This window comes from Equus asinus, chromosome 20, assembly GCF_041296235.1.
Source record: "Equus asinus isolate D_3611 breed Donkey chromosome 20, EquAss-T2T_v2, whole genome shotgun sequence".
NCBI classification, from domain to species: Eukaryota; Metazoa; Chordata; class Mammalia; order Perissodactyla; family Equidae; genus Equus; species Equus asinus.
Window position 1 is genome coordinate 92,751,571 of NC_091809.1, and position 255,057 is coordinate 93,006,627.

The window sequence follows — 255,057 nt, forward strand, 5'->3', positions numbered from 1 at the left end:
TGATGGCTTTCCATCTCTGATCGTAGTATCTTCTGAAATGAGCTGCATTCCTGCCTTTGAATTTCATGTAACATTTCAGATCTTTATAATTAAGTGCCTTCTTCTGCTTAAGCTAGTTCAAGTGGCTGAGTTTCTGTTGTCGCAACCAGAATGAATCTAATTACATTGGTTTTATAGGGCTGTCCTAACAAAACACCACAAACTCGGTGACTTCCACAGTACAATTCATTACCTTGCAGTTGCACAGGTCAGAAGCCTGGCACGAGTCTCACTGCACTGAAGTCAGAGTCGGCAGGGGTTTGTTCCCCACCGAGGCTCTAGGGGAGAATCTGTTTCCTTGCCTTTTCCAGCTTCGAAAGGCTGCCTGCATTCCTTGGCTCATGGCCCTTTTCCTCCATCATCAAAAGCAGCAACGTTGCATCTTTCTGACCGTGCTTTTGAGGTCACATCTCCCTCTGATTCTCGCTGGGAAAGGTCCACTGCTTTTAAAAAGGACCCGTGTGATTAGATTGGGCCCACCCAGAAAATACAGGCTAATCACCCACCTCAAGCTCCTTAATCACATCTGCAAAGTGCCTGCTGCATATAAACTAATATATTCACAGGTTCCAGGGATGGGGACGTGGACATCTGTGCGGGGAGGGGCCTCCCACACTAGGACAATCACTCTATGCCCCTTATAGGAAGACCCATGGAAGAAATGTATTTCAAGCCTGAGTGCTAGAAAAAAATCTTTTTCCCCTTAGAGAAAAACTGACATCCCTTTTCCTTATGGAGAAAGCAAACCATGAAATTGATCACATTTCCCTTTTCACCTTGGCTTCCAGGAAGATAGGAACCAAATTTGCAGCTCAACTTTAATAACTCTGTCAAACTCTACAGCTTACAGATCAGCATTACAACTTTTTCCTGTTCTCTGTCTTCCATTTTCCTTCATTTCTACTTTCATCTTTTGGTATTTTTTTATTGTAATGACCATATTATTTTAAACTGCTTCAAATATTTTGCACTTCTATTTCTTCTGCCTATAGCCTTTTCACCCTTCAGATCTCAGCGCACTTGTCACCTCCTCAGAGAAGCTTTCCCTGATCCTGTCTATCTAAAGTAGTCTCACCCCAAAGTCCATCACCTTACCCTACTTGGTTTTCTTAGAGCACTTAACACCATCTAAAGCAATCTTATTTGTTTTCTTTCTTCCCTCACCCAAAGTTAAGCTCCAAGGCAGTAGGGACCCAGCCTCTTTGTTAATTGCTTATTCCCAGAGCCTGGGACAGTGCCTGGTACTTAGTAGCTATTTAGTAAAAATCATGGCATTGGTGAATGAAAGAATGAATGGAAGGAAGGAAGGGAGAGAGGAAAGAAGGAAGGAAGAGAGGCTTTGTAGAACATGGTGAAATATAGATGGATACATAAATAGGTGGGTAGATCGATTGACAAATAGACAAATATTCATTTCTAGTGTGCCAATGTCACTAACATTTATAGAGAGGAATCAGAGAAATGACACAAGGAAGTAAAACAGAGCTCCCTAAAATGTGTACATAAAGGTACTGGGTTTTCTTGGGGAACCCTTGATGTAAATGCCTTAGACAAAAAGAGTTTGACGTTTTCAAGTGACTCAAGGCAGCTACATTAAATATTGTGGCTAGTTACCATAGCTGAAGTCATCAGTTCTCAGTGAGATAATGGATTGCAACACCATGACCACTAGCATGGACAGCTCTTGACACTGCCAAGGGCACTCAGTCTATTTCAGGGGTCATTACTGCCCAACAATCTGCTCTCATTCTATTCCCGTAATTATTAACTTCTCCACTGGCATCCAGCGCTATATGCTGTTTACTTAAACACTATGGTAACATCGTTGTTACAACGCGGTCTCAAATTGCTTGACATTTAAGGAAGAGAGATCAGAATTGAAGTTTGTCGCTATAACAAAACATAGGCACAGTTCATATGGTTTGTTCCAGGGTTTGTTGACCCTGTTGGTAAAAATACCAAAGTTTGGGGGTAGGGATGGACTTCAGTTCAATTGATTCACGCATTAATTAAATTTATCTCTGTTGCTCAAAAGATTTTTAAGAGACTCTACATCACAAAAAAACCACTCCATAATTTTTCTGTTCTATGAGATAAATTCAGAGATGTTTAGATCATTATGTGTTATATTAAGATTTCTTAAATGGGGACACATCTTTGAAAAGTGTATAATGCAAATGTAACTTTTTCCTAATGAGATGTCTTTGATTACTGGTAGGCTCTACAAATTTATGCAAGTCTTTCCATTTTTCTCTTCTCCTGCCTTGACAAAAGTAGAACCATACTTTATCCCCACAGCTCAAAATATAACAAACATTTGGCAATTAAGTCCGTTTGTCTGATCAACTGTGGATGTCTGACCCAACCTCCTTGTCAGATAAAACTAGTTAGAGTTCAGGTTAGTGCACACCAAAACCAAGTTAATGGTTAATGGATTGGAAGCCTTGATATTGTTAAGATGGCAATACTCCCCAAATTGATCTACAATCCTTATCAATCCTTCAGTGCAATCCTTATCAAAATGTCAGCTGCCTTTTTTACAGAAATTGACTATCTGATACTAAAATTCATATGGAAATGCAAGAAACCCAGAGCAGGCAAAACAATCTTAAAAGGAAGAACAAAGTTGGAGGCCCCACACTTCCTGATTTCAAAATTCACTACAAAGCTGCAGTAATTAAGACTGTCATACTGACATAAGATAGACATATAGATCAATGGAATGGAAATGAGAATCCAGAAATAAACCCATGCATCATGGGTTAATTGACAAGGGTGTCAAGACAACTCAATGGGGGAAAGAATAATCTTTTCAACAAGTAGTGCCGGGAAAAGGGGATATCCACTTGCAGGGGAATGAATTTGGACCTCACACCATATATAACTTAACTCAAAATGGATCAAAGACCTAGACAGAAGAGCTAAAACTATAAAACTCTTAGAAGAAATATAGTTATAAATTCTCATGAGCTGATGTTAGACAATGGTTCTTAGTATAGCATCTAAAGCAAAAGCAACCAAAGAAAAAATAGATAAATTGGACTTCATCAAAATTAAAACTTTTGTACTTCAAAGCACACTATCAAGAAAATGAAGGGGCTGGCCTGGTGGCATTACAGTTAAGTTTGCATGCTCTGCTTCAGTGGCCTGGGGTTCGCCAGTTCAGATCCTGGGCATGAACCTACACAGCACTCATCAAGCCATGCTGTGGCAGCATCCCACATAGAAGAACTAGAATGACTCACAACTAGGATATACAACTATGTATTTGTGCTTTGGGGAGAATTAAAAAAAAAAAGAGGAATATTGGCAACAGACGTTAGCTCAAGGCCAATCTTCCTCACCAAAAAAAAGGGGGAAAAAAGAAAACATAAAATGGGAGAAAATATTTGAAAGTCTTATATCTGATGAGGGTTTAGTATCTAAATACATTAAAAACTCATACAACTCATTGGTAAAAAGACAAATAATCCAATGTAAAAATGGGCTAAGAATTTGAATAGACATTTTCCCAAAGATATACAAATAGCCAATAAGCACATGAAAAGATGCTCGACATCATCTGACAACAGGGAAATGCAAATCAAAACCATAATGGGGCATCACTCCACATCTGCTAGGATGGCTATAATCAAAAAGACGGACAATAACAAGTGCTAGTGATGATGTGGAAAAAATTGGAACTTTCATACATTGCTGATGGGAATACGAAATGGGATAGCTGCTTTAGAAAAGTCTGGCAGTTCATCAAACTATTAAACATAGAGTTATCAGATGACCACTTCTGGGTATATACCCAAGAGAACTGAAGATATATGTCCGCACAAACACTTACACATGAATGTTCATAGCAGTATTATTCATAATAGCCAATAAAAGGAAACAACCCAAATGGCCATCAAAGGACGAATGGATGAACAAAGGATGGTATCTCCATACAATGGAACTTTATTTGGCTATAAAAAGGAATGAAGTACTGACACGTGCCACAACGTGGATGAACCTTGAAAACATTAGCTAAGTCAAAGAAGCCAGACACAAAAGACCATATATCATATGATTCCACTCATGTGAAACGTTCAGAATAGGCAAATCTGTATAGAGAGAAAGTAGATTAGTGGTTTTCAGGGACTAGGAAGAGGGGAAAATGGGGAGAGACTGCCTACGGAGTTTCTTTTTGGGGTGATGAAAATGTCCTAAAATTAGACAGTGGTGATGGTTACACAACCTTGTGAATATACTAAAAACGACTGAATGGTACACTTTAAAAGGGTGAATTTTATGGTACATGAATCATATCTCAATAAAAAAATAAACACCACTAAATAATACTTTGTAATTCATGGATTCTAAAACCCTTTTTTTTTTTTTGAGGAAGATTAGCCCTGAGCTAACTACTTCCAATCCTCCTCTTTTTGCTGAGGAAGACTGGCCCTGAGCTAACATCCATGCCCATCTTCCTCCACTTTATATGTGGGATGCCTACCACAGCATGGCTTGCCAAGCGGTGCCATGTCCGCACCTGGGATCCGAACCAGTGAACCCCGGGCCACCCAAGTGGAACGTGCAAACAACCACTGTGCCACCGGGCTGGCCCTCAAAACCCACACTTTTTAAAACTTTTTTAACTTCTTTGAAATTGCCTTGCATCTTATAATTGATTACATATTACTCTTACTTTCAGCCAGGTAGCAATCCGAATGTGTTGTGTTAAAGATCTTCTGCTGACATCTTCCTGAAGGACTGAGAAAGTGTCAGCATCTATGTGCCTTAGTTTTAATAAAATACAGGTAATACTAACTCACCTAATATCACCAACTCTGTGCCAAGCACTGTCCCAAATGCTTCATGGATTTTAATTGATTCAATCCTCACAACAACTCCAGGAGGTAGGCACTTTATTATCCCCATTTTACAGACAAAGAAACAGAAGTATAGTGTGCCCGAGCAACTTGTCCAAGACCACACAGTTAGTACAGGAGAGTCCCGTCCAGGCTGTTCTGGTCCAGAGTCTGTGCTCCTAACCATCAGGCATCGCTGCCTCCCTTACCTGTGACATGCTGGGAGTGCAAGTCAGCCATTACCTCAACAATCTTCAAGGCTCCCTGATGCAAAGTTGGCCAAAAGAGTAACTAAAGCGAATAATCAGTCTTGCTATGTTTTAGTGATGAAAATGCCATTCATTTGGAAGTTTGATTGTTTCAACCAAACACTTTTTGGCTGTGTCTAGGGATTTCACCTTCCAGAATTTTATTTACTGGGCTCAGATAAGAGGGTGTAATCTCTTTCTGCTCGGCTTACAAGGTGAGCAAAGGGGGCTGGAGCCTTAGTCCAGACCCTCACTTTTCCCCCGCTGGCTGCAGAGATCAACCTCTCTCTCAGAGGAGGAGCAGGAGGGCTGGGTGAGGGGCAGGCTCAGCCAGGCTCCAGCGTGGGGATGGAGGGGTGATACTATCCACATATGAAGGGTATGGAGCCAGGGGAAACACCACCAGAAGTCGTCCCAGGAAGAAGTGCAGGGTCAGACCTGAAGCAAACATTCCGCCTCCCTATCACCTGACATGCAATTTTGCTGATTATTAAATAACTTAGGTCACTGTAGCCCATTGTAGCCTCCACTGCACCCCTGCTCTGGTTCAGGCTTTTGTGATACAGGAGGAGAGCAGGGATCCCACAGCCCACGCACCAGCACTGCGTGAGTGAGCAGGAGCTCTATCTTGTTGGTTGAGGGGCTTTCTAACTACCCTAGGGAAAGGAGACCTGCTCGTCTGGGCCATGGGTGCTCCGAGTGTAGTGGGACACTTGACAGGGTCAGGAAGTGGACAGTAACACCTGTGCAGGTGTTGACTGGAAAAATAAAATGTTGATTGGCCAGAAAAAAAAAAGTAAATCATTGGATTATTGGAAGGACTCCTGAGGATACAGGGGCGTCCAGCATGCCAGACTTAGGACAGAAGATGAATTGAGTCACTTCCAAGAGACTGTAGGCAGACGTAAAGGGTAGCCAAGGCCTTCCTGTCACCATACTGCCAGGTTCTTGCCACAGTCCGGGCCCCTCAGATACCAGATGCCTCTTTAGAAATGGCTGGGGAAACTAGCCTGAGCCTGACTGCTTCCAACAAGCTGACCCTACAGATAACCTCAGTTCCCGGGGGCCGGATTCGGGGTGGAGACTGGACTCAGAGCCCTCTCCTCCTCTCTACATCCTCTTACAGAGGCTTCAGCAGCATTTTCCAGCCACGGACGACAACAGTCCCACCCCTCCAGCTTAGGCCTTCACCTCAGAGGCCAGAAGCCAAATACAGTCATCCTTTCAGGAGAGAAATGACTGGTCTACCGCCACACCACACTGAAGTGCCTGATGCTGGAAACCAAGCAGAGTCGGGCCTTACTACTTGGATGGGAACAGAGAAATGACTGAAGCAAAGGGGACAGCAGAAGACATGCCCAGTAAGGCAGGACACCAGCTCTGAATTGCTGCGCAACAGAAAGAGGGGTGGACAGAGGAGGTGACTGCAACTGCCATCCTTTAATTCGTTCCTCCTTCTTAAATTTTTATTTGGAAGTAATTTCAAACTTACAGAAAAGTTACAAAAAATAGTAAAAAGAATACTCATATACCCTTTACCTAAATTCACCGATTAACATTTTACCCCATTTACTTTATTTATATCTGAATATACGTATACATATATACAGTTTTTGTATAAAATATATAATTTTATATGTAAATATATTTTATATATTTAAATTAGAAAAAATATATATGTAGTGTTTTTCAGCGCCATTTGAGGGTCAGTGACATACACTATTGCCTTTTGCTCCTAAATACTCCAGTGTGTATTCCCTAAAAATAAGGATATTCTATTACATAAGCCCAGTACAGTTGTCAGCCGTAATGTATTTAACATTGATGCAATAATGTAATCTACTGTTCCTATTCCATTTTGTCAGCTGATCCAATTATGCCCTTTACAGCATTTTCCCCCTCCACTACAGCACCCCATCTAGTCTCAGGTATTGTCACGTCCCTTAACACTCTTTTAATCTGGAACACTTGCATAGCTTTTGTCATTAGTGACATGGACATTTTTTCAAACTCCAGTCCCCTATCCCCTGACCTTAATATAACATTTCTCGTTTTTGATTCGTCTAATGTTTCTCCATGATTAGATTCAGATTATGCATTCTAGGCCGCAACACCGGATAGGTGATGTTGCGTCCCTCTCAGGGTATCATTTCTGGACGCACAGTACGTCCATCTGTCCCTCATTCGTGATGTTATTTTGATCACACAGTCAAGGTGTTGTCTGATTTCTCCACTGTGTAATTACTGTATATTTTTTCTCCCTCACAACTAACGAGCAGTTGGTGGAGAGTCAATTTAAGACTGTGCAAACCGTCTCCCGCTCCTCCCCAAAACGTCTCCCTAGTTAGCCCCTGCCACTCTTTCCTGACTTTCCCCAGAGCCAAATGAGCGCCGCTGGCGCCACCTATAGGGCTTCCGGCACACTGCAACAAGGGGAATGAACCGTGGATCTCTTTGCTTCTGCTTCTGGTCTGGTGCCCGGGAGCTATTTCAGCCTTAAACATTTTGAAAGAAGAGCCTATAGACACTTGAGTCACAATCCCGGAGCTCTAGTTGTGACATCACCACTAACTCATGAGGAACCTTGGACAAGTTCTTCCCCTTTTCAAGACTTCAGAGTCCCCAGTAAAATGGGAGGTTGGATGACAAAGCCCTGAGCTCATTCATTCATTCAACAAGTATTTCTTGAGCATCTACAGGTACTGTTCTAGGGTCTGGACAAGATTTCTGCTCTCAAGAAGCTTACACTCTACGATGGGTGACCCAAACAATGAGCAAGAAAACCCGTAGAGGAAAAAGATACACATACTAGTAAGTGCTATGATGACAATAAAACAAGATTGTGAGAGAGAGTGCCTGGGATCCACTTTAGATTGAGTGGCTAGAAAAAGCTCTCTGAAGAGGGAGTTTGAGCTAAGACATAAAGGATGATATTTGAAATATACCATGATAAAAGCTAAATATGTGTGTGTGTGTGTGTATATATTATAAAGTATTTCATAAGTATAAAAGTAGTATAACCTTTTAACACAAAGTTTGGAGAAAAGACAGCAATATTACCCATAATGCTACCAGCCTAATATAACTACTGGCAACATTTTAATATATTTGTATTTGTGTCTTTTTTCTTTTGTTTTACATATGATTCTGAGCTCTGCTTTTTAAATTTAGCATTATCTCATAAATATTTTCCATGTTGCTATTCTAGATGCAAACATTGCATGCCTCATATTCCATTTGTTAGAATTATTTACCCTTCTCCCCTCAAGAACAGCGCAATAAACACTCACATACCTTCATCAGATCTACCAGTTGTTAACTTTTTGCCACGTTTGCTTTACTTCTGTCTAATAATTTAATATACAGTTTCTCTGAACCCTTGAGAGTTAGTCGCTGGCATCATGACCCTTCATTCCTAAATACTTTAGCAAGTATCACCTAAGAACAAGACCATTCTCCTCCATAACCACAGTTCATATTATCACCCTCAGGAAAATTAATATGAATACAAGCTCAGCCAGGCTCCAGCCCATATTCAAATTTCCCCACTTGTCCAAACAATGTCCTTTACAACTGGTTTGTTTGTTTATTGATCTGGTATCCAATTACAGATGAGGCATTTTATTTAGTTGTTCTTTTTTATTTTTCTATATAATACACTTAAAGTTTCTTAGGCAGGAAATTTTATCATAAAGTTAACTGATAGAATCTCACTGCTCAGTCTTGAACATGTAGGCCATTCTAACTGCTAGTGAAGATCAGCCCAGTCTAACTACCACTAACGACTAGACAATCTTACCCTCCTGTCCAGGGTGGAGACCGCATGAAAATTTATAACAGAAAACAAAGCAGGATTGTTCGGTGAGCCTTGGAAATGTTAGCCACACAAAAGCGTCTTTTAAGAGGCCTCTGCTTCAAAGTGTTATTATATTCTATAAAATGTAATCTAATCTGCAAGTCTGCTTGTCTTAATAATTTATTCCTCTTTTGCTAATTGTTCAAACTGATGTCTCTGCTTTATGAAATACTTGAGAGGTTTCTCAAGTCAGAAGAAGGACTTTAGGATTTTCTTCTCCCTTATGCATCTCATTATTCTGTTGGATCCTTAATTCAAAGGCTTGAGAGTCTTTCTCTCATTCAAAGTATGCCCTCTAGTCTCCATAAATATCGTTTAATATTATATTCTATTAATTATTTAACCATCTTCTATAGGCTTTTCCTTGTTTCTTTTTTTTTTTTAAAGATTTTATTTTTTCCTTTTTCTCCCCAAAGCCCCCTGGTACATAGTTGTATATTCTTCGTTGTGGGTCCTTCTAGTTGTGGCATGTGGGACGCTGCCTCAGCGTGGTTTGATGAGCAGTGCCATGTCCGTGCCCAGGATTTGAACCAAGGAAACACTGGGCCGCCTGCAGCTGAGCGGGCGGACTTACCCTCTCAGCCACGGGGCCAGCCCCTCCTTGTTTCTAATATTTTACTATTACAAATCTTGATCAAACCTTAAAAATAACATTAAATTTGGGGCTGGCCCCGTGGCCAAGTGGTTAAGTTCACGCGCTCCGCTGCAGGCGGCCCAGTGCTTTGTTGGTTCGAATCCTGGGCGCGGACATGGCACTGCTCATCAGCCCACGCTGAGGCAGCGCCCCACATGCCACAACTAGAAGAACCCACAACGAAGAATACACAACTATGTACCGGGGGGGCTTTGGGGAGAAAAAGGAAAAAATAAAATCTTTAAAAAAATAATAATAATATTAAATTTAAAAATAACATAACATAAAAAATAGTAAATTCTTAATATCCTCAAATATCCTGTTAGCGTTCAGCTTTTCCCAATTGTTTCATGATATTTTCAGCTTGTTTAAACCAGGATGCAAATAAATTCCATAGTTTGCAATTGGTTTATATGCTTTTTTCAAATCTGTTTACTCTCTGGGTTTCCTCTCCACCTCACTTTCTTTCCCCTTGCAATATATTTGTTGAAGAACCAGGTCGTTTGTCCTCTGGGTTCTCACAGACTGGATTTTGCTGATTGTGTCTTTGTGATGTCATTGAAGGTGTTCCTCTATTCTTTGCATTGCCTGTCAATTGGGAGCTACATCTGTAAATTGGTAGTTAGATCTAGATGCTTGATTAGATTCAGATTCTATTTGCTTGGAAATGCTTCACAGGTGACGTTGTATTCTTCAAACACGAGACATGTAATGCCTAGATATCTCTCTTTTTGTGATATGGGCAGCCATGGATGATCATTGCCTAGATCCATTAATTCATTAGAGGTTGAAAAGTGGTGATATTCCAATCTATCAACCCTTCAATTATTATCTGGAATACTTCTGAAAGAGACACTTCCCCTCATCTTTTATTTGGTTACCCAGAGATACATTTCGTATAGGAAAGAAAGGATGAATGCTTCATTAAGCTAATTAATAAACTTGAAATGTCACAGAGGCACTGCCCTGGCACAGCCTTTGCCATGAAGTGACATTATCAGTGGGCCACACCACAACTGGGACTCCCTGAAACAAACAGGGAGCAGAGCCCTGGGTAAGGACAACTGCTGCCACCAGCACAGGCCTTGGTCCTTAGGCTGGGGCAAGGCTGAGGCTGTGGTGTTCGTGTTTCCAAGCCTGGAGAGATCCTTCTTTTCTCCATGAATGCTGAGCTTGCAGAGCTGGGGGCCAGGGATGCTGCAAATTCTGGGAAGCTTAATATCCTCTCAGCCCAGTGGGCAAATAAAGCTCTGTTTTGGGTATATTAGAGTATAGGCTCAGCTGCTGTAACAAAAAAGACCCCAAAATAAGGGGGTTTAAAAAAACAGAAATGTGTTTCTTTCTCAGGTAATAGTCCAAGAGGTAAGCCAGCAGTTCAAGGTAGGCAGATGGCTCTGCTCCGTGAGATTATCAAAGAACCTAGGTCCTTCCTAACTTCTTGTTTCACCATTCTCTAGGATGTCACCTTCATCTGCAGGACTGAAGTGGGTGACCAGTAGCTTATCTGCATTCCTGTCTTGGAGGAAGGGGAGAGAGAGAGGAAGTAGAGGACAAGCAATTTCATTTAAAACCTATGTCCTGGAAGTTAGATACATCACCACCTCTCATAATCAATTGGCTAGAACTTATTCACAACATCCAGCTGTAGAGGAGGCTGGGGTGGTAAGGAGGGGTTATTACTAATATTAAGGAGAAAATGGATACTGGCAACAATTAGCAGTTTCTGCCATGGTTGGAAAGTGGCCTCAAGGGGCTGGTTACACCCTCTCAGTTTCGAAAACATATCTTATGCAAGGCCTTCAGGGGTTGATGTCTACAGGACAAGGTCTTCATCCCCAGAGCTCCAGGGCCCACGGATGAGGGTTCTCCCCAGAGTCCAGGCATTCTTATTCTAGGAGGCCCTACAACACACCTCAAACATTAAAATGCACCTACAGCCTGTAGTAAATCTAGTTTTTACTGCAAAATTTTGAAACTGTTTTTATAATTTTGCTTTTTAAATTATTTGGTTAGGAGTAATTCATTTAATTTACAATTGGCTGGGGTTTCTCAGCAATCCTCTTGTGTATGTAGAATTTCCTGTGAAGTGAAAAACATGAATTGTTTTCAAGTGTAATAAAATCTTTGTGAAATTGGTACAAAATTAACAATTAATGGGTTAATTTGTTAATCATAATTAACAAAATGGTATCGTTTATGGGCATTTACTTAGATATTTATTTAGGTTTTGCCATTGTTTATTTTAATTTTTTTAGGACTTATTGTTATCAGGCCCTGGATACTGTGTAGGAAGAGGAGGTCCAGGGCAGGGCTTGCTCTGCGGAGCAGGCTCGCTTAGCTGCTTGCCATGGAACCTGAGGAGTGGTAAGTAGAGAGGTGTATGTCCCTGGGACCTAGAGAAGGAGAATACTAATAAGATTAGTAAGGACAAAACACAGCGAAAAAGCTCAGAGCAGGCATGGGAAAGGTTTCAGGTACCTGGGCCAGGCTGGGAAGGGATGGTGGGCCAGATAGGATTTTCAGGTCTCATCTTAAGCACTAAAAGTGATGATCATCTTTCCTTGAAACCCAAACTTCCTTGGTTTCTCAGACACCACCCGCCTTCATTTCCTTCCCATGTCCCTGGCTTCTCAGATAAGGAATATGAAGGAGGAGTATGTAAAGAATGAGAGGGATGGCTAGTGTGTCAGGTGACGCTGGGACACCCAAGTGGAGGTGTCCAATAGGCCACAGGACATGTGAGTCTGGAGCTCGAAGAGCGGGTCCATGACATTATCAGATTATCCAAGATTTCTGCATCAGTTAGGGTGTTTAGTTGCAAGTAAAAGCAGCCATTTCTGACTAATTTAAGCCGAAAATGAGTTAATCAAAATACTTTTTTTAGGTAGTTCACAGCATTGTTGGGAAGGCCAGAGAATTAAGCTAAGAGCTAACTGGTCTACTGAAGAAACAATCGCTGTCATCAATGAGCACCAGGTGTTTCAACTTGTTCTGTTGCCACTGCTGCCATGGAAACCCCACCTTGCTGCAACCAACACTGTCACCAGAGAAGTCTCTGTGGTCCTGGCTTTTTTTCCTAATTACTACCACTAGACCTGCACCCTGGTTACAAGGGATGCTGGGAAATCAAGATTTTAATATATTTAGCTTCTAAATATATTTAGAAGTGAGGAGTGAGCTCTACCTCCCACCCTGAGGTGAGGAATTCCCCCAAAATAGGAAAGGGCTCAAATTCTATGCAGTCAACATGAATGACAACTATTCATTACAATGTCCTCAACCCCTATGCTGCTAGAAACCACTGGTGTAGAGTGGGCAGCAAGGAGAGCTAAGGCTGGGTGACTGGGGAATATCAATACAGAAAGGACATTCTTGAAGTGTTTAGTGGCTAGAAGTGGTGGACATTCATGCTTTTTCCCCAACCCTGCCTCAGACTTGCTGCCTGTAGTTTGAAGAACAGGCTGTGTTCCTGCAGTAAGAAGCAGAGAGCTGAGTTCTGTACAGAGAAGGCTTCCCAGTCTATTCTTCCTCTCCTTGTGTTCTTAATGATGTTGGAGTCCAGGGGCGAGAAGACCAGAAATAGGTTTGACCATCTTCACTGAAAAAACACTCCAGGACACAATTATTGGTAAAGGAAAGTGCTATTTTTTAATTTGTTCTTGAATGTGTAGGTCCTTTTAAGATAAGTGATTCTTCCCCTTAAATATTCCTCCTTCATGCCCTCAACCACTTTAGATCCAAGTGCCACTTTGAGAAAAGGCCTAGGAGGAGCTCATCCTAGATGTCCAAGAAGGGGTGCAGCTTGAGGAATGGGCATATGGCTCAAGAAGCAGCACCAGCTACTGAAGACTTTCCTCAAAGCCGCTCAGTGTGGCCTGACTTGCTCTGCCTTGGCCAAGACTCCCCAGCTGTGTCCTACCCTCAGTATTCCGTCATTCCCTGTGTGGCCTGAGCTTTACAGTTCGAATCACCATTACCATCTTTAAAGCTGGAGAGCCTCTGAGAGATCACTGTTTTCAACACTCCCTCCCACTTTATAGATGGGGAAACGCTACCCAAGGTCATAATTGGCAGCTCATAATTGGCAGAGCCAAAATTTAGGTGTTCAGTCTCTCAAATCAGGTATCTTTCCACTACACCTCCCTACCTCCAAGAAGACAACCAACATCTGCCTCCAGCTCTAGAACAACTGGAGCAAGCAGGCAGTAATGATCAGTATGGCTGGGGAAGCCTAGGCTAAAACCAGGCCAGGCTGACCCCAGCGGAGCCCCAGGAAGTGATGAATCACAGCACTTCCCAGTCTCCCTTCACCAGAATGTTATCAGTGGCGGACCCCCGCCCCTGCCAGGATTCTCCTCCTGACTAGCAGGACTGGACCATGCGTGGAAACATGTTTTGCCATGATCCCAAGTTCCTCATCAACTGTGGCTGGCTCTGACTGGTATGGAGATCACTGTGATGAGCTGCCCACCAGCCTGGTAATCCTGTTTGCCAAAATGCTTCTTGGTAAGACCCAATCCACGCTCTTGGGCTAATTTAGATGGGGCCTCTGAGCAAACATGGCTAAACTCTGTCTCCACGCTGCGCTAGGAGTGTCAGAGGAAAGGCCTCACAGATGCTGTCCTCCCAGCAGAGCTAATAAACATGCTTGGCATGAGGATAACTAAGTCCAGGAACAGAAACGGGCTCAAATAAAGTGGGCAGACACTGAGGGAGGTGAGCAGAGGCAGCTGCGCTTCGTCCTACCTACCCAACTCCTGAAGAGGAGAGACCACAGGAAGCTAAAGATGTCCCCCTGTCAAGGTTTCAGGAAGGCTCAGTCTGCGTGGCTGAAAGGTAAGAGGATAATTCAGAGACTTGTGGTGCCATAAAAGCCAAGCAAGGAGGATATTTCAAAGAGGAAGTAGTGGATGGTGTGAAATGCTGTAGAGAGTTCAAGACAGTTGAGGACTGAAAGGTATTCATTTGATTTGGCAACTTGGTGGTCACTGGTGACCTGTGAAAAACTATATAGAGAGAGTTGAAGAGTGACTAAGAAGAATCAATGAAAAAGATTCTTTTTTAAAGGAACTAGGCTGACAAGGAAAAAGTATAAGGGTCAACAGACTCTAAGAAATTTTGTTTTAATCTCAGGGAGAATTTTGCTTGCTTGTAGACTACATGGAGGAAACCAATGGAGAGGGAGGTGGAAGACCCCGGAAAGTGTGAGCAGTGGGATAAGGATGGAGCAAAGTCTTGGAGGACAAATAGTAGGAATCAAGAAATAGAGCACCAAACAGAAGCCAGAGGAAAAGAGCTAAGGAGGGATATAGACATAGACAGATGGGATAGGGAGAGGAGCAAGTGCACAGGGAAGTTCTTGCTTTACGTCATCTCTTCTGTAAAGTGGGCAATGACGTCAGTCATTTGCTGAGAGCAAAGATGAAGGGCATGGACGGAAACAGAGTAATAACAAGTCAAAGATATACCAGTCAATACTGAGAGCCCAACTGAGGCTGTCAAATATGAATTTGCCATGCTTAGCAACCCAGTAAGAAGGAGCAGAAAATAGGCTGATGCAAAAAAATGGAGAATGGTTAATAGTTTCAGCAAAAGTTGACAGGGATGAGAAAGTTCAGGATGCTGAAAAAAAATTCAGCGTATGATGGGCCATGGGTTCAGGCGGGGAGAGGAAGAAGCCCAGCAGAAGGCTGAAAGACTGGGAAAACAGAGAGAGAGCTGAGGTCATGGAACAGGGCTAAAGGAGCAGGCAATTTAAATAACTAGCAGTGAGGGAGTGAGAGAAGAGGAAATATAGGGGGTAGTGATCCAGAAGGAGCAAGGTCTCAGTTCAGGAGTTCAGAAGAGAAGACTATAGGTGATACCATGGAGTGAGAGAGGGAGTGGAGCCCAGGAAGAAACAAGGAGGGGCCTAGGTCCTAGGAGCAAGGCAAAAACATGCCACCAGAAATGGGTACAGGGAGCCAGAGTCCATCAGGATTGATGGCAGGGCCTGCACAGAGCAGTGCCTATAGAGGGTCTGGTGGCTGCCACTAGGGAGAGGGTACCAGCAGAAGATGTGTAATTGGCGATTGCTAGAATTCAGTAGGGCCAACCTACCCAAGTTATGGAAGAGAGCTCTGCAAGTTCATGCTGCACCAATTTTACACTAAAATCCCCTTTGCATCAATTGAAGCCACTCCACTGTCCTGTCTCTCAGCACACCCAGGAGGCCCAGTTTCTCCTCAGGATTGCCTTCTGTACCGTAGAATCCAGAACTCATTGTATTTCCATTTCCAGACTTTGTCAAAGGCCAAAGGACTTGACTGACTTCAAAATGTGGCCATTACAGGACTAAGTCAAAAGGAGGATCCACTCAGATGTTTGCAAAGAACCGCTGAAGTCAGTCCACTCGCTTAGTAGCTTTTTAAAAAATTTCTAAATAGTCATGATCTGTTTTCTGCATGCAAAAACAAAGCAAAACAAAACATAACCATGACTCAAAATATTGGTTATAAGTATACAGGAAAAGCCAGGGAGAGGGCAGTGCTGTGAGGTAACCAGCACAGGGATGGTGTAGTGGGCCAGGGCCTCGCACCTTTGGAGGAAAGGAAACCCTCCCTCCCTCCCTCCCCTGCCTGCTCAAGTGCCTACGGGGAGCCTCTCAGCTTGCAAGTCTCTGTGATGGGAAGGGAATATGTGACTCGCTAACACATTCCTAAGGTCCTCTGGCCCAGTAGGCTACATCCAAGCTGGAAGCTTCATTGACAGGCGGGAAGCCAAGCATTTAACCAGGCCTTTCTGCTTCATATTCGTTGTCTCCAACTGGTCCTGGGGAAGAATCTCAAACAGATTTGAGCCTGTCACAACCCTCACCTGGCTGCCCAACAAAAAGCACCATGAAGCTCACTCAGGTGAGGTGGGAATGTGGGCCACACGAAGGAAAGACGACCAAGAGCAGGAATTAATGAGGTAATTACAGAGAGAACCTTGCCAAGCCAACTAACCAGAGAGAAAGATTCGAAAATTGAAAAGGAAGTGGCCAGAGCCCAAACCGGAAAATCCTATGAGCCCCAAAGAGCAGAGGGCTAAGTTCAAACATTGCGTGGCTACCAGAGTATCAAAGACTTAGTTACCCCAAACTAGAAAACAGGATTATGGATGCCCACCTGCTTAGGAAAGCTTGGCAAGTGCTGGTGAAAGAATGGCAAGTCAGTGGGCACGGTCTGTTTTGAAGGAAGATGATCTCCCAGCCTCAGTGGAGAAGGAAATGAACAGTACCATCAACTCACATGGAGAAAAGACATGTTTTCTCTGATCAAAATGTTCCCATTAACAAAGGCCTGACAAACAAGAATTCCTTGAATTGCATCTCACAGCAAAAATAAAGCCATGGTCTGACTCCCTTGAAATTAGCCAAGCCATGACAGGACCAGGGAGAGCCGTGTCTCCAGGCCACTGAAATGCCAGGAATGCAGTTCCCCCACATATCAGCAATAGGTTCCTTCTCAACCAAGCCTTTGCTGGTGAGGTGGCCTGACTCTCAGCATCTGCCTATGCAGCTTCCTCCCAAACACCCTGCTTGGACCATGAAGATCCATCCGAGATGCAGACTGGAGCTCCGCTCCTGTTCCCATGGCTTCCAAAACACTTTTCTCTGCATTCTGGGAAAAGTAAAGTCCTGAAGTTCCTTCAAGGTCACCAAAGGACACTGGCTTCTCACCTCTCAGGTTTCCCTTTCTCCTCCCTAGACAGAACTTCCTCTACAAACGCTTAGGTCTGACTCCTGTCAGTCCCTCTGGCCTTCTCCAACCTCCAACAAAAAGGGCTACCTATAGAGTCTTGACCTTTTCTGGGCTGTGGGCAGCCGTGGGGCAGGCCAGCCAGAGGCCTCACTTCTGATCCTGGGCTCTGTGAACGTGGAGAGGGTGAGAACTAGGGCCTCTAAGCAGGAGGAGAGGCCCAGCAGACTGAGCTGGTTGTGGGTCATTCTCCCTGCCTCGCTGAAGCAGCAGCAGCTGCCTCACAGTTTTCCCAAGAAGAACTCAAGATCCAGATCTCTGAATGGAGATAATGAAGGGATGGTTACCAACAATCACTTCTAGGAGGGCAGGTTCTCACACCAAAGAAGAGCTATCAGCCCAAAGTAAGTGGCACAGAGGGTAGGCTCTGAAGGTGACATCTTCGTACGCCTGCAAGTGAAATCGGAGTCAGTGGTCTCTGCACTGCCACCCAGCCCAGTCAAGAATGCCATGCCATCCAGAGCACTTTCACAGCAGCCACCTAAGTCAACACAGGAAAGGAGGCGTGGAAAACAAATACCCTGAAAACCGTTAGAACCCAAATAGGCACCAATCCTCGTTAGAACCCAAATAGGCACCAATCAAGACCTATGGCCTCTAGAAGCCTCCCTTACCCTTGCCCAGGGCAGGTGCCTCTGTCCTGGCAGGCCAAGCAAAGGCAAACAGTGACAGTCTTTGGCTGTGCTGGGCCAGGGATCACAGGCCTGCCATATGTCAGAACCTCTCTCCCTTTTACCTCCTTCGGGGCCCTGGAGGAGTTCAGATACATACATTGTTCCTGAGCCCTGTACACCGGAAGGTGAGAAAGTCTGCTTTCCTCAGCAGAAAGAATTCACCGAGGAAGTTAGGTCCGCCTGAGCCTGACTAGGTTTGGTCTTGTCAAGTGGCCCCTACACATCTGATTATTCCAGTAATAGGGCAGACTTCCCTCTTCGCTCTTTATTACTGAAATCTTCTCTGAAGTGGATGCACTATGGCTCCCAAATAAATGCTGTGAGATGCAAACGGCAAAGAAGAGCACTACACAGCTCAACAAGACTCGTCTCACACCCACGGTCTGAAGAGAATGAGCTGAAAGGTGGGGAGGAGTGGTCACAGGATGGGACACCGGCTGCCAGGGTGCTCGGTCCCTTCCAGCTCTCACACCTGGGAGATGCTGTTGGCCATGCGGAACGATGTTCTTTTTACTTTTTCATTCTCCTGAAAGAAAAAATATGGAATTCAAATGACCAAATGTAGGATTTATTAACATGAAAAGCTAAATGTCCAGACTGGCATTCCTCAGAGTCAAAGTGTTTTCTTTTATCCCAGGAACACAGCAGTAAAACTCACTGAAGATACTACACATTGTGTGTTAAGTATCGTAAACAACCAGGGATGGCTGTTTAGACCCTGGCACACAGTAGGCAGGCAACACATTTCAGTGGAATTAAATAGCACTGAATTGATGTTTCAGGTCTGCACAAGTGGGAGCAGCCAAAAAGTCAGAGGAGCTCTCTTTGCTACAAGCAACACCTCCCCTTCCTTCTCTAAACCAAGGCGCTGAAAAGATCCCTTCCTTTCTCCCAAACCCAAGTTGAGATCAGGCACTGGGACCAGGTACTTCTCTTCTTATGAGATGACAATGCAGAATAACCAGCACTGAGTTAGGAGTCAGGAGGCCTGGTTTCTCACCCTGGTTCTGCTGCTAATTTGCTGGGTGACCTTGGACAGGTATATCCACCTCTCTGAGTTTTGAGCCTCAGTGGAAATTGGACTTGATGAGCCCGACACTGCCCTGTCTTCCTCATAGGCTAAGGGGTTGGAAGTGGGGGTCCATTGTCACCACTTTCTCTTGTGCCACCTGAGCAGCTTCACCTTAGGTTTCTCTGTTCATGCTGCTTGGGTGCCCCCTGCCTGCCCAATCACCTACCCACCCACCTGCCTGCCAGCTGGGAGCAACTCTTTACCATGTGTCGCCGCCGCCTCTTGGGTTGGATGCCCTCCTGCACATAGGGGGGCCACAGGAAGCCCTGGGGAGTGGAATACCCACTCTCGCTAGACATCTCCTCGGAATCTGAGTCCTCCTGCCTTGGCTGGGCAAACTGTTTCTCCGGGTAGATCTCCTTCAGCCAGCCCTCAAAGAACACTTCCAGGCAGCGGCCAGCCTCTGCAACCTCCGAGTCGGGCTGGAGGGAGAGGAGAGCAGTGATAGGCGGGCCCTTTTCCACCAGCCCATCTCTTCCAGGTCCCTCAAGAGCTATACAGACAGTAGAAAGCATGGCTGGGTCTCCTAAATGTTGGAACTTGATGTTTTCTCCTCAGGCCTCAGGATAACCAGTTTGTATCAGCTCTTAAAGCAGAAGTGACCCTGACAGGTACCCACAGATGGCCAATCACTAGCACTCCCCATCTTCCTCCTGAGTCCATGCTGAGGCCAAGTGTGGGAGGGAGCTTTTAAAACACTCACTACAGTAGGCCCCAGAAGTTCTGCTCCCAGGTCCTCATAGCAGCCCAGGACCAAACCTGATACCCTCATATAGCCATGACAGTCTTGGGGTCACTGGGAAGTAGGGCAGAGGGAAAACAGGCAAGACATACATAATTGAACTTAGCACAGTTCCAGAACATGAGGCGCACGTCTGACACCACCTCTTCTGGGGTGGTGTAGTGAGCTGGGTCCTTCTTTTGCAGCTTCCTCCGGATGATTGACAGGTCCATAGGCCTCTTGATAATCTGGTAGTAATGCCGGGCCTTGGGGCAGGAGAGAAGGCAAAGCAAAGCAGGAAGAGAGAAGAAGGGGAGGTATAGATAAGAAGGAAGGAGAGATGGAGAGTGAGTTGGAACAGAAGTGAAAGAACATAAGAAAGTGAAAGGCAGCAAGAAGGAAAGTGTAGAGAAAAAAGACAGAGGGAAAGGAAAAAGGAGGAAAGTTTCACTTGTCAAGTCAGGTGTGATGCAACAGTTGGGGGGCTGTGGTGGCCGCAGCCCCCCGGGGCCTCTAAACCATCCACAGATTAATCATACTTCCAGAGGCCAAGCTCTGAGCCCACCCTGGGCACCACCATGACCTGTCCCCAGGCCTAGGGCCCTCTGAGCAGAAAGCACAGGAGCAGGCAGGAGCAGCGAGGCCTTCCTTACCAGCGGGCTGACAGGTTCGTGGAAGGGCAGGCTGAGGCTATTGCAGCACAAGGACAGTACCAGCTTCTCGCACTTCTGCAGAAGTCAGAATTGGCAACAGAGTTACTTGTTCTGGCCTCACCTCAATAAGAACTAAAGACAGTGACCCTATCAACTCTAGAGGGTTTGGCTCTGTCCCACAGGGGACGAGCCACCATACTAAGGCACAGTTCAGCCTCCTAGGCCAGAGGAAAGCTGGCAGAAGGAAAATCATAGCAAAGCCCCATGGGCCAAGCTGTCAGGCACAGCCCAAAAGAGAGGTACTTGGAGAGGCTCTCATCCCCTGAGAAAGGCCTCAGCCCCTACAGGCACAGGGAGGCTGCCCCAGGTGGGGAACCTTGTTCCCAGAGACCCTCCCTACCTTCTGGTCATGTACACTCAGGCCTGGAGGGGCCCGCACTCCAGGCTGGTTATAGCGTGCATTTTCGCAGTCGTACTCTATCTCGGGCTGGGTCAGGCTGCGGCACAAGGTGCACGCCCAATCTCCCCTGCAGAGGCAGATGGGGCCAAGTTAGGTCTCAGCACATTGCCCAGAGCCCCCTCCCCTGTCCCTCTGCCCCAATACAAGCGTAGGGGATGGTGGCAAGGGAAACTGAGGCCTTAGCCTTGTCCTGTAGGAATGGCTTCCTAGCCACAAGCTTGAAAAAAATTCAGTAACTCAGGATTTAGCAAATCCAGAAAAACTGGAGTTAGCAAGGGGCTGGGAGGCGAGTATGGGGACAAATCTTTGTGCAGGAGGAAGGTGGGAACAGAGGAAGAAGGGAAGCTACTCAAATTTCAAACATCTATCTGTCTGTGTGCAGAGGCGGACAGCTGTAGGCCCACTAACTCACAGACCTGCAGTTCATGCAGGCCCCGAGAGGGGAGGAAGCCCATCCAAGGGAGCTCTGTGGGCCTGGCCTGGAATAATCATCCCTAGGGGATCACCCTGCTGGCCAGGTGATGGCCCTAGACTAGCATGACTCACCCTGGGAAGCTGAGCAGGGCTGGCAAGTGGCAGGAAAGGTGGTACACTTTGGGGCAGCGGTCACAGCACAGCAACTCTCCCCCGTTGAGGCACACAGCACAGAAGTCCTCATTCTCTATCGGTACTGGGGGCCCCTTCTTGGCTCCAGGGGTTCGAGGAATGAGTCTTTGTTCTTCAGGACATGCACTCTCCACCTCTGGTGGCCGCTGCCCAGCCAGAGAAGTGACAGTGACCTTTCTTCCCCCCAGACTTGGGGCCTGGATGGCATCAGGCAGGTTGTCCTGGCTGACCTTGGGGAAGCAGTGAGTCTGAGCAGTCAGAGCCAACAAGTTGTTGAGGGAAGGAGGGGTAGCACTGACAAGCTCTCGGCACCAAGCTATTCCAGGACCCCAAGCCAGCCAAGCCCCATGAATGCTGGTAAGGCTCCCTCCTAATGTGCACCTCACAGGCCCCTTGCAGCAGGAGACAAAGTCTGGCCAAGCTGCAGCCCCACTCAGAGACTCAAGACAAGGCCAGAGCCAGAACTCTTGGCAGTAGCAGAGAGAAAAGATAGGCTCCAAGGCTGGGCCAAGGTTCAAGGTCAAGGCAGAACAAAGTGGTACCTTAATGGACATGCTGGAGGACTCAGCACCACACTCGATGATCAGCAGTAAGCTCCCATCCTGATCATTCTTCGGTGGCTTCAACTTGAACACAGGCATCTCTCCTGAGGAGGCAGCACAGATCTTGAGCCGCTCCAGGCGCACATAAGGAATCTTGGGTTCACTGTTGAAGGGTCTGTGGCAAGAGAGACACCCCTGGGTCTTGATGGGAGCCTCCTCTGGCCCCGCTTCATCGGTGATCACACAACTGAATTACTGCTTGAGATCTCCTCAGTCCAACCCTCTAGAGGCCCATATTCTGCCCTCTTGCCCAGCTCTGGCCAGGCCCTGACAGGCCCTGGGAAGCCATTTGGTCAAAGAAGGGGGGTCCCTGAAGAGGAAGGACTGCATGCAGAGCACATGCCTTCCAGTACAGGAGTCAGGACACCCTCCCACAACCATCCCAGATGCCTAACTATACAGACCCCACGTGAGGGGCCAGGGCTTGAAGAAAACAGTTGCAGGTAAATGACTGCTTCTGGTTAAGTCAGCAAGGCTGCTTACTTCCTGTGCCAACCTCCCAGGACACAAAGTTGGGGGTGGGAGAGGGAGGTTGGGCCAAGAGTCTGTTACCTGACACTCTGGTTCTCTTTTGTGTCCAGCTCTAGGGCGCCTGGTTTAAAATTCTCACACTCTAAGGCAAAAGACAAATAAATACCTGTGACATAGATTTATGACAACACACCCTGTCAACCATACCTTCCACTCATATTTGCTACTCACACCTTTGGCCACATACATGTCACACGATTGTTACCCACACTGTAGTCATCCATAGTCGTGGCAATCCTGCTGTGGCTCTCCTTCCTGAGAGCGGAAGAAGGCCATCTTTTTTTAAAAAGATAAACACAGATGATGCTCGGAGGCTGCCTAGGGGTGCATGTTGGGTCAGGCACTGAGAGGCCAGCTTCTCACCTTGGAAATGAGCTCAGAAATCACTTGTTCCCCATACAGTGGTGTTACCTGCTCTCAGGAATCATTCTATCCAGTCTCTGCCTTTTCAGCCAAATGCATGGATTCTGGCACTGCCTGAGAATCCAGCTCACACTCCATGGGCAAGAGGCTCCCAGGAGCCCTACCCAGAGTAGTGCACGCTGTGTAGACGGGCAGGAGTCAGTGTGGGGAGGGAGGAGGAAACTACTGTTTATTGAGCGCCCGCTCAGCACCAGGCACTGTCTTGGGTGCTTTCCATGGACAAGCAGGGTTCAAAATATTTAACTGCTTAAAATTCAGGGTTATATTATTGTGCAGTTAATAAGAACCAATGATCATTCAGTTGGTCTTTCAGTCAGTGTGAGAATAAAAGGAGAAAAATTGTTTCATTTTCATTTATTAAGTATATAGGAAATAGACGGATCACTGCAAACTAAACCCAGTTTGCATGCTGGGTTTACACTGAACTGAACTGAAAAAGTCCCAAATGCTCCCTCGGCAACTGCTTTCTAACCTTCCATGTAGCGCTCAGCTTCCAGAAGAAAAGAACCTTAGCCCAGCCCCATTTGAGAAGGGGTGGAGGGAGCTGAGAAGAGGATCAAAGCCAGTCTCCACCGGTCCAAATTCCCTTTACCATAAGGCACAACACAGACCCATGTTACTGCCCGTGCAAGGCGAATTCTTGTTACTGCAGAGTAAGTCATCGAATGACTTCACTGTAGTTATCTGTCCCAGGAGCCTGTGAAGTCGTTATGATTAGCTCCATTTACAGAGAAAGAAACCAGCTCAGAAAGACTAGGTATCTTGCCCAGGATCAAGCATAAGGAGACAGAGCTGGTTTTCTAACTTAGATCTGACTCCGTATCAGACATGCTCTTTTCCCTAAAATATTTTGCCAAAGGTAGCTCTTCTGAGTTCTTCCCGTTTCCTCCTACCTATAACCCAGACCCCCAGAACCTCTTGCTTGGGGACTGTTACAAGGAGGCTGGATCAGTCACGGCCACAGTGAGGGAAACAGAGCAGGCATCAGTAAGGCAGTTCTGGAGGGAGAAGTGAATTTAGCCTGAAAGCGACACACTGCTCCCTCCGCTTAGAGGCTGGCTGCTGACCTCTGTCCCACCTGGCAGTGCTGAGCCCATATCTGCTCAGTCTGTGGCCGCACGAAAGGCAGGCTGCCTCCTCTAGTCTCACCTTTTGGGTTCTGGTACTGTTGCAGAGCCGCGGATGTGTTGACCACTGGGACCAATGGAGGTTTCTTCACAGAGAGGTTAATTGGCTCCTCCAGTTCTGAGGGGATAGCCAGGTCCTTGGAAGCATCCAGACCAGGGACTATGGGGCCTTGTCCCAGAGAGTCAGTGAAGCGGGCAGAATCTTCACTTTCCATCTTTGAAAAGTGAAAGGCCAACAAGAATAAAAGAAATCAGACATTTTTGCTGTTAGTGATCACAGAGCTGTCAAGCTAAGGCGAGGATAAGGCCTTCAGGGGCCACCCTTTTGCCCAGTGATGAGCAGAGGAAGTTGAATGGCATGTCCCCAGGACTTACCTTACACAGGGAATTCCCCAGCGAGGCATCAGCCCCATCCCCAGGGCACAGGATCCCTGCAGCTCGGCCAGAGCCAGGACTGTAGCTGGATCTACTTTCCGGCTGCATATCAGAAGCCAGAGGCATGCTCTGCAGAGGACAAGTTGCCAGACTTGGCACAGGCTGTGTGGGACCAGAGATCAGGATGGGCCTAGCCTGAGAGTGATCACTTGCCAGGCTTGTGATGGCCTGGGAGGAATCCATCAGGTTGGTCGAGGACTGGGGTGTGCCACACACAAGACTGGGCGTGGTCTGCAGGTGACTGGCTGTCAGGCTGGGCATAGCCTGATTTTGACTGCTTGTCAGGCCAGACATGGTTGTAGGGGGGCCACGCAGGAGGCTTGGTACTGCCCGGTGGGGACCAGCTGTCAGGCTGCTCACACTCTGGATTTGTGGCTCTATGGTCCTCGCCAGCCTGGTAGATGACAGCTCCATCTCCAGACTGTTGGAAAAGCCCATGATGCTCACCGAAGTGGAGTGCTGCAGGAGCAAAGACAGAGCCAAGTCAGGCTGTTAGCTGAGAATGGTGGGAGGGAGAGGAAAGATGCAGCCCACAAGAGCCACCATGCTCAGATTTCACTCTGGCCTCAGAGTCTAGTAGCTGCAGAGAATCAGACAGCACAGGAAGTCCTGTTCCCATTCCCCTACACAAAGAAGACTGAGAGGCTATGGCACAGAGAGACAGGCACAGGCTGAGGACACTGGTGTGCGTGTGTGAGAGAGACAGACAGAGACAGAGAGCTAGAGTGACAGAGACAGCCTACCACCTGACCTGAGGGTGGTACACACATACACACACCACCCCCCGCATAAGCCACATCCTTCACCTCCGTCCACTACCTACGCAAAGGGTCAGACTATGACACTTCCCTCCAATTTCACATTCCCCTCTGACTAAACCACTAGTGGCTTCTCTTCCCTTCTAGGGGCTTTACAGGATAGCTTCTGCTACAAAAAAATGGGAGGGAGCTCAGAAGGCTCAAACCGTGATCTGCCTCAGACTTTCTTTGAAATAATGTCAAGGCTTGGGGAGCCCCAGTGAGTCCTGGGAACCTAGGTCAACTCCAGGGCCTTCTCACAGCTTTGCTCAGAACCATTCCAGCACCACCAGCATTAGATGAAGGCTTTGACCGAGAGATGTAAGGGTCTTTTCTAGGCCTACGATACCCACCAAAGACACTCTAAACCGGAAGCAGAGAACGTCAGAGCAGCTAAATCTTAATTTGACCCAATCTGGACAATCATAGAATGAGGCAATAATGTTCCAACCCCAAGAATTCTTTTCTCACCTCTAACTGCTTGGTGACCCAGGGAGAATAGACTTAAAAGATTGATAAAAAGAAGTTGAAATCATACAGTTTTCTGCACCGAATCCATTCGGTTTTTCAGATTGGAGAAACAGATTTGATGGAGGGGAGAGGGTAGAAGACTGATTCTAAATGTAATCTCCAGGAATTTATAAGTTTGATTATCCCGCCTCTTTTTTTTTAAGACTAAAGATATAACAATTTGGCATCTTTTGAAAGTCAAAGGGGAAACAAGGAGAAAACATCTCTAAGCTTCCAGAATCAGCATCTTACACCTCTTATTCCTTTCCCCATGAGTAAGACATTCAAATTTCCACACCATTCCTTTGCATAGGGCTTTTGTATGAACTATGGCCGCAAAGCAGGACAAGGGACAGGTCATGAAGGCCTTGGGAGCATTGGCAAGCATTTTCACTGTTAGTCTAAGAACAGTGGAGCACAGTAGGGTTTTATGCAAAGGAATGATGTGGTCAGATTAGTGTTTTGAAAATATTTCTCCCCTGAGGAGGCTACTACTGTAGTCAGGGAAACTATGGAATTGTAACTCAGGCGAGGGCACCAGCAGTAGAGAGAGGAATTAGTGGGAATATTCAAGAGATGTTTAAGGGGTGGAATTAATGAGTTGAACAAATAATAAGCGATCTCCCTGAGATCAGGAATGAGACTAGGATGGACGAGGTTGAACAGAAGTCGTTACAGTAGCCATCCTAGTTTCATTCCTGATCTCAGGGAGATCCTTTCAATATTTCACCACTGAGTATAATATTTGATGTAGAATTTTTGTAGATTGGGAATCCAGATCTCCGGCACAGAAGCCACACTCTTAATTCTGGCCTGTCTGCCTCTGCGCTCACTCCCTCCCCCTGTCTCCCGCACACTCAGTTCTACGATCTCTATCCTTCCCTCACCTGCTCTTTCTCTCTTGACCTTATCTTTCTTCCTCTCGTTTTTTTTCTTTCTTCTTATATCTTTTTTTCCTCTCCCAACCCTTTTCTCTTATTTAACTGCTTTAGTAAAGCTTATATTTTCTATTCTTAATTCTCAATTTTAAAAGCACATGAGCTAAATACCCTTATCTCTCCAAAAAAAAGTTTGCTTTTTATATGTTCCTTGGTAGCACAACAGTCTTCAGTAAAAAGACCTCAATTTGCTCTATAGTCTAAATCCTAAGAAAAGGTGAGGAGAAGGAGGGATGGGGGAAATGCTCAAATCAAATTGGATAAACTAGGCATGGAGCCCAGATTAAGGGATGGAGGCAGAAACAAGGGCTATTTCAAACATGCCATGGCTTACATCCCTTGGCATCCCCTTGTCATAGTTATGCACTACCATAGCTTTCTAATATTCCATATTTTCTTAGCCTTGGACAAGAATGATTACTGCATTCCCTTTTAAAATACACGACAGGCTAATCCTCTGAGCTGGATTCTTTCACCTTTTCCCTATTTGACATTTATATTTAACGCACTTCTGGTGTTCATCTCATCTACCAATGACATAGATGGATCTCAGCAAGATCCTTGGTATCAAGCATTGAGAGCACCTAAATCCATGTAGGACCATTCTAAGCAATGATGGTCAGGTGCTGTATGTCACAAGATATGCACAAGATTAAATTCCCAAAGACACAACTTTCCAGATCAGGAGTAGAGATCACATTTGTAGGATATCATCTCCCCTGTCCTGATTACTTATTGCATATCATGAAATGAGAGTTAATATAATGACAGAGGAAAGGAGGGCATGCAGACAGGGCCATGGAAGAATTGTGGAAACTCTGACACAGTTTATTTTGAGCTGAGCCTACTGGATCTGCTCCCACTACACTCAGCACACAGTACGAGGTCAGTAACATGTCCTAAGTTACTGCAAACTAGACTGGTCTCTTTCATGTCCACATCTACAACCAATCTCAACAGAGGCCAAGGCTATCAAGAGGTGGGGTGAAGAACCTGGGAAATGTCCATGGGGGAATTCTGAGAAGGGACTCGGTGCAATGAGGAATCCAGCCCCAACTCCATTTCTACAGGCGACACAAACAGCGGCATTTCTGGAACCTATGTATGCCGTGTGTTGGTTATTTTTGTACTTCATATGGCTCTCTGGAGTGAAGAGCTGCAAAGCATTAAAACAAAAGGAACTTATTTCATGTATAGGAAGAAAGAGGGGAGTTGAGAACCTCCATTCTACTCTGTTGCCAGTGCTACAAGATGAGTGGGGGCAAGCAGAGGCCAGCAAAGCAGGCTGGGTCTCAAGGGCCTGGAAGGAAGTTAAGGACGTCTTGAGAGTATACTAGGGTTGAAGAAGGGCTTGGAAATGTGGCCATATCTGACATTTGGTGCCTCACACACAGGAGCTCATCTGTCAGTGGAGACAATGGTGCCTGCCCTCTCTAGCACCCAGGATGGTTCAAAGATCAAATGAGAGAAGGTGAAAGTATATGGCCAGCTGTAAAGTCTGTCTAGGGCAATCACTGACACTTCCAAGATGTCAGCTACGCAACAGACACCTTGACTTCATCTTTATATACAAAACCTTCAGATTTCACGACGGAAAATATGTATTTTGAGAATTGCAAGTGAAAATAAAATATTCTCTAGTTCAGGGAGGAAGAGAAGTCAAAAATGTCAAAAACATTACTCTGATAATCAGCTCATGTCACCTCTGGTGTAAAAGGGGAGACTTCCCTGAGCCCAAAGAGCCCCCTGTCACCTCCCTGACCTAGCATCTCCTCATTTGCCTCTAACTTTCTCTCCTCCCAAACTGTACATTCCTATCCCTGTCCCTTTCCTCTTCTTGTTTCTTATCTCTTCATCTCTGTCGCCTTATCTCTGTTTGCCACCAGCTTAACCCTGTGAACTGTCTGAATCACCTCACCTGGAACCTATATAATCTACCTGTCTGAACCACCTGCTTCCACAACTTGCCTGACCTGCCACCTCCCTGAACTGTCTGACTTTCAACCTCTTCTACTAGTAACCTAGGCAATCCTTCTCCTGTCTAACCCATCTCCTGCTTGATCTGTGCTCTGTTACCTGCTGTCCTCACTCTCCCCATCCTCACTGCCCAGATCTTTTTCTGGAGTTCAATGTGCTTACATTATTATTCTAATGATTGTCATATGGTGTCGTCAGAGAAGATATTGTTCTTTCATTTTAACAGGACGGGAAATTGAGACACAGAGTGATTACCCAGATCTCCCAAGATCATACAGGCCCAAGACTAGGAATCTGGGCCCAGCTTTAAAAATCTGCTGGCTGGTCTTGATTCTGTGCCATTAGCTAGAAAGCTAGTGTCCTAGTAAGATGCGATTGAGAAGTCAATAAACAGACACTTAGTGCACATGCCCTGAGTTTAATACAAGTTTCAGGTTCTTACAGCAAGATGACATTGCTGGGGATAACGTAGAGCAGATAGGGTGGTGGTCCACAGAAATTAACTTTCCAGATATCTGAAACAACCTCTTTCAGTAACAAAATGCAATTGGTTAAAAATATTATTTTGAAGGGGAGCACTTTTAAAACACTTTAAACACTACCCTGTCATATTAAGCAGAGTACCAGGAGCCTGATGAGACCATTTCTTAGCGACATACAGGAACTTGAAGGAACCTCTGTTGCTGGAGTATGGTGGGCTATAATTCAGTGATACTTTAGAGAACTTCTAAGAACATTTGTTGTTCTTTCCTTGCCCTTTCACTGAATGACCTCACACTGTGGCACTTTCCCAGGTGATGTTTCTTGTCTTCTCCCTTGGTGTTAGCTGCCATTATAGAAGTCCTGACTCCCCGCTCCTAATCTGCTTACTGCTATAATGTAGAAAAGCTAAAAATTTCCAAAGAAAACCACGCAACTAAGCTTGCTAGATCAAGAACTCTGACTAGATACCTGCATGTGGACTTATGATCTTGTAGAGAATATAATGTGTGGGGTTTGTGCTATCTGTTTTTGTTGCTGCCACAAAGCTTTGCCTGCTCACTTCTGGTTCCAGTAGTTAAAATTGTCAAAGACTGGCCACCACATAAATGTGCAGAGGAGAAGGGAGTAATGACTTGGGAGTTGTGTCTTGGAAACATATTGAAGGCCTTCACTCTGGCGCAAGGAGACAGATAAAGAGAGAAGGATAGAGGTAAATAAGATTTGTGAATTAAATCTTGCAATATTTGAGTGCTTCAACAGCTTCAGATTAGGTAGACTGGTTTAACAGTAGTAGATCTTGAACCAACTGAGTCAGATAGCTGAGGGAAGAACTAACTTTTCTGGCAAATGGTTTCCCAAGTTGATTTTTAATAGAGAAGTTGTTGCTCTTATTGACAGTGAGTTCTCCTCCAGCTCAGTATAAAGCTCTTGTACAAATTAAGCCTTTTCCTGTGGATGTAACTATGCTGATATATGCTAACTGAGCAGAGTGAGATGGGGAAACGCTCGTGGGTGATGAGGAGAGAAGAACTGAAGGGTGCGCAGTGCCCTGATGATCCAGGGAAGACAAAAACAGGAAAGAGGATCCCAGAGTGTGAGGTGGAAGGAAGAGGAGAGGAATAAATGGATTCCAGCAAATCAGAAGCGAAAGCCAAAATGAGTGGAACCCTCAAAACCCAAACCTTGGAGACTCAGGAGAATTAGGCCAGAGGTATTTTGACCAGGCCAGGGTAAGGAATTTAGGGCCTAGGAGCCAGAACCTGTTTTCCCATAGACCAGGAGACCTATACAAAGATCTGGGGTTTGGTCTGTGAATGAAATCAGGCTAGAACTAACGAGACAGGCTTCCTAAAGGGCATAAAATTCAGGGAGCCAGACCTGGGGAGTGTTTGGCTTGGTTCCTGAGTAGGACAGAGCGGATCTCTGTACAGTTCTGCATATGCTGATCAGGACACAGGTTGTACTCTAAGAAAACCTCACCAGGCCCTGGGAACATTATGAGCAAAAGCTGGTATCAGAGTCATGCTATGATGAAAAGATCATTGCTGGGGTTGAAAATGCATGATCTGGTCCATAGGAGTTGATTTAGTTAATTTAGTTAGTTTAGTTAGGCCAAGGCTTAGAGTACGAGTTTAAGCAAGTCATTTCCCATCTCTGGGCTTTAATTTCCTCCTCCACAGGTTAATGGAAATCTCACTGAGTTGTAAAGATTGAATTAAGAGCTTAGGCATCACAGTTGATACTGGTATAAATGCTATGCATCTGAGTCACTATCCTTTACTCTTCTGCATCACTCTTAATAATCTGGACCACAGGAATGCCTACTGCCTTGGTATCATTTACTGAAAATACATCTCAGACTCCTCTCAAGCTATAAGCAGCAACCTGGTGGCTTCAAAGTTCTCACTTGAAGATCTGGGCTATATTATGAGCAGAAGAGAGGTCCTTCTTGCAGGTGAACTGGGGCGCAGACAGGGCTCTCTGTGATGCCTGCAGCCTTGACTCCATGAGAGCTTTGAAGAAGTGTATATTTTTCAGCAGTCGACTAGTTCAGAAGTACGTAATGATGCCATTCAAATGTCTTCCAGTCTCACCTGGGATGTAAGGGAGTTCTGTTGCAGAGTTGTTACCATGGTCTTTCTTCAGAGTGGGTAAACCAAGATTAGGAAGCTTAGGCAACAGCTAGTGCCAGACAAATGTCAAAATTCATTCAAAAACATACTGCTGGATGCAGGGAGGGTAGCTGGATGAGCTGCTCCTGAGATTGCAGAGCTCAAGCCCACTAGAAAACCAATGATCACACCTTCACATCTCATGTTCAGCAGCAATCAGTTTTCACCATAAGCTCATTTAGTACCAACTCCTAGGTACTTGTGCACCGCTGCTCTGCTGTAACAAAAGTCGTCCTTGTGGTCAGTGAGCAGCTCAGAGCATCAATGAGTCCCTGTGGACACACAGAGAGGTGCAGGTGCCACAGGTTCCTCTGCTCTGTGACCTCCAGACAGACTTCTGACTTCCCGGGCTCTCACAAGCCATCACAAGCTGAGGAGTGGGCTGGAGGCTAAAACATCTTTACCAGATAAAGATAACCAAGACTAAACGAGGCTGGGTCCTAATAAAACCTCTCCCCAGCAAGGCCTTAGGCTACTTCAAAGATTGCGAAGGCAGGACAACCCAGCAAGTGAGAGGCCAAATGGAGTCCTACTTCTCCCAGTGCAGTGCACAAAGAGAGACAATTTAACCTAGTCATTGAATACAGGGTTGAGTCAGGAACCTGGGCTCTGGTCCTAACACTGCCAAGGGTTAGCTGTATAACTCTTAGGTGGGTCACTTAACCTTTCTGTGTCTCAGTTTCCACATTTTTCAAAGGGGAATAAGAAAGTAGTTTCCTTACAGTATTTCTAGGATAAACAAAGAAATAAAATGGAATAATCCATGTAAAAACCTATGGAAAAAAGTAGAAAAATGCTATATAAAGTATTATCATTCAATAAGATGCTCAAAATGTTGTTTGGTATCCTCAATCTTCACACCCTCCACCCTGCCCAATACCACCTTCAAGGCAATGAATTCCCTCAAAAAAAAAAAAAAGCCTTTTTTCTTATTTCAGTAACCATGTGTGCAACCAGACCTCTCTCAGTCAAGTGGACCCAAAGCTTCCTCTGGGCCAGGACAGCAACCTTGAGGTTCCTTTTCCTGGGAGTCCGGGTCATGTTGTAGCCTATAAAACATCTGAAAAATTCCAGGCCACCTGCCCTGCCAAACTTCTACATGAGCCCAGGTTAATAAGGGCCAGGGGCTGCTCAAAATGAGAAGCTGGGGATCCTAGGACCTTCACTAACCCCACTGCCAACCTGCAGCCACACTGGAGGGTAGTATCCCCTTGCTGCTCAGAGAGCCCTGTGGGCCACACCCACAGGCAGCACAGACTCCATGCTTGCCCGTGGCTTGCCTCCTTTCCTCTGTACTGGGTATAGGAACAGAATTGAGATTCATCAAATAAGTAGCAGTATTTTCTGCTTGGCTTCCACTACCACTTGAGCCCTGGTAATCCCTGTGCTTACTTCTCAACTACTGACATCCAGAGCTGGCTGCCCTCCCGTCATCTTCTGATGTAGTTTCCATATGAGAACATCAATAATTTAAAACTGAAACTTAACTCTTCATCCCTCAAAACATGCTCTTCTTCCCGTGCTCCCACCTCAGTGAATGACAACCCATTGGGCCAAGACAGAAGTCTTGGCTGAATGTAAAGCCAAAGAACTTTCTCTCCCTCACTTCCCATCACCAATCAGACTCCAAGTCCAAAAGCTCCTGTGATCTGAGCTCTGGAAGTCCTTGCTTCCTCTCTATTCTCATAATTACTTATTTCATTCAATCTTTCCTACTTCTCCTCTGTAAACTATTTTGGTCTCCCTTACTACAGCTAAAGTGACCTTTCTAAAATTTAATTCAAACCATGTCCCTCCTTGCTAGAAATCCTTCATTCAACTCCTCACAACCCTCAAGACTGAACCCCAACTCAGAGCATAATTTACAAGGCCTTCCAACTGCTCTGGTTTCACTCACTTCTATTCCCCAGGACATCTCGTGTTCCTACCAAGTCAAACTATCAGCAATCCCCTGAGTGCCCCAGGCTTTCTCCCACTTCTGGACCTTCCTACTTGTCATTCCCTTTAACCATGTATTCTCCTCACCAATCCCCCCAAATGCCCCCTGCACCAGCCTAACATCTCCTTCAAATCTCAGCTTAAAACCATGTCCCCTAGGAAGTCTTCTGTGGACAGTCCTTCTCCCAGGGTTAGGTGCTCCTTCTATACACCCCAATGACTATCATAGCACTTCATCAAACTTGATTGCTGTTGCTTGGTTAACTCTCTCTCCCACCAGACTGTAAGCTCCAGTATGAGACTATCTTACCCACCAATGTGTGCCTGGCACCTGGAAAAATATTTGGCACCTACTAGGAGGTTAACATATAGGTTTTAAACATCGAGTGAATAAATACATGTTTGGATGGATAGGTAGCTGGCCCAAGTAGGAGAAGTTAAACCCCTAAGAGCCACAAAGGGCCTATTCACAGCACCTCTATGGCCTCTAGGCCAAATTGTTTTCAACAGGCAGGACAGCACGGGCATAGAAAAAAGCCATTAATACCAGAGGCCTGCCCAGACTTCAAGAGTCACTAGGGATTTCCAAGTCAACGTTTCATTTTTGTCATCCCCTACTTTTCTAAATTCTCTTCTCAAGAATCACTGAGATAGACTGATCTAAGACATACACGGCAATGGTGCTGCTGGGGAAAAGATGGTGAGGGGTGGGTACACAGAACAATGAGTAAAGTGGGGCTTCAGGGCCAGAGGGATGCTGCCGGGCTGAGGGTGCAGGCTGGGAGCACACAGAATAACTAACAGAGCTTCAAGTACAGGGCTAAGTGGAGGCACTAGGAAGGCTGAGGGTACCAGATTAGAGAAGGCAACAGGATAAGTGGAACAGGGCCAAGGGACCCAGGGAGGGCTGAGTGGAGGGCACGGCACAGTGCTGAGGTTCCAGCTAGGAGGATGACAGGGGTAGGAGTGATGCGCAGGGGTAAGAGTAGGACAGCTGAGGAGTGCGGGGTTCTGGGTTATTGCCAGAGTAAACGAACACTTCCAGCAAGCAGGTAGGCCTCCAATAGCTTATCTTTAAGAGATCCTAGTGCCCTTAGATGCTCAGCTACTTATGCAAGACAGCCCTACAGACCACCCACCCAACAAATTCCACTGACTCAAATTCTAAGGCCAATCAACTTTGGGTTGTAGGGCTACATAAAATATTTTCACCATTTTCATTGCAGAGAGGAAAAAGTTCGGGCTTTGGATTCTGACAGACTTTGTTTTAAATAAACCTCAGCCCTCTCAGCTACTAAACACAGGCCCCTGGACCTCGGTTTCCTTAGCTATAGGATGGGGATGCCCACCTCATAGAACTTTTGGGAGGGTTAAGGGAGATAATGCTTGTGAAGCACCAGGCACAGTTGCAGGCACAGAATAAGTGTTCAGTGAATTGGCGTTCTTTCCCTTTCCCTGTCCACTCCGCATGAAGCCCAGTTGGTCTCACTTTAAGTGGGTATGTGGGAGTGGAACGGGGGTGGAGGAGGACCACCCACGTTGCTGACTCATTAGGACAGAAGGCATGAGTCAGAGCTCTGTAACATCCCAGGATGGAACAGGGACCCTCTTCCCCCTGCCCAGTCATCCTCGTTCAGGTCCCTGGGGTCTTGGCTGGCAGTGGGCCCCATGTGGTCAGGGAAAGCAGGCTCCATTAGTACCTTTCTCACCACATTTGGAGAGGAGTGCTGGATGGTGCTGTCCAGTTGGGGGACACTGTGAGGGGTTTCTTCCCCAGATGCCTGAGGCAAGGCAGCAGCAGTATTCTTGTCAAGAGGGAGAGCTGGCTTTGGGCCTTCAGATGCTGACGGCTCATCTGTAGCCTGGAGAAGAAAATAAGAACTTGAGTGGGTTTCACTGCACAGAGTAACAGCAGCAGCAGCAGCAGCAGCAGCAAAGACTAATGCCCACCCTGCACTGCCCATTGTCACCACCTACATATTGTGAACTGCTTAAAAATTTTTCAAAAAGAAAGATACTCTTATCTAAACTCTTCCTAAAACTATATCCCAATATGATAGTCTTAGGATAGAACCCAAAATGAGAATTCTGAGCTAACTCTGTTATATTCACCTTAGCAATCATAACAGTTTTTGTTGTTTTTTTTTTTTTAAGATTTTATTTTTTTTCCTTTTTCTCCCCAAAGTCCCCCGGTACATAGTTGTATATTCTTCGTTGTGGGTCCTTCTAGTTGTGGCACGTGGGACGCTGCCTCAGCGTGGTTTGATGAGCAGTGCCATGTCCGCGCCCAGGATTCGAACCGACGAAACACTGGGCCGCTTGCAGCGGAGTGCGCGAACTTAACCACTCGGCCACAGGGCCAGCCCCTCAATCATAACAGTTTTGACTTTAGCTCGTGGTCCTCTGTGAACCCTAGACCCCTCTCTGCCATTATGGGGACTGTTCCATATCCCCTCAAAGGAACTGAGGCTCAGAGAAAGATATTTGAAGCATGATCTGAAGTTATCAGTACCAACTTCATTAAAGCATAAATGTGAGGCCCTATATTTTTTAATAAAGTAAAAGTCTATAGAGCTTCTCTGAGGATATAAATGTGATTACAGATTTAAAACAGATGCCACTATGGGAAAAGTGAAAAGGGGTAGGAGGAAGGAGCTGGAACAGGAAGCTCTGGAAAAAAAAATAAAAGCAAGAGTTGAGAATAAAGATGTGGAATGCAGCAAAGATCCCAGAGGTACAAACTGTACCCCTTCAACTGGCTTTTAGCTGAGCAAAGAGAGGAGCAGCATTCCTCAGCCCCCTTTGGAGAGAACAAGGCCTCTTCTCTAGCATTAGAGTCAGCCGGCCTGAATCCAGGTCTTGGCTCTATACTCAATGTTTTATGCTATCTAGGCAGACTGCCTGCCCTCTCTGATCTCCACTTCTGCACCTATAAAATACAGATGGTAATGCCTACCTAGCAATGTTGTCGATAGGCTAAATGATATGGTGCATATAAAACGTACCTAGCCTGAATACTTTTGAAACATTAGGGCTTCAAAGTCCAGTTTTTCTGTATGTATGTAAAGTTGGTGTATAGATACATCTTCTCTTGAAATTGTAATTGAATTTGTAATTTTAAAACAGATTATCTACGTTTTCATTAAAATTTAAAGATGTTGTAAAACAAACAAAAAACATACCTAGCCTTAGTAGGCTTGAAACAAATTTGAAGTCTGTATCTGTGCAGTGTTACAAACATGCTACTCACGAGCATCTAATGCTTACCCTCCCCCCACTCCTTAAGCTCTCGCCTTCCCTCTGTCTGAGATTCATAGCTCCAGCAAGGGATGTGAGGAGGTTACAAAGATAAGAGACAGCCTCTCTTCTGCCCTGGCACTGGCAGGAGTACAGCACAGCTCAGAAGGTTCCATTCATGGGAGGGTCTGTAGTGTCGCCCAGGAGGACAGGGCTAAGACAGGCCACTCTGGATAGTACCGAGCCCAGCTCTACTTTGGGACTAGGTACTATATTCTCTGGAGCTTTCCTGAGATGGGCAGTGGAGGCCAGGGCAGTCTTTAAAGGTGAGGGCTGAGCTCAAGGCCACAATAAGATGAAAAAACTGTGTTCTACGCCACCCTGTGATTGGGGAGGCTGTGTTCCCTGAGCGATCCTAGGACGGGGAGAATACGTGCCCCAAGCCACCCTGAGGCTCACCTGCACAGTGTCCTCCTGACTCTGGGACTGGACAGGTGCTGGCTGCCTCACAATGTAGTTGATCTGGCCCACAATTGTTTGCTGAAGATGCTGAGGCGATTTGGTCTGACTCAGTTGCAGGCTGGGCTGTTGAGCCTGAAGGAGAAGCTCCAGGTCCTTCTGCATTTCCTCCAGCTCAAACTTGTGGTGCATTATGTCCACGTTCTGGGAACAGGTAGACCCAGGAGGGCTCTCACGCTGACTAGAAGCCAGATGTTGAGATGGAGGTAGAGGTGGGGGTGGCTGCTGCTGGGGTGGAGGTGGCAGAGGTGGCGGAGGTGGCAACTGCTGCTGCGGCTGCTGCTGAAAGTGGCTGAGCTTTAGCTTCTGGTGGTGGCCAAACTGAACTTGGATAGAGGGTGTCTGTAAGGTGGGCTGGGCATGGGCTCCTTGCTGAACATCCTGGGGAGGGACGATGCACACCGGCTGGGAAGCCAGCTGCTGCCCCAGCCGCTGGGATGTGCTCTCCTGCTCCCCGGGGGGCTGGGTATCCAGCCAGGGCTGCAGCAGCTTTGGTGGATGAGGAGTGCAAGGCAGCTCTTTCTCTCTGGGCATCAGGGTGGAACACTGCAGTGATCCCAGTTGTTGGGGCACCATCTCAGAGGGCTGCCTAAAGCTGTGGGCTGGGTGTATGCTGGGTGGAGGGACCTGGCCTTTGAGGGAGGGCGAGACTGGGGAGCAGTGGGAGCAGCACACAGATGAGGAACACAGTGCTGGAGACTGGAACTTATGAGAGGGGTGGCTACGACTCTCTTGCTGAGCCACTGGGGACTGATGGCTTTGATAAAAGGATGATGGTCCCTGTAAGCCTCCATAAGCAGGGGCATCTGCCTGGGACAGTTGTCCACCTTCAGTAGTTATACAGCCTGAAAATTCAGAATAGAGAGTGTTTCCAAAGGTAATCTGTGGTTGTTCCCCCTCTGCTACCTCCTACTCCTGGGACCAAAGGACATCACTCAACAAACCTGTACCAGGGCAGAGATTAAGAAATTCAACCCCTGATCTCCAAGACTCAGTCTAGAATACTGCCAGCAACAGAACCTGTATGGACCTGCTTTGGGGGCCTGGAACATTTGAGAAATTAGTTCAGGTTTCACCCGATGTTCAGTCCTGCCTCTATTTGTATCCCACCAGAAAAACCATGGGCTCTCTCAAATAGCACCCACTCATTTTTAACAGAGACTCAGAAAAAAAATCAACATTAGGGGTAGGGAGGGAATGTGCTGGAAAGTAGCAAAGGAGAGAAAGTCATCCCCAGGACAAATGAGCAAGTCTTCAAATACGGGTCTGGGGAACTGTGTGCTGCGCAAGTAGGAAGGAAGAGAGTGCGGAAGCTCCGACGGCAGCTCAGTGCCAGGCACCAGCACTGTCCTCAGGTCCCTGGGCCCTCGTGTATGAGTAGGTGATATCTATCACTAGCTTAGTCTAATGGCCTCTTTAGCTCATTGCTTTGATGAGGCTTACTTAGGGCGAGACTGAGCAACTTGAGGGCAGGAAGTGTGTTTTATTCACCTTGGTCCCTTAGTGCCCAGCATGGGGCATGACCCAGAGCAGGGGCCTACCAAACCTCTATTGCGTTAAATCAAAAGGGAAAGGGCAGCAAAAAATAAACCTAAATATCATTCATCGCTCTGTCAAGTTCAAAAAACTTTCAATGAGATTAACAGCCCACGTGAAGGCAAAGGTTGGCCATTAGTTTAACAAGCCTACCATCGTCAGGTTGTCAACACAGGCACAACTTCCAGTTGTCTACATTCTGCCTAAAGACTGGACGCCAGCAAATTATTGCAGCAAGAAAGGAAGATGAACTATCTGCTTACATATTAACTCCAAAGGGTGTGCGTTCTTTCTCCCTCTCTGTCTTACTGTTGCTGAGATACCCCTGTTTGTAACCACGTACACGTATACCCTTGTATGACCACAGAGACACAGGTTCACCTGCACTACCATACAGCATTCTTGAGAGCATGGCCACTGTCTTGTCTCCTCTCCAGCAATGAAACCAAGGTAACAGGGACATTCATGCAGAATGGGAAGCTCAGATTTCAACTAGTCCTGTCACAAAAGTCCGGTATTTAAGCCATCCACTCCTCATCCCAATCTCAAACCCCCCAAAAAAGAATTTCTGAGTGACTCCATGACCATTGGCAGTCTCAGGGAGTGCTTTCTCTTGGGCATGTGCTGACCTATCCAGTAAGCTAAGCTCTATATTTGTTCTTAGCAATTATGTAAAAGCCCACAGGGTGGGCCCTGGCTCACCAAGCGAAGCCAGCTGCTTGGTCCAGAAGTTAGGCTCCCAGGTGAATCTGATACTCCAAGGGGAGCCAGGATCTGTGTTACAATTTGTCTCCAGCAATCGCTGCATCTGAAACACAATCTGACAGCAGCACTAACGGTCATTTCTCTGGGCATCTTGCATCTGAATAACTCCCTCTCCCTCACCTTTCAGACAGGTTGAAAGGCTCAAAGCCATCGCTCTTTAGCCTCTGTTCCTCCCCCATATGCTCCTTTCCATGCACTTTAGTATCTTTACATTCTTCTCTCCCCACCTTCCTCCTGCTGATCCCATTCCTCTTATTGAGGCTTCTGGAACCCCTACATTCTTATCTCTTCCAGACCTCAGATGATTTGTAACTCTCCCTCAAGATATCACTTGCTTGGCAGCCCTCTCAAGAGCGCTCCATTCATTCCAACATAACCTCAATTCAACACCTATGGGGGAGACATTCTCTGAGTTCCCCATTGCTGTCCTTCCACCCACATGTAAAACTCCCTTCCATCCTAATCAACTGCCCTCTTCCTCCCTCATCACTTTCCTCTATCTCTAATCACTAACTGTCCCGTTTATCTAGGACTTTGGCAAATGTCCAACTTAACTGCCATCATCTAGTTAACTAATGTCTCAATAGACATCTTGTCCTCTTACTTTCTTGACCTCTTTAATGTCAGCCACCTTCACCTCTCTTTTCAGTTCAATCACCATACTTAGATCCTTTTCATCATCTAGAACCATTCTACCTATGAGACCTTCAACTCCAACAACCTACTTCCTGATCATAACCCGCTCTCGCTCTTTCTGAGCATGCTCTTCAACCTCATTGAAGTCTCCAAGCCCTTTCCCATCATTTTCAATAACAGTATCACTGGTGCCATTTTGCCTCCCCATCACCAATGCCTAAACTTAGGTCAGTCCAGCCATCCCAAAGCCATGTTATCTGGGGTCGCTTCAGTGATCATTAACCTCAGGGGCATCCCTCAGTCCTTTTTCTTGTCACTTCCTTTCTTGTCAGCTTCCTCTTCCACTGTCCTCAACGACTACTTAAAATATTCACATCTCCCCTCAATGCCACTTACCCAGTGCCTAACCTTCTTACTATCACCTCTTACTTCACAGAGGACAAAACAGACCACAGAGGGCAAACTCCATCAAACTTGTACCTCTCCTACCTCCAAACTTAACTATAGTATAATAATCCCTTCCTGTCTTCCCATCTCGGAGGAAGGGAGCGCCCCTTATGTTTAAGGGCGACTGGTTTACTCTCGACCCCACTTCCTCCTGCCTTCTCAGTATGCTCACTCTACCACACATCTCTTCTTTCTATCTTCAACCTCTCCTCACAAATAAAATGTGTGCAAATGTCTTCCATACTTAAAAAAGGTCTGCCTCCATCTCAAGCTACCTTCTTATTTCCCTTTTCACTTCCGTCTCTACTTCCTCACCTCCCATCCTCAGTCCCCTCATTCTAGCTTTTAACTCTTCTACTTCACTGGAATTTCTTTCAAAAGATCATCAGGGACCTCCTGATTCCCAGACCTCAAGGCCCCTCTTCACTACTGATCCTCTTTCACTATGTAGCAGTGATAACGGTGACCACTTGAAATCTGAAACTCTCTGTTAATTTCTGTGTGCCACAGCCTCCTAAATCTCCCCTGGCCTCTGACTATTGCTTCTCACTCTGCTTCACTCATCCTCTTCCCCTGTCTATGCTGAAAATCATGGTATTTCCCTGGGTTCTAAATTTGTTCTTCTCTTCTTCCTCCACAGACTCTTCCAAGGTGAGACCACTGATATCCCAGTGACTCCTACATCTCCAACCCTGACTTTCCTTCTGACTTCCAAACCTATCTATCAAAACAGATTTTAGACATCTCTTTTTAGATATCTTACAGGCATCTTACATTCAACGCATCCAAATATAAACCCCATCAAATTTTTTCAGAATTCTTGCTCCTTCTCCCGAGCATCACCATCCTCCCAAGTCCAACATTTCAACATCATCCTCAACTCCTCCTTCCCTCATAGCCCCATTTAGACCAAAATAGCTTTCTATGGGATGTCTAGCACACTGCTAATGTCCAGGATAATGTCAGAATCTACGACCTAAGACAAAGAAGTACAGAATTTCCAAGCTGAGTTGCCGGGAGGCAAGCAAGACCATTTCAGCACCTGGGTCCTTTGCACTGTGGGGTTTGGCAAAAGATGGCATTCTCTTACTAACCCAAAAACAATGATTGAGAAGTTGGAGTTCTTCTTACCAGCTCTTTGCTGAAAAGGAAAGGGACGCTGGTTTTGCTGCAGACAGCCCAATTGATGAAATTCTGCACATGCTCAAACTGACGGTTGAGGACCATGATGCTCTGTAACTGCTGCTCCAGCTTCCGCTTTCTCTCATTAGTAATGCCCTGGGAATGGAGAGAGAAGACAGAGTCTCAGATCCTGTTCTTGGACTGCGGTCCACTGCTTGGGAAGTCTGATGGCCTGTGTATATCAGTATGAACACTGTTGGAATCAGATGAGACTGCACCCTGAGAGGAGGACAGCAGGACAGAGTGCTGCCATGGGCCACTGAAGGATGGAGGAAGGGAGGGAGATTGGGTGGGTAGATATTATAGTGAAAATAGGGAGTGGGTGATAAATGAATGCATGTCTACATCTCTTGGGCATAACTTGTTTCATGACTCTCTCTTCCAAGGTTATAACCCTGCATAGTCCAGGAAGGCAGTTGCCTTAGAGTCATAGCATTGATGGGAGTTTGAACTGATTTTCCAGCCCTTACTGAGCCACCATCCCAAAATTAGACTGGACATTTTAAGATATAGGGAGCAGCAGAGAGCTATGGCAACTGCACATCTGAATTTCAGCCCAGGTGGCTCTGCACCCTGAGACTAGTTTGATATGTGCCCAGTTTCTGACCCAGTGAGAGTGCAGAACCCATCCATCTGGTCCATCTGCCCGCATATACCTCCAACTCCTCTATGAGCCCATTGGCCTGTTTGTTCAGCTCATTCATCAGAACCATCTTGGCCATTTTGATCTGGTTTTCCACCTTCCTGTGCTGATGCTTCACTTCAAAAATCCTGTAAACAGGATGGAACAGAGCATGGTGAGCCCTTCCCTCCAGGCCTGTGAGGACCTAGAGACAGCAGACATAAGAGCCAACAACTTGGAGGCTGCCTATTAAGATCAGGGCCCAGTAGGGACTAAAGATAAAGATACCAGAACCTTCCTTTACCACCCCACCCTTTGTACAACCCAGCCCATTGATTTAAGTGGGCCAATGGCATAAAGTTCAATCTGCTTTTCTCTAGGTAAACCTCAGGTCCACACCCAGGTCAACCCAGCAGCTCATCAGTTCACACAGCACTAGGGGCAAGACAGAAAGAGTGAGTTCAGGTATGACTTCATGTAATTTGCTGTCTTAAAGAGGAGGATGCTCCTCTGAAGAGTGCCATGCAGTAAAAAGAGCATGAGCAGAGACAGAAAGTAGACTAGTGGTTGCCAAGGGCTGGGGATGTTTGGCAAATGGTGATTGACTGCTAATGTATATGGGGTTTCTTTTTGGGGTGATGAAATGTTCTAAAAGTAGCTAGTAATAATGGTTGCCCAATTCTAGAAATATACTAAAAACCACTGAATTGTACATTTTAAAGGGACAATTTTATGGTATGCAAATTACATCTCAGTAAAGTTGTGAAAAAAAGAAAGAACATGGGCTCTGAAGTCACATAGACCTAGCTTCCAAACCCAGCTAGTCACTAACTAGCTGTGTGATTTCAGAGTAGTCACCTAACCTCTCTGAACCTCAGCCTCCTCATTAGTAAGGTGGAAATAACCCCAATTCAAAGAATTGTAAGAATTGAACAGAATAATGCATGTATGATGCCCAACCAGTGCCTGCCACATGATGAGCTCTCAGTATCTACTAATTCCCCTGCCACATAAAATATAGATGATTTCTTATCATTTGTGGATTTATACAGAAAACACTGAGAAAGGGGTGACAAAGGGCAGATTGCCACTGACTTGTTGCACCCTCTTGATAAACAGCACTCTCTCCCCCAGTGTCTACTCTGTACCTTGTTCTCAAGCACCTACCCTTGGCTATTTCATGGCCACTTTCAGTTTGGCCCAGACTCACTCTGATCATCCTGAACCAGCTTGGTCCCATTCACGAAGTGATGATCTGGAGCCCTTTCACTTGTCCTGAGATCTCTAAGGCCAGGACATGTACCTGCTGGGACATATGCCCACACCCACTTAATGGCATGTCCTATTCATAAGTACTACATCTGATAGCCTGGTATCAGGATCCAGGATGTGAGGGAAGAGAGCATTTCCAGGGCTGGCCAGGGGCTAGCTTGTGCTACCTGTCCTCAATTTGCTTTGCAGATGTCTGTAGACTGGATTTCTTATGAGCCACCTGTGTAGTCACACCTTCCAGAAGCATCCTCTGGTTTTGCAAAACTTCATCAAGATGTCTGCACCTAGACAAGAAGGCAGAGAAAAAGCTGAGGAAGGCCTTGTCTTATTCTGAGCATGCCAGTCAAGCAAGAATTCCCACACTGCATTGTCTCAGCCAGGTCCATGGAGGCTGGGATTACATCTAGAGAAAGTCAGAGATACTGCAGGCTCTTGGCCCTTTAGGCCTCTCCAGAGAAGCCCCACAACAGGAGCAGAGAAAAACGTCAGCCCAAAGTTGTTTTGGTCAGAGAGAGGATTTTAATGCACTGGGAGCCCAGTGCTCTCACAAGTAGGGAGCCCCAGAGCCCTCCCCAAGCCCCTTCAGGCAGCCAGCCAGCCCCACCTGTGTTCTTTGTGTTCCACCATGAGGCAGCTATGGCATGTGAGCACGTCACAGGTCTCGCAGAACAGCTTGAGCACTTCCTGTGTGTGCAGAGGACAGTACAAGGCGAAGTCCCCAGAACCACCATTCACTCCTGCCAGAGAAGATGGAGAAAGTGGGCTTCTCTTGTTTAGGAAGATCTCTCAGTTAAGCTCTGCTGAACAGCCCTCAGCCCTCAGTGGACACAGGGGAGACACAGAGCTTGAGGAAAGGTGGTGCAGACAGGGGAGGCCTCTCCCTGGGACAGTGAGGTTCCAGGAGCACAAGGAGGAATGCAGGCTTAGCCTGGCTGGACTTGCCCAGCTGTCCAGAAATAACACACTATCAAGCCCCAGGCATCCCACTACTGCCAGAGGCCAAGGAGGGTGCTTGCTACTGCAGCACATGATCTCCTACGGAAGAATGAATCCTCTAAAATTCAACCTAAACCTCTTCGTTAACCAGGATTCCATTATGGTGGGGCTGAAACTAGTGAACCAGCCTCCCCAGGCTCCAAGCCAGATCACATGGATCATTAACTCTGGTTCCTGTGGGTATGACAAGGGAAAAACCCCTCCCATGGTTCAAGGGCCTTGGGATAAGACTTTCAAAAAGATTGTCATTTAAAACAAATGGCGCTGGATGGGCAAATAGACAAGCCCTGATCCAGGGTGTTTAATTAATCAAGAAACTAAATAGAAATAAGGAATGATTGCTCTAAACAGAGGTGAAAGTAGGGAACTCAGCTAGCTTCCATGATAACTCAAGACTGTGCCTCCTTGAACCACCTCACCCACGCTCCCCGACTCCTCACTCAATACAGAGCCTACAGTGAACTGACACTGTGACTGTGACTCTGCAGGAGATGCCTTTCCTTTGAGACAGGGTCTGAGACCACTTCTACCCTCACCCTCAGCGGGGAAACAAGGTCAGAGAGCTTTGCTCCAGGGTTTTAGGGTTCAGCAGTGCTTAAGGGCATGTGAGCTGGGGGGTGGGGAGTGATACCTGGAGATCCCTTCTGGGCCCGGGGAAAGAGCGGGCCCCCAGGGGCAGGACCATGCCGATGCTCCTCTGTGCAGGAGCTGCACAGCCAGCGGTTGCAGTAGGTACAGAGGATGTGTGCTGCCCTCTTCTCCTTGCACTCAGAGCAGTTCTGGAAGCAGAGAGTTCTGGAGTTACTGACAATATCCTCATTTGGGTCTGCCTCTATGAGTGGTAAATGCTCCAGGGACTATGGTCCTGCAGGGCTGTTTCTCCACTATTTTGAAGAGCAGTCAATTCTGGGGAGCTGCCTGGGAGTGACATGTAGGGGCTTGTGAAGGAAAGCACCCTTTGTGGCTAAAAGAATAGTGGTCTCAGGGGCTATTCACACACATCCTGTGCTGAAGATGAGGATACTCAAGTGAATAAGGCAAGGATCTGCTCTCAAGGCAAACACAGCCTGGATGGGGTGGCAGACGTTCAATGGGAATGCTGTGATAAAAGGACGCACCGACTGCTGAGGAAGCACAGGGAGGTTTCCAGGAGCTTGGTCTAGGAGTGACCAGGAAAGGTTTCATAAAGAGGTGACATTTGAGCTGGAGATAGAATGACAAAGAGAAGTTCACCAGGCAGACAAGGGAGGAAAATGGGAAGGCACAGGGAAAAGCAGAAAATCCAATGTGCCTGCAAAGAGGAGGGATCCGCAGCTGTGGGAGTACACAGAAAGATGATCATATACAGCCAAGAAAGAGCTGGTCTGGGGCTTGCCAGGCCCAAGAGTACCTAGTCCTCTCCTAGCCAAAGTGTTCATGCATTTGGTCAGCAAATATCTTGAAGGGCTGATGTAAAATATGTGGAAAGGAGGAGATGTGGAAAAAATTAGTGCCTGAATAAAACAGGCCACCAAACTGATCTGGATTCTGACAGCTTTGTCCTCACACTGGCAACTGACAAATCCATGGCAGGACGAAAAAAGAAGATAAATGAGTTTTACTAAACTATGAATTTCTTGACGGTAGAGAACATGGTCTCTGTCTCCCTAGCATCCAACACAGGGCCTGGTACACATCACACATTCAATAAGAATTAGATACTGAAGCAAGTAAATTGTCAAATGAATAAAATGTCGTGGCAAAAATACTCTAGTGGAAAGAGGAAGAGAAGGGGTACCAGTCAGCAAGTGATATGAAATTTCAGAAACTCGAGAAAAAGGTATTAGTTGTTAAATATAGACAAGATTGATGAACCCATTTAATCCAGGCTGGTGCATGAGTTTCAACTTAGGAGGAGAAAGAAGGAAATAAAAGCTCAGTATGGATATCTTTCAGTGAGAGCTGTAAGAGAGAAAAACACTCCCATTTTGCTTTCCCCAACTCAAACATTTTGATTCTCTTCTGGACAGAATGATTGATGGATGGATGGATGGATGAATAATTAGGCAAATTGATGGAGGGGTAGCAAGTTAGACAGAGTGATGGGTAGACAGACAGACTTATAGACAGGGGCCCCACAGATTTCTGAAAAAGGTTAGCTGTTTCTTTCCTTGTGCTGACTTACCCTGGCCATCTTGTGTTGCCCAGTAGAAAAGCACTGCAGAAGAAAATGTTCAGTTACATCCTTGGTAAGGTACACTTGCTTACACCCAGGACAGGAGATGAACTCTGGGAAGTGAGGAAAAGATAACAGAGTCAGGGAGACATGGCAGATTATACATAACATTAAGGCCTAGACACAAGGCTTTCTAATATACAACACCTAGGTATGTGCTGATACCACTGGTGCCAAAATGAACCATGTTTGATGCCACAGCCTGCAATTACCATCCAGGTACTCTGGACATGACCATCCCATTAGGGGCCTACCCTACAGACCTCCTCACATCCTTGTCTTTGCCTGCTTCTACTTTCTTCCCCTTCCCACAAGCCATGCTACTACAGGCCCAAGCCTGCTCTGGTTTTGATAATGGGTTCCTTCCTGCTGCTCCCATGCCTCATTCCACAGCCCTAAGAGCCCAGCTCCCATTACTGGCCAAGCTCCAGGGGGTCAGTTTAGCCCAGGGCACAGCTCCAGCCATTAAGGTCACCACGTAGCAGAATTGCTTTAAAGATCTCAAAGCTAGAGCTTCCAGAAGGCTCTAGCCAGAGAAAGGTAGGCCCCCCGCCTGCTCATCTAAGAGTTATTTTTCTCTTGTTATAGCTGATGGGTCTGCCCCTGGAGCTCAGAGAGCTTTTGCTCGGCCTTTGCTCGGTTGGGTATACCACATATATGTATGTTTCACCTATGGACATGAACATCTTGTCCTACTCCCTCTCCCCAGAGACATGCAACAGTCTCCAACAACATTCCTCAGCATAGTGGGCTCTTGAACTACATAAGCAGCATGAGACTGCCACTCTGGAGACTACAGTGCTCTTCAGGCCCACCCCAAGAGCAGTCAGCCCACTGGGTGCAAGGAAATGAGCCTCCTCAGTAGGGCCAGGTGCCTGTGCCCAGCGATGGGGACAACCTGGAAAGAGGCTGGCTATGGCAGTGAATGCAGCAGTTCCACTACAGTATTCTCTGCCTCTTATCATCAGAATGATACAATGGTATTTGCTCTAGACTTGCAGTCACATAAACTTAAGTCCAAACACTGGGTTTCCCACCCAGTGACCTTGGTTGGACAAGTCACTAAATCTCACTTAACTCCTCTGTGCCCCAGTTTCCTCATACATAAAATAGAAAGGGAAAATAAGAGTTGCTATGAGGACTAAATTAGATAATATTTGAGAAAGCACATGATCCTCCATGAATGTTGACTTGGAATTCAAAAAATTTTTCATATCCCACTCATGGTAAGGCAGTAACCTCAATTATCAACTCTCCCAAGTTATGAAAGTCAGAGAGTCTGAGACATAGATTGAAAAAATGGCCACGAATTCTTACCCTCTTTGCATCCATGCCCTTGCAATCCTAACCATTAAAAGGTGGAGTCTGTTCTCCACCCTTTGAAGCTAGGCTGGCCTCATGACCTGATTTGACCAACAGAAGGCAGCAAGTTCCAAGTCGAGACCTCAAGTGGCTTTGTGAGATTCTGCTCTTGCTCTCAGAACTCTAAGACTGCCCTGTGAACAACCCCAGGTTAGACTGCTGGAAGATGAGAGGCCATGCAGAGAGAGGCCTCAGATGTCTCAGGTGTCCCACCTGAAGCCATCATAAACCAGTTAGCTCCAACTGTCTCACCAGCTGAACATAGACACAGGCATGAGCACAGCCGAGATTAGCCAAACCCAGCCCAGCCCAAAAGAACCACCCAGAGAATTCTAGCTAAAGCTGCCAAGCTACATAATCAAGAATAAAGTTTAGTTGTAGTTTTAACCACTAAATTTTGGAGTGGCTCATTATGCAGCAAAATCAAAATCAAAATCATGCAAAATAATAGTTTAATACTCTTCCTCCCCTCACCTTCCCCTAAAAAAAACCTCCCCCTCCTTCCCAGAGCCATGGACTTTAATGACAGAACTGGATCTGGAATCTCCTGGATATTCTCCTGTCTGTCAAGAACACTGGCCAGAGGTGGAGAAGGATGCTCTCCATAGAGGCACCATCCAGGGCAATCAGGTGACTGTCCCTCACTTCCATTTGGCTCGCCCTGGGGAGACCCTCCTCATCTACCCTCAGGTCAGAAATGCTGCTCTAATTGTTGAAAATAATTTCCACAAGGCTTCCAACCTCCTTGTACCAGATGCCCAAACATTAGTCGTGGTAACACAGCCTCATTAGCATCATGAAAAAAGAGAAATAACTGAATAAGATCAGACAAGGCCTCACCACACATCCTCCATCTCTGTTGGCCTTAAAGGCTAAAATTCTCAGCTTGGCACTCCAGCCCTTTCCAAGTTGGCCTTATCTCTCTAGTCTCAGCTCTAGCTTCATCTGCCAGACATACTCTGTCCTTGCCATACCAAAGATCTCTGCTGTCTCCCGAATACCCCAAACCTTTGCATAACTCTGTGTTTGTGAAAACACTGTTCCCTCTCCCTGAAATACGCTTTCTTGCTCCCCTCCTTTTCAGACAAACTCCTGTTCATCCTTTCATACCTGTTCAAACATTCCACCTTTGAGAAGCAGGCTTGATTTCCCTCAAGATGAGTTAGTTATTCCCTCTTCTGGGCTCCCACAGCATCCTCAATATCCTTCTTATAACAAATAGCACATTGCATTTTAACTATCTGGTCATATGTCTGCATATAAAAATACTTTACAATTGTACTAAAAGCTGCTGCATGATTTTCAGCAGACTGGACAATTGTGTTTCTTTTGGGTTTGGGTATTCCATGTGCATTCCTTGCAAGGAAGACCACTGAAAGTAGTAAAAAGTCACCAGTAAGTTTTCAGGGTGATGGAAAAAAAGCCAGCCTAGGAAGATAAAAGAATCAGATGTGATCTAGAGCAGAGGTGTGGTGCTGGGGAAAGGCTGGGAAATGGGAGACGTGGGTTTAGGTCCAGGAACAGCACTATCTATGTAACCTTAGGTAAGTGACCCCTTTCTCTGAATATTAGTTTCTACATCCTTAAAATAAGGGGAATGGAATATCAGGGAAGTATGGATTATCCAACCCTCTTCCTCTGCCTAGTGCAGCCAGGCTTCAGGAATATTCCCCTAGGCTAGGTGGGAAGGGACAGACAGCCAAACAGCAAGCTGGCTATTACCCTTGTCAGCAGGTCAGGGGATACGCTTGTGGCTGAGGTGAGGCCTAGATCTAAAAGTTCATCCTGTCTGAGGAGGGGCCGCTGTGGCAGAGAGCAGAGGTGGAGACCCACGGCAGTGGAGCAAGCAGGTCCCTTGGAGCTGTGGGGCCAGAATGGACACAAGGACATGTGCTCTTTGTGTAACCACATCGTTGCCCAGAAATTCTTATCTTCCCTCAGAAAGTCCCTAACTCCCATCAAGCTATGTCAACCTTGAGCTTTTTTCTTTAGGAGGATTTTCCATTTTTCAATGAGGATACAACAAAGTTTTTGTTTAAGACAATTGAAATACACGAACTCCTAGGGCTGTGGATGTACACAAAATAACCAAACATCTATTTATAATATTTAACATTATTTTAGTTAATTAATAACATATTTAAATCATATATTACATAAAATATTATTTAGCTATATTGCTTTTTTTCTATTTGAATTATTCAAGCAATTGCCTTGAGCTTTTATTTCATACACAGGAACATCAGTTCCGAGAAATATAGAGCCTGAACCCAAAGGCCACACAACCATCCCAGAAGAGGCGGGGCTTCTGCCTCCTGCATGAAGTCGTCACAGGCACCAGAGGTCCTCCAGGGGACCTAGAGGCCTAGAGAGCAGCTCTGAGAGCCGAGGGTGTTCAGTCCATCTGTGATAAGAGTGCACACTCCTGGTCCCTGGGAGGCGTGGGACAGACTGTTCTTCTATCACCTCTCCCTGCACCAGGCACTTTACATGTGTTATCTCATTTAATCATCAAATCACCTCTGACAGGTAGGCATTGTCCCCATTTCATAGCTAGAAAGACTGAGGCTCCAAGAAGTTGTCACCCATCAAAGATCGTACGAAGCACAGGCAGAACTATGATTAGAACCCGAGTCTCTCTGCCTCTAAAACCCAGCCCCTTCCATCATGCTACATTGCTCTCTAATTCAAGTGTAAATCAAAAAGGTAATTTATTTTAGTTAACTAGAAAATTTGATTATCTGTCAAATATTCCATAATAACAATCAGACTCTAATGATGACCTGGACCCAGCTCTGGACTCAGGGAAAACAGAAGGAGCTCGGAGCCAGCCTCATCTGTGCTTAGAGTTTTAAGAAGTATGATCTTTGACAAAAGGCAAATGAAGCAGTTTTTCTCCAGGAGAAAATAAATCTGGGGCAGTTTCATTCTACAGACCAGTGATTCTCAAACATCATTGCATATTTGAATATATGGGGGTGCTCTGAAACATCCTGATGTCCAGTCCACATCCATATCAATCAAATCAGACTTTCAGGAGGTGGAATCCAGGCATCAGTATTTTTTAAAATTCCCCAGGTGATTACAATGCACAACCAAGTTTGAGGACCAGTGCCTTAGAGAGAGCGCCCATTGCCCCTGTGGCTGAGCCTAACAGCTCTGTCCCCTGTATCATCCAGCTGAGAAAGGAGGCCCACTCAGTTTTAAAGAGGCTCCAAGAAGTTAAGAAAGATTCTGAAGGCAGCTATGATGTAGTCCCACTCTGGCAGAGAAGAGGGCAGATTCCCAATAGACAGAAGGGTGTCCTGATACCTAGGTACCCTGGGGATTGATGGTGAGTTGGAGGACACATTTCGCCTCTCCTAACTCCCATATCCACTCAAGGACCCATGAGCAGGCGTAGGTTGCAGCCTGAGGTTTGGCACTACAACGACTACTGCTGTGGCCTAGAGAGTATGCTGGGCTCAGGACTTGGTGAGGTAGCAAGGGAGGGGTGCCAAGACTGGGGAGTCCACCTTCAGATATGAACAGCAATCCCAAGGCAACCTGGGCACCAGAGGGCTGGGGTGGGAGAGAAATCCCAAGGAGGTCTCAGAAAGCCAGCACTGAGTCAGCTCAGCCCACCAGGTGGGGACACATACACCCCAGGTGCATAAGCTAGAGCCCAGTGCTAAGCAACCCTCTGAAGAAGCCCTTCGTTCTACAGCTCTTGTCCAGGGCAACATGAAACTTTGTAGCTGGGGCCCAAGCTCTGACTCTAACAGAGCAGCAGCATCCTCTGAAGCAGCCTGATGCTCCTCTGCCAGCTCTCACCTGTAGAACCAAAGCTGGACAGACCTAGCTTTCAGACCCAGCTTTTTTCACTGTTCAACCAACCAATTCCCTCACCATACAGATGGTGACATGAAGGCCCAGAGAGAGGGAGGGACTTAGCTGAAAACCACAGAGCACTTGTAAAACGTAGGTGTACCTTCACCACTGAGCAGTCCCTGATTACCTCCGTATCCACAAGTAAGACATTCTACCTCCCTATGCCTCTGTCAGTCACTATGCAAGGAGAAAAAGCACTGGTGGTATCCTCTGGCAGGCTGGCCATCCTCATTAACCATTCCTGTCCTCCCACCCAAGGGCAGCCCAGGGTACTGGGTATCATAGTAAGGCCCCCACCACACAAGCCCCTGAAGCCTTCATCTAGCCCATAACTCAAAGTAGCACCACCTTCGAGAAACACATTGCACCCATTCCCCAGACACACAGTCCCTGCTAGAAAGGCAGATTCTGATCCTAAGGTGATTGCTGCTCCTGCCCCTGGCTGCCAGGAGGCTTACCTGTGGCCCCTGCTGCCCTATGATTAGAGCAACACCTGGGAGAGAAGTCAGAAGAGCGACAGATGAGACCACCACCAGTCACAGAGGATGGTGCTTACCAAGTGCCCAGGAACATCCGCCCTGCATGCTGCAGCCAGCTGGGCTGCAGGGCCTAAGCCTTGGGGAGCTGGGTACTGGGTGGGGTTGGGGGAGCAGCCTGGATCCTCTCCTTTCTCTGATGCATCCTCAGCCAGGGCTGCATTTCTCCAGCTCACCTGAGATGCTCCTGCAAGAAAGGGCTTGGTTGACTCCTCCTGTTCCTGTTTATCTCGAAGGCTCTGCAGCAATTTTCCCAAACTGAACAGCAAGAGGGAGACCTCAAAGAGGCGACTCTCTTCCTAGCTGCATCTCCTTCCTAATCCTCTGGGTGCCTTGGAATAGAAGCTCAGAAGAAAGAAAACGAGATTTTCAACTTTCAGCAACTAGCTCTGTCGCCCTCTGCACGGCTCAGGAGGCCATCACTCTCAGCCTTTTAAGACTCGATCCAAAAATCCTTCAGCCCTCCATGTTCCCCAAAATGACAGTGCTCATGTATGGCTGGAACCTGCCCCGATCCGGCAGCTCATTTAAATAGAGCTCATCACAACAACAGTGTTGGTGGAGAAGTGAGTAGCTGCAGGGCCCTGGGGACCCCCTGTTTATACGTAGGAAGAATGATGCAATCTGGGTATCAAAATAGCAATCCAGAATGGAATAACAGGCTCACGCAGCAGCGGTGCCTGCACAGCCAGAGCTCAAGTTGACACACTCTGTCAGCCCCACACTGCTGCAGCACGCAGATGCCAGGCACACACTCTCACCGCATCATTTTAAAAATCAGCAGGAGCCCGAGATACCCCTCCGTGCCCCCGGCACTGAAGGAGGGTTTGTGGGGGGGCCTTCGACAGACATTAAAATGTCTCCTACACACTCACCTGCTCCTGCCACTTCACCTGAAGTCCTTATCCTGTGACGTCACAGTCAGTTGCCATAGTGACCAATTGTCCGTCACAAGTGGAGGATTAGGACTTCAGATGGAGAAGACACACATTTATGATGCACAAAAGTCCTGGGAGGTGTCCCTTGGCAGCTAACTCGACCCCCCAGGGAGATACAGTCACACACAAGCAGGGAGAAAAAAGGAAAGGAAAAACAGGGTCGAGTTGGAGGAAAGACATTAGGACGGGGCAAGCCTACAAGCACAGGATAATTGCAAAAGCAGAGAGTACAGGAAAATTTCAGAAGCACAGAGGGGGAGTGGCAGGGGATGAGCTTGGAAAGACTGGCAGGAGAGTAAGCTCCTGACAGGCTCTGAATGCTAAACTAAGGAGATTGATCTTTATCCTAAAAGCAAAGGCAGCCCAGAAAGGCTCTGGAGAGTGACTGAGCTGGGCTTTATGATTATACTGATGGACTGGAGAGAGGGGGCTCAGGAAAGGAGGCTTGTCCAGTTGAGCATTAATGGGATCCTGAATGAGTGTAGAAATAGAAAGCGACAAGAGTCATTTCAAGGAGAAGTGATAGGACAAGACCAAAATAGGATGTTGGGGGGAGTGGTGGTGTGAGAAGAAAAAGGAGTCAAGTGGATGGGCTGTTATGAATAGAGACAGTAACAGGAGAAGGAAGAAGGCAGTTAACAAATCCCATCTTACCTAGGTCCTACTTTCTCTGGCATCCACAGCCCCTGAAGATCAGGTCTCATCCTGCCTTGCTGGACCAGTGATTCCCAAATCTGGACGGTTTGTTAGAAATCCTTAGTCTACCAAATCCAAATCTCTTGGGTGTGGGTGTGGGACAAGGAATCTATGTTTTTAGCAAGTTTCCCAAATAATTCTTAGGCATCCAGATTAGCACTGGTTCAAGGACCAGTAATCTGGAACCAATGGCCTGGACAACTGCAGTAGCCTGCCAGCAGGTGTTCCTGCATCCAGTCCTGTCTCCTCCAGTCAGTCACTCTTCCCACTCAGCCAGAATGACTTTTTCAAAATACAGATTTGAGGGGCCGCCTGGTGGCATAGTGGTTAAGTTCATGTGCTCCACTTCGGAGTCCTGGGGCTCACAGGTTCGGATCCCGGGTGCAGATCTAGCACCGCTCATCAAGCCACTCTGTCACGGTGTCCCACATAAACAGAGGAAGATGGGCACAGATATTAGCTCAGGGCCAATCTTCTTCTCACACGCGTAAGAATAAAATACAGATTTGACCATATTCCACCGACCAATAACTTTCAATGGCTCCCCACTGTCTACAGAATAGCTTAAATTAGTTCAGGCCCTTCATGATTTGGCCCTAAATCTCCTTTCCAAACAGAGTTCCCATTTCTTTCCTTCAAGTAATCCCATATTCCAGACAAATTTAACTCCCTCCTGTTCCTCCTGCCCTCTCCTCCACGTGCCTCATCCTAACACTATTCCCTACCTGCGATTCCCTTCCACATTTTTCTAATCCTGCCTGGCTCCTGCACAGCTCTTCCTACTTGATTCCACCCACAGGTTCAAACCCACCCAACAGCCCCAGACAGAGCCTAAAGCAAGGGTCAGAAAACTACAGCCCGTCTGTTTGTACAAACAAAATTTTATAGGAACACAGCCATGCCCATTCATTTCCATATTGTCTACGGATGCTTTTGTGCTGTAATGGCAGAGTGAAGTTGTTTCAGCAGAGCCTGTGTGGCCCACAAAGCCAAAAATACTTACTATCTAGCCCTTTACAGAAAAAGTTTGCTGACCCTCAGCCTAAAACAGCAACTGCTTAAACTATTCTAGTCTCACTTTGGGGGGTTCAGTTCTGGGAATGGGGATCCTGCTTGTTTCCAAGTCAACCCCTATCCCTGTGTGCTCTAGTTCTGATAGGTAGGTCACATTTGAGTTGGACATTCAGTTTTGGGTAGGATGTTACTAACAAGGAAAGGGCATTTCAGGAGGCAGGAACATTATGAACAGAGAATTGTAGATGTCAAAATGTGAGGCCTCTCAAGGAAAGGCTGGTAAAGCTAGCATGTGTAGAGGAGTGACAGGAGATGAGGCTCTTAGGGTCAGATTGGGAAGAGCCTGGAAGGCCATGCCAAGTTTCTGTTCTAAACTGCAAGCAATTGGGAGCCTTGTAGGTAGGTAGAAATGCAGGCCCAGAATAGGAGAGAGTGATCAGGGTTGAAGCTAGAGGATTTGGGAGTAAAACCCACAGAGGCAATAGGTGAAGTGAGGTCAGGCAGGGGATTCAGGAACTGTGGGGCAGGGCCAGGCAGGAGATCTGAGCCAAGAGTCAGAATATGGGCATTAGAGCCAGGTGACAGGCTGAGACTGGAGATGGGTGGTCCACAGCCTTCAGAGCCCATGCTCCCAGGAACCACCCAACTGTGAAACAAGCTTTCTGAGCCAAAAAAGTACCACAGTGGAATGCAGAAGGCACAGGAAGGATGAGTCCAGGCTCATTTCATCTGATAGAGTGGCACCTCTATCTCTTTTCACTTCAAATCTCGAGTCAACCCAAAGACTAATGCACTGGCACATTCCATGCAAAGCCACTGACCCCATTTCCAACCGGGCCTAGAGAGAGAGAGACAGTAGGGCACCAAGAGTAGCATCCTGCTCTAGGTCTGTAGGTACTACTGGCCCTCGAACCCAGGCAAGTCATGGACTGCCAGGCACAGGAGCTGCATTGTTTTGGTCTGGCTCTGTAAGTGACCAATTATGTGACTTTCAGCAGGATTCTAGACCTTTCTGGACTCCTGATGCCCCATTTATACAGTGAAAGGTTAGAGATAAGCTCTAAGGGTCTTTCCTGCTCTTGGGCCTTCACAGCAATCAACTATGACTGGTCCCCCTTGGATGAGAGAGTTCTAGCAGATAAGAGGCCCCTCCAAGACCCTGTCTGTCAATCACAGGTACCTCAAACACTCTCCCCCAGCAAATCTATTCTAGCTTTAGCCTTCCAAGCAGTACTGGCAGCAGCAAGCACATCCCCCAAAACACAGCCTGCCTCCTCCCCACTAACAGGGGAATTGCTCTCCCAGTAACATGTACTGTTCCGAGGTGCCAGTGCTACCCCCAGGGCCCTAGAGAGCCAATTAAGGTGAGGAAACTGTTCATGAACTAAAAAGCTATCCTGCCGAGAGGGCTCCGGAGCTCCAACTTCTGCACCTGCTGCACACCCAGCTCAGCCCAGCTCAGCAGGCTGCCCTCCACCTGGGAGACTTGGGTCACTGCCTACAACAGACCCCACAATGGTTGAACACACTGTTCAGCACCTGGAATGAGCAAATTGCAGTCACCTCACCTGCCAGGCTCCTGTAGCTGAGATCTCACCCCCTGCCTCCCACTCTCACCCCAGGCCATTAGAGGCCCTCCAGGTGAACTGCTCATTAAGATAAGCGTCATTTCCCTCCCTGACTCTGAGGTTGTAGCATCTTGCGTCAGTTACCTCTCTTTGGATCTTCCCAAAGCCCCAAAGCCTGCCCACTGAGGGACAGAGATTGCTCCCCCTTTCAGCATTTGTAGTTTACAAGCGATACGCTTAGTGAAGGGTGACTCTTCACTAGCTTCAGGAAACACGAGGTTATGGTGGTTATTTGGTGTTCTTAGAGCTCGTCAAGTCCAGCCCTGAAAGCCAGACAAGATCCAGGATCACTCAGTAAATTGGTGCTAGAGTCCAGACGGAGCTCCAGAGCTGTGACTTCCAGACAAGGGCTCTACTCACATCTTGACCACATCGTCCACTTTGATAATGAGAAAAGTAAGATATTGAACAAGTATATTCCAGAATTTAGATCTCAGAATCAAGGTATCCCAGCCAGGATCTGTCCTACAATAGATGTGAGGAGAAAGAATAATGTTCCTTTTACTTATATGGGGAAGGAAATATCCAACTAACTGCCTTTCTCCCCTAAAACAACAAATAGAACCACAGGAGCCCTGAGAATTTTGAAGACAGATCCAGCATATAGTAAATGTCAGTTTCAGGCATGCCAGCTCCCTTCAGAGCTTACTGCATTTATTAAATTTCACTTTGGGACTCAAAAGCCAACTTTCCAGATAGAATTTGAGCTGGGACCATTTTCAATTAGACTTAAAAGTGATTAGTCCCAAGTAGATATTCTCACTGGCTGAGAAAACCCATTTCCAATATCCAGCCTTTCTGCACAGAGCCTGCAACTCTAGTCACCCCACTTCAGGGCTTAGCCATTGCGTGCTCAGCACACCACCGCTTTTACTCTGGTCCCCATCACTAGCTTCCGAAGAGCCTGCCCAGCTGATCTCCCCAGAGCTCGAGACCTGACGCAGACCCATTTTCCCAGCGTGATGGAGTTGCTAGGCTGTGGCTGCATCAGTTAAAGATTTGCACGTGATGGCTCAGGCTGCAGGGTTGGTTCTTTCCTCAAGGATTCTCCATGGCGTCTCTTCATCAGTTCAGTGATTCCAGGTGAGCATGGAATCTCCCCCTGAGCAAAGTGCTACAGGGCAGATCACAAGCTTTGAAGACAGGTGAACTTGAATTTAACCCAACCTGACAGTAGTTGTTAGACCTTGGAACTCCCATAATGACAATCCCCAGGTTTTTCATCTGTAAAATGGGAATAATACTTACCTTATAGGGCTGTTTTGAAGTTTAGAAAAGATAATACAGGCACAAGTACCCAGTACAGTGTCTGCCAACCAGTAAGTGCATAATTAACATGTTTTGCATCTCCTACTTGAGGAATGGAAAGGGGCAGTGTCACAAGTGAAAAAAGTCTTCCTTCCAGGCAAGAGCCATGGGAGATCTTCATGGAGTCACTGATTAAATCATTTGTTCAATAAATATTCACTTAAGCCCCGCTATCCTGTGTCAGGCTCTGTGTTGGGCTGCAGGGCTGTAGGATGAAAGGCACAGTCTAGTTGAATGAGAAGATGCCCACCTCATGTGCTCCCCCAGTGCTGAGCCCCAGTGCAGGAGTGCAGGTCTGGGGAGGCTCCAGTGAGGGATTAGAGTTGAAAACCAGCTGAATGGACCATAAACCCAGGCACAGCCTCTCTTCCATTCAACACAGCAGCTGCTCAGCTCTGTCCAGGAGAAACAGATTTCTGGAAATGGACTCCTTCCCATGCAATGTGGCCCCATCTGGCTGGAAGCATTGATACTAGGGACCAATTAATTTTTCAGCTTCTGCCCATCTCCTCTGCCAACCCTCTACCTGCTCTCATATTTTACTTTTGAAAACCCCAGATTGGCAGAAATAGGATAAGCCTTTTAGCAAGTCTGTGCTCCTACTCTGCTGGATAAAGTGGCAGTGTTAAAAGCTCTTTCCAAAGAACCAGACTCCCAAAGCTTGGCTTCTCAAATTACAGTCCAGAAATCTAAGTTCAGGTATTGAATATCTCTCTAGACTTGCTAGAGATAGGGGATAGCTCTGCTTTTCATCAGACATATCATTTGGGTGCCATTCTTTTATTCCTTCAGAAAACATTCAGTGAGCAACTGACATCTACCAGTCCTGGTGCATGCAGAACCTCCCAGATGTACTGCTGCTTTGCAGGAACTTTAAACAATCTTCTCCTCACATCCCTACCACATTGTATTAATATCATCTATTTAGTTATCTGCCCTTCAATAGAGGATGAGTTCCCTGAAGGCAGGGCCCTGTCTTTTCATCTCTGTAGCCTAAATGCCATAGAGCCTGGTACATAGAAGTCAATAAATACCTATGAAGGAGACAGACATACAAACCAACAAATACCTCACAGCATAGTCCTAAAACCTCCAAGTAGTAGAGGAAGCTTATTCCACCCTTCATGAATAAATGTAAATATGGAAGGTAACAATGGCCTAGCCAGATCATAGGACATAGCAAAAAATACAAGATGCCACATAGTCAAGAAATTACCTTTCTGGTTCCAAATCAAGCATGTTCATATCTAATAGATTTTTTTCAACTTAAGTTTCACAGGTTCTAAATAATAGTATTTTTTCACATTTCTTGGTCTCTTACTATATCATAGGCATAGTAGAGAATGTTTTATGTATATGTTCTCATTTAATCTTCATAACAATCCCATGAGCTAATTACTACTATCATCATCCCCATTTACAGGCAGGCAAAATTACCCAAGCTACACAACTATTAAGTGACAGGCAGATCAGGATTCATACTCAGACGCTCAGATATATTGACACCAAAGCTTACATTTTTATTCTCCATTGTACTTAGAATAACTTGGCAACAAACACAATGATTCTAATCATTGTCATTAGCATGAATTTAGTTTCCTGACTTTAGAGTTGAAAAAGACTTGAAACACGCATAATTAGTTCATGTTAAAAATCTTAAATGATGGGGCTGATCTGGTGGTGTAGTGGTTAAGTTCGTGCACTCTGCTTCAGCAGCCCCAGGGTTCACAGGTCCATCCCAGGCGCAGATCTACCACTGCTTGTCAAGTCACACTGTGGCAGCATCCCACATAAAATAGAGGAAGATTGGCACAGATGTTAGCTCAGTGACAATCTTCCTTAAGCAGAAAGAGGAAGACTGGCAACAGATGTTAGCTCAGGGCCAATCTTCCTCACAAAAAAAATCTTAAATGAGATCAAAGACCTAAACATAAAAGTTAAAACTATGAAACTCTTAGAAGAAAACCTAGGGGGAAAGCTTCATGATAATGGATTTGGCAATGACTTCTTGGATATGATACCAAAAGCACAGGCAACAGAAGAAAAAATCTCTAAGTTGGACTTAAAATATGAAACTTTCGGGGCTGGCCCCGTGGCCAAGTGGTTAAGTTTGTGCACTCTGCTGCAGGCGGCCCAGTGTTTCGTTGGTTCGAATCCTGGGCGCGGACATAGCACTGCTCATCAAACCACGCTGAGGCAGCGTCCCACATGCCACAACTAGAAGGACCCACAACGAAGAATATACAACTATGTACTGGGGGGCTTTGGGAGAAAAAGGAAAAAAATGAAAAATCTTTAAAAAAATATATGAAACTTTTGTGCATCAAAGGACACTATCAACAGAAAGAGAAGACAACTCATGGAATGGGAGAAAATATTTGTAAATCATATATCTGATAAGGGTCTAGTATCCAGAATATATAAAGAACTCTTACAACTTAACAACAAAAAAAACTAATTAAAAAATGGGCAGAACTGAAATTCTGTAACGTTAAAGAAGTCCTCGTTCCCCGTTCCCCCAGCCCCTGGCAACCACCATTCTACTTGGTCTCCATGAATTTGACCACTCTAGGGACCTCATGTAACTGAAATCATAGGGTATTTGTCTTTTTGTGACTGGCTTATTTCCTTTAGCATAATGCTCTCAAGATTCATCCACATTGTAACACGTATCAGAATTTCCTTCCTTATTAAGGCTGAGTAATATTCCATCATATGTATATACTACATTTTGTTTATCCATTCACTGTTGATGGGCACTTGTGTTGCTTCCACCTTGTGACTATTGCAAATGATGCTGCTATGAACATGAGTGTAACAAATCTCTCTTCAAGTCCCTGCTTTCAACTCTTTTGGGTAAATACCCAGAAGCGGAATTGCTGGATTACATGGCAATTCTATTTTTAATTTTTTGAGGAACTACCATACTTTTTTCCAGAGTGGTTGCACCATTTTATAGTCCCACCAACAGTAAACAAAGATTTCAATTTTTCCACATCCTCACCAACATTTGTTACTTTGGGTTTTGTTTTTGGTTTTGGTGAGGAAGATTGGCCCTAAACTAACATTTGTTGCCAATGTTCCTCTTTTTACTTGACGAAGATTGTCCCTGAGCTAACATCCATGTCAATCTTCCTCTATTTTGTGTGTGGGATGCCACCACAGCATGGCTTGATTAGCGGTGTGTAGGTCCATGCCCAGGATCCGAACCCATGAACCCTGGGCCACTGAAGCCAAGTGTGCGAATTTAACCGCTATACGACCAGGCCAGCCCCTGTTTTTTTCTTTCAACAGTAGCCATCCTAATGGGTGTGAGGTGGTATCTCACTGTGGTTTTGATTTATATTTCCCTGATAATTACTGATATTGAGCATCTTTTCATGTACTTACTGGCCATTGGTATATCTTGTTTGGAGAAATGTCTAGTCAAGTCCCTTGCCCATTTTTTTTTAAATTTGTTGTTGTTGTTGTTGAGTTGTAGTTCTTTATATATTCTGGATATTAACCCAATAGTGTTAGAACTTTTAAGACATATTTAAGATTCACCATATTTATAAATTTAACTTATTGGACTTCAAAGAGTTCTTTAAGGAATTAGGAACACTTATTTCCTAGACTTATTTCCTAGTACTACTTAAAAAGAAAATAAAATACATTTAACTTATAAAGGCAAATATTAATTTTGTTTGTTCAAATATTAATGAAAGGCCCTTTAAAAGTGATTGTTAAAATTTGCTACCTTTATAAATAGAATAAGATTTGTAAGTCAAAATTAAAAGCTTAAGGGAGGCCTAACTTTAAGTTACAAGTTTAAAATTCAGATACTAATTTTTAAAATCAAAGTAAACCAGATCTTTTCTGTGCTTCAAACTCTCAACAGGCATTCAGAGAAGTAAGGGTGGCTTGCCCAAAGGTTTGGAGGGCTCAAAATTCAGGTCTAAAGCCCACTCTTAACTGCAACGTTATAATGCCTCAAAGAGGGCCCAGCCTTGTGCTATAAATCACTTTGAACATACGGCAGAGAAAAAACAAACAAAAAAGATATTTCTAAATGCTGCCAACTTATTTGACTTTCTCATCCTGCAAGTTTATTCAATAGATATTTACTGCACCTTTGTTACACGTCCTGTGCTAGAATACTGAAACTAAAGGACCTGGTTCCTGTCTCCAAGGACATCACAGTTCTCAATAAGATTGTTTCCAAGGAAACCTGACATCCAGGAGCAAGACACAGGCTCCTCCCTGCCGGGCAGCAGCTTAAACAGTCAATGGTTCACTAGTCAGTGTGATTCCATGCAGAATCTGTTCCTGACCAACCCCAGGAGCCCAGCCATTCTCTCTCCCGCCTTGGAAGTTTAGTGAGCCAGGACGCATCCTCACCATCTGGGGAGTCAGCAGAACCTTGAATCAAAATCTTCCCAGGTTTCTTAGTCTGTCATCAATTTAAGGAAATCCCAAACATGAAAAGTCCCAGCTTAGAAAACAGATATATTAGGCATCAAGAGGATTTGCTTTGTCTCACAGGTTCCCCAAAGAGTTGCTTTCAGCAATGAGCATCCCTTGGGTATTTAAACTCTGATTCTCTCTACACCTGAAATTCAATTCCTATGAAACAGGAAGAGACCTGTTATGTAGAAGGAGGTGAACCTGTGGTGCTTTTGTACTTACCATCTGGGACAGTCCCAGGAGCCTTGGCATCCCGCCCTACCTCCTGGATCAAGCCCTGGAAGCAGTCCTTACAGAGCAAATGCTGGCAGGGGAGGAGCCAGGTACCCACATCTTGCAGGTTCTGTCGGCACAATGAGCAGGTCAGTACCACGGCTTCCATGTGTCCACTCCTGTGTTTCTGGTCAACTAGCGGCAGCCCCGTAAAGCTCACGCCCATATCCGTGCCCGTGCCCATGCCCAGGACGGAGACTTTTCCACTGACATCCTCAGGCGTGAAGCAGCGCATAGAGCGAGCAAGCTCCACTCCCTGTAAGCGAAGCACAAAGCAGAGTGATTTCTTTCTTTTGGAAGGGGGATGTTTCTGGACAGGCAAGAGAGGACTCAGAGACCAAGGCCTCAGAAGTCAGGCCATGTCCCTCCCCAGAACTCGATGCTCATGCCCCAGAGCAGGGCACAGCCTCAACTTCTCACTTGGGCCCAAAGAGAGAATCCCGCATCTCTGCTATGGAAAACAAAGCCTGGAGGGGTCCGCTAGGTTGTGTGTTTCTTACAGGGTTTGTTCATCTCCAAAAGTGTCTCAGATCTACCTGCGCCTCTCCTTATTAGTGGACAAGCTTGATTCAAGATTTCTTTTCAGAAAGGAGAAGGAAATTTATTAAAAGCCAAATTTAAGCCAGGTGCTTTATATGCTTTATCTCAGTCCTCACAACCATCCTTGGAGATGAGGATTATGATACTTTTACAAATTAAATAAAACCATGAGGGACAGGGTGAGGAAACCAAGGCTCAGACAGGTTGGGTAATTGCACACAGAAGGTAAATTGCAGAATTCAAATGCAAATTCAAATCCAGGTCAGTTTGATTCCAGACTCCACACTCTTAAGATGACTTTCTCAAGCTGAGATCCACACACACATTTTCAAGAGTTCTCACCAATAATTTTTTTAAATTAGTGTTTCATTCTGATATGGGTTTTTTAAAGTATAAATATTCTGGCTCATCTACATATCCGCCATGATGAGATTTTAGGGTCACAGATAGGAGTTTAGGATCTAGTTCCCACCAAGCAGTATTACTTTGTCTCAGGGTAATGAGAAGAGAAAGGGGTGGACTCAACATGTGAATGATGCATTCTTGACACATGAAGTCTAAACGACACTGCGGCACATGACGATGAAGGTCTCACAGTACTTAGAATAGAGGAAGGAGGTGGGGAAACTGGGCCATCATCATTGTGGCATAAGTTTGCTAAACTTAGCTGCAACACGGAGCACCACATTTAAGCTGTAGTGGCAATTTAATTTAGCAACACATGAAATGAAATTACTATTCTTAATTTGATTGTTTTGTTTTTTTATAATTTGTAAACTGTATTTGGTTTTATAATTGTATGAGCAAAAGGAGTGTACCTAGTTCTATATTCATACTTATTATTATTTTTTAATATACATTTTACTTGTCTGTGACGGTCACTGGCAATGACCAGAGAGGGTTTTTCTGGTTTTGTTGTTGTTGTTGTTGAGGAAGATCCGCCCTGAGCTAACATCTGTTACCAATCTACATCTTTTTGTATATGAGCCACCATGATAGCATGGCCACTGACAGATGAGTGGTATAGGTCCGCACCGAGGAACCAAACCCAGGTTGCCAAAGTGGAATATGTCAAACTGAACCACTAGGCCACAGGGGTTGCCCCTATATTCGTACTTACTTAAGAAACAAAACAAAAATCATTTAATTCAAACCTGGAGCTATGCAGTTATGCAAATTTGAAAGAACTTTCCCTTTGGTCCACAGTCTTTCGGAGCCAAGCCCATTAAGGATGAAGGGTGATGGGACTGGGAGAGGCCAGGCTGCTTGGGGGCCCAGCAAGATGCCACTAAATAAAGTAACAGATGGACTTTCACATCTAATTCATTCTGGAGCTCTAAGGGCAGTTATTTTCCAGAGAGCAGCCATAGTAGCAGCCCTGGTGGAGGTGAGGGCAGTCTCTCTTAGAAGTTTTAAGTGTGGCTGATTAGACTACGAAAACATCAAACTTTTTGGTCTTAGAACTCCTTTATATTTTTTAATTATTGAGGACCCCAAAGCAATTTTGTTTACGTGAGTTATAATCTATTGCTATTTACCATATTATAAATTAAACAGATAATTTTAAAATATTAATTCATTAAAAATAATAAACCCATTACATGTCAATACAAATAGCATAATTTTAGGAAAGATTAACTATTTTCAAAAAAATAAATTTAGGGCTGGCCCAGTGGTGTAGTGGTTAAGTTCACATGCTCTGCTTTGGTGGCCCAAGGTTCGTGGGTTTGGATCCTGGGCACGGACCTACACACCACTCACCAAGCCATGATGTGACAGCTTCCCATATACAAAATAGAGGAAGATTGGCACAGATGTTAGCTCAGGGACAATCTTCCTCACCAGAAGAAAAAAAAAATTTTTAAATAAATAAATAAATTTAGTGAGAAGAGTGACACTGTTTTCCTTTTTGAAAACCTTCTTAAGGTCTGGCTTAATAGAAGACAACTGGATCCCCATGTCTCCTTCTGCAGTCAATCTGTTATATGTTGTTTTGTTTATAGTATACGAAGAAAATCCAGCCTCACACAGCTATACAGTTGGAAAAGACAGGGAGTAGTTTAATAGCTTTATCAGATAATTGTGGATTTTCTTCTTTGATACTACACCAAAATTCAACAAGTGGTAGTTTCTTAAAGGTTAGGGGTAATGTGAAGTCTGAAACTTCATTAATGGACTTTTTTTACTCTGTTACATTAAAATCCTCTGGTCTCTCTTCCACTTTAAACTGCTCTTTTACCCAGGCATAATTTGATAACACCAAGCATTGGTCATTTGGAAAATAATGATTCCAAGAATTATGCAGATGCTCCAAATATTGACATGTTTCATTATACAATAACAAAAAATCACATTCTTTAATATCACCTCTAATCTCATGAGAAAATTCTTTAAGTATTAGGAAGTTGTCAAACTCATGGAAGCAGCTATAACTTTACCAGAGTTCTAGTATTTGCTTGAAAATTTGAATTTTACCATTGGCAGCAAATACTGTGAGTTTTTTCCTTGAAGTGATGGGCTCACTTCATTTTTGAAAAAAATATCTGCCAAATTCCCAGAATCTGAATTCTTTTAGGCAGTGAAGTAACTTTTAGGCAGAGAGGTAACAAGAAAAACTTTCTGAGTCTTTTGTTTCTTAAAGATAATAAGCCTAAAATAATCCTCATGTTAAAGAGACACGTTTTGGGGTGGCAAATTTTGTTCCCCTTCAGTACAGTGAAGTTTGTCAGTTGCTCTTTCAAGTAAAACTGGTGTTCTACTGAAAAAAACACTAGTTCAGCTTGCAACGCAAACAGTAGAACCAGGGCAGTTCCTCACTTTGATAAGCAGCAGAGGGATTTTTGCATACTTCCAAAGTCTCCACATAGAATATTAAAAAGATGTATTCAAGGATTGAGATTTAATAAAATATTTACTGCTTTATCATGGACATTCTTTTTTCTTTTTTTTTGAGGAAGATTAGCCCTGAACTAAAATCCGTCACCAATCCTCCTCTTTTTGCTGAGGAAGACTGGCCCTGAGCTAACATCTGTGCCCATCTTCCTCTACTTTATACGTAGGACACCTGCCACAGCATGGCTTGCCAAGTGGCGTGTAGGTCCGCACCCAGGATCCGAACTGGCGAACCCCAGGCGGCTGAATCGGAACGTGTGAACTTAACCTCTGCGCCACTGGGCCGGCCCTGATCATGGACATTCTTAAGTGAAACTGGCTTTTTTCTTTTCTTTTCTCTTGCTGCAAACGCCTGGCAGTGAAGAGTGCAATGACTTGTACCAGCAGTTTTACACACCATCTTTGGCTTTTGCTTTGGCACCATCAGTGCAAATCACAATCCAGTGAAAAGGACAAATACTATCTTGGTGTTACAGTCATGTGTCACTTAACAATGGGCATATGTTCTGAGAAATGCGTCATTAGGCGATTTCACCATTGTGCAATCATCATAGAATGTACTGAAGGGGAACAAAATTTGCCACCCCAAAATGTGTCTCTTTAACATGAGGATTATTTTAGACTTATTATCTTTAAGAAACAAAAGACTCAGAAAGTTTTTCTTGTTACCTCCCCCTTCACTGCCTAAAAGAATTCAGATTAAAAAAACCTGTCTCAGGAATGAGCCGTCACCTTAGCATCACATGAACGAGGTGCTAGACGGGGAGGAACCTAGAAAAGCCTGTTTGTTGGGCTCCTCTCTGTGTTCTGCTTCTGTGCAGCCAAACGAGCACTTGTTTTCCAAACATTTGCTCCTTTTCACCTACCTATGAATTGCCTTCCTTTCCTCTGAAGTCCCTGACTCTCCCTCTCCCCAACATCTTCTTTTGTCTTTAGCTGAGGATGATATTTCAGGTGAGGGTGTTGGCCATTTTGGCAAGTTATTCGGTTTTCCTGAGTTTTTCCCGCGTATACATGCTGTTAAACTTTCGTTTGTTTTTCTCCTGTTAATCTATTTCATGTCAGTTTAATTCTTAGACCAGCAGAAGAACCCAGAAGGTAGAGGAAAATGTCTTCCTCCCCTACAGTACTTCCAGAAGCCTAGATGGTACAGCCTGCTACACACCCAGGCGATATGGTGCTAATCTTACGGGACCACCATCATATATGCAGTCGTTATGTGGTACATGACTGCATACAGACAAGAAAACTAAGATTCAAAGAGAATACGGTTTGTTCAATATCATTCAGCTAGTAAAAGTAGAGGGAGGAAAAGAACCCAAGCTTCTGTGTGCTTTCCATTAATTTCATCATCTGAAATTAAATTAAAATCCAAATATTTAAGCCCCTCCTTGTTGTGCTATTGGATAAACTGCCCTCAAAGATCTCAGAATTCCTCTCTTCATATTTTGCTATTCTGAGTTTAATGGCAGCAGGATTCTCCATTCTAGCTGCCCACAAAGTGCTTCTAGAAATGCACTTGCCATGTAGCACAATGAGCTTTTTAAAAATCTATCCAACGCAAAAAGGAAAGACTCCTAGAAATTCCTAAGCCTCGAATTAGATTGTTTTTACTTTGTACTGAAGAAAACCCTGTGGTCCTATGGATTTTCCCCTAAATGCCATATTGCCATATATCAAAAACTACAAATGAAAGCAAAAGAACCCCGAGCCCGGTGTAGTTGAAATTGGAAAGTACACATGCTGCTGTTGCATAAATTGGTACCATCCATTTGGAAAAGAAAATATGGCAACATAAAATGAATCATAAAAATGTTCATATCCTATAATCCAGCAATCTCACTCTTGGGAATTTATCTTAGACAAGTTATTCAACAGAGGAAGAAAAAAACTACATGTACACAAATGTTCATTGCATCGCTGTCTCTAACAGCAAAGAACACAGTAAGAACAACAAAAAATGAAAACAAAATACACGAGAAAATGGCTTAGTAAATTATAGCACATGCTGAAGATAAATTACTCTTCAGCTGTTAAAAATAATAATCATGAAGACTGGGTAATGATACAGAAAAATGTCATGATATTAAATGAAAAGCAGAATATGAAAGGATTTGTATATTATGATCATCACCTTTGCAGACAGCTATTTCTCCATGTAGACAAGAGCTGAAAGGTAATATTCAGAAATAAAAACAGTATTTTAGGTGTTATGATTTAAAATGTTTATACTTATATTTATTCAAAATTTTCTTTAATGTTGTACTGTCTTCTCTATTACATATATATTTTTCAATTCTTTCTGAAATAAATTTGGATTTCTGAGTTTTTCTCTAATTCTCACTCAGCAAAGAACTGGCTCTCCCCATCTTAAATTAACAATCCTCTACTTGAAAAAGGAAAGCAATGTAATATTTCCAAATGTCCAAATCTAAAGATGGAGAACAAGAAAATAAGGCTGGATCCATCCATGCTGTTGCTGCTGTCTCAAGGACTGCTGACGAACTCAGGAACCCAGAGAGGAGAGGAAGAAAGAGAGACCACCAGGGCCCTCTTCAGAATGGTGATGTGTTCACAAGGCCGCCTAGAGAGAGGCCTGGGGTACCAAAAAAGTCAGCATCACATTTACCTGCCTCGCCAGGCAGCTGCCTGGCATCATCTCCCTTGCTCATTTCACAGGTATTTTCTGAGGCCCTGACTCTCTGGGGCAGCCCAGATGCCTAAGATGTCACAAGGCCATGCTCTACTTCAGAAAAGATGTCACAGAGAAGGAAGCTTCTCAGGGGTCACATCTAGGGTCATGCACTGTGTGCCTGATGGGGAGAGACAGGTTCCCTAATGCCTAATGTCTGGCTGCTACTCAACTTTGCAGATAGAGAACTCAGTTTCTTTTGCTCTCTGAGCTGTCCGACCTAGGGAAACTGACTCACAATAACAATCCCGACATGAGCCTTATGTTGAAGCTACATGATTGCCTTGTGAAAGAAAGGGAGCTGGCTGGAAACCAGAGCCAGGGAAACATCCCAGGCACTCCCTCTACCCTGGAGATCAAACCGCCAATGAGAAGAATGTCAGGTGAGCACAGAACCCAACACAGAGTGCTGGTCCACTCAGGGAGACCTCCCGTTCAGTCAAGTGGCCTGGGGGACAGGATGTACCTGCTCTATAACCAAAGAACCTGGCAAAACTATACAGAAGCAGTGTCCCATCATCCAGAACCTTACCTCCACCCCCTGGACAGTCTTGGTCCTTGCTCTAGGCCCTAGTTCCAGGACATCTGATGGTTACTTTTCATTCCCAAAGCTCTGCCCAGCTTACCTTCATTCACAGACCACCTTCCCAAGCGTAGCTTCCAGGTGGCTCAGCTCATCCTTTGTGCAGTTACTGGCCAGCTTTGATGTCAAATAAAGGATGATCTTAGACCTTGCCCCCGGCTCTCAAGCACCCTCTTTCTTCTGGTCACAGGCAGTATGTGATTAAGGATTGAAGGAGTGACGAAGACCACAATGTGGTGAGGTCAGAGAGAGAACAGTCACTGAGGTAAAACCAGGGGATCTGGAGAGCGAAAACTAAAGGCTAGGCCCAGGCTCTCTATCTTTGCAGCACTGTAGCCTCTGGCAAGTCACTCAAATTTTTGTGCCTCGATTTTCTCATGCATAAAATGGGGCTGGTAGTGTTGACTTCTCAAACAGATGCATTTTATAAACTGCAAGGTGTATTTGGCTATTATCACTGTGGACTGGAGTGTTCTGGGAAGAAGCAGAATAAAAGATGAGCCTTAAAAGTTGAAGATTTAGGATATCTGGTTAGCAAGAGGAAGGGCACAAAAGGCATGAGAAAACGGCATGAGCACAGGCAAAAAGGCAGAAGGAAGGTACCCTTGGCTGCAACAGAAAACTTGCGTGAGGAAAAGCTGAGGTAAGGTCAGAAAAGCAATGGGCTATATTCCTTTGGTAATGGGGAACTACTGAACTTTTTGATGAAGCAAGTGAAAGGATGCAAGTCATGTTTTGGGTAGATTAACCTGGCAGAGATGTAAAGGATGGAGGGATTGGAGGGGGGTTCTAACCTCATGCATTCTAATGCAAGCAGAGTGATCACTGGAGGGTGTTGAACCTGAGATAAGAGACATGATGAGAGCCTTAATGAAGGCAGTGGATGATGGATAAAACTAGACTATTGGTGTTGACGACGACACAGTCTATACAGAAATTGATAAATAATAACGTACACCTGAAATTCACACAATGTTATAAGCCAATAAGACCTCAATAAAATAATTTAAAAAGTAAAAAGAAGTAGATTTGAGACAGAGAGAGAACAAAAGGATATGGTGACAGTATATCAGAGGAAAAGAAGGCTTGGAGACAATTTTCAGGTCTCCCTGACATCACTATCTAGGTGGACAAGGGTGACACTCACCAAGATATGGAATAAAGGAGAAGGCACCAAAGAGCAGAGAAGACTGCAGTCTTTGGATATTTTTGTCTAGTTTGTCTGTAGAATGCGCGAAGGATATTAACCAGAAATTAAGCAACTACATGAGCGTGGAGCTCAGCAATAGAGATGTGAATTGAAGCCACCCAGGATGAGTTCACCCAAGAGGATTATGTACTGTGAAAAGTTAAGGGGGCAAGGAGAGGAGGCTGAAGAACATCAACACTTAAATGGTAGACAAAGTTAGAAGAACCTGAAAAGAAGACCGAGAAGTAGCCAGAAAGATAAGAGGAAGGCAAGAGTTTCTCTAGAAAAAGAAGTCAAAGGGATAAAGTACAACAGAGAGAAGTGGTATGAGGAATAGGAAGAGTCCATTCAGTTTGGTGTTTGGTTAACTGATGACCTTGGTAAGAGCAATTTCATTGAAACAGTGGGACCGAGAGCTAGATTGCAATGGATTAAACAATGAATGGGAAGTGAGCAAATAGGTAGTAAATAGAGACAGTGAGGGAGAATTTAGGACATTTTAGCTAAAATATATTTAAGCTAGGGAATAGAAAGGACTGAGGAAGAGGAAAAAACGAATAGACACGCACAGAGCAACTGAGGGAACGGGATCTTAAACGCTGGTTCAAACAGCGAACACTGGTTGGGACTTAAGTCAGGAGGGATGCCTCTTCCACTATTAGTGAAGTGAGGGTGGGTGCATTCATTCACTTAACAATCCTCTGTTGGACGTGTACTACACGCCAGGAAATGGGAGGGCATGGATAAAAGAAAACAATCCTCGAGCCCTTAAGGAATTTGGTCCAGTAGGGAAGACAAATGAGGATCAAGAATTATTTAAGAGCTATGTGCTAGATTTTGTGAAGGCACAAGTCGGGGAAGTGAGCAACGATCACTGAATGGATCAGAGTAGTTTCACAAAAGAGGAGACACTTGTATTGGGTCCAGGAGAGGAGGGGTCATGGGAATGCCGAATAAGTTAAAGTGAAAATCAAAACGTAGCGGTTAGAAAACGTACAGTCTGGATAAAAAGGGCCGTAAAGCAACCAGACGCATAGGTCCCAAAAGTATGCCATAAAGTTCAAACTGAGGACGCCCAGGACGACAGCACAAGCCAAGGGAGAAAGGAAGGCCGAGCGGCCGCTCAGGAGCGCGGGTCGGCTGGGTGGGAGGCATCTGGGTAGGACTTCAAAGGAGGGGCACACTGAGTAACTGCCTCGTGGCTCCTCACTGCGGCCGGGGGACAAGCAAGCAACCGCTACCCCCGGGGACGAGCAGACCGCCAGAAACTGAGGCGGGGGCGCGGGACCGCTCGGGGCTGGGGCGTTCGGTGAGGAGCTGAGAGCCGGCGGTCTAGGCGGCTTCCTGGGCCAAGGCGCCAAGAAAAAGCCCCGACCGACCTGCGCCGTGGCTCCCCAAGCCCCCGATCCCACGACAACTCTCAGCCTCCGAGCCTGAGCGCACGGTGCGCTACACCGAAAACGCCTCCCTTCCACCACCGCCACTGCGATTTCACTCTGACGGCGAAGACGACCCGCAGGAACAGGAAGCGGTAAGGCCCGCAGCAGCGCGAGACCCGAGACACGGAAGAGGCCCCGCCCGAGGCCGGGGCGCCCTGGCCGGAAGTGAGACGGATTGGCTCCGCCCCCGTGTTCGATACCTCGCGAGACTTCGTGGAGGCCTCCCTCTTTCGTCTCGGCCGCCAACATGGTAAGTGTCTCGTTCCGTGCCTCCGGTTCCTTGCTGGCGTGGGTCGCGAGTTCTACTTGCCTTTCACTCCAGCCATCTACTCCCAACTTTAGCCCGGTCTTCCAGGGCAGAACGGTCGGCGTGGGCCCGGGAGTCTGGGGCCGCGTGTTGTCCCGGGGTTCGCATCTCTGGGACACACGGACCGGGGCGCCCGGGTGCCGCCCTGATGAGGCCGCACGGCCGAGGGCCAGTCTGTAACCTCGGCTTTGCTGAATGCGCCACGAGGCAGATCCATGACCCCCGGGCCTCCAGGCTCTTCGCAGACTGGCAGGCTTCGCCCCCTGCCCCACCTTCCTTAGGGCTTACCACCAAGCACCTTTTTTCACACAGCCGTCCAGACTGAGGAAGACCCGGAAACTTCGGGGCCACGTGAGTCACGGCCACGGCCGCATCGGTAAGTGCCGGCTTCCCATTCTGGTCGGCCTTGGCTCTCCCTGCCGGGTCTCAGCCTGTCGGGAAGTAGGTAGTTTAGATTTGGGTTAGTAGGAGCTTCGTGCTTTCGAGTCGGGTTGAATTTGACCGTTAGCCGTTGGCTTGTTCTCTGAGAGTTTTCTGGGGCTCCAGTTTTAGAGAATTTCACATCACTTGGGGGTGTGAGAATTGAGCGGGGCATAGTATTGAATTGGTTGAAGGCATGGAGTACTGTGGTAGTGCTGCAAAGAGAGGTTTAACCCGGACTCTTGGAGCAATCGCGATGCTGAAAGAGGGATTGTAAACTGACGCATCACAAGCAGAGGCACGGAAGTGTGGGGAAACGGTTTTGTGAGAAATATTGGGGGGCTGGAGAAGGCTGTGTTAGCCATGTAGCTTTGTGTTCCTGCAGGCAAGCACCGGAAGCACCCGGGAGGCCGGGGTAATGCTGGCGGCATGCATCACCACAGGATCAACTTTGACAAATAGTGAGTGCTCCTTGGACTGTGCTTTTACTGACACCGGCGGCTTTGGAGTTAGGGGGAGAGGGCTGGCTCAGAACGTCTTAAATGGGAAGCAAGCCTCTTACCGCTCACCGTGCTTGCCTTTTGCTGGCTTTTACCAAGTTAACCCTTGATGTGAACCGAGAGAACTTGTTGTCGAGGCTAGAGTCACGCTTGGGTATCAGCTATTGCCTTAGTGTGCTAGAGTCCTCGAAGAGTAACTGCTGACCTTATTCACTGGCTGTGGCCCTCGTGGCACAGTCAGTCACCGGGTTAGTGACATGTGTCAGACTGACCTATGCAGCTGTTAGATTTCACTTATGCCCACAAATTAGGGGATCGTATTTTAACTATTTGCTTAGAAGACTCCTGCTATAGGAATAGAATTTCCATAAAATGCTGGCAAGCGACTTGAATTCTAGTCTTGGCATTGCCTCTGACTTTCTCAGTGGCTTATCCTGGTGTCATGAAATAAGGGCAGTCTTTTCCTCCTGAAAGTCTTTGGTGGCTTTTAAAAGATTTGTTGTATTCAGCAAATGTAGTACCTGCTGTGTTGCTGTTCTCCACCCGGGAACAGCTTATACTGTAATGGTGGGACGTGGACTGTAATGATGATAAACATAGTTTCTTAATGCCAGTGAGGTTATGAAAGTGGTGGCCTTCTTTTCCCAGTCACCCAGGTTACTTTGGGAAAGTTGGTATGAGGCATTACCACTTAAAGAGGAATCAGAGCTTCTGCCCAACTGTCAACCTTGATAAACTGTGGACCTTGGTCAGTGAGCAGACACGGGTAAATGCTGCCAAAAACAAGACTGGAGCTGCTCCTATCATTGATGTGGTGCGATCGGTGAGTGATTGCATATTTTTTGCCTTTGTATGGGTCCTTGCCCCCTCAAAACTCTGGGTAATCTAATCTACATAGTCTCCCACCTGACATCTGTACCCAGTTGCCTAATAGACAGTTCCACCTTTTGGTAGAATTTCCACAGGTAATTCTCTGGTTGTGATTCAAGCAAAACATTTGAAGAGTAATCGTTCCCACTCCTTCATTCATTCAGTTATTTCATTTTCATTTGAATGTTTTCCCCATTCGTAATCTTCTCATTCCTCCTGTTATTGCCCTGATTTGTACGGGTTTGCATTTCTTGTCTGAGCTCTTGGTACTAGCTTAGCTCACCTGGCTCTGGTCTGTTTTACACAAGCCTATGTGAGGTGCAGCTCTTGACCCTTTATGTTCCTTACAGAATAAAATCCTAATATGTTCAGTTGTTATCTAATGCCCTATATTATCTGAAGAGATTCCCCCCAAGAAGCATTTCTGTGTATCACTTGGAGTTCTGGTCCTTGTGTCAGCCTTATATCCCATGGGTGTGGAGGTAGTCTGAACCCTGAGGGGACTTTTCAGTTAAATTTTAAATCCCCCCTCCCGGCCTCTTTAACATCCCTTGAACAATTTTGATGTTCAAGACCTCTTGGAAGGTTGCTGCAAATGTGGTTTTCCTTTTTTGCATATTATATAGTAATGGAGTGGGGGGGGGCTATGTTTTGCCCGAGACTAGAGTCACATCCTGACACAGCTCTTGTCCTGGTGTGCTAGAGTCCTCGGAGAAAATCTGCTGGTCTTGATTCACTGGCGAGGGCAGTCTGTGCCCCCACTAGTGCCCAGATCAGAAACATGCCCCCCAGACCCCGGCTCCTAGAGGGAGTGGGTTGGCAGGCGTCTTTTCTCGTACCATCAGGGAGTTGGTAATTGCCATAGTGTGTTAAAAACCCTTTTCTCTGTTCTTCTAGGGCTACTACAAAGTTTTGGGAAAGGGAAAGCTCCCAAAGCAGCCTGTCATCGTGAAGGCCAAATTCTTCAGTAGAAGAGCCGAGGAGAAGATTAAGGGTGTCGGGGGGGCCTGTGTCCTGGTAGCCTGAAGCCACGTGGAGGGAGATTCATTAAATGCTAAGAAGTGTTTTTCTCAGTGGCTTATCCTGGTTCCATGAAATAAGGCCAGTCTTTTCCTCCTGAAAGTCTGGTGGCTTTTAAAAGATTTGTTGTATTCAGCAAATGTAGTACCTGCTGTGTTGCTGTTCTCCACCCGGGAACAGCTTATACTGTAATGGTGGGACGTGGACTATACTGGAGGTCTGAGTGTAGGTTCTTTGGCACCTCTACCTCTCTACCTGTACATCAGAAATCCACCTAACCTAGGAGTTAAGGGTAAGGGCCTGGACTCCTCTGCCAACTCTGCTAAGAAAGAAAATGTGCAAGAGATAGCACCAATGCTTAGAGGTCTTTGCAGGTTACCTAACTTGAACCTTTTCATTTATAAAGTAAGAATGATACCTATTGATGACACATGTATCTTATAGTTGAAGGGTCTGTTTGCATTGTATACTGTGAATTTACAATTAGTGGGAGAATGTGCCCTTAACTTTTCCAAGAGGCTCAAAAGGGGAGGTCTCAGTTTTGATGCAGCATGGTCTTTACAAGATTTTGATGGGTCACATTTTAAAGAGAGGACAGAGTGATAGGATTGAGGCAGTTCAGGACTTAATTCCTGAATCTAAGGTTTTTCCACCTGGCTCCCGCATCTTGGACCAAACCATTGTAAGTTATAACCAAAATCTTGGGTCCAGGAATCTGAATTTTAAACACAGCAGGGCTTTTATATCAAAGTGGTTTGGATTCTAGAGAGCACTTGTCAGGATTTATGGGTGCCTGTGCATAGGAGTCTTAATGTTGATAGAAATACGTCATGAAATGCTAACAGTTTTTCTTCTAGTCTGAAATGTATCCAGTAGAGAAATTTGGTAATCCTGAAGGCATCAGGTTTTCTGGGGTTTGTATCTCCTGCAAAACCGTGATGGTGACTAATGCTTGCATGCAGATAGGACCCTCATAGATCTCAGGGTAAATTAAAATTTGCTATAATTTTTATAGTTCCCAAAATTTTGAAAATTTTCTGACCCAAAATAACACTTGCAGTCTGGTGTGGTATCCTGACCAAAAAAATAGTTACAGTGGCGCTAAAACTCTTATTACAGTCACATGTCGTTTAACCACAGGGACGTGTTCTGAGAAATGCATTAAGTGATTTATTGCATCATTGTGTGAACATCATAGGATGTACTTGCACAAACCTAGATGGTGTAGTCTACCACACACTAAGGTTGGTGAAGGGTTGTTTCCCTAGTGCTCTATGGGATGACCATGGGCTGGGGACCATGACTTTCTATGGGACAAATCTCATGACAACCTTTGAGGATATATGGGACTATCAAACATAAGGGAGCACAGGGCAGGAAAACTTAATTGATTTGGATATTGGAGAGTTAAAAGGTGTCAGGAAGGCTTTACTCAGTTGGACAGACTAATAACTGGGTCATTGATTTGTCTCTTGCATAATGGTGCTGAGGGAGAAAGGTAAAAATGATGGGTTTTCCCTTGATGTCTTTTGGGAGGGCTTCTAATATGGAAGCTGAGGCTTCAGGTGGTCGGTAGTTGATAAAGAATTCAGAAACTCCATTTAATGTTTGATTTTGACTAGACACTGAAGGTACAGAAATGTATAAATATAGTGTCTTAAGATTCAGATGGGGTTTGAAATTTAGATCCAAACGTAACAAGCTGTATGACTTAGGTTTAGTCCAATTTTCTCATTTTTAAAATTTAGGTGCAGGTACCTACTTGAGGATTGTGTGGATTGAATGGAAAGCATTTACTAAACCTTTTTGTTTGACTCTTAGTAACTTAGGTAACGTGAACTATTACAGAAGCAGACAAGAAGTCAACCTCCTTGGTGTGATTCAGTCAGAGGGAAAGTGGGTCCAAGAAGAGGGAAGAGCAAAACGTGCATTTAGGAAACCAGTTTGGAAAGGTTAGGTAAATAGGGGGGAGGTGTGTGGGAGATGGGCCTGGAGAGAAGGCTTGCTCTAACCAGGCTGTGGTTGAGAGACTGGGCTACAGTGGGAGGCTGGAGGCAGGACCAAGAAAATGGGAATGACAACTGAAAAGGAATAGGATTCAGGAGACATAAGGGACACGACTTAGTGACTCATTTGAGGTGGGGCTGACAGCAAAATTGTTAGGCCTGAAAGGGTGGGGTTTAGGAGATCACTAGTCCCTGAAAGGCCAGGTTCTTCTCTAGGAATTCATTGTTGCCACCCTGTGGTAGTATAACTATCCAGAAACAGAAGGGTTGGATAAGATAGTCCTCATCCCAATCTTGTACGGAGGTGCAGATGGACACACTAAATGAAAGTCACTAGTTAGTACAGCCATTCTAAATGGAAGAGACCCCCAGATAATGTGCCATCCCATATGCTGTCCTGGGAAGGGCAGCTACTGATCCCTTCGTCCAGTTTGCTCACTCACCAGTATCTACAGCTAATAGCTGGGCCTGTGCTTTGATTGCTCTGCAGGTGGTAATGCTGCCGAAGGAAGTTGGGTAACTGGTGAAAAGCCAGGCGTTCACGTCCCAAATAAATGAAGGCCACTAACTTACTAGATCGCTTGGCTTGTTTTATGGGATCAAAGGCAAAGGATACGTTTTGGTTTTCTATTTCAGTTCAGAGTGAACCTCTGCTGAGATACAAAACATAGTCAATGCGTAGGAAACTTCATGAGACTGCCAAGCAGTGGCTAGCCTGTCCTGGAGGCACAGAGGCCCACAATGAGTACACAGGGTTAATGCGGTTCCCTCAAATACAGGGAACAGTTTTATCAGATGCCCCGCTAACTCGGTGGCCTTCACTTTTTGTTCACATATCTCTTAAAATAATTGTGAAGAAAATGATATCGCCTAACACATTAGGTTGACAGCTAAATTTTCTCTTAAGTTTGCACTGCTAAGGATATAATTTCTAGCCGAATGTATATGTGCTTTAAATATATTTTCATCCGAATCTCGGTGCTGCAGCTATAACTCGATTTATGGGAAATGTCTGCCACATGATTTGTAAAGTCAGTCCTCATTGTTAAAATGTGCTAAATCGGATTTCAGTTTTCACTTCAAATAAACATTCCCCTTCGATAGCTAGCCCAAGAGCAGGCAGCCCCTGGGGACGAAAACAAACGGAAGATGCGCGCCTACACCAGACGGCGGGAGGCTACGTGCCTTCCGGTGGCCAAAGCCCTACTTTGCCCGACGCTCGCACGGCCTCCCCGGTTGGTCTAAAACGCCCGGCTTCCGCGGCGCCCTCACGACACCCGTCACGCCTCAGCTCGCCGCCTCCGCCCCCGAGAGCCGCTTCCGGAAGGCGTGAGGTTCCACTTCCGGGGTCACCTTGACCTCTCCCCCGCACGCTGACCCCGTGACCGGAAGCACTATAGGCGCCGGCTCCGTCCCTCGGCTCAGCCATTTCCGGTAGAGGGCGGGGCCGGCCGGGTCGCGGGGCGGGAAGACCGCCAGGCCAGGCGGGAGGCTTAATTCGGGCCCCGGTTCCCGTGCCGCGTGGGACCCCTTCAGAGCGGGGGTCTCCGCCAACCTCGCGGCACTTCCACTCCCACTTCGGCTGCGCTTAAGAACAAGAGGCGTGGTCTTTATGTACACTTTCAAGATGGGGGTTTCCACACCTCTCAGAATTAACTTTGTTTCAGTTTTCAAAAAGAATGAGCGCCAATTATGTTCAAGGTACCCTGGGCTAAAAAAAAATGCCAGTACGCACATGGAAATGTTCTGGAAGGGCATAAAACAGAGAAGGGATTGCCTCATGAGGTTGGGGAGGGCAGGGAGGTGATGAATGTTTTGGTACAGTTTGAGTTTCTTACTTAACCAAATGCTTATTACTTTCATATTAAAAGGCAATACAAATGCACTAAAAAGAATTAGCAGTAACTTGCTTTGGCTGCAAAGTAATATTTTCTCTTGTTCTAGAGTTTACACGACCTTTTACGCCCACCTCCCCCCCAAGGCAAATTTAAGATGTTTTGGATCGCATACCACCACGTTGTTGGGCTCTAGAAACTAAGTTTGTGTATGGTGTAAGAATATAGGTTAAAGTGTATACTTCATTTCCAGCTCTATTTTAAGCCCAATTGTTTTTTTTTTTTTGAGGAAGATTAGCCCTGAGCTAACACCTGCCACCAATCCTCCTCTTTTTGCTGAGGAAGACTGGCCCTGAGCTGACATCCATGCCCATCTTCCTTTACTTTATGCGTGGGACGCCTGCCACAGCATGGCTTTTGCCAAGCGGTGGCATGTCAACACCCGGGATCCAAACCAGCAAACCCCGGGCCACCAAGAAGTGGAATGTGCGCACTTAACCGCTGCGCCACCAGGACGGCCCCTAAGCCCAATTTTTGTTTTACTTTCATTCCCACTGTTTTTGTTTTTTGTTTTTAATATCCTGTTTATGTACCCTTATAAGTAAGTCATTTTGGGTACAAGGTAGGTTACAAGTCTACATGTGAAATGGTATAATTTTTAACAAAAATTTAACTGAGCTGTGATTATAATTGAGTTATTTTCTTGGGGCGCTACTCCACAGACCATCCATTGTGAACTAGAGTTGGAATAATACTGCTTTCCATAGGAACTCCTTCAAAATATTGCCTTTAAAAAGCCCAGACGCCTCATTTCAGCACTAGTTTGCCAGACCATGGTTACTTACTGAAAAGAGCATTTAGAAAGATGTGATGGGGCAGCCTGCCCGGCTCTAAAAGTTTTCAGACTGATTTCACAGGAGACAACCCAGGGCCTTTCTTAGCTCCAGAATACGGGAGAGCTCACACCCCATAGTCAACTGCGACTTCCAGCAGAAGAGACTGCATTGCCCCTCAGCAGCTGTGTCAGGCACTGTTTAAGGACACTTGTTCTCAATGGTGGCAACACCATCCTCTAGGGGGCGTTTTGGAAATGTCTGGGGGATTTTTTTGTTCCTCACAGTCATGGAGGAGAAGCAAGCAGGGATGCTAGATGTCCTGCAATGTATGGGTTGATTTAAACAGAAAAAAATCTAGCTTAGAACCTAACTCCACTTTACACATAATCAAAAATTTTTAAAGTTTTCATAATTTGTTTTCCAGGATTCCAAATACTGTACTTTGTTCAGAATGTTACCAAAAATTGTTCATTTCAGAAAACTTACCAATGATAACAGCCTACTCAGCAGAATCTGAGTTGCTAATACAACACACTTTTATCTGTCTGCACGTGTAGCATTGTACTCACAGTAATTCTGTGTATGGCGTAAGCATCTGACTTCATTGTATCTTCTAGTACAGTTCTGCCCAAGTATTTACATATTCAAATACATACTTTATAACAAAATACTTTCCTTTTTTTTTTTTCCAGGAAGATTAGCCCTGACCTAACTACTGCCAATCCTCCTCTTTTTGCTGAGGAAGACTGGCCCTGAGCTAACATCCGTGCCCATCTTCCTCTACTTTATATGTGGGACGCCTGCCACAGCATGGCTTGCCAAGCAGTGCCATGTCCGCACCTGGGATCCAAACCAGCGAACCCCTGGCTGCCAAAGCAGAACGTGCGCACTTAACCGCTGCACCACCGGGCCAGCCCCCAAAATACTTTCCTTTTATTTCTCCCTTTTTCTATTACAGTTAAAATGTGTTTAGGCAGGTTATATTACCTGAATTTCATTTCAGGATAGTAAAGGGGAAAGGTAGTCTTTGCTATAGAAAAGGAAAGTGCTGGATCTAACAGGGTTGAGAACCATCTGCTTAGGGGTCCAGAGATCATGTGAAAGCAGAGCTTGGAAAGAAGCCTCGAACACTTTTTGTCAACCCCAACCCAGCCCCCTGGACACACCCTCCTCTACCTTCCCCATAAGACTCTGTGCCTTGCCCATAGTAGTCACTGCAGGGGCCCTTGCAGCCCATTCCAAGCCAGTATGCATTTTCTGAATTGGGATGAGAGCTATGGCTGTAGTAGGAGGAAGGAATCCCTAGGGTTAATCTTAGGTATGTTAAGATTTTCAAGACACATAAAAGTTTCAAATTTTACAAAAAAAGAATTTACATCAATATATCTTGTGATCTGATCACATGTCTGAGTATTCTTTGGAGCCGCATTAGAAAAGAGAGGGAGAAGAAAGGAAAAAGAAATAGCATTTTTTGGAAACTGTATTATTTTATTATTAAGGAATCCACTTCTATGGCTGCCATGAAGCCCAGGCTGTGTTAACAGTGACAAGTTCTGGAAGTAACTATACCTCACTCCAGACTTTCTGGTTATGATCACTGTCCTCTCTCTACCTCAGTTGAAAACCTAGACCTGTGAGGCTTCAATCCCTGCCCTCCTATTCCTGAAAGATGCCGCAGCCCACTATGTAGGAGGATTTTTCAAAGACGACTCTGTCTTCCCAGAAGACAAATCCTCTACTTTGCCCTATGAGGCAGATAGCAAGCCCAAACCATGGACAGGTTGGGACCTGCACAGGCCTCCATGGAGATGGGGAAAGGAGGGAAGAGAACTCAGGATGTGATCGCCTCCTGTTTAAGTAGACTAGGGTGGAAGGACAGGGAAACTTTACCCTGTGGTTCAAATCCTGCCAGACCCAAACCCAATACCAAGGAAGAGAGTTCTCACTTAATGCCTCATCTTGAGAATTTTCAAGGTCTCTGCTCTGTGAAGGCCTTGGGTGGGTGGAAAGCCTAAGCCACCCATATTGCCCATCCTGCTTCTCTCTCTTCTTGATCTTCCACAGAATGTACCAGAACTTCCTATATTCAAACCGAGAGTTCCAATGAAAAAACCTATTCACAGTGTGACATGGAAGAGCTGTAGGCATTGGGCCAGGGCTGTGAGCAAGCCCTGGGTTGGCTTTGGCTAGGCTTCACTACACCAATGTCAGGATACCCAGTGATGTCTTAAGGGCTTCATACTGAACAGGAAAATGTTAAGATTCACCTAATAGTGGAGCCAAAGGGCAATGAGCATTCCTTCCATCACTGGACACACTTACATAGAATCTGAACAGTTGGCTACTGGAGAGGGAAGCTGAACTAGGACAATGATTTAAAAGGTCTCTTCCAAGATACCTCTAAGACCTGTCATACAACTCAGGCCAGAGAACTCGATTTCAGGGGAGGTCAGTGACTCACACTGAAGCTAAACTCTTTCTTTTTCTTTTTTTCTTTTTCTCCCCAAATCCCCCCAGTACACAGTTGTATATTTTTTAGTTGCAGGTCCTTATAGTTGTGGCATGTGGGACGCCACCTCAGTGTGGCCTGACGAGCGTTGCCGTGTGCATGCCCAGGATTGGAACCAGCGAAACACTGGACCACCGAAGCTGAGTGCTTGAACTTAACCACTCGGCCACAGGGCCAGCCCCGAAACTCTTAATCAAGTAATCAATTTCCTGCATAATGGTGCTTCATCCCTGATTGGCCTATCTCACCCCATCCCCCAAGAGAAACAACTCTAGATAATGAAGCCAAAGAACACATGGGGCTCTGGGCCCAAACAACTGTACACTGTTTATTGAGAACACCCGTACATGGTGGGAAGGAAGGATGCCCTGTACCGCATCATGGCCACCACTGACTGGGAGCCGGGCCTGGAGAGCACTGGCTGCGCTGGGGGGCTTCCCATGACTCACTGACCATCACAAAGGTGGGAGGAACAAGAGATGGCCAGGCCCAAGACCTGGTACCATGCTGCAAATGTAGATTGATTGGCCTTTGCCTTTCAAAAACAGGGTTAGGGGAGGGGGACTACTAGGAAAAAATAGAAACTCTAAGATTTAAAAAAAAAGAAAAAGTCCTTCTGTACACAGCAAGACAGCATCTGCTCTCCAGGGCCCAAGACTGGCAGCAGGGGCCTCAGGCAGGCAGGCCAGGAGCCTCTGGGGGAAGATCAGTGGTTCGGCTGAGACAGTCAGCTGCACATAATTGGCCAGTCACCAGCACCCAGCAAAACTTCATCCATGCTCGGGCAGGCAGGAAAGCACCCGGCCCCTTGGGAATATACAAATATTTACCAGATTCTCTTTGCTTGTTACAAAAACAGATAAGGAAGCTTACAGCAGATTATTTACAAACAGTATCCCGGGATATGTGAAGGCAGAGGTGGGCTGGCTTGGAGGGTGGAGTCTGTGGGGGCAGAGCGGCCACAGCAGCCCAGAGGGTCCCGGGCTGGGCCCCTCCCCAGGCTCGAAGCTCTGCAAGGCACTGGACTCCGTTACTGGGAAAGCGGCTTAATTCTTCTTGTGGAGGAACTTCATTTTGTTGCCTGTGGGGCCAGACAGGGCAAGGGTGAGAATGTTTCAGTATCATCTCTTCCAAGAGTCCTCACCCTCTCGGTGGGAGAGAAAGGATTAGAAAGACTGGATTTCAGCTGTGATAGATCTGATCCAGGATAGTGAAAACACCAGAGCTCTAATTAGGACATTGGTATTAATCACTGGGTGGCTTTAGGTAAGCCACTTAACTTCTTTGGCCTCAATTTCCCTTTAAACTGAGACATGCTATGATTCTGTGATGGAACTGGCTGAGATCTTTGAAAGGGGTGGAGGTTTTCAGAGAAGGGCACTCTGGCACTGCTACTTTTGAAAGACCCCTTATGGCCTAGAGGAAAGCTCACTGGCCCTAATGGCGCTTGTATTCACTCAGGAAGGAGTACACCCAAAAAGACCTGACTTACATGAGAAATCTGGTTTTCTCCTGGTTCTGCAGTTTAGTAAATGCTGTACTAAATGCCCTTGGAGCACTGGGCTGGGAACCTTCTCTTCACCAAGGATCTCTTCCTGCTCTGTCTACAGCCCCAGTATAAATACCCAGTGGCATTAGTTTAGAGTAGTTTGGGGTACAGAGCCCCCAGCCGCTCCCTTCTTGCCGAACATCTGTCTCATCAGTGACAAGGCTGCTTACCCAAACCTCGGAGAAACTTATTCATTCCACTCTGCTCAGTGTCTGGGAGTTCCTCTAAATACTGCTCCACTCGCTGCTCAAAGAGGCCTGGGGAAGAGGAGAAACAGGAACAGGGAAGACAACAGTCACTGGAGGAAGGGAGTGGGGCCTACTGGAGGGGGACAATGGGGCACAGATCCCAGAAAGGGAAACCAAGGATCTGCAATTATAATTTATAGGAGCATCTTAGAATTCAGACTGGCTCTTCAAAACTATCGTTAACGACATCTTACTGTGCTCACTGCTGATAGCAGGAGGCCCTCACTACTGTGCCTCCTGGGGCACGTTCCTGAGCTGCATGTCAGAGATGCCATGCCTGTTTCACAGCTGCCCCAAGTGGACACCTTCTCTAGTTCCTTTTATACCACTCTACCATGCTGTTTCAAAAAGGTCTCTTAGACTAAATGGACAATATTAGTGGACAGAATAATAACCCTGAGGTTATACAGAAAGATCTTGATGAGATGAAAGAGCCCTAGAGTGAGCAAAGCTGATGCAATAACGAGAGGTAAGATGACCTTCTGCTCTGAATGCAGACTGCCACCAACCTAAGACAAAGAGCTAGCTCAATTCTCTTCAAGAGCATTCCCGACCCCTGGACTCTCAGAACCCCCTAAATTGCTCAGTCTGGTCTTTTGCTCTGAATAAGTAGGGCATCTGAGAAGCGGATGGGCAACCAATGGCATGCTGCTCTTGGTGGGGATGAGCCACAGCCCTGAGAAGGCATTTCCTAGGATAGGAGGAGAAGAAAGCACTCTTGGAAGTTTCTGTCAGAAGAAAAGGGATGTTAAGAGGCCTGGCCCTAGCCTACACCCAAGAGCTTCCATCACAGTGCCTAGCTATTCAGCCCTGCGAGTAGCAGAAGTGAGAGAAGAGGCCCCACTGCCCCCAATCCCAAGCTCTTCTGGCCTTACCCTTTGCCCGACACTTTCTTAGCTCCCTGTCTTGGATGAAGCCAGCAAACATCTGCGACTCCATAAAAACCTCAAGAAAACGGCGGATGCTCTTGGAAGCCACAGACTTGCGGAAGGCCTCTCGCTGAAAGGCCCTCTCCCCCTTCTCACTCTGGGTCAGAAAGAGGGAGTAGTGCCCAACAGTCTCCACGAAGAACCGGATAAACACCTCCGATACCAGCCCATTGAGGGTATTACATTCTGGAAGAGAAAAGAAAATCTTTGAGGTTCAAGTCAAGAGCCTGCAATCTCCAACCGGCAACTCCAATCTCCAGCTGGTGGTGCGTCCCTCTCACCAACAGCACTTCCAGCCAGAACCACTTATCTGTTCTTGAAAATTTATCTCTTGTGCCCCTGGGCTTGTAACTAGCCCATGAGCCAGGAGGTCAGAAACTATGCTCTGAACATGGAAGCTGGTAAATCCTTGCTACATAAATGAGAGTGGAAATCAGACCAGAGGACCACTCTCCGTACACCCCGCACCCTCGGTGGTTTTCCTGGCTTCACAGAAGTCCCCTCCACCTCCTGCACTGGCTCAAGGCAGGGCCTGAGAAGGAGGAATAACTAGTTTTCTGTTAGCAAGAAGAGTGTTTGTGGTTGCCACATGTCTTTGGGTTATCCTTCCCAAACCTCCTGAGGTAGAGAAGAATTAAAGGAAGAGGGCAGCTTTATAGCCTGGGCCACCCTAGAAGCAGCCCCAAGGTTGTTTATGTTTTGAACTCCCTTTGATAAAATACCACAATACTTCTCTCCCCTCAGACCCACTCAAGCCATATCTTCCTAAACCCCACTGGTAGTGGAACTAGAGAATTCTAGGCTAGAATGAGACCAAGGTCCTATACCTTGAGCCTCATCAGCCAGAAGGGTCTGGTGCATAGAAACAGGGTCCCGGTCCCATGAGGCCCAGATCCAGAGCAAAGGGAGTCTGGGACCAGAGCTGATTCTGCCCAGGGCAGGCCTTACTCACCATCATCGGAGTCGCTGTCAGAGTCCTGGGAGATCAGTTCGTTCTTCCTCTCTAGAGCCTGCTCCAGAGCAGCCTGTAACTTCCTAGGTAACAATGTGTCCTCGTCATCCATCTGCGGGAGAAGGAACACACACAGTGACGATAACCATAGCTGATGCTGATTGAGTACTTACTCTGAGCCAGGCCCTGTCTGAGAAGCTTAAAGATATAATCTCATTTAATTCTCCCAATAACCCTGATACTATTATCAACCTCATTTTAAGATGAAAAGCTGAGGCTCAGAAAGAAGTTAAGAAACTCAATCAAGATCACACAGATAAAAAGTGGTGGAGCCAGTGGCATTCACTGCCCACTTGCCCAGGACAAGCAAGAGGTTCCTCACCCAGTACCCTGATAAAGTCTCCCCAATTCCTCCATCTTCAGCTCCGGGTGGGAAGCAGAGCTTGGCTTGGGGCAGGGAGATTGTGGCCCAGCCTGTGTCTCAGGTATGAGGTTAGGCTGTCTGTCCTGCCTCTACATTCTAGTTCATCAAGGCCCATACCTTGATGCCTTGTACCCAGGAGTCAGAGCTCTGTCAGTGGTGCATAACAGATAGTACATTTCCAGAGGGTACAGCACTGGGTTGTGCTCCTCTGTGGAGAGCCAGGAGGCTTTTTGAAGGTGCAACAATGATTGCAAACCTTTACATTCCATAGCATTCTATGCATCGTGTGTAATCCCTTAGCAACATTTCAAGGCAGGTGTTACCACCATGCCTGTTTTAGAGATGAGAACTCTGGCTCAGAGAGGCCTGTCCAAGATCACATGGCTCCAAGGTGGCAGAAACCAGAGGTCAAGTCTTCAGACTTCCAGGCCATGTTCTTTGCACTCCCATGCTGCCTTCCAGAAGGTGATGATGCCAACCAGAAAGGCAGATCCTGCTGAGGTCAAGACTTCTCAGATCACCTTCTCCCTACCCTTGTCTATTCTGTGAATATGGAACCCAGAGAGCTCAACAAACAGGCTGTGAAGGTTGAGTAGTGTGTGTGCCAGTGTTGGGTGCTCTGGAGCGTGCATCAAACAAGCACTCACCCTAGGGCGGGCCACCTACTGCGGTGTACCCCTCTTACCTGTCGGATGAATCGGTCAGATCCCAGATTCACCATCAGTGCCTGAGAAAGAGAGTTTAGTGGCAGTGATTCAGGGTATGCATCCCTGCAATGCCCTCCCCAGGCCTCCAGACCTCCCTATTCCCAGGGTCAGATAACAGGAATAACTCCAGCCAGGGGAAGACCTCCCAGGGAGAAAGGATAAGAGCTGGGTAGAGAGGCCCAGACACCACAAATGAGAAGATCCCAGCAGCCTTTCTCCCTTCCTTCCCCCTCTGCTCTTCCCTCCTGGGGGTTCCTGTTCCTTCTGTCCAACCCTCCCTCCACCCTTCCCCTCAGCTGGTTCCCCAAGTGGCCCACCTCCTCCACAGGCAGCTCCTTCAGTTTGGGGAGGGAGCTGGAGAGCAGGCCAACCAGGAAGGGGGTGGGACAGCAGACGATGTCAATCATGGAGGCTGGGAGGACAGGAATGAAGGTATGCTGCCAGGAGAAGGGGTAGAGCAAGGCCACCACAGCATGGGAGCAGCTGGATAAGGTACTGGTGGACAGACAGAAACAAAGCACATGAGCCCAGGCCCAGCACCTTCTGGAAACGGTAGTTAGAGCCTGCCGAGGGTTCAGGACATCCTTTTATGTTAAACCTCCCAATCCAACAAAAATGCCAATGGGGCTCAGGCCTGTGTCTGACCCTGCAGACTGGGGAAGACCCCACATTCCCACTGCTCAGGGCCTCAAGGACACTGGTACTACTCTTTTTGGTGACTCTACCTAGAAATAGCCATAAAGGTACATAGCAACACTAGAACACAGAAGAGACTCACATACACCCCTCAAAGGCCACCCAAATGCACAGGTAGGCCTGACCTAGTGTGGGAGTATCAGCTTTGGCCAGGAACTGCAAAGGTAAGCTGAGCAGGAACTGATCACAAATTGATAGCATGTAAAAGCTGGAAAGCCCTAGAGAGGTCATCTTATCAATTCTACATGTTACAGCTGGGACCACAGATACCCAAGGTCAGTTTGGTCATAAGTGGCAGACCTGGGACACAACCAGTTTTCTGTCTCCCAGCCCAGTGTTACTTCTACTGCTCTGCCCTCTATCGAGTCCTTCCTCTCCTTAATTGGAAAACATGGTCTGACCACTGACTGAGGCGAGGAGGATGGCACCATTCTTATCAAGCTGAAAAAGGTGCCCATTCCCATCTTTCCTCTCAAGGCTTCAAAAAATAGCCTTGAGTCTCAGTGGGGTCATCCCTCTCTTGGCCTAGAGGAGGATACAGGCCTCCAAACCTAGGAGCACCACAGGGCTGGCTGTCCAAGCAGAAGGACCAATGGGAGACAGGGAGGAAATCCCTAGGGTGCTAGCTCCAGGGCACAGAAGTGAGTGCACACTCCCCACGTGTGCTGAGGGCTGGTGCGGGGCACCACTGAACACAGGAGACACACCTGGCCTGAAGTGACTCCATCCGTCAGGAGGAGAGTCAAGGGCCCTTCCCTAGGGATCACATTACAGATGAGGAGTCAGAGGCTAGAGTCAAGGTCATCTTCATGCTTGACTTTCCCACCCCGTCCCTCCACATCTATTGGGCCCTATTAGTCATAGAAGCCCTGGGCTCTCATGACCAGCCCCAGCAGGGCTCCTTACCCTTTCATGACTAATGCCCCACCAGTCAGAGAACATGGTTCCGGTCCACGACAGAAACAAAGCCCCTTTTCTAGAAGGACCTCTGGATGTTCACAAGTATTTGTCAGGCAGTACGTTGCTTGGCTGTCCTGCCACCCTATGGACATCTAAAATACTGCTCAGCCTTGAGGCAGAGACAGCTGTCCTGGCCCTGACAGCCCTTTCCCTGGGGACAGCAGCTCCCCACACTCTAAGGAGAGCCATCTCAGAAAGATCCAGAAAAGAGCTATCTCAGGGTCGAGGAACACACTGATCTCCACAATCCCCTCCAATGGGACTAGGGCTTGGGAGGCAGAAGGCTTTGTACAAGCCCCAGGTCTGATCACTGCACAGCCTGTGTGTGCACGTGCATACACACACACAAATACAGACATCAGAACTGGGCCAGAGGGACGCAGGACTTGTGGAAAACCTAAAACGTGAGCAACACAAGATGAGCTGGCTGGGCTTACTATGCCTTGACCCCAGTCCTGGCCTATGTGCCATCACTGGGCTGCCCACCCTGCCCCCCTCCAGTCAGAGGCAGATCCCAAGCAGAGAGAACACCTTTTCTAAGACCCGAGACTGGCAAAACTTGAATGCTGAGCCAGGCCAAGAACAAGGTCCTGAGGTATTTTCCTCGCAGAATGGTCCTGGAATGTGCTCAGAGGCAGTTTTAGCCACAGGAAACAATAGCTGTATTCACAGCCCTACTGGAGCTGGGCTAAGGGTGGGGATAGCAAAAAGGTGGCTCTGCCCTGAGTGAGGGAATGGAACCTTCAGGAAAAGAAATCTCAGGGTCCAGGTTCTGTTAGAGGCACCAAGGTCTGGCCAAACCAGAGCCTCAGAGCTGGGCAGCCAGGGGCTTTGCTGGCAGACAATGAACATGGATGCCAGTAAGGCAGCAGACAGGGGCACTGTGGAGCTGCCATATCTGGCCAGTTGCAGTTCCAGGCCTGGTCCCCTCATGAGGGCCTTATGGCCCCATGAAATACATAGAACTGTGGGATACAGAAAAACTGATGCTGTGACAGAAAGTGAGCATGGGCAGTTTTCATTTCTAAACCTGGCACTCTCTGGAAAAAGTCAGCAGCTCTGATCTTTCTTCCTTCTCCCTTCTGGGCTGAAGGTGGGCCTCGGTTCCTGCCCCAGTGCCCTGTGAGGGCATTTGGGAGTCCATTTCTCCTGCTCCCCTCATTACGCCCTCATACATACAGAAATAAATACCCTAGGAATCCTGGGCTTATTGGGGGACATACCAGAAAGAGGATCTTTCTTTTCTACCCCTCATATCAGCACCTGGCATATGGTATGGCACACAGCAGACAACTAAATAAATGTCTAAATTACTGAAATAATTCCACCACTCTAGAGAAACCACTGCTTCCTGTGATGGATTCTTCGACCAAAAAATACACAATGTGTTGCCAAGATCTCATCCTCTCCCTCCCTGTCCCACCCCTCACAAATAGGCTGTGCTATGGTCTAAATGTTTATGTCCTTCAAGATTCACATGCTGAAATCCTAACCCCCAAATATGATGGCATTAGGAGGTGGGGCCTTTGGGAGAGGCTTAGGTCATGGGGTGGAGTCCTCAGGACTGGGACTAGTGTTATTATAAAGGAGACCCCACAGAAATCCTTTGCCCCTTCCACCATGTGAGGACACAGTAAGAAGGTGCAGCTATGAACCACGAAGTGAGCCCTCACCAGAATGCCACCATGCTGGCACCCTGATCTTGGACTACCAGCCTCCAGAACTATGAGAAATAGATTTCTGTAGTTTATAAGCTACCTAGTCTGCAGTATTTTGTTGCTGCAGCTGGAACAGACTAAGACACTCTTTTTTATTTTTTTATTTTTATTTTTATTTTTTTGAGGGAGATTAGCCCTGAGCTAACATCTGCCGCCAATCCTCCTCTTTTTTGCTGAGGAAGACTGGCCCTGAGCTAACATCTGTGCCCATCTTCCTCCACTTTATATGTGGGACACCTGCTACAGCATGGCTTGCTGAGCAGTGCCATGTCTGCACCTGGGATCTGAACCGTGAACTCCAGGCCTCCAAAGCAGAATGCGCAAACTCAACCGGTGCGCCACTAGGCTGGCCCCAAGACACTCTTTTCTAAAACCTTAGCTGCCTTGGGGCTGGCCAGTGGAGGTGGCGCAGCAGTTAAGTTTGCACACTCCCCTTTGGCGGCCCAGGGGTCGCTGGTTTGGGTCCTGGGTGTGGACCTGCACACTGATGTCAAGCCATGCTGTGGCAGGTGTCCCACATACGGAGTGGAGGAAGGTGGGCACAGATGTTAGCTCAAGGCCAATCTTCCTCAGCAAAAAGAGGAGGATTGGCGGCAGATGTTAGCTCAGGGCTAATCTTCCTCAGTAAATAAATAAATAAATACATAAATAAAACCTTGGCTGCCAGAAGAGCTCAGCTTCTTCCAGAATGACTCATGTCCAGAGACACTTCTGTCACTCCTCCCACAGCCAGATCTTGACATCTGGAACTCCTCTACTTCTAAAATCATAAATGCCAACATTCTGGACCAAGACTTATGATCTATCCAGCTCTTTTCTTATGCCTCCTAAACCAGCTCCCCTGACGCACTGGCACCTCCAGTCCCTGGACATCTTCTTTTTCCCTTTCCTAGTTTGATTAGTCAACCTTCCTCCGACCACTATCCTCCTCAGCACCCCCAATGCCTCACCTGGTCCCTCTCCACAAATCCCCTACTGCCTGGCCTCCAGTCAATTACCTTCTCCAGCTGCCACCCTCACTGGTCCCCTCACTGGGTGGCTCAGCACTCCTCGTACTATCCCTAGTCAGTGCCCTTGCCCCTTCCTAAGGGTGGCTCTTCCTACAGTTCATCACTCTCCTCAAACTCAGCATGCCACAGAAATGGCCTTGCCTCTCTCTCCAGAGGAAATGTGGCCATCACCTAGAAATCTCCTTTGTTACCTTTTTCCATATAAATATATTTGTACCTGTACAATCTTGGCTGTTGCAAAAGAAGTGGTGTCCCTTCTCTTCCCTCAGGCCAAGTCCTGCACTGGGTTCTCAATCCTGCCATCTTGTGTGCTGTCAAGCCCTGCTCCCTCAGATATCCTCTCTTCCCAGGTGTGCTAGCCTTTCCCTCTCCATTTGGTATTTACCACACACATACACACACACACACCCACATACTAATCCCACAGTAGCTGGCACATACCAGGGCTCGTAAGTACATGTTCAATTAATTACTAGATGTGCCTTCCCCCTCTTCTTCACCTTGCTCTGCTGGGCCCTACCTGAGCTTGTCCGCCACAAAAATGACCCGGCGCTCCAGCAGCAGTGAGGCAAAGATTCGGATGAGCTGGCGCACACTGAGGCAGGTGAAAAGGCACTCAAAGTCCACGTGCTCCAGCCGGGAATCCATGGGCCGCCGCAGCTCTAACACCTGCAGAAGAGTGATGGGGAAAGTGGGTGGTGGCAGGCCAGGTGACTGCCACTCCCAGGTCCTACACAAAATGACCAGATGCTGGTTTCCCCTCCCACCCTCTCTTTTCCAGGGTCTCTAATCTGCCCTACCATGCAATAGGACCCAGTCTCCTCCTCCTCTCAGACCACAGCTCTGTTCCCATGATACTCAGACACCCAGCCACTAAGCAAGAGGACTAACTGTGAACGTGGGGGAGGCTCCAGAAGGAAGGAGTTGAACGGCCATCCATCAATCTCTCAGGACAGGGAGAGGAGACCTGACTGCTCCACAGATAAGGAAAATGAGGGAACCACACAGTTCTATCTGTAGGGTCCGCCCCGCCCTCTTGCCCGTCTCCCCAAGCAAAGGTCTTGGCCCCCATGCTGACCAGACCCCACAATTGATTGCTGCCCCCCAGGCCATAGGAAGAGCATGTCCGCATCCCAGGACTCTATTCTCTTCCATTTCTGGAAAGGCAATGCTAGTGTCCTTGTTGCCATGTCCCCTCCCTTTCCTGCTGCAAAGAGTTTCCTTCCAGGGGCTATGTTTGTCCTACCATCCTGGCCTCTGTCTCTATCAGTCTGTCTAATCCCTGTGCCAGGGACAAAGAAAACACAAGGGAAGGGCTGGCTATTCCACAACCTTGCCAGGAAGCAGCACTATCTTTATCAGGGCCAGGCCTAGCAATCCACCCTCCAAAGGGGTTGCAAGGCCACTCCCAAGGTCAGTGCTATGGCGCAGAGAGCCACTTCCCTGGGGGCAGTCATGAGGATGGACCCTAGCAGTGAGAGCAGGAGGAACTGCTGAGCTCAGGCCATGCCAAAGCCGCTGTCCCTGGGGCCTGCTTCTTCGTACCCTTAGTCCCTCAGCGTATGTGAGCAGCAGGGATGAGCAGGCTCCCTGAGAACTAGGTGAAAAATGAATTCCCTCTTATGACCCTATGGTATCAGAGCTCTTTTCAAGGGGCTTTTATCCCACATCATCTTGTTTGTTCCTCAGAGTTTAAGCAAGTGAAGTTCACCTCTTAGCTCAATAGTCTTCCCTCTGGGCCCAGGAGAAGCAGCAAAATGGTCACAAGTTGGCCTAACCATCATTTACACTCTGTCTCTCCCACTGGATGATGAACTCCCAAAAGGCCCAGTGATTAGCATGATGCTGGGCACACCCAAAACACTCAGTGAATGTGGGTGGAAGGAATCCCATACCACAATGATGCCAGAGGCCCCTTCACCCCTCCTGTCCTTGTCCCACCCCAGAAGAAGTCACAGTTAAGCTCCCCCAACCCTCCTTCTTGAGAGCCTGCATGCAGTCCAACAGCTCTACTCTACAGCTCACAGCCCCACACCCCTACTACCCCAGGGTCCGGGCTCCCTCCAGGGAGTGAAAATTCACATAGGCAGCTCGCATGACCTGGTGATCTTTTCATTCATCCCTGCCCTCAAGGAGATCACAGTCCAGTGGGGCTGAACGAGCCCAAAGAGTCACAGTCCCTGAGACTGTGTCAGGACAGGGAAAGGTATGACTGACATCTGCTGAGAGGGCATTGAGGAAGGGCAGGGACCTTATCTGGGGCAGCAGCTCAGGGCACAAGATGCTTAACTATTTAAATAGCCCAAGAAGAGAAGAAGGGAAGTGTCTTCTAGGCTAAAGGAAGCAGGGTTCAGGGACAGAAAGTAATTTAAGTCAGAGTGATGAGAAATGAGGCTGGTGAGTGGGTCAGGGCCATATCCTGAAGAACTGCCAGGCATCCTGTTGGGCTCTCAGGGCAGGGTCAGCTGTCCTGCCCGCAGACCATTCCTGAAGCCTAAAGCCCCTCCAAATGAAGGTAGGAGAATAGAGTTAAGAGAAAGGCCTTAAATGGTATTCGTCACTCCCAGCAAACCTACCGTTTCTTTCGTCAGACCCTCTCCCACTCTCTGCAACAACTAATTTATTTCTTCTTCCCTCTCCTAGAACCAGCACCCACCTCTCACTCTCAGAGGATGACCTTCTTTCCTATTTTTGAGAAAACCAAAGCCATCAGATGAGAATCTAAAATCTACAAGCCATGGATGGCCCGCACCTGCATTACACAAGGAAGTGCCCTCCTCTCCTAACAAAAGCCAGTCCCTCATGGATCCTACCGCCTGTTCCTTCTCAGTGACAGTCTGATCATCGCCTCCCTCTCCTGCTTCTTTAACCTCACCCTCTGCTGGGCCATTCCCACCAGCATCCAAACAACCACTTTCAACAAACTCTCCCCTGGCCCCACATTTCCTTTCAACCACTGCCCCCTTCCCTAATTCTCAAGCCAAGCCTCTTGAAAAGACGTCTATATAGGCGATTTCCACTTTCTCACCCCCCATTCACTTCTCAATTCACTCCACTCAGGCTTCTAGGCCCTCAGCCCCACACTTCTGAAATCCACTCTTGTCAAGGCATCTCGCCGTCTTGCCATACCACATCTGCATGACCTCAGGACTGACAAGGACCAAGTCCTGGGCTCTCTTGTCTTCCATATCTACACTCTTTGCTACTAAACATTTTCTCCTGGGTATCTCACAGGTATCCTAAACGTAACATGTACAAAATAGAACTCTTCCTCCCCCTCCTCATAACCTGTTCCTCCTTCAGGTGCTCCCAGCTCAGTATATGGCTCCGTCAGCTATCCTGTCACTCAAGCCTAGAAAAGCCTGGAAAGCTGGGAGTTTGCCTTAAAATCTCCCTAATGCTTACTCCCTATTTCCAATCAACTACAAAGTGCTATCGATCCTAATTCTAGAATACATGTCAAATCCACCTACTTCTCTTCATCTTTTCTACCACACCTTAATCCAGGCTACCATCACCTCTTGCCTGTACCACTGCAACACTATCCTAGCTGGTCTCCTGTTTTCACTCCAATCCTTCGTCTACACAACAGACAGAGTGAGCTTTTAAGAACACAGTTCAGGGGCCAGCCCGGTGGCACAGCGGTTAAGTTCGCATGTTCCACTTCCCAGCAGCCCAGGTTTTGCCGGTTCGGATCCCAGATGCGGACGTGGCACCGCTTGGCAAAAGCCATGCTGTAGTAGGCGTCCCACGTATAAAGTAGAGGAAGATGGGCATGGAAGTTAGCTCAGGGCCAATCTTCCTCAGCAAAAAGAGGAGGATTGGCAGTAGTTAACTCAGGGCTAATCTTCCTCCAAAAAAAAAAAAAAAAGAACATAGTTTAGATCTCATAACCCTGCTTTGGCCCTGCCTGTCCACCCCAGCTCACTCTTCTTTCAACCATCTCAGCCTTTTTTCAGTTGCTTGACAAAGCACATATTTTCCCAACTTTGCCTTGGCACATGCTGTTCCCTCCATCCGGAATACTCTTCTCCCACCCACGCCCTCCCTTTCAGACTCCCTCTTCCCACTTCATTTAGTTGATTCTATCGCTTTAGGTCCCTGATAAAATGTCTCTTCCTCAGAAGAGGCCCCCTAACCTAAAGCAGATCCTCCATTACACACTCTCACTCCTGTGCTTTCACTTGGCACTTAACACACTTAGGAATTATCTATTTATATGCAAAGTATTTATTTAGTATCAATCCCTCCCACTAGGCTATGAAGTCCATAAGGACAGAGCTGTGCCCTTGACTTGTATGACTCTGCCCCAAGGTCTGGCAGGATCCCTGACTGTGAGAGAGCATATATGCAGTAAAGATCTGATGAAGGAATACAAGGAGGGCAGGTGGATGCACTTTAGTCCAAAGAGATGAGGGAAGGTCCCTGGGAGTCGCAGAGATCTGGGCCACAGTTACAGCTCTGTCCTTCACCTTTTCAGTCCCTATTGATTAGGTGCACAAACAGGGTGAGCAAGGAAGGGGTCATGCTCTGCGACTCCCAGAGACTCCTACAACCTTGGCTAGGCAGGTCATACTCCAGTCCCAGTCCACAGTCTGAGAGAAGAGGCAGCAGAAATTCCTACCTCATTGCCAGCACCTGGCAGGAACGTCTTCACCTTGATGGTCTTTCCCGGGGCAGGGAAGGGCGACTCCATTAGACTTCTCATGAAGGGATAGACCAATGCAGCAGAGATCCCACGCCGGCGCTCCACCTCATCTAGGACCTGTGCCCACCGCCAGCAGCCCAAAGAGGAAGGGTGTCAGGGCACTGCCCTTCCCTGCCTCCTGGGCAGAGAACAGGGCAGCCTGGTACCTGACCAACCTGAGCCAAAAGCTGGGAGATGGGAGGACTGTCTTGCCAGGAGTTTCACACCCTACCCTCCCCGTTCCCCTCTTGGCACTCAGTGACTGCCCTGCTCCCTAACTAGTCCTTGCCTCAGACCCCAAGAGCTAAGCAGCTGGGAAAAAGAAATACCACTTGAGAGCCAGGTGCCTGAGCACTTGGCTGCCCCAAGGTGGTCTCCGTCCCCAAGGACTCTGGCTCTGCCCATGGCCCACAGTGTGCTGTGACATTAGCAGACACTGAAGCAGGAGCTGGGGAGATGCCAGCTGGCTACAAATGGAGAGCCAGGCTTGGGAATGAGGAGGGGGTCAGAGCTTGCTTGCATGTGTTCTTGCATCTCTCTCTCTCTCTTACTCTCTCACACACACAGGTGTTTTTCTCATCTAAGCTGGCTGCAGATACTCCCATGGGAGCCGTCAGCTGGGGGAAAAGGGAGGAAAGAAAGCCAGAGCCCTCTTACCTTGGAAAACAAGCCGAAGCAGCCAAGGCGGCTGATGACACAGTATACCTCTGGCAACCGAGGCCCTTTCCCACTTGGCTAGGCAGGGACGAGGAGGAGAAGAAAGACACAGACACAGAGAATGCATGATTACTATATCTGGCTCCTTTTCCTTGGGAAGTGAGGACTAAAGATGGCTCCTCTAGTGAGAGAAGACTCCAAGCCTCCTCCTTTTTTTTTTTTTTTTGAGGAAGATTAGCCTTGAGCTAACTGCTGCCAATCCTCCTCTTTTTGCTGAGGAAGACTGGCCCTGAGCTAACAACCGTGCCCATCCTCCTCCACTTTATATGTGGGATGCCTGCCACAGCATGGCGTGACAAGCGGTGCCATGTCTGCACCCGGGATCTGAACCAGCGAACCCCAGGCCACCAAAGCGGAAGGTGTGAACTCAACCGCTGCACCACCGGGCTGGCCCCTCCAAGCCTCTTCTAAACCTCTACTCAACCAGGCCCCCAAAGGAAAGGAGGAGGCCTCAGCCTCTGCTGGGCCTTCCAGCCCAAGGTGTCAGGGTCCTGCCAAGCTCTACACAGCCTCCACTTTTCTTCCCAGGAGGACACTGAGCGGGGCTGACAAAGGACAAAACAGTTTGGAAGGGGCTATAAGGTAATTTACGGATTTACATCGCTAAGGCTGGGAACCCAGAGGATACAATGGTAGAGAGGCACTTGTGTACATTCTTATGAGTAGGTCACGTAATCTGCCCCCAACAGGGTACATTCTGCAAAACATTCCTTTTCTTGGTTCTTCTTTTCTCCCTTCCTTGATCCATCCTCATTCCAGGAAGGCAAATTGAAAATAGATAAGAAAAGCGAACTATTTATTGAAAGTTTGCCATATCTGAGTCTCAAGCTTGGTACTTTACAAAAAACCTCTGAGATAGGCACTACTATCCCCATTTTATAGGTGAGTAAACTGAGTTCAAAAATATTAAGCCTGCGCCCAAGGCATGTATCTAGAAGGCATGGAGCCAGGAGTCTGTTTTGGCCTCTGATTTGCAGTCTTACCTCTAAAGCATGCTGCCTTCTGCCAGGAAGGAAGGGAAAGGGACACAAAGACACAGGATAGAGGTATGCTATAGAGTAGAGGAGAACAAAGAAAAAAAGAGATTTGAAAGGTGGGCAGCTGGAGGAGATGTACACTGAGAGCTCCCCAGGCCTGGAGCCTGCAAACGCAGGCTGGGGTGGGTCCACAGGAGTCTACTTCTCTAGCCAGGGGCTGGCAGGGCTCTGTGGCTGCCTCTGGCGCAGAGGCCTGGAGTGCCTGGCAAGGCTGAGTGGGGAGGGAGCAGAGCAGCAGGTGCCTGCCCCTCATGCAGGCTGCTAAGCAAATGCAGATGGGGCTATTTCAGTCTCCAAACCTGCTGGCCACACGTCACAGATCTAAAGAGAAGGCAGAATCTGTTTTTGTCCATATTAGGTCTGAAACTCACTTCTCTCTCTTTCCCTCTCCCCCGCCTCCCCTAAAGCCCCAAGTGATTAAATCAAGTATGTGGGATTTGGGTTAGAATCATTGTGTCCAATCTGCAGGAATGCCGAGCTAATGCCAGCCCCCTTGGCAGGGACCCAGCCCAGGCCCTCTCTGAGCACGCCAGGACAAACATGCTCTTCCCTGGGGGCAGCAGGCCCGCTGCAAAGGAGCAGCTCTGCTCCATCTCTGTTCCTGCAAAGGCAGCCTTCGAAACTCTCCCCTGCAGGCCTAGGTGAATCTGGGGCGTGTTGGCCTCTGCCTGGCTCCCCACCTGGCATCTGTACTGCCCCACATTCCCTTAGCTCCACTCACTGGGCACTCTCCATCCAAATACCTCTTCCCTAGACTACCCTTTGGGGAGACCCAAGAATATCAGACTTGGTGTTAAAGGACTTGGAGTCAATCCTGGCTCTGTCCCTCACTGGCTGTGTGACTTTGGGCAAGTCATTCCACTGCTGTCTCAGTTTCTTAATCTATGGAACTGACATAAACATATCTCATGGGGTATTATAAGGATTAAGAAAATGACATACTTAAAGCACCTAGCCTGGAACATAACAGGTCCTAATAATAGTTTCTTCCCTTTGCCTTCCCTTCTACCTTGAAAATACTACCTCCTCTACTAAACTATCTAAGTTCCTTGAGGATCAGATCCATGTCTAACTCATCTTTACGTGCCTTTAGCACATTGCCTGACCCTCAACAGGTGTATGGTACATGTTTATGAATGAATGAATGAATGAGTGAATGACCCAGAATCCTTCATTTGGAGCCCCTGCTATGCATTCCCCTTGCCTAGGATTTCCCTTATCAGCCCCTAGGAGGGCATCTAGTGAGGCCTTCTCCCACTAAGTCCTGGGAACCCCAAAACATGGTTGACAACCCAAGCCAACAACATCCCTGGGGAGCTCCAGGGAACAGTGCAAGAGGACTCTCTTTACCTTTACCTCCATCTATTTCCCACGACAAATGGGAAGGGAGATGGGGAAGGGCTTCTCTCTCTACAACATGGCTTATATTTTCAAAAACCTCCTTTTCCCCTGAGTTCAAGGTTTCTCTCCCAGAATCCCATAGGAGGTATTGCTCTGTCCCTGCCCAGCCTCCAGCCCTACCAGACGATGGACAGGAGGATGCCTCCCTACATCAGGCTGGCCAGGTATAGGGGTGAGAAAGGTTGTTCTCCACCCAATCTAATGCACCACACACACTGCTGGGGTGATATGATCTTGCAATCAGGGATCACTAATCAGAGCCCAGAAGCCCGAGGAAAATGAATGAAAAGAAAAAGTATAGGAAAGCTAAAGAACACGACAGCCCAGGAGAGGGTGATGCACTCTCTCTCCTGCAGATTATCTTAGATCCTGGGGCCCAATCAGAGGGGCCACTTTGAGTCCTGCCATCCCAGGAGTGAGCGTGTGAGTGTGTGTGTCAGGGTGGCCTCAGGGAGCATACAAGGGAGCAGAATATACAAGCTAAAGTTGAAAAGGAAACACACACATACAAACACTGTGGCCCAGTCCCCGAGGACTGAATGGCTCTACTCACCAGTAAGCGCCTGCAGTAGCCAAAGCGTCTGCTACCATCTTCCCCAGTCAGCATGAAAGAAAAAGTCTCACTGGAACAGGGAGAGGTCTGGCATCAGGGAAGTATCAGAGGACCCAAGAAACAGCCACCAAGAAGAGGGACTGTCATCCCAGGGAGGGGGCTTAGGGCCAGGTTGCTGTAGGAGATGAGGTTGGGACTAGGGTGAGCCCCATTCAGCTGCCCACTGCTATGAGGGTAAAGGAGTCTATGCCCTCTTCCTCCCTCTAGCCAGGCCAGGCTGGGCCTCACCTGCTGTATTCTGACACTGGAAGCCAGTCTTTGGCATCAGGGAAGCAAAACTGGGGGATGGCCTTGAGCCTCTCCTCTGCCTCCCGCATCTGCTTGGTGGGTCGGTCCAGCTGCAGTGAAGAGGAGTATGGAGAGAGATAGACAAGAGAAGACATGGAACCTGGGAGTGGTGGGGGGGGGGGGGGGTGGCTGATAAGCATCTCCTCCCCTGAGAGCCCTAGATGGCATCCTACCAACTCACATGCTTCTCAGGAACCCTGTCCCCACTCCCAATTCTTACAGAGAGGTCTGGGTGTGGGCTGAGTCATCATTTATTCATTCAATATATGCCAAACAAGCACTTACTATGTGGCATCAGGCACTGTGCCACGTGCTGGGGCTACCAATGGAAAACAAAGTAGACAAGGTCCCTGTCCCTGCACAATCTGTCAGGAGAGTGAGATAATCAGAGTGTGCGACAAAAGAAACAAACAGGGTGACACGACAGAAAGAACTGGGTGGGGGGAGGGGCTACTTTAGGGTATCTGGAAAGATCTCCCAGAAGAAGTACTATTTGAGCAGAGAATGAAGAATAAGAAAGAGCTGGCAGCCACGTGAAGACCTGGAGAAAGAACATTCTAGGCAGAGGCAATGGCAGAGAGAAAGGGCTTGAGTGTTAAAGGAAGAGAAAGGAGGCCGGGCTGGCTGGTGATGACCAAGGAAGCCGTGCTCAGAGATAAGAGAGGTGGGGGAAATGGAGAGTGACTGCTTACGGGTACAGCGTTTCTTTTTGGGGTGATGAAAATGTTCTAAAATTGATTGTACAACTCTGTGCATATACCAAAAATCATTGTATTGGACACTTTAAACAGGTGAATTATAAAGTAGGTGTATTATATCTCAATAAAGTGGTTGAAAAAAGAGAGACAGAGATAAGGTAGGAGAAGTAGCTGGGGGCACTTCCTTAGGACCCTTGTAGTCCTTGTAAACAAGTGGGCTTTTATTCTAAGCACACTGCAAGGTGTTCCCTTCGCCTTCATCCTCTGAATAAACACTGGCCCAAACCCACAACCTCTGAAGCCCTCTCTTCCCTCCTGGCTATAAGGAGCCATGCTCAGGGCTGTGGTAGCTAGGTGAGTGGCTACAGCAGGAACAGGATCTCTTCTTCCCCAGATGGGCCAGCAGACAGGTGGTGGAGGAGGGGGGAGAGAGAGCCTCACCTTGGGAAACTGATAGGAGACTTCGGGGAGGTAGGTGTTTCGGGATGGCTTCTTCTTGAGGGACACCACCACAAAGTACTCAAAAAGCTCCCGCTCCTGCCACTCAAGCAGCTCCAGTTCCAGGGTCCGGTAGCTGGGTGCACGCTTCAGCATTGATTGAATGTGGACTAGGCGCTGCGTGTGGGCTGGAGGCAGGTCACACATCAGGAGACAGGCACGCTGGACCCTCACAGGTCCCAGATTAGCCCTGCTCCACCCCAGATTCAAGGCTCTGTCTCTGTGGATCACCTCTAAGTGCGTGAGCCTAGTCTGACACCCCCACCCAGCTAGGTCTTGGGGAGAATTGCCAGGATCAAGGCGTCTACGCCTACACAAAGACTCTGCCCTGACACAGGGAGCAACTGGTCTGAGCCTCCTGGAGCCTCTGGAGGCTGAGCTGGGGTCAAGAGGACTGCCTCAGCCAGGCAAACCCAGGCATGCATCACTAGCAGCTGCCCACCCCTGCCCCTGCCCCTGTGTCAACAGGACTAGAAGATATGAACATCCACGAAGGCTTCACCCTGGGCCCCTAACAGAGTCCTTGGACTTGGACCCTTTGTCCCTATCCCCAGGCCCAAAGTCTACTCGCCCACTTGCCCGGGGGGCCAGCGGAGGAGGGAAGGAGACAGCTAGCCTCAGATACTTTAATCATCCAGGAAAGTCTAGGCAGGGTTTCTCAGAGGTTTGACCAAGGCCTCTGGAATAGGAAGGTCCCAGAACCTTTTCAAGGAGGTGGCAGTCCTCTCTCTAGGGATGGGGAGATGAGTGGCTTCAGGGCCTCCAGAGGACCAGTTTCCTCAGACTATGGCATATTTCTTGCAACCAGAAGAGGTACTCGTAATCTTTTGAACCCACCTCTGACCCTCACAACATTGACCAGACAAATTTCGCACGCAATTCTCATGGACAATGTCTTCGGAAAGCATGGGCAGGATTACCAGCCTTATATTTGGGCAAAGGGAGACATTTGAATTTAACCTTGCAGGCTGAGCTTGCAGGACTAGAAGAACGGACTGCCCTACAGCTCCCTGCTTGGTTGGCCTGGTATCCTGCCTGCCTGTTGCCTCTCCAAACCAGGCCAATTTGGGACTCTGGAACTCTACATGCAGAGGAAGGGAAGCCTGATTCCTTACAGCCAGAGGTTGGAAAGGGTTCCATGCTCTTGGGGAGCCACGCCTCACCTTTGAATCTGTCATCGGAGTCGCTCTCGCTCTCACTATTCTCATCTGGAAAAGTAACAGCAGGAAGTACATGCTTGCTGAGCCACTGCCTTACAGCAAATGTTTTCTGTGTCCCCCCTCCCAACTCTTCTCATGAGGGATGGATCTGTACCTAGTCGGGGCTCCTATGGGCCCATGGCCAGGCACTGAGTGGCCTGGGGCCAGAGTCCCTCAGAGCTCAGACCACGGGTGCTAATCTATATACAAACTCCTATCCATCCAGTCCTGATCTAGGGGAAGCTGAGGGCCTGAGTCAGAAGCTGAGCCAGCAGAGAGGCCTACAGGCCTAGAACACAAGGCCCTGCCTCCAGGAGGCCAAGATTTGAAATGGGAAACAGACCACAGTGCTCAGTAAGTCTGGCCTTTCCTTTTGCCAGAAGCAGATTCCCACACCCACCTCCCTACTCAGGGCCTCACAGCCCAAAGCCTGAACTAACCCATCCCAGGGCTTTCTTCTCTCTTTGGCCCTCCCCTCCTGCGGTGGCCACTTCTTGGCAGGGCTCTACTCTCCTAGAAGGCAGGAGGATTCTGCCATTGGCCCACAGAAGGGTCAACTGAGGCTAATCCGTGTCTCTTCCCTTTCCTAATGCCCAAGGGCCCCAGATACCTGAACCAGCTCAGGCATCAAGGCCTACCTCTCAGTGATGCTGTCTCAATGCTGGACATAGACAGCTTTTTTAACCTCTTCTTTCCCCTCTTGGCATTGTAGATGGAGTTAATTCTTTGGACAAGCTAGGTGAGAAAAGCAGGGAGGGTGAGCTAACCCTAATACCAGCTGCCCCTCCTTCCAAGGAGACGGATCAGTAATTCCCTGACTGATGCAGGTGTTCTGCCCTCCCCGCACTGGGCTCCAGATTGGTCTCCCTGCTGCACTGACCCCCAGTGCAGACTGTCGGGTAGCTTTCCAACTACCTAGCCCCCTAAGTGGTCTCCTGCCCCAAGACCAGGACATTAAACTTAGCTCCCCAGAGGAAGGAACTGTGATCAAACTAGACAGGATGGGAGCTCCTGGGTCCCAAGAGTCACTGAACCAACTGAGACAAATAGCTCCTCAGATGTAATAACAGGAACAAGGATTGGAGCTTTTCCCCTCTGGGCCACAACCTGGGGCCCTGACAGGAAGGAGCTAAATTCCCAATATACCCAAGCATTGTTTGCAGGCTAAAAATACCTTTTGGCTAAATCCTGCTGCTTTGGGCTGGGGATTTGGGCCTGGCTGCCTATGTGTGCAAATCATGGCTGAAAACTCGGCAATTCTGAGAGTTACAGGAAGGAAGACTCACATTTGAGTCCCAGGTCCTTCAAAGCCTGGAAACACTTATGTGTGCACAGAGACCTCAAATTGCAGACCCCACACTCACTAATGGGGAGCCTCCTAGGGACTGGTTTCCATCCACACAGTGGCATGGAGCGCTCCCCCAGGGGTAGAGGCCAGGCTGTCCTTCCCTTCACATCTGCCCACCATTAATCACTTAATGCATCTCTATTAACAAGAAGGAATTAACAAGATGAAAAAGAAAGGCCAGTGCATGGACCCAGAATCTATTCAAGGAGAACGGAGGAAGCAGCCCCAGATTAGGGAAGGCACGGAGAGTAAGCCTCCCGCCTGACCTCCCACCTGCCCAGCCCCAGTCGTCTGGGCTACCTTGGGAATGCGGCGGGCCCGGCGGCTGGACAGCAGCTCACTCGTGGTGCTGAGGCTGTCCTCGTTGAGGCTGGAGGGTGAAGACGGCAGGCTCAGCTGAGCCAGCAGCAGCATGTCGTCATGGCTGTGCCTCTTGGGTAATCGTGGCAGCCGGTGGCTCTTCCTTTCCGACCAGTTCCCACTGCGCAGGGACTGGCTGCTCGGTTTCAGGGAGAGCTGGCAAGGGGGAGAGGATGTGGGAGAGGGACTCACCACTGATGCCTTGCTGGGACCTGGACACAGAAGCCACAGGCTGGCATCCTTGGCTCCCATGAATCCCACCCTGGAATCTCCATCTGCTGGGGTTTCCTCTTCTAAGACCTCAGCTGCTAATCAGCAGGTCAGGGCTAGCTCAGATCCTTGCTTCCACAAAGGAAACTTAACTACTTCTGCCAGAAAAGACAAAAGAGATGTTAAGAAAACCGGGCTCTCATCAGAGTGGAAAGAGAAGGCCAAGCGAGAATTCTGGGGGCTCCTCCTGAGCTTTGGGACAAATTAGACTTTGCTCATTACTGAGCCTGGCTATGAAGTCAGTCTTCCCCCTTCAACCCTTGATCCAGTCTTAAAAGGCATTTCTAGCAGAGGCTGTAATCCACATGCCAGCCTGGCCCTGCTCACTTCTTCCAGGGGGAACACAAGGTCTCCAGGCTCTGACCACCAAAGCCTGGCAAGGCAGGCCTCATAGCCAGTTGGCTCCTTCACTCACGTGGGCCTGGGCTGGCCCCATCCCCAGCCCTGATCTGCTTTCTACCTCCTGCCGTCTAAACTGATATCCTTCGGCACAGGGCACCTTACACTCAGTGGATCCTGCTCACTGCTAGAAAGACAGCACGCCCTGCAAACTCGGTGCACCTCCCACCCCTTGTCTGGATCTGGCATTGCCACTCATCACTCTGCAGCAAGTCCTCCTCCCTCTCTGTCCCCCAGTTTCTTCTTCCCACCCAATCAGTCTGGCAGTACAAATTCAATGGAAGCCTGTTTGAAGAGCACATTAGAAAGGAAAATCTTTTATAAAAACAACTACATCATTCCAAAGCCAGAAGAAATAAGTTTTATATTCTCTAGCCAATGTTATAAAACATCATGGTCCCTCCATTTGCATAGAGAAATAGAGTTGCCCGAGGAGGTTCAAGAAAGCATCTCCATTCTCCTGCCTCCTGTCCACCTGGGCAAGGCCAGAATTTGCTAAAGCCTAAGGGTCTCCTTTGACTCTTCACCTTTCTTCTCACTCTGCCTTCTACCAGTCCATTCCTTGGAGATTCATTCTTATTCCCTCCAACAGGAGTGGCTCCAGGTCTCGTAGACACCTGTCTAGCTCTCCAAATCTGGTTCTTGGGCCTACGCCTGGCCCCCAAATGCCAGTTCTGAGATCATTTCTGCCAGAATATCAGGACTCCAACGAGGACTGTGTCTTCCTGTTTCCCACAGAAGGGGAGGAAGAAAGAAGGTAGGACAGGATGCCCCCCAGAGCATGTCTCAATTGTCCACAAGGATTGTGACATGGTGGAAGTCCCTGAATGCAGAGCCCTTTCTGGAGGTCACCTCCTGTGCCAAGCACTGGCGAGGGAAAAAGCCGGAGTAGAGGCTGGCCCAAGCCTTAGTAGGATGCGGTTACCTGAGTGGGTGGGTTGTTGTACTTCCTGTCCTGAGGACTCCACATCCTGTGCAAAGAGTCCAAGGAGTTCTCAGACAGTTGCTGGGATTTTCGTCCTGTTCTGCGGCTCTTTAAATCCACATCCTCATATGGATTCTCCTTGGGCAGATCTCCTGCAGAGGAGGAAAAGTTAAAAGAAGGGGGAGAAGGGAAGAAGGGAAGAAGGAAACACACACACTCACACACGCACACAAATAAACAAGCAGAATTCCTGTGAACCAAAGAGAATGGCTTCTGCCTGGCCCTTCAGCGCATGAGTCATGCAGCTGCCTGTCTGCAGTGGGGAGGCTGCAAACAGATCCTGGCTCCGAGTCCAGGAGCTGAACCCCCCACCCCCAGTTCAGCTCAGGCTTGTCTGGCTTCTGCTTTATAAATTCAGGGATTGCACAAGACTGGCTCAGCCACCCCTGCCTGTGCCCAGCCAGAGGACAAAGCCAACACCAGGCATCCTCCCTTAGCTCCAGTCCCTCTGCTGCAAAAACCCCAGAGATATACAGTTCAAGGTAGGAAAGGCTTTCAGAGGTCACATGGCTGTCCCTTTACCAACTGCTCCCTGAGGACCCACTTTTGGGGGCTGGGTATGGAGGAATTCTAGAGAACTCTAGGGAAGGGGGCTTGACCAGGCCTCCCTCTCACTTGTTACACTGCTCAACAACCCTTTAGGGCAGGTCTTTTGTCTGGTCCACTGAGGTAACCCCAGCAGCAGAACAGTGATGAGCCAGTAGTGAGCGCTCAGGAATCACTTGTTCAATGAACCGCTCTTACTGGCGTCACTCTTACTTCCTCTACTGCTGACCTCAGCAAGAAGAGAATGATCATCAGTCCCTTTTGGAATAAACTCTCCTGCTGTGACACAGGGGAGGTGTGAAAGCTTTGAAAGGAGTCTGGGCCACAGAGGTCAGGGTATGGGAGAGTTCTTGCTTCTAAGGACTAACTTCTAAAGTCCCTGGCAGTAGGCAGAGTACTGGCACTGCCAAAAAATCTCAGAAAGTCCAAAGCACACTCCCTGCCCTTGAAGAGAAGCCCCTTCCCATAAACCATACCCTCCTGCCCCTTTCCCTCCAACACATACCCGGCCTTTTTTTTTTGGAGGAAGATTAGCCTTGAACTAACATCTGTGCCCATCTTCCTCTACTTTACATGTGGGACGCTGCCACAGCATGGCTTGATAAGCAGTGCGTAGGTCTGCACCCAAGATCTGAACCAGGGAACCCTGGGCCGCCAAAGCACAGCGTGCAAACTTAACCGCTGTGCCACCAGGCCGGCCCTGGACTTTTCTAAAATACAAAAATATCATGAGCCAGGTCAGTCCTGGCTCAATCTTGCAGCAGAATCACAGTGGTGACAAGGTCCATGGGGACTATGAGTAAATACAGCCCTCAGCTCCCCTTTCCCTCATCCTTCCATATCCTCTCCTCCCTATCAATGCCACTTATTTGGGACTTGGGACCTAGGTACCAGTATCCAGCATAAGGCTTTGCTGGAGGAGGCACACATGGTGAGAGCAGGGCTCACGCCAGCTTCTCTCTGCTCAGCAGCAGGACTGAGCTTGGTGATCACTGAGCCCCACAGATGTCTGGATGTGCCTTACACCCCAGGGGAGTTCAGATGCCACTTCTGAGGGAACAGGCAGAAGAAAGAGCTATACAACTAGAAACAAAGGCCACTAGGAGTGTAAGCTTTCCTAGGATAGGACACGGGAGAAAAACCAATCCATATATGTTTACAAATTTCTCAATTTCCAAAGTCAAGATCCCCCCAAACTGTGTATCTACTTATTTGTATCATGAAAAACCACAATGAATTTAGGAAACGCCTTTACAGAGGTGTAGGGGGAGATGTGAAGGGAAGATTTCAGTCACAGCTAATTAGACTGCCACGGGAGCAATATAGTTTTCCGTAACGAATGAGTCAAAGATGGGTCAAGAAAGGATTTGGGACTGGCTGAAGTGATTCCCAACACCAAGCAGAGTCCCCAGCAACTGAACAGACGTTTTCCTGTAACACAGTCATGCTGTGAAAATGACTTGTCTTCATTCCAGAGCCCTGACTAAGCAGAGCTGGCCCAGCAACCCTGCCTCCAGAAGCCAAATATCAAACCTGGCATCCCTTGCATGTTTTCTCCAGCCTACCCCACTGTGGGCACTTAGGGAGGAGTCAGGAGACTCTGTACTTCTTGGTCCCTCTCCAACATATATCCATTAGTGGTGAGGTGGGGGAATCAAGGACTGGAGAATGCCAGGACACACTCTTCCTGATCCTGTGAAACAGGACCAGAGCATCACTGTTCAGATGGGGGCAGAAAGAACATTTATTCCAAGCTCATCAAATCCAAACTGCCTTGGGCCAGATAACCAGCCAGAGTCCTTATAATCATCTGCTAACCTAGAGGATGACCTTGTCTCAAACTCCTTTAGATCAGAGTTTCTCCAAACTATTGACATTTTGGGCTGGATAATTCTTGTTGTGATGAACTGTCCTGTGCATCAGTAGGATGTTTAGCAACAACCCTGGACTCAGTCCACTAGAAGACAGTAGCATGTCCTCAGTTCTAACAACTCAAAATGTCTCTAGACACTGTCAAATGTCCCCTGAGCAGATGGAGGGATAAATGGATGGACGGATGAATGGACAGACAGATGGACAGATGAATGATGGACGGAAGGAAGGAAGAAAAGAAGGAACGGTGGGTGGATGGGTGGACAGGTGGATGGACAAATGAATGGATGGATGAAAGTGGCCCCCCATTAAGAACCACTGCTTCAGACAGATGTTTCTAAACTTCCTAACAGCTTCTGAGTGCCATGACATGAGTCCTGAGGCAGACTCTCTTTTCCTCCATTCTTCCCTCCCACTCTTCTCCTTCCCTCTTTCCTTCTCTCCTTTCTTTCTTTCCCCAGAATCAGAGCTTTGAACATTGATACAAAATCCAAAGCTCCAAGAAACAGATGTAGGAGACAAAGACCCAGGGAAGTAGCAGATGCACAATCCTGACGCACATCAGTGACCACCTGGGAGAAAACAGTTGGGAACACCAGGTTCTCAAGATTAGTACTGCCTCTGGGAACTAAATTTCAGGAAAGCGTCAAATGCCTGTTCCTCCTGCCCGCCCTGACCTAACACCAGCCTCTTTCTTCTCCATTCTCTCTGATATAACCAGGCCACTGATCATTTCTCCAGGAATTGACTGCTGGCCCCCGCCCAAGCCCTGCCTCCCAGCCTGAGCTCGGGCCCTTCACAGCCCTAGTTCACCTGCTACGGTCTACTTCCTAGACTGTTCCCAACTACCTTTCTGGAGCTGTCTCAGAGATACTCCCAGTCATCTCTAGGTAGGAAGGCTGCCCAGAGGGTGCAGATGTGTGGAGACCAAGCTGGCCCTGAGTCCTAGAGCCACTAAACTGAACCTGCGCAGAGCAAATTAATACCAAAGCAAGGGCTCAGAGCTGGGAGAGGAAGAGGGCTGAGGAATAGCCCTCAGAATTCCCTCTGGGGAACTCCCTCCAGCAAGGCTGGAGAAGCTGGAGCTGAGTGGAGAAACACGGTGAAGATCTAGAGGGGCATGGATGGGAAACAGGAAGCCTGGCAGACTGCAAGACTCTCACCTGCATTCCTGCCCACATGGCTTCCTTGAGGGCGGCCCACACTGCTCTTGGAGAGAGAAAAGAGGTAGGCCCTCTTCCCCAGAGGCCTGCCCTGAGCAGCCCCATCTCATCAAGCCCAGCTGGGGAATCCAGAGGTCTCAACCCTTCCCAGCTTTGCTGATGAGATAAGGGACAAGGGCATCGCCAAGAATTTCTGCTTTGCACTCTTTTAAAGGAGCTCATCAGAGCCCAAACTTGTCATACTGATTCTCTTGAAGGAAGAACCCAGCCCTACCCGGCCCTGCCCCCACTCCTCCCCACAGCTCCTTTGGTCATTAACCACATGTGCCAAATACCCTTTTCCCCCAAAACACACACACACAACTGGAACAACCAGTTAGGGAGGGGTGTGTATGTATGTGCACAGGCACTGAGAATTTCTCCAAACAGAATCCTAAGCTTCCTGGACCACACCCACGGCTAGGGCCCTGAGTCTGCCGCTTCCCTCCCCAGTCCTTTCCCGGTCCCAACCAGCTGCTTCTCCTGGTTCTCAGCCTCTTCCCCTCCCTCACACAGTGGAGAGAGGGCCAGGATAATGGCCCAACTCCTCCCACAACGCATAGCATATCAGATGGAGCCCTCTTAAGGGGCCAGTTGTTACCCACCCTCCAAGCCTGGACACCATTTCCCAGCTGCCCGGGCACCATTCCCTGGGCTGCACCTCTGGGCTGCAGCCTCTATGCTGTTAGGTGCCCTTTGTTTCTTACTGTTTCCCAGCCTGGGGAGAAATGAGAGAAGAAGATAGAGAAAGTGTAGGCTCAAAAAGCTTTGCAGTAAGGCTGACTGGCTCTGTACCCAGCTCCAACCCCACTCAAGTTCCTGGAAACTCTCCCTCAGCCCTAGCTAGCCGATGGGAGTGGGAATCTCTGCAGGAATGCAGCCCAGGCTCCTTGGGCAGGCGCCGAGGCCACTCCACATAACTCCCTAACAAGCTGCTTCCTTGGGTGCATTTTTAAGTGTCAGGCTCAGAATGCAAACGCTTTTAAGGCTTTGTAGAATAGCAGCATCTTCTAGGGGCAGATGTCAAATTGGACAGGCGAGAATTAACAGCCCCAGGAAGTAGTAAGGCAGTAACTTTATTTTTGAACCCCCCCCACCCCGACCCTACTGCAAATTAGCAGGACGAACCTCAGCCTGTTTTGGAGTGTCCCACCCCAGTTCCCCAGGCATCATGCCTTGTGTGGGCAGGAGGCCAACAAACTCCCCAAGGCCCCTCATTCAAGTCCACTGCCCACAGAGAAGACATGCTAGTCTGTGGGCCAACTGGCCCTCTACCTCTAACAGAGCAGGAACTTCGGTCCAGTCAGCTAGTCCCCAAGATCAAGACAGCACGGGAGCTCTCCCTGCCCCCGCAACAGCCCCATTATCACCTACCCAAAACAAAGCTCCTTCTGTCCCCGCGCAAGTGAGGCAGCACAAGAGCTGGATATTCCAAATGGAACCAGAAATGACCTTAACCTCACAGAGCACAGGCTGGAGCAAGAAGAAGGAGAAGGCTCCTGGGAAGTCAGAGGCACTGGTCAATCCGAGGCAAAAAGTGAAACTGACATTCAGAGCGCAGCAGCAAGGGCCCCCCTAACACCTCTGGGGGGTCCAAATTCTTGGGCCTGTCTCCAGGGAAGGAGAAAGGGACAAAGCAACCAGAACCTAAGAGAGAGAGACATTCTTCCTTGTACTTCCCTCTAGCCTCTCTGGTCAGGTCTCGAACTTCAGACGGGGTGCTGCGGGGGAGACAAAGGAGGAAAATGTGCGCAGGGCACAGAACTAACTACAGATGCTGAAGTCCATCCCACCCCCACCCCACAAGGCCTGGATCATTGCCCTGCCCTCCCTCCCACATCCTCCCATTACTCTTCCCCTACCCCCTGCACAAGCTCCAAGGGTCCAGAAGTTAGGTGAGCAGCTCAGGAACATGCCCCAGCTCCAAGCTCAACCTGCATCAGCCCTCACCCCTAGCTCTAGCTCATACATCCAAGAAGCTTCCAAACTGCTCCTATATTTTCTTGCCTCTTCATACATCTCAAAGTGGCAGAAAGTCCCCTCCACTGAGTGAGGAGGCTGAGGCCCAGACGCACGTGCCTCCCTCTTCCTTTTCTCTCTCACCTGACCTAACAAGGCCCAGAGAACAGTTCTGTTGCCCAGGACAGTGCCTCCCCAAAATTCTCAACCCTCCCCCACCAGGCAGTGCCCCCAAACAACCCCAAACAGAGCTCTGAAAGTAGAACTCTGGACAGGGAGGAATGGTTGAAGCATCCCTTTCTCTTATTTCAGTTCAGTAGATGCAAGAACATTCCCCCACTTGAAATCCCTGGGCAGCACAAAAGGGCTGCCGAAGCCTTCTCAGAGAAGAGAGAACAGTGACGACCACAGTGATGGCAGTGGCTGATATACTGGGGGAGGGAGAGCTGAAAACTATAGCCTCCTCTGCCCACTGCAGCAGCCACACTGGGTGCTCACAAGGGCGCTGGGCAGCAACGACATGTTACAATTTCTTAGAAACTAGAGGAAATAAGAATACACCCTGTAACAGAGGTAGAGATGGAGATGGAGTTGTGCCTCTGATCCCCACAGCTCTTGATCTCAACTCTGGTGACCCATGTGGACAAAGCTTTTTCCCAGCGATGAGGGAAAAGGCCTCCCTCCCCAAATTCTTGCTGTTCTACGGATCTCACTCCCACAGTCCTCCTGTTATGACCTAATTTGGGATGGCTACATACTATACACAGTGTTCGTGGAAAAGCAGTGCCTGTGGATAGTGGGTCTGAGCATTGCTGCTGTCGCCCCAGAAATGCTGGCCCAGCTAGTTGTAAGGAGAAAACGATGAAACTGATGTCTCATATCAAATGAGGGAATAGATGACCCTCTCTTCCTGAGATTCCACAGTCTCATAAGACTCTGGAGGGTTCTCCACTAGGGCCACTTCGCTAATGTGTTAACTAAGACCATGTTCTCCAGCCTCAAGGCCTAAGACAGAGATAAAACAGAGACAGAGACGAGAGATGGCGTGGTCAGGCGCACAAGCACACTGCTTCTCTTCTCTTCAGTGACCTACGCTGACACACACACTGGACTTGAACGAAACTGAAGCCCCCACTGAAGAGAATGAGCCCAGAATTGAAATGAAAGCCAAAAATAAGCCCAACTCAGGCTAGACTATTGGTTTTTCACTGACCCTCAAATACAAGTTTGCCAAGACCAAGTCCTCCCAGTTGTTAGACGACAATTCTCTATGATGTCTTACATTTCTGACCTTCTAAGCAAGAGGAATTAACCTTTCTGGACTATCTTTTCAAAGATATTTATACAGCGAACAGCCTTGGAAGACAGAGACAGTGACTCCCTCCAGGGCAGAGGCAGATTAGTTTCCTGACCAGAATAATGGGATGTCTCCTTCTGGGGCAAAGGTTGGGCAGGTTTGCTAACAGCACTTTGAAAAGATTGGGGTTTCCTAAGCTTGGGGACACAGACCCACTGTGTGTGCAGCCTCTACCTGGCCCTCCTCCACACTGCCCCATGGGACTCGAGCAAGAGAACCCATGTGAACAAAAGCTCATGCTGCCTCCTGCGCCATGAGTAATTAGTCCTTTGAGATATCTGTGAAACTGGAGCAGGCTAAACTTGTTAACTTGCAAGCAGAGTAAAATCTCAGATGCTTTCACAGTTCTTGACACCACTTACCTTAAGGGAAGAGTGGGAGAGATATATATTAAGGATGAGGCACTGCTAGGTACTTTGATATATATTTTATCTCATTTAATCCTAACGATAATCCTACAAAGTATTATTATTATTGTTGTTGTTGTTGTTGTTAACCTCATCATCATCATTTTGTAAGAGAAAATAGAGGCCTGAGAAAGATGCGATTTGCCTAAGGACACACAGCTAAGGAAGGGCACCTGTTGGACTCCAAAGCCTTCTAAAAATAAAAGAAAGGGATGATGTGGTTTCCTCCTTTCGTGGTCCCAGACGTCCTTTGGGTTTCAGTTCATTCAAGGCCAGGCTTTAATCTCTTAGCTGCCCGGTCTTTGCTAAGCTGCTTTCTCTGATGTTCATTTCCTTGAAGTTCCAGAAGCTGGGCCATGTCTGCCCATGGTGAATGAAGTGGGACCAGGGAGTGTCCCTCCTGTTACTGTTCTTCTGCAGCCCCCAGAGACAACCCAGCCCACCACCTATGCCACTGCTTACCCACAATATCTTCATAGGCATTCTCTTCTAAAGTGCTTTTGGATCCAAACTTGGGTTGGCTCTCAGTACCATTCTCAGTGGGAGAAGAGGGGTACAGGGACTGGAGACTGGATGCATCCTCAAACTCAAAGGACTTTCTGCGAATAACAAGAGCGTGAGTCATTCCAGCTGAAAGAGATTCCTGCTGCCTTGTTGGGGAATGCCCACGGACAACAGCAAAGACCAGAAGTCCTCTTCACAAAACCAGCTACTGAGCAAAGCATCAAGATGGATCCAAACTTACCACCCAAATGAAGAGACAGATGGTCTGAAAGGCCCCAGCCTGGGTGCCTGCAAATAATACCAATAACAACTACCACCACTGAAAACGGTGCTGCGTGTTAGATGCTGTGTCAAATGCTTTATATGTATTATCTCGTTAACCTTCACAGTGCTCCTACTAGGTATTACAAACGAGGAGATGGAGGCTCAGGGAGCTAAAATGACCAAAGCAAGACTTGCCCAGGCTGTCTGACTCTAGGGTCTGAGCTTTTGACTTGGGCCTCCAAGCCCTGGGGAATATCCTCCTTGAAAAGTATCTGCCATTACCAAAGGAACTGAGTGCCTGATCTGCCTTCAGAGTCTCAACATCATGTCTGCATCCTACCAAGGGCTCTCAGACTGCACAGGCAGTAAGGGCTCAACATTGGACGGGTGATGCCCAGGGCTGTGTTTAGGGGTCAGGGAAGCTAGTGGTGGGTGGTTTGTTGAAACAGGAAGGGCTGAGCCCTCAAAAGAAATCACCCCACTTCTGAGGTAGAACTAGGAGGCCAATTTGCAGCCAGAAGCTACTTCCAAGACCAAGCTTCCCTTCAGCCAGTCACTTGCTCCTTCCCACTCCCCAAATAACCTTGCCCTGTACTGTAGAATTTCAAAACCACAGCTTGCCAGCTCCTCAGACACCTTGAGCCCACACTACTCTCTACTCCTCTCCTTTCCCAGGGAGGTACTTCCCTCATCTAAGATGACCCCATCTGCATCTTCTCCCTCACCAAGGCAGGTCCCAGAAGTTCTCCTGAGGAGGGAGAGAAGGAAAGGACTGACTGAAGCCCTCCTCTCACCCATTAACACCTCCCTCCTCCTTGGGGAACCTTTCAGCCAATGAAGTCCTTTCTTGTTTAAGGAACAACTCCTCCTGAGAGCCCTGGGGTGCAAGTCAAGGACTGAAAATGTCCTAAACGCCACAGCTTGTTCTCAGCTTGCCTGGCTACTCGCAGCACTTGACACAACTGAACGCTCTACGTTGGCACTCTCCTCCCTTCGCCTCGATGACACAGTCCCTCCTAGTTTTCAACCGCCTCTCTGGCAAGTACTTTTCAGGCTCTTATGAGGGATTCCCCCTTTCCACCTGCCTTTTAAATGCCAGGGTCTCTTGCAGTTCTGTCTTCAGGGCTCTTTTCCTTACTCTGTACTTCCTGGGGGCCAAATATTTATGGCCAACACCCTATCTGCCATTTCCACCATGATGACTCCCAAATCTGTCTCTGGCCCAGACTACTCAACCGGTTAAATATGCAACAGCTGAGGGCAGTGGTTCTTGAATGTTGGTCCACAGACCACTGTTTGGTCTGAGACCAAGCTTTCACTGACATATACAGTGGAGTCAACACCTTATGCAGCTGGTTTTCAAGTCAGCAAACAAAACACAAATCATGTTCAGCCAAATTATCCTTGAAAATCCCTCAGGGAGGTACCACATTGAGGACCAACACACTGTCTTTCATTAAGACTAATATCGTCAGTTTCTCCCCCAGATTTTTAAACAGATTTTTTTCTTTGGTTGAATACCAGAAGAAATATTTGGCTTGTATTTTTTTAAAAATAAAAAGCATATTAAATATAAGAATCATACCTGGCACAACAGAAACAAACTCACCATCTCACGCTCCTTAGGGAAACATGCTCACTGTGTGGAAAGGCAAATAAAACAGCCTGTACTTTTTGAACCACTTCTTTTTTTCCAAGAGCACAGATTTAAATTTGCTAAGTTAATTCTTATATGAAGTGACTCCACCATATATGGCATATGTGTGTGTATATTATATATAAATGAAATGTGTGTAGGAGTATATGTAAACCCTTCTGGCTGATTTACTCCCCCTCACCCCCTTTTTTCACCTACCTAACTGCTTTTTGCTCTTCTAAATTTAGCTAAGCAACTCCCTCTACGAGAAGGCCTCCCTCAGTCCCCAGTCTAATTTAGATGTCTCTTCCTCTGGGTCTCTGCAGCATCCTACACTGACACCGATCATGGCACACAGCACAGCATCTGTGATTTATTTGTGCATCTATCTCCTGCACCAGATCACAAACTTCTTGAACGGAAGAATCATGTCTTATTTGCCTGTGTACCCTTGACCAGCTCACAGCAAGCTCTAGATGGATGTTTGCGGAAATGGATGAATAAGGACAAAGCAAACACTCTTGGTAGGCTGTTAAAGACTTAAAGAATCAATGAGCCAGTTGGGGCAGGCAAAACATGGCATTATCTTTAGTCAAAGGCTCTTCTGGCTCATGGGCCTGAACCTTTGCCATGTCTTCCTCTCTGCACATGGCAGGAAAGTTTCTATATGAGATAGGTTATGCTTGATGAAGCCTTAATGGGGTCAGACTGAAGAATCCCCAGATGTGAAACAAACCTGAATGCCCACCTGACTTTGTGTTAGAAGAGAAAGGCAGTGAAGGGTGAGGAGATAGGCCTTCCAAAGGAAGCTGGCTCCCAGCCTACTCGAATTCAGAGAACAAGATGCCTGTCAACTTTCACCAACTGCAGCAGCTCCAGCTCCCAAGTCACTATAATTGTGGAGATGGCCCAGGTAGTCCAGGGTCAGGAATGCTGACACTAACCAGGAAACGAATGTGAGTTTCAGAAGAGGTCATTCTTGGACACAGCCAAGAGGTAGGTGAAATGTTCTTTCACTCCTTTTTCCATCAGTCTCCTCTTACAGGATCCAAGGATCCCCTCTTCATACAGACCCAGGATTCCTATACAGCTAGACAGCCCTCAGGAAAGAGGAAATCTTGTTAAATGTGTTGATACTACTGTGTTAGTGATAACATGCAGTATTCAGATAATGCTTCACTCAAAAAAATCAATCTCTTTTTTTTTTTTTTTTTGGGAGAAAGATTAGCCCTGAGCTAACTACTGCCAATCCTCTTCTTTTTTCTGAGGAAGACTGGCCCTGAGCTAACATCGTGCCCACCTTCCTCTACTTTATACGTGGGACACCTACCACAGCATGGCTTTTTGCCAAGTGGTGCCATGTCCACACCCGGGATCTGAACAAGCGAACCCCGGGCCACCGAGAAGTGGAACATGTGAACTTAACCGCTGCGCCACTGGGCCAGCCCCAAGAAATCAATTTTTAATGCCAGCATTTCAGGTAGTTGTGAGGTAGAGATCCTACTAGTCCTCAAGGAACTGCCTATTCTATCTAAAAGTAAGGTGGCCCTACCCTTCCCACAGAGGACTGAGGAAGTTTTGACAGGGCTGGTAAGTAATGCAGCCTGACTCTACTCCAAAGGCCAAACCAGCCAACATCTTCAGTACACAGCATCTGGAAGAATCGCTCTCACCCTCCCACTCACATTTAAGTATCCTGATCCTGCAAGAGCAGAACAACAATCTCTTTTCCACCTAACTAATGTTACCACCTAACAATTATTTGGTGCTTCAGAAATTATAAAGCACTATTGACAGTGACACACAACTACAATGTGCTCTTGCATCCTCCATTGAAAAGAAAGCCACTGTGCCCAGCTACAAGACACCGCAGGGGCATTCGTTACCTGCTCTGGGACTTGCGGTGACCACGCATGTCCTTCTTGGGTCTCCGGGTGACCGGTGGGGCTGGGGTGGAGGGCAGAGGGGGTGGAGCAGCAGGTATGGGTGAAGGAGGTAGACCATTGCTTGGCTTACTCTTGGGATTCTTGTCAGCCTCGTATTCAAAGGTGCGCTTGGGTTTGGGGACAGGGTTCACAGCGGGGTCAGGGGAGCTCTTCGATGGCAGCAGCTGGGGGCTCGAGCTATTTCCAGGGGTCCCTGGCTTTGTGGAGCCACTGCCTTCCCTCTCCGGGGGTGGGCCCGCCTCCCCCGCAACTCCAGCCACTCCTCCTGCCCGGCTGCCAGAGCTCACACTTGCACTCCCCGACAGTTCCTCCAAGGTGCCCAAGGTCCCAGTCTTTCTTCTCCCTCGGTCTACACTGTAGCAGCTGCTGGGGAGTTGGGGGAGTCCCCGGCCTGGCTGCTCCTTCAGGGCCTGTTCAATTTTCTGAATCCGACTCAGCACTGCTGAGCTCTCTTTCCTGCTGCCATGCCCCCTGAGGAAGGCACTGGGCTCACTCCGGCCTGGCCGTTTCTCCAGCCGGTAGAAAGAGTCCCGGACAGGGAGTGCCTCTCCTTCCTCCTCGGTCTCAGGGTAGGAACACTCGGAGAAGGTCCTGCTCATCCTCCGGAGGCCCTTGAAATCAAAGGTCTTTTCTGAGCTGCAGGGAGACGGCACCACGCTGGGACAGCCCACACTGGGACAGCCCTCACTGATCACCAACTCGCCCCCAGAGCCCTCCCGTTTCTCTCCACACATGCTCATCCTGGGTGAAGCATCTCGGCGACCCTCCCATGCTGAAATCTTCTCCCGGATGCCCAGGCTGTGGGTACGGGTGCCAGTGCGGTTCAGAAAGACACTCCGTGAGCCAGCAGCTGGCCCCAGGGACGGAGTGCTCTGGGCAAGGGGGAGGCAAGCAGCTACTCCCTCTACATCCTGGGCTGCCTCTTGGACATTCTCCTTCTGGTCCTCTCTCTTGCACACTGGGCTTCCGTCCAAAGAACTGAAGCTGGTGGCCTTGAGGGGACAGATGGGTGGTGAAGTGTCTGGGGAGGAAGCTTGAGGATTTTTGGGTGAAGGATCACGGGGGTGCCAGTCCTTGAGGAGCAGCCGGGAGCTGGAGTGGCTTGGGTACCTGCAGGCTGACGTTTCACTATCACTGAGGGGGTAGATGGGACTCCTTGGTGGGGAGAGAACTGGAGGTGGAGAGACTGACTGAGACCTAGAAGAAGAAAAAAATGGAAAAGAAGAGAAAATGACAGTTGAGTGGCCTGACAATCAGAGGCACTAGACTTCATTTTTAGAGAGCTCAGTATCTCCTTCCTGTAGCACTCTCAAGCTAAAAGTACTCTGTCCAAGTAACGCACCTTCAAAGCTATCCTCAAGGAAAGAAACAGCTCCTTACCCACAGCAGGCCAAACTCAATGGGGCTCTCTGCCCAATTCATCCCCAGAGATCCTGAGTAATGCTGGAACACAAGCTGGTTCTGTGACAAGTGAGAGAATCCCAAGAGTCTCCATCTGCCACTTAGAGATCAGTAAGACCAGTGGTTTGCTGCTAAATGTTTAACAATCAGCTCTCTGGGGAAGAAAGCATAGATTTGTAGCATTTGCCAATTTCCGCAGTATAAATATTCCTACTGTCTGATTTCAAGTTACCAGTGTGACCTCACAGAATGTAGAGTTGGGAAGAGATGCTAATGGTCAGCTCTCATGAGCTACAAAGCATCTCCAGCACTTCACTTCCTGAAGTAGACCCAAATATACACTCAAGCCCTTTGATCTGTCTCCTTAACAAGCCCCTACCTCCCCTGAGACTTCTGCTACTGGACACAAAATACTGCACCTCAGCTTGGGTCTTGGTCAGAATTCAGATCCCTGTAGGTCTCAAAAGGATCAGGAAGGCCCCTCAAGAAAGAGTCCTTTCTACTCTCTCAATGAGGAGGTTAATGGGGAGGGGAGACCAACTCTTTAGGCAGCTCCAACCTCCAGCAGGCATCATAGCAAACAAGCACCAGCCATTTCCCAGCTCCAAATCCACATACAGATCTTATCGAATATCAGGAATAGTTCTACATAAAGGTTTTTACATATATTAACTCATTTAATCTTCATGAAAACTCTCTAATTATTTGCATTTTACAAACGAAAAACACTGAGGCATAGAAGGGTTAAATATCTCATCCAAGGTTCCTCAGCTGGGAAGTGGTGAAGTCAGGACAAGAACGTACACTATACTATGGTGCTTCTCTAAAGAGGAAGGTGTGGCCTCTGCCATTTTTGTGAACCACCCGGGGCCCCCAGACATAACTCATCAGAAACCCCCACAGCACCGGGCACAGCCCTGTCTCAAATGTAGCATCTCTACGTATCAGGAGACCTCTTGGTCTTCCCTACCAGACGATGATTTCTCCCAGACGGAGGGACATATTCACAGGGCTCAGTGAATGATGAACAAATAAAGAAGGGAAAAGGTAAAGGTGAGCTTACTGAAGAGAACCATGAGCATACTTCCTTTTCAGTACATTTTTCTAGTTGTCTACTAGGGCAATCACTGTCAACTTTCAGAATTCTTCCCAAACAGTTTGAATTCAAAGACAGCAGGGTTCTGCCAGCACTGCACATTACAAAGGTCTACCTGACCCTAATGCCATGGCCCTCAAAGCTAGGCGGTCCAGGTTTGCAGGCTCCAGAGTGCCATGCCATCCACAGGAAGGCAGCCAGCTGCCCCTGAGCCAGGCTGCTGTCACTGCTTGCTCACACACAGAAAACCCAGCTCGGGTGAGTCAGGGATTGGCCAACAATTCCCTGTTGGGTCATAGCCTCTGGCTGCCCCAGATCAACAGGAAACCTCAACATGCTTAAGTTGTTTTTAAAAGGGCAAGTCAAACAAGAGCCATCCCATGTGTACATGGGCACAGATGAGGGAAATTCGGTGCCCAGCCAAGCTGATGACCAAAGAGACTCTGCTTAGTAAGGAGGTGTGAAAAGAATTAGCCTCAGTGCTCCCTAGGGGAGGCAGCAGCAGGGTAATACACCAAGCTGAGCCTGGGGAGATCTCAACCGACTCACAATCGAGAGAGGTCTTAGATCCCTCATTTATTTTATAGAGCCACGGATGCAAAAGGCCATCAGTCCAGCCCTATAAGGCAATGAGTGTCTGGGCTACACAAAAGACTCTACGTCTCAGTTATTCTCAATGGGAGGTGAGAGAAGATGGCTCTAATAGAGGACACCTTATCATTTGTTTATTCACTCAGCAAATACTTAGTGAGTACCCACTATGTGCCAGGCTCTGCTCTGGGTGCTAGATACAAGAATAAACACAAGAGACAACAATTCATGTCCTTGTGAAGCTTACATTCTAATGGGAGATGAGAGGCACTTAATGAGACTCAGAATCTCTTAGGAAGCCATTTCAAACTACATATCCCTCCTCTCTCCAGACATTTTGATATATGTTCCCTAGGGATGTCTCCTCAAACCCCAAGGTGAGAATTTACCAGTCCATGGAGCCACTGCTACTTATGAGGGGTGTGGCATGGCTCCCATAGACGGGATAGAAAAAGGGTGAGGACTCTGGTCTGATTCTAGCATGCTCTCAGAAAGAATGATTCTATAACCTCCCTTAGTAGTTCCAACATAAAGAAATCCCACAAGAAATTCTCTTAATGCCTGGCCTGCTTTAACTCTTGTGAAGGGTAAAATAGAGAAGAGACTGGCCCTTTCCTTTTAAGGTCCTGGTCTTCACATCATTGCTCATCTGTGGTCCAGAGCTGCAAGTGCTCCTTGCCCAGACTCCCACAGGCCAGGCCCAATGCACGTCAGTAACTCAGGATGGAAAAGGGGGCCTATACATGCTGACCTGGAGCCCAGGCACCCCTGGGTTAATGACAGAGAAGGCAGCACTCACTCACTCCAAGATCCTGGGGATAAATTTGTAAACAAAATAGATAAGGCCCTGCCTCATAGGGCTGCGATTCTCAACTGAGGGTAAAACTCACTGTTACTCTCCATATGTTTCTGATTCTATCCCTTATTAGGAACGTGATCATGGGCAAAGCTACTCACTCTCTCTCAGCTTCCAGTTTCAGTTCCTCAAAATTGTTCTAACTACATCACAGGGTTGTCATAATGGGCAAATGAGACCATGGATATGAAATGACGTCATACAGTGTAACTTAATAGGATTGTTAATTATCATTATTATTGTTTTTCATCAGGTTATGCTAGGCCAGTCATTCTCAATAGAGGGTAAGAACATCATTGTCTTAGGGTTCAGGTCTCAGTGTAGCCACTGACAAGCTCCATGACTTTGAGTAAATAACTGTATCTTTCTAAGCTTCAGTTTCCTTATCTGTAAAATGGAGGTTAAAAGAATGCCTATCTCAGAGGATTGTTGTAAGGAACAGAACAATGCACGTCAAGTGTTGAACTCAGTGGCTACACACAGTGCTCAATCTTAGTTTGATAACTAACACTAACAAGGGGCTGATTATTCAGAAAAACTGCTTTGGAAACTTTTTCAAACAGCTTACCTCTGTCCTTGGATTGTAAACATTCAGGGTGGGGAAGGGAGGGTAAGGAGGAAATTGAATATGGCCATAAATTCTTTGCAGCTTTTTCTGCCCCTCGAATCTAAGGTTGACATTGTGATTTGCTTTGACCAATAGAACATAGCGGAAATTAAGTTTTCCGAGTTCCAAACTTGTGGCCTCAAGAGGCCTTGCAGTTTCCCCCTTCACTCACTTGGAATCTTGCCCTAAGACTATCATGTAAGGAAGCTAGTCTAGTCTTTTAGAGGATGAGAGGCCATGTGGAGCATACGCAAGGCACCTCAGCCAAAAGCCAGCTACCACGTGAGTGAGGTCATCTTGAACAGAGCTGAACCCAGCTACATAAGTGAGCCCAGGGAAAACCAGTAGGGAACTGCCCAGTGAATGCAGAGAAACATGAGGAATAATAAATCGTTCCAAGCCACTAAGTTTTAGGGTCGTCTACTACACCACAATAGTAGAATGATGCAGGTGGGAAAGGCCAGGCTTGCATATAACTGGCCCACCCTATCTCAGCGCAGAAGCACTGGCCTAGAGCCTTCCATCCCCATGCGTCTCTCCATCACTTCCCCACAGACAAGCTTCCAAGGTCTTGATGTTTGGATTGGCTCTCTCTCTCTCATTCACTACTAGAGGCTCTGGCACTATCTCGGGAGCCTCCCATTTCCTTGGAAACAGAGCTAGTTCTGTAATCCCAAGAATCAACTTAATCACTCTTTGCTCCCAGGTTGAGGGAGGGCTCAGGAGGATCTGTTACCTAGAGAACAGGGAAGCTTAAAGGAGGAACACAATGGGGACTAGCAGTCAGGATGCTTGGTTCTTTGGAATGAAGAGTTTACACAGCAGGTGGCATCTCCTAGGCATGGATGGGAGAGAATGCTCACTCTTAGGCTTCAGTTTCACTCTCTAGTTGTTTCCCAGTTCTTCAAACTGAGGTTAGGAGTCAAAGTAAGACAATCCTCCTGTTGGACAGGGGAAACTATGGCCAAGAGAATGGCAGTGCCAGGATGCAAGCATTCTCAGGAAGCCAACCATTTAAGCAAAGTCTTCTTTTGGTTCTTGTCTCCCAGCTGCCACTGACAGTCTCAAGCTTCACTTCTTTAGGGTTCCCAGGACAGCCCCTTGCCAACCTTCTCTGAACCCTGAACATGGGAGCAAAGGAAGCCACCTATTACTCAGGTCACAGTTTCCCAGCTATACCAGGCTTGAAACACATCTTGGCTCTTCTAACCATTCAACCAATATTTATTGAGCACCAACGATATACCAAGTACTATCTTAGGCATTAAGGATCAACAGATACTAAAAATAGACAAAGTCTCTTTCTTGGGGCCAGCCCCAGTGACATAGTGGTTGGGTTCAGGCTCTCCTCTTCAGTGGACAAGGGTTTACGGGTTTGGATCCCGGCTGTGGACCTAGCACCACTCATCAAGCCATGCTGTGGCGGCATCCCACATAAAACAGAGGAAGGTTGGCACAGATGTCAGCTCAGGGCCAATCTTCCTCACACACACACACACACACACACAAAATAGATAAAAGTCTCTTTCTACAGGTAGCATTCTGGTGGAGGGAGAGAGCATGGCTTTATTTGTCTAGAGTGAACAGACAATAAACAAATACACACTAAGGGGCCAATGAAAAAAAATAAAGCAGAATAAAGGGCTAGAGTTTAATAGGAAGGGCCATGAGGGAAGGCCCCTCTGCCAGGGGAACATGGGAACATAACTTTAAGTAAGTTAGCAACGTATTTATCCAGGGGAGGAATGTTCCAGGCAGAAGGAGCAGTCGGGCAAAGGCTCAAACAATTGCATACTTGAAGTATTCCAGAGGAAGCGAGGAGGCCAGTGTGGCCAGAGTAGAGTGAGAAGAGGAGGAGTGAGCTGGAGATTAGTCAGAGAGGCACCAGAGGCCACATCATGGAGGATGCCATGGACCAATAATAAGACATGAGCTTTTACTCTGAGAGAGAACAGAAACTCTTGAAGGGGTTTGAACAGAAGAATGACAAGAACTGAGTTTGTATCAGAGAATGAAGTATAGGGATGCAAGAGTGACAGCACAGAGGTTATTTAAAGGCCACTGCAACAATCCAGACATGAGCTTAGGATGGCTTGGATTAGAATAGTAGCAGTAGAGATGGATCTATTTTGAGGGCTGTGCCAATAGGATTTGCTGATGGACTGGATGAAAGGTACGACAGACAAAGAGAAGTCAAGGATGACATCAAGATTAATGGCCTGAGCACCTAGTAGAAAGGAGTTAAGGTTATACATTTCAATTTGGGAGTCAGTAGTAGTATACAGATACTATTTTTTTTTTAATTTTATTTATTTATTTTTTTGGGGGGGGGGAAGATTAGCTCTGAGCTAACATCTGCTGCCAATCCTCCTCTTTTTGCTGAGGAACACTGGCCCTGAGCTAACATCCGTGCCCATCTTCCTCTATTTTATATGTGGGACACCTACCACAGCATGGCTTACCACGTGGTGCCATGTCTGCACCCGGGATCCGAATTGGCGAACCCCGGGCCACCAAAGTGGAACATGTGCACTTAACTGCTGCGCCACCGGGCTGGCCCCCAGATACTATTTAAACCTATATGACTAGATGAGATCATCCAGGAAGTAAGTGTAGCTAGAGAAGAAGTCCAAGGACTGAACCCTGGGGCATTCCAGTGTTTCAAGGTCAGGTGGAGGAGGAAGAATTAGCAACAGAGACTGACTGAGAAGCGCATGTTGTGAGGAAGGAAGAAAACCAAGAAGAGTGATGTCCTGAGACCTGCAAGAAATAGGGAGTGATGAACTGAGTCAAATCTGCTGACAATCCAGTTAAGAGACAGACTTGAGAAATAATCATTAGATTTGGCAACATGGAGGTCACTGTGACCTTGAGAAGAGAGATTTTGGAGGAGAGGTAGGAAAGAAAGCCTGACTGGAAAGAATTCAAGAAAATGGGAGAAGAGAAGTAAAGACCAAGAGTTCAGACAATTCTTTCAAAAGGTTTTCCTAAAAAAGAGAACAAGGAAATGAGGTGGTAGTTAAAGGAGAAAGCAGGGTAATAGAAGCATTCTGTTTGTTAATTTGAGCTAGGAGATAGTATAGCATGCTTGAATGATGACTGGAACATCCAGTAGAGAGGGAAAAGCTGTTGATACAGAACAAGAGGGGACAAACACAGGAGGAATGTCCTCGAACAGGCAGTGAAGGGGGTGGGGAGCCAATGCCCATCTAGAAGGGTTGGCCTTACACTGGAGAACCCCCTTTGCTCTTGTTCTCATTCACCTGGGCTGAGTGTCTTCTCACATGGTCTCATCCCTATGCTTTTTTGTGCTTCCTTCACCCCTAGTTTTTACTGCTGCTTCTATTTCCAACTCATTACATAGAGGGGAGAAAAGGTCCAGATTTGTTCTTTTTATCCCCCTTGGCTTTAAGCATCTGGATCCAGCTCCCTCCCCAAACACACTGATCTACCTGATGACTAAGTCCTATCAATTCTGCATCCTTCACATCTCTCAGATCTGTCCCCCTCCTTACCATCTGCACTGTGACTGCTACTTCCTTGGTTCAGATCTTACCTTTCACCAGGACTATTAAAACAATCTCTTAACTTTTCTCTCTGCCTGCAATCTCAATCCAATTCCAGTGCATCCTCTCATCTTCTGACATCTTTCTAAAATACAAAACTGATCATGCTTGAAATTCCCCATTCTCTACAGAATAAAGAGCAAATTCACTGGCACGGATGACAAGCCTCCCATGATCTGGTCCCTACCTATTTTTCCTTTATCATCTCATACTGTCTTTTCCTCCATACAATCCTGCATCCCACCCTGAGCCACATCAAACTCTGCTTTTCACACCTCTAGGCCTTCACACATTCATTTCCTTTGCCTGGAATGCTGGCTTGTCCAGTTACATCTCTGTAGCTCAGCTGAAGTATAACCTCCTCTATGGAATCTCTCTTGACCCTACCCTTTTCACTCAGGCGGAGACAGCCAATTTCTGATGCCTTCATTGTGCCTAGGAAAATGTCCATTATGGTACTTATAACACTTTATTGGACTATATTGTTTCTTTACCTATCTCCCTTCTAGACTATGAGCAGACCTCCTTGAAGCTGGTGACCGTGTCTTGTTAATCTTGATATCCCCTGCTCTTTGTACTGTATCTAGAATTCAGTAGAAATTAATATATTTGTGTTGAATGAGTGAAAAATAAATGGTTAAAACCTAGGTCTCCTTATGGCTGCCCAGGGCATGGTTCAGACTTCCCTGCCTCCCTCTTTGTGCCATATGACCTGAAGAACAACACAGAAAGGGACACAAAGCACTCAGAGCAGCCCAAGATGGCTGTCAATCCCCAAAGCCCTCTCTCATAAGGCAAAATTCATAGACTAGAGCAAGAGTCTAGAGACCTGGGTTCTTCTCTGGTCCTGGTTCCATCATTTCCTGGGTGTGCTCATGGGCAAGTCACCTAAACTCTCTGAGCCTCACGTTCTCTATCTATAAAGCATGGGGAAAACATTGCTCTGAGTATCCTCGCGTACTAGCTGTGTGACTGAGATGATGTAAATTTTAAAAGTGTTTGAACACTTACAAATGGTTCCCATGAAGGTAGACGAAATATAGAAGTAAATACAAAACAGCTAAAAGACACCTAAGACTCTGGTCTTCTCATCTCTCGCTCTTCAGTCTAAAACCCCAGAGTTTGCCCCAGGGAGGCAGACACTGTGAAACTGGGCACTTGTGCCACCACCTGTCAGCAGGCAGCCAATTCTGCTGCTCAACCCAGACGTGGATTCCAACACTGCAGCATATGACTGGCCAAAACCAACATTTGCAGGACAGGAAGTAAGATAAACAGATAAAAGGAGACAGAAAGAAGAAAAGGGGGAGAATGCAAAGGAAATTTAAAAGAAACAGAGGAGCATAAACACTCACACTCACAGACAAACATATAAGACAAGTGAGTAGGAAAGAAAGGGTATGAACTAAGGTGTAGAAAGAGAAACATACTTAACAAGAAAGAAGTGTGTGTGCACATAGACAGAAAATGAGAGTTAAAGTGCAAAATACATGCCCTTTCTTCTGGTATTTTTTCACAGGAACACGACCCAACTCTTCGATTAGTGACATGGGCCATTCTCAAGAAACACAGCAGGAAGCATTTGCGCCAAGGGATGCCCCATATACTGTCAAGTGCACCCAGGGACTTTTTTGAAGAGAAGGCTATTTTAGTCCTTGATGACAAGACAGTTCTGAACTCAGTATGTCCAAAGTTGCTTTTGTTCTGGCCACAGGCTTCTGAAAGCATCAGTATCAAAGAAGACCAGTTTAGACCAGTTGGGGAAGGTCCTAGGAGCCCAGAAAAATAGCCCCAGAGGCTCCAAGATGGGCCAAGGGTTCCATGAAGTGAGCCTGTCTGCAGGTTAAGGTTACACAGGGCCCAGCTTCCAATATGCTCCCCATCCCTATTCAGCAGGTGTCAAGCCTGCTCGCAAATGAAACTGTCTGGGAGTTGGGCATCTGCCATTCTAGGGCTGCTAGACTAAGGGGGCCGTTAGCTCAGTGGGCATCACCATCCTCCCGTCACTCAGCAACTGCCCCAACTCTGGAGATGGCATTCTTACTGTACTCCCCCGAGGCCATACTCCCAGGCACAGAGGAGGAGAAAAGGGAGAAAGGCTGCCTGAGTCCTATCACCAAGTCCAGAACTTTGTTCCCCAGGCCAGAGCAGGGGCTCAACTCAGTAACTCCCTCATGTCCTCCTCTGGGACAGTCCTGATAAAAAGCCAAAGGTCAGGGTGACTGACACTCACAACTTAGCCATCCTGCTCCTGAAGCAACCTCATCTCAAAGAGGTGGAAGCCCACAACAGGGTCCAGGACAGCCTCGTCCTCCAAGTGGGGCCACATCCATGACCTCAAGAGTCTCCTGAGTCACCTTTCCACCTCCAGAAAGCACATCTAAGAATCTACCAAAGCCATACCTGCCTGCCCCCCAGCTGACTTCCAGGGAAGCACAAAAAGGACTGGTGAGCTCTTGTCTGGGTGGAACCCCAAGTCCTCTAAGAAGCAGCAGCAGCGAACACAGAGAGAGACTTTCCAAGGAGAAGCCCCCTCTGAGGCAGGTTAAAATCGATGCCTTACAGGAACATCCCAATGCCCTAGTCCAGTAAAACAGGACTGCTGTATAAAGCAGAACCAGGCACTGTGCAAAGCCAAGAGGAAGAAACGCAGTTCCAGGAAACCATGCTCAAGATACCCGCGATGGTTTAAAACATAGTCCCCAAATACTTTGATATGCCTCCTGTCAAAATGACCCCTTCTCTTGACTCTGGATTCTGTGACTGCTTGATCAACAGAATATGGCAAAAATGTGCCACAAGAAACCAGCAGTTTCTACTTCCTGTCTCCCATGCTGTGAGGAAGCCCAGGCCATGTGGAGAGGGCGCATGGAGGTGTTCTGACTGACTGTCCCAGCTGAGGTCCCGGCAACAGCCAGCATCAGCCCCCCGACATGTGAGGTAAGATGTCTCCGGTAAGACCAGCCCCCAGCCACGGAGTCACCCTAAGCCCTGAAGTCTTTCCAGCCAAAGTCCCGGACATTGTGGAGCAGGGACCAGCTGCTCCTGCAGTGCTCTGTCTGAATTCCTAATCTAAAGAGTCTGTGAGCATAATAAAATGGTTGTTTTACACCATAAATTTTGGGGTGCTTATGTAGCAGTAGATAACTGGAACAGATTTTGGTACCTGGAAGTAGAGTGCTTTTGAAACAAAATCCTAAAACACTGATTAGGGCACTGAGTGACAGGCTAAAAGGAGGGGGTTAGGGGAAAACAAGAAATGCTTAGAAGCTAGAGGAAAGGGGACCCTCATAATGTCGAAAAGTCTGGTAATTCTGTCACCTGTGGTAACATGGAAAATAGGAAATACATCTAATAAATTAGATGAACTAGCTAAAGTTATTTCCAGGCAGAGTGCTGAAAGTGCCATCTGACTTCTAGCTGCCAAGAGAGGAGCCAAAAAGGGAACTGTTCAGTTTTCAAGTGAAATTTAAAGAAAACATAAATGAGAAAGGGCTTTCAAGGTTAGAAAACAAAACTTGTTTCATTCTCAGTCTCTCTAGACAGGAAAAAATTCTCAAATTAAGAAATAGCTTCCAGATTGTGGTGACAGTTTTACAGAGTGTGTGTGTGTGTGTGTGCGTGTGTGAAGTCACCAAACTGTACACCTTAAATTGTACAGTTTATTGTACTTTAATCATCCCTCAATAAATCTTTAAAAAAAAAATTAGAGTGGGACTGAAAGATCCTTTGTCAAGACCTAAAAGAAGATTTAAAGTGTTGCCATAGACTTTACAGACAGACAGACAAAAGGTCTTGTAAGGATCTTAAGGGTGGGCCTTGCAGAGTCTCTGTAAATAATAAGGCTTCTAAGACTCTTAAGAACTGTTGTCCCATAACAATCTCACAGAGAACCCAAAGTACAAAGGGGCTCATCGTGAAGTGATTTGTACATGTACTTTTTTGTCTACTGCAATGGGTTATAAAGTGATTTATAAGAAACCCACAAAGTTTTTAAAGGAAGTGTATCAGCTGGAAATGAAAATAACAGAGACAATATAAAATGAAGACTTTGGATCCTTGAAATATTATGTGCATGAAGCAGATGAGAAAACTACTCACCTGCAAAAATGGGACTACTTTCTATGGAAAAGGAAAGATGAGTTAGAGGGCAGAACCAAAACCCTGAGGGTGGAACTAGAAACAAGGTAAGTGACTCCCAGGCAATAGAACCAAGAATGAATCAAGAAATTGGCAACATGTGCCTCACTGAATATAAAAATTACAATGGACCAGTAACTGCTGGGTATCCTCCTATTTTCCCCTTTTTGAAGAAAACTATCTACAGTGGTTATCCTAGGCCTGTCTCACCAGTGTATTTCGGCTGGCAGATATATATCCTCTTTAGTTTATAGGTCTTCACATCAAGAGTAATAGTACTCAAGTAACTACACACAATGAAAGGTACCGTACCCAAAGAGTTTCATCTATACCTGGACCTGAATTAGATGATGAGATCTTAGACTTCAAGTTGATGTCATTAACAGGATGAGACTTGGGATCTTAGGAAAAAGACTGAGTGTATTTTACGTTTGGGGAAGGACATGAATTTTTGTGACCAGAGAGCAGAGTGGCAGATTGGACTTTCCAAAGATAGCGACCACAACATATCCCATCTCGTGTGCCCTTCTCACAATGTGATGTTGATCCTCTCAAGTGGGAACTATTTCCCCTCCCCTTGTATGATGCTGTGATTTATAATAAGAAATATATATTTGGTTTCTGTAGTGGTTTCTGGCACAGAGCTCCTAAAATGCTCGGAATTTCCTAAGTGACGTCAGAGATAAAAAGTGTCTTTTGTTATGTTAATGAAATGACTTTTGGACCACACCTAAGGTTGGGGACTGGCTGCCAAGAAAACCAACCATGTGATTAGCAGGTTGGAACTTTCAGTCCCACACCCCTACACTTCCAGGGAGGGGAGAGGGGCTAGAGGTTGAATCAATCACTAATGGCCAATGATTTTATCAACCATGCCTATGTAATGAAGCCTCCACAAAAACCCAAAAGGACAGGGTTCAGAGAACTTCCAGGTTAGTGAGCCATAATGCTTCCTGTGCCACCCGGCTCAGCCCAAGTTCCATAGGAACAGAAGCTCCTTTGTTCAGGACTCGCCCTATGTATCCCTTCATCTGACTGTTGATTTGTATCCTTTAATATCCTTTGTAATAAACTGGTAATCTAGGGAGCAAATGGGTTTCCTGACTTCTGTGAGCCACTCTAGCAAATGAATGAACCCAAAGAGGGGGTCATGGGAGCCTCTGATTAATAGCCAGTTGATAACAACCTTGGCTTGCAATTGGCATCTGAAGTAGAAGGCAGTCTTATGGGACTGAGCCCCTAACCTATGGAATCTTATGCTATCTCTGGTAGACAGTGTCAGAATTGAGTTGAATTGTAGGACACTCAGCTGGTGTTGGAGAATTGCTTAGTGGTATGGGGGAAAACCCCACACACTTCCCTATGTTGGAACTGGAGTACAGAGCTCTTTACCTTGAACTCTGGCAGACTTTGCCATTGCCTTAATCAACAAAATAAAATAAAAAAAGACACTATGCAACTTGTAGGGCTAGGTCATTAAAATACCATGCATTTCTGCCTTGTTCTCTTGACATGTTCATTCTTGGAACCCAGTCGTCTTGCTGTGAAAGCACACAGCCAAATGCAGAGGCCACATGTAGGTGTTCCACAGCTGAGATCCCAGCTGACTGCCAGCATAAACAGTCAGATATGTAAGTGAACAAGCCTTCAGACTGATTCCAGCCTTTAGCCATTGAGTCATCTGCAACTTTCAAGCAACCCCAAATGATGCTACAAGGAATAGAGACAAGATTTCCCTAATGAGCCTATCCAAATTGCAATTTGTGAGCAAAATAAATGAATGTTAATGTTTTAAGCCACTAAGTTTAGGGTCATTTGTTACGCAGCAAGAAATAACTAGACCAATACTGACTGACATCATGGTTGGACTCTAAGAGGCATCTCAGGTAACAGGGGCGCTAAGGCCACAGGTCCCTCCTGAGAGGTGGCCTGCCATTGCCAGGACAGGCTCTGCAACATTATCTTTTACCCACAGCTACTACTCTCAGGAGATTTTTCTTCTTTGCAAGTTCTTACTCTCTTCCTGAAATCTAAGGCACAGGGTCCAAATCCGTACTCACTTTGGCAGTGGGACCTTAAGACCTCTCTGGATTTCACCATATTATAAACGAGGAGCTCCCTTTGCACAGAAACCTGCAAATTTGAGTTGAAATTATGGTTCCACTGTCAATTAGCTATGTGAGTTTTACCTTCCTCATAGTAACATCAAGTAACTGAGCCAAATGAATCCCAAGATCCCCTCCAACTCTAACATTCCAAAAGAGTATGAGCTGGGCCTCCAAACAGTTCCAACTGAGTAGAAATAAGACCCACACAAATATCTACCATATGAGGTACTATATGATAAGTGCCATTAGGAGGCTCCAAACCAAGGGTTCTAAGAGTGAATGAATACAGACGGGAGGGGCATCCTTCCTAGCTGGGTAGTCAAGAAAAGCACTGGGAAGGAAGTAACACTTGCATCCAGACTGGCAGAAATGTAAGGTTGCATTAGAGAGCAGTAAAAGATAAGGGTAGAAAAGAAAGACCAGGGCTTTTTATGAAAACCTCACAAGCCAGGCCAAGTTTGATCATATCACAGATGACAGTGGTTTTTGAGTAGAGAGATCCCAGTAATGTTTATAGGGAGGTGAACATAGTGTATAATGAAATAACAGAAGGATCAAGAGAGCTAGGCTTGAATTCTTCTTCCCATTAGCTTTGTCTCCTTGGGAGTACCTCTGTCTTCTCTGCGTCTCAGTTTCCCAATCTGTAAAACAAGTGGGTTAGACTGAATGAGCTCTAAGGTTCCTTTTCAGCTCTGCCTTTCTAAGAGTCTGTGGACTGAACAGAAAGAGAGTCCAAAGTCAACAAGACCCATTAGGAAGGTACCACAAGGACTCGAATAGTACAGCAGCCTATGTTCTAAAAAGCTGATCTCCCAGCCATCTAGTCAACTGGTCAACTAGTTACTGGTCAAATAGTTACTGTCTTCTACATACCAGGCATTGTTCCAGGCTTGGGAGAGACAGAAAGAAGTCAGTCAAAGTCATTGACCCCAGGAAGTCTACATTTTTACAGGCATCCAGGTTTCCTGCACCTATATTCAGAGGCAAGGTTCCCAAACACAATACTGACAGCCTGTATTTCCAAGTCACAATGACCTAGGTGCTGGAGCTTCATAGCGAAGAAGCTGTCGAGGAAATCCGCAGGCGTGACATGTCTTCCGAGAACAGCCCCACTGTTAGCCAGGTCTTACAGCACAAGTGAAATCTGAGAGATTTCATGTCTTCTGAGAACGGCCCCTGCTGTCAGCCAGGTCTTACAGCTCTCCCAAGAGCAAACAGTGGCAAAGATCGCCCCATCTACGTGGCGGAATTAGCTCTAAACGTAACACTGCCTCGTTTTCAGGTCACCAAGCTGCTTCTAGTTCCATCCCAGGTCATCAGTACCAACATCACGAAGCCTGACCTCTGGAAATCAGAGGAGCTTTGAGAATCCCACCTTCCACCCCAGAACTGGATACAGCCAAATCCCATGAGCCGGAGGGGGAACAGCCTGTGGGGAGGATGTAGCTGGCAGCTGAGGGTGAAGCAAAGCACCCATCAGCCTCATCAACAAAGAGAAAGGGAAACCTGCTCTAGGAGAGCAAAACATAGCAAAGAACAAAACTCTCGTGGTCAAGTGAAAAGGCTTAGATTTCCTCCTCATACATATCCTGCCAAATCATGACTGTGCTGCAGAGGAAAAGGAAGAGAATAAATTAGCAAAATACCCATAGAAGCCTAATAATAGAATGGAATCCAGAATCTTTAACCCATACTGGCTTAGTGGCAGCACCAGGTAAAGTCTTATTTAAATTAGGAAAACAGCCTTGCAAATATATATCTTAACAGTTCCACAGGGTCCCATCTGCCCTTCCCCACCGGTTGTAAACACCTTGAAGAAAGAGAGTGGATCATGCTTCTTTGTCCCCTATTGCCCACCACAGAGCCTGGCACCTAGGAGGAGAGCCCTCAGAGCTCATTGACAATGACTTCCTAAATGAACTGGTGATTTACTGCACTGCTCAGCCCAAAGAACATCCCTCAGAGGTGGCTGGGGATGAAGGCAGCCAGAGAAAGCACAGGTGACAATTTTGAAACAACACCTATAGTCCAGCAGTAGCCTATGAAAGAAGGGTGTAGCCAGCCACAGAGACCTGTGACTCCATGCCAAAAGCCCAGGAAAGGAGGGAGGGAGAGCAGGAAGCAGAAATGTGACAGGAAGGAAGGGAAGGGAAGACTTAGAAGGGAGGCTAGAAAAACGCTTTTTTTAGGTACATGAGAGGCTCAGATAGTTACAAACACCATCCATCAAGTTATGATGGCAAGCATGCTAGGAACCTAAAAGAAGAGAAATTTCTAAAAACGTTTAAAACATGTACATATGAATTCCAAATAGAAACTGGGGTACTTGTCAGCAGCCCTGATTCTGCTTTGTGACTTGATGTAAACACTGCATCTCCCACCCCACCCCCAACATAGTGGAAATTAGAAGAAAAAAGGAATAGTACTGAAAGGAGCTGAGGGCTGCCAGGTACTGTAAGTTCTAATTCAGGTTCTAAATATACTATTTCTTTAAAATTAAGAATAAAACTATTCAATCTCATATAGTGCCTATTTCATCCATACAGTCTCACATAAAAAAAAAAAAGAAAACCTTAGTTCCCAGTCTCCATCTGCCAACTCAGTCATAGTGAGACTGAGGAGTAAGACCCGCCAGCAGACTGGTGAGAGCCCAGCCAGGAGCTCCCCAGGAGCAGACAACGGAAGACAAAGACCAGGCCTGTTTCTGCCGTGGCCACCAACACGGCCTGGGAGAATTCAGTTTTTCTCCCTGTTTTACTCAAGAAGTTGCTGGTCCCTGCTATTCTCAGCCTCACCCCATTCAGGGAAGCAAGTATGTAAGCAACTCTAGTCCAGGTTACAGGGGGAACACGGGCAGAAGGCAGAGGGTGTTCTTATTGGTCTTGCTGCCACAGAGTGGCTATTCAACTTGTTTCTCTAACTCCCAAGTTCTTATGTACTTAACAAGTCAGAACCTACCAATCTCTGTTCGGTTGACAGTCCATCCAGACCATTTTCACTGGGACCAAACTGCATGTGCGGTATAGGGAACTCCTGCTGCCTCATTCACGCCAGTCACTCCTCAGGGGCCATGTCCCGCACTCCATTCTACCAACCATATCTGGACTCCAGCTCCGAATGAACCAAATGTCTACTAGCACCTGCAGTCAGATCTGAGTGTGCCATGCCTCGCTGGACTCAGCCTGGCACTGCATGGCCCAGACATCCAGGAAGGAACTAGTCCTATTCCAACCTAAGCTGAACATCCTTCTCATAGCTATTCACTCTAGTAGCTGAGGTCCCAAAAGCCAAATGTGTCCACCTGAGATTCAGTAGAAGGGGCTATGAAAGGTATGTGGCTTTAATAAAAGAGCCTGGAGGTTCTTCTAGAACGTCAGTATCAGCCTTGGCCCAGAGCTGAGAAGCCCTGGGGAGAGTTGTACATCTATCTGCCAACTCTGGAAATTTTTATGCCATCATATGGAGGGAGTTAACATTTATTGAGTGGCTTTATGCCAGACACTATGCTAAGCACTGACATATATTATCTCATTTAATCCTCACAGCAGCTCTGTGAGATAAGTACTATTATTATTATTTTACAGATGAGTAACCAAAATTTTAGAGGGCATAAGAAAATGCCCTGAGATCTCACTATTTGGTAAATAGAGCTTGGATTTGAAGTCAATTCTACTTAATTCCAAAATCTGTGGTTTTTCTTTGGTTCTACCTTCCCACTTTTAAAAAGAAGACAAAACCAGGAAAGCAGATTATAGCTTACACTGACTAAAATTCCCCAAGCTGCTTTGTTTGCAGGATGGCCTAAATTCTTATAGAACCTAGACTTCTGCTTGGAACTTGTGCTAACTTGTATAACTGCTGCCCCATCCCTACCCCCAGAGTGGGCAGCCTCCCTCACTACAGTGCAGCCTAGCTCAGGCACAGCCCCCAAGCTGTCTCCATCTTGGGAAAAGCATACAGCCAGAAGAACATCAGCTGCTTCATGCTGGCTCCATTCCTGGAGCTCTAGTCTCCTCCAATAGCACAAAGCAAAACTTGTTTTAGGGTCCCTGTTTGTTCCCTCCTATGGAAACTTAGAGAACTAGAAAATAGCATACATATTAGAGACGACTCTTGCTTCATGGTCAGCATGAGCTGGGCCTAGATCCATCACCTGTACGACTGTCAGAGTCATGATGATAATCATGTAATTCGGCAAGGATCCTACCCAGGACCCAGGCCACTTGGCTGTCCTTTGATGCCACCCTTCAGTGAGCTCCATTCCTCCAGCAGTACTCCCCAACTCACCTGCTCAGAGTCCCCCGAGGGGCCTTAGTGCCTCCAGCTCCGTGAGCGATGCTGGAATTCTTGTTGGCAGTCATGGTCATTTCGGCTCTCTGCAAACCCAGAGCCCTGCAAAGAAGACAAGGCCTATAAGCCAAGTTTCCACGGGCAGCCAAAAGCACCTCAAACATTTCCAGATGACCTCCAAAACTGCCAAGAGGTTTCTGTGGCGGGTGGTAGGAACCACTTTCCCACATTTATTTAATTCCATGTAGGGTTGGGGAAAGAGTCTGTGAGCTAACAGATAACTTCTCACTTCACAGAAAATGATAAAAAAAACTCCATCTCCATCCTATCTCTCTCATTTCTTAAGTTAGAGTTTCCCAAACTTCTGGCATGCCACAGAGCCTTTATGAATTTTGCCATAGTTGCATACCTCCTGAATAACTATTTACTCAATATTTTTGTTTCATCAACTTGAAACTGTCTTGCTTTTCTTAAAATAGTAAACCTTGTTCTAAATAATCATTCAACAAATATTTACTGAGCACCTGTGTCCTAGGCACTGCCATCTAGCAAAGAATAAAAGAAAGTCTCAGCTCTCATGGAGCTCACATCCCAGTGGGAAGAAACAGACAATAAGCATGCACACGTCACATTTATGTGATACATAAGTATACATTTGTGTATAATATTTATGGTGAAGATAAGTGGTAGGAAGGAAAAAATGAAGCAAGGTAGAGAAAGAGAAAAGAAGGTCTATTATTTTACATAGGATGTTGAAGGAAGAACATTCTGAAAAAGTGACATCTGAGCCAACACCATAAAATTATGAACTATCATATTTTTTCTAATACTCATTAAAATAAAATTAATATACATTAAAGTATTTAAGCACTTACAAAGTGAAAAATATCCGTTCATGTACCATATACAGCTAGCTAATATATCACTATCTTTTAGGGAACATTACTTTATGCTAAAATAATGAGGGCTGGCCCCATGGCCGAGTGGTTAAGTTCACGCACTTTGCTGCAGGCGGCCCAGTGTTTCGTTGGTTCGAATCCTGAGCGCGGACATGGCAGTGCTCATCAGGCCACACTGAGGCAGCATCCCGCATGCCGCAACTAGAAGGACTCACAACGGAGAATATACAACTATGTACCAGGGGGCTTTGGGGAGAAGAAGGAAAACAATAAAATCTGTAAAATAAATAAATAAAATAATGAAAGGAAGAAAAAGGTTAAAACTTAAAGGTATACTCAGGAGGAAGTAAAATTATTTCTTATTTGCAGATGGTATGATCTTGTATGTGGAAAATCCTAAGGATACTGCTAAAAAACTCTTAAATGAATATATAAAGTCAAGCAAGTTTGCAGCATACAGAGTAATATTTTTTTCCTTCTGCTTTTTCTCCTCGAATCCCCCCAGTACACAGTTGTATATTTCTTAGTTGTGAGTCCTTCTAGTTGTGGTACGTGGGATGCTGCCTCAGCATGGCCTGACGAGTGGTGCTATGTCTGCACTCAGGATCCGAACTAGCAAAACCCTGGGTCGCCGAAGCGGAGCACACAAACTTAACCACTCAGCCAGAGGGCTGGCCCCACAGAGTAATATTTTTAAAAATCAATTTTATTTCTACACACTAGCAATGAACAATCTGAAAATGAAATCAAGAAAAACAATTCCATTGACAATAGCTGCAAAAAGAACAAAATACTTAGGAATAAATTTAACAAAAGAAGTGCAAGACTTGTATACTGTAAACTACAAAACATCATTGAAAGAGATTAAAGAAGATGTAAATAAACGGAAAGACATCCCATGTTCATGGATCAGAAAACTCAAAATTGTTCAGATGGCAATATTGCCCAAATTGATCTACAGATTGAACAGAATACTCATCAACTACAGAAATTGACAAGCTGATCCTAAAATTTTATGGCATTGCAAGGGACTTGAAATAGCCAAAACAATCTTGAAAAAGAAGAGTAAAGTTGAAGGTTTGGACTTACCAATTTCAAAACATACTACAAAGCCACAGTAATCAAGACAAAGTATACAGATATGAGAATAGAGATCAGTGGAATAGAATTGGGAGTCCAGAGATAAACACATCAATTTATGGTCAATTGATTTTCAACAAGGATGCCAAGACAATTCAATAGGAAAAGAAGAGTCTTTTCAACAAATGGTGCTAGGATAACTGGATATTCATATGCAAATAAATAAAGTAGGGCCCTTACTTCATACCATACAAAAAAGTTAAGTAAAAATGAATCATAAACCTAAATGTAATTACGAGCTAAAACTACAAGCAAAGCATAGAAGAAAGCACAGAGATAAATCTTTGTAACAATAGCTTAGGCAATGGTTTCCTAGATATGACACCAAAAGCTCAAGCAACAAAAGAAAATAAAGACAGGGGCTGGCCTGGTGGCGCAGCGGTTATGTGATACATTCCGCTTTGGCAGCGTGGGGTTTGATGGTTCAGATCCCCAGCATGGACCTATGGCACCGCTTATCAAGCCATGCTGTGGCAGGCATCCCACATATAAAATAGAGGAAGATGGTCACAGATGTTAGCTCAGGGCCGATCTTCCTCAGCAAAAAGAGGAGGATTGGTGGTGGAAGTTAGCTCAGGGCTAATCTTCCTCAAAAAAAAAAGAAAAGAAAGACATAAACTATATTATATCAAAATAAAAACTTTTGTGCTGTGAAAAATATCATCAAGAAAGGAAAGATGCCCACAGACTGGGAGAAATTATTTGCAAATCATCTATCTGCTAAGGAACTTATATCCAGAATATATAAAGGACTCTTACAACTCAATACGAAAAACACAAATAACCCAATTAAAAAGTAGACAAGGGATTTAAATAGACATTTCCCCAAAGATATAAAATTGGCCAATAAGCACATGAAACAATGCTTAACATCACTAATCATTAGGGAGATATAAATCAAAACCACAATGAGGTATTACCTCACATCTACTAGGATGGGTATAATAAAAAAAATCAGATGAAAACAAGTGCCAGTGAGGCTGTGGAGAAAAGGGAAACTTCATTCATTGCTTTTGGAGATAAAAAATGGCACAGCCACTTTGGAAAACAGTTTGGCAGTTCCTTAAAAAGTTATACACAGGGGGGCTGGCCCCGTGGCCGAGTGGTTAAGTTCGCGCGCTCCGCTGCAGGCGGCCCAGTGTTTCGTCGGTTCGAATCCTGGGCGCGGACATGGCACTGCTCGTCAGACCACGCTGAGGCAGCGTCCCACATGCCACAACTAGAGGAACCCACAACGAAGAATACACAACTATGTACTGGGGGGCTTTAGGGAGAAAAAAATAAAAATAAAATCTTTAAAAAAAAAAAAAAAAAAGTTATACACAGGGTAACCATATGACCCAGCATGATCCATTCCGGGGTATATATCCAAGAGAAAAGAAAACTTCATGTCCACACAAATACTTGTACATAAATGTTCATAACAGCATTATTCATAATTGCCAAAACGAGGAAACAAACCAAATGTTCTCATCAACGATGAGAGCATAAAGAAAATGTGGTATATTCATAAAATGGGATATTTTTCAGATATAAAAAGGAATGAAGTACTGACACATTCTATAACATGGATGAATCCTGATGCTTTTTTATGAAATGTACAGAATAGGCAAATCTATAGAGACAGAAAGCAATTAGTGGATGCCTACGGTTGAGCTGAGGGTGGCAGAATGGGGAGTGGCTGCTATCAGTATGGGATTTCTTTTTAGGGTAAAAAAAAACTTCTGGAATTAGATGGTGATGATGGTTTCACAACTCTGTCAATATATTAAAAACAACTGAATTGTACTCTTTATATGGGTGAATTTTATGTTACATGAATTATATCCCAATATAGATTTAAAACTTAAGAGTAAAAGAAGCTTTTAAGTGCCTTGGAGAGTAGATATGAGAGACAACACAACTGATATACCAAGCGTATTTCCAGCGTGAATGGTGCACTCTGGCCTGGGCTAACAGCACCTTCATGGAAGCTGAACAGTTCACGGAGAGTAGTTCTCTCACTCTGACTGGCATTCTTCTTACACTGACCAATATGAAGTATTTTTGGATATGAAAGTTGAACATATTTATGGCCACTAATGACCTTAAGCCTGGAGATGGAGGCCATCTTATTTATTACCTTTGTGCAAATAAATGATTGGTCTCGAAGACAAAAATAAGCCAAACTCTAATTCCTGATATCAGGTATAGTTGTTTCCTAATTTCAACATGAAATGCACCACCTCTAATTTCTTTAACTTCGTGGGAGCTCTCAGGGCTGTGGTTTTGGTGATGGTGGGAGTGAGTGGAGTGGGAGGTGGAAAGGGAGGAAGCAGCTAGCAGGCATAAGGGCGATTATGCGATGGTGACAGCAACGAAACAGCCTACCAAGGTGATACTACAGATGCTTTTGGAAAAAAGAAAACACCACTAAGCCTCACTTTTATTCTTCTCAAAGTGAGAAAAGCCTTCCCTACCTGTTGGGGGGAAAAATATCTTTATAAACTTAAGTATACAGCTAATGCTAGCGAGGAGGAGGAGGAGAATGAGGAGGAGAAGGATTGCCACCAGTGCATCTATGCACACCGACTCTGGTGAGACATGCTTTACCTGCACCAGCCCAGTGCCAAGTTAAGTGATTTGCATATGGGTGTGTGTGCAACAGAAAGAAGGGAGAGAAGAGGCAGCCCTTGGAAGATTTCCCAGGCCAGTGCTCAGAATCCTCAGGGAGCACAGTGCTACAAGAAATCAACTTGCTAAGCATCAGCTTTCAATTGTGCCCATGGTAACAACGGTCACAATAACCATCGTAACCCATCAAAACAACACTGGACACGCTCTAGCATCTCCAGGGCAGGCCCACTGGGAAAGGGCAGAAGATTAAAGACCATAAACTGAAATATACTAAAAGAACAGGATGAAAAACATATTCTTTCTTTTCCTGAATTTCTGGTCTAAAGAGAGTGGACCCACTGCCCTGAAATGCTATTATGTAGTTGAATATGAGAACACAGAGCCAACTTAGTAAGAAGGAAAAATGTAAATGACTCTTACATTTGCTTGGGCCAAGAAGAAAAATCCTGTGAAGATGTAACCAAGAGAGGAGTGGATCAAAATGGCTACCAGGCCCATGGCAGGGACCTTTCGTCGCACTTTGGCAAGAGCACAGCTGCTATTCTCAGGAGTGGGCTAGGAGTTAAGGCATCTTGGGCAGGCACTGCTGAAAACACCAGAAGAGCCCACCAAGTGAGAAGAACAGAGATGCCAACTCACCATCCTCCCTCCCACCTGCTCTCTCTAGGCCAGCTCTCTCAGGGTCAGGGAACAACTAGCGGCCAGAGGAACTGGGGACCAGGCTAACCCTTTACACCTGAAGCTCAACCTTGAGCACTCTGCATGGCTGGCTTCCTGGGGGACCCTGCTTCTCCCCTGGCCCTAAGAGCAACGACAGGCTTTCATCTATGCTTTCAGCCTGATTCCTTGGCTCGTCTAGCTGCAAGGTGAGAAGGCTCCCAAGCAGAGGAAATACCCTCTGGGAATGGAGCAGAGAAGCAAGGAGGACAACAGGTTGTTTCGTTAGTTCCTAAGCCCCTCAACGGCAAAGTCCAGATAGAAACTGCATGTTTGGAAAATGAAACTGTTCAATTAGCATCTACCACCAGTCACGAGTTGCTCAAAAAGCCAGCTCTGACAAATTACAGACAACTATCAGAAAAGAAGAGTTACAATCCAGAGAAAGGAATGTAATAAGGTACCACTACAATTTTTCTATAAACTCTGCACTGAGACAGAGACCACAGTCCCACGTACTTGAGGTGCATAGGAAAAATGCCTGACTTGGAGTCGGATAACTAAGTCCAACCCTGACTCTAACAACTGCTATTTAAGTGACATTGCACAGGTGAGTCTCAAAGACTCAACTTTCTCACTATATGAGCAATAACAATAACATGACTATCTCACATGATTTTCATGTCTGGCACACAGAAGCTTAATAAGTGGTTTTTCTTCCAGAGCATGCTTCTCTAGGTATCTGGAAGGCAACCTCTCCGGTCCTGAGCTTGAGGCATTTTTCGGACTCTCCACCACTGCCATTCAATCCATTTTCTATGCTAGGCACTGTGCAAGGTACGAGGATATAAAAACGGACACACACGTTCCTGCCCTGGAGGAGCGAACTTTAAAGGGAGAAAAGCCATGTAAAAAGTGGACTCCAGGAAGGCCTCATAGAGAGGCGACATTTGAAGTAAGCCTTACCCTGCTTGAGACCCACAGTAAGAGGATCTAAGGAAAAGCAAAGGCACATTTATTACGAGACATGCTGCCAGATTCTTTATATAATTCTAATAGCTAAAGTTAGGAGTCTTCACATGTATTAAATCATTTAACCCTTGTAACAACCCTATGAAGCAGGTACTATTATTATTTACACATTACTGAGGAAACCAAGGCATAGAGCAGTTAAACAGCTTGCCGTAAGCTACACAGCTACAAAGTGGCAAGGCAGGAATTTGAGCCCAGGTGGCTTGCACCAGGGCCCCAGCTCTGAGCCAGGACTCTGTATGGCCTCCAATTATCTTCTAATTCAGCTCTTACCATTCTTCATGGTAATGATAACACAGACTCATTTTTCCAATCAGGAAATGTAGTTTCAGAGAGATCAAACGATTGGTCCAAGATCATGCACCCACTGAAGGAACAGAGCAAGAAGGTGAACTCAGCTCTGTCTGACTCCACTGTCCACCTACTTTCCTTAACATCGATGGGGGTACTTGTTAAAAATGCAGAGCCCCAGGCTCCACTTCCTCAATGGGAAACTCAATGGGGATGAGGCCTAGGAATTTGCATGCACTTTAGCCTAGTCTTATATACCAGTAAGTGTGAAAACGTGTCCTGTAACATGCTCTCTGAGGACTTGGAAAGGTATGAAAGGTCACCACTAACCATGTGCCCAAGAGTTTGCCCAGCTGTGAGCATATAAGAGATGGACATTCAGTCCCTCTTCTTCCTCCCATCACTCAGCTTCTTCCACTCCACACAGAACCACGGACCCTCAGTGACAAAGGAGCAGGTACATCACTGGATCCAGCGAGCGCATTATCAACGTCTCCTCTAGACAGTGTCCTCAGTCTGTGCGGGTGCTCAGTTGTTGTTTCTCGAAACCACTCCTCCTGCCACCTATCTCTAGTAGCCAACAACCACTTTCCTCACTTTCTCTTCATTTGCAAACTCCTGGGAAAAAGAGTTTATACCCGAAGACATAAACCGGTAGCTTACAAGGTCAAAAATATGCCTCATTTGGCTTTCCTTTTATTTTTAAAAAATTTGAATTAGTTACAAATATTTAAAAAATTGGGTGAGCACAAATAAAAATTCAGATTCTGGCTTCTCTTGAAAAATTAGAAAATTTGCCATCACTGTCTGCGTTTCTATATGGCAAGAGTTGGCCAGACCTGAGTCTAGTGGCCTATGCAGATGTAGCACGTTCTCTCTAATTTACTACTGTCCCTCCCCACCCAATGCCTACAGCGGGGCAGCTTTACTCAGCTCTCTGCCCTGACTCCCAGTCTGCAGGTGATTGCTCAGCCCTAGCCTGTGGCCCAGCAGGAAAGGGTTAGGAGTACTGCACTGGAAGCAGTCACTCAAAGCCTCCTGGACGGCTGGCCGGAGCAGTGTAGGAAAGAAGAGCGTATTCTTGTGCAGGCACCATCTCTTGGCCGCTTGCAACCTCCCATCTGTTCCCCTCACTGTCACTGGAGAAAAGACCCTCTGGAAGGCTCCCTCCTTTTGCTCTTGCTCAGGACAGCCTTTACCTTGCAACTCTCTCTCCAGCTCCCTTAGTGTCCCCTCTCCCTACAATCCAATCCCATCACCCAATCCAGATACTCCCAAGGTCCAAGAAAGGACCCCTAGAGCTCAGTCTCTGAAGGGGAGCTCCTTCTGAGGGATGCCCAGTCTCTAAGAATGAACCTTCCTATCCTAGAGCAAAACACTGTTTCCTCTTGTTTAGGTGACATTTCTAAATGTCTACTTGGTACTTTTCCACAGGCCTAATTGTGGACGTGACAGTATGCCTTGTCCCTAAGGAAGGAGACATTTGAACCCTGAGAGTGATGAGGAACAGATGCAAGCATTTGGGGGGAAGCCTCCCATTCTGCTGGAGTTAACGTCGCCTTTGAGAGGAGACACGAACACTGCCAAGCATCTGCTTTACTTGTCCAGGTAAGAAGTCGAGACACTGACAAAGGAAATCTCTAAACCACATGAGAGAATTCCACTGATAACTACATTCCACTAATCTCTTAAGCAGTCTCTCATGTGGAAGTAATAGCTTAGGAAGCAGCCCTAGGAAAGGAAATGGTGGGAAAGGGAACTGAGCTGCGTGTGTGCCCTGAGAACCTGGTTACAGCCCAGAGACTGTACAGCTCTGTACAGCTGTAGTCTGACTGCCCCAAGGTCAACCTACCTACTCACCCTGCTGAGGGAGCACCTACTCAGACCCTCTACCTTCTCACTGACTCCCTCCTGCAACCTTTCCTCCTCCCTAGTCCCTGGCCGAGAAGAGAAGGAACAGACTGGCAACTCCCCCAGAGGAGGGCCTAGGTCTTTAATCTCTTCCTCCAAGAGTAGCAGCAACCAATATGGCACTGCAAGCTTCAGGAGGGCCGCCATTAGAATGAGTTCCTTTAAGTATCTGAACCAGAGTTCTCAAGAGTGTGGGCGTTCGTCTTCCTTTCTCTCCTGCAGGTGTCCCTGGGTTGGGCTGAGATGGGAAGGACTTTGTTTACCTTTCATAGCTCTGCCAGGACCAACAGATCCAGGCCTTGCTGTAGCAGCTCACCGGCACAGCCGCTCTGTTCTTTGTCACTTCCAGGAAGTTGAGCCAACCCCCTGGTCTCCTGACATCCTGGCACCCTCTGTCCCCACGTGGCTGAGAAAGCTGCAGGCAGTGATAGCTAGTTCTCCATTTTTTGAACAATCCTCAGTACTTTTTTGCAGAGAGTTCTGCACATAAAAGGTGCTCAAACAAATGTTAATTGACTTGTTAACTGATGACAAAAGAGGGCCCCCAAGGAGTCTAAGGCAAGGATTACAAAGGGCCCTAGAAATTCTACCACTGGCCAGGTCCTTCAAGGTGCACTTGTTTTCCAAAAGTCACAGTTGCTATAAAACCGATGAAAGGGAGTTTCCCAACTGTAGCTGCCACCCAGTCGGACCGTCAATAGCAGGCATTGCCCTCCCACCCCTTAGCCAATGCTGTCTACTTCAGGGCTTACAATCTCCTCACAAGCGTCTCTATTATCTTCCAGGACCTGCTGCACTAACAGGTCCTCATCCAGCAGACCCAGGAGGAGAGGCCGTTCCTGGGAAACTTGCCCTCATCTCATTCACCCTAGCTTTCTCCTCCCTCATCCCTCTTTTCCTCGCCTCCTTTCCTGATTCATTTCTCACTGCTTATCTGCCCACAACCTTGTCTTTGGCTCTGCTGTGCCTAAAAACAAGGGATTACAAGGGAAAGGGGAAAAAGTGGGCTCAGACTTTGGGTGGGCAGGCATCAAAAGCTTTAGAAAGGGAGACAGGAAGGATTTTCTCAAGTCTATCCCATAATTCCCTCCAGAACACCAGACCCCTTTTCTCCGTCACTACGTCTACATACCTCGTACCTTGGATCTTTTCCATTCCAGCCCCAGGTTCTGGGATTCTAGGTCCAGAAAACCCTTCAAGCAAAAATGATGAGGGGATTACAAGCCTGGTCAAGTGGAGAGAAACCAGATTTGCTTTGCTGAAAAGTCGGAAGAATTGCTGGGTGTTTTTACACGTCCCTATGAGGCTGAAATCCTCTTCAACTAGCCAAAGGAAAAGATGATTTTTTGTTGTTGTTATTGTTGAATAATAATCAGAAAAAAATTAAGCTCTCTTTCCATCTCTTCACTCTCCACTTATCACTCCCACATCCTCTTTCCCAACCCTCCTCCTCAAAGAGGACTTGAAGTTTGGATTTTCAACCTCAACCATTTTCAGTCCCTTTTCCTGCCAGATGGTCCTTCTCCACTTCAGTACAGATTCTGTGGAGGTTTGAAGCTGGGTTTAAATGTTTCCTGAAAGTCTAAAATGGGGTGAGGGCTTATTAGGCAATCCCAGGCCAAAGGGAATCTGGTTGCTTCCAAGATAGTTTTAAAAACCTAGACACGGCTGTTTTTGCCAGTCTGGAAACTCAGCGTCTCAGCAAGTGGCTTACCCCAGCTCTGCCCAGATGACGGAGCCCACTCTGTCCGATGACATGCCAGCACTTGGAAGAAGAAAGTAGAATGGAGGCTTGCCGTACAAAGAGCCCAGGTCCTGGGAGCTAACCACCGCCCTCTTTCACTTTGGCAAGAACCACCTGGTGGGTCCCGTAACCATGGTGAAGATTCAAAGGCCACAGACCTACCTCGCACCAGTGCCTTCCCTCTGGCCAGCCACAACAGATCAGTTGCCATTTCCTGCACATGCCAGGAATGTTCATGCCTCCAGCTTTTGTTCAACCCGTTCCTTCTATCTTGATGTCCTCTACTCCCATTCTTTCTTAAATATCCAGTTCAAATGTCAACTTCTTTCCAATGCCTTTCCTGATCCTAAATCTTGACTTTATTCTCACCCCTCCCAAGCTCTCTCATCTAGTTGAACTCAACCTAACTGATGGTGAGATATCTCGCCTGCTCTAGAAAAACACACCACCCACAAGCCGACTTTCTCAGAAGAGGACTGGGAAAGAGTAAGGGCTAAAGGGATGAGGCAAGTCTCAATACCTCTGTTTTCCTTATACCTCTGTTTTCCTGTCTGTAGCACATGGAGAATACCCCACAGGAAGACCAATGAGAAGCCATCTAGAAAACAGAGGGCACTCGGAGGCAAGAAAGAACACATTTGAGTCTCTGGGCCAAGGGTTTAGCTCTCCCCAACTATCAAGCCTTAAAACCTCTTCCCTTGTCCTCTTTTAGCTGAGTTTGCTTCCTATTTCACTGAGAAAACAGAAACAACCAGAACAAACCCTCCATTAGCTATCACCACCAGCATCAGTGCAGATCTTATCATTTCTCTGCTCAAAACCCGGACATGGCTCCCAATCACTCAAAGTAACAGCCAAAATCTTTACAGTGACTTACAAGGCCCTTCATCACCTGGGTCCCTGTGACATCTCTGACCTCATTTCAACTACTCTTTCCCCTTACTCTTTCCACATCAGCCACACAGTCTCCTTCTTATTCCCTCAAACACAAGAGGCACATTCCTACCGCAGGGCCTTCACACCTGCTGTACCCTGTAACTGGAATGTACTCCCTGTGAGAGAGCCTGCTCCCTTCTCTCCCAGGTCTTTGGTCAGATGCCACCTTCTTAGTGAGGCCTTCCCTGACCATACTATAAAAAATTACTATTAAAAAAACTTCCTCCACCTGCTACCCCTCAGCACTCCTCGTCCCCCTTTTCTGTTTTACTCTTCTCTACAGCATTTATCACCATCTAACACACTCCTTTTCTTTTCTACTTATTTATTATGTTTATATATAAGTTCTACCAGGTAAGGGATTTTTGTGTTTTGTTCACAGTCTTTGGTGCCTAGCATAGTCCCTGGCACACAGTAGGCCCTCAATAAATATTTTCTGAATGAAAACACATTTGCCACAACCTCAGAGCGGCCCTCCCTGGACAGGGTGAGTGGCTTCAGGATCCATTATCCAGGCTCATCTTCCAACCCCACCAGCCTTTCCAGTTCAGAGTTAGACCTACCTGCTGCAATCACATCCACTCAGAAGATTCAAAAGGGAGCCATACCACCCAAAAGACTGGGAGCCCTGAGCACCCAAAAGATTCAGGGCAGGAGTGGCTTCAGCCCAAGAACTCAACTGAAATGTTCTGTGCAAAGATTACAATGACTTTCCTATTGTAAAATGCAAGAGTCTTTTCTCTAGGGCTTAATGAATTACAGGACCTTCCTTTCCTGACGCCTACTATTTTGGACACTACCTATCAGCCCTCTCTGAAGCACCGTAATGTGGTTAACTCTCAATCTGGAGCACACGCCCTGGGGGTAGCATTTCACAACCTGCCTGGAAGATCTTCATACTCAGCAAAAAGGGGCACAGGTTAAGAAAGGTCGGGAAATACTGTCGGAGAAGTAGAGAAGGAAGACAGGTGGTGGGTGCCTAAAGCTTTCATTTGTTTACTTACACGAACCCTTCGAGGTCATCTTCCGAGCCAGATCCCCATACACCTACGCTATACTCTGATCCTTGCCCTTGAGCAGCTCCCCATCCTGACTGAGACAGGCAAGCAAAGAAAAGATCCTGGTACAATGTAACAAAGGCTGTGATAGAAGCATGAACATAGAGTTCCAGAAGCAAGGAGAAAGACATCTAATCAAGTGGACAGGGAGAGCTTCTGAAGGAGACAAGAAGTAACACTGGGCTGCAGTGGCATAGTAGTTAAGTTCACATGCTCCACTTTGGCAGCCCAGAGTTTGTGGGTTCAGATCCCCAGCATGGACCTACACATCAGTCATCAAGCCATGCTGTGAAGGCGTCCCACATACAAAATAGAGGAAGATGGGCACAGATGTTAGCTCAGGGCCAATCTTCCTCTCCAAAAGAAAAAACAAGAAGTAACACTGGGCTGAATCTTGCAGGACTTGTAGAAGATAAAGAAGGCAGAAGAAGAACATTGCAAGCAGAAGAAAAACCATTAGCAAAAGCCAAGGAGTCCTTGGAGCAAGCTGAGATTTCCTGAACAGGACACAAAAAGCGATAACCATAATGGAAAACACTGATAAATTAGACTGAATTAAATAAGAACTCTGTTCATAAAAAAATGTCATTTAGAGAGTGAAAAAGGAACCTACAGAGTGGGTACAAAGGTTACTGGGCTCAGCAGATTTAGGAACATTAGATATATAGAGCAAAGTTATCAAGAAATAGAGCAACTCAAACTGCAGATCTTGGCCAGATCATTAAGGTTGAATTTCCCTTTGGAGAAAAGCCCTTTGCTGTTTAATTCTGGAAGGTAGTAGAAGAAAGTACATGTATACAGCCAAGCTCTGCTAGTTCTCTGCATGCATTTATCTCATTTAACCTAGTGGTCTTTATCTCTATTTTATGGGTGAAGAAACTGAGGCTCAGGTTAAGTAATTTGCCCAGAGTTTCACAGTAAAAGCAGCAGATCCCAGAGTCTAGAGAGGTTGGCAGTGAGCTCTATAAGTGACACGAGCATATCAGTCCTTCGGTCTCTGTCGTTATTTCACGTCAGGAAGCCATCCTCCATCCCAAGTATACCCCTGCAGCCCACCTCTATCTGGAGAGAGTTAGAAAAGGATATTGGTAGAGGTCTCATGCCTGACCCCCAAATTCTTGGTGTTAAAACCCCACTTTTCTTGAAGCCATCTAGTTCAGAGGGCCCTGAATCAATACAAAATAACTCTAAGAGACGTTGCTTTCCTGCTGTTCTTCGGGCCTTTTCTCCTCATTCTTCTTCCCCACTAAGGAACAGAGACACTCACAAACACAGACCCTGGTCAAAGAAAGGCCTTCTCCTAACAATGCAGTCCTGCTGGAGCTGAAAGTGAAGGTAAAGGGAGTCTGTCCATCCATCTGTCCAACTTCTTTAAGGGTCACGATGGGGGCAGAATTTGCCTCTTTTTCCTCCTTTAAGCAAACCAAGTGCTCCTTGGCAATCGCAGTCTGTGGTTCTCAAACTGTGTGCTGAGTTGCCCTAGAGCACTGCAGTTAACCCACAGGGATGCTGCAAGATACTCTAAATTTTTGAGGAAAACAAACCAATCCTCAACATTTGTTGGACACCCCACAAGTTCACAGTTTTAACATTAGATTGCACTATATTCTTTTTGATGATGTCATTTCTTTGTGAAGCTGAGTTTACTGCAGCTGCTGTGATAAAAAGCAAGTACCGCGTGAAAAGCGGTATGGAACAGGAAATGAGGATGGCAGTATTCAATCTGATTCCAAGATGTGAGATGTTGTGCAGTGCCCAACACATCCAATTAGTAATTGTGGTTATTTAAGAATGAGATAAAAATATTTTTCCTTTCAATTTATGTGTATAATTTTTTCAAATGGCTACTAGTTGTTGGATATAAGCACTTATTAAATTGTTTAGACCTGAATACTTAAAAAAATGAAACTTACATATTTCTTTTGACCTATGAGCACTGTGAAAAAATTTACTGAAACACTAAGGGCCCGTGAAGTGAGAAAGTTTGGGAACCTCTGCAGCAGGTGTTTCTAAGTCTCTGTGTCAAGGAGCCAAGAAGGAGTTCCAAGGACAGGCCTAACCCCGCCCCAGAGGCAGGCACGCAGCAAGCACTCAGGCCTACGGACGGGACACTCGGGCTTCCCACAGCAGCTGACAGAACATCTGCCCCTCTGCCTGAAGAGAAGTGGCTGCAGACCACCTCCCTATGGCCCAGACGCTGTGCACATCTGTGTCAGTTTCACCTCGGGCTCCCAGGCTCCTCCCAGGATCTCCTCTGAATCCCCTCCTTGAAAAGCTCTATTCAGCACCGACCTCATGAATAAAACCTAAAGCCAGCCCAGAAGCCAGCCAGCCGGCAGGGGACTTCCACACTTGGGTAATGTCCACAAACCAAACCATTAATCCACAGAGGGAGGGAGCGATGGGAATCTGGGAGAGGGCTTCCACTGACAGCCCATCCACTGAAAGGCCAACTGGGTTTTTTGGGTGAAGACTTGCATGAAAATAACTCCTTTGTGCCCAAGGGGTTTCTTGCCTGATAAACTCCCTCCCTCTATTCTTCCCTTAAGTCATAATCCTCTGTTGGTGACATCACAGCTGTTGATACAACAGCCAACTGGTGTGATGTCACAAGACTCGACTTTTGTCATTTTTGGTAGGGGGTGGGGGTAGAGAATGTGACAAAGGGCTGAAACCAGAATAAAGTTATAGAACTGGAATTTGCTTTTTCATGCTAATTTCCCTGGTAATGAAGGGCAGTGACTCAGAAAAGGAAAGGCAAGCCACTGGCAGCAAGGCTATGTGTAGATTCTTCTATACCGAGGGAGAGGGGCAGGGCAGGGGTAAGGAGCAGGGATGGAGGTTGGGGTGAGGAGAGGTGGTAGGGGGCAGGAGTAAGGGGTGGGGGCGAGGGCAGAAAGGAGACAAAAGAAAGGAGTTTCAATTCTAGGATTAGCCAAATATGAAGACATTCTCAGTCTGGCCAAGTCCAGGACCTTCTCTTTCCATCATCCATTGTCTGAGCCCAGCGTAAGCGGAGAAAAGCTGAAATGTAGGAAAGGCTCCAGGCTGGAACATTCCCTGGAAATTAATGTTTGGGATATGGTTTTGAGTTCTGGACTCCACACTGTCAGAGGGGCAGACTCAGTTTGGACTGTGTCCTGAGGATAGTGACCAGGATGGAGAGGGCACTCAGAGGCATGTCACAGGAGAAATGACTAAAGGAACTGAGAATGTTTACCCTGGAGAAGAGAAGGCTCTAGATGGGGGAGGCTGATAATTGCTTTGAGAATTGTGAGAGGCTCTCATGTGAAAAAGGAATTAAATGTGTTTTCTATGGTCCCTCGAAGAGATCTAAGACAAAGAGAATATCCAGAACGGCCAAAATGAGGGGGGACTTTTTATTCTTAAATTCCAATTAGAGACTATAAATCTTTTTAATTCCTTACTTCTCAGTTACAGACTATGCTCTTGAGGACAAAGACTGTCTTGTTCACTATAGTATATCCCAGAACTTAAAGTAAGTGGCATATAGTAGGAGTTTATTAATATTTGTCAAATAAATGAACAAATGAAGCCATGACAATGGTCTGCTGCAGTTGCTGGTGTTTACAGGGACTCACTCATTCCGTTAGTAATTGCTAAATCCCCACCACATGGCACTCACTCAGTTAAGATGCTGAGGATACAACAGCAAAAAAAAAAAAAAAGAGGGAGACACCCCCTACTCCCTGCTTTGTAGATTAGCAAGGGTAGCATGTAAGGTCCCTTCCAATATTGAGATTCCTTGGCTCTTAGAGTTGACTAAAAAATTTAAAACTGAGAGGAAAGAAGACCCCAAAAGCCATAGAGCAACCCTACCTACCACCACCACTACTACTACGTACAAGGCTGGAAATCTAGAGCAAACCAATGAAGCCGGGTACCTGAGGGTTACTGTAGGTAATAAACCAATTTGCTATTTTTCCTGTTTAACTTGAGGGGTGACTCAGGGGTCTAGAGGATTTGTGAGTTTGTTTTGCAGAAGACAGACAATGCCATCGGGGAGGTTGCGATCACCATCAAGATCACGGAATGGCTGGCCCTCAGCAGCCACTGACACCCAGAAGTCAGATTGCCCAGGGGTTTAACGGGAGTAACCCCTTTGTTTCCCCAAAGCTCCTCCTGCCAAGCTCCGTAGCTCTATAAAACCCCCTGCTTTCTGCTCTTGGGGAGGCAGATTTGAGCGACCCCAGACTCCCACCTATTCATTTTGGCCAATTCAAATAAATCTTTCTCCACCTCCAACCACCAGTGGCTCAGTGTTTGGCTTGCTGGGCACCAGGCACTCGAATGGAGATTAGGTGGTTCGGTATCACTGAGACTGCCTTTTCAGCTGGGGAGAGGCCTCATGCCGAGAGGGCACTGTGCTGGACCAGACCAGACCAGAGCAACCAGACTGGGCGTTTATCAAGGCCCCGCTCCACCACCACCAGACAAAGCAGGCTCCTATGTGAACCTGGGCTCACTCAGCCCCGCAATAAATAAGTATGGTCCAGTTAGGTAAAATGAGGTATTTCAGATACCTGCCTTTCTCCCAAGGAACTTAAAATTTCCCCATCAGCCTCAGGCAATTTTCATGCCACCAGCCATCGGAAGGACAACACAGTTACGGCAGAGCAATTTTCAAAGAAATAATTCTAAGATCTTCTTTGCCTAGGTTGTAGTAGGACTACAGGCTTGTTTCCAACTGCGGAGGGCAGGAGAGTGTAACTACAGGTAATGAAGCAGATTGAACAGTAGCGATACACAAGATGCCAGACGTGATCCTCTCCAAGGTAGTCCTTAGAGGTCTGAACATTTATTCCAATATAGTCTCAAATCTTCTGAAATTCCTGTCTGGAAACTGCCCTCAGAGACGGTGGAACACTATTTGAATTTTCTCTGAAGCAAAATCTCCATCCTTCAAGGTGCTACCTCATTCAGAGATGTATAACCAAAAAAAGGTACAAAGTAAAGAAAAGCATCTTAGGTCAGAATAAGTAGTAACTGTCCAGTATGCTGGAGAGCCTTGACATCAAAGGGGATGTATATCGAGACTGTCCCAAATTTCCACTTTTTAGAATATAGCAGTCGTTATTCACTTTGAGGTCACAGAGCCCTTTGAGTACCTAATAAACCCCAAAATTTCCACAGAAAATTTATAAGAACATAAATTTCTGTCTACCGTTTTAGGGGGTTCACAAGCTCCCAAAATGCCTCCATAGACTCATTTTAAGAATCCCTGTCCTAACCTATTTTTACCTTCCCCATAGAGGCACAGATAATTCTGAATGGACATCTACAGAGCTCAGCAGACATGCCAACGCTGGGCACTGGGAAAGGCTCACTTGCAACAACACACCCTGCTTCCCTGAGTCCTTGCAGCACTACGTCTCAAACTTGGATTTACAAACAACTACCCATCATGGGCCTTCAGGAGTGTTAGAAATAGCTAAATCCAACAATATTACACTCACAAATGCCAAGGGTCCTGAGACTCAAATGTGCTATTTTCTAATGCGGTTTGTATATTGGTGCTGGAGATAATTCCCCAAGAGGAATCAAGTCTGCTATCAGGGAACCACACTGGTTTGGCCGTGTAAGTGTAGACATAAAGAGCAAGCTATGGTCACAGCATCTATTTTCTCCCTTTCCCGAAGCCTCCAGTCCCCCTGTGGGGAGCATGGGGAATATGCCTCCTCCCCTCCTCTGGGCCAGCTGGCGTGCTCACCAAGCAGCTCCCAACATACTAAAAGCCACCCAAGTCACATCTGACTCATACCATCACTCTTTGTAATGAGGTATGACATGTATCTAAGCTTTTGTATATTTTCATATTTGTAGCCTACAATTAGGCATTTTTGAGGGATGTAGCTGACTGGTGGTTCTGTTCGGTGACCTATAATTATTCACACAGGCATGATGGCCAATCCAGGCAACTGTCAGGCTGGAGGCACTATGAGCTCAGACCTAATAAAGGAGGCTACTTGGCTCTTAGGAGGTCCAGAGAATACTGGTTAGCAACGGGGCCTCAGAAGGGCCACACTGCTCTTCCTTGCCTGCACACAGAGACACTCCCGCTTCTGTCCCCTTCACCCTACTTCCTCATCTACTGCCTGGCTCAGCACAGCTCACTCCCAAGCCCAAGTGTTGGGACATCTGTGGGCCCAGAGCCCACAAAAATGGACCACTTTGTTGGACCCAGTCTCTGTTAACAAGGCAATAGCCACGTAAGGCAACTTCTAGAACTCCCCACAAATTTCCCACCTGAAGAAAAAGGGGTCACACTCACTGGCCCATAGAATCCTACAGTCCACTGCTGTCCAGCTGGACTGTGGGAGCTGAGATGGGCCTCCTCTCTGAACCAGCCTCTCTGCCACCAGTTTCAGTGGCCTCACTGCTCCCAAGGGTCCAATAGAGCAATTCCCCCCATGCAAATGCCCACTACCCTGCTTCCCCACTACTTCCCTGGATAGGAGGGAAGGGGTGGTTTGCACTAAAGATCCATCCCTAGTGACATTTCACATACATACTTGGCTCCAACAAAAACCGGTTCCTTGATTCTTAAATGGCAGCTCAAATCTTGATTCTAAATATAATCAAAGATACAGCCACTAGCCAGCTCAGTGCAGCTGTGAAAGACAGTTGTGACCCACTCATCAAGTATGAGCCCAACATCTAAACCACAATTACTTTGCAAGTTCCCCTTCTTCCCAAATACTGACTCCAAAGCGGTTGAGAGTGCTTTATACTTTACAAAAACACTTTCACATGTTATCTCATTTTACCAAACAAGTCCAGGAGCCTAAACGCAACAGGCATTTTCTCTATTTTACAAAGAAGGAAACTGAGGCTCTGGGAGGCTGTCTTGCCCCAAAGTCACTCAACTAGTAACTGCAGAACCACATCTAGAACTACTTTGTAGCCATGTGACCTCAGTTCTTATGTCAGCAATTAATAGTAGCTACCTCACAGGGCTTACTGTAAGGATAAATGGGCTAATATACGAAATGATGTCTGGTCCATAGTAAAGACTATGTTATTATTGTTGTTATTATTAAAAGTACTATTACCACCACCACCCAGAATCCCCAATTCCAAATCTATAGAGCTCTTTCCTCTCCATCCTGCTGCAGCTTTGCAAAGATTACTCAGGAAGTAGTTTCATCTAACCTTGAGTGAGTCTAGCCCCAATCTCTGTAATTTGCCTGTGGAACCTAGAACTCAATGTTCTATCTTACCACTCCACAAACTTGTCTATACTTCTGTGTGCACACGTGTACACACACATACTACCTTTTCTGCAAGTCTATCTGCTGGCCTTTGATGTCAATTATGCTATGTGAGCCACCATTCTGTGGCTTGCCCTGCCTGCAATACTCAACTTTCACTTATATCCAACTCTTCATTCATTCATTCAGTTCTTTCCTTTAACAATCATTTAATGAGTACCTACTCTTTACCAACCGCTGTACTAGGTACTGGAGGAGATATTCCTTGCCCTCCAAACACACCAAATGAGAAGTGCAGAAGAGTGGAGGCACAAGGGGAGTGATAGCACAGAGGTACCAGAAAATAACTGTCTGATGGCAGCACAATAGACTTCAGAGAGGGCGATGCTAACGAGTATAGACAGCAGGGCCGACTGGAGTTTTCTCAGCAGACAAAAGGAGAGAAGAACATTCCAAGCTGAGGGAACAGCATTTACACAGGGATACAAGGCAGAATCATACAGAGTAAGACAATCTCCTCCTGACAGCATGGAGGGGCTGTGTGTGTGTATGACAGAGAGAGAGAGAGAAAGAGAGAACCAGAGACAGAGATAGAAAGAAAGACAGAGAGAGACAAACACAGAGAGACAGAGACAGAGAGACCACAAAAAGCGAAGAGAGAAAAATTAGGTGGGGGGTAAGCCCACACCGCCTAGGGGTGGCAGGCAGCTGGGACAACAACATCACGTCTGCCTTTCCATGGACTGAGTGGCAGTCTCGACTCCCTGGCTATGCTTACAGCGTATCAATTTTAAATGTAAAATCCTTTAACAACTGTTTTCTCTCTCTTTCCGTCTCCTCTTCTTCTAAAGAAGAGCTGTTTATCCCTATTCTCATTTCTACCCCGCTCTGAGCCCTGAGTTTTGGTGCCAATGCTTTTACACAAATCCAGCTTCACGTCCTGAGTGAAATATAATTTCATAGGAATGTAATTCTGGAATGATCTCATTGAAAAAGCACATCCAGCAAAGGCCATGAGCAAACTTCGGGCCAGCCCATTCACACCCAGAGCCAAGAAGATTGCAGACCCCTTTCCCTTAAATGGAGAGTGTGCCTGGGGCCCAAAGCAAAGCACACCAGCTGCCCACGGATATTATCCTGCCCACAGTCAGCCTGCCTGCTTGCAGACCCAGGCTTGGGTTCAGAGAGGCAACCACCTCAAACCAGTCTGCACCAGGCAAAGACTGACTCAAGGGAACATCCAAGCAAACAGGTCTCACCACAGAGATACTCCCTATGTCCCTAGGTAGGGCTCTGGCTCCAGGTCACAAAAAACCAACTGAAGCTATTAACACTCCCTTGTCACAGCCCCATCAGACAAAAGAATGTCCAGAAGCCAAGCTGCTAAGCATCTTCCCCACAGCTACCAGCTTTTCCTAACTCTCTGAAACTCACTTGCTATCCAACTCTACTGAGAGAGTCAGAAAGTAGCGTGTTTGACTCTGAAAAGTAGATGTCAAAGCCAGGTCTAGCCTAGTCCAGCAGAGTTGAGACAGAGTGGAACTGGGAAAGAAATGATATATCTGATGGACTTTCAAAAATCCTAGCTGAAAAATCACCAAGTTGGAATCTTTGGAAAAAATGTCCTCACTCCAAATCTGTGCCCCACCCCCAATGAATCTTTATAAAATAGACCAGAAGAGTAGGAAAAAATTAATGGCTTGTGGCCTCTACAGGAACTCTCCATACTATCTTTGCAACTTTAAAACTATTCTGCAATAACAAGTTTATTGAAAGTAATGGCTTGTCATGGTTTCCTCTATAAGGAATAACAGGAAAAGAGCTGTCTTGGGCATGAATTCCAACTCTGCCTCCACTAGCTGTGAAATCGTGCATAAGCTAGCTAACCTCTCTAAGCTTCAGTTTCCTCATCTATAAAATGGAGATGACAGTTCCAACCACAAAATGCTGCTGTGTAGATTAAATAAGGTATTGCGTGCAAAGGACTTACCACTGCCAAATGTGCTTTCTTTCCGGACAGTAGCAGTTTCTCCGCTCAACCAGCCTTCACCTTGGGTTCTTGGCAACTGCAGGTGAGGCCCTACCTCCACTCCACAGCCCTACGTGTCTTTGGGATTTACAGCCTCTTCCACATAACGGCATTACACTTTAAGCCCACAGTAATCACCCAAAAGGCTGAAGGCGGCCTTTACAGCGAGTTCCAACTAGTGAAAGCACACCTTTGTTGACAGAAACATGTTCTTCTCCTTCCTGCTTTCCCTTCCTCCAATAGGATCCAATGTCACTGCCATGAGCTGAATCACTTTCCTGAGGTTCGCAGGGGTCAACCAGAAGGAAAGCCAGAGCTGGGCTTCCAGTACAACTGGCTGTCCACACTGTGGGGTAGGCAGGGGAAGTGTGCACCCAAAGCTGCCAAAAAGGCTTCTTTACCCTTGGCAGCACTACTATCACCTACCACCACTAGCCATCACCACTACCACCCACACTCCCCCCCGCACCCACCTTGGCCCCACATGCAGCTGGGCTGATAAACTGCAAATCCATCGAGTCAATGGACACAGTAAGATCCGCAAAGGCTGATCCCCAAGAAACAAGCTCCAAGGCTGGGCATAATATCACCCTCAAGCCCTGGAGCCAGACTCTCGAGCCTCAGCCAGCCTGACACTTGGCTCCATGACATGTTATCCATTTCTCCTCTAGGAAGACTGAGGCTAGGGGACAGTGAACAAGTGAGTGGACAGGGGCCCCACCCTGGTCTTATAAGTGGATGTGCTGGAGGACAACTAAAGAATCAGACGAAGAAAGGTACGACTCTGATATCATACTATCTCCTTCAAAATCACTCACAAAGATATCAGATCCTTAAAAAAACTCTCCTAAACCAAAGGAGAAGTCCGATCTCACCCTGAAAATTTAGTGTCCAAATAAGGGAGCAGGCAGTGCTAGAACAGTTAGCCTGTTCCAACTCTGAGAAGCCCTGTGAGAGCAGCAGTTCCCAGGCTTAGGATTCCACTGACAGGTTGTAACCCCTCGAAGCACTAATGGGCACATTCTAGAGGCTAATTTCTCTGACCTTCCAGATGGCTGGATTGGGGACACACCCCAGCTGAGGCCCAAGGACATTAGTTCCTGGCAGGGAGTATGCAAAGGCTCAGCAGCCCAGCTGAGCCAGATAACAGCCCCAGCTCAGCGGCTTCAAGGACAAGTTTTGGGAAGCAGAGCCCAGGAAGATGACCTTGAAGCCATTTCTTATTTAACCAAGTAAGAGCCAAATATAACCAAATATGAAGAAGCTAACTATGTCATCTTCTGTGCAATTTTTCTCCAGCTCATTGTCTCATACCTGGTTTACCACCATGGTCTCTGATTAAATATAGAGCACTTTATCGAGTGCAAGCCCATGGGAAGCACTAAACAAATGTGAAGTATTTCTACCTTTATTCTTCCCTCTCCAGTCCTCCCTGCTCATAAATGACACTCTAAACATCCTGGAACATCAATATCATCATGTCATTCCTCTGGACTCCTTAACTACCAGTCACACCAGATCCAGATTCCCCCAGTTCCTCCAGAACCTTGTCAAACGCTACCAACCAATCTTGCTTCTCTCTTCTTCCTTCCTCCTCTTCAATATCCTCCACCCAACCACCACACCCTCCATTCCTCTCCACACAAAGACACACAGACTTGCACAGAAACAGACACACACACACACTTCTCTCTCCAGGCAGGACACTTCCTGCTGCAAACCTGTCCATTTCTGCCTCCATGTTTTTGAGCTCAAACCATTTCCAGTCTAGAGTACTCTCCTTCCTCTCTGCTTATCCAAATCCCAACCGTGCGTCAAGGCTCAGTCTAAGGCCCCTCTTTAGCTTAGGTTGGGAAAACATTTGATCCACAAACAATGACTAAGCACTTCTTCTCTGCCAAGCACTAGGCCAGACACTGAGGACACAGTAAGGAAAACAACACAGTCCTACATATTCCTAACTGGTGGGAGGGGCTTCAACACGAACCTCCCTGCTCACTTGAACCGGCAGGTGGGGTAGTTAACAACCAGACCTCACAGGCAGCTTGTTGTGACACTGTAGGGGCTAAGGTGGTTGAGGACATGAAGTCCAGCTGGATAAGTCTTCTTGCCTCTCCTTCAGTCTTTCCAAGAATGCACCCAGGCCTGGTACTTTAGAACATATTCTATTAGAGGAACCATCATTCTCTCTGTCCACCCTGCCTCCTGCCCTGTTTTGAAGTTTTATGAGCTTCAGAACTAGACTGAATCCAACTCCATTCAATAACAGCCCTGGTTAATTACCCATCCTAAGGACCAGGCACAGAGTCTCACACCCCTGCCCTAAGCCAGGGAACAAAGGAAAAACAACCAACGCTCTCCTCAGGAGTTCCCAGACTTTGTGCCATTGTGACCACACAGACGATGGAGGTCACATGGGAGGCAACTCCCTTAGGCCTCTCCAGAGTAATAGGCAGTTCTCAGACCCTAACAGGAACTCTACTCCTCTCTCTCCTACTCAAGAAAGGTTATCAGAATGTGAACCAGATTGTTATTATTATCGGGATAATCTTGCATACCTTCTAAGTTGTAAAAATAGGTATCCCATTCACATGTACTTTGGGTCCTTTAACTCCTGTAGTAACACATACAGTAACTCCAAGTGACATATCATATGAATATCACATCAGCGCAGTTCCTTGTTCCCCTGAATCAGAAACAGAAGAGGTTTTCCAGATGTAATCCTAGATACCTTTTAGATCCAGGGAGGAGGGAAGAGAGCACATCTAACCCGTCCCTATTTATATTTCCAGCAAGGGAGACTCATGGTCTTCCTCATCGCCCATCCTCATCACAATCTATCTGAACCTCAAGTCTCTGCATAAGCTCATCTCACATGAGACACAACTGCTACTTCTTGGAATACTAACTATTCAGCCTGCTGCTAGTAAGAGCACCCTTCCCGGCAAAGCTAAACAATCTCAGTCCATACTGAGGAAGCTCACGCCTTTCAGAAGCCTACCCAAAACACCAGTCACGTGTTTAGGTGCAGATGTCAGGGGGCTTTTCTAGGTCAAGGCTGCCATAAAGGCCACTGCTGCTGCCGATCAACATATACTGCACGTGAGCGCTACAGGAATCAATGAGCAAAGCCTTAAAGAAAAGGCAGGACAGAAGGAAAGATGCTGCCATTAACCCTCAGATCCCTAGCATGTAGCTTGGAGGAGGGTCTGCCTGAGCAAAGCTTGGCATCCAACTGTAACAAGCACCTAGGCTTTGGAACTTGTGGCATCCAGACTGTATCATCTCTTACTTGACAGCCAGGCTCCCTCCACTCAGCATCCCTAACGGCAGGCCCATCGCCAAAGGCTGGAAGGAGGACAGGGCACACTGATTATCTTCAGAGACTTAGCTACACATTTTTAGTCCCCTTCCACCTCAGTCCCTCCCACTGCCCCGACAACTCAAATTTTCAGTCTCCACATATGTGTCTATGTGCCTGAGTGTCTGCGTTTTATTTACACTACCCATGTCTGTTGTTAGCAACAGAAACAAAGTACTTTAAGGCAGAAGAGGCAAGTCGGCCAACTGCATTGCTGTTCCCCCTTCTGCTTCCAGCTCAGGAAAGGGGCTGGTAAAGGATCCTTCGAACTCCAATCTACTCTGTGTGCCTAGGGCTCCCGTGTATTAGGGGAACTGGCATGGAGCCAGTTCACCCCAAGTCTGTCACTGCTGTGTGGGGCCCCAGCCATCAGTCCTGCCTCTTCTTCCCTGGAGGGCACATCCTGAACACCTCATTCCCTCACCTGCCTGGATGCTGACTACTGTTGGAAGGCAGAGCTTCAAAGCCAGAATTCAGGAAACCCACTCCCCTCCCCTATACACTAGGAGATTGTAAAGATGAATAGGCATTGCCTCCCCAGATCCAGACTCTGGAGAACCAGCCCAAGGCTAAGTTTTACCCTCGTGTCCTTTCCCATCTTTAGTTTTTCTACTACTGATAATCTTCCAAGTTCTAGTATCAGGCTCCTCAATAAAATCAATACTAATTACTGACCACTGCTTTGTTTTAAGCAGAGAGAAAAAAATATGAGATGTGATTCTCGCATGCAAGGAGTTCACAGACTAACTCAGGGAAACAAGACACAATAGGAAATAATTACATGAGAGATACAGACTAAAACTACTCTAAAGTACAATGGGTAGAGGTGGACGCGCTGCAGGAGCTCAGGACAGGGTTTCTGTGAGAGAGGAAATGTGAGCCACACCTTTAAGGACTAACAGTAGTTGGATAGAATGAGACAGGAGGCATTTGGGATGAAGACTTAGACTGTGACTCAAGGTCCCACGGCAGGAAGAATGGCAGATATCATGCCAGACTGTTCTCCCATATGCAACTGAGGCTCCGTCCTGGGAGGTAGAGAGGAAAGAGACTAGCCCGACTTAACGAAACAAAACCCTCACCTTAGGGTCACCATGCTCCCAAGTCCCTATGCTCCTACCTCTGCCAAAGCATTCTCAAGGTCTTCCTTTCCTGTCTTACTTTGAAATCCTCTCCCCTACAGTGCATAGAATGTAGCCAGCCTAACTCCCTAAACCCAAAAACATCCTGATGGTGCTCTTGGTACTCAAGGCTCCTGCTCCTACAATAGGACAAACGTCACGCTCCCCAAGTTACACTGTGGGTCAGAAGCTTGCTATATTCTTCTGCTGGGCCAGGTCAAGCTAAGTCTGATTATTTACTCACTAGAGCAGGGGAAGGGGTTTGAAATTTTAAGTACAGTCTCTGATAAGCCAGGGAAACAGTCTCTCCTCCTTCCATTCACACTCACAATCATATGTGCGTTCAACTAAAACATACTGAACACCAACCTTGTGTAAACTAATGTGCTTAGTGCTGGCTGGGACACCAAAATGCTTAAGGCATGGGTCCATCCTCAAAGAGCCTACATAGTAAGGTAGATACAATAGACACGTAAATATAACAAATACCAGGAAGACTATTTTAAGTGCCATTAGAGAGACGAAATTAAGTGCCATTAAAGAGATGAAATGCTGTGGATTTAGATAGAGGGGGATTCCTTCCAACTGAAGAAGCAGGAAGGTTTCACAGAGAGGGTTGCCCTTACACTGGGCCTGGAAGATCAAATGGCAAAAGAATAAAGAAGCAATCCTGGGCAGATGGAACCCCAGGAGCAAAGTCTCAGAGGGAGGAAAGTAGAAAACGCACGAAGAACAGTGAGATGTGCAGTCTGATGGGAGTTTAACTGGACAGTTGGAGAGATGGAGAAATGTCAGATCTGAGGCCTTTAAGAGCCAAATTAAGGATCTTATCTTTTCTCTGGGAAATCACAGAAATTTTCTGAGAAAGGAATGATGGGTCAGGAACTGTGCTTCTAAAAGATGAAGTAGTACTCAGAAATCTAGGGCTACAGCAGAAAAATCTGACCAAGTAGTCCACCAGGACTGAAGATCGCAGGAAGGATAAGAGAGGGAAGGAACTCAGGTAATCAGCTGCATGACTGGAATTCTTGTCTTCAAGGATGAGGCTGATCATGAAAGTAAGTAGGCAGTCCTGAGGGTGGTTCAGAGGCTATACAAGCAGGGAAAGGCCAGAGATCCAGCTAAGCGGAGGGGGCAATGAAAGAATGGGAGGTATAAACATTCAGGAGGTTGGGGAGGGAAGGGAATTTCAGAGTTTAGGATCCTGAAAGTGGAATAGCTCCAAGTGATGAGGACAAAGGTATGGCCACGCTGTGAGTATGTTAACAAGAATGAAGATGAAGTCTTTAGAGTGAAAAAGACCGAAGGACTGTGAGTCCTGAGCACTGAAGAATTCTCAGAATGAATTCTCAAGTCCTGGTTATGCCATAAAGAGACATCTGAAGAAGATTGTAAGCAATTAACAGGGAAATCAAGAGGGAGTCAGCACTAAGAATGAGGAGAGGAGATATATGTGAAGGGAGAGACTGACTTCAAATGGGAAAGGTTGCCAGGCAGGGCTGGAAGCAAGGTCAGGAGTGCGGAGTGAATGAAAGTCACGGGGAGGAGATGATGTTGCTTCATTAGAGAGGGTCACAAAGCAAGTGAGATCGTCAGGGAAAAGCCAAGTTTCAGCTATAATAAAGAGGTAGGAATGCTCAAGGAAAAGGTGAAAAGTAAGAGGCAATACCACTTTTTGTCTATCAGATAGGGCAAGATGAAAAACTATTGCTAGTCAGGCAGGGTGTGGCCAATGGGGCAATCTCACACACTGTGGGAAGAACTGTAAACCAGCACAACTTCTCTAGAGGACAATTTAGGAACACAGATATATATCAAAAGCTCTGAAAAATACATGCCCACAATGACACCCTACACAAAGTTAAAAGACAAACCACAGACAGAAAGAAAATAACTGCAAAGGATATAACGGACAAATGATTAAAAATCAAAAGATATTAAGAACTTCGAAAATCAATACAAAAAAAGACAACCCAAATGAAAAACAAGTAAAAGATATCAACAGACAATTCAAAGAAAAGGAAACTGAAATAATCAGTAACATATTAAACAATGCTCAATCTCTCTGGTAAATCAGGAAAATGCAACTTAAAGCAGAGAGATACTATTTCATATTCACCATAATGGAAAATACTGAGAAGCATGGAATCTCCAAGCGTTAGCAAACATTTGGGGAAATAAAAACTCTATACATTGCCAGTAAAAACACAAAATCACTATAGACAGGAATCTGGTATAAGCTCGTAAAGCTGAAGAATCACGCACCCCACTGCAGGTAGCTGGCGTATATAAACTCTTGCACATTCCTTGAACAAGGATGTTCACCATAGCACTGTTTGTAATACACAAAAAGTAGAAAGACTTTAACCATCTCTCACTATCATACAATGGCGCATTACATGCCAATTAAACTGAATGATTTATACATGCATACTTTTCAAAAACAACATTGAGTGAAACAAATCAAGCTGTAAAAGGTTACATCAGGAATGGTGTCATGTGTATAAAATTTTTAAAACACACAATACTGTACATTAGTTATGGGCACGTATATTTAAAAGGATGAGCTATGCATGGTAATAAGGCATATCGATTTCAGGGAAGAAAGGACTGGGGAAAGCTTTAGTCATATTTGTTATATGAAGAAAACATTTTAAATAAGAGATCTGAAGCAAATATGGTAAAATGTTAATATTTATTAAATTTGGGTGATGGGTACATAGGTTTTTATTATACCAAGTTTTTTCTTTTCCATATACTTAAAATTTAAAAGATACTATTAAATAATGCAAGTACATTACATATCTTTTGATTTAGCAATTCCATTTCTAGAAATTTATCCTGAAGTTACACTCATACAAGTAGGGACAGATATATAGATATGTAGATATTTATCACCACATAGCTTTTAATAGCAAAATAACAAACGACCCAAAAATCCATTGTTAGCAGATTAATTAAATAAATAATGATTCACCCAGACAATGGTATTATATGCAGCATTAAACAGTGGAATTCTATGCAGCATTAAACATTACAGAGTAGCTCTATATACGCTGTCCACAGAAGACATCCATGTAACATTAGTGGTCAAAAAAGTAAGTTCCAAAACAAAATGCTGTATTTGAATTTTTTAAAAAAGTATAGGGGCCAGCCCAGTGGCACAGCAGTTAAGTTCACACGTTCTGCTTTGGTGGCCTAGGGTTTGCTGGTTCAGATTCTGGGTGTGGACCTACACACACTTATCAAGCCATGCTGTGGCAGGCGTCCCACATATAAAATAGAGGAAGATGGGCACAGATGTTAGCTCAGGGCCAATCTTCCTTAGCAAAAAGAGGAGGATCACCGGCAGATGTTAGCTCAGGGCTAATCTTCCTCAAAAAAAAAAAAAAGATACAAGTAAAAAAGAAAGTCTATCTAGAATATATATGAAAAAAGATCCAAAGGATATATACCAAAAAATTAACAGTAATTATGCTACTTCTGTTAGAGGGATGATATGTGATTTTTACTTTTTTCCCAATATTTTTTGTTACGTACAAATATTCTACAATGAGAGCCGGCCCTGTGACCAACTGGCTAAAGTTCCACACGTTTGGCTTCAGCAGCCCAGGTTCACAGGTTCAGATCCGGGCACAGACTTACTCCACTCATCAGCCATGCTGTGGAAGCATCCCATGTACAAGATAGAGGAAGACTGACACAGATGTTTAGCTTAGGGCTAATCTTACTCAAGCATAGGAAAAAAAAAAAAAGGAAGATTGGCAACAGATGTTAGCTCAGGGCAAATCTTCCTCACCAAAAAAAAAAACAACAAAAAAACTCTGCAATGAGCATGTACTTCTCTTACTAAAAAACAAAATCAGCAGCTGGCCCGTGGCCAAGTGGTTAAGTTCGCACACTCCGCTTTGGCAGCCTAGGGCTCGCCAGTTCAGATCCTGGGCACAGACCTACATACCACTCATCAAGCCATGCTGTGGCAGCATCCCACGTAAGAGGACTAGGATGACCACAACTAGGATATACAACTATGTACTGGGGCTTTGGGAAGAAAAATAAATAAATCAAGTTAGTTAATTTTGTACAAAAGAACAGAAAAAGGAAAAGGAAATAAGGGCAAGTCCGTCTTTCAATAGCAGAAGGGTGTTCCCTGGAATAATGCAAGAGGTTAGCAGAAAAAGAGGGCGACACTGCAGAGAGAAGTGTAACAAAAGCTCTACAAAAAACGGGAGTTGGGAGAGCAGGGCTTAGAGGTTTTCATGCAGGGTAAGAATCTTCAGTAACAAGATGAAGACGGCAAGAGGTGGGAGGCAGCTGAGGATAGCTGTTCATGATTGCAGGGCAGGGGGTATGGGTCAGAGAGAACTACACAGTCCCCAAATTCCACATGAAATGTTAGTAACAATGCAGTCTCCATTTCTCAGATTCTGAACCTGTCATGGAGTCTAGCTTCTTTTGGGTAGTTTCAGTAACGGAAAGAAGACTCTTGGTTAAGGTTCCTGGGTATAAAGTCTGTCATAAGAACAGCCCCCAGAGGAGAGGACCTTTCAGCCCAAACTATCTTTCCTTTATTCAACTCTCCCCCCAGCACATCCCTTTTACACACTCAGAGGCCCTAAGGAAAAGCCAGTTACGACTGAACTATCCATGATGAGGAGGGTGGATGAGACAACAAAAGCCATGGCCTCATGGTAGCCTTGGTCTCATCTGCACAGCCAGGAAGTCTATTTCCCCAGAATTAGGGAAATAAAGGCTGGGGAAGCTCAGGGAACAGAGCGAGGAAAGTGGGCCAGGGAGCAAGGTGGTCACTAGAAGGCAGTCTTGCAAAGAGGCAAATGTGAAACATCTAAAACCTAAAACGAATCCAGAAAGTATTGGCTGTGTGGCATCTACGAACCAGCACAGATGTTCTCTTGGCATGTGAAACTTCTTTCTGGGTATGGTACCCCAATTACACAAGCCCCCAGAGGGTTGAGTAGTTGTTATGAAAGCACAGGAAGGAAGGTACAACATCTGAGATTCCATGGGGATCCACTGAAATTAAGCTACTCTTTGTACTTTCAGACTGTGGATCTCATCCAAGGAGGCAGCTGCCTGCACTTTCACAAGCAGCCAGCTTCATCTCCAGGCCCAAGGCCTGAATTTGCCCTATGTCAGTGACAAACCGTCATCAGTTTTTCTTTACATTAAATATTGATTACGATCACAGCAGTTTTTCCTGTTTTCTAGGATCACTGCTGCATAGAGGAAAAGGTACAAAAGCATAAAAGAACACACATGCAAATTCTTCTGTGACTCAAATTCCTCTCATTCTATCTGCCTTTGACCAGCAAGGATGACACAGAGCAACGGGCATTCCCCGCATTTTGAAGGCAGTCACCTGTCTGCCGTGTTGTTTTCGCCTTCTGGAAAAGTCACCCACTCCAACTAGGATCTCTCCCTGGTCACTATAATCCCACGATCTGTTTGTGATGTGAACTTCATTCAGCAATTGCCCCAGGACTGGTGTTATCTAGAAGTGATGACAGTCATTTCCAGGTCAGAAACAGTCACACAGATAAAGCACAGGGCAATCCTTGCCCAGCATTTATGACCCACGAAATGGAGGAGAAGAGAAGGAGGGAATGCAATGGGTTTTTTCACCTCATCTCTCAACACTCAGTCAGCCTCCCATTTTTAAATGGAGGAAAAGTCCAATATCTGGTACTTCAGAGGGAAGCAAATGTTTGATTAGTCCTCTTCCCTCCCAGGGCTATTTATAAAGATTAAACAAAATAATGTTTTTATACAGGCAAGAGCATGTTACACAGCTCTAACTTTGTAGTAGGAAGTCAACCCTTCCATTTCTTTTCCAAAGTCTATGGATCTGCTTCAGTTGGAAATACAGAATAAAGAATACAGGACTCAGGGCCTTGAATCGATTGCTGTCCAACTCTTACAAAATCCAAACTGAAGAAAAGAGATACTTAAGGAAGACGATCTAAGGGGTGTGATGAATACCCACGCCCCTGGGTATTTGAAGCTCCATTTTTCTGTCAGTGAGATCACTGGAAAGCTACACAGACACACCATTAGCTCAGCTCCTTACAGGGTGGTTTTCAGTGAGTTGCAATTTCACATAAAACATTTGTATTTTATCGGCAGTCACCATAAGAGAGCTATAGGAAATCGAAATCACATAAGCATTTGTTGTAAAAATGGTAAAGAAATGTCCTCGTTGTTGTAAAAACAAAAAAATAAAGAGAACATAACTCTCACTAAAGAAAAGGGTAAGGATTACTATCTATTATATAATTCACCGACTCCAAAGATATCCATATCAGAAATTTCATTAAAATATAAAACTAAAAAACAAACTTCGTCTGCCTTCAGAAAATGGTATGTTTCTCCTTCCTAATGGTAAGGTATCAGAAAGTCAGTTTCCCAGACTGCCAAGGAACTCAGAGTCAAAGTGAAGGTCATTCATAGCAACCATCTTAATTAACAAAATTAGGACATTTGCATGCTCTTCTTTTCCTGATGTTGACCATCTGTTTCTATGTTATTACATGATTAAGGCCTCCTTTTACCAGTTAACTACTGTGTGCCAAGCACTATGCCTATATGTTAAACATGTTAATTCATTTAACACTACTCTAAAACAATCCTACGAAGTAAATGTTAATCAATTCTATTTTACCAATTAAGACAACTAAAGCTCAAGGTCATATAAGACAACTAAAGCTCAAGGTCATACAGCTAGTAAATGGAAAAGCCAGAATTCAAACTAGGTCTGACTCTAAAGTTCCTGTTCCTTCTACTGTCCTATGGAAAGTACAGTAAGGTACTGTTTTTATTATGTCTTCTGGAGTCAACAACTTCAATTCCTCTTCAAAAAGACAGAATATGAAACCAATGAAATAGCATATGTAAAAATATTTTATATGCTGTAAGTTATTATTCATGTGTAAATAACTATCATTATCCTCCAGGAAAAGACACATAAAGCAGAGCTGACATTTCTGCTTACACACACACACGCAACGCATACCAGCAAAGTCAACAGGAAATTAACTCCAAATATAGCCTAACAGGAAAACTTTTTCCTCACTGTCAAAACTTATAAAACCATGTAAGTGTGTGGGTCAGTCACTCCCTTAAACACAGGTGCTTGGCAGGATAGTGAGGAAACATCCCACTTGTAGCCTCCCCTGGGCACAGACTCTGCTTGCTTCAGAATCAAGGAGACGCTGGTACTAAGCCTGGTAGGCCTTCTTTTCTCCCAACTCCCCTTTAATCTCTTCTCCTTCAGTGATGATCATCCTATAAGCATTATTTCAAGAGATACTATCTTTGGGAGGAGAAATTATCATTTCAAGTTTTCATTTCTGGCTCATTTACAAGTCCATGTCTTTAGCTTAAAGTTCTTCAAAACTTTGAAACTACAAAACGCTTCTTTCCTACAAGCTTGATGGCCTATGACCCAGGAGAGATATACGCCTTCCCTGGTATTTTAGAGACAGAGTTCAGAATAGACAAGGTCGGAAAATGGGACACTCTACCTGTAGTCCTGAGCCATTGCTGGCTTTCCAGAAGTTTACGAGACAAGCAGTCACCAGCAGCAAGAAAAGTCTGGGAGTTCTCTGGACCAGTGCTTCATCCAGGGACAGGCACTCCCTCTACCTGCCCTACCCGAAGCCTGTAAGCCAAGTGCAAAGATGCAACACAAATCCTACAAAGATTGGCTAACAAAACAAACCTACATCAAAGAGGCATCAGGGGCTACTACAGAAGGGGATCCCTTAGGGATAAAACAGTGAGCAGGCACTCACTGGCCAATTTCCCTAACACTGGCACTACTTAGGGGGGGACCAAATGTGTGTCCTCTGGAGGGCTCCTGCTTCAACCCCACCCACATATCACAGTGTCTTTCTGTTCTGTATTAACCCCCTACCCCACTGATTTCCAACCAGTGGACAGCAATGTCTACTAGAACACAATAGGCTTAAAAGCTGTTTAAAAGGATGTTTTGCATTTTTTCACCCTGCCTTCTCCTACCACTGACTGTGCTTCCAACCTATTCCCTAGCGCTGCTGCTCTGCTGTGAAGTGACTACCGCACATATTCAAACTCTTCACAGATGCATGCACCATCTCCTGCCCTGACACACACCAGGCTCTCCGTGACAGCTCTCTCTTCACCCTGGCAACTTCAATACCTATGTGGATGGATCCACTCAAAACCCTTGTCTCATGACTGAGTCCCCGACATCAAGAGCTAGTCCCTGAGACCTGTCTCCACAGTCTCATCTTGATACTGCTCACTCTGCCCTACTATGCACAGCAAAAATGACCAACTGGTAGTTACGTGCACAGAACTTTGCACATGCTGCTTCACTCCTCTCTGTCTTTGCACATGCTAATCCTTCTACCTGGAAAGTCCCCCTTGCTTTGTCCACTTAAGAAATAACTATTCATAGTGGTCAAAAGGTACAAACAAACAAATCTATTCATTCTTCAAAATCTGAACTGGCACCACCTCCTCTGTGAAACCTTACCCTCATCTTCCTCACTCCCTTCCCAACAGTGACCAAATTAATCCTGCCCTCCCAGTGCCACTTGTACAGCGGCATAAACCACACTACAGTGTCCTGACCATTGATACGTCTTGTCCACTAAACTGTGAAGTTCCTTAAGGGTATGGAGTGTATGTCTGCAAGCACCTGGTCCTACAGGAGCCTAATGAATGTTTCCTAATCTGAAGTAGTCTCTCCTTCTGCTTCCTTATTTAGCCTATTTCCACTAAAAACATAACCATCTAAGCTCTTGGTTGACACGAGCAGAAATGATGCTGAGTCAATGCTGCGCTCCTCAGTCTCTCAAACCCTAACTTCCAGTTCCAGGATTTTACTTACTCTGACAATTGAATAAGGCTTTCCTTTCTGGGGTCACGACCCTTAGGAGCAACAACCCTACGCTGACCCAGCACTAAAAGCTGACTTTTAAAATACAAGTAGGTAGTAGTAGTTTAGTATCTGGGTCATAAGTGGGTCCTCCATAAACATTATTCCTCTTCCTTCTCTCACTTCAAAAATCTTCCTTAATCTGTCTTCCAAGCAATCCAGTTTCTTCACACTTCTTCCTGCTGTTCCCCTCCACCACAGTCACACTTCCCGGTCTTAACGTCCCTTTAGACTTTGGCCCGTGGCTCTCCTCAGCACCATACTATGCATCTTTAACATGCAATTGCCTCCCTGCTCCCACCTCAGTGAGGCTGAGTTCATCAAACCAGGTACAGTCTGAGAGAAAGGCTTTCATGTCATACTATCTAGGTCTAGTGTGTCAAACCAAAGACCTTCTACTTTGCAATTGTAAAGTCTTTCAGAAGAGGAGTGATGCAATTATCCCCAAACATCAAGAAAAGGAATTTGGCTGTAACACATAAGGATAACAGAAAACAAAAAAAACAGGATTGGGAATCAGAAGACTTGGGCGCAATTTCTTACCTGCCTCTCACTAAAGCCTTTTTTTTTCTTTTTGGTAAACTAAATCAGAAATGTTCCTCCATAAATGTTGCAGAAAATGTTTTTAATGGTATGGTAACACTAAAAAAGAACCATTACAAGAATATGAATATAGGTAGCCTCACTCACTAAAAATACTAAAGTGCACAGAAGTTTACAAATTTTATATAAAGAGCAAATTTAATAGGAAAAAGGTTATTTTAGGTTTTTTAATCAATAAAATTTAATTCCTACTTTACTCCTTACTACAAACTTAATTACAGTTTAAATATAAAAATTGAAATCATAAAAACACTAAGAAAAAAATGAATGAATTATTATTATAATTCTAATGAGTGAAGAAAATTTTTCAAAGTATGACATGAAATTCAACTCAAAAGACATTAAGGGGGGGGAAGCCATGATGGAAAATATCACATATTTGCCTATATAAAAATTTAAAACCTGTGAAAGGCAAATAATTAGCACACACAAAGTCAAAAATTAAAAAGAAACAAACTGGGGAAAAATATATCAGCAACACATATGGCAAAGAGTTCTAATGTAATATGTACATAAAAGCTGTTACAAATCTACAAGAAAAAATAATGACCAAACAGAAAAACAAAGTATTTGAACAGAAAATTCATATAAAAATAAGTACAAGTGCCAGTGGGCATAAAAAGTGTTCAACTTCACTAATAACTACAGAAATCCTAAATAAAGTAACAACAAATCCTTTTTCACCTTTCAGATTGGCAAAGATTAAAATGATTTATAACACCCACGTTGGCGAGGATACGGCAGAAACAGGCACCTGTATATACTGTTGATGAGAACTAAATAGATGCAACTTCTTTGGAAAGCAGTTTGGTAATATTTATTAACATTTTAAGTGAGCATAGCCTTTGATCAGCAAACTTTCCCTTCCGGGAATTTTGTCTAAGGTAATGCAATTACTAGAACACGTGGGCAAAGACAGCTGTATACTGCTGTTTACTGCAGCACTGTTTATAATGGGAAAAACTGGAAACAACTCAGACGTCCATCAACAGGGGCTTGGTTAAATAAAGTATGATACATACCCTGAAGAAACACAATGCTACTGTTAAAAGTAATGTACTGACATGGAAAAATAGCCAACGTAAATTACCAAGTGAGAAAATTTTCAGTATAGTCATTTTTTTACTATAGTAAAAGACACACAATATAAAATTTGCCATTTTAAGCATCTTTAAGTTTACAATTCAGTGCCATTAATACATTCACAATGTTGTGCAACCACCACTACTATCTATTTCTAAAACGTTTTCATAGCTCCAAACAGAAACTCTCTAAACATTAAGCAATTGCTCCCCACTCTCCCCTCTCCCCAAGCTTCTGGTAACCTCTAATCTACTGTCTCTATGAATTTGCCTATTACAGATATTTCATATACGCAGAATCATATATTTGTCCTTTTGTGTCTGGCTTATTTCACTTAGCACAATGTTTTCATGGTCCATCCATGTTGTAGCAGGTATCAGAACTTCATGTCTTCTATGGTTAAATAAAATTCCATTATACACATATACCACATTTGTTTATTCATTCATCTGTGGATGAACACTGAGGTTGTTTCCACCTTTTGGCTACTGTGAATACTGCTGCAACGAACACTGGCATACAGGTATCTGAGTCCCTGTTTTCAATTCTTTTGGCTTTATACCTAGGCGTGGAATTGCTGAGTCATATGGCAAGTTTTAGCTTTTTGAGGAACCAAAAGAATTTGCTTCCACAACGGCTGTACCATTTGCATTCTACCAGCAAAGTAAGAGGGTTCTACTCTCTCCACATCCTCGCCAACACTTTTTATTCTCCATTTTCTGGTTAGAGTATAATCTCTTTTTGTGAAAATAAATGTCTACATAAATATATTATAGATAAAAATATCCATTGTTACCCAACTGGTTAACAAGGACTACATTTCTGGCGCATGGGTTTACAGGAGAGACTCATATTCTGACTTATATGTTTTTCCATTTGGCGTAAGTTTTAGAACAAATGTATCGCTTTGTTATATAAAAAAAAAAGGAAAAAGATCTTAAACAAAAATTAGCCTGAGACAGTTTCATGCATGCCTGCTAATCTGAAATTGTAACACATTATAGTCCTTGTGTGACGTACATAGCAAGGCCCTGAATTAGCAGGAGTGAACAGGTCGGAGGCCCAGTCCCAGCTCTGCCACTTCGGGTGCTCAGTTTTCTCACCTCTAAACTCTGACGCACCTGGGACTGGATCAGCATTCTCAACCAGCACGCCACGAACAGATCACAGCTGTGCAAACATGATAACTCCTTCAACCCCTGGGGCAGCACTGGGGCTCAGTGCTACCAGCAGGCTGCTCTTTTTAAGTCAGTGTGCCTTACAAAAATCATCATTTTCTGTGTGTGTGGGGATAGGAAAAGGTTGGACAATGCCAGGTCAAGTAACCTGTAATGTCCCTTCCCACAGTGAAACAGAATTCTATGATTGTGTTGAACTAATGAGGGAAGCTGAGAAAAGGAGAGCTTTAGGGAAAATCTAAGAGTCAGTGACCACAAAAAAGAAATGAAGATCCTCCCCTAAGGGAGAAGCAAGCACAGACAAGGATTCAAGAAACGAGAATGCGAAGGAAGAGAGGGCAGCTTGTATTGAACCAACTTGAGTGTCTCACCTGAAGCCACAGGTCCTGAAGCAGACAGCACGGGGCAGGGCCTGGAGCCATGCTGTTCTGGGAACGGCAGCCCGAAGTTACCTGCCTGGGTACCAGACAAGGAGAAAACCTGACCTCTGTGGGAAGAGGCCCTGAGGCCTGGCTAAATGAAAGCCAAGTGAAATCCTCTCTTCCAGGTGTTCTCAGCCTACCAGCTGCCAACTGTGGACTTCGCCCTTGAAATTCAACTCCTGAGCTAAAGAGATAATCTCCCAGCCACGTCCTGTGTAAACCTAGCTAATCAACTGAACACACTCAACACTGAGCCTGTCTACAGCCCCTGAAATAGTCCTATCAATCAGGAGGCTGTGCTAAAGGGCAGGGGGAGCTTATCCTGCCATCAATGTCACCTGTCCTAACAGAATTAAGTGCCTAGGATAGGCATTTTCCAAAACTCAGTCAAACACCTGTTTAGAGACAAGCACACAGCTGGAAACCTCATCCAGAAGTGATGTGGATATCGTGAGAAGAGTCACCGTGACTGAGGACACGGCCCTTTACGAGGCTTTGTTGATGTTACAGCATAACCCACTCAAGAGATTCTGAAGTAAAGACATGAAATTCTAGGTTAATGAAAGAAGGCATACCAATTAACATCTGGCCCTCCTACCCTTATTTGAGTCTCAGCTGCGGATCCTCTTAAGCAGTGGTTCCCAAACAGCAGCAGCACTTAGAAACCTTAGAAACTTGTTAAAAATGCAAATTCTCAGGCCCCATTTCGGACCTACTGAATTGGAAACAAGCTCTCCAGGTGAGTTTGGGGCATGCTTAAGTCTGAAAATCACTGCTCTCAGGCTCCAGGGAACCCTGCCTTTTGGAGTTCAGACCCCCCAGATTTCCCTTATATTCTGCTTTCAATGCATCTTAGGGACCGTAACATTACCTCTTTAGTTATACCCAAGAAGACAGACAGGTTTTCTCCCACTCCAATTCTATCTTCCACATGGTATCATAGGTTTCTGTTGTACCAACCAAGTCCAGTTGTGTTCCTTTCTTGCCTTCAGAACAATGACGATTCCCTAATTCCTGGAGGGTTCAAGCCCTTCAAGATCTGACCTCAACGGGTCTTTCAGCCTCATCTCCTACCTCACCAGGGTCCCTGCTTATGGTAGGCAACCACCTAACGTCTGTTCAGTGAGTCAGTGCCAAAGATAAAAACTCCATCTAAAGGAATCTTTCCTAACCACATATCTTTTCCTCCAGTAGCAAAGTAGTTACTAAAACAGACAGTGAAAGGGGAGACAGGAAAGCAGAATCCCATTACTTACAAAAGAAATTCTTGTGTGTGTCAGGAATCTATGCTAAACTGAAATTCAATCTCACCCCACTCTGCCCTTCACAAACTGCTCCAACTCAGCTGGCTGGCTAGGCTGGACACGGACCTCACGAACACCGAGGAATGAGAACTGACAACCACCACACACATCTCCATTTCAGAAGCCTGACCCTTGATTTACAGAATCCAAACAGGACCAGTCCCTCAAGAAAGAGGTACCCACCAACAGAAACCACTCTGTTCAATTTCTAGCAAGTCAAAGTTGTGGCCTGATAAATTTCTTTCCTCAAACCTTTCCAACAAACTCGGAGACTCTGTAAGAGACCTGTAAACTAGGAAATCAGAGTTTACTTGCAAACGTCAGTTTACTGAGAAATTAAATTTCCCAAACACAAATTCCATCTTCTTCCTATAAAATAGGAGGAATCATAATTTAAGATATCTAACTACTTGTGGAGTATTAGTGAGAAAGACCATCACTCTTCCTACCCAGATAAAGAGAGGTGATTCAGGTTATCTGTTTCCAAGTCTTGTCACACACCCCCACCCTTCCCAGTTTTTGATATGGACTGCCATTTTCAATATTCAACCAGGTACTCCTTTCAGAGAAAGCTGGAAAAAACTCATTCACCTCCACAAACAATCAAAATCTATCCTAGTTCCCAATGGATAGAAAGAAGAACATGACAGTAAACGACACACAATAATTCAGGAAAAAAAATGCTCATTAAATATTTGAGATAACTAAGAGGAGGTGCAGGTGGTATACCAATCAGAGTGGGGGTATAGAAAGAGCACATCCTTTGGAATCATGCAGACTTAGACTTGGATTTTAAGCATGTTCGTCCCCCGTGTCCCTCAGGTAAACATCCGAACATCAACAAATTCACTCAGATTATTGTGAGAATTTACTAAAATGATGCAAGTGAAAATGCCTAGTATAACACAAAGTCTGGAATAGAGTAAGCATTCTACTAATGATATACCACAGACCTAAAATCTACAGAAATTTTTAAAACACATATTTCTTGATCTCAAGAATTGTACAGAACTGAATTATATTTATTACACTTCCTTTAGCTAATTAGCTATGTGCCTATCCCCACACCAGATCCCTTCTATTTCCCCATATTCTTTTTCTTGATTCTTCTCAGACAACCAAATTCAATGTTCCTCTTAGCCAACCATTCCTCTCAAATTTTGATACCTTATCCCTATACCCCTCATACTGGTTCTCCAAACTCCTTTCCATGGCCAAGGCTCTACCTGAACTAGTCTCTACCAACATCTTACACCCCTACATCCACTGGCTCCCTATATTCTAACCACGATGACTTTGTCTGTGTTCTTTCAAAATGCCAAGCAAGCTCTTTCCTCCCTCAGGGGCTCTGCCTTTGCTGTTCCCTCTTCCAGGAATGTAGTTTCCCCAAATCCGCACATTCACAGCTTCTTCTCATCCTTGAACTTGCCGCTCAAATATCATACTATCAGAGAGGTCTTCTCTAACTTCTCTTTTGAAAATAGCTTTCGAATTCCTGTTACTCCCTCTCTTTCCCAACACCATTATTTCCTTCATAGCTCATATTACTAACTCTACCTCATTTATTGATTTGCTTAGTTATGTACTGACGGCTCCCCCACTATACTTTAAATTCCACAATACAAGGACTTTGCTGTCTTAGTTACCCCTACATGCCCTGCATGTAGCACAGTGCCTAGAACAAAATGGAAACTCAATAAATACATACTGAATAAATAAATAAATAATAGTTTCTGAACAAGAGAGGCGGAGCTGGACACCACCCCCACCTCCTCCCTCTGACTAACTGGTGGCAGCAGAGTATGGGATCTCAGGGGGAGACTGTAAATTAAAAAGAGAAAAGGTTGAGGAGAAATAAACCCTTGGGGAGCACCAACACAAAAAATCGTCCCAATTCCCTCTCTGACAAACATTAACTACTATCAAGGGCTGGGAGGATGTCACAGGAGTTACAGTCTCCATGGCCTTTTTTTCCCCCACCAACTTTTCTTATTTTGGTAAAATACACATAACTCCATGGTTTTCTCCTTTCATTTCTACAGCTTCCCAGGGCTCAACTTCTCCCAGCAAAGTTACGTAGACATCAAACCTTGGGTGTTTCTCAGGTGAAAAGAAGCCTGGATAGCACTGCGTTTGAAACCCACTTGGGTTTACCAAACAGATGTGAGTTTTGAGACCAAAAAAAAGCCAGTCTATTTCCTTTTACTGAGATTTAAATAAAACAAAAATTTCCAGTTGTTCCTCATTGTTTTGTTTTTAACTTGATCCCTGCCGCTTTCCTTTGGGCACTTACTCAGAGAGCTAACAAAACCCGCCACCCGTCTTACCACCAGTATCCTCACAGCTGGCCCTCCCAGCACAGTCGAGCAAAGTAACTCAATCCTCAGCAGCAGTGATGACTCAAATGCAGAGAGACAGGGACCCAGAGAGGACAGTGCTGCCTCTTCCATTACAAAAACAGCCATTTTTCTGGCCGTCTTTCCACTTATGTATGAACCCAAAAGGTTGAGTGAATCAGGGGGTTAGAAGGAGGCAAAGAAAATTAGGAACTTCAGTGCTCTCTTTCCTTTCTAGATTCCAAAGCCTCAATTCTCTGAACACAGCAGCGGAGTTAGTCAAGTCACAGACTACAAACCAAGGTCACTGCCATTGCCTAGTTCATCTCAGCTGTCCCAGGTATTTTTCCTCTCCCACTCAAGTAACACACTTCTTTCCTGTTGCCAGGGTCAGTCAGGTTCTTTAATTTCCTTTCCCTATTTGCATCCATTTGCCAGGTGACAAAGTATATGCAGACATGGGTCAGACCTTCTTATTCTCAGATCTTTACAAATGAGCATAAAGCCCCACGTGTGGTTTCTACACCCGGTGGTCTTCACCTCTTTTAATCACCACTTCAGAATGCACAGTAGGTCAAAAATTGCTAATAAACTAAACGGGGTCAGGGATTCTAGCATAACTTTGTGCCAAGAAAACTTACCTCCAATAAAAAGTGTTGGGCATAGTTTGGTAGCTGTAAGTACCATCAAGGCTGAGCTTCTCCTGATTGTACAGGGAGCTACTGTAGAGTCTGAGCTCCTGCCTAAGGGAGCCTACAGAAGTAAAACCGCAAAAGAAATAAAATGTTTGACCCTAATCTGCAGAGTTTGGTCTTCTAAAGCAAAAGGAAACTTAGATTATAAACAGCCTTACTCAAAGGGAAAAATTGTGAGGCACCTTCTCCCAGGAACTCCCCATTCTGCCCTAGGCCTGCCTGGGTTCAGCAGGCCCATAAATTGGCACTGTTGATATGACCTTTCCAGGCTATATTTCAACAAGAGATAACAACAAAGCTGAGAGCTTTGGTAGCACTCAAAGGAGATTTGAGGGACTTAAAACACGCTGCTAAGTTTGGCAGCAAAAGTTCCTATTTCTTACAGTTGAAAGAGGAAATCTCTTTATAATTACACTTCTAGATAAGATGCACCAAGCTACTCACGCTACTCATTCTTGTTAGGAACAGATCCATGGCTCCTCTGAGAGTGGTCTGAGTGATCACTCCTGGGGCAAGGCTCACCTGGGGCTGGGGAGTCAACATGTCTCTTGGAAGATCAAGTGCCAGGAGCTTCCTGACACAGCTTACTGTCTTAGCCACAATCACTTGCCCAGAGATATTCACCACTCTCGCTGTCTCTGAGTATACATTCTCCCTCAGTCCACTTCCCATCTTGCTCTTTCACACAGGGTTCTGCCATGTCCCTACCTCAGTGCCACATAACATACATTACTCATCAGAGAGGGTCCTTTCAACCTAGATTAGCTGCTCCTTTGGCTCAGCCAGATTCCCCCTCTGGTTTATATATTTCTTTACAAAAGCAAAGTATAAGAGCCACGATCTATATACCAATTGGGGGACACTAACAACTGCTCTGCTGATACTAGATATCTGCCCAAGACACAGAGGAAGGGACTATCACCCCACATTTCTCAGCAGAACAAACCAGACAGACTAGCCACTCAGACACAAATTCTGCTTGGCTTACAGGGAATCATAAATATAACAATAATTGCTCACATTTCATTTAGCACCAGATATGTGGTACTATTCTTAAGTACTTGATATTTAGGCCTCACTACAACCCTACGAAACCCTGTTACCACCTCCATTTTACAGAAAAGGAACAGGGGCATGGACAAGCTAAGGAACTTACCCAAGGTTACAAAGCTGGTGAGTGTCAGAGCCAGAACGTGGAGCCCGACAATCCAAGCCCAGAGCCCGGGCTCTAAACATTACTCTTTCCTTGGGACGCTCTTCCCCTAACACACAGTTTGTCTTTGAGCACAACTAGCTCACTCCAAACTCTAAAGGAGAGACGGTGGGTCAGAAAACACTGCCATTTCCTACTACTGAGAGAAGAAACAGTGATGGCAGAATTTATTCACAAAGCTGGTCTCAGTCTATACAGCAGAACAAATAACTACCCCAAATATCTGTTGACCAAAATTTTCCCAGGGGCACCAAGTGAAATCCACCTCCTTTCTTACCAACCTGGTAGACTTCCTAGCTTACTAAGGGCTGGAGCCTCTTTGCAAGTTGTTGCAACCACGCCCTAAGCATCTGAGAACAAGTTCCCAGTCTCCAAGTTATGAGAACCACGTCGAAATGCTTCCTAAAATCCAACTGATGGGGTTAAAAAAAAAGTTACTCAAATATTTTTTAAGCATAAACTATGTACGTTGGCCAATTTGAGGAAATAAAATGTATCAAATGTTATACTTACACAGAACTTCAGGGAATCTAGTTGGAAAGCAAGATACGCATTTGAAGGGTCAAGTCAAAATGTGGATGAAAACACTCAATCCAAATCTCCCACTTTCTAGAACAGGAAACTGAAGCCTAGAGAAGTCAAGTTACTTCTCCAAAGTAACCCAGCAAGTGACAGATAGTCAGCACTAAAGCTCAGATCTGCTGACTACCCGGCCAGGGCAGAGAAATTCATAGAAGGGAGAGATCTCTAACAGCAGCAGCAGCTAACATTTACTAGGAACATATTTGCGCCAGGAACTAAGCTGAGTGCTTTACATAAATTAACTCATTTAACCCTTACAACGAATCTTTGAGATGGGTAAAATTACTCCCAATTTACAGGTAAAGACACTAAGGTTTACTGAGGTTAACCTGCCAGAAGTCCACAGATAGTAAAAGGAAGAACCAGACTACAAACGTCCAGAGCTGGCTGCAAAGCCTGTGCTCTAAGCTGGGTCTTGAAGAACACATGGACAGAATTCCTGGAAGTGGGAGCGAGGAGTGCTGGGGTAGCCTGTGTCCAGAGCTGTGAAGGGCCTCCAATGCCGGATTAAGGAGGCCCTCAGGGGCCCTACCTGGGCTGGCCCACAGGAAAGGGGTAGGCAAGAGGCAGTTGTAGTCTCCCGCGACTGTGAAGGGTAAGCCTCCTACAAGAGGATAAAGCTGAGCCTATGAAGCTAGGTTGAGAAGGACCATCTCAGAAACTCTCCTGGGGTCTTGACAGAAGGATGAAGAAAATGCAAAGTATAAACTCCCTCTAAATGAAGACTCTGGTTTGACTTTCCTAGCACAGTATCCCCAACCTGATTAAGAGATTCCAGCCTTACTCTCTTCAAATGCTGCTCTAAGTCAATAACAATAATGGAAAACACTGAACATTCCATGTACCAGGCACTTAGCTGAGAGCTTACGTGTATCATTTCATTTAATCCTCATCACAACTATAACAAGCTGAGTACTATTATTATAGTCATGGGCCACATAAGGACGTTTCAGTCAATCAGGGACCACATACATGATGGAGGTCCCACAAGATTAGCACAATATAGCCTAGGTGTATAGTAGGCCATACCATCTAGGTTTGCGTAAGTACACTCTATGATGTTTGCACAAGGACAAAATCACCTAACAATGCATTTCTCAGAACATATCCCAGTCATTAAGTGACATATGGCTGTATATCCATTTTACAGATGCCTCACGGAAAACTGAGGCTCAGAGAGATTAAATAACTTGCCCAAGGTCACAGAGCTAGTAACCATAATGTCAGGTTCTAAATGTAGGCGTGTAAGACGCCTAAGCTCCAGCTCTTACTCACTGTACTACCCTGAATGTGAGATTCTCATATTAAGCACAAATGGTTCCATCAGAGATGCTCTAAGGCAACACCATACGCTCACTGAGGATCTAACAGTCACTGATAGTTGAATAAATACATTACAGGTTGACTCATTTGAAAGAAAACTATAAAACTCAGCTGTCAAAACTTTGTAAGGGAGCCTGTGTTCCAAAACAAAAGTGAGCACACCAAAATTCAGTTCCTCGAATAAAGCTAAAGAGTTCTAAAAACCAGCTGACTTTATAGTTTTCTTTCCATTTTCCCATTTCCCTTTCCCTATCCCCCAATCCCATCCATTGATGCTGTCAAAAAGCTTCAACACAGGTCTAGAATCCTCACCTTCCTCCTATTTCCAGTCCTTTCATTGTCTCTCTCCCATCATTCAAACAGTGCTTTAAATCAGTCTAAGAGTTGGACCCTCTTACTTTCCCAGCCTAAAGCATGAGATGATCATTAACCCTACCACCAAAATCCAAAACTTCAGGAAAATTTCCAAAACTATGTTTCTTCTCTCTCAATCACAGACAGGCTCACACTGGGGAGGAAATAACTACAATACAACATCTAATACAACATATATGAGATAAGTCGCACACTTGATGCTTTTTAGATCCTCCCCAGCCCTATGCCCAGGCCCCCTGTTTCACTGACTAAATGGGTGAGCAGACCAAGAGGGAACATGGACACCAGAGATACCTCCGAGCCTAAGAGCAAATGAAAAGGAGTGTCAACCCCAAAGCCAGCCACTGCCACCCACCGTCACCTTCCCAGTGCTTGTGAGGACCCAGGCAACACTGTCTCCCTGAAGCCCCCAGGGGCAGGCCAGCCTTCTGGTAAATTGTAAAGCCTCCTTGGTCAGCCCAGGTACCCCCTTCTATCTATCACCCCAGCTGCCCCTAAGAACTACCTTCTCCTCAGTCCCCTTGCCCAGGGCCTCTCTTTTGTACCTTCTAGTAGTCTTCCAACTGCTTCAGATCTTGTTTCTCATAATCGTGTTTATCTCATTTTTCCCAGGTTCACACAGTCCTTCATTCACTGTGCTACTTCCTATTAGTCAATCTCCACCTCACATACAAACTCTTCAGTGACAAGCCACACAAGAAGAGTCTGGCTCTTTGACAAACGAGGGGTTTCATGACAAATCCTTAGGAATAGGTCAGCTTTGGTTAAGAAGGCTTCATACCCTAATTGCACGTAATTCACCCTTTATAAGGACAGTGCAATGTAACGTTCAGGAAGTTTTTAGAAGAGTGCTGTGGTAATTTCAACAGCCCCTCAACAACAGCGTATCAGAGCCAAAAAAAAATAAGAGGAGGGATCTTTGGAGAAATCCTTCAATAAGGTAGTCTAGGCTCATTTAACATCTTCCTGGTCCCTAAACAAACAAACACACACACACACACACACACACACACACACACAGAGGCATGCTTTCTAGGGCCTACATCTGAAACAGAGAAGAGACCCCAAGGTTTTTTCTATCAGACAATATCAAGTGGCATGTTGCCCTAGGACAGATGCACCCAGCACTTTACCCCACCCACCCACTGAGACAGAGGCACACAGCACCTCCTCTCCAGCATAAAAGAGATGCAGTCTCCCTCCCTCCCCTCAGAAGAAGGCAATCACTAGCACATTTTCCCACAAGCTTTAAAGAGAAATCTGTGCAGACTACGCCAGATGGTCATTTTTTTTCTTTCATGCCCTCCTGGCCCCTTCTCCACTTTCCATGGTTCCTCTAACTCAAAGACCTCAATTATCTGCCAGCAGATTTCCCCTTCCCCTCCCCCCACCCTGCCCTAAACATCCTCTCCTCCCAAGCTAGTGTAGAGGCACAGAAGGGAGACCCAGCCAAAGCTCTGCGGGGCTGCTGCCTGGCCTCCTCCAGGCTCAGGTACGTATTCCCTTTGCTTGGCCGCCTCAGCAAACTCTCTTGGGCCCAACACTGGAAATCAGGAGTCTCCAGAGCAGTGATAGGTAACAGCTAAAAGAAGCAACAGGGAGACACTCTCAGCCTCTCAGTCCTGCCTGCCTGCAGGGAGGTGCTTTGGAAGGCCCAGGACTCAAACTCTCCCACCTCCCCTAGGTGCCCAGTGGACCTCCCCGAAGTATTCTTAGAATCAGATTCGGTGGGGAATGGAGCACAGCTTGTCTTGGTTCCAGGCCAGCAGTGTGGCCATGACATACGGAGTGTGGAGTACCCCTCCAAAACTGGCCACCCAAACCCTTCATTCCAGGGACAGGGGCAGAGCCAGCAGAATTGAGGATGCCCTTGGCCTGTCCTCCAACGTATTTCAAAGTTTCAACTTCCCTGGGTAACTGATTATTCTAATTTGAGAGGGGGCGGGGGGGAAGTGTGCAGGGAAGTACTGGAGTAGAGGAAGAGGAGAGAGAGGGAGTGAGAACAGGAATGTTACTTTTTAATCCTTAAGGAACATCGAGGGATCCAATTTGTGACTCAGCTCTGGGAAGCTGGACCGACGAGGAGCGGGGAACAGCTGCAGCCCCAATCGAAGCTGTGGACAACTTCTCCTTCAGGCCTTAGAGGCTGCTGTGACATGATTCACCTGGAAAAACGGCTCTGTCGTTAAAGAAAAAAAATCTGCCTACTTAGAGTCTCCTCAGGGGCTTCTTCCCAGACACCACTCCAGGGCACGGCTGGCAGGTTTTCCCCTGTCCTACAACAAGAGCTGAGGCTGTGGGTGGGGTGCCCAGCCTCTCCCTGTGCCCCCATCTAGTGTGCCGAGAGCCCTGCAGACGCACTGAGGACTGATTGGGATGCCCTGGCCTGGAGTCTCTCCTCCCCTGTTACTCTGTTCCCTGGCACAGTCCCATGGCATATCAAGTTTCTCTGCCCTTGGAATTCCCACTTCCTTGTTTCCCTCTAAGCTGTAGCCACACAGGTTCCTGAAAGAGCTGCCCAGCCCCCAAGGAGCCTTTCAGAGCAATAACTCTTCCTGCCCGTTAGAACCCTGCCTTGCAAACCCCGAACAGAGGAGAAAGGCCTCTCTGCCCACCCGAAACAGTTTCCCCAGCAGAACCTACCAGGATGAGGGAACCAGGCGGGCAACCAGTAGCCTCTCTTTCAGAAGCTACTAAAATTCATGACACATAACTGCCAGGTGGCTGTGGGACACTGGAAAAACAAAGAGTCCCTGGAATCCCTCTCCTCTACATGAAAATACGAGTCAGGTGACTAACGAAAGCTTCATCTCCGAAGGGTCAGTTATGAGGCTCAAAGTCTACAGTGAACATCACTCTTTCTAAACTTCCCAACCCAAAGAAAACACTATTTCTTTCCTTTAACATCTTGAAGAGTTTCTAAGGCTTTTCTCATTTTTATTTATAAATGCAGAAAAGAAAAGGGCACTTTATAAATGGGGAAACCAGAACAAAGAGGCAAAGTGACTTTCCAGAAGAGAATGGGGCCATCCTTCAAGCTTCAACACATAACATCTTACGTTATATAGCATTTGACTTGTTCAAAACTACATTCATGGAAATTATTGTATTTGCTCCTCCCAAAAGTCTTGTGAAGTAGTTATTATCCCCACCTCACAGCCAATAAATCTGAAGGTCGTAGAGGTTAAGGGTCTTGCCCATGGCCACCTTGATGACAAGTAGCAGAAGCTGGCCATGGATTCAAGTCTCCCAACCCCAAATTCATTATTCATTCTGCTACACCAAGAGAAAGATCATCTGCTAGCACTCTTCACATGTGTGGCAGCAATAAAACTGGAGCAGCCCCAACCACATCCTCATAAGCAGAGCAGAACTGAGACCCTGGATTTGCACTGCCCACTGAAGGGCGCACTGACTCAGAGAGGCCACCTCCTCACAGCCCCCAATTTTAATCCCAACCAATAGTGCTAGGCCTCATCCCCCCAGTAAGACAGAGGGTTCAGCCAAGCAGAGGATCCCTGGAGTGTAATAAAAGGAGGCATCACTTTAGAAGTGGCCCATCTGAAGTCCAGGGCCATTGAGTTCACCCTTGTGGACCCTCAGGCCACAACAGTGATGCATACATGTACACATTCAGGGAGCCCGAATTGGGGACACGGCCAGTGCTTTCATTGGCAAGCTGACCCGAAGTTAATCAGAAGGCCCCCTCATTGTTTGCCAGAATACAAAAGACATTCTGTTCAGAAAGTTCAAGAAGAAAAACCGAGGAGCCAGGATAGCAGCTGTTCCCTCATCCCACAGAGAAACCAAAGGCATCCACAAAGTTCCCTGAGGCTTAGGAGTAAGCGTAAGATATAACATGGCTGAAGCGGAAGCTCATCTCCTATGGGTCTCCACTGCAAGGAGTGTCTGCTGCATTAATCCTCCTAATAAGATTACTGACAAACTAGCTACAGCTAGCCCATCACCTATAATAGTGCCTTTCTGGAAGGGTCTCTTCTCCTAGACCACACTGAGCTCACTACACACCACTCCTCTAGGTCAGGACAAGTTTTTAAAAAACACAGGACAAACAGAGTAGAAGCAGTGCCCAGTGTGGACGATGTGTGCCCTGAGATTTGGTTAAAATATTAACCCAAGGAATCCACCCGGCACAACCACAGTACCTCATGTCTCCTCAGGCACCCTAGTACGTAGCAGCTGCCACTGAGAGCTCACTGAGCTATCTGGGTAAGAAACCTCTTTGGAGGTCCCCTAACCCCAAGACACTCCCCCCACCTCCACCTCATATATTTTTTAGGAAAGCCTGTGATGGACCTTATTAATGAAGGAGGATAGCTCACTTCTTACCAAGCTACCTGGGGGAGAGAGAGAGAGACTGACCCCAGTTCAGATATCCCTAAGATAGTCCCTCTGTCCTAATAACCACTCCAGAGAGATGTGGAACTCACCATAGGCTCCTAGCTGAGTTAATTAGCTTTTTTTTTTTTTTTTTACTACAGGTCAGATATAGCAGCACCAAGAGACAAAACAGACAGTGTTCACTAGAACAAACCAAACCACTCAAAAGACACTGGAGTTTCCCTGTAAGAATTAAAAGCATAATGCTGGAGTGATGATAATGTGTTTTCTGTATGAAAGACTCTTCCTGTAATATACCCTGAGCCTCTGTGCTAAATAAAAGTAAGACGATTTCTATAGTGAAGTCTAACACCTCAGGTTCAGCAAGAGTGAGAGCAGCTAGATTTGCAAAGTCAAGAAATTTGGCTGTTTCCCTCCTCCTTAAGCTAATAGAATCCAACTGTTGGAGCATGACATCATTCCTGAGCCCCAAACCCTGAGCAGAGAGTACAGACACTCGCCTGCCTCCCAGAACACAGCCCAAGACTATGGCCAGGAGAGCAGGAAAAACAATCTAAGCCCGGAGCTGACCTTACCTGAAAGTCCCGGTGCTTTCCTGCCCACTCCATTCTCGGCAGAGTCTGGCTCACTCCACAGTCTGTTAGGGAGCCCAGGGCCCCCAAATCCACTCACTTAAGCTCCGATACCTGCTGCGAGCTTCCCACAGCTCCTTCCTCTGACCTTTCGTGGAGCTCCTTCCAGCCAAATGAGCAGAGCACTGCTAGCCGGCCAGGCCAGTTGTCATGGAGACACTGTTCTCGCCACTGCGCGCGCACACACACACTCACTCACTCACTCTCTCTCTCTCTCTCTCTCTCTCTCCCCTCTACTCTCTCCCTCTCTCTCTCAGTTCTGGGAGGCTTCCATGAAACAGCACTGTCTTTTGATCAGCTCGGTTTTTGCACGCATTCCACTCCTCCTACCTCCCTTCCAGTCAAACAACGGCTCTAGGCTGCTCCTGGGAACTTGCTTGAACAGCTCAGAGGGGAGAAGGGAGAAGAGAGCGAGCGGACTTGTTTTCCTCCCCTCCAGTGTCTCATTTTTTATAACTTAGAAGAATCCCGGTTCAGGGGGGAGGGAGCTAGCTGGAGCACTTGGAGGGGAAGCAAGCCCTTCCTCTGGGTCCTGGAGCACGGGTAGGGAGACCCAGATGCATTGCCTCGACTTGTCTGTACACTTGGGATTTTCTGGGCAGCAGTTGAGGCGGAAATGCATTCACATCCCAGGAGCTCGCCTGGACTGGCCTCCCTGCTTACCTTGCTGCCTGCCCAGGTCGTGGCGATGGCTTTAGCCAGTACAGGGATTCTTGGTACTAGGGCTGGTGCTCAAGCAGTCTCTCATCTTCCTGCAATGGAGAGGAAAGACACTGGGTCAGGACCAGTAAAAGTCCTGGGCAAATCCAGAGTCATAGCCCAAGCAACAAATGTGATACAAATACAGCCTCATCTCTCTGCCCTGCTCAGGGCCAGCAGCTAAAGCCCCGGCTTTCTGTGAGCTGCTGTCACAGCCAGTAATAACATCACTCTTGTCCAAGAGCTAGCACAGTACCTGGGACACCCCAGGTCCTCTAAAGATTAATCCCTCCACAGACATTTCTGCTTTGTAACACTCTTTTACATGCACTATTTTGTTTGATTCTCAAAACCTTTTGAAATACTCTGGATATACATTATTATCACCGTTTTATAGATGGGAAAACTGAGGCTCAGAGAGACCAAATGTTTAGTCCACAGTTATAAACCTAGTTAGGCAGCTGAAGAACTAAAAGTAGAGACCAGTCCACTGACCCCTAGTCTGGTGTACTTTCCACTAAAGTACACAGCCATCTGATCTTAAAAACTAACAATTTTTTGATAACCAGTTATGAACTACAAGGCTGGGTTCCCAGCAGAAGGTAGAGAATCTCTCTGAGTCATGGTGAGGTAGGCCTGACTGCCATCTTTTTAGCCTAAAGACTCTATGATAGCATCGATGAGACGTAGAATGTACTGATGCACAGATTAGAGAAAAGATGTCCTGCCCTACAGCTAGAAATTACCTTACACTTCTCCAAAATACTCTCACAAATCTTGGCTATCTGTTCAACACAATAGGCCTGAAAGTTAGGACTAGTATCATCATACTAATTTAACAGATGAAAAAAAATTTTAAAGAGAGATCAAATGGCTTGCCCCAGGTCAGAGAACCAGAAAATAACAGACCTAGAAATAGTACCCAAGCCTTTCAACTCCCAAGTCCGTATATTCAGCAGAGTGGCTGCACGTGCCCCATGCGGAGCAGGGGTCAGAAGCCCTTGGCAGTGCCTGGCTCCACTATTGCCCAACCTGACCCAAGTACCAGCTCAGGAATCCCTCCTAGGCCCTAGTGTCCCAAATCTACAAAGGAAAACAGGATGAAACAGCAAGTGAAACACCATCAAATCACTAAACTCCTCCCTCTTCCCATTCCCAACAGGCAGCCCTCTGCTCTCCTCCTGACCCTCAAAATGCACATTCCACTTGCCCAGCCTCCATACTGAGAAAGAAGAGATGACGACCATCCATTTCTACAATAAGATAATATTCACAGTTATAATATTAACATCAACTAACATTTACTGAGCACCTACCGTATGTCAGGCATTCTTCTAAGCATGATGGGCCAAGGGCCAGGGCTGAGTACTGAAGCTGATACAAGTCAGTCTCTAAAGTAATCCAAACTTCAAAAAGTCCTCAAGACCAGAGACACAGAATGCAGGCCATGCTCCCCCTAGTGGCATGCTGCAGTTATAAAGGTTCCTGAGGGCCTTGTTCTCAGGGGGAAGGGACATGGTGAGGGGCCCATTAGCGGCAGAACTAGAATCCTTGCTTGAGTGCTGCTATAGTGATGAGCTCCTTGAACTGGGCAGGGCAAGAGGACAACTGAATCCCTCTGCTGCCTCTGCAAGATCGATCCTACTTGGCCTTTCCCGAAGGACAGGGCCTTTCCAGCCTTATGTGGTCTAGTATCTGCTGAGAGGCCCGCATGCATACTTGTGCCAGAAACCCAGGAGATATACTTACATCACCCTACCTCTCTCCTCACATCCAATCCATTCACCAATTCCACATAATTTTACTTTCAAAATATATCTTGTATCTGTCCATTTTTCAGCACCTCCATTGCCACCCTAGTCCCTCCCCTTAATTAGTGCAAAAACCTCCTAATCACCCCAGCTTCCACTATTGCCCTCAAACTCCATTCTCCACAGAGCTGTCTGAATCACCCCTGTATACCAGATCATGTCATTTCCTGCTTAACACACTTCAATGGCTTCCCACTGCACTTAGGATAAAACCAAAATTCTTACCAGGACCTGTAAGGCCCAGCAGGATCCTTCTCCAGCCTCCTCTCCGTGCCCTCTGTGTGCCAGCCACTCAGACCTTCTCTTAGTTCCCCAGAAGTCCCAGACTTCTTCCCAGCTGTCTCCCGTTGCCTAGGACACTCCCCCACACCCTGTCTTTGCCTAGCTGACTCTTACTCTCCTTGCCTCGAATTGCCTCTCACCTCCTCGGAGAAGTCTTCCATGATCTTCCAATCAAAATGAGGACTTCTTCATGGCACTCACCATAATCTATAATTGCATGTTTGTGCCATTACTTGCTGTCAGTCTTCCCCCATGAGTTCCTTAGGAGCAGAAACCTTGACTGTTCTGCTAACATATTCCCTGCATTTACTATAGGGCCCAACTCACAGCTGAGACACAATAAATATCTGCTGAATGAATGCATAAAAACCCATTTCTTCCTGTCCTACAGGAAGAAGAAACTTACAAGAACCGCTATTTCATGTCATTCATTGTATCTTTTCATAGACTTACAAACTATAATTACATCTCCTTTCCTCATGTGCCTCGCCTGTGGGCTCAACCAAAAATTCCTGTAAAGTCTCCTTGTGGTTTGTTTCCCAGAACTTTCCTCGTAAGGTCACTCTTCTGGGGACGCGCTCCAGGGTTTTATAGCCTTTCCCATTACCAGAGTGTTCAGTCACAGGCACTCCACCACCAGCGTTATTGCCAAACCAAGCGGGATGCAGGAATGGCCCAACTCCCACAGATGAGAGGGTTCTCTCAAGTCAGCTCCATTCAGGGACAAAAACGCCTTCTCTCACCTCCACGTTGCAGGTCACTGTGCTTAATAGAAAATACATTTTTACTTAAAAATTTGTCTTATGTTTTATAATCTGGAGATAGGTGTAAAATGTTGTTTGGAAAAAAATGTTTTTCCATTACTAAAAGAAAAATCTGAAAACTACGGTCTGGGGGAAAATAATGAAGCCCTAAATAACAGCGACAGCAGTGCGACTAAGTGCAACCCCCTCATACATACCTTACCACCAAAAGGGGGACGCCCACACTTCCCCTGCTGCCACCACCCCATTACAGGCATGACCACAGCACCCCACCTGGTGCTCTGAAAACTGTTTCTCCTCTCCCTCCCCCGACTGCTCATGCTGTCAGCTTTATCTGAGTGCCTCTTGTTCCCCACTAGCAAACTCTTATTGCCTTCCAGGCCCAACTCAGTTATCACCTCCCCTCTGAAATACTTCTTGATCTCCTGGCAGAATCTGTCTGTCTAGTCTGCAAGCCCACTGCAGTGTGAAGATGCCTTTATTATGGTATTTATATCATTTCATCACTGTTACTTGCACCCCTGTCTCCCCCACAGGTGTGAGCCCCTTGAGGTCTATCTACTTTAGCATTTCATTCAGAGTAGGCAATCAATTAACGTGTGTAGGATAAATGAATCATTAAAAAAGACTCTTTAAAAAAACAAAAACAGGGGCTGGCCTGGTGGTGTAGTGGTTAAGTTCACACACTCTGCTTTGGCAGCCTGGGGTTCACGGGTTTGGATCCCAGGCACAGATGTACACACTGCTCATCAAGCCATACTGTGGTTGTGACCCACATACAAAATAGAGGAAGATTGGCACAGATATTAGCTCAGAGCCAATCTCCCTCACAAAAAAAAAAAAGAGATACAGCTGTCCCTTCCATAAGATGAGGGAATTTGAGTGGACAGATTTACATTGTAGCAAGAGAATATATATATATGTGTATATGTATGTGTGTGTGTGTACATATGTATGATAATTAGATTCTAGATTTGATCACTAGAAGAGTCTATAGTATTTTCTTGTCTCTTTAAAAACAACTGAAATTCCAAATCTGAAAACACAGGAGCTGAATAAATCTTTTAAAGTCACTCCTTATTCTGGGATTAAGGGACTTCAAGAAAAATGAGCTATTGTTTTAATATTACTGGTTGGATCCTAGAATGCCCAAGAGATGCAGTATAACCTCAGATGCCTCTGGGGAGCCTAGCTCCCAATGCTCACCAGATATGGGTCCAGCAGCATCCCTACTGAAGACGCCAGCCTACCCAAGTAACAGGGAATCAGACATGTGTCCTGCCCAGTTCTCCTATTGGGCTCTGGCTGCCAAGTGAGCAGGCAGGTTTGCACAAGAGCCCTTTAGGGCTTTATAATTCTCCTTTTCTACCTCTGAGTGGCAATGTGGTTAAGAAGGGAAAACTTAAAAATCCAGGAGTAGAGAAAGGATCAGCAGATTGGAGCCCAGGTCCCAGTTTCTGGGGTGGTGAGACCTTGAGCAAGTCCCTGTCACCTTTGGGCCTCTGCGTTTTCCTGCATACGATGAGAGGGCTGTTGAAAGTTCTTCTCCAAGGGTCCTTCTAGCTTGAATGTTCTATTACACTGTTCTACCGCAGTCACCTAGTCCTATTGTTCTGTCCTAGTCGCCTAGTCCCATTGCTTTCTGAATGAGCCCAAAGTGGCAGAAAGACTTCTTGTCTCATGAGCTACAGAGTCTCCATCTAACCCTTTCAGGAGAACCCCTTGCCTGGGGCCCTGGAGTCACCTGCCTGGGATTAGACAGAAGACTATCACTAACAAAAGGCAGCTTTTCCTGGAGGAAAAGATGGGAGATTTGGACTTCCTGCCTAAGGAAAGCTGGAGAGAGAAGAAAGGCGCCAAACACAGGATGGGGAAATTAGGAAATGGCCTAGGAAGTGCCTGGAAGAAGACTGAGGCTCTGCCAAGAGACTGAGTCCCAGCCATCACCCTGAGACAAAGCCGCCTTTACAAAGCAGAAGAACTGGCAGTATCTAACAAAGTTCTCTTGGAAGACAATCTGCCTACTGCAAATCAAGCAGTCTCTTCACGAGCTCTACCAGGGTCTTTAAATCAATAAAACAATGTCTCCCTCCAGATGGCAATCCCAGCCCTCCTCTGCCTGGGAGCCATATCTGGCAGGACCTCCAGTGTGCTGGCCACTGCTACACATACTTTGCCTGCATAGCCTTCTTAGGAAAACAGAGAAATACTCATTATATGCTCAAGTCCTGGCATTTTACGGTAGGAAATTCTCCCAGGTCTTAACTCCTGCCCTAATCCCACCTGCCTCCCACTTATCTTCCATCCCCCCAACCTTAAGGCTCTGAACTAGGAAAGTGTGGGATTCAGCCCATAATTATCCTAGATCCCACAGCCCTGTGGTGAAGCAGCTACTGGACATCTTCATATTGGGTTGAGCACACTCTCCTTCGGTCTGCCAGCCTTCCAGCCTGAGTTCATCTCCACTCAGCTTACAATCCTCAATATGAAGCTCAAAGTTCAGATCAAGGTACTCAGTGGTTTGATCCAGTCTCTTGGAGTATCTGTCACAAAGTTCATATATGGGCCAATTACCTAGAATTTCTCAAATCCACAGGACTACTGACTACTACCCCTTACTAAGTCTGAACATTTTAAGACTGGGCCACATAAACATAGCCTTGGGGCCAGGAAAGACTGGACTGAGGAGGCACTATCACAGACCCCCTCTAAAAACACCATCTTATCCTTCCAGAAAGGGCTTCTCATGCTTACTTGGCTTAGAACTCTGGGCACAACCAAGATCTTAACCCGGCATGAAGGAAGCTTCAGGATGGGGGAGGCAGGGTACAAACTGCGGGGGAAACGAGATGGGGGAGTAAGAGGAAGGCGGACTCAAATGGCTTTTTCATGATACAACCAAGAAAATACCTTGAGCTGGGAAAGGAGTACCCCTCAGAATAAGATCGGCAAAGCTGCAGAAGTCTGGGCCTAGACTGTGTCACCTCCTCCATGCTATCTTCCCTGATTTTCCCTGACTGGACTAGATTCTCTACCCCTACCCCCTGTACTCCTTGAAACAAACAGTCGACTACTCCAGTGTCAGCCATGCTCACTGCCTTGTATTTTATTTATTTATTTATTTATTTTGAGGAAGATTAGCCCTGAGCTAACATCTGCTGCCAATCATCCTCTTTTTGCTGAGGAAGACTGGCCCTGAGCTAACATCCATGCCCATCTTCCTCTACTTTATACATGGGACGCCTGCCACAGCATGGCTTGCCAAGCGGCGCCATGTCCGCACCCTGGATCTGAACCGGTGAACCCCAGGCCGCTGAAGTGGAATGTGCGCACTTAACCACTGCGCCACCAGGCCAGCCCCTGCCTTATATTTTAGTGCACCAAGGCTTATTCGGCTTAATTCTCTTCCTAGCCTGTAATATTCTTTACGGCAAGAACTATGTCTTAACTCTGAATCCTAGTTTAGGGCTCTGTACCAAGTACAATTAATAAATTTTTAATACATGAACTAAGGAAACCAACCAACCAACTAACCAATCAGCAATATCACCACAGAACCTAAACCTTCTGGTGCTTAGCACCTCAAAGTGGTCCCGGGTTTCCAAGGTGTGGTGTGTATACAAGATGATTCTAAGTGGTATATGGACATTTTTTTAAATTTTAATACTTTTATATTTATCTTAGTGCACCTAAGAAAAAAGATAACCAGCCATTAATGCCATTTTCACTGATCTCAATAATGAGACCAAAGCTAAAGAAGGTATATATGTTTTTTGTTTGCTTTTAGTTTTGTTTGGCTTAAATTAGTGGGTAAAAGTTTAAAAAGAAATAGGATATTTCTAAAGCCTCAAATTATCTCTGCCAGGATATTTATTAATTACAAAGGCAGAAACAGTTAACTTGACAGTGGAGAAACCTGGCAGACATTATCTTAACCAAGTGGTCAAAGTTAATATTACTAGTGTAAGACGCACTGGCATCATGTACCCCCGTCATGATGCACTGAGAAGGGCATTTCACCTCTGTGGTGTTCTTCCCAAAATCTTTTTTTTTTTTTTTGAGGAAGATTAGCGCTGAGCTAACTACTGCCAATCCTCCTCTTTTTGCTGAGGAAGCCTGGCCCTGAGCTAACATCCGTGCCCATCTTCCTCTACTTTATACGTGGGACGCCTACCACAGCATAGTGTGCCAAGCGGTGCCATGTCTGCACCCGGGATCCGAACCGGCAAACCCCGGGCCGCTGAAGCGGAACGTGCAAACTTAACCGCTGCACCACCGGGCCGGCCCCATCTTCCCAAAATCCATAACCTCCAATTAATTATGAGAAAACATCAAATAAATCCAACTTAGGGACATTCTATAAAATAACTGACCAGTGTTCCTCAAAAGTCACAAGGTCATAAAAAACAAGCACAGCCTGAGGAACTGTCAGAGATTGGAGGAGACTAAGAAACACAACAACTTCAGGTAATGAGGGATCCTGGATTAGATCCTGGAATAGAAAAGGGACCTTAATGGGAAAAACTAATGAAATTCAAATGAAGTCTACAGTTTACATTATACCAACATTAATTTCTTAGTTGATAATTGTACCATAGTTACATAAGTTAGGGGAACTTGTACCGTCTTTGCAACTTTTCCGTAAGTGTAAAATTATTTTAAAATAGAAAGCTTTAAAAAAGCCAATTTAAAGACAAATGAATAAAAGTAAATGTGGTACAAATCATAAGGGTGGGTAAGGATGACTCAAGTCTGAGAAGCATTAGAGTAGTCACCTGTCACACCCCACAGCCGAGAAAAGCTGCCCTCAGAATGAGCAGCACAGCTGGAGAAGAACATTTAGTAGAATAGGGAAGTGTTTACTTTAGATTACGGGAGAAAAAGTAATAAATTATCCCATTTTGTTAAAAAAACAGTATGAATCACATATATAATGCATAGAAAAATGTCTGGGTTAAAACAAAAATAATCTATGCTGAACAAAGTACAGATGGCACTTATTAAATGGGACACAGCTCTTGGAAAGTAACTTGGCTAGGTCAATTAAAATGCTCATATCCTTTGACTCAGTATCCTCACTTCTGAGAAGTTATCCTAAGAAAAAATTCCAAAGTATGAGGAAAAAAATGCATGTTCCCAGCATTATTTATAATAATAAAAAATCAGAAACAACCTCCATGTCAACCATTACTAGATTGGGAAATTTCAAGTGTTTTTGACCATGACCCATAGTAAAACACACATCTTATATTGTAATACAGTATGAGAAAGCACGGGCATGTGTGTATAAAACTGAATCAAAAAGGTTTCTCGAAAAATACTTATCTTTACTATATGTGATGCTCTCTTCTATTTTCTATCCTAATCTATTTCATTAAGAAAACAAAGCTTGTAGAACCCCACTAAATTGATTTCCCAACTCACTAATAATGACCTGCAGTCTGAAAAACACTGCACTAGCTGGAGTACTGTGCAGCCATTAAAGAGACGACTGCAGTCCACAAACTGGTAACAGCGATTAGCTCCAGCCACCGTGGGAGGGAGACTTGCTTTTCACTGTTCACCTTTTTGTATCTTTTGAATTTACAACACATACATGTACTACTTAGTTCAACATTAACTTTAAGTGACGACTACGAAGACTTTAACAGCATCAGATAATGCTAATTATGCATAAGCTATAACTACACTAAAATGCAAACACATACAAGTGAAAAAGGAAATTACACAATAATCACACGTTAGCAATTTTTCCTTTTTACTAAGTTCTTAATACTCTACACTGTTACTATTTTTCTTCTATAGTTTAACTTATATGTTTATTTTCTTAAATTAATCAAATTACTGGTAAGGGCAGATGGGAGATTTCAAAGCTAATGGTAATGTTTTCTTTATTAAGCTAGATGGCAGGTACATGAATATTCATACTTAAACTGTACATATAAAAAATATATACTCTCAATATTTTTAATAATATTTTTTAAATGAAAGATTTCCAAAGGAGACCCTCTTTCCAGGCCTGCCTCTCCTCACCCTCAGACTCAGGGAGACACTCCAACAAAATGCTGCGCTAGGACGCGACACTGTCAGTCAACTAGACGCCTTCCACTTTGTAAAAAGGTTCTAACACGGAACATACCACCACTAAGGTTTCCGAAGATCTCCATTTAGAACTTTGGACGTGGGCTAGTTTCAGCATTCCATTCACACTCAGGACTCTCTTTCTCGTGTAATTTTGCTTTCTCTCTTTCCCCCACAAAGCCTTTAGTCATTCCTCCATATTTTTAATTACATATAAGCTCTTCCAAGCAAAGGGACCATTTCTTAGTCGTCTTTGAATTTCCAACAGGCTGTAATGTACTGCTTTCTTTACACATAGCAAGTGCTCGACAAGTATTTATTAAATAAGTGATATCATAGGCAAAACTCCATAACACAATATATGAAATGTGAAAAGTGGCAAGCACATAGAGAAGGAAGCACTGATCACTGGATATTAAGTACAAATCACACTAAAAAACAGCATTACTTTTATTTAATAAAGTTAATAAAGAATTATTGTGGAGAATAAAGGAGATAATATATGCAAAACACTCAGCAATGGATAGCCAGTAGTCTATAAATAATAGTTTAGGGGTTTAAAAAATAATATGCATACATATTTACATGATATATACTTGTATATGATATATATTATGTATCATATAAATAAACACATATATATGCACCCACATATACCAAAGAACACCATGGGGCCGGGCCGGTGGTGTAGCAGTTAAGTTTGCACACTCCGCTTCGGTGGCCCAGGGTTTACCAGTTCAGATGCTGGGTGCAGACCTACACACGGCTCATCGAGCCATGCTGTGGCAGCGTCCCACATACAAAATAGAGGAAGATACGCACAGATGTTAGCTCAGTAACAATCCTCCTCAAGCAAAAAGAGGAAGATTGGCAACAGATGTTATCTCAAGGCCAATCTTCCTCACCAAAAAAACACGCCAGGGACACAATTTTTCTAGACTTCTGAAAAATCTCTCCTTTTTTCTTTTTTTTTTTTTTTGGCAGGGAAGGATTCGCCCTGAGCTAACACCTGTTGCCAATCTTCCGTTTTTTCTCCCCAAAGCCCCAGTGCATAGTTATCTATCCTAGTTGTAAGTCCTTCTAGTTCTACTACGTGAGCCACCACCACAACACGGCAACTGACAGATGCATGACGTGGTTCTGTGACCAGGAAACGAACCCGGGCTGCTGAAGGGGTGAAAGTTCCAAACTTTAACCACTAGACTGGGCTGGCTCTAGAAAAATCTCTCTTGATCTTGTGGATAAAACAGAAATACACTGGCAGCTGGATGGTCTGGTCACTCAGGACAGCTGGGCCCAAAGGGTGCTGCAAAATGGATCAGTATCAACTAGGGAGAAGTGCTCTGGAACTCCCAGAAGTTTGGACACTTCCATCTCTTCTAGATCCTATACCCTTTTTATCAATGACTTGAGTAAGACACACTTATCAAAAAGGCATATGACGCGTTAACTGGGAGGGATAATTAATATGCCAGAGATATCGAGGAAAAAAGGCCTCCATAAACAAGAACCATAGGTTAAATATAACAAGATAAAATTTTTAAAAGACAAAAAATAGCATTTTACACTTAAGTTTAGGAAAAAATTGAATGGCCACAAGATAAAGATGGTATAAGTGAAAGAGACTTGAGGAATGGTTCAATATGAATCAACTAATGAGTCCGTGTGATTTTGAGTTTCGCTCACTGAAACACCGAGCCCAGATCAACCCAGGTCCATGTCTTACTCTGCTCCACTCTGGTTGGAACAATAGTGTACCCAGGGGACACACACTATATCTGCAGACCCAGGGGGAAATGGAGTCTCAGTAACATCTCAGGCAAGTATACTGAAGGAAAAAAAGAAAATCAAGTCTGTGGAGCCCCTTAAACAGAGAAATAAGGTAACATGGCTAGTTCATGAGGCTCTTAAGTCCTCCTGCAGAACAGGAAGTTAGAAAACTACCACTTTTACGTCCATGGAGTTATCTCCAGGGACTCGTGGCTAAATGAGATAAAGAAAACTCACAGAAAGAAGAGACAGCCGAGCCCCGCCTGATCTGCTCTTTGTCCCTCCTGCTACTCACATCAGAACCTCCCATTTGGGGCTCTTATCATCTGAGCTCCAGCAACGACACAGAAAAGCTCAGGAATCCAAACAATTCTTACCCACCATCTCCCCAAACCATGGTTGACCATGATCAGAATTAGAAAGTGATATTTTTAACTATCAGAGTGAATTCTTGTGGATCTTTAAACTTCTATCCTAAGCTGTCATCTGATAGCTGCTTGTGAGCAAGGACTCGGGTTTGACTGTTGTAACTGAAACATTAGACAATAGGAATGCAGCATTTCAGCTCCATCAGGCATTGCTGGGATATATACATACCAGCTTATCTCCCATAATGGGAAACTACGATGCTTTTCCTAAGGACTTAAGAAGAATCAGGGAGAGAGAAGAGCAGTGGCCCCTCAAAATCCAGTTCTTATCCTCGGAATATGGAAGGTAGCCCTGGTCTACAGACGAGAGTCTACTAAATAAATTTCAATGGCCTATGGCAGAATATGTCATTTTTTAAACCATTCTCTCTCTTTTCCTCCAAGAATAGGAACCTAGAGTTTTCTAATTTATGCAATGATTAGCTCCTTCCTTAACAATACACGCACTAGGTGGATCCTATTTTTATGCAGAAAAGAGCTAGCTTGCCTTTTGTATAAAGAAAAGTGCTTATAAATGTTCACTCACCTAGAGATCAACATAGAGAAACCTAAGCAATAGGGGAAAAAACTAGATCCCAGATTGCAAGGAAGGGAAGATGTGTGAAATGAGAGGAAAAACAGAGGAATGTGGAAGGAGAGGAGAGAGCAATTTAAGATCCTGAAGGACAGAAACAGGAGGAAGTTTGTCTGGAAGTCTGAGAATAGCATATTTGGGGGAATTCCTGAGCATCACTCCCAGGGATGTCAAGAAACACATGTGAGTACCACTTAACCTTTTGAAGGAAAGAAAGAATTCAGAAAAGCCTATTATTCCCTCAGTGTCAGGGTTCCTTACTTGGGTTAATGTGATTGCCTACACCCCATCTAACTGGTTGGCGAATGCTTCAAATGACTGGGATGGAGGGAGGCAGAGTGAAAAGAACAAAGGGTCAAGGACTACTATAGATGCCAGCAGAAGACTTCTTTCTCACAAGCCATAGGACTCCAGAGTCTTTAATTGGCAGACAGTGGCTCTCCAGAGCAAGGAAAGGAAGTCAACCATTTGAGAGTCCTCAAGGAGATGAAAGATTACAGCCACTCATCATCAGTGCAGATAACATCTGCACTCCGTAAGGAGTGGACACACCTCCTCCAAGGAAAAGGCCCACAGGAGCTGAGGAGGGGAAGTCTACTTAGGGAAAATTCAGTAAGAAGATAAGGAGTGATTCTGTCTACGTACACCCGAGAGAGTTACCACTGCTTATTAAATTATTTTTGTTCCTTTTCAGACTCAGGATTTCTCCAAATACAGCCAGCAGAAGCATCACCACCAGCCAATCACAGACGGCCAGACACCCAGAGAAAGCTGTGAGAGTTGTGAGAGGCAAAGATGGAGACTCTAAATTGGGATTTCGAGGTTCACAAAATGCTTTTAAGGACACTGAAGGTGACCCTCATCTCTGTTTTTCTTTCTTCAACCATGATCTCTCTCTCTCTGCTCTCTCCCTTCCTCTATGAGGCAGTGAGAACGGACACAAGGAGGGAGGATCAAGAGCTATTTCAATAGAAAAAAAGAACTTGAAGGATGACTGACTGTGGTGAAGAAAGGTCCAGAATGACTCTCAGATTCTGGCATGGACCACTGATGTGGTCACCACATCAAGGAACAGACACAAAACAGAATATTCCAAGGTGCTTTGCCATAGTCATGTCTGAGTTTAACCAACAAGGGAAGTTGCTGCAACAGAAGAAGTATTTAGACAAAAAAACAGACAAGAGTGGGGAGGATAGAGATGGAGGAAGGGGGATGAGATACGAAAAATAGTGAAAGAGAAAGAATAAAAGAGGAAAGGAAAGAGAAAGTGGGATGGAGGAAAGTATGTGTGTGTATGTGTGTGTTTTAAGAGGAGGTAGGGAGAGTAAGTAGATAACACAAACAGAGCCATAATGTAACTCTGCGAACACTGAGCTCTTGGCTGCTGACCATCACTGACTGTAGCCTACTAACAGCAGAGTTGTCCCATCAGTAGTTAGTTTCTGTGGTCACACATAAGGTAAAAATCACACAAAGTCAAATTACTCTTGAAATTCCCTTAGAAGGCACCACATTGGAAACCAACCACAGTCTCTCAGGAAATCCAATTCAACATTTTTCATATACACACATTCATTACATTATTTTTGTGTACTCTTAAGAATCGCAAAACTAGAAGGACCCAAGAAGTTCACCTTCCTTTTCTAGTGATTCTCAAAAAAAACAATCTTGTAGCAGAACCACTGATTCTGGTCTGAATGCTTCTGAATAAGCTTCATTTTGCTCAGAGAGATTGGTAATCACCTAATGTCACTCAACTAGACAGGACTTTTTTCTGACCCCACACTCCTTCCTCCATGCTCCTCACCTTAAAATTCCCCTACGAGACAGAAGGCCAAGACTGGAGGTCCTGTTCTAGCACTGAATAGCCATGTGAGCTGGGAAGAGTACCTTTCTCTTTCTTGGCTCTAATCTCCCCATCTGGAAAATGAAGCCAGACTGACTAGATGAACTCTAAGAGCCCAGACAACTCTGAGATACGTATGAGTGAAAAAGCCCTTTTAAAGATACAAAGCACTTCATAAGCGTAAGATATCAGCAATGGTCCACTCTCACAGGGCAGAAATTTCGGCATCCTCTGTCTTCCCCTCAACCTCATCCTTAATATCCCATGTCTAGGCCCTACCTATTCTACTTCTGAATATTCTCTAGGATTCACCCTCTTCCTCTCAATTTCTGTTGCTGACATCCCAAAATCTTTAGTGAGTCTCCTTACTGCCAGTCTCTCCAAAATTCCCTACTTTCTTCTATAAAATTGATTTCCACAAAATTCCATTTTCACTTCATCACTTCCCATCTCCTATGCACAAAGGCAGAACTTCTAGAGTTCAAATTTCCAGCTCTGCTCTGCCAGACCTACCGCTCCCAAGGCAGATCATCGCAACGATCCCAGAGTGCCACATTCTCTCTATATTCTTGCTGTTCTCCAGGTCGAGAACACTTCCCATCTCTCCTTTGCTTATATAAAGTCGATCTAACTTTCAAAGACCAAGAAAGATCCTGGCTCCTCCAAGAAAGTTTTCCTATATATTTTTTTGGGGGGGGGAGGGGAGGTTTGCTGAGAAAGATTTGTGCTGAGCTAACATCTGTTGCCAATCTTCCTCTTTTTGTATGTGAGCCACCACCACAGCATGGCCACTTACAAGTGGTGTAAGTCCCTGCCCAGGAACTGAAAGCAGAGCACACCCAACTCAACCACCAGGCCACCAGGGCTGGCCCTTCCTAGAGTTTTAAGACATAACTTTCTTATTTCTGAACTATAAATATATTCAGTTAGTAACCAAACACAGTTAAGATCTTCGATATTCTCTAATTGTTTAACAAATTTTGTCTCTCCCAATAGATTATAAATTCCCTCAGTCAGAAAGCAAGTTTTATATAATATTTGAATCACAATGTTGGTTAACCTGAAAAATTCAGCAAGCACTTGTTGACTGCTGGATGGTTGAAAAGCAACATCTTGGTTTTCTCTCCAGCCCTTGACCATTCACAGGAAATGTTGGGGGTGCAGGTGCGGAGAGGGAAGGGGTGGAATCAATACCCTCCCAACTCCTGAAGTACTTCCCACCTTTTCCTCCCTGCTTTCATCTGCTCTGTTTGGGGTGGAAAGGCCCCCTTTATCACAGGTTCAAATCAACCTCTTCTCCAAGGACAAGCCCGAGCACATCAGAGCACCATGCAGACAGTTATATTTAGCTCCATTCTTAATGTCCTGATCAGCCTGTGTGATAGCAGCAACTGCTCACAATCCCTGACAGTGATGGGAAGATAAAGGGAAAAAAGAGACAGAGGGAAGAAGAGCCAAGACCAGCAGTAATTTTGTAACATACATTTCAAATTTGGGCCCCTGAGGTAGGTCTGCTTTAAATTAAGCCCCATCTGTTCTCAAGACCCAAAGAGGCAGGGCATCCATAAGAAGGCTCTGTAACCTACCAGGGGACAGACACCACTACAGGCCATACCAGGGAGGACTGGCAGCTTTAAAGAAGCTTCTCATCCTTAGAGAGACAGCAAACTCTGGCTGGCTAGCCCACTCTCAGACCTAGCACCTCTGTACCAGAACACTCTAGGCCAGGACTCCTGACATGCCAGAATCACACAGGTATATTATGGATGGAGAGTAGGGAGGGCTGTTGGGGGACCAGCCCTATTCCCAGAGGATGGCATTCCCGGCCATCATACCTAAGGAACTCAGCAATGCAAGCACAAGCAAGCATGCCAAACCCACCTCCCCACTACTTCTGGCCTCTAGCCACTCTGGAACCCATCTGTGCAAAAACTCCCAGATTCCATGTTCTCCACAGCCAGCTTCCTCCATTTCCTCTCCAGATTGACTTACCCTTTCCTACTCATTACAAGTGTTCACTCTCACCCTCCACTGCCAGCCATCACACAAACATGCCCTTGGGTAGTATCCAGGGCAAGGAGCCTCCCTTTCTGGCTCATCTTCTGCCCAAAATGTTCATGCTTTACAATGCTCTCTTGTGCCCTTTCTACTTTACAGGAGCTGAAGATGCTGCCCTCTAAAAGATTTTTAAACCAGGTAAAGGTGCCAAATGCCTTCAAGGGCCAGGATGCCTACAGAAACATTCAGAGTGTCAACACACCCAGATTGGGAAGACTCCTAATTAAACAATGAGCAAAAGACAGATTCTCTCACCTGACTCTAAGCTCCTTCCTCAGAAAAGGCACCCATCTCCAGTGCCAAAGAAAGATCACAGGAAACTGAGCACTAACCTTACTCCTCACCCGCTCCCTTGCAGAGGGGCAAGGAGACAGGGAAGCAGGCTGGACAAAGTTTTAAGAAGAACCAATACCATACCACACCCCATGAAATGCTAGGTCCTGGTTCCAGGATTGCAAGAAAAGGCAATTTCACCTGCAAACTCCTGGTTATCTCCAGTGGCTGGTCTCACTTGAACTGGCTTACTACTCTGCGTCACAGAGGCATGAAGCAACCGCACCCCATAGAGCCCCAGAGGCAGAGAGTTGGGCAGAAAGGAATGCAGACAGCTTCCCAGAAGTGCCCAGCTGAGAAAGAAACCAAGAGCTTACCACAGCTTCCTGGGCCCAGAAGGGGAGGAACTAGACTCTCAAAAGAAGGACTCTGACGGCTCAGAGATCTTGAAGGTCCCTATATCTGAAAGCCCCAAAGAAGAGAAAAGTACAGTGGTGGGAAGATGCCCAGCTAAAACAAGCCTGGGCTGGCTCCAGATGGCTTCAAGTAAGCAGTGGCTATACTTGAATGTGAGCAAGAGTCTTAGAGAAATCCTAAGCTATTGATGGTCCCAAAGAAACCCAAGGCGGGCCTGGGATGCGGATATCTGAACATCTTTGTATAAGTTTTTCCTGGTGGCTTTATTGCCTGCTTTCCATGCAGGGGCTTCATTTTTTTGCTCGTCTTGAGGGAGGTGGGTCGAACCAGAGCAGGTGCCCAACATCTGACAGGAAAACAAAGCCAATAAGCAGAAGGGCTTCATGGGCTCCATGGGCTCCAATGCCTCCCAGCTCTAGTCTCTCTGTCATGCTTCAGAGATCAAAAGCTTTTTCCATTCCTACTATTAGTTATAGGCTTCCCAAGAAGCCCCATCACACTTCCTGGAAGTCTGTACACAAGGCAAGGCTGAGCAAAGAGGAAGATCTTTCCAGCAGAAGTGCTTTCTCTGATTTGTCATAGATTACGGCTTTGTAAGGCTCTGTTCCAGGATAATCATGGGGAAGGAGCAGAACTTTTATAAAAAGGAAGTTATTATAAATGCCTCCTGTTGTGTGCTATGTCCACATTAAGAGTATCAAAAGAAAATAATAATTTTAGTAAAAAATGAGTTAGATCATAAACTGCTTTCCCTTCTAAGAAAAACGCAACTCAATACAGATTCCAAAAAAACCCAAACAACACTTCCCCTTCTCACCTCATATCCAACCCCCAGTTTGGAAACCCTCATCAGCGGTGAACGTTAACACAAAATACACTCACAGACACACAGAGACACACATGTCTATTCAGTCCTCAAAACTCTGTTCCTGCAGCCAAGGTTGCAAGACCATTTCCAATTTCAGGTCCCTCTGGGGACAGCAGGAGGCAAGAATTAGACGAAGCCTTTTCCCAAGCAAAGGCCTTGGCTGCCAACAGGACTGGGGGTAGCTTTAGACACCCCCACATGCAGGAAGGAGGCTGAGCACCTGGAATCCCCCCTTTCTCCACAGCACCAGTAAACTAGCTGATGTCATCTCTCTGGTAGCCACACATCTGCCTCTCAAGCTCTGGGATTTTGCCCATTCTCACCTCAAAATTGCACAATAAGCGTGTGTAGCTGGTTAGTTCAGTTACTTACAGCCTGGTACCAATGAAGCAAAGGGGAAAGGTTTGCTGCTTATAAAAGCCATTAGTTTCTCCCTTCCCTGTGGCCACAGATTTTACTACCAAACCTTAATCAAAATGCACGCTGCTTTTTTCAAAGAGATGAGACCAAAGATGAGCTCGAACAATCTCTGGGCACCACAGAAAGAAGGACAAAGAAACAGGTGATCAGCTATGAACATACTTCTTTGGAACTATGTGACACACATTATCCCCAGGCAAAAACATACGGATAAGCTTTCCTACTCTAACAGGAAATGCTCAGTCACTTGGAACCTAGTAGAATTTGGAATTTTATTCAAAACATTGTCCTGGTTTCTTGAATTTTTCATTCCACAAGGAGATGCTGCAGTTTACACCCAGAGCACAGGGACATCTTCAGTTTTCCTAAATTGGCAGCAGATTTATCCTACTGGAAATATACACAGCTTCAAACTAGAAGCTTTCCATTTAAGACCTGATACAGCATCACAACAACAATGTATTATTTCCTACTTAAAAATAGGAGGAGATAATTCAATTAACTCCACCAAACGACATGTTTAAAGAATGTGGTCCTGTCATAATTAGATCATGATTTTTAAAGTGAGGGAACTTCTTCAGGCTTTAAGCTAAAATATTTCCTCAAGTGACACACAGTGAAAGAAAAGAAAAGAGCTCAGGCAAAGGCAGACATGGCACACTCCAGCACCTACGGCTGCCAGCAAGAGACTCAGCCAGGAGGAAGAATTTCTGAGGTGTAGCTCCTGATCTAGCCTTTCTGATCCAGCTCCAGGCATTCCACAGAAGCACTTTTTTCCTCTCCATACGACAGGAAGAGTCAGCCCCTTCCAGAGCAACATCACCAGTAGGGGCCAGAGGGTGAAGACTGTGTTTTCACCGAACACACCTTTATCAGTCAGTTATTCTTATAAATCGAAGACATTTTCCCAAGGACACAATATTAGACATGGTAGTTAGATGCCCGGATAAGGTCATTAATGAATAATACGGCTAAAATACTGTTTACGTATAATAAAGATACAAAAAAAAAAAAACTTCTGTAACTACTAGCAATAAAACAAAACATAAGAGGAATAAAATGAAATAATTTTTACATATCCCAAATTGTGGTCCTGGAAAAAGGACAGGTTAATTAAAAGACAGGTATTTTTAGAGATTTCAAAGGTGTTCACAAGGACATGACTGACAGCACTGATTCTCCACACCATCTAATCTCATCCCAAATGTCTGACTTTCCTTTCCATCCAAAGCAGTCTTGGTGTCATGCTTATCAGCTATAATTAGGCGAGCTTTTACCCCACAATCAAAGAGGGAAGGGAACAAGAAAGGTATTTCCTAAGATAACTAAGCAAAATAGGTAGGAGAGGGAGCAATGGAAGAAGAAGAGGGTTAAAGAGGAGGTGAGCAGGATCTGAAAACCACCCACCTGAGGGGGAACCGTATGAGCTATGACTGGTGAGAGACACAGAAGCCACACGGTTCATGAGCACCCAGAACTGGTGTGGCAGGGAGGACACATTAGGCAATACGTGACAGCTACCAAGTGGGCCATCTGCCTAGGACAACTTGGTTCAAGACCAAATGAAACAGGTGAAAGTACCAAACAGCCAGACATGGGCTCACAACTCATATCAAGCCCCAAGTCAAACTATTATTTCACCCAGATAACGTTGGCACTCACAATGAACATGTCTGTAAAGCCTACAGGAATTGCTTACTGCCTGTTCTCTTAGAGCTGGATGAATGGGAGTACCCAGCTATCTGAAGAAAAGGAATATCCCAGAGTTCTGTGTCGCCTAGCTCTAACAGTCCAGGTAGAATAGAAGGCAGCCTCATCAGCGATGTAGGGTCAGGATGGAGTCTTGGCTTATGGAGTACAAAAAAAAATGGGATGAGCACTGTGGTGTATGTCATAGGGACTTAGAGAAATATAAAAGTACTGCAGGATAGCAAAGAAGGTTCAGTTGAAAGTACAGCCAATTATGTAACTCTTCTCCCCAGAACTATTCTATCCAGTTCCTTGACTTTCTCTAGCAAGTTCCAGCAGCCTGAGAGCCTCCCAGTGTTCGCCATAGCAGTAGAGAGTACAGGTCCTTATCACTAACCCACAGAGACAGGTGTCACTCTGCACTCACTTAGGAAAGTTTCTGCTAATTATGCCTGACAACGAATAACAGGGCAGCAAAAGACTTTGGAGATTGTCTTTGTCCAACTCATTCTGCACTGGAGGAAACCAACGCAAATCTTTAAAGACTTTATTTTTTTTTTCCTTTTTCTCCCCAAAGCCCCCTGGTACATAGTTGTATATTCTTAGTTGTGGGTCCTTCTAGTTGTGGCATGTGGAATGCCACCTCGGCGTTGCCTGATGAGCGGTGCCATGTCCACGCCCAGGATTCGAACCGACGAAACCCTGGGCCGCCTGCAGCGGAGGGTGTGAACTTAACCACTCAGCCACAGGGCCGGCCCCATTGCAAATCTTTAACTGGAAAGAAAAAGTATAAACTAGGCAAGATCTGATTAAATCCCAGAATCATTTCAGAAGAGGACAGGAATAAGGAAGAAGTTTAGCTCTGCCTATCTGAGTATGTGTTTGAGGGGAGGAAAGCTGTGGTTTACATAGGCAGACATTAAACCACTTTGTTTCTTCTTCCAAGACCTGCCTCTCAGGAACACCAAGGGGGCATTTCTCACTTCTTTTGTCTAGTTTTATTTCCTAGTTCCTACTGATAGGATCCCCCAAATATTCTTCCCTTTTTTGTTGGAACCAAATCATAGCACCTTCAGGGCATAAGAACTGGAACACAGCCACACACAGAAGGAGTGATCAACAAACGCAGAAGTTAGATATGTTAGCAAACATTTAAGCTTTCTGGAAACTACAACTTCCAAGGACCAATCTCCACATGATGGGGAAATCAAAGCCAGGTGAAGATCTGGGCTGAGTTTCAAATATTCCTGGGTTTATGAAGGAGGTGGAAAGTGGGAGGAAGAATTCTGGAACTGAACCCTCAGAAGGCCAAGCCTCCCACATCCCAAGGGTGACAGCAAACAGGTGTGGACCAGGCGGTTATGTCCCAAAGTCATCCTTGTAGGAGAATTTTCACAATTTTGTCGTCACATTTTCTACTTTTTCAAAGTGACCATATATATCAATTGTGTCTGTATTTGGATTTGAGTTTCTGGTTCTTCTACTGATACTCACGGTAATGGTTCTCTGCCTCCAGCCTAGCTACTCTCTCCTTGACCCCCCAGGGCATACTCTCTGGGTTCCCATCCCACATCCATAGATTCCTGTCTTCTTTATCATAAAGTCTCTTTTGACAAAAGGAAATTGAGACATAGAAATGTGCCTTGCGCAAGATCACACCACAAATTAGGAGCACAGCAGGGATTAGAATCCAGTTCTCCAAACTCTGGTCCAGCACTCTTTCCAACTGACCGCAATACCTCCGTTATAGGAGAAACATCTGCCCTAGAGCACCAAGACCAAGAATCAAAACAGTTTATCTGCATGTCTTCTTAAGCAAAACAACACAGCCAGAATGTTTGGCAGAGACTAACTAAATATTTCCTCTGTGATCTACGCTGGAGGGGAAGACTGTGGGAGTGAGGTAGGCACCGCACACGGGGAAACTGAAGAGAGGACGACTGCAAAGGCCAGCAGATGGGCGCAAAGAGGAAAAATGCAATCGTAAACTGAGGACACGTGGGGGACAGAGGAATCAGAGTTTTTTTTTTAATTACTGAGACTTAAAAATAGGATTCTAGCGGCCGGCCTGGTGGCGCAGCGGTTAAGCACACGCGTTCCACTTCGGCGGCCCGGGGTTCACCAGTTCGGATCCCAGGTACAGACATGGCACCGCATGAGCAAGCCATGCTGTGGCAGGCGTCCCACATATAAAGTAGAGGAAGATGGGCACAGATGTTAGCTCAGGGCCAGTCTTCCTCAGCAAAAAGAGGACGATTGGCAGCAGATGTTAGCTCAGGGCTAATCTTCCTCAAAAAAAAAAAAAAAAGGATTCTATAGCACAACTAAAAGGACCTACAACTAGAATATACAACTATGTACTAGGGGGCTTTGGGGAGAAGGAGAAAAAAATTTTGGCTCAGATGCCAATCTTGAAAAATAGGATTCTAGGTCTAAATATGAATGTGAATAGACTGTCACCTAAGAGCTGACCAAACAGAAGCTGGAAGAACACATACCACAATCTCAAGCAATGTAGAGAGGAATCTATGGGTGTGGGATGGGAACACCTGGAACTTGGAGGGTAGACAGGCTAGAGGCAGAGAACCCCCACCACAAGCATGGTTAGTGGGACCGGAAGGGAACCCAAGGGACCCAAACAAGGGTCTTCCAAAAGGAGGAAATGAGGCAAGATGAATCAGGTAGAGGAAGGCTGGGGACTGAAGTCACTACACGGAACTAGGTCCACTGGTTCAAAAACAATCCTACCTAAAGCATCCAAGAGAGAAACTCCCCAAAGAGTGCGAAAGTTGTGAAGAAAGTGGAAAAGTTATTACCACCAAGTAAAATTCACTTGAGCTTTCCAGAGACCTTTAAGAAAGAAAAGGCTTCAAGGGACAGATAGGATCCTCCATCGCATCTGAGCTCTGCTATCAGGACTGTTCAAATGAACCAGAGAACAAAGAGGTCTGACTCAGGCCTTTCTCCGATACCTACCGTAAGCCCTAGTCTTAGCACACAGTAAAGTCAGCCTCAGACAGGCTGTGGCTGTGCCTGCTGCACTGGAGGGGGGCAGGCTGACACCAGAGCAAGAATGAGGTAACATCACCGGCAAATTCAACCACCCGAGGTCACCCTCCCCACAGGGTACCTTCTCTCCCATGCCATACTAGACTGGGGGAAAGGGAAAGAAAGAACCCAGAGCTCTTAACCTCAGAGGGTTTACATTCTAGTTGAGCAGCCAAGACACACATTGCAAAGAACAAGGAAATCCTGCATCAACATTTTAGCTCAGCAAACACAAACAGGCAGTCCAGCCTCTGGGCTTGGAAGACCATTCCATTCCTTAGGGGAGAGTAAGGACAACTAAGGCAATCACAGGCAAATGAGAAAAGGTCTGATAGTCACAGAATGCAGCAAAAGAGAATTTTAGGAGACAGATGAATTGCTTCCTGATTGCGAACCAATCCACTCACTAGGCAGTCTATGACACAAGAAGTTTTAAGGCAAAGAAAGTATTGAGGGGGAGGGGGCAGCTCTTCCCCAGGTGGAAAAATTGAGAAAGTGGACAAAAGGAAAGAGTGACCTCCACGGAAGCAGGGAAATCCCCCACCCAAGGCCTCATTAGTAATGAAAGGCAGAAGGGACCAAACTAATATAATGTAAACAGGCCAGGGAAGCTAATATGCCCTTCTCCAGAGAGGCCAAAACACACACTTCCCCAGCATGGCCCTGGACATGTCGAAGGCTGGTCCCTTGGACAAGAGGAGCAAGCTAGGAGAGTTGGGGAATTCCCAAGCTGCTTTCATGCTTTGTTTCTGTTCCCAGGCACAGAGAGCACTCACAGAAACTCCAGGGCACTGAGACCAAGTGGAAGGTGAAGCCAAGACTTTACTGCTTGGAAGAAAACACAGTTTGCCCAAAGTTCCCACAAGAGAGACTCAGAAGAAAATAACCAGGCAGAGCAGCAGGACCACCCCAAATCTCAGCACCTAGGCCACAGTCCTGCGGGCTCCCCACACCCCTCCTTCGCACCAATGTAATAAACAGCTGCCCTGGAGAAAACAATGGGCCTTTGTCTGTGTCTCTGCCTTTAGATTATCTTGGAGAACCAAACAGGATAATTCCTTTAGAGGAGTGGTTCTCTTAAACACTGGCCCAGGCCATGGTAAAAGTTTTTTACCATCCACAGCATCCCTCTGAAATCAATTCCTACCTGTTCCATTTGGGTAGTAAGGGTCCTAGGCAGCCCTTGCCCAACCCCAAGCATGACTCGGTGGCAGGCAGGTGCCTGCAGCACTCCTGAACCTTCACTGGGCAGACACCACAGTTGCTACCTCTGCTTTCTTGCTGGCCTAGCTACAGAACTGAGAACCTAAGAACCGTTCTGACTCCCCTTCTCTTCATTCACTAGAATATTCCATATTGAGTACACTGCTTGTCGATACCGTTTTCATCAACGTACCTGTTGAAATGCATGTGAATAGTAACTGAAATAAAAAAATAAAGTATGAAACAAGCTGGATGTTAAGCTTCTAATGTTGTGCTATCAAATAAAAATCCCCAAATTGACAAAACCCATCAATAAATTTTATGTTCTAATTTTTCTCGATGCAAAATATTTTAAGTCTAACCTAACTTTGTAAAAGATGAGTAGAAGGTGCTCTCTTGGAAAGGGCTGTCCTGTTATCCTATTTATTTACTTGTTTTCAATTTATTTATTATTCTGGTTTTCAAATGTCCTTTCTTATATGATGTGCGGTTGGGGTTTTTGTTTGTTTATTTTCAGTCACTTTCTCTGGGAAAAATTTAAAATCCAGGTAGGAATCCTATGTTGGTCTCAAAAAACAAAAAACAAACAAAAACTGTGTTTTGTGAAATCCACAGCCCTACAGTGCGCTAGTCTTCTTCCATTTTCCTTCACAGGGATAACTGGCGGCAAAGGAACTCAGGAGCTACTTCTTCCAAACCACCACCAAGGACTAGATGCCGCAGCACAATAGCCTCTTCCACGGAGAAGAAACGGCCTAAAGAACACCAGGACCTTCCCCCTCAATTCCTCTCTCCTAGCCAGTGTTACTTCTCTCCCCAAATGCCTCCAAACAAAGTGAACTCAAGAGTTTTTCAGGACTGTTAGCTGGAAAACACGAGTTCCCTAATTCAATCCAGGATATGGCTCATTTTCCATGATTTCAGAACAGGGAAACCTCACAATGTAGTGGAAAGGGCTCTGGAATCAAATGAACCTGGGTTCAAATTCTGGCTCTTGGGCAAGTTACTTGATTTCCCCACATCGTGATTTCCTCATCTTTGAGACAATTAGTGAGACTTATGAAAGTACCAAGCAGTGAATGGCACAGAGTAGGTCTCCTGTACTGACTCAGTGCTTCCTTGACAGCATTCTCTCCTACTGTCCCCAAGAGCTAGGCTTTTCCGAGACTTTTGAAAACAGAGAGCTGGAAATAATGAAACCAAATACAACATTTTCCCACAAGAAATCAGAGTCATGTGGCTTTCCTTACCTTGCTTTGCTGGTTACCTTCCCATGGCTGTCTTCAATTCCTTTCGAGGCTCTCCTAGGAAAGGCCCAGGGCTTCCATTTAATGGCATAAACCTCCCTTCTCTCCCTCTCAAGAGCCTGGAAGAATGAGTTACTAGATGGCTCAGGGTTCTCTAAGAGCAAGGCTTTCAGTGTCATCTTGGAAAATATTAAAATGTGGAAAAACTGCTCATCTCACCACCTCATGTTTCTGTGTGATATCAAATCAACCCTTTGATGGCTTCCTTTTGGAGCTTGTTAAATTTGTTCTACGCAAACATTCAATCAGGTCTCTACCAGTTTGCTGAACAAATGTTCCAAACAGGCAAAAATGTGTAACCAATTTTTTCAGGACTACACAGTCTTATTTTACAGCACCCCTGTTTTCATCCCTGTTAACGGAGGCCTCTCCATCATGAAGGTAAAAGAATTACCCAGTACCGGATGGGCCAGAAGAGTGACCTTACATGATACCTTTTCTGGGATCACATAAATTTTATACAGTTGAATTCGTTATAATAAGGGTGATTGGGCCGGCCCCGTGGCTAAGTGGTTAAGTTCCCATGCTCCGCTTCAGTGGCCCAGGGTTTCGTCAGTTCAGATCCTGGGTGAGGACATGGCACCACTCATCAGGCCATGCTGAGGTGGCGTCCCACATGCCACAACTAGAAGGACCCATAACTATATACTGGCGGTACTCGGGGAGAAAAAGCAGAAAAAAAATAAATAAGGGTGATTTAGTAAATGTACATGTTAAGTAGGGGCTGGCCCGGTGGCACAGCGGTTAAGTTTGCACGTTCTGCTTCTCGGCGGCCTGGGGTTCGCTGGTTCGAATCCTGGGTGCAGACACAGCACCACTTGGCATGCCATGCTGTGGCAGGTGCCCCACACATAAAGTAGAGGAAGATGGGCACGGATGTTAGCTCAGGGCCAGTCTTCCTCAGTAAAAAAGAAGAGGACTGGGAATAGTTAGCTCAGGGCTAATCTTCCTCAAAAAAAAAGTAAATGTACATGTTAAGTAAATGTAATACGTAATTTAGTAAATGTATATGTAAGTAAATGCATATGTTAACTGCAGAATTTTATAGAAATTTTTCACATAAACAAATTCACAAATCAGGAAAAAAATCCTTCATCAGCTCAAGGATCTCAAACTTTGGTTCCATAATTGCAGTCACCCTTTTTAATGACAAGCTGAGGGCCTCAACCAAGCATGTGGCCAGTGTGTGGAAAGAAGCCTTGCATTCCAGCACTAATCTCAGTCTGCCCATGCTACTAAGGTACAAAATCTATAAGAGGAAGAGCCCTGGGCTGGGCCTCATTTTCTCCCCTAGCAGAATGTAAATATGAATCTCTACATTTCTAAGAATGTCCATAAGATTACTAATACGGACAACAGTCACTGGGAAAGAAGCACCATTAATGGATTACTCTCACTTCCCTATCTCATCCAGGCCCTTGGCAAGAGCTCCTTCCACAGACTCCACCTCCATCACCTCTCCCTTCTGGGCCATCAAAGTGCACTGTCAAGCTGGCTATAAATAGCATCCTGTTCATGCCACTCCTGCCATCTTCCCCAAAGTTTTCATGTTCTTTTTTACCTTTAGGCCTTTTGCATATACTGTTCCCTCTTCCCAGAATGCCTTTCCACCTCTATTTTGCTAGCCAGCTCCCACAGTCCCTCAAGATTCAGCTCCACAGCACGTCCTCTGTTTGCTTTCTCTGACCCCGGGGCTTCCTTTGCATCTTTTCCATATTATTCTTCCTCTTCCTCTGGTCAAGCACCTGTATCATACTCTGTTGTCAATATGTGTTTATCATATATGCCCTAGACGAACTTTACAAAACAAGTACCCTTCCCATATATTTGAGTTAATTATTTATATTTCTGCATCATAAATAGTAATAAAGATATACTTTCTAGCATATTATAAATATTGGCATTTTATAAATATTGACTTTTTAAAATGAAACTACTCAATTGCTCTCTTAAATGAATCCAAATGAATCCAATGAAATCTAAATATCATAGTGATTTAAAATCCACCAGCATCCATTTAAAAAAACATGAAATTTCATACCATTCCTTTTTCTCCTTAAACTCATATTTCCTTTTGACTTCCTCCTCAGAATTTTATCCTAATATTTATGCTTGACAGTCTTTTACTGATCAACCTATGATACTTCTCTGCAATATAACTATTATACATAAATACACATATACAACATTTTTTAAATTCTCCTATAATATGTAAGTTCTAAATGTTAAAAAAAAATTTTTCTTCTGGACTGGGCTTTCCTTATCTTTGTTATTAATATGCAACTGATCAAAACACAATTATATTATAAATCTGTATTATTAAAAATAAAAGGCAAAATTTTATTATTAATGCATTAATTTTTCATTTTTATAGTTGTGCCAAGAAACTTTGTTCACATAAAAAACTAGATAGAAATGACAGAAATTTTGTTACAGCAATATCAGTTAATCTTTGCACGCCTTCTGAGTTATACATCAAAATTACAGTCATCTATCATCAAAAATTATTTTTAATTATCTACCAGCTGACAAGTCTTTCAATTTTGTTGAAAGCAAAAACTGAAAACCATCTGATAAGGGAAATGATCTGTTAGAGTCACTCACTTTCTTAAAAATATTTCTAATTGTAGCTTTGCCTGCTAACCTGGAACTTTGCACACATCAGGCACAGAAAGAGTAAGATGCAGGATGAATAATGGCTATGCCTCCTTTTTGTAAAGTGGGAGAAGAGTGACTGAGAAAGGGGACACCCTGAGTACAACTGTATTCACACACCTGGAGGCTGTAGCACCAATCAGCCAGTTCTCCAGAAACACGACCCAATGGTGTCTCTCTCAGGAACAAACCGCGTCCTAGTAGAAAGTTTTCTCTCATAGTAGGAGGGCTTTTCCTTCAAGTTAATCTTAACAAAGACGACATGGAAATTTGGAATTTCAGTTCTCTTACACAGTCATTTTCCAAAGGGGGAGCGGGGTGTAATTAGGTGATCATTAATCAAACTCAGCATCACAAAATAAAAAACGTCTCAATTCCTATATTCTTTATAATGCACCTGAAATGGGATCTCAATATATTGACAAGGACTTCTCACAAATCTCAGTAAACAAAGCACAAACAAAATAGTCTGAAACCATTGAGAGGAAGATCAACAAGTAAACTTAGATGAATGAATAAACAGGAAAAAGATATAAGCAGTCAAAGAAAAAAAAACTTACAGTGGAAAAGAAGAACAAAGCTCATCCCTGTAATGGATGCCTTCCTCACAGCAAATACCCAATAAATAAATAAATAAATCGAATTTACAGAATGGCTGATATTGATTCTCAAAGAGATGAAACAGACTATCATAATGACTATAGAAGTACAGGTTGTAAAAGAAATAATCAAAACATAAGGTCCATCCTAAATCAATGAATAGATAAATGTAATAAAAATAGGAGTGATCCTACAGAAAAAGCTAATGAGAAAAAGTGACAACATATGGAAATTTTTTCTTAGTGAAATAAATAGATTCAAAGAATGCACAAGATGACAATCACAAGAAGGAACGTAGCTCAGAGAACCACTCTGCAAATCATAGAAGTCTTTGAACAAATGGCCTCAAATCTATAACTAAAAGTTTAATAGAAGAGTTTGGTCTGTACACAAAAGCTTTACAGAATCCTGAACACAATCAACAACGAGGGACTATCACTGTGACATTCTCATATTTTTTAAGTATAAAGGAAATAAAAAATGCTACCATGTAGAGAAGACCCAAATTTGAATTTCTTCCAATTTTGCAGAGGAAACAATTAAGGCACAGATATGTATGTAAAAATCTCAGAGAAAGTGTTTTTACCTCAAATTATCTAACAAGGTGAGGAGACTCCTTAAGAAAATGAAGAAGAAAGGTATGTTAGAGCTTTGATCTTAAGAAATTTACCCATCACATATCTCGGTCCAAAACATGGCTGAAAGAACTTTATATGAAACTTAAATGTTTTACCTTTAAAAATAAGACCAGGGGGCTGGCCCCATGGCCGGGTGGTTAAGTTTGTGCGCTCCACTGCAGGTAGCCCAGTGTTTCGTTGGTTCGAATCCTGGGCGCGGACATGGCACTGCTCATCAAACCATGCTGAGGCGGCGTCCCACATGCCACAACTAGAAGGACCCACACCGAAGAATATACAACTATGTACCAGGGGACTTGGGGGAGAAAAAGGAAAAAAATAAAATCTTTAGAAATAAGACCAGGGGCCGGCCCCGTGCCCAAGTGGTTGAGTTTGTGCGCTCTGCTTCAGCGGCCCAGGATTTCACCAGTTTGAATCCTGAGCGTGGACATGGCATCGCTCACTGGGCCACGCTGAGGTGGTGTCCCACATGCCACAACTGGAAGGACCCACAACTAAAAATACACAACTATGTACTGGGGGGCTTCGGGAGAAAAAGGAAAAATAAAATCTTTAAAAATATATAATAAAAAATAAGACCAAATAACCAAAATCAACAATCTCTCATTAAAAAGATAAATAAAATGTTAAATAAGGACAGCGCAATTTTCAAGAATAAGTTATTAGTAAAAATATAACAAAAGTAAGAAGCAACAGAGAAGGAGGGGAGGGGCAGTGTCAGGACATGAAGATAAATTAACAAGTAATTTATACAATGTCATTAACATTTACAGAAGGGGCACATCAACCAAATACAAAGTGTAGGCATTGTGGGGATCCCGACTCAAACATTCAATTTAAGCAAAAGATATCTTTGAGACAATTGAGGACAACTGAATATGGCCTGGGTAATAGATCCTATTAAGGAATTATTGTGGGGCTGGCCCCGTGGCCGAGTGGTTAAGTTTGCACGCTCCGCTGCAGGCGGCCCAGTGTTTCGTTGGTTCGAATCCTGGGCGCAGACATGGCACTGCTCATCAAACCAAGCTGAGGCAGCGTCCCACATGCCACAACTAGAAGGACCCACAACAAAGAATATACAACTATGTACCGAGGGGCTTTGGGAAGAAAAAGGAAAAAAAATAAAATCTTTAAAAAGAATAAAACAAATTAAAAAAAAGGAATTATTGTTAATTTTGTTAAATGTACTAAGAGAGCGATTATACATTTTTAAGTCCTTATCAGTTAGATGTGCTTTCTGATATATTACTAGGTAAAAAACACAATATCCAAAAATGAGATGAGATAGATACAACAAAATTGGCAAAATGTTGACAATGTCTGAAGCTGGATGAAGAATATATGAAGAGTTCATTATACGGTTCTCTCGACTTTTGTGCATATTTGAAAATTTAAAGTTTTAAAAATTAACATATTTACTGGACATCTACTAAGTATCAGGCACTGCCTAGGTATTAGACACAAAGATAAAATGGCCTCAAGAAAGAAACACAGTAAAGAAAGCACTCTTAACCTAGGGTCCACCCCCAGCACACATCCATGATTTCTATGAGCAACGAAGTCACAGGTAGCACTCTTACTACTGTGCTTTATTGCCTTGATTCATAATTGAAAGAAATACTAAATTTCAGTCAGGGGTCAGTGAAACTGATGATGTAGTTTTTTCCTATCAAAGTTGTTGCAGACTCTCTGAATTCTATCCATGAACCAACAGGTACATCATTCTGCAAATATTCATTAAACACCTACAAGGCGACAGTCACTGCTAGGCACTAGGGACACAAAGGTGAGGAGAACACAGTCTATGAGCTACACAAATTAAAACAGTGTGGCATTATCACCAGAACAGATGAACAGATCGACAGTTCAATCAAACAAAAGTCTAGAAACCATGAAGTATATACATGAATTTAGTATATGATTAAAATTAGTATTTTCAAAACAGTGGGGAAAGAATGTATTCTTTAATAAATGAATTAGGACAATTTTTTGGAAAAAATAAAGTTAGCAGAGCAGTTAAAAGCATGGACTCTGGAGCTCAATTACCTGAACCTGAATCCTATCTTTGTCACTTACTAGCTGGGCAACCTTTAGCAAATCAATTTACAGTGATACTAACAGGGAAAATAACAGTGCCTACATCACAAGTTTGTTGAAAGTATTAAATGAGCCAGTACATATGAGCATTTGATTGGTATTAGTGCCTGGCATATAATATGCACTCAAAAATATTAGCTATCATTATTATTATTTTATAACAGAATAAATTCCAGATTGAGTAAAGATTTGAATGCAAAAAATGACATCATACAAGAGGCAGAGGAATATATAATGGATATTTACCTAATCTTGCTAAGGGAAGATCTAAGAATGACACAACAGGTAAAAATTTTTTAAAAGACTAATAAATTTCACTACATTAAATTTATTAAAAATGTTTATGTGTAGAAAACAAAGTTAAAAGGTAAATGACAAACTGAGGGTATATGTAGTATATACGATGAATAATTATCCTTAATATTAAAAGAGTTGGTAAAATCAGTAAAAATAAAATATAAAAATACAAGAACATGTAAATCACAAAAGAAACATACATTAAATGGCATTAAACATATGAGAAAATAGTCAACCTCATAGCAATCAAAGAAACGTAAATTAAAACAGCAATGCAATACAATTTTTATCTTATCAGACTTGCAAATATTATTTTCATTCTTTTTAGTTTGGCAAGGAAGGCTAAAAGCAGGCACACTCATTCACTCTAGCAGAAATGTACACAGGTTAAAGACTTTCTAGAGGGTGACTTGGCTGGGCACATCAAAACCCCTTGAAAATGTTCACCTCTTTCATCTATCCACTTTACTTCTACTAATATATCCTCCAAAAATTATCAGGGAACTGCACTAAAATACAGGCATAAAGACATTCATCACAGTGTTTTTACAGTAGCAAAAATTAGGGGGAAAAACTAAACTTAATAATAAAATAAATATCTAGCATTTTGTGAATGCATGTTTATTTGTTTTATAGTGTTGGTATATATTTTGGTATGTATGTAAACAATGGTCATCTCTGTATAGCGAAATTGTGGGTGATTGTTTTGGTCTGTGTTTTCTAATTTTTCTAGAAAAAATATGAATTACTTGTGTAAAATTCAACTAACTAATTAGGGGGGAAATGCCCCATCCATGGGCTCTCCAAAGTGATGAGTAGAGGAACTGACAAGACTTTATGAGTGTGATTACTGAGAGAGAAGGAGAAATCAGAGATGACTCTGACATCATCAAAGGAGGTAGTGAACATAGGAGAAGAAAGAGCAGCTTTACAGAGATAAGTATTGAACACGGAAAGCTTGAGGTGCCTGTGGACCTTCCAGATGTCCAATAGCAATAATTATGCACACTAACTATATCCCAGGTCATCTTCTAAGTACTTTACATATGTGAATTCATTTAAACTTGCAAAGACCTTATGAAGTACACACTATTACCTCGTCTTACAAATGAGGAAACTGAGGCACAGAAAGGTTAACTGACTTGTCTAGGATCATATACAATTAGTGTTAAAAAAAAAAAAACGGATTTGAGGGGCCAGCCCAGTGGTGTACCGGTGAAGTTCACACACTCTGCTTTGGCCGCCTGGTGTTTCACCAGTTCAGATCCTGGGCAGAGACCTACACACTGCTTATTAAGCCATGCTGTGGTGGCATCCTACATAGAAAACAGAGGAAGATGGGCATGGACGTTAGCTCAGGGCCAATCTTCCTCAGCGAAAAGAGGAAGATTGGTGGCTGATGGTAGCTCACGGCTAATCTTCCTGAAAAAAACAAAAAGGATCTGAACCCAGGCCATCTGGCTCAAGAGTTCATGCTCTTAAGGTGACCCCTGAGATACAAGTGATGTATCTCTGACATAAAGGAAATAGTGTTAAGCCCTAAGGATACCTGAGATCCCACAGGAAGAGAACATACAAAAATAAATAATAATAAAACATGCTTCTCAGTGTGGTCACAAGGGTTAAATGAGATGACATTTATAAACCCCTTAGCAATACACAGGTCACAGAGTCAGCACTCAATTGAAGGAAACTATTAAGGATAATTCAATAAGACAGTATCATACAAAAGGGACTGGGTTCAATTAAAAGAAGGTTAAGGGACAGAACCACCAGGTAGAGTCTGTAGTTATATGTTCAATGCTGGTATGGAAAAACAATAATAAGGACACTTAGGGATCAAGGGGAAATCTGAAATATGGTCCAGGTATTAATTAAAATAAAAATTTACTGCACTGGAAAAGTGGAGATAATTGAAACATAAGATAGAATGAAAACCAGTATGTATAGTAGGATCTTGCTTTGGTAAAAAAAAGAATACAAATATGTACATATATATGCCTAGAGAAAGAACCAGATGTTAACAGTGGTGATCTCTGGGTGTTGGGGAAAGTGAAGCTTTTAATTTTTTTATAGTGTACTATAATGAATATATTATATTTTTAAAAGAATCAATTTAAAGTTGACGTTGAAGATAAAGATTATTTCACATTTTGTAGTTTTCTATTAAAGGAGCCCACAGACATGGAGAAAGGAGAGCAAACCTCAAACAGTGTACGAGCTCGCTCCAGATGCCAAGCCAAGGAGGGAAGAACAACCTCTCTCCAGCTGGCAATCCAGAGGCTCAACAAAAGACTCTTCTTTTGCATCTATCTTCTTTTGCCTTTCTTTTGTTCTGAGCAGATGCCTTTCCAAATAATGGGAAAATTTAGCATGATTGCCTCCCTCTCATTTGTGTCATTCATTCTAGAAAACAAGACACCATGTCCCTCCCAGTATCCCCAAAGAGAGCCAACGTGAGACAGGAACCAGCCTAACAAGACAGGGTCATCTGCAAGGCCCCTCGCCTAACAAGATAAAGCCCCTAACCAATCTGTAAGCTAGGAGAACCAGCTAGAGACCACCAAGATCCACATTTCTCAGTTTCAGGACTTTCCTGGGCTTACACATGCTCCCTAGAACCCAGGAGTTGTCTGAAGGCGACCCTAGCCCCATTACCATACTAGTGTAGTAGCACGCTATGTAATAGCGCAGGTGCAAGCACAACCCCACCTCTACGTGCCATGACAAGGCCCTTCTCCCCAATCTTTGCCTAACAAAAGCCCCACAACCCCGTTCCCTAACGAGCCAGTCACCAGCCCCTTTCCTTTCTGCACTGGCTCCCTTGTGCCTCTCCTGTGCACAAGCTAAACAACTTTTACTTTTCTACTCCCGTTTGTTGTCTCTCTTGATTTCTATCCTGGGGGACAACAAGAACCCAATGTGCCAGTAACAAACAAAGCAGCAGAAGTGAAGAGCCTGAGAAATACCAAACACTGCATGCCCTCTGTCAGTACTGTAGGCAAAGCAACTTTCAGAGGAAGAAGGAAAGATCCCATGGAGAAGGCTCTTCTTTGGGATGACACAGGCAGGATTCTCCTGGAAAGATTTCAAACTTAAAGGTTTCATCAGGGAAGTGTTCCCTTAATGGAACTTTCTAAACTTAATGCAAAGGAGTTAATTTTCAGTTCTCTTAAATCTAAAGATGGGGTTTGGGGACAGTGGTAAGGGCGAGAGGGGAAGGCCCAGTGTGGGCAGGACAAGTAAAGGAGGATACACGACTGCTGAGAACACTCTCCCCTTGGCTAGGAATCCCAGCAAACTGGAGAGCTGTCAGATCTACCTGGTAAATTCCAGTCAGCCAATTGAGGACCCTCTCCAATTCTTATTCAGCTTCAAAACTGCCTCAGCATTCAGCATATTGCCTGATACACAGTAAACATTCAATAAGTGAACGTAAGCAGAAATGAACAGTCTGAACTCACTGAGGGTTTACGGACGGAGCTCTATCACCTCCGGGCTAAAAGACCTTAATGTGAAATAGAACGAAATATTAATATTCTATTAATAACATTTGATGCAATATGACCAAAAGATTAAAGCTCCAATACTTAGCGTAGTATCTGGTGTTTAACAGATGCTGCTCAATAAGTACTTGTTGAATGTTGAATGCTCCAGGATTTTTTCTGCAATTCAAACTGTCAGATCCAGTATATTACTGAAAGGTCTGTGTTCTCACTTTTATGCTGACTTTTAAAGTTTTTCCTTAAAGATGGAAAAAGATTCCTGAGGATGGAAAAAACTTTTAAAGTATCCTGCCCTGTGCCAATTCACTGGCCTATTTGGGCTGCATCAATCTATTCGCGTCAACTCTGGGAGAAAACTTATGTGGACTATGTGAATGGGCCTGAGCTTTAACATAACCCATCCATCCAAAGCATTTGTGGGCCCAGGAGGCAGGTATTACTTCCATTGGGCTCTTGTGTCCTAAAAAAATAGTGCAAGGTTGCGGTCCCTGGATGCCTGACTCGCCAACCACAATGCAGCTCCTCTGACAGAGAGGTCCAGGCCCTCTCTTGGAAGCTGTTCCCATGCATTGTCCATCTGCCCCTCCACTGCTACCCAGGCCCTCTATCACGATTCTCACACTAGTATAGTGTTCTCCTCTATTCCTGCTTTCCTAACATGGCCCAAGTTTCTTAAGAGGAATTATCACTTAGATACTAAAATGTCATTTACAACCATATACAGAATTAAGGTAAAATACCAGTTCTCCAGGCTTCTTACTCCCAAACTCTCTTAGAAATGTGGGTACACACATCTTACCAGAGAATTATATGTCACCTTCAAAAACCATCACAAGTTTCCAAAAACAAAACATACTGAAATGCTACTAGGCTCCTAACTACACTAATACCTACATTGTTACAAGGGCCTTCCTAACTCCTCCAAGGCTCCAGTTTCTTCCTCAATTCAAATCCATTTTCTTTTTTTTAAGATTTTATTCTTCCTTCTCCCCAAAGCCTCCCCAGTACGTAGTTGTATATTTTAGTTGTGGGTCCTTCTAGTTCTGGCATGTGGGACGCCACCTCTGCATGGCTTGATGAGCAAAGGTAGGTCTGCGCCCAGGATCCGAACCAGCGAAACCCTGGGCTGCCGAAGCAGAGCGTGTGAACTTAACCACTCAGCCACGGGGCCAGCCCCAGTGTCCAAGCTTTAAATTGTGAGTTACGTACAGCGCATTTGGAGCCCCAGACAAAACTTAGGACATGCAGGTTAATGGCAGAATCTTGGGTTGAATGGAGGCCTTTGGAGATGTTGGAGTGCTGAAGGGCTCAGGCTTCGAGCTCCTCTTCTCTATCTGCACTTTTCCCAGGTGGTCTCATGGCTTTAACATGCTAGCATTCATGGAGTGTTTACTTTGTGCCAGACTCTGTTCTTTGTGTTCAGACTCAGGGCTTTACATGTGCTAGTTAAATTTTCTAGCCAACTTTATAGGTATTATTATCCTCACTTAAAAATGTGGAAACTGAGGTATAGCGAAATGAACTGTTTCTTGAGATCACACAGTTTATAACTGAATAGTCAGGATGTGAACCTAGACAGTTGGAGGTTGGATGCCAAGCCCTTAACTGGTTCTTATAGCTTTCTAGCTGGTCCCATCCTCTCCTCTTGTCCCTTTATAGTCTCTTCTCTACGTAGCAACCAAAGTATTATGTTCGTCCCCTACTTTAGCCCACATTTGGAATCCCACCCATCACACTTGGAAGTAGAATCCAAAGTTAGTACCAGGTCCTTAAATGCTCTGAACCCCAGCCTTCCCACCTGCTCTCCAGCTTCCTCCCCATCTCTTTTGTCTCAGATGCTTTTCTTGAATATTGCTAGTTTGTATCTTCACTTCATTCAGTTGTCACTCAGATGCACCTTCTCAGGGATGCTTTCCCTGACCATCCTGTGTAAACAGCTCTTAGTTAATCTTTAATTCTTGCTTTGTTTTTCTTCCTAAAATTATATTACGTATTTGTGTGTTTTTCCTGTCTGCTTTCACAAATAAACAAACTCCATGTGGTTAGGGAGTTGGTCCATCTGTTTACTGGTATCTTTACTTTTTAGAATAGTACATGGAAAATTTTCTTTAAATATTTGCTAAATGAATAAATGGTGTCATTTGTATTTGATGTTTATGTTTAACATGACTTCACTTGGATCAAAATAGTGTAGAGGAAAGGGATACTGAGGTGATATATACAGATTTGGGACTTACTTGGTTTTATATTTATTACCAAGTCTTTGCCATAATATCTGGCCAAGAAAATGCTCTGAAAATCTTAGTGGAATGAATGCAGTGTGTGATTTGTTTTGGATTCCAGACATAGGAGTTCAGAGAAGGGAGAGAATAGTGTAGACTGGAGTGCTTAGAGAAAATTTGTGGAGGGCTTGTAGACTTTGAAGGAGAGGTTTGGTTTGGTTGGGCATATAGGAATCATAGAGTACCTTTTTTTTATGCTGGAAGGACCGTTAAGATGATGTAGTTCAACCTTTCTGTTTATGGATGGGGAAACTGAGCCCAGAGAGTCAAAGATCTTGTGCAAAGGCACCCAACTAGTTTATGTCAGAACCGTGTCTGGAATCCAGGTATTTTGTTTCCTAGGTCAGTTCTCTTTCTTCCATAGAATGCTGCCTTCAGAATCGAGGAGTACACTTTGAGGGGTGGGAAGTGATCAGGAATAGCATAAGCAAAGATCCAGAGGTAGAAAAGATGTTGGCCTTTGTGGGATGGAAATCAGGCCGTCCTAATGGAATCAGTAGGTTTATGAAAGAGATCCACTGGACGTATAGTGGGCTGTATAAGATGAAAACCAGATCTTGGAGGAGCTTGAATGTTATCTTGAAGACTTTAAATTTGGAGTGACAAGGAGGCGTGTGGAAAGAGTTTACACATTGTTCTGCCAGTTCTCTCCAGTGAAGGTGACACATAATTGGTAGTATAGAAAATGGATTTAGGATCCCGTTTCACGGGATCCCGGTCGCGGATCCCGGTCGCGGACAGGGCACCACTCGTCAGGGCACGCTGAGACAGCATCCCACATGCCGCAACTAGAAGGAGCCACAACTAAAATATACAACTATGTACTGGGGGGACCTGGGGAGAAAAAGCAATTAAAAAAAAAAGGAAGAAGATTGGCAACAGTTGCTAGCTCAGGTGCCAATCTTTAAAAAAAAAACAATTAAAGCTTAGAAACTTAATACTCTATATAGTGCTTCATGCAACAATTACATGTTCTAAGTTCACGGGTGGGTTTTTTTTCACATACTTGTCCTGTATATCCACTACTAGGCTTGGAATAGTTAAGACACATTACTGAGGTGTTGGTAAAAACTCACTTGTGGATACGTCATGTAAATTAAAAAAAAAAATCAACACAATCCACTGTGTTTCTCTTAAACTTCATCTTCTTCAAGGAATGATGCAGATTATGGGATATCCGCAGCACCACCCCATCATCCAACCATCACGCCCAGCTTGGCAGAGAGAGTCACAACAGCCAAAGCAGTTACACCACCTGCCAGGCCACTTTCCCCTTAGACTTCCCAATCCTTACACTTTGTCTATCAACTTTTCTGTCTCTTCTTTCCTGGAGATTTGTCTAGGTGTAGAAGCTCCTCTTATCTGGCAACATATCATAGTCAGTCCCCACATCCCTAGTCCCCACAGCCCTAAAAAACCCTAGACATTAAAGCCAGAATATTCCTTAAAAATCAAGATCATCAAAACTTAGGAGGACAACAGGGAAATAAAATGGGCATGACTCAACTACTTATCCAGAGAATCATCTTGGAGGGTTCTTCTCAACAACGTACAAGAGTCACAGTGCCTTCAGCTAGTTACTATGAGTCTTTATAAAATGACCTCGAATGATAAGAATTTCCAACAAAACAAAGGTACAAATCAGTGAGAGGGAAAAAAGTTCTAACTTTTTCATTTCTTTACTCAATTTCCACAGAACTATATGCCCTTCTGTTTTTCTTCCCCGTCCCACCCACCATCTCTCCACACCCTAGCCTTGGTGATAAACCACAGAAAATTATGCTGACCTACCAGGACCAGCTCTTGATGTGGGTTCAACCAAGTCTGAGCCTCATATCCTGAGATCTACCCCTGGCCCTCCAGGGACCAGTGATGGTGACAAATACATGGGAACTATGTAGGCGACTTGAATGTGGACAGAGCTGGGCACATGATACTGCTCCCAAATTGGCTTTCTTGCTCATATCTAAACCTGGAATAGACAAAGGCTGCTCAATATTATTTTACCAATACCTTTCTGCAAAGCTATTTCTAACTAATACTGACCACTGAGCTACTTATGGGGCTTTTAAAAATGGTTCATCTGAAATAAGATACAGAGTGGCCTCTACCCACCTCCCATGACTCTGCAATCACTTTCTGTATAAACACTTTGGTCCTAAATACTATCCTGATTCAAGGCAGTGACCTATCAAAACACAGATGTGGAAAAAAATAGCAAAACAAAACCCTCACAACTGATATCTCTGATTAGTTGGACATTAAGGACTCAAATGAATGCTTTGACCTTAAATCTCATTTTTCCATGCTCTCCCTAATCCTATAGAGAACTAAATATTCATTTGTAAGCTACGTTTTCTTCATCTCCAGGTCTGGGTACAGATTCTAGTGTCCACTGAGAAGCAAACAGCTTTGACTCCCCTCCCCTACTAGTATAAAATTTCGAGAGAACTTCCATCCCCCTTGGGTCCCAGTGTTAGGATCAACTGCGGTTTGTGTAGAAGTCATTTGAGTCTAAGCACCTAGAATCCATCCCTGACTCACGTGGCAGGACCAGACTTTCAGGAAAAACTCCTCCAGGCAGTCCTTACACAACTAACCATGGGGCACTTTCAAATGCAGGGGATATTATGCCAAGTGGAGTTCCCGGCAACAGTAAATGGAATCTAACGCAACTAATAGCAAAAATAACCAACCGGGACCTGTTCACTCACCAGAAAATATGTCCCCACATGTTGGGCCTCCTTATCAGGGCTCATCTCAGCACCAAGAGCAGAGGCCAGAGTGATGCATAAACAGTCACTTCCCAACAGCAGTATTCGAATCAGGAGGTATCCAACACCCATATCCAAAAATAACTTCCCATCTAATTTCTTAACTTTACTTACTCATTGATTCATCAAACACCTAATATTAAGCATGTTCACCAAAGAAAAGTAATAAGAGAATAAAAAGATGCTTGAAAGCACCAGCCAGTGCTTTGTCCACAGTGGAAATTCAATAAATGTTGAACACAGGAAAGAGCATATGAATGACTGTAATAGAGCGCTTCCTTGGAGACCAGTGTCTACAAAACCTCGCAACACACTGACTCTTGGATTGGAGACACTTTCAACCCCACTCCAGTTAGCCTTTGGGAATAGGAATAGGGAGAAGGAGGCAAATAACCCCCAAATACCTGGATTCAAACTTGTCCTTAGCTAAATGAACATCCAAGATCTCAACTTCATATCAAAGAAATACAAAAATTCACCAACATTGACATTTGTCTAAAGCAGTTTCCAGAACACTGACAATCAGGATTCCCAGGACTCTAATCACCACAGCCCTTCATCACAAGAGGTCCACAAAAGGGTTTTATTTCTTACAATATTAACACAGTGTTAAGCAGATTATTTCTATAATATTTGCTTGGGGATCCTAAATTCTGGTTTAAACAAATAATTCCCACACTTCTAGAAAGGCCTTAATTGGGCTAGTCTGTTACTTTTAGTGCAATCTTGCAAAGGCTGGATTCTTTTTAAGCCCTGACAGGACTTGGGCAAAATTCTTTTGATGATAATTTTTTTAAAAGATCATACTCCAGAGTTTACATATGTTCCACAATTACTCATGCTGATAGGGGAAAAAAAGCACATTTTATTTCCAAAAGGCTCCCTTCAATCTGAAATCTCTAATTGCCAACATATCTGATACTGACTTCCTGCAAAAAACAAAACACAAAGCACCAAGTATAATCACAGGTCTAAAAAGCAAGACTTATAAAGAAAAACAGAGAAAGCTCAGCTTGTTTAACCAAAAAAAGGGAAGTAAAGGATGGGTACAGAAGAGACACTCTGTACATTTGGTAGCTGCCATTAGGGTCAAGAAAAGACGATTTGTTCACTGTGAACATCTGTGCATTGAAGAAGAATGGGAAAACAGTAAAAGTAAGAAAGACTAAAAGAAAATTTAAGCTAACTACAAGGAAATAATCTGTGATCATCAGTCTGGAAAGCTCAGAAAATGTTTCCTAGAGAGGTTGTGAAATCTCTTGAGAGAGAGCAAATCTCTTGAGAAAGATTTAAAGATATCTAGAGGGGGAATGGGTTAAAATAGTCAAACGGTTCTACTATACTAGGAGATTACATCTGACTGTCAAAAGGATATTTCAGTCCTATTTTTCGAAGCTTTAGCTATCTTGGAAAATCTAAATCACTCCTTCAATAAATTACAAAAATGACAAATGCTTACCAAATATAAAACCATTAACAACTGTGTGAGTAAGCAATGAGCGAAAAATGCAAGCAAACATCTCTGACATTTAAATAAGAGCATTGCCAAAGTCTCTTTTTGAGACTCCAACTCTCAAAACTAACCTCAAGAGCACTCTCATAGATACTCACACCAAAAGATCGACTAACAGTAAGATCTGTCATTCTCTGAGGAAATCCTAGACAGATTTTCTTTCTCATCTATAACAGGCTACAGATAAAACAAAATGGCTTTCAGGTGACACAGGATACAAAATGGGAGAAGGAATCAAGGGACTAATCAGGGTATGAACTCCGCTGGTCCTTGGGGGTTACCCTGACCTAGAAAAACCAGAAAAACTGAGCAAAGAGATCCCTCCGACATCAAACTCCAGACACTTCTAAATAAATGGCAAAGCTGGGACTTTAACCTATATCTTTGGACTCTAAATCCCCTACACTGAGAGGTCACACTCCTCAGAGGTCCAAAACCCAAACTGAGTCATGTCCTGACACAGAGGTGCTGGTGAGAATGTCACACATTAGGAGTCAGCCACTCTATGACTACCACTGCTCCACGAGGTCCTGAGAACTTCATATATCAAAGCCCATTCAACGGGCCAGCGCTCCAGTTAGAGCCTCTTAAAAGTAAAAATGGGCATGGAGAACTAAGATCACATTTTGGTTGTGCATTTTTTTACTTTACAAAAAAACATGGTTGACTCTAATATTAATTAAAATAAGACATCTCTAGTTGACAAACTTTTTCTGCCTGTCAGCTGCCCTTTTTTGCACAACCTCCTGCTACCTGGGAACCAAATCCTTGGCCTAAGCACCAAGTCTTCAGAGCACTGACAAGTTCAGAAGAAAAGGCCTAGAGGCTACACAAAGAAGAGCAAGAAATCTAAACTGTATCCAAAATGGGAGACAATTCTAGTAAAATGGCTCCACCCACTGCTGCCCTTCCTGAGCCCATTATCTGCAGAGAATCAAAGGGCCTAGCTACAAACTTGGGTATTCAATGGCCCTGTAAGCTCCCTAGCTGTATATACAAACAATACAATTAACTGGTAAGAAACGCGAAGGGGTAAGAAGAGCTTTCTACATCTCTAAATGCTGCCTTTTATATCCCTTATAAATTCCCTCACAGTAACTCTCCAAATGCATCCTACTGCTCCTCCATAACAAAAAGTGAAATACACATACAGTTTCTCTTAATTGGTCTTATTATAAAGAAAGGTCATCTCAATTCATTTTTACCTTGCAAGTACCAAATTTTAAAATTGAGCGTTTTTAAGAAACAAGGCAATGTGAGAGGAAAAGAACACCTCAACTTAAACGAGATCTTTAGGGCAAGGCCCTGGTTTGGAGTTCAAGGTTGCCACTTAGTAAAGGCTCTTAAACAAATTACAACATTGATCTATGTCCCAGGGTATCCATGAAAGAAAAAACTTTCACCAAAGTATTACGAAACGTGTGGGGAACATAAAGGACAAACCGCTAGCTGTGTTGTTCCACATACACATTCCATTTCAACATTCGCCTGGTGAGATCCAGCTCTCTTCTGACCCCCAATAACCCTGTGGTCAGTGCAACTAGTTCTTACCCAGTGAACCAAGATATTGAAGGGTATGGTAAATGGGGCAGGAATTTAAACACCCAAACATCTATTTGCTTTTTTTAACCTCGGAATTAAGAACTACCATTTTGCACATTACCTGTGACGAGTGTGCATCAATATTCCTGCGCAGAGATGGCACGCTAATCTTCTAAAAACATTGCTTTACCAATCACTCCTTTTCTCAAAAATCTTTAAAAGCTAGACAAGGTATATACGATCAAGTTCCAGCTCCTGAGCCAGAATTCCAGCTTCCATTGTGGAAGGCAGGTGTGGAAGCACAAGCTTTAGAGTCAGACAACCGGGAGCTGGAATTTCAGCTCTATTACTCACTATTTGTATGATCCTGAGCAGGTTACTTATCTTTCTGATCTTCTCTCTTTAAAACAAGAACTCCTTCTCTTTAAAACAAGAACTCCTTCTCTTTAAAACAAGAACAACAATACCTACTTCACAACACTAGAGGATGCCAGAGAGAGCATAGCACGCGGCACAGAGTAGATGCTCAGTAAGTATTACTTTTCTCCTCACCTCTAGTCCAAAGGGTCTACTCTCTCTACTCTAAAACTCTCCCCAGCGGCTCACCACTAGTTTCAGAACCACACTTTGCTTCAAGGCCTCATTAAAACCCCTTCCCTTGTATGAAGCCACTCTGGCTCATAATCTTTTTCTTCTCTGAACTTCCTTAATTCTTACATTCTAAGGCAATCGATTTGAAATTTTTCTTCTTCTCTTAAGTGTCACTCGTCTCTCCCCCATGAATCCACCAACTCAGGGGCAAAGTTGTCACCAATTATCAAGCCAATCACAATCTGTGCTCAATAAAAAATACTCTGGAGGCAGAGCTGCCTTGCAGTTGTCTACCAAAACTGGGTGTGGTTCTGGCCCAATTAGGGGATAATAGCACTGCCCATAGACACTGGAACAAATCTCCCCCGTATCTTGGCGAGTTTTTCCAAGGGTGATATTTACCATAAATGAAAAGGAAGCTTAACCATCTGCTGTCACAGTGGAAATGTCTGCCAAGCCAGCAGGGCCCAGGGAGACTTTACTTCCCTCATGCAGTCAACAGGCTGTTGGTGAGCTCTTGCTTTGTGCTGCCCTTAATTCAGCATGAGAGACAGACAGGGAGCAATGTGGCCTTTACCTCTGATTAGCTTTCTGGAACCTACCCTATCTCTGATCCTTAGGAAACCCCTATTTCTGAAAAAATCTCATCAATGAAGGGATTCACCTTCTGAAAATATTACTTGGAGGAAAAAAGAAAGCAATCCTGCAGTCACTTGAGTTTTAACCTTCTGGCCCTATCCTAGGATGGCAGGTTGAAGTGTGTGCATATAAGAGATCCTGGAATGGTTCAACTGGCTCTATACAGTCCTGGAGATGGGACAATGATCTCGTCACCATTCCCAAGACCCTGCTGTCCAAACAGCAGAGACACCTGCATGGGGATAAAAGAGAGAGTTGGACTAAGGCAGCATTAAGGCAAATTCTCCCACTTCGTAAAGTTGTTTTATTCACATTCAAGTAATTATAAACCACATTCATATAAAGATTCCAGGAAAATGCAACAATCTCTCTTTAGAAGTACTTGAAAACGTTCAGTCTCTAGAACTCTACTAAATTACTAAATTCTTTGACAGGGTAGCATAAACGTTGGCTAAACTGTGTTCCTTTAGTCTCGGGTCACTTAAAAAATATATCTTTAATACCCAATGCACTTCAGGAAGAAGGCAGAAAAGGAAAGGCAATCATTCACCAATAAACACAGCTTAATTTGTTGAAGTGATAGAGTGCAAAGTTGATTTTCCTTTGTCTGAGTTCCGAGTGTGCGTGCGTGCGTGCGTGTGTGTGTGTGTGTGTGTGTCCTCCAAGGAGCCTAGAGACAAGCTAACCCAGCTCCAGGTAAGAGGTCGCCAGCCCGCAGAGCAGCTTGGGTGCGTCCAGGGGAGAAAGCGGCTTGCACTGCCCAATCCCAGGGCCACAGGGACGGCAGTCTCCTCTCCCCATACCGCCGCTCTGCACTTCCCCAGACCCTTGGCTCCACGTTCCCCACCCCCAACTGCGCGGCCCCAACCGAGCCGGAAAGCAGAGTCTGCCACGACCGCCTGGGGGGCAGTCCCCACCACCCCAGTGGAGCTGCCCCACCGCCCTGCTCCTCTGCGCCTTCAGAGGCCCCCCACAGTCTGGGCTGCTGGACGCAAATACTCACAGAGCTGGAACACCGCCCCGGGGCTAGGAGTGGTGAGTAGGAGGGAGGAAGGCGATCGGCGCCCCTCCTGCCCGCCACCCGGCCCGGAGCAAAAGGCAACCTTCCGGCGGGAAGACATGAAGGGAAAGCCAGGGCGGCAGCCGGAGGCACTTACCTCTGCGCTCCCCAGCCGGGCTGGGCGCTCGCACAGATGGGGGCTTGCCTGCAGCCGCGCAGCCCGGAGGAGGAGCCGCTCCGGGAGAGAGGGCGGTCGTCGGGCAGGCATCCGCGCCCGGGGCTGCGGCCGGGCTGGAGGGAGAGAGAAGGGAGGGAGCACAGATTTGAGTGGAGGGGGGCGTGGAGGAGGTGTGCCTCCACCCGAGACTGAGAGGGTGGGCTGCTGGAACCAGGCGAGGGGTGTGCTCGGAGGCAGTGGAGCGAACAAGAAAACCGCGCCGAGTGCGCGCAAAGGGGGGCGGGGACTGGGGCTGGGAAGATGGGGGTGGGGGGGCAGGATGAGGAGTTGGCCCTCAAACCGGACGGCCCTCACCTCGGCACCATCCGACCAAGAATTGTCTGGGTCTGGAGCAAAGCACAAGGAGGTCTGAAACTTTATGTCATTTTCTCATACACACGTGACCCCTCTGCAGTCCAGATGGTTTCAATCACTGGAGGAAAAAAGCGGCTCCGCTGGTATGCATGAAAAGCCGGAGCTGGGAGAGTCTGGGAAAAGCTGCCTGTGCAGCCTGCCTTCAAACAAACGGATGAGCTCTTTCCGTTCTCCCAGCCCGCAGCCTGGGGGAGCCCTGCAAAATCCAAAAGACACTAAAGCAGCTACATTTGGTATTGCAGCAGGAGCAGAGGAACTCTGAAAGCACTAGGGTTCCAAGGAGTCTGGTCTGAACCGAAAGTTCCAAGGGCATTCAGAGTTCTAAATTCTCCGTTAGTTTGCAAAACCAAAAACTAGAAAAGGGTGTCATTAAATAAGCAATGGAATACTAGAAGTGAGAATCTGTGATTTATTAGTGGAATTCTGAAAGAAATTGTTAACCCACTATGACAATCCACTTGGAACAGGATAGTGCAAATCACTTAAAATGCAAACTCACACATACGTGGTGGGATGTTAGGAAGCCATGTAACCCAATTGTTCATCCTGTAAATAGACCTTGACATTGAAATGCACGAAACTCTCACAAACCTAGTTACATTTGTAAGGAACAAATGCGTATGAACATAAGCAAGCTCTAAAGCAAAGACATCTTTCAAAGCCCAAGCCAATTCAATTGTCACATATCCTAAAGAGGTATTTACTCAGCTGCAGGGCAAGCATCAAACATAATGGGGAGTTTAAGATACATCCTGGTAATAATTTAACTTGTTCATGATCAAACAGAAATAGTGGCAAGAACTAAACTGATAAGATCTATTGTCCTTTGCCAGAAAAGGATATTAATATGAATCATTAAATGAATTACTATTAACTATCTCAATAATATTGGTGCCAGAGGATATGTTTGGCCTTTAAAGCAGAAGGCCTTATATACAGTGTGACACAGTTGTCTGTGTGTGAAAAATATATCAATTCTTAGTAGAATGAATTGGTTCTACATTAGGAAAACCCAAGATTTCCATTGTTGTTGAGGCAAACTGGAAAACACAGGAGACAACTTGAAACCAGGTAAAGCAGAACAAGTTTTATTCCAACTCAAAATCTAAGAGTGAGTTTCCACTCTAGTTCACTGAAATGCCTGAACCCTTCAGGAGACCTAGGCCATATTTAGATGGACCTAGCCTTTTCCGATCTTCTCCAGTCTCAAATTAGGGTGGTTCTACCCTCCACAAGCAACAAGAGAACTTACGCAGAAGAATCCTCAGAGAACACAAGCCACAGAATTTGACAATGCTCCAGGGCAAATTCCACCTGCAGCTCCCTAAGCTCTCTAAGGAGGTGCTTAAATTTCCCACTTCCAGAACTATTCCAAATTCCACTTCCAAGACTTCTATTAAAATGCTGTTTTTCTTGAGTGACATCTGTTAAGAAAGCCAACTCAACAGAAAGCATGAAGATATTCTCTACTCAGACCCAGGACAGTAACTGTGTGCATCTCTGGCAGCAGCTCCTGCTGCCTCTTATGTGTGCTAAAGCAATGTGAGAGGGCAATAATGAGATACAAATAGTTGTTCTTTTTGTTTGCCAACACTATTGCAAATTATGCATGGAACTTTTTTAATTCCTAAGAAAAACCTTCATTAGGTCTACTCTTTCAGAAAGAAAATTAATATCCCTAGGTTTTCTAAATATAGTCTTGCATCTAAACTCCACTGATGTCAGTACTAATCAGTAAATCTTAATACTGGCCAAAGATTTATTAGAGACACTAACATCTCAAATGTTTTTAATGCTATCTTCAATGGTGCTAATTTAGTACTTTGCATTAACCTAATGTTCACATCACATGACAAACAAAGCCAACTATGTAGAAGGTGCTAAAGGAGATTGTAAGCTCTATGAGGACAGGGACCAAGTATATCTTGCTAATAGTTACATTTTATATGCTCAGTACAGTGCCCAGCATGAAAAAGGCACACAATAAATACATGCTGTTTGAATAAATGAAAGATAAACAAAAACACTCCTCATAAAGTTACAATCCCGTAGATGCATGTGACTTGTAAACAACAGAATAAAGTAACAGCTTTAGGAAGGACACTAGCAACAAAAAAAGAGGAAGGAGTAATTAGCATTAGCTGGCTTCGGACTTTAACCACAATATATATTCAGAAATGTACAGAGGCCACTGCAAATAAGAAACGTTTATAAGAGGAATTTGGTATATTTAGTGACTAATTTAGGGATCTCAGAGATACACTTCCCATGTCCCCATTATTCAGTCCCCTCAACGCAGAGCCAAGACAAGATTTGAGCATAAACATCCTGGCTCTAATTTGGATAGTATGAATACTGCTCCTTTCATCCTCTCTCATACATCTCCTCCACCCCCAAGCCATTTCCTCTGTACTGTCTTCTGGCGGTCTACTGAAAGTTTCCTAATCTTTAGAAGCAGTAGCTTCGGTTCTCTTTGTGTGGAGAAGTACAATACACTCTGATTACATGGTTATATTCCATACAGATGCCTGGCAACACAGCTTATAACTAAGGGTCTGTTTAACATTTTAACTTTGAGGGACTTACAATTCAACTATTTTGTTATACACCAAAATAGCACTTGACATCACAGAGATGGGCTTTACTTCCTTTTGCTATTTTAAATCCTGCACTTAAGCATGGTAAGTAGTTTGGTTCACGGATTTTGCTTTGGTGTATTTCTTTTCTTTGAGGGACAATGGAGTTAAGATTTTCAAGGAAGGGGCCGGCCTGGTGGCACAGCGGTTAAGTTCACACATTCCACTTCTCAGCGGCCCAGCATTCACCAGTTCAGATCCCGGGTGTGGACATGGCACCAACTGGCAAGAGCCATGCTGTGGTAGGGGGTCCCACATATAAAATAGAGGAAGATGGGCATAGATGTTAGCTCAGGGCCAGTCTTCCTCAGCAAAAAGAGGAGGATTGGCAGCAGTTAGCTCAAGGCTAATCTTCCTCAAAAAAAAAAAAGATTTTCAAGGAAGTCTGTTTGCAGGTTTGCAGGTCTAGTATTCATGAAGCAATTACTTCCCCCTAGGTACTCTGTCTATAATATTATATGTGGTCATTAAGGGAGCAATAGGGGCTTATTTATGCCTGATGATCCAAATAACCAGGTTTCTCTAAGGCAGGCAACTGGGAAAGATGGTTGGCCCAGATGACTTTAAATTTTCTAGGTCATGCTTTTCTATATATAATTTCCTTTTTTAAATTTTTAATAAAAATAGTATTTTTTATTTAAACAGCTAAACTTCAATGCTAAACAGGGAAATCATCCTAAAATATTTTTTAAAGAAAATAATTATTAATCACTAATCCATAACCTCAGCAAGTACTATTTAATCCAATCCTGTTTTCCATTCTCCCTACATTTGAGTAGAACCTAACTTCTAAAGCACCGCGTATTCACCTTTGAAGTTTTCCCATAAGCTTTAAGACTTTGGGCATACCTCAGAAATAACTATCAGGGGGCTGGCCCCGTGGCCGAGTGGTTAAGTCCGCGCGCTCCGCTGCAGGCGGCCTAGTGTTTCGTTGGTTCGAATCCTGGGCGCGGACATGGCACTGCTCATCAGACCACGCTGAGGCAGCGTCCCACATGCCACAACTAGAAGGACCCACAACGAAGAATATACAGCTATGTACCTGGGGGCTTTGGGGAGAAAAAGGAAAAAAATAAAATCTTAAAAGAAAAAAAAGAAAGAAAGAACTATCAGGAGTACTAAGGGATGACCTTACTACTCCCTTTGGCTTTTTACTTTCCTCTTCTCCAAGCCCCTCAAAAGGCAAATGGGGCTTACATTCACACAGATGCAACTAAGTCGGTAGTATGAATCCTCGTGACCAGTTTCTGCAATCAGTAAAGCATAACAGTATGTACTAGATCACTAGTTCCTAAATCTGATAGCCCTTCAGAATCATCTAAGAAGCTTGTCAGAAACACAGCTTCTGGCCTCACTCCCAAACCTACTGAATTAGAATCTCCAAGGTTAAGAAACACTAGACTAAATTAATTCTAAGATCTTTGCTTTGTCAGTTCTACATAGGGCAACTTTCCCTTAAAAGAAAGCCCCTCTATCACCACACGCTCACACAGCCTTCCCAAAAGCAATCAGGCAAAATATATGGAGTGAAAATAATGTAGTTTTTTCCTTCACAATAAGCAACTTATTGGGCACAACTACCTTTACAGCCTACCTCGGAAAGAAAAAAAATCTTCAAACTGAATGTTTGAAAAAAACTATTCCTACTAAATAAAACTAAAATAAAACTTTATTAAATAAAGTTTAAACAAAGTTTAATAAGATTTAAAACAGATCATTGAGGCATTAGCAACGTTTTTTCATACAAACATAATAGCACTAATAGGCCACTAAAACTATTGATCAGTTTCGTATCTTTTCTAACAAGTAAAATCATCCATAATAACAACTGTATAAATGTATATTCTATTAAAAGCTACTTAATTTTTAAAATTGTAGGGAGTAAGAAGCACAGAACCCAAAATTGTGTGCAAAAATTTTTGACACTGTAACTTAAAAAAACATTAAAAAATATATATAGGTAAGATATAAACCTGGTTAAAAACTTCAAAAAGAATATGTAGAGAAAAAGAAGTCTTCCTTCCTACTCTTGTCCTCCAGTTCCCCTCTCTTCAGGCAATCACTGCAGTTTCTTAAATATTCTTCCAGAGATGTTCAAAGGGAACACAAAATTATTTATGTGTGCATAGTGCATTTTTGGAAGCAAAGGTCCACAGTCTGGTAACAGATTCTCAAGGAGGTTCATGATCTCAAAGAAGGTAAGAATCGCCATTCTAGAGCAAGGCTAAGGGTTCATGCTCTGCCACGGTCCCTTCGCAGGATGAGCAGAGTTGCAACCTTCATTTTGCTGAGGAGTATTACTGTGCGCAATTCCAGACTACAAAATAGCCTCAGAAGCAGTGTTGGTCAACACGCAGACGTGGTCATAAAATACCACATCTGTCTGTAAATAACTCCTGATTTTTATGTTTTTCTCAAACAATCCCTCCAATGAATAGTTCTTTCTGTTGCCGTGTCGACTGACTGACAATGAAAATCTATAAGAAACTTCTGACATAAACATACACAAAGAAAGCAGACATTTTTCTATCATAACCTGAACATTTTCTATTGGGATGAAGGAAAGATTTTATTTATATCTACACAGAATTTAAAGTGGAAAATTAACTTAGTACTCCTGGTAGAGATAATTAACATAAGTTACAGGGTTATTAATAAAGATTTTAAGAACCACATCCTTTAAGATATACATTAATTTTGTCAAGATGGTAAACCTCACTTGTATTTCAGTGATTATTACTTTCATAAGTGTTATAATTGGGATTTTAACGTAAAATTACAAATAAGTTAGTAGTTTGTTAGGGGATCAGGGATAACTGAACTGAATTGCTTCACTCATCCCCCTTTTCATAGCAGAATCTATTTTCTTGCCTGAATACCATGTAGTGCCTTTCACTCTCCCTTCCAAAGTGCATGAACAATATAATACAAGGGTCTTTTTCTATAATCAGCTTACAAAAAGGTTCAGCCTGACCTAGGTCCATTTATTTTTTTGCTCTGCAATGTTGTTTAAGGTTTTATTCCAAATACCAGACTATTTATTGTTTATTTAAAGAAAGTATTAGGATAGCTTGATTGATGATGCTGGGCAGGCTGGACCTGGGAGGGAGTAAGATGAGATGCCAGGTGCTCTTCAGATGGAGAGGAGTCAAGACAAGGGTCAGAAAGGCTCTCGAGGCCTGGAACGTCTCCTCACTCATCTGTCTTGCTGCATGGTCCTTTTTCCTGCTCTCAGGGGCTTGAAAATAATTTCTGATTGGGAGAATTTAAAGTCTAAAAATTTACTGATTTGAAACACTAGTTATCAATATTTGCTCCACTGGGATCAGCCTTAGATCTAATCAAATATCTCTAGACTAAGCAATGATTTATCTTTGTCATTAAATTCACTGAATTTTGCCCTACAAGCATCCCTGAAATAAGAATTGTGAGAATGGGAACTGGCCCAGGCAGCGGTTAAGTGCACACATTCCACTTTGGCAGCCCGGGGTTCACCGGTTCGGATCCCGGGTGCAGACATGGCACTGCTTGGCAAAAGCCCTGCTGTGGTAGGTGTCCCACATATAAAGTAGAGGAAGATGGGCATGGATGTTAGCTCAGGGCCAGTCTTCCTCAACAAAAAGAGGAGGATTGGCAGTAGTTAGCTCAAGGCTAATCTTCCTAAAAAAAAAAAAAGAATTGTGAGAATGTAGTATCTTCTAGTCATTTTCCATACTACTTGCCCAAAAAAATGAACCTAAAGCAAATATGAAAAAAATGATTATATATCTATAGCTATCTAATCATTTCTTTATTCACTCAACAAGCTTTTATTAAACATCTGAAAAAACTGTTTTTGACATCATGGGGGATAAAAGAGAAATAAGCCATATAGGCAAATTTAAAATCTAGTGAAGAAGGTATACATAAACCACCAGTCAGAATAAAATAAGTGGCAGAAAAGAGATAAAGAGGAGGAAATACAGGAATTTACAGAAGTAGTAGAGATTCTTACTGAGAACTGAGGGAAAGAGGGTTGGAACTGAACCTTAAATGGTTGTTAGAATTTCTATTTCAATAAACAGAAAAGAAAGGGAGATAATTCAAAACCAAAGGAATTGCCTGAGCTGTAAAAGTATACTAGCTTTAAGAACAATGCGCCTGGGGCTGCCCCGGTGGCTGAGCAGTTAAGTTCACGCGCTCTGCTTTGGTGGCCCAGGGTTTTGCCAGTTCAGATCCCAGGCACGGACATGACACTGCTCGTCAGGCCATGTTGAGGCAGCATCCCACATGCCACAACTAGAAGGACCCACAACTAAAAATATACAACTACGTACTGGGGAGATTTGGGGAGGAAAAAAAAAGCAGGAACAATGGTCCTCATTTGACTAGAGTAACAATAGGCTAAAATGATAGATTAGGTGGAAAACAGCTTGGCAGTTCCTCAAAAAGCTAAACATAGAATTACCATATGGCCCAGCAGTTCCATTCCTAGCTATATACCCCAAAGACTGAAAAGAGGTATTCAAATAAATGCTTGTACATGATTGTTAATAGCAGCACTATTCACAATAACCAAAAGGTAGAAATAACCCAAGTGTCCATCGACAGATGAATGGATAAACGAAATGTAGTATATTTGTATAATGGAATATTATTTGGTCACAAAAAGGAATGAAGTACTGATACATGGTACAATGTGGGTGAACATTGAAATCATTATGTAAGTGAAAGAAGCTACAAACAGAAGGTCACATACTGTATGATTCCATTTATATGAACTATCCAAAATAGGTAAATCCATAGAGACAGAAAGATTAGTGGTTGCCACGGGGAGGGAGAAATGGGTATGGGGTCTCCTTTGGGGGTGATGAAAATGTTTTAGAACTAGATAATTAATGCCACTGAATTGTATGTTTTAAAACAGCTAACTTTTATGTTGTATGAATGCCACCTCAAATTTTTTTTAAAAAGGTAGATTACTGGTCTGTGGTCCATACTACTAGTGCTTACTAATATCTTTTCCTGTGCCCAGAAGTTTGTATGTTCCAGCCACCTTGCAGTTAGGCAGGGGCCCATGACTGTTGTAGCCAACAGGCTGTGAGCAGAAATGACACATGTCACTTTCTGGTCAAGTGTTGAAGAATGGGTGAGAGATATCCATGCCTCTCTTCTCTGCCACATGAATCCAACGCCTTGTGAGACAAGGGAACAGACTGCATCCCTGAATAAACTTGTGCCTCCCTACTGACCCATGCTGGACATTCTGTACGAGTAAGAAATGCACTTTTGTTGTCTTAAGTCACTGAAATGTTAGGGGCTGTTATTGCAGCATAAGTTAAGCCTACTCTGACTGATAGAGGATCAGATCTAGGAAGGCCCATGAAAGCAATATTAAGAAATTTGAATTTTATTCTGAAGGGTGTGGAGAGAATATTTTTAAGGAGAAGAGTGACATGATATGCATTTGGGAAAATAGTTTTGGATATAATGTGCAGAGTAAATTAGAAACAAAAGTAACCCTCAACCTTTGGTGCATATCAGAAATCACCTGAGGAGAACTGTAGTCATCTTCCAATTCCTTTATATTTCTGTAAGGAATAAAATATTTGTCCTCTGGAAAAAAAATCATCTGAGAAACTTTTCAAAATGCAATGCTCTGGTTCAGGATATCTGGGTCTGATTCAGAATCTGAATAATTCTGAATCTTTGGAGGTAGGATCTAGGCACCTATAATTGAAAAAACGCAATGGGAAATTCTAGAATACAGATTAGAGTCAAGGAGGAGATATCTAGTTCAGAGACAATCAAATTTACATGCTTAGGGGCCAGCCCAGTGGTGCAGCGGTTAAGTGCGCACATTCCACTTGGGCAGCCTGGGATTCACTGGTTTGGATCCCGGGTGTGGACATGGCACCTCTTGGCAAGCTATGCTGTGGCAGGCATCCCACGTATAAAGTAGAGGAAGATGGGAACAGATGTTAGCTCAGGGCCAGTCTTCCTCAGCAAAAAGAGGAAAATTGGCAGATGTTAGCTCTGGGATAATCTTCCTCAAAAAAAAAAAATTTACGTGCTTACTGGATTCAAATAAACAGTACAATAAAACATTTTCTTGACAAATGGAATGATAAATGCTTATGGAGTTTCTGTTAAAATAGTAAGTTATGAAAAGGTTACTCACATTAACACGTGTATAGTCATAGTTATGACTTTGAAAACTTAAACATCGGTAAGATGGGGGTGGCAGTCTACGTGCACCTCTTCTATTGCTAAGCGGTAGCCCACCCCAACGTTTCTGTTATGCTAGGAAACATGGTTGACACACTAGAATCAGAGGACAGAGCCATCCTCGGTCTCCCGGAAGGCCAAGCTCTTCCCAGCACTTACATCTATCTTATTTCCTCCTTTCCTTTCTTTTAGGATAACTAGCATTCCATTCTGCCCTTAGTTCCTCCCTCCTGAGTATCAAACTCACCAGCCAACTTTCGTCAAGACTTGAAGAGCCAAGATTTAAGGGTTCAAAAAGTCTAGGTTACAGATGCATTTGGAAGCTGTCACTCTAAACTGTGTGTGTGTGTGTGTGTGTGGTTTTTACTACCAAATGTGATTATTATATGCAATTAATAAGAACCTCAGCATAGAGTACAGAAATCTAATACTGTGAAGAAATAGATCCTTTGCTGACCATAATTCAGTTTGTGTTGCAAAAACAAATCTTCAGAGTATCTCAAGAAAAAGTGATCTCTGATAAATAGCATTGAAGTTGACCAACAGGAAAAAAGTACCTGTATCATCTCTGAAGCCCTATTGCAAGGTGAAAAGACACTGACAGGCTTCACTACAAACCTCCTCCCAAAACTGAATACTGCTCAACAATCCTTTTACTTATTCTTAGTGATTTAGATCCTTTCCTTGCTCCCCACAGCAACTGTTATAAGCCTATTTTTGAAACTTCTAACTACTGACTGTCAGCAGGTAACTGACAGCCATCACTACTGAGAAAACAGAGATGTGACTCCCTCAGCATTCCTCTATATGTCAAAAACGCGTCTTCTTTCCTCCCTATCTTCTGTCCTGGGAGCATGCCTATTCCTTTTGAAGAGTAATCTCTACTATGTCAGATCTCCCATTTTCTGCACCTCAGGTCTTCCTCTTTCTTTTTTTATCCCCTTATTTTTGTGATTACCTTCTCCAGTAGTTTTCTGGAAAGAGTGTGTAGGAAGTGAAATTTTTTTGATACTTTGCGAGGCTGAAAATGATTTCAAACTATTCTCCTACTGAATTGACAGTTTGGCTGGGTAAAGAATCTAGGTATAAAATATTTTGATTTTGATTTTAGAAGGCATTGCTCCATTGGTCATATACTTTCTAATACTGTGGCTGAGGAATATAATGCATATTATTTTGTCTCTATAAGCTTGTAGGATCTTTTCTACCGAAATTTCATGAGGATGTCCCTTGTTATAGGTACTTTTTCATACTCTGTTTGAAGGCACATGGTGGGCCCTTTTAAGCTGAAAGTTCACATCCTGTTAGTTCCAATAAATTTTCCTGTATTATTTGTTTAACAGATTTCCTCCCCTGCGTTTTCTCTAATTTCTTTCTGGAACTCCTATTATTTAAATGTTGGACCTCCTAGATTGATCTCCTAAATGTCCATCTCATTGTCTTTTTGTTCAACTTTATAAGAAATTTTGTAAATTTTTCCTTCTAACTCTTCTCTCATTTTTTTTACTTCAATTATTACATTTTTACTCTCCAAATGCTCTTTCTCATTCTGATTGTTCCCTTTTTCTATAGCATCTTGAGCTTCCTTCTTGACGTTCTCTACAGTCCCAGCATTACTATCAACTCTTTCTCCTATCTCCATGACCACTCTTTTTCAGTGTCTTTCATTACTACCTCTTCTTCTGCATACCCTTTAATTGGAAGATTTTCTTCTTGGCTCTTTTCTATATACAGGCTCTCCCCAGGCATCTTATCTGCTTGCATGGTTTCAGTGAAATATACTGATATTTCCAAACTATTATCTCGAGCTTCAACCTCCCTCTCTTGAGTTCTAGACCTGAACTTCCAACTACCTGGCGGATATTTGCACCTGGATGTATCAAAGGCACCCCAAACTTTACATATTATTGCTAGCTTCAGGCATCTTATGCTCCAAACTCATAAATAATGTCATTCCCAGAAAATATGGAGAAAGTTAACACTTTTGAGAGGCCCAACTCAAATGTCACCTTTTCAGTAAAGCCATCTCTGATTTCTTCCTACCCCTAAGCAGAAGGAATTACTTCCTCTCTTTGCACCCAAGGCACAATTCATAGCCCATAGCACCTCTTCAGAAGTATTGTTCACCAAGACCCAATCTGTTGACTCTGCTAGAATGTGCACCTCTTGCAGTTGTCTCCATCTTCAACATCTCGCAAATGGCAGTTTTTATTCAGTAAATTACTCAATAAATAGTGTTGAATTACGGTAATTTCAAACGAATATATAGTATAAATATTTGGCTATGTAATCATTAACTAAGCAAAGAATGTAACAAGAAACCTAACCCACTAGAAAAAATTATATAAGTTTAAAAATGTACCTGTGGATATTTTTAACCTTAAAAGATTATTACTATTTTAATTATTTTATTGAGGTCATATTGGCTTATAACATTGTGTAAATTTCAGGTGTACATTATTATATTTCAGTTTCTGTACAGACTGCATCATGCTCACCACCAATAGTCTAGTCTTTATCAATATTATTATTTTTTAACCAAATATTCCCAATCTCATCCAAAGGCAAATTCTTCATAGTCACACATATGCAAATTCAGAATTTAAAGAGCAAATTTACTTTTAAATCATCTGCTCATCCCAGCAGGCACCTAAACAGTTTCCTTAGAATGCAGAACACATTTTTGTTGTTGTTTAGAACAACCAAAAATGTTTTTTTAAAACAGCAAAAAGAGATTTCTTTACAATGCATCACTTGTATAAAAATGTGAGTAATGGGTAGCAAATCCTCTGGTAATTTTTTCCAGAAATGTTAAGTGATTAAAGAGTAAGGACAGGAAAGACACCCCTGAACCCTAAGGAGAGCACTGCTCCTAGGACACTACAAGGCAGAAGAAGGGATGTTCATCTGCATGCAGGGGTTTCAGCACTGTTGTGGGCTTCTGTTTACTTTAGTTTGGGTTTGATTTTCTTTTTAAACTATGCCCTAATGCCAAATCTTACATTTTTTTCTTTTTCCTGTTGAACTGATGCTATGTTAAGATATAAGCACAAACATCTCCTAAGTGTTTTAAATCCATCCAATTGTTTGAGAAGGCATACGTGCTGGGCCAACAAAGCCAAAACATTAGAGCTAGGAATTTTGATGAAGATAATAATTGCTTACAGACCAGCTTGTTTTAACTTGCTGAACAAAGAACACAATTTTATACCACATTTTCATCACAGGCTTTTTCTCTGCATAATCACTACTGTAATGAGCACTTTAAAAAGGGAGATTATCTACAGGTTAAAGAGTAAGGAAGTTATCAATTAGATTCCATCATCTTCAAAATTTCACTTACTCAAACTTTATATTAATTAAAAAAAATTTTTTTGCTGGCCTAAGCACTGTTTTGAATCTTTACAAACCATTTGTTCAGTGTACACAGCATAAATCTAGGAATGAAGACACTCAGTTAACTTTCAGTGCTGCCCTGAATGGTTCAATAGCCTTGGGTAGTTCCATAATTTCTTTGTGCCTTAGCTTATTTCTAAGACATTCCTGTAGAGCCATACGGCTCCCTCTCTCACATCTGAAAGCTGCATTCAGGCTCTGTGCCTATCTCAGGAGCTACTCCCTCACTCTTCCCAGTCAGTTACTTCCATCACTTGCAGACCCCATAATTCAATATGCAGCCATGACTTATTAAAGGCCTACTCCATGACTGGCAATGCAGTGAGGGTGGAGATGAGTTTGGTCCATAAGAGGACAATGATACTCGTTTCCTGACTAACAGAAATGATTGTCTCAGTCATTCTGCTTGTTTTACGGTGACTCTGTATTTCCTATTCTTTACTTCCTCTGGAATACATAGCTGAAAGTCCTAAAAATTAAGTTGGTGTAGATTCACAGGATTCAGTTAAGGTAGTCACTCAGTGGTTACAGATGGTTATAAGGCCAGGCAGTCCAGGAGTGAACATGGTTTCAAGACAGAAGCAAGAAGTCATGGAAGAGACCAAAGTCACCAATTCATAAGACCAAGATAACTCTTTGTGCATGATACCAGTGATGACCCTAGGTTTGCTAAATCTTTTTGCTGTTACAACTCCAGCCTCTAAGGCAGAACTCTCTGAACCGTAGCAAGCTATGCTGACTTCTGATTCCCTTAAAGCAGGGATCCATTCATCTCAGCACATAAGCCTTCAGTATCAGAGTATAAAAGCAAGGCCATATCTTCCAACTAAGTCTGAAATCTTGTAAATTACAGAGAGGAAAAGAGGGTGGGAGGTGAGAGATCTATGTTGTCCAGAAGTATTAAGATACCAGATTCTAATGGCAGATCTTACATTTGAGACTCCAAACTCTGCACATGTGCTCATCATTCCCCATCTACTCATCGCATTGGTGTTTGTATGCCAATCTCCTGTACTTTGTCTCTGATCTGTTGCTTGCCCTGATTCTTGCCATTCAGAGGTCATCTGGTTCTGATCCATGGCCTTGTGCTGATCTTGGATCATGGATATGTTCTCAATCTGAAACACACATCTGGCTCCAGAAAGAGGCCCAGGGTTGATCTCAAACTTTTTTCTCTTGCCACCTGTTCCCATGCCATTCATTTCAATCACGGCTTCTTGTCCTGCTTCCCTATCCATTACCACCTGTAGTTCTGGTACTGGCTAGAATTTTAGAATCCTTTTCAGCTCATTCTGGTAGGACAAAGAGGTAAGTAATAATTAGTTTATTTAACAACAGTATGCAGAGAGGACCTAAATTTGTTCACATTTAACTGTAGCATGAACGTCAAAAGTTATTGCATCTTTCTGTATCTCAAGTTTCTCATCTTTAAATGAATACATTTGCCACTACATTCCCTCAAAGATATATTTATACTTAATTAAAATAACACGCATTCTGGGATTACAATAAAGCTATAATATGTTCCTGCACTCCTAACAAATTAACTCCCTAAAAGGAATAAAAATTTTGAGTAATCTATTTTTTAAATATAGTATCTACCTCACATCACAAAATATTTCTGAAATTTTATGTTAAAAGAAAAATATTATAAATGAATTAAGTAAACTCTTCAAAAGAACTCAATGGTGGGTTCTCAGTGAAGAAAGATTTTTAAAATGTTAACAATTTTCCCATAATTAACAAGTTTTATATATTCAGATATAATTTCATTGAGTCTTCTGAAGAAGAGACTTACCCTAACAATCTTATGGGAAAGGAATATTCTAAGTACATTTTATTGGGTTAACTCACTTTAAGGCTTTGACTTTTCTACTAGCAAATTACTAAAACACATGCATTTTTCTTTTAAAGACACAAGAATTTTCATTGTGCTAGTGTAAAGAGTAGATTCTAAAGTGTTATATAAAGTATGGTTCTAAAATTTAAAAGAGTTAAAAGAGATCCCTCATCTCAATTCCTAGGAGATGCTGTATCTGGAAAGGGTAAACAGAAGCAAATAGTTTCTTGAAATTGTGCCAAGGCTACATGTCAACTGCCTGGCAGGAAATGCTTTTGGAGGGCCTAGATAAACAGACTATCATCTTTTTTTGGAAAATATTCTTCTTTGACTTCCTACAAAAAATGTACTGAGTTTAACTAGCATCCTCAACACAATAAGCAGAAAGGGCACAGAGGGTTTTTAAATGATGTTACCCATCAGATCTATGACACTTAAGTGGTCTGTCCTTCACTTTTAACACACACGAACCTCGCTGCTCAACAAGTATATGCTCAATACATGCTTGTTGAAATTCTGTGGTGAATTAAATCTTTCCATTAATTTTCATCATTATCTTAGTGGAGCTTTATCTTACGAGAAATTTTCATTTAGCAGCAGCTCTTAATATTTTAGCATTATACAATGATAATATTTTCTTGCATTTATATAGCAATGAAATTTTCAAAATATTTTACATTCATTAACTTAATTTTTGTACTAACATCTCATTTCATAAGTGCTAGCTTAGTGTCAACGCTAAAAATTAAGTAAGTTAGTCAGAGGACAGACCTAAAACCAATTAACCTGAAACATTTTCGAGGACATTTCCCTCTGTCCCTACTATCTATCAGATAATGGATCCAAAAATCCTAATATCATATTTACTAAAATAATCCTTTGACCTCACCTCACTTTTACTTTCTTAAACTGCAAAAAGGATGATGAGGATCTAGGTTTTGACTCAGAACACCTACTATCAGCCAGAGAAATCTTCTGCCTTGCCCAAAGCCTAGCCAGCCTTTTTTTTTAAAGTAATTTTATTGGGATTATAATGGTTTGTAACATTGTGTAATTTCAGGTGTACATTATTGTTTATCAATTCCTGAATACCTTCACTGTGCTCACCCGTAGTAGTCTAATGTTTATCCATCACCATACATATGCGCCCCTTTGTCCCTTTCAACGATCCCCCAACCCCCTTCCCCTCTGGTAACGACTGATCTGTTCTCTTTGTCCACGTACTTGTTATCTTCCACATATGAGTGAAATCATGCAGTATGTCTTTTTGTCTCTGGCTTATTTCGCTTAACATCACACCCTCAGGTCCATCCATGTTGTTGCAAATGGGACAATTTTGTCTTTTTATGGCTGAATAGTATTCCATTGTATAAATATATACCACATCTTCCTTATCCCTTTATCTGTAGAAGGGCACTTGGGTTGTTTCCACACCCTGGCTATTGTGAATTGTACTGCAATGAACATAGGGGTGCATAAATATCTTTGGATCACTGATTTCAAGTTCTTTGGATAAATACCCAGTAGTGGGAGAGCTGAATCGTATGGTGTTTCTATCTTTAATTTTTTGAGAAATCTCCATATTGTTTTCCATAGTGGCTGCACCAGTTTGCATTCCCACTAGCAGTGTATGAGGGTTCCCTTTTCTCTACATCCTCTCCAACATTTGTTGTTTTTTGTCTTGGTAACTATAGCCACTCTGACCAATGTAAGGTGATATCTCATTGTAGTTTTGATTTGCATTTCTCTAATAAATAGTGATGTTGAGCGTCTTTTCATGTGTCTGTTGGCCATCCGTATATCCTCCTTGGAGAAATGTCTGTTCATTTCCTCTGCCCATTTTTTGATCAGGTTGTTTGGGGGTTTTTTGTTGAGTTGTATGAGTTCTTTACATACTTGGGAGATCAACCCCTCATCTGATAAATGATTTGTCAATATTTTCTCCCAGTGGGTGGGCTGTCTTTCCGTTTTGTTCATGGTTTCCTTTGCTTTGAAGAAGATTTTTAGTCTGATGTAGTCCCATTTGTTAACTTTTTCTTTTGTTTCCCTTGCCCAAGTAGATACAGTATTTGAAAAGATGTTGCCAAGACCAATGTCAAAGAGTGTACTGCCTCTATTTTCTTCTAAGAGTTTTATGGTTTCAGGTCTTACATTCAAATCTTTAATCCATTTTGAGTTAACTTTTGTGTATGGTGCAAGATAATGGTCTACTTTCATTCTTTTGCATGTGGCTGTCCAGTTTCCCCAACACCATTTATTGAAAAGACTTTCCTTTCTCCATTATATGTTCTTGGCTCCTTTGTCAAAGATTAGCTGTCCATAGATGTGTGGTTTTATTTCTGGGCTTTCAATTCTGATCCATTGATCTGTTTGTCTGTTTTGGTTCCAGTACCATGCTGTTTTGATTACCATAGCTTTGTAGTATATTTTCAAGTCAGGGATTGTGATGCCTCCAGCTTTGTTCTTTTTCCTCAGGGCTGCTTTGGCTATTTGGGGTCTTTTGTTGTTCCATATAAATTTTTGGATTCTTGTTCTATTTCTATGAAGAATGTCGCTGGGATTCTGCTTGGGACTGCATTGAATCTGTAGATTGCTTTGGGTAGTATGGACATTTTAACTATGTTTATTCTTCCGACCCATGAGCATGGAATATCTTTCCATTTCTTTATGTCCTCTTCAATTTCTTTCAATAAACATTGAAAGAAGATTTAGTACCTATCCTTTTCAAATGATTCCGAAAATTTGAAGAAGATGGAACGCTTCCTAACACATTCTATGAGGCCAACATTACCCTGATACCAAAACAGACAAGGACATCACAGAGAAGGAAAACTACAGACGATATCCCTGATGAACTTAGATGCAAAAATCCTCAACAAAATATTGGCAAACCAATTATAGCAATATATTAAAAGGATTATATACCACGATCAAGTGGGATTTATTCCAGGGATGCAGGGATGGTTCAACATCTGCAAATCAATCAACGTAATACACCACATTTACAAACTGAGGAATAAAAATCACATGATTATCTCAATAGATGCAGAAAAAGCATCTGAGAAGATCCAACATCCATTTATGATAACAACTCTCAATAAAATAGGTATAGAAGGAAAGTACCTCAACATAATAAAGGCCATATATGACAAACCCTCAGCCAACATCATATTTAATGGTGAAAAACAGAAAGCCATCCCCCTGAGAATAGGAAGGAGACAAGGGTGCTCACTCTTGCCACTCCTATTCAACACAGTACTGGAGGTGTTGGCCAGAGCAATTAGGCAAGAAAAAGAAATAAAAAGAATCCAATTTGAAAAGGAAGAAGTGAAACTTTCACTATTTGCAGATGACATGATTCTATATATAGAAAACCCTAAAGGATCCACCAGAAAACTATTAGAAATAATCAACAACTACAGCAAAGTTTCAGGATACAAAATCAATTTAAAAAAATTAGTTGCATTCCTATACACTAACAATGAACTAGTAGAAAGAGAAATCAAGAATACATCCCATTTACAATCACAGCAAAAAGAATAAAATACCTAGGAGTAAACTTAACCAAAGAAGTGAAAGACCTGTACACTGAAAACTAGTCAGCCTTTTTGCACCTCCTCTCTCCACTAGCCTACCTGTTCTATTTAGCTACAATCCAATCACTCATCTTCTCTTCCTCCTTTTTCACACTGAAGGCATGCTCTGCCCCACTCACCCTATGCCCAATCTTGCCCAGTCTATAATGTGAGCAAAATTTCTCTGGCCCAAGGAACAACGTAATATGAAAGGTGACATATCTGTCTATCTGCCATGCCTCATCCTATAGTCATGGCACCTCAGATAACAATTTGAGCCACCTCAACTTTTGCGTCCTTCTCCATATTCCACAACCATCAGCCATTACTTCCAGTATCTATCCAGTCCGCTCCCTCCCTCCCAAACAGGACATCTTTGCCTTAGTTACTATTGGGCCTCACAGGGAAAAGAAATAAAGAAACTTTGTGTGCAGATGATTTTATGTTCTCTCCACAAAATGTGAAAGGGATGGTGTGTGACTAGAAAAAAGAGTCATAAAACTGAAAGATACAAATAGTTGAGTGTAAACAGTATATTTCAAATAACATAATCACCCTATTATTTCTTAAATTTTAAAATTTATTTCCCTTATTTCTTATAATGGGGTGCACCTATAATTAGGTAAAGTGAGTACAGATCAGGAGATATAACTAAAGTTTTCTCTAGAATTGGTATAATTCTAATCCTGGAAATCTGGCTTCCTGCTCTACTTGTTAGAGCTTCCTGGAATGGAACATCAATCCACTATCAATACAGAACAAAGGCTTAATAAATTACCACAAAATAAATAAAAAAATATTGATAACAAGAACAAATATAAATTTCATCCTAAAAGAATATATAAAAGTAAGCCTTAAGAGAGTAAAGAGTTGTGTTTTAAAAGGTTAGGAGGGATATAAAATTGGAAGAGAACAGGAAGATCAATGTATTAATTTTCAAAAAGCTGCTGGTGGGGCCAGCCCAGTGGCATAGTGGTTAAGTTTGTGTGCTCCCTTTCTGTAGCCCAGGGTTTGCACATTGGGATCCCGTGCATGGACTTACACACCGTTCATCAAGCCATGCTATGGCAGCATCCCACATACAAAATAGAGAAAGATTGGCACAGATGTTAGCTCAGGGACAATCTTCCTCAAACAAAAAAAGAGGAAGACAGGCAAACAGATGTTAGCTCAGGGACAACCTTCCTCACCAAAAAAAAAAAAAAAAAAGCTGCTCGACCTGTCAGGATATATTGTGTCAGGTTTTAGAACATCAAAAATCTATATTGGGGACATTTCCACAGTGAAGAGGTTAGCAAATCATCTATCCAAAAAGCCACAATAAAACTATATAAAATTGTCAGAGCAATCATTTCAGGATTTTTTTTTTGGAAATTGACCAGAGTTACACAAGAAATTGAAAAGCATTTATATATGAAAAAAAGCGAAATAAAAAACTACTGAACCTCTGTTAGAAAAGCAGGAATCTGGGGCACCAGAGGCTGTTCCCATTCCTTATCCCCCACCCCCAGCTCCAACATGGTAATCCTATCAGGACAAGACAAGCCATGGAAGCCAGCAGCTCTGGAGGGTGATGACTTGATTGGGTGCCCAGGGTATTCTCGGACACAAGTCATCTTAGAAAGCAAGTGGTAAGCAATCTGGAAAAATCAACATCGCAGCTGGCTGAGACCGTAGTACTGGCTGGGGCAAACAACAGACCAGCCAGAAATTTAACACTGAGATCCAGGGAGCAAGTTAGCCACAGTGGACATTGATAAGCTCTCCCATATCCTTGGTGGTCTGGAAAGTGTGCACCTGTCTAAGGTTATGCACTGGCTGAATATGAGGCTTTGCACACACAGAGAATAAAACTCATGGCAGACGTGACTGAACTTTAAATGTGTTCCCCAGTCCATACACAGATCCATCGCAAAAGGTAGAAGCCTTACTAGGCTCAAGATATTTAAACACAACCTCTTACCAATTATTACCTGACCACTAAGCTATGCTGACAATCCCTAGGAAGTCAGGCTTAAAAATAAAAACAAAAATTAAGAGAAAAAAACTGAGGAGAGATATCAGTGGCCACACGCTTCATGGGAGACAGACTCTACAGAATTAGTCCAGGCAAGTCACTAAACCAATAAACTAACAAACAACAGCAGCAGCAACAACCCTCGGGGGGGGGGGGCGGGGGGGGCAATCAGAATCCAGAGTTGGTATAGTATAAATCTAAAACAGAGACTGACAGGGCCAGCCCTGTGGCCGAGCGGTTAAGTTCACACACTCTGCTTTGGTGGCCCAGGGTCTTGCTGGTTCAGATCCTGGGCGTGGACCTAGCACCACTCATCAAGCCATGCTGAGGCAGCATCCCACATAGCAGAACTAGAGGGATCTACAACTATGTACTTGGGGGCTTTGGGGAGAAGAAAAAAAAATTGGCAACAGATGTTAGCTCAGGGCCAATCTATAAAAAAAAAAAAGAGAGATTGGCAAACTATAGCCCACAGCCCAATTATAGCCCACTGCCTGTTTTTTTACAGAAAGCTTTATTGGAAGACGTCTATACTCATTCATTTACATATTGTCTATGTCTGCTTTCACAGTACAACAAAAGAGTTAAGTAGTTACAATAAACACCACATGGCTCGCAAAATCCAAAATGTTTACTTTCTGGTCCTTTACAGAAAAAAGTTTGTTTGCCCCTCATCTAAAAAGTTCAGTTTTCAAGAAAAAATTATGAAACATACAAATAAATAGGAATATGGGACCTATGCACAGAAAAAGATACAGTTAACAGAAACTACCTCTGAGCCCAAATGTTAGACTTAGAAAACAAAGATTTCAAAAGCAGCTGTTAAAATATGTTCAAAGAACTGAAAAAATAAACAAGTTTTAAAAATTAAAGGAAAGTATGACAACAATGACTCAATAGAGAATATCAATTGAAAGAGATTATAAAACAAAACAAACAGAAATGCCCAGGTTGAAAACTACAATAACTGAAATGGAAATTCACTAGAAGAGCTCAACAGCAGATGTGAGATTGTGGAAAAAAGAAGCGGTGACCTTGAAGATAGATCAAAACAGATTATCCAATTTTAAGAAAAGAGAGGAAAATGAATGAAGAAAAATGAACAAGCCTCAGAGACCTGTGGGACACAACCAAATATACTAACATACATGTAAGGAGAGTGCCAGAAGGAGGAGAAAGAGAGAGAAAAGAGCAGAAAAAGAACATACCTGGTGGACTTATACTTCCCAATTTCCAAACTTACTGGAAAGCTCATAATAATCAATAATAATGCCATTATGGTACCAGAATAAGGACAAACATATAGACCAGTGGAACAGAATTAAAAGTCCAAATATTATCCCTTATATTTG

At 44.9% G+C, this 255,057-nt stretch overlaps 3 protein-coding genes and 2 non-coding genes across 29 annotated transcripts; 3 read left to right on the forward strand and 2 right to left on the reverse strand.

The window, feature by feature from the left end:
- Window positions 1–13,221: 13,221 nt before the first annotated feature.
- TRIM66 (tripartite motif containing 66) lies at window positions 13,222–72,468 on the reverse strand. Of its 9 annotated transcripts, none has more exons than XM_044751623.2 (22): window positions 72,291–72,468; window positions 69,766–69,839; window positions 52,733–52,899; window positions 46,894–46,997; window positions 45,361–45,508; window positions 44,338–44,470; window positions 43,901–44,017; window positions 42,496–42,610; window positions 41,789–41,935; window positions 39,512–39,629; window positions 37,214–38,118; window positions 35,218–35,379; window positions 24,644–25,162; window positions 24,291–24,483; window positions 22,740–22,800; window positions 22,128–22,302; window positions 21,526–21,815; window positions 20,920–21,046; window positions 20,520–20,594; window positions 19,980–20,132; window positions 19,349–19,567; window positions 13,222–18,599 (listed from the first exon to the last, which is right to left on the reverse strand). In XM_044751623.2, the coding sequence occupies exons 3-22, from the start codon at window positions 52,758–52,760 to the stop codon at window positions 18,540–18,542; spliced, it is 3,849 nt and encodes a 1,282-aa protein (XP_044607558.2). In that variant the 5' UTR covers window positions 52,761–52,899; window positions 69,766–69,839; window positions 72,291–72,468; the 3' UTR covers window positions 13,222–18,539. The 9 variants fall into 9 exon arrangements, with proteins under 9 accessions (XP_044607558.2, XP_070347127.1, XP_014699698.3 ...); XM_070491026.1 differs by lacking the exon at window positions 52,733–52,899 and adding an exon at window positions 62,965–63,271 and having other exon boundaries at window positions 69,766–69,902; window positions 72,291–72,428; XM_014844212.3 differs by lacking the exon at window positions 52,733–52,899 and adding an exon at window positions 62,965–63,271 and having other exon boundaries at window positions 69,766–70,196; window positions 72,291–72,427.
- A 65-nt stretch (window positions 72,469–72,533) lies between these two features.
- On the forward strand, window positions 72,534–75,520 carry RPL27A (ribosomal protein L27a). Its single transcript, XM_014844227.3, has 5 exons — window positions 72,534–72,600; window positions 72,970–73,033; window positions 73,463–73,538; window positions 74,226–74,400; window positions 75,345–75,520. The coding sequence occupies exons 1-5, from the start codon at window positions 72,598–72,600 to the stop codon at window positions 75,471–75,473; spliced, it is 447 nt and encodes a 148-aa protein (XP_014699713.2). The 5' UTR covers window positions 72,534–72,597; the 3' UTR covers window positions 75,474–75,520.
- Window positions 73,709–73,838, forward strand: LOC123279205 (small nucleolar RNA SNORA3/SNORA45 family). The gene has a single exon (XR_006517122.1). It is a non-coding gene; the product is annotated as a small nucleolar RNA SNORA3/SNORA45 family (small nucleolar RNA).
- On the forward strand, window positions 75,102–75,232 carry LOC123279204 (small nucleolar RNA SNORA3/SNORA45 family). Its single transcript, XR_006517121.1, has one exon. It is a non-coding gene; the product is annotated as a small nucleolar RNA SNORA3/SNORA45 family (small nucleolar RNA).
- Window positions 75,521–82,954: 7,434 nt separating the features above from the next.
- DENND2B (DENN domain containing 2B) lies at window positions 82,955–234,112 on the reverse strand. 17 transcript variants are annotated; one of them, XM_070491029.1, is made up of 22 exons: window positions 233,975–234,112; window positions 233,600–233,733; window positions 188,434–188,522; window positions 136,692–136,796; window positions 117,980–119,236; window positions 114,152–114,288; window positions 106,287–106,438; window positions 104,633–104,848; window positions 103,623–103,719; window positions 102,949–102,993; window positions 101,729–101,913; window positions 100,530–100,639; window positions 100,242–100,311; window positions 97,191–97,268; window positions 96,471–96,611; window positions 92,367–92,515; window positions 87,780–87,957; window positions 87,441–87,482; window positions 86,332–86,443; window positions 85,326–85,565; window positions 84,373–84,459; window positions 82,955–83,734 (listed from the first exon to the last, which is right to left on the reverse strand). In XM_070491029.1, the coding sequence occupies exons 4-22, from the start codon at window positions 136,769–136,771 to the stop codon at window positions 83,700–83,702; spliced, it is 3,411 nt and encodes a 1,136-aa protein (XP_070347130.1). In that variant the 5' UTR covers window positions 136,772–136,796; window positions 188,434–188,522; window positions 233,600–233,733; window positions 233,975–234,112; the 3' UTR covers window positions 82,955–83,699. The 17 variants fall into 17 exon arrangements, with proteins under 17 accessions (XP_070347130.1, XP_070347133.1, XP_070347135.1 ...); XM_070491032.1 differs by lacking the exon at window positions 188,434–188,522; XM_070491034.1 differs by lacking the exon at window positions 117,980–119,236 and having other exon boundaries at window positions 233,975–234,110.
- Window positions 234,113–255,057: the final 20,945 nt, after the last annotated feature.

What these genes read in the sequence shown, in the direction of transcription:
- TRIM66 (XM_070491026.1), bottom strand. An exon ending in TCCTGGGACTGTCCCAGATG is followed by an intron (nt 46,998 to 62,964) that starts GTAAGTACAAAA and finishes CTCACTTCCCAG; the next exon opens with AGTTCATCTCCTGTCCTGGG. An exon ending in GGCTCATAGAGGAGTTGGAG is followed by an intron (nt 41,936 to 42,495) that starts GTATATGCGGGC and finishes CTCCATTCCCAG; the next exon opens with GGCATTACTAATGAGAGAAA.
- RPL27A (XM_014844227.3), top strand. An exon ending in TCACGGCCACGGCCGCATCG is followed by an intron (nt 73,034 to 73,462) that starts GTAAGTGCCGGC and finishes GTGTTCCTGCAG; the next exon opens with GCAAGCACCGGAAGCACCCG. An exon ending in AGGATCAACTTTGACAAATA is followed by an intron (nt 73,539 to 74,225) that starts GTGAGTGCTCCT and finishes TTCTTTTCCCAG; the next exon opens with TCACCCAGGTTACTTTGGGA.
- DENND2B (XM_014844220.3), bottom strand. Translation starts at nt 146,395, where the DNA reads ATGGAAAAGATCCAAGGTACGAG. An exon ending in TGCCAGGTGCTGGCAATGAG is followed by an intron (nt 92,516 to 96,470) that starts GTAGGAATTTCT and finishes ACTCTTCTGCAG; the next exon opens with GTGTTAGAGCTGCGGCGGCC. An exon ending in TAAGTTTCTCCGAGGTTTGG is followed by an intron (nt 83,735 to 84,372) that starts GTAAGCAGCCTT and finishes CTGGCCCCACAG; the next exon opens with GCAACAAAATGAAGTTCCTC.